This window comes from Equus asinus, chromosome 3, assembly GCF_041296235.1.
Source record: "Equus asinus isolate D_3611 breed Donkey chromosome 3, EquAss-T2T_v2, whole genome shotgun sequence".
In the NCBI taxonomy this organism is placed as follows: Eukaryota; Metazoa; Chordata; class Mammalia; order Perissodactyla; family Equidae; genus Equus; species Equus asinus.
Window position 1 is genome coordinate 12,328,696 of NC_091792.1, and position 268,169 is coordinate 12,596,864.

The 268,169-nt window shown below is 39.3% G+C and overlaps 2 protein-coding genes across 3 annotated transcripts; both read left to right on the forward strand.

Moving 5' to 3' along the window:
* Positions 1-4,368: 4,368 nt before the first annotated feature.
* SYNPO2 (synaptopodin 2) lies at positions 4,369-164,694 on the forward strand. Of its 2 annotated transcripts, XM_014857914.3 has the most exons (5): positions 4,438-4,699; positions 127,373-127,524; positions 130,964-131,775; positions 134,204-136,386; positions 161,054-164,694. In XM_014857914.3, the coding sequence occupies exons 1-5, from the start codon at positions 4,595-4,597 to the stop codon at positions 161,594-161,596; spliced, it is 3,795 nt and encodes a 1,264-aa protein (XP_014713400.2). In that variant the 5' UTR covers positions 4,438-4,594; the 3' UTR covers positions 161,597-164,694. The 2 variants fall into 2 exon arrangements, with proteins under 2 accessions (XP_070360788.1, XP_014713400.2); XM_070504687.1 differs by lacking the exons at positions 130,964-131,775; positions 134,204-136,386 and having other exon boundaries at positions 4,369-4,699.
* A 47,960-nt stretch (positions 164,695-212,654) lies between these two features.
* Positions 212,655-251,505, forward strand: MYOZ2 (myozenin 2). The gene is made up of 6 exons (XM_014857724.3): positions 212,655-212,947; positions 213,458-213,546; positions 229,329-229,498; positions 234,976-235,105; positions 239,966-240,149; positions 251,077-251,505. Exons 2-6 carry the CDS (start codon positions 213,471-213,473, stop codon positions 251,309-251,311), a joined length of 795 nt encoding a protein of 264 aa, XP_014713210.1. The 5' UTR covers positions 212,655-212,947; positions 213,458-213,470; the 3' UTR covers positions 251,312-251,505.
* The last annotated feature ends 16,664 nt before the right edge of the window (positions 251,506-268,169 follow it).

Below are 268,169 nucleotides of genomic sequence, written 5' to 3' on the forward strand. Positions count from 1 at the left end.
AGTATAGGTATTATTTGAATAGCCAAGTGAATGAAGAATGAATGGTAGTATAAAACAGAGCATCTGATACATTGTTAAATCAGTTAAAGGGCATAGACTAGACTTAGTCTAAGAAGGCTGTTTTCAAAACCACTTAAGTCACTTTTTTTTCCTTAAGAAACTAACGTTTTTGCTCTTGCCTTTATTCTTCAATCCCAAATAAAATGAAGAGCAGGCTTATGTATTGGGTTAACCAGGGCCCTGGTTCCATTTTTCTACTGGTGTCTCAGTTTCACCCCATCGGATCTGGGATTCCATTTCACCCTCCTCGCAAGCTACCAAGTTAGCTTGTTACTGTTTCATGGATGTCGAAAGAAGACACGACACTCTTGGGTAGAGACAAAGGACGTTATTACTCGGAGCAGCAAGCAGCATGGACATTAGCATATTTATACCAGTTCGTCTGCCTCAAACTTCATAGGGCTGACATATGACCCAGATGGATGCTACACACACAATGAGTTTGCATAATAGCTAAGGAACACTAAGCTTAGTGGATCCATTCTTTTAATTTGTTTTTGGCTAACTGTCATCTAGCAAACTGCCTCTCTGTCCCAGACTGAGACATTACTGCATCTCTCGAGCTTGCTTGCTGCAAACACAGCCTTGAGAAATAGCTCAGGAATGGAAGCATTAGGACCTTGAATTCTGACACACCCAGAAAGACATGTAGGAGCACCAGAGACCCGTGGGAGACTCTCTCCCTACATACCTTGTAGTGGTTTCATCCTCATGCTGGCTTCCCCTATTGGCTGCTATCGACATTCATGGGGGAAGGATATTGCCCCTGACAGCCATCCTGAAAAGTCTTGAGCTTTCCGGTGATTGGACTTTATGTGAATTAATCACTGGGGCCAGGGGAATGTCTTTGATTTAGGCCTAGGTTTGGTACTGATTCCTGAAGTAATCTCTGCCTTGAGGAGGAGAGATTGCTCTGATTGCTTTAGATCAACCAACTCGTCCATGCTGCTGGGGCGGGAGGATCAATTTTACCTAACCCAGCAGTTACGACCCAATGGGGGAAGGGCAAAATTTTAAGGAGGCAGCCACCACCTATTGCACGTGGTCTCTAAGTGATAGAATTCAAGAGTTTGGCTCTATTTCAGATTTTCCCAAGTCAAATGAAGTGAAGAAAAAGAAAAGAAATTAGAACTCTTTGGTTCACCTTTTCTATACCTTTATTCCGAGGAAACTTCCCTGCTCTTTCATTCTACTCATGTTAGTTGAACACAAATTAGGTTTCAGAAAGTGTATTAGACTTGCAGATACAATTCAGAATGAAGCAGAAATGACCCCTACTCTCAGAGGCCTAATAATCCAGGGTAGGACTCAGACAATTTAAGAGTCTATTAGAATGACAGGCAAGTTCAGAGTAAGGGGAGCACGTGGAAGGAGCCCCTCACCTGGACACTGGGGGTGGGCTAGGAAAGGCTTCCTGGAGAATGGGACATCCAATCTGAGGCCGGAAGGATGAGTCAGAATCATCAGGTGATCTATGTGTGGGGGAGGACTAGAAAGCTTGGAAGGATGCCTTAGCATATGGAACGACAAGGCAAGTTAGAGGAACTAAAAGTAGTTCTGGGTGTCTGAATCATACAACTCAAGGTGAGAGATGACGTGGGAGAAGAAGTAAGGGGTGGGAGGCAGAAAGTGTTATCTCTATAAGGGAATTTGACTATTCTAAGAGCCCTCAAAGACTTTCAACAGAAGATAAAGAAGATAGATACTGCATATCAGAAATTTCACCCCGACTATAGAGTCAAAAATGAATTGAGGGTGGAGACAAAGCTGGAACATGGAGAAACTAGTTGGGAGATTGTTGAAATCTGGGCCAGAGATGGAAGTAATCAGCAGTGGGAATGGAGTAAAGGGGCAGATTTGCAACCTGTTTAGAAGTTGGATCCATAGGTCTTAATAAGTAATTGGATGCACGAGATGAGCCTAAGGCAATACACAAGGGCTGGAGACAGGAGAGCAGGGGTAAGAACACGTATTTTAAATTCAGGCAGAGAAGGGTTCAAATCTTTACTCCACCACTTAGGATCTAAGGCTGAGTGAATTATCAGTAAAAGGGAGACACTAATAATACCTAGCATGGTTGCTTTGAGGACAAATAAAATACTTTATGTCAAGTTTCATACAGAGTAAATCTTCAATAAATTACAGCAATTTTTGAGTCCCTGGTTCTCTGGAGGAACTGGTTGGATGGAGAAGCTTTTCCCTGAGTGTAGCAGTTAGGAGTGTGCTGGCTACAAGTAACAACAAACTGGACCTAGAACACTTTAAACAAATATGGGTTATTTTTGTTGCACAGTAAGAGGACTGGAGGTGGACAGCTATCATTATTAGTTCAGTTAAGACTAATGTCTTTGCAGTTATCTTCGGCTTTACCTAATGGTCACAATATGGCTGCACCTGTTCCAGCCTCCAGCATCACATTTACATTTAAGTCAGGGTTGAAGGCAACCAGGTGTAAGAGGAAGGTAATGGGTTATTCGATTATCCTGAGATGGGGAACTTCAGAGGAGATGCAGAATTTCGGGGAAAAATAATGAACTTGATTTTGAATATATTGAGTTTTAGATATTAATAGGCAGTTGGATATGTTGGCCTGGAGTTAAGGAAAGATATCTGGGATTGAGGGGAAGGTTAAATTTTGTGGAGTGAGTGAGAGAACCCATAGAAACAGTGTAAAGGGAGTGGCTGGCGAGGCAAGGGGAAAGCCAAGGGCATGTGGGGTCCTAGCAGCCTAAGGAAGAAAACAACTTAAGGAGGACATGGTCCCTAACATCAAGTGCTGCACAAAAGCACGGAGGTAATGAGTGACCTTGCTGAGAGCGTATCCTATGGTGGGGACAGGAGCTAGACTGGAGGGCGTGAGGAGCACAAGAGATACGAGAAAGTGGAAAGAACAAATGTAACAGTTCTTTTTCTTTCATTCTCAGAATTCATTTTAGGATGTCACTTGTAACAGTCTTTTTTTAAAAAGAAAGATTTTGGTAAAGTTGGTTTACCTCTCTGAAGAGAATCAAGCTTGGGACGCGTGTCTGGGCCTCGCGACCTTCAAAGAGCCTTTCCTAGGCTGTCAGTCTCCTTACTCCAGTGAGGAGCACAAATAATCTCTCTTAACACGTTTGGCTTCTGGGGAGTGGGGCTGGGTACATGTCCATCATATAGTGCTTCCTAGTACTGAAACAGGTGAAGTGTCTGGTGCCACATGGAAAACAAGCTAACTTTCCCAGCCTCTTCTTTATTTGGTCTGTTCTTTTTTTTTTTTTTTGCTGAGGAAGATTCGCCCTGTGCTAACAGCTATGCTAATCTTCCTCTATTTTTTAGTATGTTGGCTGCCAGCAGAGCATGGTCACTAACAGAGCAGTGTAGGTCCAAGCCCAGCAACTGAACCTGGGCCACGGAAGCAGAACACACTGAACATAACCACAGGGCCACTGGGGCTGGCTCTATTTAGTCTGTTTTTATGTGGATGAATGTTATGGAAAATAAAAGTATTACGGGAAAATAAAAGTGTTCCATTTGTGCAATTTTTTGTAGATTATATTCAAATTTAAAACATTAAAATATTTTAGACTGCATATAAAATCAACTTTTATACTGGACCACCCAGACTTAGAACACACCATGAGAGACTATAAAAATAAGAAAATTGTATGTGGCATTATATGCAGTTGGGTGATTATGCAGGTTTAAGAAGTTTCCTTCCTACTGAGGAAGGAAGAAAATGAAACACGTTTAACCCAAACCATGCGATAGACATAGTAATAAGAACGTAGCTTCCAGGGGGAGATTCTCTGTCTCTCTCTCCCTTTCTCTCTTTTCTCCCTTCTTCCCTCTCCTCCCCCCTTCCTCTAAATATATATATTATAGTTCAGAAAAGTACTTCTTAGAGCAGGACGTTTTTAAAAACATAAATGTTTTGCTTTCTTTTATTTCCTCTTATGGGATTAGTTCTGCAGGCTGCAGACAGTAAACGCTTAGAAAAATAATAATTTAGCCCACTTTAACTCCCTTTTGTCTGTTTCAATCATCGGTGTTCTAATTCTCAAAACATTTATTCGAGAGAATCTAATCCTCTAGTAGTTGAGTTCTCAGAGCTCATATTTTAGGATGTCACTCTGGCCTGGAGATTAAAACCTTCACGCGTCCTCTGCTATTTATAGAATTATTGAAGGAAAGTTTTTCAATCACGCTTGCTTTCTTTTAAACACTGGTATTTAATCAGTTCGTGCTAGAGAATGTTGGCTCTCCCTGCCCCTCCATCTTGCCCCAGATGGGGACATTCTCCTATGCGTGGGCTCTTTCCTTTCCCTGGAGGTGGGCTGAGCAAAGGAGCGTGACGCAAGAGTAGGCTGTGTCCTGGATGCTAGCGAGCGCCTCTGCCTCCCTGTCAATGTTCCCAGTAGCGGCGCAAAGTCGCAGCGGCGGCGGCTGCGAAGGAGGCTCCGCGCGCCCCAGTCCTGCCTCCGTGGCTCGACCTCAGCCGCACCCAGGCTTCGTCTGTCTTTTCAGGCTCTTCATGCTACCCAGCTAAAAGGAGAAAATGGGCACGGGGGATTTTATCTGCATTTCCATGACCGGAGGGGCACCCTGGGGGTTCAGATTGCAAGGTGGCAAGGAGCAGAAGGAGCCCTTACGCGTTGCTAAGGTAGGACCACCAAAGAGATGTTCTCGCCGCTCTGTGCCTGGAGGCAAGGAGTGAAAGGAACCTGTTGATGGTTTTCTCAAGTTCTGATTCAGAAGTCTACATATTAGTTTGATTTCTTTGCTGATGTTGAATTTTTCGAGGATGTGCGTTTGTTTGTTTGTTTGTTTTCAAAGAAACTTTGGAGAGTGACGTATAGTAGATATGTAATTAACCAGCAATTGATAGAAAAAAAAAAAGTGCCATATTTATCAGCTGAAGAAAAGCCTGGTTTAATGAACCTCTCCGACATTTGGGAACTTGGGAGTGTTTCAGTTAGGCAATATTAGAACATACGGTTGAGTTATTGTTTCTTGTCACTTTGTTTGGCTCCGGTGGAGAAGAAATGCTCAGCAAAACCAATTGGCTTGGCTATTTGACGGGCTCATAAAGTGCTGGTAGATGTGTAGTAGGCAGCATTCATGAAAAGGCCAATCTGGGGCAATAATTTTCAAAACAGGATGAAGATGTCATAAAATCTGTTAGAAAGAATACTCTTTTAAGGATTTGACCCATAAATGCAAAAATCCATGTACTCTCTTCCAGCATATAATTCATTTGGTTAAATGCTCAAAATAAAATTCAGAGACTGGAAATATACTGTCAGGAACTTAGAGGTAACTTTGAAATGCATCTCATAACGACTTAAAATGTTTTGATGTTTTTGTTTCCATTAGATTGCTTGTTTCTTAGCTCAGTATACTACCAGTTTGCTCAAGGGAATTGGGTACGGTCTAATTGAGGTTCATTTAAAATAAATTTTAATATGTCAGAAAATAAGCAGAATTTTACCTGATTTTAGTGTTAAATTGTGGTATTAAGTGAAAGAACATGTTCGATTCATTTTCTATTTTATATTTTCATTAAAAATGGATCTAGATCTTTATGAAACATATGTGCCATTGGCCTTTGTAGTTATTCTTTCCTTTTGGATTTTTTTTTAACGTTCACTGTAAAGAAAGGAGCTTCTTTGAAATTTTCTGCTCCCAGGCATCCATCAGAAAATCCTTTCATAATGCGATGGTGGAATCCTGCCACCTAGTGAAAAGTTCAAGCATCAAGAATGGAGCATAAAACAGGAGGTGAAAAGCAGAATTTTTAGAACTGGAAAGTTTCTCAGAGATCTCCAGGTCAACCTACTAATTTTAGATGAGGAAAGAGCCCAGGGGAAAGAGCCCAGAGAGGTTAAGTAACTTTTGCCTCAGGTCTTCGGCTTGGAATTGGCAGTGACAAAGGATACGGAAAGATGGCTCACTGTGTTTCTTTAGGAGTCAATGGCAGGCGACATCAGACAAAATATTAACGCCTAATTCAGAATATGTAGAATTCGTGAGATCGAAGTGCATTTGTTCTGGGTGTAGAATAGGAGTTGACTGGCTCCAGTTCCTGAGATTGGGTTCCAATTCCAGCTCTGATCTAACTTGCAGCCAGGCCTGACACAAATCTCTAGCCCTTCCTGACTCATTGGTTGTGTGTGTGTGTGTGTGTGTGTGTGTGTGTGTGTGTATAGAGGGAGAGAGAGATAAAAATTTTGAGTGGAGTGGGAAAGGAGAGAAGTAAGGAGGAAATTGGACTTCACCATCAGTGAGGTTCTATGATACTTCAGGATCCAACAGTCCTAAGAGTATTCAGTTTTAGAAGCACTTGCCTACCAGTTAAAATGTGAGGACAGAAATGACTAGAAGCTGTAATTCCCTGGTGGCTGTTTCGTAACCAGACCTTAAGAATAGAGTGGGTAGTGGGTTTCTCTTGAGTTCTCCATGTGCTTATTTCAAAGTGGAACCACCGTGTAGCGATTTTTTTGAAGAATTGAAGAAAATTGCTAGTGAAAGGTGCCTTGGAGGCATTTCTCTGCTGATGGCATCCCTCTTACCAGGATTCAGAGAGGCTGTTAGGCTGTGTGAGGGTCAAAAAATTCAGTCTTGCTCTCCTCCCAAGTCATCTTTCATAAAATACCCAGGCAATATATTTGTGGTTTTCAAAAGATCATTATTAAAGCATCTGGATCTTTGCCATTATTCTCGTGTGTGTGTGTGTGTGTGTGTGTGTGTGTGTGTGAGTGAGAGAGAGAGAAACAGAGACAGAGAGGGACAGAGACAGAGACAAAGAGAGAGAGGGACAGAAACAGACACGACACGATGGTCTGCAGTCTAGTTTTCTTCCATATGTAAAAAGTTGACTAGTGAGCCTTCTAAAGAACATATAATTTCTAAATTACTATGGCAATGCTCACTTTTGCTGGTCTATTTTTTCCCTTAATTCAAAGTTATTATATTTAATGTCTTATGCCAGCATTATTTGCTCTAGAAAACCCTCAGAGCAGAGTGCTTGTCACTTTCTGCATTATCAAGGCCGTGGACTCACTGGGATCACTGTGTTTCATTTAAAACATTAAGTCAACTTGATGCTAGCAATAGCCTCTCATTGAGATCAAAGTGAAGTCAGTGTTGCTCAGCAAAGACCTTCTCCTCTTCCAAGGACTGGTAATACTTATTAGGCCAACTTACCTTCAGGTGGGAGGATGGGTCGGGGGGAGAGGCAGAAACGCTGGGAAGAGGATGGTTGCTGGCAAACAAAATGCTCACAGTTTTGAAGAACATGTGAAGGAATAATTTGGAAATTGAAGCAAAGATATATTTCCAAAGAAAGGAAAATTACAGACAGTGCTTGAATCATGCCTCTTAAAATGGGAATGCTACCGAGAAATTCTATAGATAACAAATTTTTGCCTTGTTGTAAATATCTAGTGTTTACATTTTCCATAATTCTATACAGAATGAAAATCTAGCAAGCTGAAATAGCAAAGGAAAACCTAGTCTAATGTGATTAAGAATGATCAGAAATTGAATAGCTTTATAATTCCCAATAAACATCCCTCTTGTGTCATGTTTCGTCACTTTTGAGAGATGTTCAAAGGCTTTTAGTATTCGGGTGGTTGGCCGAACTGTAGGCAAATCCCAGCTTTTAAAGATCACTATCAGAAATTTTAACAATCAAAACTCTTCACTGACGTTGAAGCTCAAGGCCACAAAATTCTGTTTTGTTTTCAAGGATAAATTGAATTTTTAAAAGGCCCAAATAATCAGTAACATTAGCCTGGTTTTTAGATGTTTATATATCTTTCCATTTGTGTTCTAAATACATGTGATGGGAAGCAAACATTTCTAAACCAGAGTCATAAGACAATACTCTGCAAAGCGTGTCTCTGAGGGATCCTCCACAGAAACAAATTTACAACATAAAACCCCCTTTGTGTGTGTGCAGATGTCCTTATGAAAGTATGTTAGCACTTTTACTTTACAAAACTCTCTTTTTTGGAACATGTGCTTACATGGCTATGCGTCTGGACATGCTCTTGGCAAATGAGTTTGGAAAATCTTCCCATAAAGAAGTGGGGAGAAATTTTTGTTTTACAAACAAAATGTATGAACAATTCAGAAATAGCTCACACTTTGAAAATAATGAACAAAACCTGTTTAGATATTTAGGTAAAACATGTTTATCCTTTATATGTTTTAATGTATAGAAATGTAAGCTTCCTTCAAAAGTTATAGACCACTATGGTACTTATTCTCCGATTGAATTTTAATTCAGAGTTTCAAATAGCTTTAACAAAGTTGAGGTGACAGATTACAGTCATCCATTTTATGAGGCAGAAGTGGATTTAATGCTTCTCATCTATTACTGTATATTCTCTTTTTAAACGATTGAATACAAATGTATTTAGGCAAAGCACATTCAAATAACATAATTCTTATCCTTTAGTGCTATCAGTGAGGTTTCTAAAATGTGTTAAATAAAATAATTCCAGAAACATAGCTATTTCTAAAGAGAAAAAAAGAGAGATTTTAATGTATTTGAATGTGTATACTTCAAGATAAAGCTCCTTATTACATAAGGAAAGCTGGTAAGATCTTTATTAGAAAACATGACTGATCACTTCATTTTTTATTGACTTTTTGAGCACTTTCTAGAAATTCTAAAAACAGCTATACTTATAGAATTCAGTGCACACTAGCTAAATCTATCAAGCAGGTGTTTTATAACATCTTTATTTTGGAATTACATGATTTAAGACAGATCACTGTGTGTTGAAAGACGAGATAAAATAATGACTATGCATGAACTTTGCCATTATCTGGACATAGCCCATGTGTAGCTTGCATTTATCAGGTCCTTGTTATATACCAGGAAACGTTCCAAGAGTTTTTCAGGTATTATCTCCTCAAATGATCTCCCAAACTGAAGAAGCAATATGAAAAATATCCTCATTTTAAAGATAAGGAAATTGCGGCATGGAGAGGCTAAGTTACTCGCCAAAGGTTAAGCTATGAAAAATGATGGGTTTTGATTGCAGGTCTGCTTCTCCTTCTGCATTGGCGGAAACAGGTGCTGAGAGGATAAAGGTAGGTTAAGGTGGTCCCCAAAAGGGAGTTTATAAAAAAGAAATACCATGGTGTTCATCCAACTCTAATTTAGTTGTTCAGGGGTGCCCCCAGGCATCAAGATTTGTAAACACTCCAAAGGTAATTCTGATGTGTGGTCAAGATTCAGAACCACTGCTGTAGAAAGTTGAGGCCAGATCTGTCTTCATAGGGCATACTGAAGGTGGCGCATATGTCCTTCTAGCACGTCCCCATTGCCCCTTTCCCAATGATATAAGACGAGGACCAGAGAGAGGCAAGAATTGTCCGAGTCCTTGGCATTGTGAGCAGGTCATAATTAGTGGTGGGAGGAGTTTCCTTTTCTGAAGCCAAGATGGGTGGGCTTGGGGGAACAGAGGAGGTGCTGGGAACCTCAAAAATGATCACTGTATAGATTGGAGCCTCCTGCAAGAGAGGAGCCTGGGAATTTATTCCTTGATAGTATGTCTTTGTCAGTGGCGTTTCTGACTTACTTGGTACCTATGTGGATGCTGGGATGGGGATAGGGAGAGGTGGGTGAGGGGAATAAAACTTGAGAAAGATGCAGGGGGAGAGAGAGCAAAAGAGAGGCAGAGACAGAGAGAGTGAGAGACAATGAATAGGAACTTGTCCATTTGGTAAGGCAAGGATTTTTGCATTTCCCATGGACTGTCACAGAAAAAGTGGCAGAATTTCAGCCCTCTTGCTGGGCCTTCCCAGAAAGGCCAAGCTCTTAGCCAGGGGCTGGCAGGAACAAGCTGGCATCTTGAGGAACTACTGGGGACTTGGAAGGGATATAGAAGAGGTGGGCTGGAGCCCTATTTCCTGTGCTGGGGAACTGTGCAATGGCAAAGCCCTCCAGGGCTCCTAGAAGAAACCACACAAGTGCTCCAGCAAATGCTGGACACTAGCCACAGAGAGGACAGTGGTGACTGCTCAACGTTAACCAGAGAAGCACAACAACCAGCCAAGAGAGAAATGCCACCTCATTTGGCTATGAGTAAATACATCTACCTTCCCCCTCTTTCTCCGTGTTCCTCCCTGCTTTCAACCTGGGAGGAGCTCAAGGGAGGTGGGTAAAGAGCAGACAACACCCTCCTCCCTATGTCAAGTCCTGGAGCCCCCAGCCTGGCCATGGTGCTTAGGAGAGAGCTTGGAGTCAGACATAAGATTGAAGCTGTTATTGGACTAGACTGTTTTAATAACAAAAAGCTGCCAGCATTGCACGTGGGATCTGACCAAAGTATTATTAAAGCAGGGATTTGGCTTTATCATAGTTGAAATAGATACGAAAGACATAAAACAGTTTCCTGTTTATAACTGAATGAGTGAACAAGCCTCAAAAACATCAGTTCCATCACACAGGTTCATATTATCGATCACGTGTCATTTCAGATTGGCCCTGAAAACACATCACCAACTCTTACGGCTTCCATGTTGAAGCTATTTTTGCGTAGAATGAATGCAAATCTGGCTTTAGGCTTAATAAGAAATGTAAAGAACTCCTTTTTCCTTTTCTTCTCCTTTTGTCCAATGTGAATCAGTACTTTCATAACCCAGGATGCTTTTCACTGTTAGGCAGATACATACTTTCAGTGCGTCTAAAAATGTTTTTTGAATATTATGGCCAGAATCTAGAACTCTCAAGTTAGAAGGAAGTACTCTCAACTTTTATTGGATATTAAACTAAGGTGATTGTTGTTTTTAAACAAAGTCATATTGCAAATTCCCAAAGTCAGGATGTAATATCATTGTGACATAAACGTTATACCTAACTGGATAATATTTGCATATTTTTCATGGTAATGGTTTTAAAAGACAGGATAACCTCCAAAATAATTTGTCTCCCTCTATTGGTTAATAAGTGTTCAAGAATATAAGCTTATTTATGTATTTAGCGAAGAATACTTCAATGTGTCTATCTTACAACTGTCCAAGTGTGTTAACATATGTTATCTCATTTGATACTAGTTGAATAGACAAAGTTTATTACTCTGTTTATACGGAAAAAAACTGATCCTCCCAAACATAAACTATTTGCCAAAAAAAAAAAGTTATGTAAAGCAGTTCAAAGTCAAATGTAGTTGTTTCCCTCTGGTAGTGGCATCGTGCCATTTCTTGCATCAGCCTGACTATCATTTAATAATGCTGAAAATTACAGTGACTTCAGTACAGAATTCTACCAAACAGAATGTCACCAGTCTAAGATTTAATCCCTAAAAACACCTGTAATGATTTCTTCTTTTAATGGGACTAAAGAAAAGGATCGCAGGAAACGCATTTCCAAACAATGTGCAATGAGAGACAAGACTGGAAAGGGAGCCAGTTTACTTGTAAATAAACATGAAAAGTAGATAGCCTCCAAGATGTTTCTTGAGTCTATTCTAGCAGAATCATGATGACACCAGATGCCATGAGGTTTTGTTACAAGGAGGTGGAGAATTCCTGCATCAGCTTCATTAAACAATCCTACAGAGTAAACAACTTCATGAGGTTAAAGCTCATCTGAGAAACAAAATAATGTTTGCTCTTTGGGGGCTGTTTCATTGTTTGACCACCTCGGTGAGAATTTATGGATGGTGTTGAATTACTTTAGGCACTTTATTTTTCTGAATTATTTGCCCTTCTTTTCTTATTATTAACAAGAGATGGCCAGATTCTTAACAAACGGTATCGTCACGGTCAGATCCTTGACCTGTGGCAGGTCATTGGTGATGTAGATGGAGTTTGGTGTTATGATGGGCTGGATATGGTTTTCCTATACTGGCATATAAATCTGGTGTGTTTCAGATAAATGTACTGAAACATGTGGTGGAGTTACCACTTGAAATGTTGTAAATGAAAGATCATGTCACTTGATTATGTAATAAATAGTTTTCCTCTCGGTGGGTCTTTGGTTTTTATATCCTCCTCGCCCATGACTAGCTTTTCCACGTTTATTTGGAAGCAGGGTGGGTACTGGGCTGATAAAACAATGTAGTGGATGGATTTTTCTGAGCAGAACTATGGGCTCATGTTCTGTTTCATTCTGCCTAGGCAAGACCTCTCTTCCTTCCTCACCTTTACCAAACTTGACCTGGCTTGAATTTCACCTTTTAGGGCACAGATTATTTTTTCTCTAAGAAATCTGTAATAACGGTTGATGGTGTCATTTCCCCCCAAACATTTAATGCCTTTAACACCTTCTGGACATAATTTTATTTAAGAAACTCGTGTATATATAATGTTTGCTGGGTGCCAGGCCCTTCTTTAATCGCCATTTAACTATAATGAGAGAACCCTTTGAGGTTACCTCCATTTAGGATTCCCCATGACAGAGGCACAAAGAGGTTAGGTGACTTCCTAGGTCACACAGGTGGTTAAAGCCAGACCTGGGTTCACCTGTAGAGAGTTTGGCTCCAGGGTTTGTCTTCTAAGCTCCTACACATGACACTCTTGGGTCTAGTGTAGCTTGAACAGCCAGTTAAGAGGGAAAGGAGGACCTAAACAGACCATGATGGAGAGATTTTTGTGGTTCCGTCAAACAAACCTACTCTTCCTGTTCTGACATTGTGTATTTTCACTAATTTAAATTAGTGTCAAATCATTTTATTTGAAACTTTTATTTCCTGAACAAATAATTTAGGAAGTGAAATAGACTAGAAAGTTTCATAATTCTGTCTTCTGAAGGAAAGCTTTTCTTTGATTTTCTTCTTATCAGATTTCCCATGTCTTCTTAGAAACTATGACATGCTACTTTATTTTTGAAGCCAAAAGTTTCAAGCAGTAGGACCATTTTTGAGAATTTTATCACGCAGGGTGTGTAAAGGGGTGTAACCAACACATGGAGGTGGTAACTGAGTCCTGACCTTCTGCCTCCTCCATAGCTCTTCCTCCCTTCGTGAGGGGTCCCTACTCCCCGTCCTGCATCTCGGGCCCTCGTTTGTCTCCTAGATAACTACCAGCAGCCTTTGACAGTCTCCCTGCTTCGGTTTCACGTTCCTCAGCTTCACGCTACAGAGAGATTTTTCTAAATCACCTGTTCAATCACTGCTTAAAATACCTCAAAATCTCCCCATCGTGGTCATTCAAAATAACCACAACATTTAAAACTCTTAGGAAGTACAGACCATTAAGCACTTTATGAATTATTTCATTCACAATAGCCTTATTACCCTTTTTTTTTTTTACAGAAGAGGAAACTGAGACTTGGAGAATTTAAGTAAATGACTTAAGGTCACACCACTTTGATGCCAAAGCCCCCTGCACTGTGGCTTGTTCCCACGCTCACGACCCCTCTGTGGTACCCATAGTCCTCCCAGATCTGGTCCCTGCCGCACTGTCCAGCCCCAACGCCTGCCACTCCCCAAAATATGCACTTAGCCATTGGAAAATACTACAGTTCTCTCAAAACACCTTGCCTTTCTTGCTGCGGAGACTTCATCCCTGCTGTGTCCTGGCTGGAATGCTCGTCCACCCCTTTCCCCGGCACCTGCTCTCTATGCTCGTGGAAATTTCACTCACTCCGGAAGACTCTACTCAAAGTCAGTTCTCTGGGAGGTTTGACTCAATTTTCTAGTCAGAGGTAAACAGTTTCTCTCCTTTGTTCCCATTGTCACACACATCTTTCACCTCACCTACCATATACTTTGCTGCATATGGAATTTGGCTATGGTCTATGGCTGCAATTTTTCCTCCGTTAGACCAATGGTGTCCAAAATGTTTTGATTGTGCCTCCTTAGGTAAAACTATTTTGAGCATATTCCATTTATATATCATATATATGTATATATGATTTATATATATAGGATGTATAAATGGGATATATATACATACATATGTAATGCTGTGCTATTATTTTATGTATAGTACACAGCATATCAAAAATAAAATTTAAAAGAACAAGATAAAGATGAAATAAGCAATATTTTTAAAAGTAATTTTTATTTTACTTTAACAGCACACAAAAAGTCTATTTACTCTCACTGACCAGAGTTCTTTTTAGTGAGAGCAATATGATTGACAGACTTTATGATTTTTAAATCTTGGTGTGACCCCATGTGGTACAATGATTCAGAGGTCCAGTGAAATTTTAATTTATCTCGACACTTGAATCTAAAGACTGTCATGGCTGAAAAAGGTAACCTCTTAACAGGTAGATCCACACTGAAGAAAAGAATCGCTAGCTGAAAATCATTTTTCCTTCTCGTTAACTGATAATGCAAATGTTTTTGTTGTAATTTGATGGGGAGATTTCCATCTTCCCTAATGTCCGTCTGTTCTCACAAACTAATTGGAATGGGCTACATTTTATATTTTAGTGTTAAAATGTCACTGATACTTTTTATTTGAAACATGGAAACCAGTTAGAAATTCTTTTTTCCAATTAAGTGTGCAGATTTGACATTTTAAAGAATAACACACTTACTTTTCATCGTGAAAAATCACATGATAGAAACATTTTCCACAACTCCAAAATCTTCTCTCTGTTTCATCCATTTCTTTTCTTTTTTTTTTTTAAAGTTGCTTTCCAACCAATTAATTGTTAGGAGTCACATTGTGTTTATTCTTCCAAAATATCTACCAAGTAACCGACAACCAAGAACCACTTATCATTCCGGAAAAGGTCAACAAATCTGGAACATTCATTTCTCCATTAAAACTGTGAAACATCCTTGAGGTCTACAGCTCTTTTAAGGATTTGCAAGAGATACTGTCGAACCTCACAAATCTCTATGTGATACAAAAGCTTTTCCCTATGTCATTGCAACGTGTTTTAAAGGTTCTAGTATATTTTAAATGTGAGTTTTTATAAAATGAACCATATTGATAACATCTGGCAGCACTTTTTACTTCCATCTTCAGTTTATTTTGCTGTATGAACTTGCCTGCAGTTAATCCACTGAATGAATTTTATGTGAGGCACCTTCATCTCCTGGCTCTAGAATCTTTCCTTTGTTAATCCCTGTTCAAGCAGCTGCTTGATCAGTGGTTTTGTTTTCATTTTCCCCATAAAACATTGATTATTTAAAAGAATTCCTTTACTCTTGAGAACTTATCCCCAGCATCCTTCTTTATAAGCTCTCTAAAAGAATAGTTCTTCGTCTATTTCAATATTGAAATTGCATCTAGAAAGTACTGCAGGCTGAAACATACCGGGAACACATGTTCTTTCATCTGACTTTACAGCAAACCTCCTCCAGCATGTAGTTTGTTTTAATATTATTTCTACCATTTTCCTGATTCCTTTTCTTTCTTTCTTTCTTTTTTTTTTTTTCTGCTTTATCTCCCCAAATCCCCCTGGTACATAGTTGTATATCTTAGTTGCAGGTCGTTCTAGTTGTGGCATGTGGGACGCTGCCTCAACGTGGCCTGAGGACCAGTGCCATGTCCATGTCCAGGATCTGAACTGGCAAAACCCTGGGCCGCCGCAGCACAGCATGCAAACTTAACCACTTGGCCACGGGGCCGGCCCCTCTTTTTTCTTTGCATCTCCAACAATATTTGCTGATAATAAATACATCTTGTTTTGTTGCCATATTACCTTATTTTAGCCATTTTTAATTGCATCCATGAAGAGCTTTCTAAACATTATTGTTTGGTTTAAATTCTGTGAAGTTTTAAGTTGAGTATTGCCTGACTTCAATCGTTGTTGAAAAAACAAATCTAGAAGTTTTTCATGTTCTGGATGCTTATTAAATATCTTCTTAGTCCTGACTACTTCACAGCAACACTGCCTAGTCTCAGACAGCACAATAAGGCAAAGTCCCTCTCTAACAAGAGTGGATATAAATCCATTCTCCAAACAGTCTTCATGGTAATTTTGAATATTTTACTTACCTGTCTCATATGATTAGACAGTAATTGTTTTTAATCTCACAACATAGCTGATGAAGAGTTTCGGTAGGAATATAAAGAAGGATAAATTTGCTGTATTCTTGTTCTCTTGTGCTTGAAATGTAAATGTTATCTTTAATTAATAGCTTCCTTTCAGGAGTACTTTAAAACTTGTGTTATTTTGTGAGGTTGAAACTAGATAATAAAATGGAAATTCACTTGAGCACCATAAAACATAATATATTGCAATATGCTGAAAGGGAATGAACACACGAGGAAGCCTCTTCCCCCTCCGCCATGTTGGGAGGTCCATTTTTGGTGGGGTCACCTCAAGTCCTGTATGACATTCATAACTGTCTGGACCAGACTGGACCAGGGCACCAGTGTCAGCCCATATATTAAAGTAGATTAAACATTAGTTAGTGCTCGTTTCCTTCTCGTTTTTTAGATGAAAATAAATGTCCATAGGAGTTCCAGTTGGGTTGGCAGGTATGTGGGGGAAGCCCTGTGGATTCAGGGCACTACAAGTACAAGAGCCCTGGGACAGAAGCCTGCTTGGCACGTTCAAGGAACCGTAAAGACGCCAGTGTAGCTGGCACGTATTTCCATGAGAAATTGCCATAAGAAGCCCAGTCTTTCTTTCATAGTGATAAAAATGAAAAACTCTCCCTCCTGGGAACCCTGAGCACGTGGTTATTTTCCCATCGCTAAATGAGTAACATACTGGTCCTGCGAGAACAACTTTGAGCTCCTGTCTTCGTATTTCTTCTTCATCCACTTCTGCTTTTCATAATGTGGCAGCCTACTGACCGTCTTTAGAACACTTTATTTGAATGAATAATTATCACCACCTCTTATGTTGTAGAAGTTTGGTTAAAAATTTTATTAAATAATCTTTCCTCTTCCTCTGAAATTGATTCTCCCAGTGAGAGAAGAAGAATTTAAGGAGTGTCAAGGAGAATTTGATACATAGATCCTGTTTATTTTGACCTCGATGTCAGACCCAGAGCAAAGAAGAGTTTTATTATATTTTCTAGTGAGTCTTAATTTCATTACTCCTTCAAAAAAGAGATGATCTTATTTAGATATTGTTTGGAAGCTAACCCACTGAATGGACAAAAGCATTTTAACGCTGGTTGCCACTCACTGTGTAGCTTTAAACACAGTTTTCTGAGTCTCAGTTTCCTCATCTGTAAAATGGGGTACTATGTAATGGAAATGCTGTTTTCATAGATAAAAAATGTCACTGGTTTTACAGGAGAGGAATCTGAGAGCCAGGGAATCAATAAATAATATATCTTGTGATACTTTTTGAGGATTATATATTAAGATAATACCTGACACATAGTAATCATGCAGTAAAGGAGTCATCATCATTATTATTCTATTTAAGAGCACAAACACCAAATAAATAATTTGTGATGGTTCTTTCACCCAGTGCAAATTTTTATTTTTGATAAAATGCAATGTTTCACAAAATGTTTGCAGTATCAATTACTAATCAATTTCTTTGTTACGCAATTTAATCAGTTTGAGGCAATGGATCCTAATGTTATATATTTTACCAGGCCAAATAAAAGGATCGTCCCATTTTAAAATAGTACACATTTTTAAAAGGAAAATCCCTAGAACTATGAAGAATTATTTGCATATAATTATGTTGTGCTCTATTTAGAGTGAGTCGACTCTGACTCTTTCAATCATATTAGTCTCTGTGACTCAGTTTCCTCATTTGTAAAATGGGCATAGTATCAGCACCTATCACCAAAGATTCTGTTCAGGGTTACAAATTACTTGTGTAAATTACTTAATACACAGGAAACATTCAGGGGTTTTTAAAAATTACTATCACCCTTGTGGTTATTCTAATTTTATTTAACCAACTTTTATGAAATGGAAGGAATATCTGCTGTCCGCCATGCAAGGCCTTTTGAGATCTGGCTCCCAATGTCGCTGGAAGGGCTCCTGCAGTCCTCGGGGTCCCTCCCTGTGAGATGGCATTTAATGGTTTCAGAACATGGCCTTACGCTCACCCAGTAAGCTATCACGCTTTCATTGGAAACAGCATATGGAAATCATCACGAAGAGAAGGAATCATTTCAAGTGCTTTGAAAATATAAAAGAAAATAAATTGTCCCTGGTAAGTAAATATAGGACACTGATCTCTGAATAGTCAGGAGAACTCTGCGCCAGGGCCTCGGCAAAGGCTAATAATGAGCATTTCTTTCCCTCCCCGACCTCCCCCTCCCCCTACACTCTTGTCTTCTAAATTAGAACTTATTACTATATAAGGCTGCTTTTTCTAAGTAAATGATAATACGTTGAACTCTTGGTGTTTTTAGCTTTTCAAACAATGGTGAGTTATTTTCATCAGTCAAGATCAAGCTGAAATGAAAAACAAAATTTGGAAAAGGCTTAGGCCTCGAGAGTCAGAGACTACCATAGAAGTCAGAAGTCACCTTTATTTTTGTTTCTTTCACGAGAAACATAACATTTTCCGTTGGCTGGGGCTCAGCATGACTGATATTAGACTGAATTGGGTAAATATTATATTACAGTTATTGGCTGTTGCAGGGAGTCAGAACGCAGTGATCCATTTTCAGGTCTCCAATCTTTTGGCTGCCTGCCTGCCAGATGGGGAAATGTTGATGAGAACAGTTTCATCCTGAGGCAGAGCTGCAATCAGGAGAGGAAGCTCATCTCTCTCTGCTTCCTTTGTGCCCAAATGACCATGTAGCTTCCTGTGGAGTGAGGGACTGTGGGTTCCCTCAGCTGCAGGCCAAGAGTCGTCACAAATTCGACTAAGGATCCCATTATGATGTTAATTCCATTCTGTTCCTGATTACCTTCAATGGCTCTGGCCCCCTGCTTCTCTTTCTTGTTTGAGAAGGAAAATTCCTTCTTTTCTGTCTTCACTGCCCCCTATTCTCTTAGTTCTCATTCTTTCTTTATCCAGTTCTTTATAGGCCTCTCTTTTCCACCATAGCTTCCTGAGCAAATCAAGACATCAAATCTGACGTTGCCTTACCTGCAGAAGAAAGAGGAGTGATACTGTGTGTTTGTATGTGTGTGTGTGTGTGTGTGTGTGTGTGTGAGAGAGAGAGAGAGAGAGAGAGAGAGACAGAGACAGAGACAGAGAGAGAGGGAGAGAGAGAACAAACATAAGTTCTGCATAAGTCCCCCTGTCTTAGTTGCTTTTCATGGAGAGGTAACGGAATCCTGGATCTTCTGATTCAGGGGTGAGATGAACTAGCACAGAGTTATTTTGCCCCTGGAAGTATTTTCCGTGAGTGTTTCAACAGTCCAGCACTTCACTCATAGAAATTCCTTTGGAAGGTTTTAGAGCCCTTTGCCTCCTTTCCCTGTTTCTCTCTGAGCAGCTTGCTTCCTCCTGGACAGCTGTCTCAGTTTCTCCTAAACTGCCCTGTACTTGCCCCCGGCCTCTGTGACTTTGACCATGATCCTTTCTGAAGATGGAATGTTCCTCTCTTTGTTTCTCCCAGGCACATAGTAAGTGTACAATAAAGACTGAAGCACAGCAGGAGATAAGGACACTCCTCCTCTGGGTACTCACAACACCCCAAACGGGAGCTCTTACTCAGGCCCCAGCTTCCTGTGGCAAAGGAGGCTAAGGGTGACTTCAGACCATCGTGTGCCATCCTGTTATGCATGTAGACAAACATATATTATTGTTATGACATAGAGACTTGTTTCCCTTTGCTATTTCTAGTTAAAAGATTTGCATTTTCCCATAGATAGTGTATTGTCCCCTTGCTCTTTGAAAGCAGGATCCTAGCTCTTGGCATCTTCTGAAATAGTGCTCTTCAAGGCAGATGATAGACGTAGATGTCGCATACTGTGTATGTATAACTAGGTACTTAAGTCAGACTTATATACTTGTTGGAAAGTTCTTGAATAAATGAATGAATGAATGTACATCTCTTATTCTGTAGTGTGAGAATGGCAATTACTGAAAAGCCTGACTTTGCTGAAGCTTTATGTGATGCTTTTGTTAATAAGCGATTTATTTAGAGGGTAGTTAGAAGAATGATATATATGCTTCGTGTGTGTGTGTTCAGATTTTTATTTGATATTGTGTAGTAACAAGATGCAGTCTGAGAGGTTCAGTGCAAAGATTGATTGAACTGGGAATCCGGAGGTATGAATTCTAGGTATGGGTCTAACTTGACTTTACTCTGTGACCTTAACTACATCACTAAAACAACCTGGCTCTCAATTCCTCTATTTATAAGATGAAAGATTTAGAATACATGATTTTAAGTTTCTTTTTAGTTGTATTCTATTTTAAATCAAGAAGGTAATAGGTGAAATAAAATGCCCACAAATGGTCATATTTTCTCTTAACTCTTAACATTTCTTTGCTTTTCTCTTAACTTGAAAAATAAAGCAGTATTTTCTGGAAAGAGCAATTCTTTTGGGCTTTTTTCTTTTTTTGGTGAGGAAGATTGGCCCTGAGCTAACACCTGTTGCCAATCTTCCACCTTTTGCTTGAGGAAGACTGTCGCTGAGCTAACATCTGTGTCAATCTTCCTCTATTTTTGGTATGTGGGATGCCACTACAGCATGGCTTGATGGGCAGTGTGTAGGTCCACGACCAGAATCCGAACCCATGAATGCCAGGCCCCCAAGGCGGAGTGCATGAATTTAACCACTGTGCCGCCAGGCTGGCCCCTGGAAAAGGCAATTCTTTATACTGCATTTTATGGAAATTTTATTTGCACTTCTCCAAATCATATTTGCAGGATGTATTTGTTAAAAAAAAAACAAAAACTCTCAAAATAGTATCAATTTAACATGATTTTCATTAGATTTTTCTTTTTTAATGCTTAAAATTGTACTGTAGTGAATTGCTACTGATTCAGCATTTTGTATTGCTTCTTTTTTTTTTGTAAATAATTTAGTCTTTCCCTTTCCTTATTATTTTTTTAAATAATAAGGTAGGTCTTTGGCATATGCAAATGTAATCAGTATGTTTTTAAAACTATAAGAATTCATGGAGTTAAAGACAGTTGATGTTTTTATAAATCTGACTTCTTTACTCAAACTATGGCCTCAAGATGGTTTACAGCTTTTAAGTTTTGTTGTCCTTAACCTAGTAGAAATCCCAGAATGAGAGTGGATAGAGACTGTCTCATAAAGTGAAACCACTCATTCTGACCTAGCTGTTCCCTGCTCTGAAGAATTCTAATTTTATAGAGAAGAGAAGAGGGAACGTGTTTGATGTTTTTCATCTGTTCCGTTAACCCCTCTCCTTTGGGCAAAATGTGTCAAAGAGAAAAGGAGAGAATCCCCGGGAAACTTGGGCTTCATTAGTTTGGTTCCACATCTCTGCAGTATTTTGTATCAAATCATGGATCTATCCCCCAAATGGATTGTTTAAGGACCATATTGTTTTAAAAAATTAGAATAGCTAGAATTGGAAGTGGCTTTTATTTTTGGATTATAAAAAGGAACACATTGTCATTGTAAAAGAATTCAAACACTACAGAAGAGGATAAAAATAAAGGGAAAATCGTGCCGTCCTGAAATAACGTGTGTTTCCCGTTTTGGTGAACAACTTGTGTGAGCCCCTTCTCCGCACACACACCGACTTACAGTGACACTTACATTCAGTCCCACGTAGAGAGGATGGTACTAAGCGTGGTTCTTATTCAACAACACAACACGAATATCCTCCCACGTTAGTGAATCCTGATTTACATCATAACTTGCGATGGCTGCGTGATATTGCATGGTGTGGATTGACCATTATTTACATAACCCATTCCCTACTGAACATTGTTATTTTTAGCTTTTCACCATTACAAAATAGTGCTGAGATGAATATTTTTGTATATATAAAATATATTTGTGCGCTTGTCTGACTTTTCCTATAGAATGAATCCCTGCAAATAGGATTGCTGGTCTGAGAGTATGCTATTATATATTTTTTGGTGGATATGAAGACTATCTGAATTAATTTGGGGCCAACTATTATGGAGAAAGAGAAATTTTCTTATTATGTACATGTTACTCATTATTATACTGGCCAGTATAATTCTTTTTGGCTGGTAAAAAGTAAATGTCAAGGTCACATAAACTAGGTAATGTACTTTCATTTCTGAACATTTAAAAACTATTGATAGTAATTTGTAGCTTAAAAAAAAGTCTTGAAAGAAAAATTTTTGAGAGAAGAATAATTCCCACAAATTTCAGTTCTATTAAATTTCCAGATTGTTTCAGGAAATTTTCCAACAATTTTACATAAAGATGATCAGTGTCTTAAAAGTAGTGGACAAGAAGATATTAATGCCTCGGGAATCAGGGTTTGCATCTCTCCATGGAATTATCACGACAGGATAGTCAGATAAATCAGATTTTAAAAACCATGTCCTGAAGAAATCATTAAACTCTGATATCTCTCATTTGGGTCATCTTTGAAAATAGGTTGTATACATGAGAAAGCCATATACAAGAGGATTGTTGTAAATGTCATTGCAGTATTGTTTTCCTAAAGTTATAGAGTCAGTTTCAAGAGAAAGCCACATTTGTAGGAAACACATCATTGAAATTTAGGTCTTAGAATCAGGTTCTTTTTTTGTTTTAATTTACAAAAGTAAAACCTCTATTTAGTTTTTAATATAGTTTATGTAATTTTTTTTTTACTATAGTTTAAAGGTCCCTAACCTGTCTCGTTCTTAGAAAAATATAAAAAATTTATTTTTTAAAAGATCTGGCCTGTGTAATGTAAAGCATGGAGGAATGACTGCCTCTGGTCCTGTTCGATTCTGTGGCGCTGCTGAGGGGCCCCTGGACAAGGCTCAGTGGCCTGGCTTGAAGCTCGGGTCCACAGGAATGACTCTATGCTGAGATATGAGTCATACATACTCTCAAACATCCTTTAGACATTAACAAAAAGTACCCCGGTGATTGTAAATTCACCCCAAGGGAAGCATAATATGAAAGATAAAGCTCCTTTCATTGAAACGTCCAAAGAATGGGAACTTACATGCATGTTGACCATCTACTGCATTTACACGGCCCTTAGTTTCATTTTGTGGTCGTAATGGGGTTGGTCCTGAGTGAGCCTAGGCTAAAAATGTGTCCATGGGGGTCTTGACTTATAGGAGTTGATACGTTTGGATGTGTGGGAGAGGGGAGAGCCTGCAGGAAATGGAGATGCCCATTCCCCAGCCTTGCCCGGGGACAACTTTTCACTCCAGAAGTGACAGAACAAGTGGAAGCACTGGAAATTGTTTTCCATGAAACTCAGGGCATTAGCTGTGCTGGAGTCCAGGTGAGAATGTGGGACACAACGTTGTGGAGAGGTGTCTTCTGGCCATTTCTTCTCATAGGTAATGAGGCTGGAGCAGAAGGAGAGGACGGCAAGGACTGAAGACATGGCAGTTCAACCCTTGAGGGTTTTGCAGCTTTACAGCTTTGTACACAGAAACCACAACGCTCCTAGCACACAGACAGTTTTGTCATGGAGGCCTCTGGAAAGACTGGTTGAGAGGGGCAGACATAGATGGATTGTGGGCTATGCCCATTCTTGAAAAGGCTGGAGCAGAAGGATGTACATGAACTTGTTCCTGAGTGTGGAAGAGGAGCTAGCCAACTTCCAATTTTTAGTGTCCCTGGGGGCAATTGGCTTAAACTTATATCTGCTTCTATCTGTGTGATTTCCAGAGAGCACAGCCTGGGTCCATATCTCTGACTCTTGCCAGAAGTTGGTATCCACATACCAGAAGCTGTCTGTAAACTAAGCAATAACAAAGGGGATGACACAGCAATTGCACAATGGCATTTACTGAACGCTCACATCGTGTTCCTGGTTTCTCCCGTTTGTTGAAGACAGATGACCTGAACATCGTTCCCCAACTCCGTTTTTTTGTTCGCCATTTCCAGAGTCTGTGTTCTGCGCTGACCCCCAAACCATTAATCTAGCTAAAGTACTGAAGGGTCAACAGTCCCTTTGTGCTGCTGCTTCTAATCTTAGATTCTGTCTTTGCAGCAACACATGCTGCTGTTTCTCACTGGAGTTTTAACTCCAAAGGTTGCTCCAGGTGCAGAGAGAAGCATTGACATTGTAGTTTCAAATACTTCCTTTTAAACCAGTTCCTCTTAGGATGGGATGGTGTTATGAGAAAGGATGTGAGTGGAGGATGCAGATGCTAGCCCAAAACTTGGCTTTTCCTTCTTTGTGCTGGGACTTTGTTCTTCCCCCTATCCCTTCATTTGCTTTTGACCTTGCAGAACATGCCTACATCGTACCTAAAATGGGAGTGTTGCACTGGGGATTTCCATTTTTACAGCATTCAAAATCCCTTAATCTTCGTAAGCATAAATGCTTAGAAATTAATTGTTTAATTTTGTGTATATATTTATGGGAAATATGGTATATTTAACTATTGCTGGTTTCTGCTAATTGATGGGATAGACAGGGAAAACTGGTGCACTGATCAAAAAATGCAAGAGCACTTTCAGGGACTAATACCTTGAGGAGATGATTTTTTTTTTTGAGGAAGATTAGCCCTGAGCTAACTGCTGCCAATCCTCCTCTTTTTGCTGAGGAAGACTGGCCCTGAGCTAACATCCGTGCCCATCTTCCTTGAGGAGATTTTAACCGACTATCTGTATGCATTTCATAGAAGAGCAAAGTTGCTTGAAAGCTTTGTGTGTGGGTGGATGTGCGTGTGGGAGCCCAATCCGATTGTTCATTTTGAGCTAGGTTAAAGGAACACAGCACCAGAACAAATCTTTCTTTCTCATGTAGCCAAATTTTTTTTCTAATAATCCTTTAAAGTTTAGTTCAATCCAGCTGTTTTCATGAATCTGTCCCCAAACACAATATGAGTATTTTATTTTCTAAAACTGTCAGTGCCCATCCGTTTGGTGCTTGATCATACACTGTTAATTTTTTTGGTTTTTCACAAGTGTGTGTTTTTTTCCAAAGAAAATGCTAAGTCCGTTAAAGTCAGGGAGTATATTTTACATTTCTTTTATCCGATGGTTTCTTGCACATAAAAGATCCTCAATAAATATCCAAGACATCTATTCTGGATTTTCTTATTCATTGTCTGTCCTTTAATCCTTTTACTATCGGTACCACCTTTACAGTAATGTGGATAAAGGGAAGGTAAGAAAATATTTTGATTTAAGAAAATCTGATGGGTATAAAGATGGAATTTTAAGGCAAATTTATCTTTGAATCACCGGAGATTTCAAGTCATTTTCTGCTATCCTTGGTTGCATTATCATGGGTAATTGGGAATTGCCTGCATTACACTTGTATGAACTTTCTTGGTTATCCATTAATATGGATCAGTAACATAGCAATTCTCTGCTCCTCTCTTATAAACTCCAGATGTGTGTCTGAGATTAATTTAGTCTTTGTTTTTTCCCCCCTTCAGCATTTTTTTTCCTACTGAATCTAGTCACCTTTCAAGCAGCTGGAGTGGAAATGTCAATATGTTCTGTGATGCTGGATCCTTCGTCCTTTCTTTTATTTTTTTCACGTGTGCATAAAAGTTTCTTGGCATCTTCCTATGATAACATTCAAAACTCTACACTCTTTCTCCATAGTTTGCGTGAAATGTCTGTATCAGAGTCAAAGGAAAACTCTTGGCATAAGAGGTCGTAATAAAGGTCTTACTATGTCACCGTCATGGAAAGAGTTAAGGGACTAATATTTAGAAGCTCTTTAGATCATGAATTCTAGGAGTTGAGGTGAAACATGTACTTAAAAATCATTTAGTTTATAAGTCCCATTTTCATCCACAGATCTTTTTTCTCCCTTTATAATAGGTCTATATACAATGAGAACACAGACTTACTTTATAAAGAGAAATTCCCCTTGAGGCGCAGACATGAATTAACAGGTTACAGCAATTGACTGGATTAAGTCTAGGAGCATAATAAGATTGATTGCAGAATCGCACTGACTGAAAAATATGGAAAGTATTAATGGGATCATAAAACCTTAGAGCTGAAAGAGAAATTTCATTTGATACAACTTTCCCCTAGATGGAGGGCTTTTTTTTTTTTTTTTTTTTTTTTACAACGTCACTAATAGATAAACAAGCAGCCTTTAAAAAAATAGTTCTTTCTGCTTGTGAGACCTGATGAAATCTAAAGAATTCATTGTTGGTCCCCATTACTCAAAGAAAAATTCTCTTTATATTTAAGTGAAATCTTCCTCCTTATAACTTCTACTCATTGATTCAAACTCTGTTTTCAGTGAAATGTAGAACATTGAAATGAAATGTAGTCTATTCCTTCCTATGACAGCTGTTCAAATAAAGACTTCTAGAAATGCCAATCATTCTTTTTCTGTAATTCGTCCTTGTAATGGAAGTCATCTAGCTGTACCAGTAAATACAAAGTTCTGCATTTAATTAAAAAAATCAATTTTATAAGGTGATAGGGTGATACCAGCTAGATAGAAGTTCAGAAAAATAAGACTGTAGGGTTTTAGTTGGCCAAGCTCACTATTAATTAACACTGAGATTCAGCAGTCCTAAAATAATCTCAGGTGTCATTAATAAGGAAAATGTTTAACTAAACACATGGTTATTATTTATGTTTATAGCTTCATCTTCGTTGTAAGAATTTTTTTCATGTGATTATCCAAGTTGGGTTCATAATCATTAGGGGAGCTATTTCAGGGAGGAACAACCACACTTCCCAGATTTATGGATTCTACCTAATTTTTGGCTTCAGCTTCTGGTATTCATTTTAATTCAGCAAGCATATTCACCACTTGCTTTGTGAAAAGTACTATTGCAGTGTGTTGTTTTCAAATACCACCAAGCATTTCACCAAATCTCAGTGGACACTGACTGGATCTCCTACGAATTTAACTCAATTCTGATCCTATCTACCTGGAGATAGCATCAGATCCCACAGGTTAAGGGTTCAGTCCCATCAGACTGCCTCTTCTTCAGAGGCCCATTGCAAATCCAGACTTCTATCTGTGCTTCTGACCAACTTGTTATAAATTGGAGGTTCCAAAGACTCTCTCCTTGGGTTTGATAAATTTGCTAGAGTGGCTCACAGAACTCAGAGAAACATTCACTTGCACTTGCCAGTTTATTATAAAAGGTATTACAGAGGATACAGATGAATAGCCAAGTGAAGAAGTACATAGGGCGAGGTCAAGAAGGGTCCCGAGTGCAGGAGGTACTGTCCCCATGGAACTGGGGTGCAATACCCTCCTGCGTGTGGATGCATCCACCGACCTGGAAGCTCCTGAAATCTCATTGTTTAAGAGTTTTTATAGAGCTTAATGCCCTACTCTTCCCACAAGTCAGTGGGTGGGGATCAAAGTTCCAACCCTCTAATCAGTTGGTCTTTCTGGTGACCAGACCCGTCTGAGGCTATATAAGGGTCCCATCCTAAATCACCTCATTAGTATAATTCAGGTGTGCTCAAAAACACTCCTTATGAGTGACAAAAGACACTCCTATCACTCAGAAAATTCCAAGGGTTTAGAGGTTCTGTGCCAGGTACCGAAGACCAAACATGTTTCTTATTATACCACAACTATGCTACATTCTAGAGTGAATAAGACCTTGTCTTTGCTCTTAAGAAACTTAAACTGCCAGGGAAGAGGCAAATTTATAACTATTATACAAGGTGGCAAAGCTTTAAAGAGAGGAACATATAATGTAAAAAAATATAAAATAAAAATCATGAATAAATTAACTTTGCCGCATAGTATCAGGGAGCAATACAGAGGAGTCATCATTCAAACTGGACTCTGAATTGGACAAAGACATTCCAGACCTAAGGAGTACATTGAACAAGGACACAAAAGCTTAGGAGAGCATGGCATGTTCAATAAATGGCAAGTGGTGTGTGGAAACTAGAATCTCCTGAGAAATCGTTGATTTCTGGTGCTATAGTGATTTTTTTTTATGAGTATTGGATAAATCTCAGTGAATTATACATTAGACAGAACTCAGTCAGATCTCAAAATGTCCCTCTTTGATGCCCAAACATTCTTTCTTTTATCGTTTTCTTTTTTTGTGTGCATGCATCAAAGCTCGTTGGTATGTTCCTGTGATAACATTTGAAACTCTATACTCATTTTCTGTAGATTGTGTGAAGTCTTTGTGTCAGACTCTGTGAGAGAGGCCATAATGAAGCTCTTGCCATGTCACCACCATGCAAAGAGTTAAAAGATACTAAATTTTAGAATCTCTTTGGTTTTTTAACTCAGAAGTTGAGAAGAACCAGAGATTAAAAGTTACTATCTCCTTCCTTTCAAACTCATCATCTTATTCATTGCAAACTCTCCCAAATTCTCATTAAAGATATTTAAAGAAGGGAGCGGCATGATTTTCAGGCTTAGAAAGATGACTGATGGCAATGTGGATGTAGATTGAAAGGCGGAGATTGGAGGATGGAGAGCAGTTAGAAGGCGATTATAATACTCCAGTGACAAATAATGAGACTCTAGATTAGGCTAATAGCACCAGGGCTGAAAACGAAGAAACAGGTACAGAATGCGATGACAAGAACAGGGGAAGACTGGACAGTAATTTGGAGGATGGACGTGGCATTTGTTGAAATGTTGCATAGGAGGGCCAGTTATGGGGAATCAGTTATGAGGAGCAGTTACGGTGAGAAGAAAATAAATTTAGTTTTAAATAAATTGACTTTGAGTTATCTCTCGGACATACAGAAGGAACTATGCAATGAAGAGTTAAGAGATCAGTCAGGGCTCGGGAGAGTGGCCAGTGCTAGAGAAAATCTGGAGATAACAAGGAAAGACATGAAGCAAGAAGCAAAGAGAGCAGAGGACAGACATTTGGGGGGGAGCAATATGTAAAGGATAGGCAGAGAAAGAGGAGCCAACAAAAGAAGTTAAAGGAGGTCACTAGAGAGAAGAAGAACATGAGTATTTCTGAGAAGTTAAGAGAGGAGAATATTTCAAGGAATGGGTTATCCGTGACAAATATGTCACGGTTCAAGGAAGAGGATGATGCAACCACACATTCGACACCTAGGAGGTGTTTGGTGATCGTTTCTCAGTAAAATGGAAGGGATGGAAGTCACGTGGTAGTTGGCTGGGAGGTGAATGGGAGTTAGAGGAGAGCAAGTGGAGATACAAGTGTAGACGATTATCTTCCAATTTCAGCAGTGAGGGAAAGAGAGCAAGTACGATGTGACCAGTGAGAAAGCAGGAAGAGTGAAGATGGCATCAACTTGAGGGAAAAGATGGTCCAGGAAAGTGTTTTTTAAAATATTGGAAGGAGAAAGAGAGAGAGAAAGACTGTAAGTATGACAGAGAGTTACTCTTACAGCAAAATCAGAGGAGTTGGGAAGGATTAAATCCATTGAGCTTAATGCTTAATATGTTGATATTTTATATGTTTCCTTTTGATAGTTGGAAGTATTCTTTATATACTGAAAAATATTTGATGTTAGAAAGTTCTATAAAAGAACAGAAAAACAAACAAATAAGATCATTATCTGAAAGCCTTCTAAAGCATTTGAGAGGTGGACCATGCATTTTTATTTATTTATCTAAATTAATTTTTTTTTTACTTTGGAGCAGAGAATTGGAATAATTCTAATCCTTGGTTCATAGCATACTTCCTAAATTATTTTTAATAATATCATAAGCACACGTGACCCCAACTCCCTAAACAAAAGCTAGAACAAGAGACTACCTCTAACATTAGGGGCCCCTGCACCCCGATATATCACCCCGCCTCTCCCCACCAGAGGTAAGCGTCATCCTGAATTCTGTATTCATCATTCCTTGCTGTTCTTTTTGTGTAGTTTTATGGAATATTTATGCATTCTTAAGAAGTAGATATTTTTATTTTAGTTGTTTTTAACTTTATAAAAAGGGTATTATGCTTTTTGTAGTCTTGGGAGTCTTTTTTTTTTCACTTAAGACATCATCACTAGGATATTTCCATATGGCTGCAACTCTGGTTCATTTGTTTCGTCTGATGTATAATATTCCACTGTGTGAACGTCCCAGTTTACTCCCCATTTCCTTGTTGACGGGCACGTGGGTTGCTCCAGCTCTTTGCTGTAGTGAATGGTGCTGCTAGACCATGTCTCCTGCCGCACAGAACCGAGGGCTTCTTTTAGCTCTGTATCCGGGAGTAGAGTTGCTGGGTCATAGGTTTGTGAATAATCAAGTTTAGAAGAAAATGCCAAACTCTTTTTCAATTTGATGCATGATTTTCCAATTCCACCAGCAATGTGTAAGGCATCCTCTGGTTCCACATCCTTTCCAGCACTTGATATGATCAGACTTCTTGCCAATCTTCCGGGTGTAAAATGGTATCTCATTGTGGTCTTGATTTGTATTTTCTGCCCACCAGGTAAGTTGCATATCTCTTCATATGTTTATTGGCTGAATGTGTTTTCTCTTCTATGAACTGCTTATTCATATCTTTCAAATATTTTTCTGTTAGGTTATTTGTCTTCTTCATATTTATTACTACAAGTACTTTACTTATTCTTCATATTAAACCTTGTCAGTTGAATGCATATTCAATGACCTCCCAATTTTATAACCTGTCATTTCACGTTATTTAAGGTTTCTTTTTTTTTTTTCCTGAGGAAGATTAGCCCTGAGCTAACACCTGTTGCCAATCCTCCTCTTTTTTGCTGAAGAAGACTGGCCCTGAGCTAACATCCGTGCCCATCTTCCTCCACTTTATATGTGGGTCGCCTACCACAGCATGGCTTGACAAGCAGTGCGTAGGTCCACATCCAGGATCTGAACCAATGAACCCCAGGCCGCCGAAGGGGAACATGTGAACTTAACCGCTGCACCACTGGGCCTGCCCCTACGGTTTCTTTTGATGAACAACAATGTTAATATAGTCAAACATCAATTTTCTTCTTTTACAGTTAATGTTTTTGGGCCTTGTTACAGAAATCTTTTACCTAGGCCAAAGTCGGAGAAATATACACATATTTTCTACAAGATCTTGAGTTTTTAGTTTATTTTAAAATTTTTTTCCAAGCTGCTTTACCAGATACACTTTTTATAGTAAAGCTTTTATTTTTCTTAGATAGTGCTGTTCTTTAAATTCCAGAGCATTTCTGCTGCTTTCAAGAAGTTTGTTTTAATCATCTTGGAGATTAAAACTAATTTGGTTAAGAATGAACAAACAGAAACCCCCTCAGATTCAGAGAAGTCAACCATGGTGATTCCTTGACTGAGTAATGTCATCAGGATGTTGTGACGGAGTAGATGGGAATCACGTGTTTTAATTCTGAATTCTTTAACTGTAGCTTTGTTGTCCAGACAAGACGTGTAGGACTGGGTTTAGTCAGCAACAAAACCTGGATTTATACTGTGTGGATATGTGTATGTGTCCCCCTTATTATATATGACTTCCAGATGGCAGCGCTAATAAAACATTTCAATCTGTAAGAATGATTTTGTGTTATTGGGTAAACATCAATCACTTGTACTTTTAAAAGAAGAATTTCATTATGCCAGAGTCATTTTTCTAGTTCATAAGTCACTAACAAAAAGATCAGTGGTAGAGCTATTTTGGTATAATGTCAGGAGAATGAAAGTTTTGGAAACATAGCTAAATATCCAGGCACTGTATACTAAAATTTTATATTCCCTCACTTTTCAAATTCAGAGAATGGGAAGAATTACAGAGAAGTCCAGACTGCAGAGACAGTTTCTGCCTCAAATTGTTGAGTTAGGCAGAGAGCGATTAATTGAACGGTGCTTGCTGCATGGCCCTACTTTTAACTATCTTTCCCATTCAGCTGTCTATGCAAATTCTTTACAGTACAAATTCCGTGTTTCATAAGGTTCCTAGAAACTGCAAGTTCTCTTTTTTTACTTCTAAAAACAAATTTCTTTAACAAAGTAGCTAAAATATACTTTGAAACTGCGACCAGATGTTTTCATGTTTGCAGAAAAAGAAATATCCTTTTATTCCACCATTTCATGTGTGCCAGGTGCACATATGTATGTGCTGTGCCTGTATATCATAGGTTATGGTATAGAAGAAACATTAAACAAGCCTATAGATGTATTTGGCTGGGTGGCTCATCCAATGAGTCACGTATTTTACAGTTCTCTCTACTTCGGTTGTTGAGAATATGTTTAAATGGAAGTGGAAAGGGGTTTATCACTAGAAACAGGTTTGATTTCCTTAAAAGGCAGTTGTTTCTTTTTTCTTTGCTTCTCTGGAGAATTGGCTACAAACTGGGAATAGTTGTCCTATGACTCATTTGCAGAGCAGCACTACAGCATATAGAGTTCAGATAAAATTATGATGAAACAGACCCTGATTAGACTTTAAGGAAAGAGAGAGGAATTTTTTAAAGGGGATTTTAAGGATTAAATTTTCTTGGATCTACTTTGTAGATAAGATAAGTTGTTCCTTTTTTTTTTAAAAAAAAAAGACAATCCAAATATTGGGATAAGATTTTCATTTGCCTTTTTAACTCTATGTATCTAGTTTTTGCATTTGCCAAAGACATGACATTTATAGTTATATTAGGTAGTGATAATTTAATCCTTATTCACATGTTTCAAAGGTAATGTCATGACTGTTTTAGATTCCCAAGTCCACCAAATTACGTTAAACAGTATAATTGTACCAACCAGACTGCATAGGCTAAAATGAAGCCTATTATAAAATTAAATATCCATTTTAAGAATTCTATGGCATTATCAAACAGAAATGCCCTTTGTCAGTTTTTGCATGGCTTCCCAGTGTGAATATGTTGTCTGAAAATGCAGATACTGCCTTACTCATGTGCACAAAGTGAGATCCTTAAAAATACTTTCGAGGGGCCAGCCCCGTGGCCGAGTGGTTAAGTTCTCTCGCTCCGCTGCGGCGGCCCAGCGTTTCGCTGGTTTGGATCCTGGGCGCGGAAATGATACCACTCATCAGGTCATGTTGAGGCGGCACCCCACATGCCACAACTAGAAGGACCCACAACTAAAATATACAACTATGTACTGGGGGGATTTGGGGAGAAAAAGCAGAAAGAAAGAAAAAAAGAAGATTGGCAACAGTTGTCAGCTCAGGTGCTAATCTTTAAAAATACTTTTGAATACTTATTCAGAAATACTTGCTTGTTGAACACTTACATTAAGGGAGGGAGGGCAAACATAACACACAGATATGACGGAAGGTGGTAATAGATGCTTACATTCATCCTCCAGAGCCTCGATCAGGCTTCCCTCTCCATCAAGCTTGTGCCTTATCAGCCATTTGCAATTGATTAGAGTTGGACTTCGAGCCAAAATCTCTTTGCAATCACTGTGCTTGGCCATTTTTTCCCCTCATATTTTGGCTCCTTTCATATACTAAAATAATTAAATGAAAAGAAAAAAGTGTATTCATCTGAATATCAATTTTTTAAAGTATTTTGATCCCAGTAAACATCAATTAAGGCTCGCCATCAATCAGACTAGGTCCCAGGGACACAAAGATGAACATTAGGAAGTTCATCTCTTCCAAAAGCTTTCATTATTGTAGAGGGAGTGAAATAAGTCATGTGATTCGTGTAATAGGATTTTATAAGTGTCATTGTGGAAGACAGTGTAGGGGACAGTGCAGGCACAAAAGGAGATGGAGAGGAATGATCAGAGTGTCTTCTAGAAGATGGAATGCATCAGCTGAAGCTTGAAATATGAGATGGTGTCTGTCAGGATGGCGCTGAGGGTCACGGGAAGTGCTCTAGGACCAGCCTTAAGGCATAAACCAGCAGGGCCTTTTAGGAGCCTTGGTGCATAACTGTGTGGGGCAGGCTGAGTGTGGAAAGCAGCAGCCAAAAGATACCGATGGGGAGCTAGGCAGGAGCCACTATCATGGAGGGACTTGTGGCCCCTAGGAAGTTAGAATTTTGTAAAGACAATGGGAATCCATTAAAAACATTTTATGCATGTAAGGAATAATATGATCAATCCATGGAGAAAGGATTGGTTGAGTGAGAGACTGAAGGCTGGGGGAGCAGACACAGGATTATTGTCCCAGTGTAGGGCCCAGAGGATGAGCAGTAGAAAAGAGGAGATGAATACCATTGATCAGAAGAATTGGATTCTGTAGGATGAGATGGCTGATGGCATGTGGGAGGTGGTGAAGGAGAAAGAAGAATCTGAGATGACTTGGGTAACTGAGCAAATTTTAGTGTCGTACTTGGAGAAGGCGACTATAGGAGAAGGAACAGGTATACAAGAAAGATAACGGTTTACTTTTGTGCACTTGAAGTGTGAGCTTGGAGGCCATCCACAGTGCCTTGTCAGCAATTGGGCACAGGATCCAGAGCTCAGGAGAAGGAAGGATTTGGAATTCATCTGTGTACAGCTGGTGGCTGGAGTCATTGAGTGGCTGAGATTACCCACGTCATGAAAACAGCTTTTATCTAAGTAATCCAGCTTCACACCTATTAGAGTAGATACAACAGTACTTGGCACCTACAGTGGGCACACCACCAGGTACTTGTTCTGTCTTGGACCGTGGGTTCTAAGAACAGAATAACCTGCCATGGAACAGAGGAAAGGCAATCACTTCCTTAGGCTTTCTCTCTGTCTCTCTCTCTCTCTCTCTGTAAAGTAATTTAACTATCAAAAACCTCCTTGTAGTTTTAGTGTGATATAATAAAAAGTATGTATTTCATACGCCAACTTTATTAAAATTGCATACTGGAACAATTTTGCTGAGGGTGGAATAAATTAAATGAATGTTTTCACAATACACATATGAAGCCATTTCTTTTTTTGACACCAGTCTAATCATGGAATAACCAGGCAGGAGGTGGGCAAACTGGTCTAATCAAGAATAATGTCCTCTGGCCAGGGCAGACTGTTATTCAGATTTGCCTAAGTTCTTTACCTAGCCTTTAAATGTTGGGTTTTCACAGAATTTCATGGACAGCCCACTGCCCTTTCCCTCTGCACACTATCCCTTGCAGAGCATCTCATGATCAGAGGTTCTGCTACCATCATGACATGTATAATGCCCATGGCTCTGTCTCTAGCTCTGTCTTATCTTCAGATTTGTCCCCTCCACCTGCCAGGCTGACAGATCTATAAAACTTACCGGCCCATGCCACTTTCCTGATCAAAACCCTTCAGTGTTTCCATCCCTTCCAGACTAAAGTTAAAGTTCTTTAATTTGGGAAAATAAATCCTTTATCAATGATGTTTTGTCTAATTCTCCAGCCTTATCTTTTTTTTTCTTACTCGAGCTTTAAACTCCACCAACACCAATTGCTTATGATTACTCTTCATATGATATATATTTATTCATTTATTTATTTTTGTTTATATTTTTGTATCCTTTTTTTTGCCATCTTGTCTTCACTCTCACTTCTCCCTCCATATGCAATTCTCTGTCTCCTCTTGGCTGGCTCTGTCACCTGCTCAGTAGTCTGTCTTGGCTCTGAGTTAATTACATCATCTCGGTGTTTTCAAAATATTCTGTGCATGTCTTTGTCATGCAACACATTGTTCCACACTTATCTGTTTCCTCACTACCCAGGGAGCATCCTGAAGGTAGGGACCGTACCCTATTCATCTTCGTATTGTTAGCGTCTAGTGTATGCTTATAGAATGGTCAAAAGGAGTGAAGGTCAAAGGCAAACACACGTGGAGAATGTGTCTTTGTATTTCAGTGTCATTTTTTAGCCGCTGAGTAATTCCAGTGAACCACATGTCATTCGCTTTTTGTTACCAGCTCTAATACGCAGATCCCAAGCAGATACCGTCTGAAGTAGATACACCTCTGCCTCATGGACAGGGCTGCTTTGTTCCCTGAAGAAATCCTTCAGTTTTAGAGGAAAAAAATGCTCGGCTTTCTGGTCCAAGACCTCCAGGTAGATGATCCTTTCTGGTAGTAAAAACATGCTATATTTGTCATGTTCCTTACTTCATCCTTCTAAAGAATTCCCTGAGGAACCTCCAGCACTTTACTTTCCAGCTGACAAGATGGTCAAATAGGTTTTTATCTTAACTCTTTTTGACCTACATATTAATGGGACCTACATATTTTCTACCTACACATTCTATTGGGACCTACATACTCATACAAAGAAACACATAACCATATTTGTTTATAAAACCAAAGAGGGTGAACAGCCTTCTCCAGTACATTATCTCCTGGCATTTTTTTCATTTCTGTCAATTGTGGGTATAAGGCTGCTATTGTAATAAGATAGAGAGACATAATGTTGTCTTACACTTTTAAACTCCAACAAAAGTGTCCTGTAAGAATCACATTATATTTAGGGATCTTAGACAGCTAATAAGCTCAGCCTGTCAAGAAGAAATAAGATTTTTTTACGAGAAGTATCATCCACATAGTATAGTTTAGCCATATTTGGACTGGCTGGCCGTATCTATGCATACATCTTTCATTATACTCTGTGCTAATAGCACAAAATAAATCTTTTAAACAAAACAAAAAATTCCCCAGATATATAATAAAAGAACTGTGGTATCCAGGTTCCTTACAGATATTTTGGGGAAAAAAGTTTTCTCCACCATACACACAGCATGGTGGTAGCTGTAGAATATTGGGGCTTTAGCCAAATTTCACACGTAATATACAGTCTAAGAACCCAAATATGGACCTTGGAAGTTGCTTCCTAGCTCCAAATGTAAACAAGATGGTTAATTGATCTGTGTCATCCCTTCTAGAATACAGATACTGACTGTTGAGTGCAGCTGAGGAAATGCTGCAGGCTGCAGACCTGTTGGAGAAGATCCTGGCTCTTACAGCACTGTTATCTTCGTGCCGCCTCCGTAATGCAGCAACTTCTCCTTGGCTTACTGAGCCTCTCCTTATGGAAGAATTCTTGCATGAGGAAAGGACAGACATCTCAAAAGGGTGCAGTGAAAAAAAACCTAAGTTCATGTGGCAACAAGTTTTTCCAGAAAGTCTTGAGGGGATTATTATTCTAAGTTTCAACTAATGCCAATCTCAGCCGAAATAGTTTGCACTTCTAAGTAATTTGTGTTTCAATACACATGTAGTTGACAAGAGCTGTCTAGATACTTCAGATTTTACACATCTGTCAGTAAATAGAAGATTTACTGTGAAAGGCAGTATCCAGGGGCCCAGTGTGGGTGTGTAGCATTCCCCAGTGGGTTGTGGACCAACAGATCAATGTAAAGTTACAGACATATATCAAACACAAGCCCTCCTGTTCCAAGTATACACTTACTTCAGGACTATACAGGTCTGCAGGAAATCCTTGCCCATTGTTTTTCTGATCTAGAATTGCAGAAGAGGGTCTTGTGGCGTGACTCTAATGAGAAATAGAGAAACTTTTCATTTGGCATTGGTTTTAAGGTGTTATCATTTGGGATGGAACAAAGCCATGGGCATTCTGAGTTAATTTGATTGTAATAACATGGCTCTTAACAGGGTGGAACTATTTCCCTAAACACGTACTCTATGCGTGGGCACCATAGAAGCCAATAGAGGAGTCATAGCTAAAAAGGCCGGGACCTTGGTCGGTGGCATTGGCTGAGTGTTGCCTGCTGGCATTTCCTTTCTTGCTCTTGCCCATCCACGCCTGCCTTCTCAGGCACTTGGCAGGGGTTGTTGGCCCTGGTCCTGAGATGTATGGCACACCACCTCTGTGTGGACACGGGGAAGGGCTGAAGAATCTCCAGAAAGATAGGGAGACATTTTCTTTCAGATTATGTCTTTTCCAGCCAGGTAAATAAAGCTCAGTACTTGGAAACTGGACAGTCTGTCCTGCCAACATCTCTACTGTTATAAAGGGAGGCTTTCCTCTAGGCCACTCTCCAGGCAATGAAGCAGCCTCTCTCCAGGCCTATTTCTATCCATGTCTCAATTGCAAAAGCCCGAATATCGTGCATTGGAGTTGAGTAGCGAACATACGACCGGTTTTTGGAAAACTGTTCTGCAAATTGCCGTCCCAGGCGATACAGTGTAACACACAGTCCTCCTAGCTATATAGTAATCCAATAACCGAATTTTTCTTGGCGTGAGGGCGATCCTCCTTTTCCTGGCACGAGATACGTTCCGGGCTGCGTGGTGAACTTCATTCCCTGGTGAGATGCAGTGCTTTGCTAGATTCCCTGTGGGTAGTCTAATCAATTTTGTGAAGGGCACCAAAGTTTTGAGAATGTGATCATTTCAGCGCTGTGCTAACTCAAAAAAGCATGTGTTGGGGAGGGATTAGGATAGAAAGTATTCCTGTTATAGCAAGAGAATCCAAGGAAATACAGTTTCATTACCTGGACTCACTGGCATGTGAGGCTTTGGCTGGATTTGCTACCTAGACTCCCCAGCCAGGACTGTGTCCACCTCAAACCGCATGGCTGCCGGCCTCAACAGCCCAGCCTACTTGGACATAATACATTGATATTTTTTTCCATCCCCAATTCCCACTCCGGGGTTGCATTTTTTGCCAGCCACGGTTTATTGTCATCACCTAAAGTTCAGGCGCTCAACCTTTATACAGGCCCCAGGTATCAGGGTTTGTGATTTTTTTATCCATTAAGGCTGTTCTGTGAGGAAAGAGGCCCAAACATCCTGAGCTCCACAGCTTTCCCAGAGGAACATTCATCACCTTCAGGCTCATGAAAGTCTAACCCTAATAGGCTTCCTGAATAAAGCTGTATTCGAGTGTTGTTAAAATCACTGGGTTGGTTTAACTCTGTCTCCAGTGTAAGTAGAGGAAGAGGAGATGTGAACTGTCTTGAGGATAAATAAGAGATGAATATCTTTCTCCATAAACTTATGGGTGGGAGGTGCGATGATAACTCTCTGCCCAGCCAGGTTTTGGTAACAAATACAGATGGCCTGATAGGGAGTCAGTGCCCTGAAATCTCAGTGTGACAACTTCCCAACTTTGTTTTGAAAATTCCAAGACATTTTTTAAATGTCTAAGAAGTGCCAAGATGTTGGCTAGGTACCGGGAAAACAAAGGAAAATTAGAAAAAGATCCTGCCTCCAAAATCTGCACAGTCATTAAAATGAGGGAGTTTGTGATAGATTTTCACCAGGCCGACGTGTTCTGTGGGCGACTGCAGAGTTTGCCAAGGCTGCTGCTGCTCCCGCAACCTAGCAGTTGCTGTTGGTTTTATATATACATTTCACAGGTATAATTTGAATTTCGGGAAAAATTAGCTGTGTCCTCAATCTCAGAAACAAGCATCCTGCTTGTATATGCTGTACTGGTATTGTATAGAAATCAGTCAGGAAACCGTATCCATCTAGAAATATTAAACTTCTCCCATGTTTTTACTTTTAAAATGCACTGTACTGAATACGCAGATGGGTTGATTACAGAAGTGGAGAAAATATTCTTTTTTGAGAAAAGGCACTCATGAATCGTTCTTGCACTGCTTCTTGCGGGGAGGAGAGTGTCAGCAGGGTGTGCGGGGTCTGCAGAGGCCAGGCTGCCCGGCTCCCGTGACAGGAGCTTTGCTAGGCAACCAGAGCGAACTTTCAAACAAGCCTAGATGTTCCTGCCTGGCCTGCGGCCATCCTCCAAGAAAGCAGGCACCATAAATTAGATCGTGACCAGGATGGTTGACGTGATAGCCTTTGAGAAGCGTTGATGTTTCATGGCAAGTGGTTTGTTTGGACAGAACTCATCAGTCCATGTAGGGCTTTATTAGCTAATTGGTCAGGATCAAAACTCATAAAAAGCATTTGGAAAACAGTCATCCGTGATTACACAGAAAAAAAATGCTTACGATGAAGTCAGAAGTGTTGATCTTTGAGAAAATTTGCCAATCTGCATATAAATTTGTGTGGGAAGAAATACATTTAAACTATGTCCTTCTATAGTAAATTTAAAAAAGCTTCTCTGAGCAAGAAAAAACCAGATGGCACAGGTCTTATTAGGTCACAGCTCATACTTGGAGACTCGAAAATCCAGACCAGTTCCAACGATATCCAAAGGTTAGCAGTGACATTTCTTTAGAAAGATTAGACCTTACTCAAAAGGTCTCAGAGTGTTGCAAAAAGATGCTTTTTCTTTAACCTTCTATTATTTGTTCCTTTCTTTTATAAATGTCTGGTGAAGGATATTAGCCTATTTATTAGAGTGAACCAAACTGCTTACTCCTAGTTACCCTGGAATATTGTAAGGAAAGGTTCGACTACATTGTATTTTCATATTTATATACTTGTATGTAAATACATACATAGTAAAATGTAAAGCAACTTCCAAAACCCTGGGTTAATGAACTGTTTCTTATTCATGAACTAAGCCGCTTTCCACAGCAATGTGCTCTTATCCTATACTGTACATGCCTGATTATAGCACTTAAAACATTGTAATAAACACTTGTTTAATTAACAGTTTTCCATAGAAGATTATAAACTCTGTTAGGAAGAAACTGTGTCCGTTTTATTCACTGTTTCTTTGCCAGGACTTAAGAAAGTTCGTGGTCCCTGGCCACATAAAGAAAAAAAAGGAAAGAAGAGTTAAAGTAAGAAGGAAGTGACGAAGAATGGAAAGAAAGAAAGGAGAGAGGGAAGGAGGGCAGGATGGAGGGGAAGGGAGGGGAAGGAGGAAAAGAAAGAAGAGGAAAAGGGAGAGCCGGAGCAAAAAAGAAAGCCAGTTGAGTGAGTCCTGAGGATGTAGTGGACAACATGGTGACTGATGTTAACAATGTTGTATTGTATATTTGCAGGTTGCTAAGAGAGTAGATCTTCAAAATTCTCATCACAAGAAAAATAAATTTGTAACTATGTGAGGTGATAGATGTTAACTAGACTAGTGGTAATCATTTCGCAACCTATGTCAAATCATCACGTCGTACACCTAAAACTAATGCAATGTTACACGTCAATTATATCTCAACAAAACTGAAAGGGAAAAAGAAGAATAGATGCATACAGGAAAAAAAAAGTCAGTTGAGTGGCTATTTTTTATTTGCTGTAAAAATAAGGAAATGGGCAATTCCTTGGACCTTTTTAAAATTTAGATGAATGTTTTTAGGTTTGCATGAGTAGTAACTGAGTTGTTTATATCTCTAAATTATATCAAGAAAAAGAATTCAGAATGTCCTTTAAGAAAATCAAGTAGCCTCTCAAAGTTTTAAAATCAAGAGATTTCTAATCTCATTTTGGCTAATTATGTAGAAAAAAATAAGAAATATATTTGTTGATATTTTCCCAAGTAGTGAGGAGCTGGCTTTTAATTTCTAGTAGAAGAATTTATACTTCATTTCTTCTTTGGTTGATCCCACCCTTCACTTTAGCCAAATGATTTCTTCAAATCCTCATTTATTTTTGTACAAATAGTCCTTCAATTATCTCCCAGGAGTCTAGAAAATTGAAACAATATTTCACTAGGTTAACTATAATGGGAAATTCCAAAAAGTACGTGTGCACTTTTAAAAATAAAAGTATATAATGATTATCATAACTTACAGATAGATTGATCTGAATTAAGTCAAATTCCACTAATGAGAACCGCCAATCAACTGATTTATAATGGGCGCGTATATTTTCTATCTGATTATTTATTTTCTACATTCTGTTTATAGAAGAAAAAGGCAGAGGACTTTTTCTTCTTTGGTTGGTGTAATTTAGTAAACAAAATTACATCTTCAATATTATATTGCTGGCATAGGTGTTTACGATGATAATCCTTTAGATTAACGTTCATAATAATGACCCTGTAGGATTGCAACTAAGAATTTACAGAGAACCTGTTATGTGCATAACATTGTATTAAGCATTCAAGCAGAGATAATAGAGGTGGGGCATATATGTGTCAACAATAATTAAACATCTATGAAGCATTTATCATGTGCCAGGTGCAAGGCTAAAGTTTTAGCTGCATTGCCTCTTTTAATCCACACGAAAGTCCCACGAGGAAGATAATATATTTTTTTCCCATTTTACACATCTCAAAACTAGTAGAGAAAGCAAGTAGCTTGGAATAGATCACATAGCTCGAATTTCCTAAATTTGATCCTGGGCTTTTCATCTGTTGCTCTAGTTGTCACATTTTAGTCCTTCCTTCCCACTGCTACTTTTCAACCATGTTGTGCATACTTCCGTTGTAGCATTTATGTACTGAATGGAAATAATTTGTAGCTTTTTATTAAAAAAAAAAACCCTTTGTCTTTCTTGTTAGAACACAAGCTCCTCAAAGTCACGGTACAAAACTTTTTCATATTTTTAGCAAGGGGCCTAGCATAGTGCCTGTCATCTAGTAGGAATTCAGTAAATATTTGTCGAGTACACAAGTGGATGTGTTTGGGGTTCTCACCTTCTTTAGATTACGACCACTTTGAGGATTGGGAAGTGTCTGTATCTGACTTGGAAATTCTTACCCATGGTGATGATTCAAATTAATATTTACTGAGTTGAATTAAGGGTTAAAATGAGTGTTACATGCAATCAGCATTTTATGATGATGAAGAATATTCGGTTATATCTATCACGTTGTGTTAACTGAGATATGAGAAGACTATCACATCTTATGCAGATGATCAAAAGGATAGATACAATGCCTTATAGGGCCTTCCAATTTAAAAATAATATCATTTGTTGGGTTCTCACAATAAACCTGAGAAGTTAGGAATCCATTGACCTTTGGAGAGTTTATACCTTCCTCACATTTACAGAGCTGGGAGGGGAACATGGATCTTCCGACTAATAGTTCGGGTCTTTGCTACGATATTAAACTACTACATAGCTGACATTTCAATTTATGAGAACAGTTAATCCCTCACATATCCAGGGTGATGAGGCTATTCTTCCTTTTAATATTTATTAAACACTTACAAAATGGTAGGCTCCATTGTGAAAAATTTTATACACTGTGCTATACTCCCAAAAAGCTTGACTCCATCTGGAAGGGGAAAAAGGCAATTCTATACTGAAATGAATCCATACCACTCCTTTTCTCTATAATGTAAACTGTACAAGAATCCAGCTTTGCTGGATAGATCAGAAATCGCAGGGAGTAAGTGAGGCATAAATTATTGTAAGCAAATCAGTGGGATCCCAGATTCTCAGGATCCAGTTCTACACTCAGTCTGTTACTACCCCCCTGTAGCCAGTGACTCTTTTTCCATTCCTTTGGCTCATTGAATCAAGAGCTCTTTCGTTGGGATTGCCAACACATGCTTCAAGCTTGTATGGAATGCCTAGTATAGGGCCAATCTCACACATAATTTAAAAATCGGTAAATATTGGTTTATTTTCTGGGTGAAAACTCCTTACTACATCAATCATTAATTTGAATTTGGTAAGTTACAGCTTTTTCCGTGAATTAAAAAATTCTCACTGTTCAAAATTTCTGCATTTTTAAAAACCACTCTGTTTCTATTTCCATGCTGAAAGGTGTGAATTTAGCTCCTTGAAGCATAAGCAGTGAGCCAGCTGCTAAAACCGTTTGATCTTGTGGTTATCCACAACCTGGTAATCTTTTCCCTCAGCAGGCATCTTTTTCTGACCAAAATGGTGTAGTTTCCAAGCAGATTTCTAATAATGTGCTTCCAACTATTTATAAGAGTTTTCACTTCAAAAATCTCAGGGTGTCTGAAAATAGATGAGAGCGTTTTCTTTGACCTACTTGTATTCTGAGATAGAGGCCAGTGACCACACCAGGAATAAGGCAGCATTTAAGGTGGGATTCAAAGAAGATTCTGGTTTAGAAAAAGAAGTGCTCTGAAAAGCTTCAGAAATATAGCAGAGTTTTGAGCTTGTAAATGTGTTTGTATCTGACTAGTTATTGTTAATAAAATAAGATATTTTATCCCTTGAAAGTGAGCATGTTGAAGCAATTTATCTTCTGCTAGTTATAAAATTTAAATTGTTTTGAATGGTTCTTGCTTACTTGAGACAACAAATATCTAGATTTCATGCACTATCAATAATCAATTATTTTATCCTGGTTAAATAAGAAACCTTGATGGGAACTGGGCACAGACCCTATTTAGGGTTAATTTCTTGCCATAAAATGGTGTTTTCTGTGTCAACATTTTAAGTTGAAATGTTAGGACACCCGTGCAAGAATTTGTTTTCTGTAATTTAACAAGTGAAATGTTAAATAACCATTGTTAATGAAAGTGACAGGCACTTGCTGGTTCATTGGCATCATCATATTGCAGCAAGAATCCATCTTTCTCGAGTGTCCCTTACAAATTTTCCAAGGACCTGTCGTGTGGTCTCTGCAGCGTTTCTCACTTCCCTGTGTCTGGCTGTAGGAGTCTTGTCGGTAAAGAGCAATGATGTGAGAAACCTGCTCCACCCTGAAAATCCACAATTTTAGTTTTAAACCAGAACTTGCTAAAATCCATTTATCTAAGAATAACACTGAGTCAGAGCACATGTAAATAATTTTCAAGGGAAAGAGATAAGTGAAAACATTTATCTCAACACAGAAAAAGAAAAAGTTTTGGATTTTCTTGAATTCTTTGAATTCAAACTCAAAAGAAAGTCTTGCTTTCCTTTGCTAATATGCTGGCAAAACAATATTTATTACAGGTTTCCAAAGTTGGAATCTATCAAGTTCAATAAAAGGAGAACAAGGTAGCACCTTCAAGTAGTGTTATTTAGAGTAGTAACCCTGGACTTTTTACTGCATTGCCACACATACGAAAGGAAAACATTTCTGTTGTCTTTTGGGTAAACAGACAAGGGTGCTCCTGGCCAGTCTTGGACTATCTGGGGCCCTGCCCAGCTGTCTTGAGGACTGAAGGAAAAAAGTCAATATCTCAACACACTAATGGGCCACAAGCCAGCAGCCGGGGAAGTCCTATCCTGGAGGCAAGGTTGATGCTAATATTTGGCCTCAGTGTATGTCTGTAGTTTTCACTTTTAAATTTACACATAGGCAAAGATAAGTAAAATTTGAACCCAATTGAGGATGATCTGCTGATGTGGGTCAAAAAACAAATTCTGTAGAATCAAAATATGAAAGACTGGGGGGCTGGCCCCATGGCCTACTGGTTAAGTTTGGCACTCTCTGTTTCAGTGGCCCAGGTTCGGTTCCCCGGTTGTGGATCTACACTACTCATCGCAGCCATGCTGTGGCTGCGACCCACAAACAAAGTAGAGGAAGATTGGCAGAGATGTTAACTCAGGGTGAATCTTCCTCAGCAAAAAAAAAAAAAGACTGAAAAACAGCATGCAAAATAGTTTATGGTTCTTAAAGTTCTAGCATTGAGAAGTTATCAAACTTCAAGCAAATCTAGAGATTATTTAAGCATTTAATATAATCAGTTCACAAGGTCTTTAACCCTGTAGGATTTCTACATTATCGTGACTGCTTTTTTTCATTGACAGTAATCCTGCAAGGAGAAGGAAGGATTATGAAAGCAGGATGAAAAGTTTTCTGTAAAACTGCTTTAGATCTATTTTTAAATCCTTAGTAAATTTTTAGTTCAAATGTTGGTTAACAGAGTTTGTTCTGAAGAAGATGCTAATGGCTACAGAAGCCAGATTTTGACATAAATCGAGTTTGTATGATTCAGAGATCAGTATTAGAGAAATCTATTGGTTGCTAAGTGGATCCCTGAATGCAAAGTGCAGCTGGTCTCTTTTTCACTTTCTTTTGGAGAATGGATTACTTTACACATTTTTGGATGAGAATCAGAGTTGGGAGTCATTTGTTTGCAGGCATAGAAGACACATTCAGGGGCCGGCCCTGGGGCCGAGCGGTTAAGCTTGTGCACTCTGCTTCAGCGGCCCAGGGTTTCGCTGGTTCGCATTCTGGGCACGGACACGGCACTGCTCATCAGGCCGTGTTGAGGCAGCGTCCCACATGTCACAACTAGAAGGACCCACAACTAAAAAATATACAACTATGTACTGGGGGGATTTGGGGAGAAAAAGCAAAAAAAAACAAACAAACAGAAAAAGAGGATTGGCAACAATTGTTAGCTCAGGTGCCTATCTTAACACAAACAACACACATTCAAACTGCTTAAAGCAAAAAGAGACGTCATTGGCTCCTGTATTTGAAAAGTCCATTGGGAGAACTGGTTTTAAGCATGGCTTGCTCTGCTGGTGCCCATGATATAACCAGGTCCAGGCCTTTCTCTCTTCAGTTCTTTGCTTGGTTTCTTTGTTAGCTTCTTTCTAGGCAGGATCTCCTTTGTGGTCCTAAGACAACTACCCGTTATTGCAGAGGCTACATGCTTCCCTATCCAGAGCAGGTGGGAAGAGAGCATATTTGTCCCAGGACTCCCAGGACATCAGGTTAGATTGAGTCACATGCTCACTTTTGACCCAATCTCTGTGGCCAGAGAAATGGGATGCGCTAATTACTTAGCCTCCCTTCAAACCCCTCCCTTGCAATCAATCCCCAGAGTGATGCCAATGAACTTTGCAAATTGTCAAATGGAAATCTGTGGCTGTTAGAATGGATGTTGAAGACACAACCAATTACATGATGAATCTTAGAAATAGGAGACTTTAGAGTCTTTAGCCAAATGCCTTTCTGACTGATCAAACTTTACGGAACATTAATGCAAAGTAGCCACTCAGTCCCTGCAGGTACCACTTGAGGCAGGGAGCCATCACAGCCCGTTTCATTTCTGAACAGTTCTGTTGGGAAAGGTCTTCTTTACGTTGAGCATCAAATTTGCTTCCCCTTGTCCTTTATCCGTTCGACCTTGTTTTGCCCTTTGGGGCCACGAAAAGTAAATTCATCTCTTCTTCCGTATCTCGGCCTTCTTAATATATATGAAAATAGTTAAGATGATTACCCTTAGTCTCTCTTTTCCAGGCTCAATATCCCATATTCTCTCATCTGTTATTGATGTTGAAAGGTTTAAAACGTCTCAGTCTTTTGGCCTCTCTTCTTTGCAGGAATTCTAGCTAATCAGTACCATGCTCAGACACACAGTACCATACACTGACGTGGAGACTCCCAGTGTGGCCATTGGGAAGTGGTTTATTGCTATACGTGTGAGCAGAAAGATATTGAGGAAAAAGAGGTGAAACCTTGATGACGAGAACTTTAACAGCAATCTGTAGAAGCAGCCCATCTCAGAACTGATTTCCTCGACTGAAATACCCACAGCCAGAATGTGTGCAAAACATATGTTTCGGAACATGGTCTCTTTAGTCTCTAACTGTTAATATTGGGCTTCATTACTTATTGTTTTGTTGCAGGCTTGATATTTAACTTTTTAAATGCTATGAATTATTAATACTTCAGTAAGTGCCTAGTAATAGATATTATTAATATATAGGATTTATTTGTGATTTATTATATATATATACTATTTTGTTTTTAAAGATAGTTCTTTTTACTTTCTCTTATAAAAATGAAAGAAAGTATTACATCGAAATGCTTGGTCGGATTCTGCTTGTACTTGAACTCTCAGTTCTCTGACAGTGAATGTTCTCCAGCAGAATGAAAGCCTCCCAGGACTTACAACTTGAAGCGTTTGTAAGGGAAATTCGACAAACAGCTGGTCCCACAGCTGTTCCTTGGGGACAGACAGCTTTCTTCCACCTGCACCTACCCCATCAGTACCACCAAGAAATACTGAGGAAATTTGGTTACACTTACAGCCTAACATCACTAACCAATGACTGTTCAGTCTGTGGTCTCCCTCTCTTCTCCCTTTCATGAAATATTTACAGCAGTATTAACTCTGCAAAGGTGTTAACTGGTCCCCATCAGACATAGGAGAAGTGGGAGGGAGTTGAGCATTGATTTAAGGAAGGCCTCTGTGAGGGATCTGGAACACCTTCCTCTTCATCCACTTCACCGCGGGGTCTTGTAAATCGACTTCCACAATACACCTCCAGCTCATCTTCTCCTTGCAACTTCGCTGCCACCGCTAGGCCAAGCATCCCCATCAGCCACTGGGGCTCCTGCAGTAGCCTCCAAACTGCTTTCTTCCCATCCTTCAGTCCATTTTCCAAACAGCAGCCAGATGACTTTAAAATGCAAACAGGATTGTGCTCTCTTTACTCAAAATTCTTCAATTGCTTTTCACTGCGCTTAGGATGAATATGAATTCCCTCATGTGGTCTGTGAGGCCTGCCTCCATATCCAAGCCTGTCTCCCTCCATTCTCTCGGTTTCTTAATACATTCCACATATACTCATATTCTTGCAGTTCTGTTACTGGAATAAGCTCTTTTCTGCCTCAGGGCCTTTGCATATGCCCTCTACACTGCTTGGAACACTCCTCATCTCTTTACCTGGCTACCTTCTACTAACCATTAGCTCCTAGCCTGAGAGTCTTTAGCTCTCCATTCTTCCCTCACAGTCTGATTTTGGACCCCATGTTATAGTTTCTACAAGCGTTTTCCACCTTTCTTTCGGAGCACTTGTGTGTGTGCTGTGTGAGTGTTTGAAGTCCCGCTTGGCCAGTAGACCACAAACAGCAGGAGAAGTGGGCTGGCTCACTGCTGCTCTCTGGGGGGTGATCAGGCTGCCTGGGTTTGAATCCTCGGGCCCTCGCTTGGCAGCTATGGGGCCTGGAATAGGACTCAGCCTCAGTTTCTCCAAGTGTTGAATAGAGAAAATAATATTACTCTTTGTACACGATGGTTGCAAGGATCAAATCACAAAAGCCGCGTGAAGTGCTACATAGAGGTCTGGCACAGAGTGGTGCTCAATCTCTATGGGTTATCAGCACATTATTATTGCTTTTAGGATATATTTACTTATTGTAGGCAAAAGCCACGAGGAAATGCTTTCCATTTCTTGAAAAATTCTAAACAGTCTCTGGAAAAGTTATTAGTGTACAATTGTAGTTAGAACAGCAGTAAAAAAAATGTGGTTTTAACTGACAGCTTCACTATGATTCACAGTGAGGGTTTTTTTAATTTTCAAATAGTTCAATTTAGCCATGCTAATACATAATTTAATCTCTGCTTCAGAAGTAGTCTTAAAATATATTACTTTTTTAATTTGTAGAATATATGTATATATATATATAAGTAATTATTTTCAGATGCTCTGAAAACTATTACCCCATTACTTTTTATTTTCTCCATTGAGATTGCCCAACTGAGCATGGTTTGAACACAGGGCAAACTAGTTGGGCCTCTTGACAAAACAAAGGCATTTTGTTTTTATAAACGTCAGCTTTTGGAGAATGATGGTAACTTTTCCTTTTTCTCTCTCTTTTCATGGTGGGATTTCCCCGGGGGAGCTTTCCTCCCTCTGCCAGGTCTGTACAGTGAAAGCGCTGCTGTCTGTGAAAGGCCTCAGACACTGTATAGATTCTCAACGTCAGACACCTTCCCTCGGGTAAATATTTATGTGAAATCAGGCACAGAATTTAAAATAGCCCCGAGGAAGCTGCATACTCTCCTTGACGACAACAACAACAAAAAAGTTTGTGTATTAACAGTTGCTTTAACAGTGTCTGGCACAGAGAAATAAAGACAAAAATATACTTTGGTCCTGTAATATTTATAGCATTGCCAGTCTAACCATTGTGCCCTATTTAGGAATATTTTTTGAGTGAGCTTTATTTTAATGTCCAAGAACACAGTCCTAGGTTGGTGGCAGGGAAGTTCGTGCTGACTGCAAAAGGCAACAGAATACCCCTGGCATGCTGTTCCGTGAAGGACCGAGAGGGAGCTCGCATTGTAGAAACCTTAAATTCTTGTACTCCCTGACATAGAAGACATCGATAACAGTGGGGCAGCCACTTGGAAATGCTGTGCTGTGCTTAATAGGCTTTTCAAATAAACATTGTCTTTACGAGTTTATAAATGAGAAAGGCAAGAGATTCTATTTTGTCATTCTGCGTAATGCATATCCACATATGGCAGCACCTCGTTTATATGGCACTCCCATTGTTAGAGATTGATCTGCTCCACATCATGCCCCATTCCAGATAACTGCAAGCTCAGCTAAAATGCATGATCACTTTACATTTTGAATCTTTCTAACGTTTATATAACTTTTTCTTTAAAAGCTAAAAACTAAAAATAATTGCCATTGTACTCTAAATCTATTGAAAATGTACACATACTCTCTGGATTTACTTAATAGAGTTTTTACCCGTCATAACTTAGCCTCCTTGGAGACTCGATGTTCCCATATGAACACTAATTTCTGAATCATATGGAAATTAGTGAGCATATTGGTGTTTGCACTAAAGGACACTAGACTGCCACGTACAAAGCATTTTAGCTTCTTCTCTTCCACTTTTAAGCTTTCAGTGCTCCATCAGTGTGTGTGACTATGTGTGCCTCTAACTAATTCCATCTCGCCTCTGTTTTTAATCACCTATGGGTTAGAAAACCCCTAAGAATTATTTTTCAAAATAAGAGTAAATTGGCTTCAAATGATTGCCCAAGGACTGTCCCATGATTCAAGAATGAGAACTTATATCTTTTCATATATTCAACAAATCTAAGTTGAATGCCTACTATGTGCCATCATTGGAGTGGAGACACAATGGTGAGAATGATCTCTGCCATCAAGAGAGACATGCATATGATGAGATCAGTGTTGTAACTGAGCAGGGACCCTTGCTCCTACCTGGTGGCGGCCGGAGGAAGCACCACAAAAGAGGCAATGCTTGAAGCTGAGTCTTCAGCAAAGAATCTTGACAGAAGAAGAAGGTGGTGATGATGGGGTGAGGCTGGGAGGAGATGGAGGAGTGAGAGAATTCCAGGCAAAGGTCTTCCTCCTGCCTCTCCCGTCACCCCATCTCAGTCTCCTTTGAGGGCTCCTCTTCCTCCTGTTGATCAATGTTGGTGTTCCCCAGCTTCTGACCTGACCTCTTCTCATTCAGCTCACTCTTCCAGGATCACTCCTGGCTGCCATTACTATTCCTTGTAGATGACTTTTGAATCATTTAGATACGATTCTCAAATGTTCTATCTCTACAGCACCTCTTCTGCACTCCAGACCATCATATCCGATGAATGCTGGACATCTGTTTTAATGTCTGACAGACATCTCAAGTTCAACCTTCCCCCTAAATCTGATTCTCCTCTTGGGTTCTTTGTCTTGGTGGAAGACACTACTAGACTCATCTAACCCGTTTCTCCAGTCAGAAACCTTGGCTTCTTCCTTCATCCTCCCTTTTAATTCCCCAACTCTGCTCGGTTCTTCATGCTGAGCATCTTTTTAAATTATCAACTTCTGTTCATTCCCAGTCACCAGTTTCATCCGGGACACCATCATCTTTTCCTGCATTCCTACTAACTAGTCTCTGTCCTGTTCTTTCCCTACTAAGACATATCTCGCACAATGCACCCAGAAGGATCTGCCTAATAAAACAGATCAATCCTATTTCTCTCCTGATTTAAATACTTAATGATTTCCAATTACCTTCAAGATGAACACTCTGAATGAATCTGCCCTTTCACTCTCCTCCCCCGACTTAGTCACACCTGGCCATTTATACATTCTTTTCTTCCTGGATGAAATTTAGTCCCTCTATTTACTAACTCTCATCCTTCCTCAGGGTAGCTTTTCTGAACCCCTTGACTGTAGTAGAGTACCCTTTCTACATGCTGTCTCAATGATTGTACCCATGGGATTTTACTTTTCAGAGGTGACTGTGTGACAACATGGAGAAGCTAATGCCATTGAAAGAAGGTTTTTATTACTTACATTTCTGGAGAGGAGGGGACATACCATGGCATGCAGGGCCACAGGAGGAAGCACCAGCATCAGTCAGGATTCACAAAAGAGTGAGGGAAAAGGCATAGGCCACAGCCTTTACTGTGTTTTCTGTGGGAAAGACAAAGCAGGCAAAACAGCTTAGGACTGGCTCGTTTGAATAATTCCCATGGGCTTTTAGGAACAGGGGTTATAGTCCTAGTTGTCTAGGACCTGGACTTGGGTTGATTTAGGACAGAGGAAATATTGGCTTGGAGGGTGAGGGTTAGATAAAGGAGGTGGTTGGGGGTATGGACTCAGGATTGGTTGGTTTGCACATGAAGGGAGTGCTCCGAGGCACGTTGTTTACCATTTTAGGAATTAACTAGCTCTAGGAGGGGTCATCGCTCTAGCCAGAACCCTCCCCTCACCGTTGAGATCTCAAAACATCATAAAATATAGAAAATAAAAAATATGGTCAATACGGTAGCCTACAATACAGTACAATACAGTACCACATGTTGTGGCACAATACATATCTCACTATGTCATTCACGTCTCCCAAACTTGCTAAACTGTGGGCTTTTCGAGAGCGAGGGTCTTGTCTTCTTGTTCACTGCTGCAGCCCCAGTGCCCAGCATGGTGTCTCTCATTCAGTAGATGCTCGGTAAGAATCAGTGGAATGAAAAAATGAGTGGACCTCTTTCTACCTGGCATATGTGGTTAGTGGTTCACCAGAAAGCACAGCATTTTTTTCCAAATATAGATTTTGTTATATCAATTAATTAAGTAAAATATATTGTCATATGTTTTAAATGTGAGGGTTTTTTCCCTTTCAAACTAAGTAAAGTTTAATCTGGCTCAACATCATGTATATTACTTAAAACTCTATGAAGAGGACAGCTCACCTCCGTGTTCCTTGTGTTAGCCAGTGGTTCTTCACTAGGAGTGATTTTGCCCTATGGAGGGACATTTGGCAATGCCTGGAGACATTTTTGGTTGTCACAACTGGCATCTAGTGAATAGGAGCCAGAGATACTGCAAAACACCCTACAATAAACAGCCCCCCAACAACAAATGATTATCCAGTCTAAAATGTCAATCACGTTGATGTTGAAAACCCTGTAACCTCCTATTAGAGAAGGATGTGCTTGACAAGTTTACCTAAAAAGTCTTCATGCAACTATCTGTGTCCCCTGACTCCCCCATGAAGCGATTACAAGCTAACTAGCTGATATCCTGGACAGAAAGACAGCAGCCCTGAGGGGAAAAGTAATTTTTAGAGGAGGACAAACAGCAAGCTACAGGTGAAGGGTTCAGTATTTGAGCAGACACTGTGAAAGGAAGCCTAAGTGGATTGGGATATGGCATGACAACGCTGAGGTCTGGGCTTAAGATGAACACCAAAGTTATAGGCTTTTTAGCTGACAGTCAGAAGGTAGGACTTTAAGTTAACATAAGTGATGTGGGGGAAGGGAACGATCATACAGAGCTTATAACTCCAAACTTGCTCTCTCTAAAATTGGAGTTGTCTTCTGAAGCTGACACGTTGCCATTGATCAAAGCGACGCAGTCAAACCTTTTTGGAACAGTCTTCAGAGCTTGTATCCTGTTCTTTTGAATAACATCAGGGTTGTAAACATTGCCCTCTAAAGCAGGAGTTTGATTCTAGGAAAAAAATCAAGTTATTTGGATCTATATATAGTGAATAAGGAAAATCATCCATGCTCCTAATACCATATTCATATAAATTGAGGACAGGCTATAAATTAAATAAATCTAACTTTAAAGACAATTCTAAAAGGAGTTTTAGAAATGTCTTGAGCTAAGTCAACTTCATTGGAGTAAGTGTGTAGCCTCTCAAGATGACCAATATGAGAAATGCTCACATTGAGGTGTGAGGGTTAGCAAAGCATTACTTGATAGTCATGTTGCTTTCAGTGCCACAAACACATATGGGAGTAGCGCCACGTCTGTGTACAATGAAATCTCTGATAGAGTGAAAATGTTTAGCACAGGTCTTATTACACTTTTTGTATATTAAAGTTTAATTTTTAAGCTGTGACACCACATTTCAAGATCCTGGGAATTCCTACTATAGGCATGGAGGTATTAATCTTTCAGTTCTTTCCTCAGATGTCAGCCTTACTTTGGCCACATCGGCCTAATCTAGGACAGCTTTTCAGCATCAATTCAAGTGCATGTCTACTGTACTTGAGATAGATTGGTGTTACAACCAAAGAATTAATAAAACACAAGTCTACTCCTCGTAGGGTACAAAGGCATTGCGATTTGCCTGGGACTGGCCTGATTTTAAAACTGAAAGTCCTGCTTCCTGAGAAACCCTTCAGTCCTAGGCAAATCGAGACAGTTACCCAACTCCCAGTCTTAGCTAACTCTTCCACTCTGTTTCGACTATCTACAGTGAAAACAAAACAATGGCTCCTCATAATAAATAAAGGACGAGGAGATATCCATTTTGGGAGTAGCATAGCAACTTGAGTCAAACGGCAGCATCTGTGAGCTGAAAGAAGGCTGAGCTACTCACTAACTTTTATGCTGATTCCAACTGAGGCCAGAAGTTCTATTTAACAGTGATGGCTCAGGCCCTGTTTTACCAATCATTTATAATAATATCAACAACAAGAATTACAATAATAGTAATAGAATATTATAAGTTTTATCCATCATGCTTATCATATTTATTTGTTTTGGCTCTTTAGGTGCAATATTTTGACATCTAATGTCCTTGGGCAAGGAAATAATTGGCTTATTTAATTCTTCAATGGCTTTATATGGTGGATCTAACAATTACATGCAATACCTGAAAAATGAATTGTGGTGGAGTTTAACTGAGTAAATATTAAAAATATACATCATTGAGGGGAAATTTAGGGCTATATAGACAGGAGAGATGATGGCGTGGTGGCATAGCGCTGGGGTCAGGAGGAGCTGTGTTTGCATCCCGCCTTACCACCTACTGGTATATGACTCTGAACTAGTTGCTGGCCTCGCTACACCTCAGTTCCTTCATAAAACAAAAAACAGACATAATTATGGTACTTATCTCCTGAAATTGCTGTTTATTAAATGATACTGAATGTACAATACTTAAGGATGTGCTCAGCACATAGTAGGCACTCAAGAAATGTGAGCCATTATTATTTCACCCACCAAAATTTCTATAATCGTGTATTTTGACTATATTTCAGAGTCATGTTGTCTCTTTAATTTCTTCTTTCCTATCCATTGCTCTTTGCAGAAGGATTCTGTTTAAAAAATGTACAAAGAATTCTGATAAAAGATGTTTTACTATATTATCAGTCTAGGTTCCAAAGATCAATATATATTACTATGAGAGAATATTGGTAGGAATAAATCACCCATGACATAAAACCTTTTGCAAATGTCCCCAAATCAAGATGAGTTAAAGAAAGAAAAAAAAAATTCTAATAACTAAAACTACACAATTAAAAGAAAAAAAAGACGAATTAATAACCATTGGAACCAGATTTGAACCACTCTCTAGCATATCTTGCAAGCAACTTTGTGTATATCTTAGGCAGGAGACACTGAAACGTGTTACTTGGGACAAGAAAGTAAGATGTGTTATTCACATCTATTAAGGTAAAGATGTTAGAAACCAAGATATGGCAACCCAAAGTAGTTGCTATACAGGTCTTAAAACGCAAGATGATGTGCCCCAAATTGTCCCGTGTAGTTATCTTCCAAAGTTCTATGACGTACTGACTTCAAAACTAGGATGCTACATATATGGAATTAAAATAGTCAACAATTTGTCCCTCAAAAGTTCATCTTATAGCTAGTTTGAAAGTAGCTATTTGACTAAATAGTTTTACACTTTTTAAAAACACTGTTAGGAAAATACCTGGAAAAAGCAAGATGTGTCCATGGTAGGGCAGTGTAGATAAAGGTGTGTTGAGATCATGAGGTCATCTGCCAAGATAACCAGAGGCAGAGGGCACATGAAACAACTTCCATCCAGAAAGTTCCCTACATAAAATATTAGAAGTAGGTCCAGAGGCCATAAGCTTAAAAATATGTATTCTGCTGTAGTGTATATGGTTTTATTTTCTGTATGAGACCTGACTTTGAAGGTTTAGAAAGAAAGGTAAGACATCAGGCAAAAACAGCACTTTCTTGCCAAATAGGGCTCCAGATGTGTTGTTTGGTGAGCTCTGGTACTGTTTTGAGTGCAGCTGACAGGTGATCAGGAGAGGTCACTGACTTTCTCATTCTTTCTGTGACCCAGTTTTAGAAATTTGCCACCCAAAAGAAGGAAACAGCTCTCAAAGTATTCCACACTCTGGCCATCAGGTCTTGGGTCAGCCTCCGCTTTGTCTGTGAGCCCTGCGTATCCTTTGCCCACTCTCTGTTGCGTTCTAACTATAAAATTAAAGCCGTAACTGGTTATTCCTTTTATCTTCTTTAAGCTTTATTAGAATTGGTGCAACGCATTTTATGTCTTCATTAATATTGTTGGAGATTGTAAAATCCTAGAAAGTGACACTGAAGAATGTTAGTCTCTTTATAATTTCACTCTAACATTTCAAATCCTTTATAAAATACTTTTAGCATGTTCTCTTTTCTAAGTGTCTTATATAAAGTGCTGAGAGAATGCTATGAGTATTTTAAGAATGAAATCAATAAAAGGCTTCCTGTTTTTCTGTAAAATCAGTATAGTTAAAAGAAATCCATTCACTTTTGGGCCAAGCACTTTGAGTTGACCAATTTTCACTCAATTGATCAGTTGTCTTGCTTTTATGAAGTTATAGCTAAAACTTTTGACAAAATACTCTTCTCAATCTCTCTGTTCTATCAAGATGAATATTTTGCTGGTGTGTCAGTTTTTACAAGAGATCACAGTTTTGCTTGGCTTCAAGTCAGTTTAATTCATCTTTAAGCAGATTAACTGAATTCTCTGAACTTCGGAGTCTCTGGTGATAAACCACTCTGTCATCTCTGTATTATCTCTTTTACAGCCAGATGGGGAGAACGGTTTACATCAGGCACAATGTATATTTGAACAGTAAGGTCATAAGCAAAGTTACATTCCCCTTTATGGGCAGTGGGACATGTAACGTGTTGCGGTAAGTAGGACACAGCGCTTTGTTTTAGCTTGGATTCCTATATGACAGTGTTTTCTGCGCATGTTCATGTCAACAACCTGAGCCTTATTGAAGGCAGCATTTCCTCTTCAAGTGTAGAGGAGGACGATGACCTTCAGCCTCAGTCCTTCTGAGTTTGATTAAAACCACCTGAAATAAGTGTAGTGCTTCAAACTCTGCTCTTTATCCTCTATGCTCTTCAGCTCTCTTCCTCTCCCTGTAAAGGCGGCATCAGTATTATCTTAATAAGGCATGGCCCAAAAGAAGTAATCCTCACACTTCTCTAGGATCTACTCCCTTGTTAAAAGGCAATTTTGAACTATATGGAAAATTAAAACAACAACGAAAACAGCTTAAGGGAATGGAACAGTTTAATTCCGGCATGTGCGATGTGTTTTAAGCTCTGACAGGAAGTGCTTCCATAGCACTGTGTGTATCTATATAATTTTAGAAGGACAATGAAGCTCAGGAATAGGCATGATTTAAATAATAATGAGAGACCCGAGACCATTATCACCATAGTCTAACTTGCTTTTTGTTTAATGTCACCCTAGTTTGGGGGACCTGATTAATATTTGGTATTTCCAGCAAAATATAAGTAATTTTAAATGTCCATAATAGTCCAAAGGAAAACCCCTTTGGCTAGTTAACTCTGCAGAATTTATTTAAAGAGTCTCAACCTGGCTGGTTTAGAGCTCTGTCTCATTAATATTTGCAACTGTGGTTTATGGAAGATAGAATTTTTAAGGTGGTTGATTGCACTAATATGACAAGGTTGTTAAGATCCTGGTTCATAGGAACAGAATTAAGAACAAATTAATTAAGTACAGGATAAAAATCAGCACTAAGAATAGAAGGTAAATTTTTTCAAGGAAGGAAAGACACATCTGGGACATAAGATGCTTGAGAGCAACGTTTTACACAGTGATTCTCAAACTCAAGAGAGCATCACAGTCACCTGGTGGGTTTGTTACACAAAGGTCCCTGTCCCCACCCCCCACATTTCTGACTCAGTAGGTCTGGGGTAAGGTCTGACTATTTGCATTTCTAATTAGTTCTGAGACCCAGGGACCACACTTGGACAACTACTACAGTTTAGGCCGTCCTGGGATCAGAGGGCAAACTGCTCTCCTGCAGGTGCTCTTAGTCCCAGGGAACATCCCACTCTGACCCCAAAATGAAAAGGGGAGTTTTCCCCTTCAAATACCGTGCTCCTGGAGTCAGAATTGTTGCTTACTTTCTCTTTTTATTCCACAAGTACTTTCTCCACCACATCCCTCCCCTGTCTGTACATGGGGAATCCATATAAATATATAAGTTGTTATTACTGTGTGGAAGAATCTATGTATGTCAATTTACAATTAAGTAAACTATAAGCACGCCATGTCCTGTTACTTGGTGAGCTTGTCACATGCTTTAAGTGGGCAATAAGCACATAGACTTGCTCCTCCCTGGTGAGCAGTGATGGATCTTTCTTGATCTAACTCCCTGGAGAGTTTTAAAATAAAAATGCCCAGGTCTCACCTTGGACAAATAACATGAAAGTCCCTGAATAGGGCCTTGGTAATTACAAGCCTTCCAGGTAGTTCTAAAGTGCAGCCAGGGTTGAGAACTATTGGTAACCCTCACCACATATTCTCACTGATTATCAGTGGGGTGAAATTTGCCCCCTGGGGGTGAAAATTAATTCTTTGAGGGCAAAAAAATAACTTAGCTATCATAATGGTTTGTGGGCCTCCAAAGGGCCACGGCACATACACAAGTGTATAGTACATCTCTAGCATTAACATTTCATGGGGACGGGGGCGATTAAGAAAAAGGACTCCTTAGGAATGAAGAAAATGTTGAGAAATACTGCTCTAATCCTGGGAGATTGCTGTTAGTTTTTGGTAATCCAACCTTCTTCTAAAATGCAACACAAATCGAGGCTGGCCCTGTGGCTGAGTGGTCAAGTTCGCCCACTCCTCTGTAGGCGGCCCAGGGTTTTGACGGTTCGAATCCTGGGCACGGACATGACACCGCTCATCGAGCCATGCTGAGGCTGCATCCCACATACCACAACTGGAAGGACCCACAACTAAGAATACACAACTATGTACCTGGGGGCTTTGGGAAGAAAAAGGAAAAAAATAAAATCTTAAAAAAAAATGCAACACAAATCTAGTTGAGCGCTCCTACAAATATTGGTAGGGAAAAGTAGCATTTTTAAATTCTGTCCCCTGTTGATCACCTAGCTTGGTGCTTTTACATATATTATCGAGTTAATCCTCATTTCCCTGTATTTTTCCTTCAGAATATACATCAAAATTATAGGTTGCTTGATTCTGGCTTCAATTCTATTTTCAAAATATTGTATAATGAAAATAACCACTGTCTTCATGAGGCTTACAGAAAAATTCCATTTGAAGCTGCAAGGCAACTAGGTGGCTTCAGATGGCTTTCACTCTGAGCCGTTATCAAATGTGTGTAATCAAGTCAGGAAAACAACATACCGTTAAAAGAAATCACAATAGAAAACGACCTCCATATCCTCATCTCAATAGTATTATTTTTCTAAAGAATTCCAAAAATATTATCATTTCATTAATTTGTAATGGTATAGTTTTAGAGTATAACTTGCCACAAAAAAAAAGGCCAGTATATTAAAATATCTGGTTTCATGTACTCTTTTATTATTTGCAAGGGTACAGGTTTGCTTTAAAATGAACTCAGGATTTTGGTTTTATTCAGTTGTGGTGAGGCCACCAGATCAGGAGACAATGCCATTGAAAAGACAGTTTGTTACTCATGGTTCCTGAGAGGAGGGGACATGCCACACCATGCATGGCCACACAGCGAAGCACCAGGGTTGGTGAGGAAGCAGAGAAAGAGGGGAGAGCGTGGGTAAAGACTTTATTGTGGTTTTCGAGGGACGGAATGGGTAAGGCGAGGCGAGTAGGTTTGGGACTGGATAGTTTGAATAATTTCAGAGGCCTCTGCTTATCAGGGTGGTTCCTAGCTGTCTGGTACCTGGCCCTGATCAGGGCAGAGGAATATGGCCTCCTGGGGTGCCAGGGAGAGGAGGCAGGTGGGGGTGCAGACTCAGGATTGGTTAGTTTGCATAACAAAGGTGTGCTCAAGGCAAAGTAAGTTGTCTAACTCTACAAGTTAGCTAACCCTGCAAGAGGCAATCTCTCCCCAGTCAGTGAGGTCCCGGATGTCAGAGCATCAAGAATACAGAAAATAAGAAAATATAGTTAATGTAGTCAATTATAGTTAATACAGGGTTGTGTCCCAGAAAGTGAGAGCCATAAACTAAACTGGTTGTGGAAAAAGAGAAAGATATTCAAAGGTGAAAATAATGTAACTAGGTACTGTTAAGTCTGGTCCATTTCTACACAAGGAGAAAGTTTTACCCAAGGATAAAGTTATTCAAGTCTTCATGCTATTCTACATATAATGAAGAAAAATCACCTGTCCTACACAGTGAACCTTGTTGGGAAGGAGCAGAGGGAGGATTTGATTGACCTTATGGCCTGGTTAATTCTACCTCCTGTCTTATGTCTTTGTGTACTTAGTTTGGGCAGACACGTGTGTAACAGTGGAAGGTCAGAGCAGACACTTTCTGTTACCAGACAACACCAGCACATGAAGAGCAGCAAGTTTGTCGGGAGCCAAAGGTGAAAATGTATAGCTTCAACATAGGACCAGGAGTTTGATTATTGCTGTATTGTTATTTTTACTGTTCAACAAAAAGAAGGCAGCCTTGTGTCCCGAAAGGAAACCAGACTGCATGGTAAAGTAGGTCAGAGCTGAAATGCTAACTCAGCTATTTACTAACCCTATAACCTTGGACTACAGATGTTACTTCTCCAAACATGAGTTTTTTCATCATAACATACAAATTATGTCTATTCTTGAGATTGGAAACAACTGAGAAACAAAACAGGAAACAGATGAAGATTTAAATAAAAATTTTTAAAAACAGTAAATTAAGCTGAATTTGAGGATGTGGCCAAGATGTGCAGCCACAATGAGCTTCTTAATATTTCACCCCAGAATTAAACTTGCCGCCTAGTCTCAGGCAAGGCTGGAGAGACCCGCTCTTCTAAATTTATTGGGCTAACTGAGAATACATCCTGAGGAAGGGGTCTCCTGGGGGGGGGAAGACCCAGAGGGGCTGACTTGAGCTAGGCTTGCTTTGTCCCTCCTCCCAGTCTCAACAGTCAGGCCAGGCTCTCATCCTGCTCCTTGAAGAGTGAGTGAGGAGTGGTAAAGAGGAGACAATAGGCCCCCACCTCCCCCGCCGTGGAAAAATTAGAAATGGGGACTGGAAATCCCCTTACACTGCTTTGAGGATTATTATGAAGATGGATTACAGATAAGACGTGCAAGATGCCTAGCAGAGCAGCAGGCAATTTAAATGGAAAGAGATAGATAAATTCGTCAGGACTTCACTTACCATATATGGATTGTTCCTTCTTCTCATGCTGTAATTTAGTGAAATAGTTCTTTTTTGAATATTTTTTTCTTATATAATATCCAATGCTAACTTTTTAATTTATGAGCAAAAAGGATATTCTGTCTGAATCCAAGCTACTTGCATTTATGTATTCTGAATTAACTCTAATTGATTTTATATATGGTTCTCAAATTCCATTCCAGTAAGACTGCAGATTGGTGAAAATGCCAGAAGTAATGTAATAGCAAATCTGTAAACATGAGTATTGAGTCTTACTCTCCTTTTATTCTCATGGGTGTTTTAGTTGATCACATTGGGTTGTAGGTATTTCATTCATCTTTCCAGATAGGACAATTTAGCACATTCTTCATTATTACAGGTGCAGGTCAGCAAATGAGAATTTGGTATCTTTCAGTAATGATACTAAAATATACTATTTATGAAGTGCTTTATGTGTCAGGCACTATGCCAGGTGGTTTATAAAGCTTTATTTCTAATCATATAACAACCCTGGGAGGAATTATTACCCCAATTTTGTAAAGGAGAAAACTGAAGCTCAAAGAGGTTGAGTAATTTTCCCAAAGTTAGACAGATTAGAAGTACTAAAGTCAGGATTCTAACCCAGAATACTACAAAGCCCACATTCCTTCCTTTAGATATGTCCTTCTGTCTCCCTCTGGGAAGAATCTAACGTGAAAAGAAAGAAAACAAGATATAGTTCCATTAGCACAACTAAGAGAAGTGACCTTGGAACTTCACTTAATGGAAGTATAATAAGGAACAGGAAGACATCCCCTTTTTACCTCTCAAATCCAAGTTTAAACACATTATTCATTTTCAACTAAAATGTTGGGTTGATTCATCCTAACTGTGTTGAGAGGTCAAAGAAACGTGAAACAAGTTTTCCTGTATTGATTCTAATTTGAAGCTTTTAATGGCCACGCCATCGTTTTCAAGGTTCTGTAATACCATGTTTTTCTCCTTTCATAGGATTCATCACACTTGGGACAGGACAGGTGCTCATTGAATATTCATTGACTATTTGAATGCACCAATTAATGACTAAAGGCATAGAGTTCTCAGAAATGAATGGTAGAGGGTATGGACTTCAGGCAAGAGAAGGAGACTCTACTGGACCCAACCTTTCTCCAGCTGCAGCCATTTCTTTTGCAAACACCATGAGGCTTTGAATCTTTGTACCGTACAGAATATCTGTTGTTGTATTTTCATAATGTGCGTGTATAACTGCAAAACCACCATGCTTACTAGAGAGTCCTAGGAACTAATGTAGACTGCTGAGGATCACCAAAGTGAAGACCATAAGCCAGCAGGAAATGGAGTATTGATGGGCTCCAAGGGGAATCAGGGATACTAATGTCCCTTGGTCCTCTCCAGTGAATTTTTCTCTAACAAAACAGAACCCCTCTAGGTTTGGTGAGAAATAGATCAGAACACAATCCAGACCCGGTGCCGCTCCCCTCCCTCATCCCTTCCGGAAGGCCGGGATTCCCGCCCAGGTGCTTGTCCATCTTAGCCCTCCTGACACACCCTCGTCTGGCTGCAGGTGTTCATTGCTGTCTCCTCAGATTCTGCACCTAACTTCTCCTTAGCATTCCAATTACTTATGCTCTTCTTCCCATAGAGGTTTTACTGTGTTATGTTATAAAGTCACATTTTTATTTCAGTTTTTAAAAAGATTTAAATATATGGATTTTCATGTAATCATATTTTGCAGTCTGCATATATCTTTAAAACAAAAAAAAGATGTTTTAAAAACTGTCAATTTGCTCACAGATGTGCCTTAAATGTCTTCATTATTCAACAGTGGGGTTTTCCTCCCATTTTTTTCCTCTCTCTTTTTCCTTTATTCATGGGGAAAGTTCTAGAACCTATTTCCAAACTGAACACAAATTGTTATAAAAGGCACCCTTTCATCTAGACTCATCATTGCCATCTAGGGAATATGTATGTCTCACACGTGAAAGGACGTTCAGCTAAAAATGGGCATTTCTATTTTGGTCAAAGTCTTGACTGAAAGTTAGTGTGCTGCCCATCTCTGCGTCTTAGATGAATCCTCATATACAGTCAGAAAAAGAAGGAGAAGCTGAAGTAACCCGAGGCACAATTCAGGTGTAAAACGGAGCTAGAGGGAATGCATACATAGTCTTGAAATAGATGGTATTTCCACACTCCTCAAATTAATTGGTTGCTTGATCAACTATTGCAAAGGGTTCCCAGACCCAATTCCAGCATGTTGATGTGGAGGCTTCCCCAGACCAACAAGCAGTTCTCCGACACCAGCAGGGTGTCCAAGAATTCCACTCAATTCTGACACTATCTGCCTGGAGATGGAATCAGATTCCACAGGTGAGGGCTCAGTCCCACAAGACCGCCCCCCACTTCAGACACCAGTCGCAATTCCCAGGTTGTGACCTGTACTTCTGACCAACTGGCTATAAATCAGAGGTTCCCACAATCCCCTCCTTGGGTTTGGTGAGTTTGCTAGAACAGCTCACAGAACTCAGGGAAGCACTTGCTTACCTTTACCAGTTTATTAAAGGATATGATAAAAGATACAGATGAACATCCAGATGGAAGAGATGCCTAGGGCAAGGTATGAGAGAAGGGGTGAGGAGATTCCGTGCCCTCTCTGGAAGCACCACTCTCCCAGCTCCTCCATGTGTTCGCCAACCAGGAAGCTCTTTGACACAAAAGACTGATGAGCTGTCCTGTTGGGTTTTTATGGAAGCTTCATGCGTAGTCATCATTGACTAAGTCATTGGCCATTGGCAATTGATTCAACCTCTAGCCCCTCTCCTCTCGCAGGAGGTTTTGGGGTGGAAGGGAAAGTTCTGACCCTCTAATCACATGACTGGCTCCATTGGCAACCAGCCCTCACCCTTGGGTGGGGTCCTAAAGTCACCTCATTAACATAAACAAGAAATTCCAAGGTTTTGGGAGTTGTGAGCCAGTAACTGTGGACAAAGATCACATATATCTGAGAAATATATTTCAGTCATGTGAATGACCAAATTCATATATTTCTTATAATCACGATATTGCAACTATCCTTCCAGATATAAATGTAGATATAGATAGATGAGTGTGTGTGTATGTACATATATATATATATATATACTGCTATACACTAGGAAATATATAAGGAAGACTAGCAGCTGAGACTTACAATGTACCTGGTAGTGTCTAAGCACCTTACACACGTTAACTCATTTAATCCTCATAATAAGTCTATGAGGTAAGTATAATATTATCCCCGTTTTTACAGATGAGCAAATTGAGGTCTAGTAAAATGCATTGCCCAAGATCACACAGGTAGTGATAACTTGAACTCAGTCAGTCTGGCTCCAGACTTCATGATCTTTACCACCATGCCAAACTGCTTCCATTCTCAGAGAGGCTACAACACAATGGGAAGTTTAAATATTCACATCTGGGAAGTTAAATGATAACTCAGTTCCACAATTTGAAATGTCCCACAATAGTGTGTACTTAGATGGCACTTGGGCTCTGAGGCAGTGATAGCTGCAGATTTAAAGGATGTGTCTCCTTTGCCTATTTTACTGTGGACTGAGGAAACCAGGGGAAGCTTCTTAGGAAGACAAGAATCGAACTGGGCCTTCTTAAGTACAAGGGTTGGCTGAGAGAAGAAGAGAAGAGTAGGCATTCCAGGAGGGAGGAATGAGCCAATATTCAGAGATCGAAATGCACAAAGTGTTATTACAGGGGAGCAGTGGGAAGATCAGTCTGCCCAGAGCAACAGGTTCAAGTAGAGAAAAATCCAGATGTTACAAGGATGTGACTATCAGGGAAAGAATTTGGACTTCATTTAGTAGATAAGCAGAGTTGTCTTAAGAGGTCAAGAACAGGAGTGGGAAAGTGAAAAAAGCTTCTGGGGAATACTAATCTGGCAACCATGTGCGAGAGGATTAGAAGGGATAACAAAAAAGAAGCAGGGCTTACTCAGAACTTTGTGCATTTTTCAAGATGAGGGCCTGGAATTCAGTAGATGTGTGTTAAATAAACAAAAAGGAAAGCAGAAATTCTGGAAATATTACTAAGGAAATATCTGTAGGAATTGTCTGAATGGTGATGGAAATCTAAGGGAAAACATCAAAGATGATTTCAAAGGTTTCAAACCTGGGTAGCACAGAGTAAGATGGAATCCAAATGAAAAGTAGATACAAACTGGAAATGAGGAGAGAGACTGGGGGTTTGAAGACACAGATTTAGAAGCCATCTCCGTAGATGGGGACTGATTTTGAAGAGAGACTGGGAAATTGGTATCACCTTAGGTAATGTCCATGTGTGAGGAACAGGAAGTAAAAGAAAAACTCATGAAGGAAACTGAGAAGAAACAATCAAAAAATTAGAGGCTGTGAAAAACCAGGTCAAGGTAAGCTACATGGAAGCCAAGGAAGGAGACGGTTTCAAGACATGAATTGTGGTCAACAGCTCCAAGAGTTGCAGTGAGGAAAAGGAGAATGAGAACATAGAAAAGGTCAGTGGATCTGCACACTCAAATTATACAGCATATACAGAAGTACCAACTTCATTCTTTTAACTTGTAATTATTTTTATTTTGTCCAAATCAAAATTATTCCTTATTGGGTTAATCAATTCTTACTCAGCCAACCAGTCGGTCAATAATGCTTGCTGAGCACTCACTGTATTCAGAACACAACAGGAAGGAAGTGTGGTGGGAGCAGTGGAGACAAGTGTAACTCACAGGAACATAAAACGGTTTCTGAACTGTAGAGCTTGGGTGATATTAGCTCTAATTTCCTTTTCTTTAGGCACATGGAGAGTAAATGCAAGGAGGTGAGATGGTGATAAGAAGCCTATGGACTCACTTGCACGATAGATCCTGAGAGTGTCCTGGCAAATCTCATCCACATCATGGATCTTTGAAACGGGTCTTTATTTGGAAAAGCCATTCCCCACAAACACAGGAAGTTCCTCTCAAGGGAGGTTCCATGACAGGGGCCTACAGGATGCTTCTGATTTGAAAGGTTCTTAAGAATTAATGAAGAGAAGAAGTAGGCTGGGGTCTGTCAATTCACCCACCCGTGCAATCAGGGGTCACATTTGACATCTCTCCGGCCTTCAGTCTGTATGACCTAGAATGTAAGAGTAGATGCCTGAGAGTCAGAGCTGGATCCAAACCCCACTCCTCCACTTATCAGAATTGCGGTTTGGAGAGCCATTTAATCCCTCCGGACTTTATGTGAGTCATCTGTGAAGATGGAAGTAATAACCCTGTATCAAAGATTATTGTTAAATGCTCTGTTCATGTGACACACTAAATACATGGTAGCTACTCTAATTATTATTTAAGGAGGTCTAGTGGAAAGAATGGTGATTATCCTAGTTGATTATGAGGCCTGGGTAGGGTTGGAAGGAATCCATCCTGATTCCTTTTACTACGTAATAAAATGGCTTACGTCTTTAAACTTTTTCAAAGCCCTCCCCTGTCCACTAACACATGTTCTCCTCACAACAAACCTGTGAATGAGTCACTGTGCTCGTTATTACTCCTATTTTGCAGAAGGAGAGAGAGGACCTCAGGAAGAGGCAGGGACTTGTTTCAATCACAAAATGAGAAGGTCACAATGCCTGAACTGGAACCCAGGGCGGCTCACCCCCATTAGAGCCTGACAGGAAAAGCCAAGGGTCTGCTGCCACTTTTCTTGCCAAAATACCCCTCCACTTATGGAGCAGACACAATGCAGAGAGGAACTAATTCTCTAGTCATGTCGAAGAGCTGCTTGTTGAACTTTCGACTCTTGGCAAATTGTGCTTCATTTCTTAGCCTCAGCAATTCCTTCACACTCTTTCTGCTTTAACTTTTATTTTTCAGGGCACTTTTCAATTTACTCTTAGCATTCTTGAATAGTGGGCATTGTTTTCATCCTTGTCACATCTCAAAAAAATACGTGGTTGTTATGTTTCCATTCTTCCACATTACCATCCAAATACTTATTCAAATCAGAATATTGGTTTGGATATATGTGGTGTGTGGATGGTGGTGATGGTAGGGGGTGGTTAACACGAGGAAAAGTACAAGTGAAATTTAATCTCAAAGATTTTGAGACGTCATATTACTTGAAATCCTCCAATTTTAAGTATAAAATATGCTTTTCTTCAACTTTGTACACCAAGTTAATTAATTGACTAGTCCGTTATTTAACACATTTTGTACTTGCTTGGGAGGCAGACGGCCCTAGACAAGCAGATCTCAGCCTTACATCATTTTTTTTACCCCTAGGACCTTGAGGCAGGGAGTAGTGAGGGAAGGAAATGGCAAAGAGAGGGTCAAAGGTACAAGACAACAATTTCTGGATCCATCTCCATTGATGGAGGTGAGGATCTTGAATAGCTCTGCCCTACAACCTGTCCACAGTTGTGTGAGTGGAGGAAACTATAGAAAGTTCTTCACACCTCCTCCAACAGTCTTCAGCCATCTCAGGAAACAGACTGCTTCAGTCATCATTTCCCTTCTAGAAGCAAGAAGACTTTGTTAGAGGAAAAGTTGAAATTTTCCCTCAATTGCTCCCCCTAGAGTTTTTGAGGGTTAAGCCCTAGAGTGCTCTGCCAGCCACTGAGGAAGCCACATCTGGAAAAAAAAAAAGACCCGTCTTCTTGCATTCTGAGTTCATACATTCAATTTTACTTTGATTTAAAATGTGTTTCTCCAAGGTATCAATTTTTACATTGTAAGACAGATGACATTTTAACCCTACATGATATACTTCTAGTCAAAGGATTTTAGGATATGTTTGTTCATCAGTAAGTAAAGCTGAAATCTATTGACTATGAAGTTATTGGTAACACTGAATCTATTATTTTTTTTTGTTTTTTGAGGAAGATTAGCCCTGAGCTAACATCTGCTGCCAATCATCCTTTTTTTTTGCTGAGGAAGACTGGCTCTGGGCTAACATCATGCCTATCTTCTTCTATTTTATACGTGGGACACCTACCACAACATGGCTTGACAAGTGGTACATAGGTCTGCACCCGGGATCCAAACCAGCAAACCCTGGGCCACTGAGGCAGAACGTGCGAACTTAACCGCTGCACCACTGGGCTGGTCCCATGAATCTATTATTTTTATGAAGAGATAATGAGTGTATTTTCCCCAGGAGTGAAGAATTAATTGCATCACCTGAATATATTTCCTGTTACCATATCAGGGCATCAGAGGAAAGAAGTTTCCTCAAGTCATTCCTCTGCTTCCCTTCACCTCACTGACCAATCAGAGGATAAATCCTAAATTTAACTTTGGAAGTTTGCTGCAAATTCCAAAGAATTTGCTAAATAGGTTTCAAATGTTAGCCCTTTGTGCGCTTGGGAATGAAGAATTAAAAGAAGAGTGATGGTTACTGTTATGGTAAAAACTTGGCACAAAATGAAACAGGTTTTTTTCCCCCTCTCTCTTTTTCCATGTGCTCACCTAAAGCAATAAATGTGTGGGTGATTACCTCTGATTTTTCCAACATTCTCAAGGCAGTTTAGTGACACGGACAAGGTGCTTTTTAAGATCACTCTAAACATTCATTTCAATTCAGGGAGCATCTTTTAAACTTGCTCTGGGACAAATCTGGTACAGAGTAACATGGGAGATACAAAAGAAACATGAACCCCAGGCCCTCTCTTGCTAGTCGTCTGTGACCACTGCACTGCCCAGCCATTCTTTCCTGGCTCCTCCTCTACCAACTTCTGTATGTTAGAGTCTCCAAGGCTCTATCTTTGGAGTGTCAGCCTTGGGGTGAGCCTTTTGTCTTCTCTGTCTACACTCTCTCCCTAGGTTTTGTGGTTTGCAATGGTGGCCCCCAAATATGGCCATGTTCTAATTCCCAGAACTTGTGAATGTTACTTTATTTGGGAAAAGGGGTCTTTGCAGATGTGATTAAGTTAAGGAATTTGGGATAAAGAGATCATCCTGGATTATGCAAGTGGGCTGTAAATCCAATGACAAATGTCCTTATAAAAGAAACACAGGGGAGATTTGACAGACAGAAGAGGAGGAGGCAATGAGACCAAAGAGGCAGAGCTTGGCGTGATGTGGCCACAAGGCCACAAGTCAAGGATGGCTGACAGCCACCAGAAGCTGGAAGAAGTGAGGAGTGGGTTCTCCAGAGGGAGAGCAGCCCCTGCAGACACTTTGATTTGGGACTTCTGGCCGCCAGATTGTGAGTGAGTGAATTTCTGTTGTGTTAAGCCACATGTTTGTAGTCACTTGTTACAACATCCTCAGGAAACGAATGCACTAGATCATCCCGTCTAATCTCTCATCTTCAAAATCCATCCCTAGATTTAGATCTCCAATCCTGCCTTCTCCTCGGAGGACCACACATCTCACTGCCTATTGGACATCTCCACTTGAATATCTAATTGAGATCTCAAACTTAAGATGGCTAACGGAATTCTTGATTTCCAACCCCTGTACTCACAAATCTGCTTCCAAGTCTTCCCCATCAATAAATGGCACTACCGTCTCAGGCTCAGGGTTTAGGTCCAACTCCCTTATGGTTCCAGCAAACAACCTAACCGTCATGCTTGATTCTTTTCTTGCTCTCAACACCCTCCACCTAAATTCCTAGATGAAGCTGAGTCCTCCTGGGTTAGTTACCTCCTTAGTCCATCATCTCTGACTCAGTCTTTGTTGCAGCCTTCTAATTTCCTCCCTGCCTCTACTCGTGTCTCTCTCCACAAAAGCCAGCGTAAACTTCCTACAGTGTAACTCAGATCTTATCACTCTCTGACTAAGACGTTCTAATAGCTTCCCATCACACTGAGAATAATATCCAAATTTCTTACCTTGGCCTACAACAATGGTTCTCAGCTGGAGACTATTTTGCTCCCCATCCCCTCAGGGACATTTGGCAATTTCTGGAGACATTTTTTGGTTGTCACTACTAGGGAGATCCCACTGGCATCTAGTGGGTATAGCCCAGGAATGCTGCTAAACACCCTACACTGCACAGAACAGCGCCCCACAACAAAGAGTTTTCTGGCCCAAAATGTCAATAGTGCCAAAGTTGAGGAACCCTGGCCTACAGAGTCCACGTGAGCTGATATCTTCCTTCTCTTGCCTCATTTCCTTCTACTCTTCCTCAAACATGCTAAGCTTGTCCACAATTCAGAGCCTTTGAATATGCTCTCCCTTTGGGTTGGTACATTCTTTTCCTAGATCTTTGCATCTCTAGGTCTTCATTATTCAGGAATTGATTCAAATGTTACCTCCTCAGAGGGACATTCCCCACATAAAGTGGCCTCCCCCATTCCGCTCCAGCTACTTGATCATGTTAGCCTGGCTTTACCTTCTATATTGCTCTAACTGACTCTTAAGTTCATCTTCTCTTTTTATGTGTTAATTGTTGGCATCTTCCCTCTACAACTGTAGCTTCTCCAGGGTCTTTCTTGCTCACTGCTGTCTGCTGCATCTAGAGCTTACCTGGCACCGAGTGAGTGCTCAATAAATATTGGTCAAATCACAGACTTACAAATGTAAAGCAATAAAGGATAATGAAATAACTCAAAAATGTTTAGTGCCAAAAGTGATGCGGTGAATCACCAGGAAGGCAGGTTTATTTCTGGCCCTTGTCAATGTCTAGTCTACGGCTCTTTGGGTGTTACCTCCATTGAAGTCTTAACTCCACTGACAGAATGAGTAGTTGGGATGTTCAGCTGACCTTGTTTGTAGACAAGATGTAATTTTACCCTTGAATCTATTGTTCTCAAGACAAAACAGGTGTTCAGGTAGTAGATGGCTGGTAACCAGTTGTTCACGTGCTCATAGATTTTGAAGCATCCACATGGAAGCAATGGATGAACCCCTGAGAGCAGAAGAGACCACTGAGGGATTGCTTAGGGAGAGAAAAACCAAGGATTTGCCCTGAGAGAACCTGCTCTTAGGAGTAGAGGGGAAAGAAGAGTCATCAAAGGAAATAGAGAAAAACGGATTTAAAAAGTAACAGGAAAACAAAACAAAGTCTCTGAAGCCCCAAGTCATGGAGTGATAGAAGATAGCCAATTTATAAAGGAAGCATTGTTAATGCATTTTGGGAATTTGGTGCTTTTCTGTTGGGGTACATGTTCCTTCTATTAATCAGTGAATGGCTAAAAATTTTCTGGCAAAGGAAAAGTAAACTTAGCTATAAAGAAGTGCCTACAGAGAAGATAATGAAAATATTGAGTTCTTACTTTCTAAGAATTTTAACCCTACTATAAAATTTCTTAATTGCAAAGGGTTTGGGGATAATCCTCAGATGTGTAATTTTTCTAAGATCTATTTTACTTATTAGGAAAAACCTTGATCATTTCTAATAGCTCCAAAGTGTTGGAAATAGAAGTCATTTTATTTCCTTTCTTCCTGTGTTGAGTGGTTGAGAAATTGGCTAGGGAGAGTGGCAAAATTAAGAACTGGCAAAAGCTTCCATCTGCCCCAAACTGAGTCAGTCCTGTTTCCATGTTTGGAAATGATTTCTTGAGCTTATCCACATTTTGTTGGCAGGTTGTATCTTCGGAGAATGACTGGCACTTTTCTCCCTACCACTCATTAGCCATGATCCTGGCCTTGGGGAATGCAAACTGTCTGTAACATCCAGAATCTGAGGGCAAATAAACTGAAGACCAAGTGAAATCATGGGCAGCCATTTTGTGAGAACTAACTACATGGCAACCACATGTTATTGAGCTTGACTAGTGGGGGTATATTTTGTCCCATCATTTGAAGATAGAAGGGAAGGAGAGGACATTTTTGAAAGTAGGGTAGAGAACGAGAGTTAAACATATCTGAGAATGAACTCAACTATAACTTTTGCTTCTAAGAAAAAAGGATTTCTGTAACACCTTTAGTGAGCGAGAACATTCTTGTGCACAGTCAGATGCTTTCCACAAGGCATCCTGGGCAAATATCTGTCCTATTACATCATTACAGTGAATGAACAGCCAGTGGTTTCTGTCCTATTTAAGCATGTTTTCATCTAGGAAAATCTAAACTTTCATACTATACACAATTTCAAAGTTGGGTTAATTCAGTTTAGGGGCATCTTCATACAGGCCACCAGACTAAGAAATCATTTTGCCTGACTTACTGATCTGCATTTCAGTAATTGCTATTTCAATGCTTAATATACCTGCAATAATAAGGAAAACATGACATTTGGGTTTGCATATATTTAGACTCAAAACTTATTTTTAAGTTTTGCATCTTTAACATGTTTTTAAACATCAGATTTTACTTATTTCTTCTGTCAATTGATCAAATACACAGGGAAATGAGGATCAACTGACTTTCTTTATTATTATTATTAAATGTTGTTATGATTTATTCCGATCTGTAAAACCTTTATTGCAGGGGTATATCCCCAGATCCTCTGACCTAACAACTCACATTAAACTTTTTGCATAAAGGTCTGGAAAACCTGTTATTCATCCTTAAGTACCGCCTCGAGGCAAACTCGCAGTAGCATGGAGGCCAGAGCTGTCTTGGGTGCATTCTGTCCCTGAAATGTGAATCCTTCTCATGGAGTACTGGCCAGGTGAGGCTTGGGTCTCACCGAGATGGGATTGCAGCCTATTAGGATGTGCGTGGCCTTTGCATAAGAGGACCACCCATGAAAACCATCCACCAGGCTTTTGGCTCCACTCAACCTAATTCTAGACTATGGAGCAGGTGCCAAGAGAGGTTTTGGAGGGTAAGAGATAAACTGGAGATATGGAAAAAACATTACCTGAGGAAACCTTCAGCTTATATATATTAGGGTTCCATTCTTACTCTCTCCCTTCATCCCTCCTTCCTTCCCTCCCTCCCTCTCTCTCTTCTTTCCTCCCTCTCTCCTATTTGATTTTTTCATTAATCTTAGGTAGTTCTTAATGAAGAAGGTCTGTGATAAAGCCATTCATTTATTCATTCAATGAACAGTAACTATGAACTGTTAGACTCTGTGCTAGAGATACAGACGCTCTTACAAATAAGAAAATCCCTGCCTTCAAGGAACTTGTAGTCCAAAGGGGTCACAGACAAGAAAATTAACATTTTTGGCAGAATGCATAATGTACCCCAGGTGTTAGTTGGGACCTCCTGGCCTCTTGAGATCTGGTAAAGATTAGCAGCACAAAATTCCCATTTCATGTCCTTTTGAAGGGCAAAGCACGCCTCCAAGATTCCTGTTGCATTTGTAGTCAGCTCTGCTCTGATTCCTGCTTGCTGATGTACTCTGCATCTTGTAGCTGTTCTTTTATCTCTGTGCTGACATAAACCCACGCTTGAGACACAACTCCTTGTCTTCTAGTCTCTCCCACACCCCCCATCTGCCTCTCCTCCTCCCACACAAAGCAAGGAAAACAAGGCTGATAATATGCTTCAAAACTTGAACTGTGAGTTTTGGGGTCATGGGAGAGCATAGCAATAAACTTCAAATGACAAAGGGCACGTTACTGTTACAGGTCCACGTGGTCCCCCCATCACCAGGGCTTCCTCACTGTCTGCTTCACCCCATGGAGCACCCAGACTTCTGCCATCTTCTCTTCTGCCTCCTGATTCTCCTCCTCATGCCATCCCCCCTGCGTTGCATTCTGCCTCTCCCTCACACTCCTGCTCTGGGATAGTCTTGCTCCCTATTATGCAGAGGAATTCTGTTCTTTTCATGTACCTCCAGATTCTAATCCAGGCCCATTTCATTCATACCTAAATCCATCCTGGTGCTCAGGCAACGGGCCTTTCCTGTTCTAGAATCCACTCTTTTCTTATAGAAGGCAGTTGTGGTTGCATATACTATCTTTTCTTCTCCTTTACATATACTGATTCACTTATCCATTCATTCAACAATATTTGCTGGATGTCTGCTGTTTATCAGGTACCATTCTAGGTGCTAGGAATAAAACTGTGTAAAGATAGGCCCAGGTCCTGTCCTCATGGATTTATAGTCCGAGAAGTATGTCCAAGATGCTATGAAGAAATAGAGAGGCTCTATGTTATTATGGGATAGGATTGCAGGTCATGGAAAGCTAAGTCTAACAGAACAAGCAAGATTAATCTAGGTGGATCAGAGGACAGCAGTTCAGACAGAGGGACTCAATGACAAAAGCTAGCTATGAAGTTCTCTACCATTCATTTGGGCTCCTGGGATGAAAAAGGAAACAGAAAATGTGGTTTATTTCCATCCTCTCTCCCTCTAGCTCCCATACCTCAATACTCAGGCAATACCTGTCAGGTCGAATTGAAGTATGAGCTCTCTAGGGAACAAGAACAGGCATATCTCCCTCCCCTTTTCAGTTTCACGGTGGAGGCAACAGATAGGAGAGGCCTGTTTACACTGGTTTCTCTTCCCCAGAGGCTGGGCCCCTGGAGCACAGCTCCCTCCTTATAGGCAGATCCCAGGGGAGGAGCTTCTTTGCCTCTTGCCTGGAGAGGGGAGGCTGAGGCCGTGGTGTGGCTGGAGGGTTTGGTCATGATCATAAAGAGCTGTGAGATTTGGGATTGGACCTCAGGGCTGCCATTAGTCCATATGGAACATTTATGCAAAACTAAAAATAAATATTGCTGCTTCTTCTGGGCTCGTGCAACCCAAAGCCAGGGTGCAGGGCTTGGCAGGTGCAAGATCCCTGCACCACTTCCCCTTGTGCAGGGTGCAACCTGAACACATGGTGACTCAGTTTGTTCCAGGTTCAATAGATTTTATAAACGTGGGTTGAATAGATTGATGGGGTTCTTATAGGACCTGAATCCACTGATCCACTTGAAGAGTAGGTTCTTCCTCACAAAGCTCTGAATGACTAGCTGATAAAATGGTAGTGTTTAAGGCACTGTACCTCAGAATAGGTACATCTTTTTCCTCTTTCTTATCCAGTTACTTGAAATAACAGTAATATTGGTTAATCTTATTGAGCATACTTGATATGTTCCAGTACTGCGCTAAGTCATTCATAGAGATTAATTCAATGAATTCTTATGACAACCCTATAACCTAGGTGAGTATTTTTATTTCTTTTTAAAATTTCAGAAAACAGAAGCGTAGGGTTTGAACTCGGCTAGTAGGTGGGTTTTAACCTAGAGCCCATTTTAAGTCTCACTCTATCCTATTTCCTTTGCCTTCCCTCCTTCCCTCCTTTCTCTCCTCTCCCGGTCTCTCTCTCCCCTAAACCAAACAAAACTTTGCAGAGGAGCCATGAAAATAAGGTATTCATTGAGTTTCCAGATAATTCTACAATTGATCTTTAGCTCTGACATTCTCTGAGACTGAGTTTTCCAAACAAATAGCTTCCCTTTGTTGTTTGGAGCGTGCCTAAGAGCCAGAATTCTAAAAATCCTGGCTTCGCTTCAGGATTCCAAACCAGCAGGTTGTGCCCAGAGCGTAATCCTTGCTGGGGGTGAATTCAACACACAAGAAAGCAAAGCTCCACTTGGTTCTGCTGAAGGCTGTGGGGCTTCTCTGGTCACCCCAACCGAAGGCACACTGGGGAAGTCCTCATCTGTGCTCTTTTCTAGAGAACCATTTGCCACTGGGGAGAAGAACAATAACTGACAGTTTCTGTACAAAGAGTTCCGTGTTTCCCATATGTTTTTGGCAGATCTCTGGTTAATTCCTTTAGGGATTAACCATCTCCACAAGATGCCATAAGATATACAGCATGGTAACTAAAGTTTGTAACACCGGAGCCTCTAAGGAGGTGTTCTCCTTGACTTGGCTTTGAAAAAAACCCTTATACCTTAAAAAAATTTAGAGTCTATTTAAAATGTGGACCTATCCGTGCGCCTTTAACTCTTGTTAGAGAATGTGATGTAATAAAGATACACAACTAATTCATAAATGTCTAATTTTGGTGAAAAATATGTAACATCTAATATATTAACTTCCAAATAAGATAACCTAGTGTTCTTGGTTTTTAGTTTCCAAAGACTCCTTCAGCATTTCCTTGTTTGGCCTTGAAGGAATTTGCTCTGAGTTCTCAGCCTGGCCCTTGACTTGCTGCAAGACTACAGACTTAGAACAAAGCAGGCAGAGAAGCCAGCAAGTGAAAATGAAAGTAGGAGGCCCTGGCCCCGAGGCTTAGCGTGTGTTCCTTAAAGAAAGAAGTTGCCGCAGGGTCAGGAAAATGTCACTGGCGGCCATTGAACTTGCTATTGCCAGTCAGACCTCATGTGTTCCAGATAGATCAACAAAGTCCAGAGGCAAAATGTTTCAGTGTATCTGTTACAACAGCGTCCTGGCTTTGCTGAGCTGTCTTCTTTCCCAGAGGTTATTGTCTCACCATCAGCCATTTAACCATTTCCCCTGATGTTGACATTCCTAACTCAGTAGGGAAAGTGAGTGACACATTTTCCAGATTGAACCCCAGGCTTTGGAAGGTCACAGCTCAGAAAGGATCAATAGCCAGTTTCTGTCCCATTTGTGAAATTTCTAACCATGATACAGTGCTGGGGCATGCCAGGAAGGAAAGGGGACTGGATTTGCTTGGGTTTGCTGAGGTTAAAAGGGCAGTGTCTTCTACTTACTCCTAATGTTGGGGTTGGAGAGTGGTGGGGTCTTACTCTTGAAGATCATAAAACATATATTGATTTGCTATAGGTAGAGAAATTTTTAAAATTTCAAATGTATAATGTTACTGGGATTATTTTCTCCTCATCTGTTGAAAACAAACTTTTACAGAGACGAGATAAGACTGAATTTGAACATGACTACATTTTGCAGGTGAGGATTCCTAGACCTTTGAACTTGAGAAAAATATCAGAAGTCACAAATCTAAGTATTCTGAAATATCGTGTGGCAAAATAAAAAAACTGTAGGATGAGAGGAGTGAGGAGACCACAGTTCTGATGATTCCTTAGCCTCTATCCAGTTGAGAGAATCCAGTAAAATTCCCAGGTGAGTTAAAAAGAGGAGAGTGGCTCATTAGTTGACCTCAAGGGCCCTTTGTAACTCTCAAATTGAGTGCTGATATAGACACAGCAGTCTGTCTCTGATAGCTTACCACAGTTTTGCTATCTCCTACACCATCTAGGTAAATTTTAGACCAAGGTCACCATGCAGTAATACCCTCTGAAACATTTTCCATTATATTAAATTGAACTATAAGTCCCCCAAATACTATATACGTATTTCATTGCACTTCGTAAACATTCTGTACGGGTCCGAAAATGCATCTGAGACTAAAAATGCACTGTCTTTCAAACCACTTACAAGTGTGGTGTTTAGAATGGAAAATACAGTTGTAAGGAAATACGGTTTCTCTCGAGACTATAATAAAAGGTTTATATAATCAATTAACAGTGCTTTCACTGCCCTCTGCTGCCCAAAAGGGAACAGTGGATTTAGAAAACCTTATCTTACATCTGATTGGGGAAGGCCAACTTTTCATTTATGGTCATGATTATTAATGCTTGCTGGCATGTTCCAAGTGTAACACTATCTGACTTGGAAAGTCCCGACAAGGAAGTAGCCAATGGCCTGAAACCAAATAAGCACTGTGTTCTTGTGAGTCAGGATTTTCTAGTCTTCTGGGGTTTCATTAAGTTCTGGGTGTTCTTTCTACAAGATCACTAATATGTGGAAATAGCTGTTTATTTAGAAGTTGATGACAAAGTTTTTTTTTTTAAATATCAGTTATTTTTTAAAATATGAAAAACTAGTAGAAATGGCAACAAAACTGATCTTAGAAGAGAACATTGCTCCTTTAGAAAATGGTGTGAAGCTTCATAGAATTGCCTTGAGGGAATCTTCCATTGTTTGCATTTAAATCTTGGGTGCTTAGCATAAGGAAAAGATGGAGTGCTTCATAGTTTCAATTACATCTTCTCCTACTTTTAATTAACAACATTAGGTGCCATTTCTGTCCATTCTCTAGGGCTTCTGTTTAATAATGATAGCGAAAATTAATAACTGACACTCGTGAGCCTTCCTGGAGAGTGCTTGTAACTTGTACTCGTTATTCACCTAGCAAAAGCTTTACCTGAAATCTGTTTTACGCCTGAATTATAAATTATTAACAAATTTCATTCACTTAACAGTTATATGTCAAACGCCTACTGTGTACCAGGCACAAACTCATAGATGAATGAACAGCATTTCTGACTTAAAGATGCTCTCAATTTAGTGGGATCAAAACGTAGATAAACACATGTCTTACTGAGAAGTTTCCAAATGTTGTGCTCCCAATGGTGCCAATCAAGAGCCCCAGTAATTTGATTGTTTCCCGTTAGGATCCATGACACAGTCACCAGTGACTAATTCTGTCCTGTAGTACTCCTTAATACTCACTAAAAGCTACAAGAACAGGTATTGCACCCCCCTCTGTTTTTTTCTCTATATATCTTTTAATAACTTGATAGCTCTCTTGAACAAGATGCATGCACGCATCTACCCTAACCACCCCACTTACTGTCCAATCACAACTGTGTTTATAAATAATAGAAAGATAAATTTACTTCCAAGTGCAGATGACCTTATTGTGTTGTTAGAAATCTGGAGGGCTCACAATAGAAAATCGGTCGTGCTATATCCAATTGTTGCAAAAACAGAGAGCTACAAATCCAACACTCAAGGGCCAAGGTGGGTGTTTTTGGTGGACGATTCTGACATTTAACTAGCTAGGAGTCAATCAACATATTTAACAAGTTAGTTTATCTGGTTACTAAGAGTATGTTTTGAAAACATAAGGAATGCACATGGGGCTTTGCTTGAAGTCCTCAAATGTCACATAAGGAATACACAGGCAGTTATTGCTCAATGTCAAGTGCTTTGATAAAGTTTTTCATTTTGTTATGGTCAAGGTAGGCATTTAGTTATATTTGCTTCAAAATTTTTCTGGGATTAAATCCTTGAAATCATACTGTATGGTGTGCAAGTGGGGACCTTGGTTGTCTTTCTATACATATGATTCCTGAATGGAAACCCCAAGTTTCTTCTTGAGAATCTTAGCCAAGCCCTACCTGTCTCTACTGGCCACCCTGATGCGGAAACAGAGTGGCCTTCTGTTTGAGCAACTTCTTTCGGTCTCCTCCATCCTAGGGCCAATGTGGTTCTTCAGCTAGTTGCCTCATAGAACTTGGAGGGGAGGGTAACATCTAACTACCGCCCCTCATACTTACCAAAAAGTTGGTTGATGGAAACTGTCTACACTAAGAATATTTTTTTAAAGTTTCATGAAATTAATGGTTTTTTATGCCATAAGCATGTTGTGAAATTTTAGGGGGCAATAATTAGTCATCCTCTTCTCCTTCTTTTAATTTCTGAACAAATTAAGAATAGACCCGAGTTAGACAGATGGAGTCCCCCCAAAAAATCAGCCTTATTATTGGTAAAGTTGGCTTGGAGAACATGGTTCGACCTCTGACCACATCGGGCTTTCTACAGGTTGCCTTCATCTTGGAAGCATTTGCATGTGCAGGGAAAATAGTCCTACCGAAGAGTTCTGGGTAGTGCTTTAGAACTCCTTGTCAGTAAATGAATGAATGAAGCAATCGATCAGAAAGGTGACTTCTGCTTTCCTCAAGGGAACTCCAATATAAATTCCAGAGTACATGGAATCTTCTTTATTTTGACCCCTGATGACTCTTTGCCTCTTTGGACTTGCCAGCTGTTAGCACTCGCGGAGGTGGTGGAAAGCTGGAGGGGCTTTCAGTCTGAGCACTTTCTGGTGCCAGCAAGAGGTCCCATCGACATCTTTTCTTCTTCCTCTTCTCCCTTCGTCTTCAAATATGACGTTATTCTCTGAGGTGAAGGTGAACATTGCTTTCTGAGATTTGCTCAGTGCTTTAAGCCAGCTGTTTGGGCTCAAGTAGGATTAATTTAAGTACCAGCTGCTGTTTAGTGACTTACTCTAATCAATCAACAGATATTTATTACGTGCCTTTTAAGCAGAAAGCAAAGAAAAAAGCAAAACAAACCCATGACTCTTAAGAACAGGGAGCCAGATCCTACTGATGGTTGTGTTATGTCAGTGTTTCCTGACAGCAGAGGACTGAAATGCCTGTCTCAAAGCTCCCAAATGTTCAAGGCTTAGAGTAGCACTCACATCCCCCCTTCCCTTTAGGTTTTACCTTCAAATTATCAATTTTACTCACAATAAAGATGGACTGGACAATGTGACTTGGACCTGAGGCCAAAATAGCACTTCCTTTTAGGGAATTAACATTTATTAAATTAAAGTTACTTGGCCTCTGGTGATGGGCTGACCTGACTCATCCGTTTGCAGACAAGACTGCTGGCATGGGGAACAGGGCCTACGTGGGGAAAGTTTGCTTACTGCCTGGATCTTGAAGCATAGGTGAGCCCACTGCCAATGAGAACAGCCAGCCCAAGAGAGTAAGAGAAAGGACTGGCCATCACTAACTTTTCAATTCAATAACCATAGACCTTAGAAAAAATCATGCCTCAATGGCTTTTAGGCTCTCCACCAATCAAATGAGCTACTCTTCCCAAGGGTGAAGTGACAGGAGACATCCAGAAGTGTTATGTTGTCTCTTCTGTGAGAGGAATGGAATTTCCCTTTTTGAGAAGGTATGAAAGGGGAATAATGGTCTCCCCAACACCAAATTATTCTACAGGGGTCAACCTCACAGAACAGTCCTAGCGAGCTTCATGGTGCTCTGCAAATTGTCCTGCACACCACTGCAGGTTTGCATGTAGAACTCTAATTCATCTCTGCAGAAATTCTGATGTAGGATTTATCCCGATTTTTTCTGATTGGAAGGCCCCATCAGAACATAAAAGAAAGAAAGAAGACAGAATAATATTTACCATACATACAAAAAGAAATCTAAACCTGCAAGCAAAATATGATCCCCTTATGTTTCCCATTTGGGAAAATAAAATATTTTATATGTATTTGTCCTTCCTTCTCCCCCTCCCAAAATTCAGGAGCTAATTTGTCCTAAGTAACTCATAAGGAAGCCTAGTAAACTATCTGTTAGGTGCTGACTCCAATTCTTTTCCGTCACTTCTAGTGTTCTTCTCCCAGGATTGTCGTCAGGTTGAAAGAGGTTTCATAGGTGAGAATGTTTTGCCTGTTGCCTGACATTTAAGGTCGCAAATCTCTGGGTTTGAATCCTGGCCCTCCCATATTCTAGCTCTGTGACCTTGGGCAAGCCACTAAAAATCTCTCTGAGGCTGAGTTTATTTTTCATCACAGGGGAGTGCTTAATAATTTTAATACTTTTTCTTTGAATCTTAGAAATGAATTAGATATCACAGAATCAGAAATATGTATTTTGTAAGCTGACTGTCCCCACCAGCCTCCTGGCGTCTCCTTGCCTACACTGTATTTTGCAGGCAGCAAGTAGAGTGGGAAATATTTGAACTTTAGAGTGGAACGGCTATGGGTGGAAATTTCTGTTCTACTGTTGATTAGCTGTGTGATCATAGGTAAATCATCTAAAAGGTCTGATTATTTTACTGCACTGAAAAAGAGAATCACAGTGAGAAAAGAGACCTATATTCAGATTCATATCTTAGAGAAGGAAATTCGAGTACATCAAATATCAGATTTCTTGCTGCATTTTAGAAAGCAGTTTATATATTACGGGAGGTCTTCATTTCTTCAATGATTCACTCACTTGTAGGGCATACCTGTATCCTAAGTTTGTGCACAGGCACACACACACCTCGCTCACACAGGTTCAGCTTCCTTTCAGGGTGTTCGGATTTCTCTGAGAAGGCCCCAGCACGGTGCCAATGATAACTGGCAACTTCTCTTACCGTGATGAGTGGTGAAGGGTTAATCCCAGGACCTGTCAGGTTTGGCCAATTACCATAAAAATTTCCCGTCATCAAATGTAAATATGTGTCCTGCCAAGTACTTCCCACTTACTTTTTAAGCTTTGTGTTTTTCATTAGAACTTTAATCCATGTGTGCTGAGTTATTTACTAAACTCAGAATACTCTTGGGCAAATGCCGGTTCATATCTAAAAAGTTCCATCCCTGAAAAAGAACCCCCGTAAACATCCACATTTTTTTCTTCCTTCCTTTTATTTTTTTAGCCACAATTTTGAATTTTAACTAGGATCAGAACTAAAAGAAGCCTAGTTTGGTCCTGAAGTTGCATAAAAGGTATATTGACTACGCCAATCAGTAGCTTCTGTACCTATAAGCTAAAAGAACCACACCGAAAGAAGAAGTCTGCCATCACTCGATATATTTTTAAAGGGCAAATTCTGTATTGACCTATTTTAAGCTTCTTCCTTCTTCACAGAAAGGCAAGTCAAGTATTAATGTTCCCGTTTTACAGCTGAGGACACTGACAGAGACAATCAACAACTTGCTTCTCTTGGTCACATGATAAACATTTTGGAAAGGAGAGTTGAGAATGAGAGTTAAACACAGCTGAGAATTAAACTCAGATAATTTTTACCTTTGATCTGAGGAAAGAGGCATTTCGACAATAGCTTTAGCGGGAGAGTACGTTTTAGTGCCAAAGGGTATCAGCTGTTGCTAGGGGCGTCTGCAGCCTTTCTCAGTGGGGCGAGGTGGGAAATGCACACACAGGCATTATGTCATCAGGGCTCTCACGCACCAGAGGTTCCCTACTTAGTTACAGTGGTGGAGCTTTATAGAGCCAAGTTATATAAGAGGTTTTCTTATTTATGAATATTCAGCCCATTTGTAACTCCCTTGCCCATCTTTGGCCGCTGGCCCAGTAGAGGCCCAGAACCCGGAATACTGTGTAAAGCTGTGGACTTCTTGCCAGATGAGGTTTGAGTTCCCTCATCACATTTATGACTTCCACTCCCACATCTATCCCATACTGGTATGTTTAGCTCTGAGCTCCCATTTGCCTTCCTGTCCCGTTTCAACAATTCAACTAATTTCAGCACATCCCTCTGCTTGAATACTGACTCCAATATAATCAGTGCTATTACTCAAGCATCTTGGAAAGAGAGCTGGGGTGTTCAAGTCCTTTCCCAATATTTTGATTTCCCTTCCTAGATTCCTTGTTTCTTCCAATGGTACCCCCCTTATTATGAATTTGCAGTCATCCTTGAGTTCTTCTCTATAAATCCAGTCTCACTGAGTCTATAGTTTTTGCTTCAAATTGTCTCTTATCTCCTTCCTATGGGTTATTACAAATAAACTCTAATCCAGGCTCTCATCACTTCATGTTTGCACGGCTTTAATGGTTTCCTAGTCTCTCTCTCTTCAGTCTTCTCTCCTCCAGTCCATCCTGCACACTGACTGATCTCCCTAGTGCTTAAAAACCAGTAACAATTTTTCATCGCTACTGGGTTATATCCAAATATCTCATCCTGGCATTGAAAACTGTGTTTAGTATGGTTCCACCCCACTAATCCACCTTTACTTTCAACCACCTGCCACACACACCCTCCCACCCTTGTTAGGTCAAGCTCTGCATTTCTCAAGAGCACACTGTGCTTTTCCCACCACTATTCTGCCATACTTACACTGTGGGCCACACATAGCCCAGGGATAGGGCCAAAGGAGCTAGATAAAGACCTGCACATGTAATGATAAACAATATGGGAGATAGATGCCCAGATCTATCCAATACTAGTACTAGAAGGAAGACAAGTCTAACAAGTAGAATAGTTTGAGACAAGTATGGGAATAGAAAATTGGATTAACCTGGGCAAACAATTCCTTTCAGAAAAAGCCCAAGTTCAAGAGTGGGAATGGACTGGTATAGGAATGACAGACAGAGATGAAGGATCCACAACATCCATTCTGAGAAATCTAGGGATATAGACAAACGCACCTGGGATATCTACGAACAGGTGGTCATAGAGTCCAAGTGCTCAGATGAAATCCAAGTGCAAGGCTTGCAGCCCTGGGAGAAGGAGGAGGTATGACAAGGGCAAGAAGAGACTCCCATCCTAGAGGAACTGGGTTATCACCCAGTTTATCAAGGGCAGGATTAAGTCACAAAGAATAAGTCACAAAGTCACAAAGAATAAGACAAGCAGGAATATAGTTACAAGATTGGTTCTCTAAAACAAGGCAGAAGCCTAGTTGTCAAAACTGGGTCACCTGATCAGAGCAAACCAGCATCAAGTGACCCAGTCCTGTGCCCCTAAAATCACAGGGCTAAGAATATGTGTTGCAGAGCCTGAGAGGGAATCTACCGTAGTAAAAGCCTTTGCACTTGAATTTTCATTCTCCTGAGACTTACTGTATGATTGTGTGCAAGTTCCTTAACTTTTGTTAGCTTCAATTTCTTCATATGTAAAAATGGGGAAAATAATAAATATTTCAGATTTGCTATGATAATTAAATCAAGTGTGTTCTGTGATGCCTGCCATTTAATAGTAGGCTTCCTGCCCTCTGCTAGAGCTTCTGAAATCTCTCCTGCCCAAGAAAAGGACTGATCCTGGTGGCTGAGGTGCTGCTAAGCCTGTGGGTGGGGTGCAGCCATTCCACTGATGGTGGGGAAGAGCCTAGAGGTGAGAAATCAGGCGTGGCCAGACTCCTCGCCAGGATGCCTTCCTTCCTCCCTCCTTCCTCGTCTGTCCTCCCACCTCCCTCCTTCTGCCTCTCTTCTCTACCAATCTTGAACATGACTCATTCTCAGCACAACCTCACCTCTTCTGTGAAGCATCAGCCCTGCTGTAGCGATTTCTCCATTCTTTTAGCCCCTTCTGGAGGGGCATCTTGCTAATTAGTGCTTGATCACGTATAGTATTAGCAATCCTAGTTTTGGCTTCGTCCAAGTAAATCCCTAAGTTTCACGGCACTGCCATTTGTAATTTTGCAAAGACGTGACTTCCACTCAGGAGTTCTGCAAAGCTGGTTTGAGGTAGTGGGTCACTAGCCAAGTGAGTGAACCCAGCAAATCGACCCCCGCCACAGTCCAACATAGTTCTGATAGTATCAAGTTGTTGCTTGACTATTTTAGGAGGGAATTACGTGCTATTGTGGAATTGGAGGATTGGAAATTTTCTAACATCTCTGGATAAATTCCTTGAAAATATCAATAGCTTACAGTATTGTAATTTATTGATTTTAGTTGTCTCTTGTTCTTTAGCCAGATTTACCCAACTAAAGTTCAAGCTTCTCTATGAATGGGCCAAGTCTTGGTTCCCCTGCAATCCAGCCTAATGTTGCCTTCATAGTGTGCACTCAATCTGCAGTTGTTGATTGACTCAATGACTACATCTTGCTTAATTTTTGGGATGGTAGGTAGTTTTCTTTACGTAGTTACATCTAAAATAAAATATGACATTTTCCCTAACATAATAAAAAGGGAAGTAAAACACAAAAGAGTTGAGTCTGATACTTATGTTTTGAGAAGGAAAGCATGACAAACTATTTGCAGGGAAATTTTGTCTACACGTCCTCCTTGTCACCAGTTGGCTTATGAATAATCAGTGATTTCTATTACCTTGTTCTCTTCGTGGACTGTGTATCTGTAGTCTGATGGATTGTCCACTTGTTCTGATGATTTGCTGAAATGGAGAAACATTCAGCCTCGTTTATGGAGTAATGATTATCAGTACCCAATCACGTCTCCCTACTTCCAGATTTCTTTTACTTTCTTTTTTAAAAAGTTTTCTTTACTTTGGAAAATGATGCCAGGACTTTATGACTAATCATAGGTACAGATATACCTACATATGTCGCACCAGATGCTCCTGACATTACACACACGTATATTTAGCCAATCTGTTGGAAAGTGGCCATGTATAGGACTCTAACCTCTTCCTCCCTGTCCGACTCGTTTTACCCTATGCAGTGGCCTCCAGTTGAATTTTTTTTCAATAACCCCCTCACCCACCTGCCCACATGCACATTCACACACCATTTCCAATACCACCCTCTAGCTCAAACCGTCATCATTCTATGGCTGGACTAATGTGAAAGTCCTCCAGGGGCATTTCTGGATTAGTCACTTTCCCTTCAAATCATTCTGTGTTTTGCTTCCATGTTTGCAGCCCCATAACACTTCTCACGCCCTCAGCACCAAAGACAAACACCTCTCTAATATAACTCCAACCTTCCTGTCAGAGTCACCTTCTTCCCGATGTAGCCAGTACTCACTAGGAACTGCTTTATGACATAGCTGTTCACACACATCACTTTTTACTAGATTGTATGCACTTTGTGGGCAAGGACTGTGCCTGGCCCTTCTTCGTATTCCCACATTGTTTACTTCAAAGCCTTCACTGTAATATGTGCTCAATAAATATTTGTTCACTGGATGAATATTCTCTCACTATCTATCTTGCATTTCCCCCACAATAAGGGGTTTCAATAGAGACATCTATTGGGGGTGTGCAAATTGGGCCTCAGAAATTTATGTAACTATGAATTATAATTCGAGCAATCACTTTCATAAATTATAGTTTCTCTATAGGTTGCAGGTGGTGGTTTGAAAACACCAACAGGAAAAGACATTCCTTCTGCACTCACTCAGCATAGTTGAGCTAGAACAGTGGACAGTTTGTGATTCTGAGCCCTTGGTCTGTTGTTTAATCGATATCCCGTGTTATCAAGAAAGAAGATTGGAGCCCAACTATCATTCATCCACATGTATCATCCTGACTTAAACACTAAAGAGGAAAAAACACTCTGGCTGGTTGAGAAATAAAGTTGTACACATTCTATATTGTATCCTGTTTTGAAGCTAGCTTAAAAGGAAAACTCCTGGATGAAAACAAATCATATTAATTTAATCAATTATGGATGCTAATAATAATGATACATAAACCCATGTACTTTGTAGTAAAACCTCTTCCTCTGTTTTCCGAAAATCTTGATTTTTTTCAACTCTTTATAGTGTATTTTTCTTTTTGGGACCCACTCAGACCTTACCATGTATCTTCTTGAGACAGAGTGAAAAGAGTTGTTATGCACTCTATTTTTTCCAGACTGTTCCTCAACTGTGACATCCGTTTTCAGGTCGGCTTGCCTATAGAGTGTAACCGTATTTATGCACATGTCCACATTCCTCCAACTGTCTGGGGTTCGCTGGGTAGGTTTTACCTAGCTCCTTCCTTGACCTCGGTCCTCCAGGGAGCCGTGGGACCACAGTGGGCCATACTCCTTCCTACTTCCCCTCTCTTCCAACGCACACATGCCATCACTCTAGAGTCATATTGGGCTCATTTTATAGGGACCATCACCATTCAAAGCATCTGTCCCTATTTCAGTATAACCTAGCTGGAAAGGAAAGATGTATAGACCCTCTGATGCAGGGGTTTTCAAATTCTGGTTTATAAATGGATCAAAGTGGGCCTGCTTTGCTTGAAGGGGGAGGGAAGATGGACCCTGTGTCCTGGCGGTAGCTTGTGAGGCACACCCTCTCCACATATCAGTCTGTAAACCACTAATCCAAGCTAAATGTCACAGTTTGAAGATGAGGAAACTGAGCCCAGAAAGGTTAAGTTACTCACTCATGGTCACATTAGCAGTTTGTGGCAGAGCTGATCCTAGAGCTCAGGTTCCTAAGCACAGGGTCCTTTCCAGGGCTTTCCCCACAGCACCAGATAACCGCTAGATAAAGAAACTCATTTCTGCTCACTGGACCAGCTCAGTTCATCTCTGTACCTAAAAGCGGTGTACGAGAACCAGTGCTCTCCTTGCTGAAAATCTTTTATTGTTGAAGGAGATTCACAATTAACCGAAATCACCCAAAATACCACAGTGTGATGAACCACAAGGGACAGCCCAGCGTGTGCTTTTAGCTGGCCCCGCCTGCTCCAGGATGTGCTTTAGCTGAGTAGCCTAAAGCCCCCGCGGCCATCCTGGCTCATGTGCCCTGCCCAGAACAACCTGCAAGTCCTGAGTCCACTGTCCCTTTGATGGGTGTTCTCGTCCTTTCTCCACAACAACCGGGGAAGATAACCACAGGCATTAGAGGGCCTTGATGGTGGCCAATTAGAGCGGAGCCCCCACAGAGTCCCATTATGGGGCATTCACATGAATACCCTCCTCCACAGTGATCCTTGTGATTAATGTAATCATCATAATTACTGACCCCCTCTTGAGAGCCTTGGCCACAAGGAGAAGAGTGGAATGTTTTCCCTGAATGCATTGATAAGCTGTATGTCCTTAATTGCGGAATATGGTGTCAAGAGTTCTGATGAGGGGGTTGCCCTGGAGGAGCTGAGGATTGGCCCCGAAGGCCTAAGGGAGCCAGTTCAGCTTATATCCCACAGCTCAGTCCCCACAGCCACATGCCTGCAGCCAACTATAATTAACAAAAACAACTGTGTGGCTGCTGCTCTTGTACTTTTTACTCCAACACCTTTTGAAGGAATGTTGGCAAATAAAGCCTTCCTTTTTCCCTCATGCCTCTCAGACTTGGCACATAATAATTTTTTTTAGGTGAGAAGTTACTGCTTAAGTCAGACAGGCCTGGTTGGTACCCATTTCCACCCAGAAAAAATAGTTGACTATTCTCAACCCAGACCGCTTGAGGGCAGCATAGCCTTAGGAGCACGTGTTTTGACCAACTACTGTGCAGCGTGAGGAAGAAATATGCAGTGTGGGCTTCGCTCACACATTCCAGTAATTCAGGGAATAAAACCATGAATAACGAGGAAACGCTCCCTGCAAGTCATCTCAAATTTAAGGATAAAGGAATAAATGTCTAATTTTCAATGTGCTTACATCGTTTTCTTGTATAACGTGATTGCTTGAGACAGGCATAATGTAAACCATTCATATAAGGAGGGATTTAAAACTGGAGCACTATCAAAAATAAAAAGTCCAGGGCAGTATAAAAACGAAAAAAGCTAAACTAAAATATCACCCACAATTAACCTGGGAACAAAGTCACGGAAGGGTTTGCAGGTCCTTATGCTCTTCTTGGGAGCATAACCAACGTGTCCCCACTATAACTTCTTTTAAGCTGAGCTAGAGCGCTGCCTCTGTGCCTTTCTTCCATCTTTCGGGAGGCAATCCAGAATGGACAAGAGAAGATGAAGGGAAGAGGTTTTGGACGAAAAGGCAGAGGAGGAGGAAGGCATCACACACTGTCCTTGGAGAACCACCAAGTGATCACTAGGCAGATAACGTCTACATTGACCCACATCACAGGGAGGTGTACTGGCTCCGCTCATCTCCAACCCCTCCCCAACAAATTGTTTGTAAATGCCTTTTGGTAGTTTTCACAGGATGCTAATAAACAAATCGCAGTTGTTCAGCCTAGTGTGATAGAGATATTTAAGTTCTCTTTCCAAATACCACTGCATAAGATATCTAAATAGCAGAGACCAATGACTGACTCCCAGAAACCTGTCTGGAAGGCACTCTCTGCAGTCCTTCCTTTGCTTTTCTTTATGGGCTGCAGGCAGAATACAATAGTTCTTGGACACATTTCCTGGGTTATTTGAACAGGCCAAACTCTTACTTTAAGCACAGTTCTTTTGAGATTGTGATTGTTGGGGAGTATTGGGGGAAAGATCTGGAAGCTAATGAAAGTGACTCATATGAGTAGCTTTCTTAGTTCAACCTCAGTTGGACCTTCAGTGTCTCTTGAAAATCTTTCCTTTCATCACAAGTCAATATCCTATCAAATTCCTTTCTGTATTTTTTTGCAAACTTCCCAAACCAAACTCCTTCCGCTTAGAGCAGGGAGGTAACCTCAGAACTTTGCTGAGACCGCCAAGGTGATAAGGCGTGAACTCCTTAGCTTTCTTCCCTTCCTTTCAAATTTCCCCTCAGTCTCTTCCAGGAGCTCGTTCCATCAAACATTTCCCCACTCCACCCTTTCCTCTTCAACTTTTTCCCCTACATTTGTGGAAAAAGTTCTTTCTCTACCTTATTCCTCTTTTCAGCGCTTACCCTCTCTCTCTCCGTTCAGGGCAGATTTCTTGAAAGAAAAGTCTAGACCAGGCCTCCACACTTTGACCCCTTCACTCTCTCCCTTGCATTATTCCACAGGCCCCCATCCCCCTTCAGAAACTTCCCTTTAAAGCTCAACAATAATCTACTTACCACGAGGCGGTCCATTGATGTCTTCTCAGCTCGCTCTTTCTGCGTCACATCCCTGTTACCATGGTGATGATATTGACCAGCAATCCTCCCACCCCTCTCGCTTTGAAATTCTTTCTTCCCCTGGAATCAGTAACGCACATACTCACTCTCTGACCACTTCTCCTCCATCTCTTTGGCCCCACTTCTTCTACTTCCCCCTTAAATGTGGGAATTTTTCTGTAATCAGCCCCTTGATCTTCTGTGTGTCCTCCTTTACCAAGCTCATCTAATCTTATGGCTTTAACTACCACCTCTCTGCCCTTGACTCCCTAGTATCTATTTCTCTTCCAAGCTATGTACCTGACCTTCCAATGGAATATTTGTCATGTCCACTTTTATGTGCTGTATCTCAAACAAACACTTCCAAAATAGAACTCATCTTTCCTGCACAGCCTCCCCATCTCCCTGTCCCAAACTAACTCCTCCTTACCATCCCTCAAGTCTCACAGAACGTCATCCTTGACTTCTATTGTGCCATTTGTAAGTTGATTGGACATGGGGAGTAAAGGATTATGAAATGTCTTTCAGAATCTCCCTCATATTCACAGTAACACTACTCTACTTCAAGCCTTCATTTCATCACCTGGGCTTTTGAAATGATCACCAAACTGTTGTCTCTGTCATTAATCTCTCTCTTCCCCTTTCCAGCCCAACCAATATTTGGCCATTAGCTATTTTCCCAAACAGTCCTCCGCATACAAAAGAAACTGGTAACATTAGTTACCTCCAAAATAGATACCTGGAGGACAAGTGTGGGGGGGGGAGGGAGAAATTTACATTTATATACCATCTTATTCCTTTAAAATTTTGTGCCCCATGAATATTTTAGCTATTAAGATTAATGTTTGTTAAATATTAAGTATTACCTATTAAATTTAAAAAATAAATGAAATATCCTTTACAGTTACTCTTCTGTTCAAAATCCTACATACGCTGCCTTCAGAACAAAATCGAACTTCATCTTATTGTTCAAAGCTCCCTAAGGTGTGGCCACAGCTCACCTCTCTAGTCTTTTTTGCTCTGCTTTCTGTGTCTGCTCTAATACACTCCACAAGCCGGTCACATGCCCTTACTCTGCATTCTGAGGCTTCCAGGCCTTTGTTTAAACCACGCCCTCTGCCTGAGGTGCCCTACTTCATACCAGATGCAGGCCTACCTCCCTTCCCGCTTCACCTCAGACGCCACCACTTCCGAAGTGCTTTCCCAGATCTCAGCATTTAGAACTCCTCCTTCTCTTCTGTAGGTTTCCTTGATGATCCTGTCAAAGTCACCCTGGGTTTGAAATTGTCTGTGGATGGGACTGTTCTTAGCTGTGTATTTTGCACCCCTTAGTTCAGTGCTTTTCACATAATAGGCTCTCAGTAAATGGTTTCTGAATGTCATTGGTCCTGAGACAATGCAAAATTCAAACTTTGAGCTGTTTGGATATGAGGCTCAACGGTGTCTTTGTGTCATCACCGGTGTTTGTCATTGCCATTAAGAAGTGCAAAGCTTGATGGGTTCCCAAATGTGGGCTTCTCTAAATGTGGTCCTAGGCCACCTACTACAGGAACACCTGGAGTGCTTGCTAAAATGCAGATTCCTTGGCTCCAACTGAGACCTGCTGGTCCAGAGTCTCTGGGGGTAGGGTTTGGCAATCTAATTTAAGCGAGCACACTGAGTGATCCTTGTGTATAGTAGATTTTGCGAGCCTCTGCTCCAGTAGGACATAGCAGGGTTCAGGGGGAACCTTTTAGAAGAGAGAAGCCCTGAGGTTTTCAGCCCAATCCCGCTTGTCTGCTCCGTGTTCCTCAGCTTCTGCCAGTCCTTCACCCTGTTGCGCAGCCTGCTCCGTGTGCCTGGCTGTGCCTCGTGCTCCTGGAACAGGGCTCGCCTCTGTCTCTCCTTTCAGGACATTGACAGCTGATCTGTCAAGCTCTGATTCCCTGCAGAGGTTGGTTGGTGTTGGCATCTCTTGATTGCAGAGGGGTGCTTCCGACTTCAACAATAATCTTGACTTTTTCAGTCTTCTCTTCTTTCCTGTAACTGTTGTAGGCAAGTGATTATCTCTCTGTTGTAGACATGAGGATCTTGAGGCAGGAAAATGTTGAGACTTGCCTAAGCCTCTAACATATTAATAGAGTTAACTTTAAAAGCCCTGTCATCCAACTTGGCATCCCCAGTAACCATTTTGTCAATCAGTAAGTCAATCAGTTAATCAACAAGTATTTACTAAATGCCAAACAGGCGTCCATAAGTGTCTTGTTTAACATCTGTTGGCTGGGCTGGGCCCTGAGCAGAACTTGGTCCAGTGACCTCACATTATCCCTGATCTAGGATCTAATTCTGTACCATGCCGTCCACGGTTGGCTGCCTTTATGGTCATGCCAGGTTACTGAGCTATATTTCACACAAACACCACCATTTACTACATAATTCTGCAGCCCTCAATGAAGGTAAGAGGGACAGGGTAGGCCAGCTTCTCTAACGTGACCAGCTGTCTGGCAATCTTAGCTTGACGCGCCTCTGACTCTGTGGGGTTTTCCTTGGACTTGCATTGATTTAAAATTAGAAATTCTGCAGACAATATATGGCTCCACGAAAGAAATCTTTTTCTTCTCCCCTGCCAATGCATAGACACTCTAAACCCCTACCCTCAGCATAAATGGCCTTCATTTCCACAATTTGAAATCCTTTTGTAGGTTAAGATTATTATTTAAACCCGCTCCACAGCCCCCAACCCTATACCCCTTTCCAAAACTGATAGGCAGACTGAATGTTCTCATGCCACTGACTACATTTACTAACACTTATATTGTCATTTATTTTCTAACAGTCATGGTGGAAACCATAACCAAAACTGTTCAACCCAGTTTACTCTTTTCTACCAGCTTACTTTTTTATGAACCAAAGATAGTAAAGTAAGTTCAGCTTGTTTAAGAATGTCAACTCAAACTGAAATTTCTGTGCCAAGAGTGTCTTATAGGTTATCCGACCTTTTGCCAGGTCATTCAGGGTCTTGAAAATCAGATTTCAACCATCTTAGGTTACCTGTAGGGAATCAGCATCAGAACAAAACCACCGTGGATAAGATCTGAACATTTTTGACCCTCTTTCTTACTTAAATTTCATATGTTTTTAAAAGCAGCCCAAAAACTTGACCCTGATCTCGATTGGCTTTGGTGGTAACAAAGGTATCTATGGGAAACATCCCCCCCATCCCAGGTTTGAGAGGTGATAATGGGCACATGCGGCCCTTTCCACCATCTCCAGACTACAAGGGGGCTGGATTTAGAACTAGTCTAAACCACGTTGGGTGCCAGGGAGCATCATCCTTTACTGAGAGGGATTCTGACCAGTAATTTTACCTCCACATTGTTCCACTCTCTATTTCAGGCTGAATGTTGTACATGCTCTTCCTTTTTCCATCTCATCTAGCCATTAAATAAATGCCCTGGCTGGATCAGAGGAACCAGGAAACAGAACGTTACTCAATGTGCTATTGACATTGCCCCCTAAAGCTTTCAACAACTTCCCCTATCAAATCTCTGAAAGGGCCAGAAAATTCCAGTGAATGGTTATTGTCCATTCATGTGTGTTGCAAATGTGTTCTGCTTCTCACTCAATAAAACCACTGCGGTTTTGCTGAATTGTGCCAAGCAAAGTCTTCTCTGGAGATCTTATTGTCATTATCATTGTTCTAGCTGAAACTGCAAGTATATAGAATCTCTAATAAGTTAATTATAGATATCTAAATGGACGTGGGAAAAAGATAATTGACTAGATCCAGTTCACAGAACAAGTTACTAAAGATGGAATAGATGAAGAAATAAAGTCTAATAATTTTCTTCCAGGATTACAATAAAATTTATTTTCTCTTGTAACTTAGAGTGCCCCACCCAAATAACATCAAGGGGAAATTGAATAATATGCTTTTCATTCTTTGGAATTTCACTCTGATTCAAAGATAATGTTGCTTTAGTTATTTTTAACTTTACTTTCTGTACTCATTAAAATACTTAATACGCACCAGAATCTTTGCTTCTAGACTCTTCTCTTCGCTTCATATTGATGCATCTAAGAGTAGAGTAAGCACTCGATCGCTTTTTGAATATGCTAGCAGTGCTATTACTATGTTCCATTTTTGTTTTTAAAATATCCGTTTTTATAGTCACTTACTCCACGTCTAGGTGTTTTATATTCTTTTTCAAATTCTTCACAACAACCTATAAGGTACATATTTGCGTCATAACTCTACAGAAAAGGAACATGACTCAGAAAAGTTATGTAACATGTGAAGTAGTTAGCTCGGTGTCTGACATGTAACCATTTCTTAATAAATATTAGCTAACATTATTATTTTTCCCCAAGGTCACACAAGCCACTAAATGGGTGAATTTGAGTTCAAACTCAAATATAACAGAATGGTTTTGCTACTATACACACGCTGCCTTAATTTTCACACTCGATTTCGTGAGAAGAGTTATTTTAATCCTATTTGAACAGCTAGAGCAAATACTGTGTAAACTATATTTATCTGTCAATATCTCTAACGTTAATTTATGGGCATGTCCACCTCCATGTCTTTTTGTTCTATTTGTTCCGCTTTGGTTTGTTTTAGTTTTCTTTTTAGGTTTTCATATTGCACATTGTCATGTTTTTAAGAAATCCTTTAGACTAAGAGGGAAGCTTTTCTTTCTGGGGATGGGAAGCGGACATTAATGGAGAGGCATATAAATGTGAAATGAAGCAGTCCTGCTCCGGGGAAGAGCAGGGACTTCCCTAAAAGCAGAGGTTTCTCGCACAGCCTTATACAGCGGGTTGAGTGACACCTCATTCTAAAAATAAGACTTGCTTGGACACTATAAGGCGGGACATTTGGATTCTGGTTTATTTCTAACTGAAGTTTTGGAGAGCACATCTAGCGTTTCCTTTAGAAGAGCTCCAACGATATTTTCTCTATCTATGAGTTATTCTGAAGAAAATCTGTAAGGATTTGGGCTTTTATGTGTAAATTAATAAATGACCATAGCTTTCACTTGGGGAGAAGGAAGGAATTCAATTTGCGTTATAATGAAGAGTTCCAGACCCAGACCTCCGGGCCCCTTTCCCTGTAAGTGGAGCTGTTGGGACTCCAGCGGGCTCTGCCCCAGTACCCGCAGGCATCTCTGCTGAGGTCAGTGGCTGAGGAGCCTCAATAGGCAACGTGCACCCTTCTCTCTCTCTCTCTTTTTTTCTCTCTCCCTCTTCTAATTTCTTTTTCTCTCTCTCCCAAAGTCTAATCACTTCAGTCTTAAGGGCTTCCAACTTTGACAGGAGGTTCCACTTTGATGAAAACTTCTCTAGAAGAGCACTCAATGGCGGTGATGAAGACCAGCAGATCTTGCCATTCCCTTCCTTGATAAAAAAATGAATAAAGTGGTCACACAGAAAAAGAGTCATTGAATCCTGCCAGAGCAAGGCTTTGGGAATGCTTTTAAAGCCATGGAACCAGCGATCTTACCTGCATAATTTCATGTTTACACACGATGGGGTTGATTTGGAAAGGTGTACTAGCCTGGTCCGTGTTAGCCTGGCGCTGTGGCCAGGAGACTCTGAGTACATTTGGAAGCACTAGGCCCTGGGTCATGATTATGCCTGTGAGACCCTGTGCCCATAGCCGGGGAGGCGATTGGCAGCTTCTGTGGAGTGAACAGCATGTGCAGAGATTTCTGGAGTGCAAATGGGAATAGCTAAGGCTTTGGCAAGCTTAGACTGACAGCCAGGGCCTCAGACGGTGACTCAAATTGGCATATGACTCGGAACTTGTTTGTACCATTCTCTAACTGTTTCATTTGAGATTATATCTCCCTAGCAAGCCTGAAAGCATCTGAAGACAGAGAGCAGCTATTTTTGATTTCCCAAAAGAATCTGCCAGAGTCATGGGCTCACCTTGTTGACTGACTGACAGTCATAGGTAGCAGTGACTTCAGCTGCAAATAAAGAAAAGTAGCTAATGTTCCAAGTAATAAAGGAGTGTGTCATGTAGTCATGCCTCTGTGGTATTGCATTGACCACTGAGATAGAAATACTCCATGAGGCAGACATAAGCCAAATGCACTCATCATCTGGGAATCTTGTGGCAGAGACAGAAGAAACAAACGGTTGGATTAAGGGTCAGGGGCTTGGTGGAGGGGGCCCAACTTGTGCTCAGGCAGGGACCCAGGCAGAAGCTCTCCAGGGAGTGTGTGGTCAATACCGAGAGTGCCTGAGAGCAAGCCCTGAGGCCTTGAGGCTGTAAGCGCCCTGTCCATCAGTGGACAGACCCACATTCATTTGTTCGTGTATTCTTCAATTCAGATGTTGAACGTGGTATGGCAGACGGCATGCTCAGTGCTGTGAATACAAAGATGAATATGCATGTCTCTGTCTCCAAAGGTGACACAAACCTGGGAGCAGATAAATTATGACATTGAGCTTAAAACCATATGGCTGAGTGATTTAATGAAAAAGGGTTTTGCAAAGAGGGAAAAAGAGCTATCTTTGAATACAGGCTTTGCCACCTATGATTGGTTGTATGACTAGGATTTTTTGAGCTTGTTCATCATCTGTAAATGGGTGACAATATCTATCTCTTGGGATTGTTGAAAGAATGAAATGAAAAGACTTATAAATAACAGCTGACACAATACATATGCTGGACCCTCAGAGAATGTCTGCCCCTTTGCTCTGTAACAGCAGAGTGTGCAGTGTTATGGGTGCTCAGAGGCAGGAGCCAACAGCCGCCTGAGAAAGGGAGGGGAGCCTCCACTTAGGAAAGAACATTTTTGCTTGATCTGAAGAATAAATAGGTCCGTTGTTCAATCATTTATTCAGCACATGTTTACAGAGTACTATATGCGCCAGATATTGTGCTGGATGCTGGGGACACAATGGTGAACAAAATAGACATGGCCCTGGACTTCACGGAGCTCATCTGCCAGAGGAAGAGACAGACCAAAACCGAACAAATGGAGACACCAAGTATGAGGGGGGTGGTGGTGACAGGGAAGCGTGACTTCCTAATGTATCCGGAGCCTTCTGGCTGGAGCACCAAGCTAATGCAGCCTGCGATGCAGCGCGGGACAGGCTAAGATGCTTTTCCAAATCAACTCCCTGTGTGTAAAGATAAAATTATACAGTCAAGATTGCTGGTTCCAGGGTATCAAGTGCATTCTCAGAGTCTGGCTCTGGGCCAATTCAATGACTCTTTTGTGTTACCACCTTATTAATTTTTTTTTTAATCAAGGAAGGGAACTGCAAGACCTGCGGCTCATCATCACCACCTGTTGAGAGTTCCTCTAGACAAATTTTCATCCAAGTTGAAGCCTCTATCAAAGTTTGGAGACCCTTAAGACTGAAATGATTAGACTTTTAGAGAGAGAGAAAAAAAAATAAGAGAGGAGAGAGAAGGGAGAGAAAGAGAGAGAGAAGGTTGCACGTTGCCTATTGAGGCTCCTTACCCGTTGACCTTTGCCAAGAAGCCTAAACAGTGCTTGGGCAGAGCCCAGCGTGAGGCCCTGTAGCTCTAATATCTGTGCCTATAGAGAAAGGGGTTGGTAGGATGTCTGGCCTGATATCAGCCAAGAACCAAAGGATGAGAAGGAGCAAGCCATGCAAAGAGAGAAGGGAAGAACATTCTAGGCAGAAATAGCATGTACAATTGCCCTGAAGCAGGGAAGGGCTTGGCTGAGCAAGTGAAAGAAAAATAGAATAAAAAAGGGAGAGCCTATGATTAAAAAGACAAGAAATAGCAAGTGTTGTAGAGGATGTGGAGAAAAGGGAACTCTCATACACTGCTGGTAGGAATGTAAACTGATGCAGCCACTATGGAAAACAGTATGGAGATTCCCCCCAAAATTATAAATACAACTACCGTATGATCCAGCTATTCCACTTCTGGATATTTACCCAAAGAGCATGAAAACACTAACTTGAAAAGGTATTTGCACCCTTATGTTCATTGTAGCATTATTCACAATAGCCAACACTTGAAACAACCTAAGTGTCCATCAATGGGTGAATGAATATAGATGTGAAAGACACACACACACACACACACACACACACACACACGCACACTGGAATACTACTCAGCCATAAAAAAGATGAAATCTTGCCATTTGTGACAATATGGATGGACCTTGAAGACATTATGCTAAGCAAAATAAGTCAGACAGGGAAAGTGAAATACCGTGTGATTTCACTCATTTGTGGAAGATAAAAAACAACAACAACAGGGGCCAACCCCACAGCTGAGGGGTTAAGTTTACATGCTCCGCTGTGGCGGGCCAGGGTTTCACAGGTTAGGATCCTGGGCATGGACCTAGCACCGCTCATCAAGCTGTGCTGTGGTGGTGTCCCACATAGCACAACCACAAGGACCTACAACTAGAATATACAACTCTGTACTTGGGGGCTTTGGGGAGAGTAAGAAGAAGAAGAAAAAAGATTGGCAACAGATGTTAGTTCAGGTGGCAATTTCTTAAGATTAAAACACAACAACAACCACAAACAAACACATAGACACAGATAATAGGTTGGTGGTTACCAGAGGGGAAGGGGGAAGGTGGAGAGCAAAGGGATAAAAGGGCTTATGCATATGGTGACAAATGGCAATAAAAAAAAAGAGAGGATAGCGTTTAATGCAGTTCAACAAAAAAGGAGTCAGGGAGTTTATTCCAGAGAAACAGCATGTGCAAAGGCATAGAGTCACAGAAGAGTCTGGTGTGTCCTAAAGCTCAAGAGAACTTCACTGCGGCTGTACTCCAGGTTGGAAGAAGGAGTGGGGTGAGGGAGAAGGTGCAGGAGGTGGTGCTAGGGAGGTAGACAGGGGTCAGATTGGAGCATCTCGCTTGTATGAGAAGTAAAGACATTTAGATTTAGTTCTGTCATAAGCAAGACTCTGCACCAGTTTTCATGTGGGAGTGTGGATGCAGGACTCGATTGGGTTAGTGTGGAGAATGGATTGAAAGTGAAGAGATTGGAGAGGAGGCAGGGCTGGTAAAACAGTCTGAGCGAGGACTGAAGTAAGGCAATGGTGGGGAGGACAGATCCAAGAGACAATCCTGAGGTAGAAGCAATGGGATGTGCTGAGATATGGCATGAGGGCACGGAAGAGTCAAGGTTGGCAATGAGGTCTCCAGTTTGGGAGGCACACGTCCCCTTAGCCACCAGAATGATGGTGGCCTCCTGTATCATGTAGACTCTGCAAAACTCCCCTCTACACGCATGAGAGTGAAAAGGGCAAATAATACTTTCCCATTGTTATGAAATAGTCTTGACCTCATGGACCCTCTGGAAGGGTCTCAAGGACTCCCCCGCCCCTGCCAAGGTCCTTGAACCACACTTTGAGATGGGCTGTTCTAGGCCATTGCTTAGGACTCCTCTCCCCATCCCTGACCCCTCCCCATGACCTACTCACCACCAACAACCACATAAATGCACTTGATCTGGAATTATTGTCACTTGGTCTTGCTGTGGCCTCTTAGGTTTGAACTCCTGATCTGGCTCGGCAACCCGAGCCAAGCTTCCAAGCCTGTCTCGAAGCCCTCCCACTAATAGTGCTTTCTTAACTGTTTTCCAATTTTTGGATCCTGACTCCTCTGCATGGCTTCAGCTTCTCTTGCTGCTCAGATCTGTGGCATGTTCTGTTATCCGGAAGGAACTCTGGTTCTGACTAGAGAGGGCATCATCCGCTCTGGACCCTGAGCAGGTGGTCAGGCCAAGCTAGGTTCATCTTCTTAGGAAAACTACTAAAACTAAGCAGAGTGGATCTAAGAGTTAATGGGAAGCCAGTGTTAGTCCTTGAATAGTAAAGTGACATGAGAGAAGTATTTAATAATCCATTTGACACTGATTTGCAGAATTAATTAAAGAAGAAAGAGACTGAAAACAGGAAGCCAAATGGGTATTGTGTGTGAGTCTGTGTGTGTGTGCATTCTGTTTAAGAAGAAAAATTCCTTTACAAGGTGGAAATGAAACAGTAAACGCCATAGAGCGTGTAGGATTGCCCATTGTAGAGAAACATAATTTTAATGGGTTGAAGTTTCTTTGGAAATTTTTCCTTCAGACAAATTTACCTCATTTTATGAGGCTTCCTTGATTTAGTTTGGTTTAAAATTCAGAGGAAAACATATTCCATTGGATCAATTCGTCAAGTGCAGCTTGTTAACATGTCTGCACGAATTTCTGACATCTTCTAACAACTCACCACTCACCTCTTAGATCCATCCGCTTGCTGAATACTTGTCTATAAGCCAGCAGTCTCCCTCCCTCCTCCATTTTTCTCTTCAAGCACAGTTCCTTTATCATACAAATCTCTGAGTCCACCCACTCCCATGACATAGGTTTTCTCCTATGTAATCGAAAGCTTAGTAAAGTGTTTCTAGATGTTTGAGAACCTGTTTAACTGTTTTGAGGTCTTTTCTACCTCCCCACACTTTTTCTTCCCCATATATATGAGATACATATTTTTGCATTTGAAATATTATTCTGAATTTTCCAAGTTGTAAAGGAGTCTCAAATGAATGTTCATTTATGTTCAGATGGGTTGAGAACGTGGCAAGTTCAATGCCTGGACTTACAGAGGTGGAAGCCCACAGTGAGTTAATGCTTTACCTGGTCTTACGCAGCAATTGGGAGGGACATGGTCTCCACTCCCGTGCCTTGTCCTTGAGCTAATTAACGTTTCCTTTTATTGTCGCTAAACATTTGGTTCTTTTAGGAGGCCTCCGGGGCAGTCATTACTACCTTATTAGGCAACCTTCTGATACGTAACTTTATTCCTACAAAGAATCTAATTTTTTTCTCTGAAGTGTGGCCTCCTTGGACCACTGGGCCTGCTGGCGATGTCTGAACTGCCCAGGGCATGAAGCTGATAGCCAAAAATACACCAATTTTAGCAGAAAACACTGACATCAGCGACAGCTGGAGCGCCACAAAATCTATAAACACACTTGTTACTCATCTGCTGTGCCTGTTGGGCAAGCCAGGTATGTGGCCCACTTGAGCATCTTGTAGAGGAGAGGTTTTTGTAGGCGGGCCTCCAGACAGAGCCTGAGATGAGAAGAATCAGATGAGTTAGGCATGCAGAGCATTGTGTTATTAATTTATCCCTGATTTGAAAAAGGAGACCTATGACCTAAATGGAATTTAGAGAGTTAAGGGATGGAATGGCAATTGGATTGGATGGCTCAATATGAGCACTTGATTCCGTGTATGAACTGGGGGATGATAAGAGTTTGAGTGCTAATTGGTTGCTGAAGTCTTCTTTAAAATTGTTCAAAAGGTTCTGCACCCAGCATCTCATGATCTAGAAAAAAGCAGAGTGTTTTGTAAAAGACAAAGCTAATTGCAATGCAAACTTAGATCACATGACCGTAAGCTTGGCAGGAAATGACACGTAATTACCATGAACATGTTGGAAATCTAAAGTTAAAAATGCTGGCGTTTGTAGAGCAAGATGCCCTCTGTTTATGGTTCTTGGTTATTTAATTTATTTAATTTCATCTTTTATTTTCTTATCTAAATGCCTACCTATACGAGAAAGAGATTATCTGGATGGGTGATGTGTTAAACCTAAACCGTATGATTAAATTTTCTTGGATTTTAACCAGATAACCATAGACCCTTGTCTGATAAATAATTTGTGTTGATTATTTTTTTATTACTAACTATTAAAATTGCACGCAAAAAAAATGTGTTCTCATGATTTATTCAGTCTGTTCTTTGAGATTCCTTGAGGGTAAGAGCAAGACTTTTATTTCCAATGCAGTTCTCCAGAGCATCTAAGTGCCATGACCACTCGGCTGTGCTGTCTCATGATCTTAGTGCCTGTGACTGTTTTAGCTGTTGATGCAGGATGATCCCAGCATATAGCTCTCATCCATGAAGTTCTTTAAATATGCCTTTGTAATGAACCAGAGTCATTTCTTGAAAAGACAGGACTCAGATAGATCCCGTGTTAGGTATTTGAAGGGAAATATATATCCCAACTTGGAGCTCTGTATTGAGCTCCAAGCCCAATGGATGTAATAGTAGCAGTAGCTACTGTTTACTATTTGTTGTGTACCTATTGCTGTGATGAAAATTTTATATACATTGTGCCAGTCATTGCTCTCAACAACCCCATGGGTTACACATATTAGTCCCATTTTATAGATGAGAAAACTGAAATCCAATGATTAATAACCTTGCTCAAAGTCACACAATTAGTAAGTGAAGGAGGAGTTATTTGAACCCAGGTTTGTCTGATTCCGTGGGCCCTGCCTTTAGAGTGGCTGTACAATGTGCTATTGTAAGCTTTGACTCTGGAACCAGCCTGCCTGGTTTAAATCTGTGCTCTGCCACTTGACAGCTGATAACAGTGAGACCTGGGTCAAATGCCTTATTCTCTCTGTACATCAGTGTTTTCATCTGTAAAGTGGGGCACGTAGTAGGACCTATCTCACAGTGTTGTTTTGAGGATTCAATGTATTCATACACAGAAAGCACTTAGAAGAGTTCTTGGAACACAGAAGCATTGTGTGGTGTATGCTGTTGGTATTATTATATCCCCTTGGCATGATGTCCCACGCACACTTCAAATTCAATAAGTCCCAAACAAACTCATCATCTCATTTTCCCTAAACTTGCTTCTCTGGCTCAGCTAATGGAATTGTCATCCAGCAAGATTTTCCGAGCTAGAAAACTTTATATTCAACCAGTGTTTCATTGTTGACACAAATCAATCCCAATTTCTGACAAATTCATCTTAAAATATATTATAAATGTGTCACATCCTTCTCTTTCCTACACGAGTCACTGCCTCATCATTTGTTGTCTGAACCTATGCTGTCCAATATGGCAGCCACCAGCCACATGTGGCTATTGAACGCTTGAACTGTGGCTACTTTGAATTGAAATGCACTACAAGTATAAAATACACATCAGATTTCCAAGACTTATGATGAAAGAAGAATGTAAACTATCTCGTTAGTAATTTTTTATATTGATGCATGTTGAAAGGATAGCATTTTGGATATATTGAAACAAATATATATTACAATTAATTTCACCTGTTTCTCTTTTGTTTTTAACATGGCTACTAGAAAATTTACACATATGGCTTACCTTTGCGGTTCATATTATATTTCTATTGATCAATGCTGGTCTTGACTTTCCAAATGCCTTCTTTCATCATCTATCTCTGTCTGTTTGTCTGTCTGTCTGTCTAATCACCTGTTTATCTATCTAACTTTGCTTTTCTTTGTCTCACCTGTCTCCCTTCCCTTGTCCACAGTGGTACTAAAGATGTCTTTCTAACCACAAATCTGAACCAACCTCTTTTGTCATTGAAAGCCTTTGCTGGCTCCTGTCAACTGCCACGGAAAGTCCAAACTCCATGTGGGACACACTTTTTGTCCTCTCTCCACCTGTGCAGCCTCATGTTTCGCATGACTCTCTTCCTTGTGCTTCACATCTTCATAATGTGAGCTGTGTTTGGTTCCCAGGTCATTTCACACTTTTTTGCCTTTGCATGTGTTTTTCCCTTGGCTTTGAATGCTCTTCCCCTTTCTGGTCTTCTTGGTGAAATTTTATTTATTTCCCAAAATCTGTCTCTGATATCACCTCCTCTAGGGGGACTTCCCAACATGGTTCCTCTCTCCTCTGTTGCAATATGTCTGCTCTTTTTACATGCTTTTATTACTGCCTTTGCCACGTGTATAACTTGTGTTCATCTGTCCCCCTACTAGCCTGGGCACATAGAGGACATGACTATATCTGATTCATTTCTACATTGACACCCAAAAGACAGTGGTTGAATAAACAAAATAAAACCACCTGCTCTCCAGGAGAGAGAGACACTTTTTTGTAAGATAAAAAGAAATATAGCACAAGGCATGAGATATGCCCTAAGAGAAAGAGAGCTCAGTGAACGTCTGTTGGTGGGCAGAGAAGTTGATAAATCTTGACTGAAATTTGAAAGAAGATATGATGAGGTAGGGAACGTTTGACTGACTGGCTTGATAAAAGGTCTCTCAAAGGTGTCCTGACCTTTGTGAATTTAGCAGAGTCCAGTGCCTGACCCTCAATTACACAGATTCTAAAACAATCTTGTCATGGTTCAAGCAGTAACGCAATCTGGGGATGCTAACTCATGCTACCTGAAGACAAAGAAGCCCGAGGGTGAACTGGAATTCCGATGTCTTTCTTTAGAGAGAGGGAAAAAGCATCTTGACAAGAAGACTTGCATCTGCCGGCCGGCGCTGCATCTTCCCTTAGAAACCAAGTTATTCTATAAAGCTGGGTTTGTGAGTGTGCGTCGGAGCAGAGTGTGAGTTGAAAGGCTGAACTGTGGTGCCTGCTTAGCTCACCTGTGAGTTGCAATGCACCTGTCACGTGCAGATCCATCCTTGGTCTGGAGACCCCTCTTCTGGATGTGGCTCTTACGGGCACTGCTTGTCTCCTACCCTTTCCTAGTGTCTGTTTCTGGACAACCCCCTCTGAAAGACACATTCTCTCCTTAGATATGGTAATACCTTCCATTAGGCTAGTCTTGCCTGTGCTCAGTCCATTTTTCTAAAGTTACTGTGAAAATTGCTGTTGTCATCTGTGACTGTTGATCTTAGAATTAACTCTCTGAGGCAACCCTCTTTCCTTTATTTCTGAGATCTTAGATGTCGCTGATTCCTGCCACAGTGCTGGGGGGAGGAGGAGAGGAACTGAGAAAGAAGAGGAGCTTCCTGGAGGAGATAGCATTAGGGTTCTGACGGGGTGGGGGTGGAGCTATAACAGCACACCCTTCTGCTTTGGGCGTCATCTGTGACTCGGTTAACTGCCCACGGTCCTAGTCACGTTTTTCTGAAAGTATGTATCAGTTAGTTGGGGAAAATTACAAGGTCCTGAACTTGACTCTAAAAATATGTGTTTTTAATACCCACACCTCACTGGCTTGGTCATGTTCTAAACTTGCTGCCTTTGTGCTGTTCAAAAGTATGAATTTAGCAAGTTGCTCATGGACGAAGCATTCACTGTTTGTATTGTTATGACGACACAGCAGCGAAGCGCATTTTAAAGGCTAATATTCCATTTTGGGTGAACCAACAAAAGAGAATTATGTCATCTTGTATATTTTAGATATTTTCCCACGTGTTTGGGGGGAAATTATTCAAGAAAACTTTTAAAAATTGTAATTCTTGCTTCTTAGCAGCCAGAGGACTTTAGTAAACGAAAGTTTAGAGAAATACACTTAATGTCTGCTAGCTGCTATCCTGTTTTAAGTGTCTTGATGTTTTAGTGCATGGTTCAAAATGTACATCTTATGGAGAAAGGAACTTTGGAGTGGGCGTGAGGATCCTTGAGGTCTGCATTCGTCCCAGCTGTGTCACTGCCTGTGCAACCTTGAACAGGGATCTTAACCTCTCTGGTCTCTGTTGTCCTCTGTGTAAAAAGTAGAGGATGACTTTGTTGATTTCTTCAATTTCTCACAACTCTACAACTCTGGGAGTCTGTGAAGTATTAAATAAATGGGTAAAAGTCTGAGATTTTAAACTTTTTCTTTCCTCCCTCCCTTCTTCCCTCCTTTCCTTTTTTTTTTTGTTCTTTCTGTCTAATTGAAGAATATGAAGAGGACAGGTTAGGGATAAAATGACAGGTTCAGTGAAATGCTGGCCACTTACTGACAGTGTGATCTTGGGCAAGCCTCCTCACCTCAGAGACTTAGTTTCTTCTTCTGCAAAATGGGCTTCCCAGCCCTTGCGCTCAGGACTGTTGTGAGGATTAGAGTTAGCGTGTGTGTAGCAATCGGTTTAGCTGTGGATGTTGTGATTAGTGATTTACCATGTGGGATAAGAAGGAGCTTAAAACAAGCTTTCTGTTTTCATGAAGATTCAGTTTAGAAGTGGCGACAACGTGTTCTCTAATCATTAAATGTAATTATAAATGCCAGAAGAGAAATTCAGAGTCATTTTTAGTGAGTTCCTAGACTACAGATATTTCTGCCTGGAGGGTAAAGGGGGGTGATCAGGGGAGGGGCTCCAGTGAGGAGCAGCCGTTTGATCTGGGCTCTGAAGGAAAAATCAGATTTGAAGACAAGATGGACATTCTGGGAAACATAGGGTAGATTCTAAACATAGAGGAGAATTTTCTTCTAATTTACTACTATCTTCAATGTTTTCACTGTTGCCTGATATCTTTTAAAGGTTTCAAAGCGAAGTAGAGATGTTAGATATTACCATGTTCTGGCCCAAGAAGTTATTTTTCATCTACAGAACCTGGGAAGGGAAAAGTTAAGGAGCTTTGGAGACTGGCCTGTTAAACAGAAAGGAAGTTCAGATAATGGATCCACTTGCAGGAAAAGCAAGGCTCCTTTAGTAAGCAAATGAGAGAGCTCTGGCTGCAGTGTCACAAGAGAGCTGCCAATTATCACTCCATCAATCTTTCCTCCCAGGTAGTAAGGTTTGGTGACTTAATGAGGTGATAAGGAGCAAGAAACACATGCAGAGGCTGAGTCTAGAAGAAGAGGATGTCAGAGGACGTCATTCTCATTTCAGCCTTTCTTGGCGTTTAATGTCAAAGTCCTTGCTAATAGGTGAGAACCCCAGAGTTAGGGTTAATACCTAGTTATCTCCACTTTGCCTTTCGCATGTCTGGAAGAGGATGGCTTCTTGATGACTACCATATAAAACAGGAGACTGCAGAAGACACACACACACAGGTAATGCAACCCCCGGGTTCACTGCCCTGGATTAATAAAATAGCACGAGCACATAGTTGCTCATATTACACAAGGTTCCCTTTCAGCACTGTGGTGTGGTGCTGAAATGCTGTTTAAAAATTTGTGCTGCTGCCTTCATACCATGGCCATATTTTGAAGCCTATGACCTCATCACTGCTTGAGTTGCCAGGGCTGGACTCCAGGAGAAAGGAGAAGCGAGGTGGACAGGAGGGAGAGGAAGCAGAGATCAGCAAGCTGAACAAATCGAAACATTTAATTGTACTTTTTAGAATTCAGTTGTATCATCTGCACAGAGGGTCTGTGTCTTCTTGTCTTTCTTCCTTCCTTCCTTCCTGCCTGCCTTCCTTCTCTCTCAACTTCTACAGGGACATAAGTCTAGAAAGTCTCTAAGAACCAAAACTCTGAAGTCATTCACTGGGACACAAGTCTGTTAGGTCTAGGGTTTCAAATGAGTGGAGTGAAGTGGAGTTTTATTTGTGGTCTCCATTGTAGAATTTTCATTCCACACTGGTTTTCTTTCTACCCTCACACTTTCCTCTCAAGAGGTCAAAAATCCCTCCCATTTTATATCCACCATTTCTTTTCTCCTTGACTTTGTGCCCCGTCGGGGATGTCATTAACCTATATCTAATGTAATGGGTGCCCCTTGAAGTCTTGTAGCATCCTGGCCCTATGGTCCTTCCATGTAGGAAGTTATGGAAGGAAGAATGGATCAATTGACCAGAAAAAAAAGGGGAAGAGAGACAAGAAAATAGCTTCTGTTATCTAGCACATTTATATATTTATATATACTCATGTTTTGATACTGGCTTGTAGATTATGGACAGACACTGAAATAAAAACAGCAATTTGATGTTCTCCTTGACTAGATACTCATTTATTTGTTCACTGAAGAATTAGGCAAGTGGCTAATGTTTCATGCCCACAAAGCCCATAAATTATTTAATGTTCTACAGTAGAATTTTGAGTAAATCAAGACAACTTTAATTTACACAAAGTTTAGATTCACCAGTTACTCGAATCCAGTAAACTTAGGAACCAGAATATTAAAAATGTAAAACTTTGGAAGAAAGTCATGATACTTTTTGAAGTTCAGTTTTTAATCTTTATCAGTTACATGCACCTGGTGGAAAGAGTCAAATAATTCTACAAGACTTATGATGAAAGCTATCAGCGCTGGATTTTCCAAAGGCAACTTTCTTACCTTTGGCCATTTTCCTTCTTATTTCTAAAATACACACTTCTTCTGCTATTTCTTTATTTTATTTGGTTTTTAGTTGTAGACATTGTCCATTGGCTTCCCGCATGGAAAATGAAGATACGGCTCTGTTACCCCTCCCTATTCCTTGCCTCAAGCTCACATACTTCCCCTTTGCTCCGACTCGATCTTCCTAGTATAATTGTGTGATACTTTGATTGAATCAATATTCAGTGCTTAGATTACGAAGCTAAGCCATGTTGTGTGCTATGAGTAATTTTTCCTTTGTTGTACAATTTTTTTCCACCTTAGAATTAACAGCTGTTTTTCCTTTTTAGTTTTCTAAGTATTAGTCATTAATTTATTTACAAACTCTCTCCACGTGTCTAAATAATCCCCCTGATATTTTAAAACAAATCAGGAACTCAGTGACTATCATCTGTTTCAGAGACAGCTTCCCTAGAGTCTTCTGACCTGTTCTAACTTGGACTGGTGGCTCTCTTTGCCAGGTGCCTGCCTGGTTTCTGCAATCTCCCTTCTTAATCATCCTAATGATTCCTCTGTCCTCTCTCTTGAGTTGATTCCCTATTTCCTAGATCCCATGTCTTCCCTTTTCTTGGTTTTCTTCTTCATTTTCATGGCACTCTTCCTCCAGTTGCTTCATAAGAAAGGGTGATGAGAACTAAATTTTCTGAGATCTAGTGTGTGTGTGTATATATATATATATATATACACATATATATATAATTCTAATAAATAAAAAATAGCTTATATTTATTTTTTTCATTTTAACTTGGGTACTTTATTTATGGCTAATCTTTTCTTTATTGCAGTAACATTGGTTTATAACATCATATAAATTTCAGGTGTACATCATTATATTTCAATTTCTGTGTAGACTACATCATGCTCACCACCCAAAGACTAATCACAATCCATCACCACACACACATGCTTAGTCATCCCTTTCACCTCCCCCTCCCCGCTTCCCCTCTCATAACCACCAGTCCAGTCTCTATCTCTGTATGTTTATTTGTTGTTGTTGCTGTTGTTTTATCTTCTATTTATGAGTGAGATCATATGGCATTTGACTTTCTCCCTCTGACTTATTTCTCTTAGCATAATACCCTCGAGGTCCATCCATGTTGTCATAGATGGCAAGATTTCATCCTTTTTATGGCTGAGTAGTATTCCATTGTGTATATACCACATCTTTTTTATCCATTCTTCCCATGGTGGGCACCTAGGTTGCTTCCAGGTCTTGGCTATTATGAATAATGCTGCAATGAACATAGGGGTGCATGTGTCTTTATGCATTTGTGTTTTCATGTTCTTTGGATAAATACCCAGCAGTGGAATAGCTGGATTGTATGGTAGTTCTATTCTTAATTTTTTGAGAAAGCTCTATTTCTGTTTTCCATAGTGGCTGCACCAGTTTGCACTCCTACCAGCAGCGTATGAGAGCTCCCTTTTGAGTAGTATATTTGATAGCATCTTTATTCTATACTCACACTTAATTGATCATTTATCCAGGTATACTGTTCTAAGCGGGAAATATTGTCTCAGAATTTGAAGGTATTAGTCTATATTTTAGCTTCCATTGCTGTTCTTGAGAAGTCCAAAGCCATTCGTATTTTTCATCCCTTGTATGTAACTTTTTCTGTTGGAAACTTATAAGATCTTTTTGTGAAATTCACTATGATGTGCCTTGGTTTGGGTATATTTTTATCTATTATGTGGGCCTTTTTAATCTAGAAAAACTTGTCCCTTGATTATGAGAAGTGTTCTTGAATTGTTTATTTGATGATTCATTTCTCTCATTTTCTCTGTTTTCTCATTCTGAAATTTCTGTCATTCAGACATTGGACAATTTACACACATTTTCTAATTTTCTTAGCTTTTTCCTTCTATTTTCATCTCTATGTCTTACTATTTAAACCTGTTAGGTTCTAGGAGACTCGAGAAAATTTCTCAACATTGTGTTCCAGATTCTCTATTGAGCTATTCATTTCTGCTGATCTACTTTTAATTGCTAAGAGTCTTTCTCAACCTTTTCTGTATCATCCTGTTTTGTCTCCCAAACTTCGAATCTCTCTGGAGACAATAGTGATGACGTTTGTTGATGTTGCCCTGGCCCAGCATAGTCTCCATACTTGCTTTTTGCTTGTTTTGGTCTCTGTCTTTTACAATAGAGGCTTCCCTTTCAATTAGAAGGCCGATTTCCTTGGCTTTCTGCTTACTGCAGGGTGATCAAGCTGGGCCATTTTTTGGAGAAGCCCTTTTATTACTATTTTTATTGACTGGCTGATCAGAACCTTCCAATCTTCTTCCAGAAGAGTATAAAGTCCAGCTGCCAGAGTTCCAGGGGCCCAGACAGCAGGAGGGCTGGGAGGAGCCACCTCAAGATCTAGTGGTCAATCTTTCATTTAAGCCCCTGTTTTCCATATGGTACACCCTCCCTCAACTCTGCCTGGTGTCCTTTTGGGGGAGTAAAGGACATTTGCTTGCCCTTGGGGAATAGGAAATGGAATTATGGTGTTCTAATGTCTTCTTCTTTTCTTTTTCTTTTTTAAAGATTGACACCTGAGCTAACATCTGTTGCCAATCTTCTTTTTATTTTCTTCTCCCCCCCAAAGCCCCACAGTACATAGTTGTATATTCTAGTTGTGAGTGCCTCTTGTTGTGCTATGTGGGACCCAACCTCAGCATGGCCTGACAAGCTGTGCTAGGTCCACGCCCAGGAACCAAACTGGTGAACCCCTGGGCCGCCAAAGCAGAGCGTGCGAACTTAACCACTTGGCCATGGGGTTGGCCCCTCTAAAGTCTTCTTAAACACTTTGAACTTGTCTTCCTGTTTTCATCCCTGTCTTCATTCTTACTTCAAGAGGGAACTATTCCCACAAATTTCTGAGGGAATTCTGTATCACAAATTGTGTTGCTTCTTGGCTTTCTCTGTTCCTGACTTAGGAGTCAACATTACCAGGTCTGCTTGTTTGTATAAACTGTTAAAAATTTCCTTTATTAACAGTATAGAAATTTCTCAAAAACTAAAAATAGAAATACCGTATGACCCAGCTATCCCACTACTAGGTATTTATCCAAAGAACTTGAAATCAGCAATTCAAAGAGATTTATGCACCTCTATGTTCATTGTAGCATTATTCACAACAACCAAGACATGGAAGCAACCTAAGTGCCCATCGACTGATGAATGAATAAAGAAGATGTGGTGTATATATATATATATATATATATATATATATATATAATGGAATACTACTCTGCTATAAAAAATGAAAAAATCGTCCCATTCATAACAACATGGATGGACCACCCTGACACCATCAGCGATAAACAACACGAGACTTCTTAAAAATGAGCCTGAACATGAGGGTGTGAAAGTCGGTGTCCTTACCACTGCCTTTCGTATACTTTATAATATTTGACCACAAAAGGAGATTCTGATGAAGAAGTTGTTCAAGATGGAGTCAGAGTGTTCATCGAAAAGGAAGCACAACTAACACTCTTAGGAACAGAGATGGACTATAGAGGTCCTTTTACTAGAATACAAATTATCTGGTAAATTTGTGTTCAACTCAAACATCAAGGAAACTTCTGGCTGTGAAGGTAGCTTTACTACCTGAAACCCCAGGACTATGTGTTGGGCTGTAGGCACCAGGAATGCTCATGGAAGCCTTGGCCTTACTAAGAGAAACCATGTGACCGCCAAGATTTTAGATTATAAGCAATCGTTACCTTATGAGGAAAATAAAGGAATGCATTTTGGGGAAAAAAAAATGTGATAGCCTCACAATCTGAGGTACTTATCCTATCAAAAAGTGTCAATAACAAAGGGAGAAACTCACAAATTAAAGAGCTAGTGAGCATCACCAATAGCTGTATATAAATAATGAATTGAATCTTAGGTAATTCCAAAGGAAACATGCTGGTTGTTTATTTTTTTAATTTTCTTTACAATGGTTGTAATATTTTATTTTTGTAACAGGCATGTCTGGTAGTAACTGCTCTGTTATGCTAACAGCTTTCCCATTAGCTAGGAGAGCGAGGGTCGTCTGCTGTCGCCAGGGCATGCAACTTGCAGACATTGTCTCCCAATTACCATTTATCTTTCAATCTACGTCTATTATCAGCCAAGTTTGTCTTTACTGTGTGCTTGTAAGAATTTTTGTGGCCACTTAAATTGTCTTGTATTTCTTCTGGTCCACTTAATTTCTTGCCTTGCTTCATTATTTACAGTTATTTTTTATTGCATTTGTGGGCTTCAAAGAGTAACGGGCATCACGTAAGGAAATGCACTTGGCTCTTTGCACCAAGTAGAAAGATGTGGTCTCTACTGTCAAGAGGCTCGTAGACATTTCTCTTGTCACACACACACACATGCACGTGTGCGTGCACATGTGCACATGGGAAAAGGGGGACAAACAGGAGCCAAAAAATTCCTAAAACAAACCAAAACCCCCCCCCAAAGTTATATAAGAAAGCATACTTCTATTTTATCAGTAACTTTTTTAAAAAATGGAAGGCATGGGGAGAAAAATATCATTGTAACATGTTAAAAAGTAGAAAATAATACCATTTTATCCAAGACTTTGGCTTTAAAATTATTGAACAATAGAGACTGAATAAAGTACTTAGATTTATATCTATAAGCCTTATATGGTATAAAACATATGTTTATGTGGCTTAAGCCAAAATCTAGATTTCATAATGTTCTCTTCATCATTTTATTAGCAAACAGCTACACTATTCGGAACCAAATCCGCATCCAGTTTGGGCTTTGAAAGCACAGCCCAGCATTGTACCCATCACCAGTGTCAGGTCACCTTGGCCGGGGTCTTCTTCATGCTTCTATTTAAGCTCTTAATGCAGGAGTGCTGATCTATATCTCCTCTAATCACACTCTTTCCTATTATAATATGGATTTGAATTTTTTTAACACTGATATCGAGGAACAGACAGAACATCTGTCTTGTACACTTATATGCCAACAACATCATCTCATACTTTTGCTGTGCATATTTTGTTTCAAGGACTATTAACGTGTCAAATATAAATGTGCTAATAAAGGAATCTGTGAGAATGAATCCTAAATGTGGACTCAGGCACAAGAAACCTTCTTCACATCCTTGTAAATGACAAGTAGTTGAGCCCATCAGCTCTAATTGTAATCCATGAAGAATTTGTAAGAAACATCATTATCTGAGAGACAAAGAAGGGAGTGGTAAGGGGAAGAGGGAAGAGAGGGCGGGAGGAAAGGGGGGAGGAGGAAAGGGAGGGAGAGATGGAGAGAAGACAGACAAATAAATGAAACTCAGAAATGGGAGGCTAAATTTTGCAGCAGATAATGCAACAGCTTTCCTCTTCTGAGAGCTTTTTTCATAGTTTTCAGAGTATAGTACCTTGCACATCCTAGGTGCTTAATACATATTTGTGGTTGGAGTAAATCAGTCCTCATGGGTTTAGTGCCCGTCTCACTAGAGGTCCTGGTGGTTATCTGTGGTTATCAGGGCATGTCAGATAACCAGCCTTCAAGATGGAGATCCAATTGCCAAGTTCATCCTAGACTCTGGGGCCAGCCTGGGGGAGGCAAGTCCAGAACAGTACCTGGTGCTGGAGACACTCCTCACTTGTGAATCACGTGAATGACGAATGCCGTCAAAACTGAGAGGAAGTGAGCGGTGAAACTTGATCTAATTTTCACAGGCTTTTTATTTCTCTCTAAAGCAAATTCTGAATTAAAAAAACCACGTCTTAGAAAATATAAACGAGATTAAACAGGAACAGAGATTATGTTGTGTTATTCTGAAGGGTGGGTGCAAAACCATTCATTTGGAAAAAAGTAAGGATTTTATATTTTCATTCAAATCCAAATTGTTTCATAGAAAGAGGAGGAGACTCAATATTGCTTAAATTTTCTTTTACAAACAATTTGTGAAATTAGGAAAGAACTTGCCCAAAGAAATTTATATGGTTTATTTTTTCCTTTAAAAGTATAATTTATGTAGATTGTTGTGTAGTTTCCTTGAGTTATATCAAATGTTTTTATGCTGAGCTTTAACTCATTGAAATACTTTAATATATTTGTCTGCCATTTGACTGTTCCATTTCCTTCAAATATTAGAAGATACTATATTATGCACAACTAATTTAATTAATACGGAGATAATTTCTCCTATAAAACAAGCACTTGGTAATTCCATTTCTTTGCTTCAGGTTTATGTAATAATAGAGAGGAAATTCAAATTTCATCATATTTAGTTTCAAATGAAAATCAAGTACAAATGGAAATCCCTTGTCTTCAGCCTGTTAAATTTTGTGACTAGCTGGAGAATAAAAATTATGGTTAAGGTAAATCAGAATTTGAATATATTGGCATATTTGCATTTTACATTTAGCACAAGTATTGTCAAATGGTCCTTGGAGCTTTTTGTATGGCTGGAGGCTACACAAAATAATTTTGAAGAGCTAGTTATTTGCCTGCATGATCTGCTTAGGGATAAAATTTGGGGTATGCTTTTTCCACATAAGTGGTCTTTAGAAGCCCACTAACTTATCTTATGTTTACCACTTCTATCCCAGAGAGTCTTGGCTTTGAAGCATGTTTGTTTTCAGAACTATAAAAGTTATATAGTTAAAAGAAAATGCAAAGAAATCTTAAAATTGTGATCATAAACTCATCTTCCAGTCTCCCTGAAAAGTATGGCTATTGGAAGCTCAATAGAGTTAATGAGTGGTCACTGGGAAGAAAGTCACTCAGTAAAGATCTGTCTGTCACACACACACACACACACAGAAATGATTGGGCCCCAACATATTTGGCATGTTGGGATAGAAAATAATACCAGGTTGTATCAAAGAATAGGCCTCAGGGTCCCTTGGGAAGCTCATTAAAAAATGCAGATGCACAGGTCTTAGCCTCCAAGATTTGGTTTCCATGGAGGATGGGGGAATAAAAAGCAGTTTTCTGTATTATAAAGATCTCCCCAGAGAGTCTGATGTTCACCGAAGATTATAAACCAATGTCCTAGAGTCACTTCAAACCCTAATATGTACACGAATCACCAGGGGCTCTTGTTAAAATGCAGATGTTGATTCATCTGGGTTAGGTGTGGGATTCTGCGATGACGCCAATGCTGCTAGTCATGAACCTCACTTGGAATAGCAAAGATGGGATTTTTCTAGACATTGTGTAGGTGAGCTAAGAGGTATTTCTTTTGAAGTACCCTACAAGATACGGTAGTGTTAATGGGAGGCAGCACTGTGCTGTGAAAAGATAGTTCATCCAACAAGCATTGACCGAGTGCTCACTGTGTGCAGGGTCCAGTGCGTCTCCGACTCCTCTTGCCCTCTCCGCGGGAGGCTGACATGCATTCGTCCTTTAGGAAACCTCACCTCCTCCAAGAATCTCCGCCTGCCCTGGCCCTGCTGTGTCTCCCATTGCATACTGTGTGTACTTTAATCATCGCACTTATCATGTGGGGTTACAATTATCTACTTACTTATCAACCTGAGAATACAAAGCTCTTGAGGGCAATATTCATTATTGTACTTCAGACCCCCATAAATTGCAACATGTTGGTCACATAAAAGACAATCAGGAAATATCTAGGATAATCACTTACTTAACTATTTAATCAAACAGGGTGACAAAGCACAGCCTCAAGCCTGGACCCCATTTCCTTACATAAATTCAGCAGACCTCCGGCTAGGTGAAGAGAGAGGGTAGCTGAGGTTCTCGCCTGCCTCTGCAAGGCTCTCCTTGGCTGGTTCTGGCTCAGGATTTTTTGGCAAGATGATGACATTCATGCAGGCTCTCCTCAATCAGAAATAAATAGGAGAAGTATTAGTCAATCCCAGCAGGGAGCGTGATTGGTCTAAAACACATCAACGGAACACTTACATGGACATAGAGGGCCCTTGGCATGACCCTGATTTCCCTTCTTGAAGTACAGGATTTGGAAATCACTCCCATGGCCCAGCCCAGCTCCCATGGACCTGCCAAGGCAGACGGAGCACAGAGGAAGTGCGGCAGCACCTGTGGGAGGGCCTCGGCTCCAGTACCTCTCGCTGCCTCTCCTCATGCCTTCAGCTCCATAAATTGCAACCAACCCCATCCTTAGTAAAGTTTTTAAGTTTTACTGCTTGCCTTGTGACCTTCCCTCTTGTGGGGCCAGAGGAATGATGGCGAAATGCAGTGATTGGCAGGAGCAGCTGCAGAGGTGCTTATTGAGTCATCGTGGTGTGACCGTTGCCTTTGCTGGGGAAAACTCGGTTATCACTGAGGTCCAGTATTCTGTAGGACCAATTCTTTACCACAGATACACTGGGAATTCCCTATTTATCACATGATACTTTTGTAGTAATCTCATACCTAAAAGAGACTATGGAGAAAGAATAAACAGAAAGTAATAGATTTGGGAGTGACTGTTTGCCCAGGTACAGAGGGAAGTTGAAGTAGACATTTGGGTAAAGTTCAGTTTACTCATATTGTCATTTATTCAGCACATATTGATTGCACACCTACTATGTGCAAGGCATACTTTGGATTGTAAAATGTATAAAGATCTTTGTATTGCAATCACAGTTCTCAACGAATTTCAACTGCCAGTAGTTTGGAAGCTGAACAGGAGCTATTTCCAAAGCAACCTTGACATTGCAGCCCAGTGAAGATTTTCTTCCCCCCTTTGTCTCTCCTCTCCACAGACAGACTTGGAATCTTCAGAACTGGTCTGAAACTGCTTCTCTATTTCCTTCAGATCCCCAAAGTGATCCTGAGTCTGAATTCATGTTGGTTTCAGGCATGCTCCCTCAGCACATGGTTCTTAAAAGGCATCCCTTCCTGGTTTCTGTCAGCCTTTGCTCCCTAGGCTGAAACTTACTTCTGTTTGCCTGTTGCATTGCCTTTGATGGAATTTCCTCTTCTCCAACTCAGATACCCAAGAAGCCTAGCACATATCCCTGTCTCTTTAGATCAGTGGTTCTCCAAGTGTGTTCTGCAGACCTCTGGGGGTCTCTGAGATACTTTCAGGGGATCTGTGAGTTCAAAACGACTTTCATAGTAATACTAAGACATTGTTTGCCTTTTGCACTGTGTTGACGTTTGCACTGATGGTGCAAAAGCAAACATGGATGAAACCACTTGCCCTTTAGCATTTGAGGCAGCAACACCTTCCTCTCCTAGGAGTTATTATATTCCTCAGTGTCATCATTTGACTTAAGAAACAAGACACCAGTTTCATGTAAGGATGTCCTGGACGAAGCAGTAAAAGTTTGAATTTTATTAAACCTCAAGCACACATCTCCTTAATATTCTGGGTGACAAAATGAAAATACACATAAAGCATTTTGACTGAATACTGGAATATGATGTTTGTCTCAATGAAACACTTGTACAATCGTTTGAACTGCAAGCTCCACAAGCCATTTTTTTCATGGAACATCATTTTTACTTTAAAGAATGACTGACAGACAAACTATGGTTGTTCAGACGAGTATTCAGCAGACATTTTCTAGAAATTGAGCAAAGTGAGGCTGTTACTTCAAGGAAAACAACTGACAGTATTTGAGCTTTCAAGGGAAAAATTAGAAAGTTTCATCTGCCATTGTGAATTTGACGGCTTCCCAATCCTTTAAGATTTCTCTGATGAAATCATTAGTGATATTAAAGAGTGTGATTTTGTATATTGTATGATGAAATGTATCAACATTTGGAAGATCTGCGTAGCTCAGTGAATCAATATTTTCCAGATGACCAAGGCATGATGTAACAAAGTCATCAAAAGCATGGATACAAGACCCCCTTCAAAGGGCGGAGTAGACCAATGGATTTTAATATAACCCAGTAGAGAAGTTCATCGCTAGGGTTTCAGATTCCACAATGCAACTTTAGAAACTACCACTTGTTGCGTTTGATGTACTATCAAAGACGAATATCCAAAATTTTCTGAAAAGGCTATTAAAATACTCCTCCCTTTTCCAACTATGTATCTGTGTGAGGCTAGATCTTCTTAAGATACTTCAGTCAGCACAACGTAACGCAATAGAATCAAGGCAGAAGCGCATATGAGAACCCAGCTGTCTTCTATTAAGCTCAGACATTACAGATTTACAAAAATGGAAAACAGTGTCCCTACTCTGACTCAATTATCTGTTTTAGAAAACCTGATCATTTTTATTTTTCATAAAACATATTATATATGTTAACATACCAGTTACTTTATTTTAAAAATAATGAACAAAAATTTTAAATGTCTGAGTTTTTATTTCTAACACACTGAACACCAATAGACAGAACCCACAAGAACAAATTATTTTTGAAGTCCTCAGTCATTTTTAAGAGTGTAAATGGGTCCTAAGACTGAAATGTTTGAGACTTACTACTTTAGATCACTTCCTCCTACTACTGATGACAGCCTAAATGAAGTTCCAGTTAACCAAGCTTTGGAGGTGATCATTTAAATCGGCCCTTCCCTGACAGGTCACAGTCCTTGATTAACTTCCCCTGACCCCTGCACCAGCTAGTTTGCTCCTTTTTGCAACCAGATCTTCAGCATGTCCTGTGACTAGGGAGGTGGCAATTATCCCAATTATGTGAGGACTGTATTGGCATTGTCTTTTACCCGGGTTCCCCACAAAAGTAAATGTTCAGTGCAATAAGTTTCACTTTCTTGGATTAAAATATTTATACATTTGTACTGTTGACATTTCTTTAAAGGCTCCTAAAAATTGTATATGATTGTTTCCAAAATGGAAGCACCGTGATATATCTTATGTGTGTGTGTATGCGTGTGTGTATTACAGTTTAACAAGGCATCAAATTAGGAATCTGGAGGGAATTCCTTCATTCTTCTGATAAGGAAAATGATTTCCTGAAAGCTTAAGTGCCTTGTCACGTGAGTTAGTGACAGAGTTAAGATAAGATCTCCAGTTAGCTAACAACTTCAAGCCCAGGGCAAAAGAATAAAACTTAGACAATTTTTTAAAATCTGTACTTTTGTCCTTTGGAGGACATTTTTCACTTTATCTTCTTTTTCTCTAGTCTTATATATGAGCAACCTGGAGGGAGAAAATGCTTCATCTAGTTTAGTCAAGCAATGCACCTTCAGATGCCTGGAGCTATGGAAAAACAGGGCATTCCAGGCAAATGCATTTTCTGGGTACAGGAGACATATTCAATGTTCGAAATGAAACAATTTCAGTAAAAAGACAATATAAGCAAAGTACTTAGGGCCTCAAATTATGAATTCCCATCTAGTTCCCTTACTTTATTAATGTGGCAATGCCTCAGAGCCAGGTATACCTTTAATAGCAAAGCTTCTGTTGTAGCTATTTGGGATGGCACTCTTTCTGAAAGGTATTGTGTGTTTTTCTGCATCTAATCAGTCTGTTAAAGATGATTTAAACGTTTTAAATGACTTGGGATTATGATTATTCGTTTCCATTATTTTACTCAAATACAATAGAAGCATTAAGTTCTATTGAGCATGTGAAAGTTTTTTACACTTTCATTAAATGACCCCAGTATTCTGTCTTTTTTTTTATTTAATATTTTTATGTTTTTAAATTTTGGCGTTTACTCCCTTTCTTTGGCGTTGTATTAACTATAACATCTTCCTTTATACGGGATGCATGTTTGTCTCTCTATGTCTAGTTTTCTGTAAACCAAATTAAAAAGTTCGTTAGAATTGTATAAAATTGAGCAAATGGACTGAGAAAAGATTCTGGACACACTGATGAACAGAAGTTATAGTGAACTTTATTTTTTCTGCATTTTGACCACTCAAAAGACTGTTGAGCTTTCTTATAGGTTCTATAGATGACTAAATTCTTCCTAGGTGAGGTATTGCAACATAATAACTATTTGGTTAATTGTTGTATATTCAGTTAATAAATATAAACAGAGATTTGAGAAACTCCAACAGTGAGTTCCAGTTCTGCTCTCTTTTCTGAGTAATCCTGGTTATACTGACTACTTATTTATCTAATCTTTTATATTTTACAAAAAATGTGTTTTTTAGTGAGTTCTTTAAAAAGTTTTTTTCCCCATATTCTGTGTAAATGTTTCTAAGAGGAATCTGCCTATAGTTCAAAAGCTTTTGTGCAGTTGTCCACCATTTAACCCAGTAGAGAGAAGCAGCCGGGGTCATGTCCTCTGTGGGCTCGGGTCCATTGGTATTTTTCTGAAAGAGCTGGGATGTTTACATTCTTAGGAAGGAAAGAAGAGCGGAGAATACCATTCCATATTTGTCCTTGTTGGTCTTCTAGCATCATGGCGGCTGCTTTATGACAGCTCATGCAGGGCACTTGCAGCATCATTTCTGCCTGTGGAATCACATTGGTATGCAGATTCTTAAGAATGCTGCCCTGTGGATTAGGGCCCTCATTCCTGTCAAAGACAGTTATTTACTCTGGGAATCTTTCCAAAGTTGCTACCAGGAATGCTTTTTACTTTTATGGCAACTTGGTCCCTAGGGATAAAGACAATTATCCAAAAGGAAAACTTTTTGCCCTGTGTCTGGACGGATCTTAGCGACCAGAGCAGAAAAATGCAGTCTTCAAACCAAAACTTGGCGTGAGAACGGGCTACTGAACTTGAATTGAGGTAGTGAGTAGAGAATCACCAAAATATGCTAGTGTCTACGTGCGTGTGCAATCACGACCTGAGGTGAATATATAGTTTAAGAGTTATTGTCACTATCTAGACAATTTGCGTAATTGAAACTCTTATTCAATTCTTTGTACACTTATTGATGCTTTAATGGAGCAAAGCTTCACTTCCTTTTAGAAATCTCCTCTCCTGTTAGAACATTCGTCTAAGACAACTATGCATGCTGATGATCATCCCACTTTATTCCTTATAAGTTCTTCACAAAGCCTTTATTTCTCTCATACTTAGTTCCTAGCATGTACTTTCCAATGGCTTTTCTGAACTTCTTTCATTGTCCTCAACTTTTCATCCCCCTCTGGCTTTCCTCCTCTCTTCTCAGCAGTTGGTGACATCCTACAATTTATCTGGTGTAAGTTCCTGCATCGTCTCTCCTGTCTGTCTTGAAATATCAGTATCTGCATCATCTTTTTTTCTCCTTTTCTGCATTTGAGAAATAGCTGCCCTTTTACCTCTCTGTTCTTTCACCTTGTGTCTTCGCTCTTAGTTCTATCCTTCTGTATCAGTTCAGGGTTCATTTGCAAAAAATAGAAACCTCTCCAGTTATTTTAGTCAGAAGGGAATTTAAGAAGTACTTATAGAGTTGTTGAAAGATCTGGAAAGGCAAACTTTAGGCAGGGCCTCCAGGAATGACTTCACACAACACTGAAGAACTGGCCACCCAAGGGATTAGCAACATTTGTCACAATCGGGAAGCTCGGGAGTCAGGAAGCCCTTGGGCCAGCTCTGGGTCCAGGGTTGCTCAGCTTAGCTGTGATTCAGGATTAAGAGGCTGCCAGTAGAACTGCTGTCTCCAGAGTAAAGTCCTCTCCCAGGTCCGTGCCAGCAAGATGGCTGCCTCACACTGTAACGTCTCTCTCCGCTAACTCAGTTCCAAACATAGGTTTCCTGCAGGTACACCTGCGGTGTTGGAACAATGCCACACCCAGAACCTTAGCTGAGGGAGAGTCTGGGAAATGGTGTTTTACCTTCTCAGCTTCTGCGACACACAAGACACACTCCAAGGAGCTTGGAACAGAAGTTGAGCAATCCAATCGACTCTTAACCACAGTCTTTTCCATTGACTTTTGATTTATTCAGTTACTAGTTGTATTTCTTATTTATTTATTCCATACTTTAGATATTTGCCCAAGTTTTTTTTTTTCCATTTTACTGTTTGGATTTCTGCACTAAATTCCAAGATGATTTTTGCTTCGTACGATAAAGCTCTTCCTTGGGTTATTATTGTTTCTGTTTCATCGTATTCTGGTCCTTGTTCTTTTCTTTGGCCTTGTCACCCTGAAGCTGTTATATTGCTGTTTGCCATTGATTTCCAAAAATATTGTACCACTGTCAACAAGAATTCCCAACAACATGTGAACTCAGCTTTGGTACTCGGAAACTCACCCATCAAGGGCAGAGGTTGGAGCTCAGAATCTCGATAACAAGCCCTTTAAATGTAGGATTATTTACTTATTCCTAAAGCTTTAGCTACCATCATAATTGCTCTTCCTGTACCTCCCAATGACCATGCTGCCCATTTCCCTGGTCAGTTGAGGAATACAGACCTACCTAGGGCTTCAGTACCAGCGCCAGCTGAGGGGAGGGAATACTTATTAAATCTTGTCTCAGAGGTATGAGGGAAGTTTTGCCAAAGGCCTGAAGTGTAAAACTGAGGAAACGCTGGGGCTTGCGAAAGGGCTGCAAGATTGCAGACTACTTTCCAATCTCCATCAAAATATTTTAATCTCTAAAACTTTGCTTGTTGTCTGAGACCATCTCTCTCATCTTTTCTTGGTTTTCTCCTGGTCCCTGAGACTTCATTTTATGGATTGAAGGTAGCCCTACATTTGATAGGATGGATTTATGCTAACTTTCTCATCCTTTTTCATATATTTTAATAAATATAGTAGTGGAATTTAAAGACGATATTGTCTTGGTTCTACCACTTACTCTGACATCTTCCAAGAGGACTTGTCAGTGAGTTATACATGAAAATGCATGAGACAAGATGTAATTTCACTGACAGGAAGCCGACACGATTGTTGTCGCATAGGCACAACACAAAATACAAGTACAAGGTGCCACAAGAACTCAAATCTGATACTTGTTTTCTAATCAGTTCTGAAAGACTTGGAAATTATACAATAATAATAGATTAGAAAAAGGAGCTTTTTTCACTTGCCAGAGAATTATTTATTTATAAAACTAAATTAGCATAGCTGACATTCTTCTCAGATTTATTCTATGAAATGAAAATAATGTTGTTAAATTTCCCAGAGAAGCCTTAACTTTCCATTTGTACTCGGCTGCAGTAAAATAAATCTTTCCTGGCTTGGATCAAGAAGCTGTAAGCAAGAGAACATGGTATTTGGTAAATATTTACAATACCAATATCTCTCTTAGTTATGTGGTCTGATTAAATTGAGAGACACTAAAAAGGAATATAGTATTTTATGGATAGAAACTCACTCATCTGTCTAATGTATTAGGTGTGAAATAAAGTCTCTAAGGGAATGTTCTCAAAGAAAAGAAATTACCTCACACGCTCACACGGGTGGGTTGTATCAAATCACAATTCGCAAAAGATAATTATATTTGATTTTGAATCTGTGACATATTGGGTCATAATATTGGCTATTTTCCAATCTTTAAGGACTATTTTATATATAACTCTTAAAATAATAAAAGAGGAGGAAGAAGAAGGAAAATAAAGTAAAACAAAACCTGTCTTTCCCAACACTGGTTTATGGACTGACCAGGCAAGTTGTTGTCACCTCTGCCTAGTCCTTCCATTTCCTCCCTGACTTTACTCCCCACCTCTGCCAATTGTTGTCATACTGCTCCTCTCTCTCTTCATTCTGGGCTTTATGGTAGACAATTTAGACTATTGACCAGGGAGGCAACGTGTGCAGTGGTTAAAAACACAAGCCCTGGAGCCGGATTCCCTGGGTTCAAATTCTGGTCCTAGCTGTATGATTTTAGGCAAAGGACCTAACTTTTCTGGGTCTCAATTTTCTTATCTTTAAAATGAAGGTAGTCGCAGTGCCTCTGAACATATACAAGTGGAAGTCTGCTTTTGCTTCTCATTGAGGTTTTGTAGTGATAAATGGTATACGGATGTAAAGGGCTTAGCACAGTACATGCTTGATAAAAACAATCACTAACATTTCAATATTTGTATTATTATTTCTGTTGGGAAACAATAAATAGGGTTATCTTCTTCTATCTTTCAGTTATGAAATGTGTACTTACTGAGGAAAAGATAGATTATAATGAGACAATGCGAAATATCTGGATAAAAACTAAAAAGAAATCCATGTGTCAAACATCTTGTAGATAAAGTGCCAACATTTTACGGCTTTGCCTTTCACTTGGCGTGTTTCTTTCACGTGCGTGTGTAGGAAGTCAACACACTCTCCTTCACTAGCCCCTTCTTGAGCACCTCCATGGGCTGTGTGTGCATCACGGAATTTAACACGTATTATTTCTAATCCTTATTAACCATCTGGAGGATCAAATTTATTAGCTCTCTTTTACACTCCAGAAAACTAAAGCTCAAGGGTGTAATGTAACTCGTCTAAGTTCAGACAGCTAGTAAGCATTGGAGCCACTGAACTGCAACCCGGGTCCTCTTCCTTCAGAGCTGGCTTCTTTCCCACTGCGACGCATACCTTATGAATCTAGGACTAGTGGCCTAAGGAGAAGGCTGGTTGATAAATTCACTGATAGAGATTCAGTATTGGCAATACTAATTTTTATGTCCAAACTTACTCTTACTATTGACAACGTGTTTCATTTTCACACTTAAGAATGTTTTCAGAAGTTAGAATTGTTAATCATATACATAATAATACATAATTATACAAATTATAAAAATGCCTTAGTATACACAATATAAGGTAAAGGTCTTTTGTACACTAATGAAAGTTTATTCTTCATAATACACCTATGAATAGAACCATGTTAGTGAAGTTAATGATTGCAAGGGAAATGTGTGAGCATAATACAGCCGATCATACAGTCTTTGCTGGGTTTAGTTGTCTTATTAAATATAAGAAAGAGTAGTCTTTCAGAAAAACCTTTGTGGCAAGGAAAGTATCACCAAATTTAACATGGCTCTTGAGGGAAAAATATTTCCTGCTATTCAGACAAATGTAAAATGTCACTGAACACAATCACAACAGTTGATTCCGAATGTTGACCTCAGAATGTACGCTCTAGAGGAATGCTAATGACTCCTACTGTAATGCTTTTGCTTATTTGGATACCAGTAAAAGCTCCACTTGACAAGTATAATGATGAACTGCACTTTTCGCATCAAGCAACACATGTTTGGATGATAGACAGCTCTGTTAAGTTGCGGATTTATTTATTTTCCAAGGCCAAGTTTTTCGTCTTGCTCTGGAAACCCTTGAAGCTGCTTAAAATTCACACAACTTATTGCTGGTAAAGGGATGCCCCCACTCTGAGATTGGGCCTTGGTGGGTATTGGGTATGATGACACGTCTGTTTTATCAACATAAAACTTTGGTCCACCAAAGGATGAATTTTCTGTTTGTATTCTAGTACATCTGACTCCACTGAATGAATGGTTTTATGCTTCAAAATATCCTTTATTATCTACCTAACCTCATTTTATAAAAAAAAATTGAATAAATTTAAATGAATGAAATGTAAATAACTCTAACTCTAACTTAAATGTTCATCCTTGGATATTGTTTTATCCTTGACTTATTAACAACTCTCTCATGATTCTTTATTTTAATTATTTCATGCAAGACAAAACAAAACAAATGTATTTGGCAGTTAAAGAGATATTTTTCAAATTTGGGTGAATATTCTGTTTCTCGTTGCTTTTGTTGCTTCCTTGCAACCTTGGAAATATTGAGTTGATTTAATATTTTGCAAAAAATTAGTACGTTCTTCAGAAAAAAGGGAATGAAATTGATTTGTTCGAAAAGGGGAAGGCCTTCGATAGATTATAATTTATGACAATAAAAGGATGGCTCTTCGCAGAACCAAACTAACTGAATTGCATTGAACTTGAACAGGATCATTGCTTTGACGGTTAAAGAAATTCTTTTCCTTTCAAGAATATCACTAAAAGTGTAAATGCACTTAGACATGTAAGCTGTAGATATATATCAGTCAACATATTAATTATTATTTAAGATCTTAGCAAGAATTAGTGGGCAGCTGTTAGAGATAAATTTAAATACATTTCCTGCCTAATCAAAATGAGGCTGGCTATGAAAACATTCTTCAAGAAGTCTTGCCCACCTGGTTTTGATCTTACTGGACTCAGAATCTTGATTTTCATGGTCAGAGAGTGATCATCTTGGTAGAAAATATTCAGAATAGTATCTTGCTGTGTACCTAAATTTGAGATTGTATGATCACGATACATGATCCATCGAGAACTAGTAAACTCACATTATAAAGTGAAATTTAAATACATTAGGGTCCAAGCAGGAAACAGGTGGCATGCTCAAAGGAGTAGTTAAGGATGACATAATGCAGGACTAAAGGCAGGTTTAAGGGAACCAGCAAATGATAATGAAGCACCCAGAGATGAAGAGCAGGGAGCTGCTCTTACCCATGGCCCTGAAGACGCAAGGATGGTATGTGTTACTGGAACATAACAAGAATTTAAGGCATGGGGGAGGGGTAGACAGACAGGAACTGTAACTGTGTAGATCGAGGAACCAGAACCATTGCCAAACCATCCCCCAGTAGATCAGCAGGGAGAACGTCTACCTCACCTCTCATTCGCTTGCTCTTTGATCTCTTTCTGGGGCTTCCCATTGACCAAACCCAACCAGGAGCCAGCATGCAAGGGAGCTGACCAATGCAGTCTCTAGAGGCCAGTCTCCCTGCTGGACAAAGCAGCACCAGGGATGGCGGAGAATGCACTTGGAAGGGCAGAGGGAGAATAACCAGCATGACATCTCACCATAATCATAATTATACGGGATATAAACTTCCGGTTATTCCCCACTAAGGAGCTGGAGGGAGCTCTCTGCCGTTACTCTGCTCCTCTAAAGTTCTTTTCTTCCAGGGTCCGAAGGTTCTCTTTACATTTTTATTCAATTCTTGTTCCACATCATTCTGTGCTAGAATGTGATGCAATCCTTATAACAGGGAGGTTTTCTTTTTTTGCAAAATAGTCTCTGCTTTCCTTTCTTTTTTGCTAAAATTTGCTTGGTACCAAGACTTAAACAGTTGATTTCAAAGATTTTTCTCTTTAACATAATTCTTAATATCCTGGCTGCCCAACTTCGCCATTATGCTGGGATGGCTTTCATTAGTTCATTTAGCTGAACAGCCCTCTCCTCAAACTGATCGTCCCGCCCTACAGCTCCTTGTTACAGTTGGTGTTCCACCCACCTTGGCAGTGGGAGAGGCTTTTAAAGTTTATTTTTCGCTTTCTGATTGGGGTCAAACTTCACAATGTGACATAATTATTTTTAATGGATACTCAATTAAAACATGTCTTCCCTCATTCTTCTCTATTCTTTATTTCCTTTATTCTAGCTTCTTTGCCACAGATTTACTCTCCTTTTCTGTTTACTTACAATGCTGTGAATTAAATGTTGACATTATGGTACATAGGACATTGTGTGTGTGTGAGGGCTGAGAGCTGTTTAGGATGGTCTCACAGGGAACAACAGGTGAATTAAAAATCAGGGCTGGTTTTATGGTTTGCAGCTCTATTTACCTCTTTCAAATAAAACTTTCTCAGAGATGGTGGCATGGTTTTTTACAAGTTGTATGACTCTAACTCTTGCCTCCCTTTTCATTTCACTCAGATCCGAAGCCAGAGCAAAGCATCCAGGTCTGGGCTCTGTGAGGGGGATGAAGTGGTTTCTATCAATGGCAACCCTTGTGCAGACCTCACCTACCCTGAGGTCATCAAGCTCATGGAGAGCATAACGGACTCTCTCCAAATGCTCGTCAAAAGGTACAAAAGATTTGTTGGCGTATATATTTTCTCTTGGAGCTAGATGAGAATGATTACAGCTTCTACTACATGTATAATTTGTCATTTATGGGGAAATTGGACTGTTTGAAAAGTGGCCATTCCAATCAGCTGAATTGTCCAGTTAACTGAGAATTAGCTTGAAAATCTTTCTTTCAAGATCTTCATTGAAAATCTTAGGTATTTTAGACTAGTTCCTTAGAAAGCTCAGTACATTGAACATAATTTAACGTTATGTTGAACATAATACACAAGATCAAGATTTTGTGGTGGGTCAGAATCACTAAATGATAATTCCCAGATTCACAGATAAATTAAAAATGTTAAACCATCCCACAATAATTTTTTATAGAAAGAAAATGCCTCGGAGAAGGAAAAGAACGGCAACAACAAAAACCATAAAAGCAGCCAGATTTCTGCTTGTCAGGAGCTCTAGTAAAACCGATAATTGCGTATGGGCAAAACAGATGGTTAGAATAAAGTTTTTGGACTATCAATGCAAATCATTTGTTCATTTGATCTCTCCAAATACTACCCTCCCCACCTAATCATTTAAAAATACGGAAGTAAACTCTGAACATAAAAACGAAAGAAAACAATGAGAGCAATCACAAAAAATTGTAGCATCAACATTTTTTACAGTGTGCAAATCACAGTACAGTCCATACTAACTTTGCAAGTGAGGCCCTGAGCATCACACGCCGCATATGACGCATAAGATTAGTCCCGTAAGATTAGTACCGTATAGGCTAGGTATGTGGTAGGCTATATCATCTAAGTTTGCTAAGACGTGTTGTGATGTTCGCACAATGATGAAATTGTCTAAGGATGCTTTTCTCAGAACATATCCTCTCAAAGTCCTCCAGGTTTTGCCTTAACTCTGCAGAAACACTACATACAGCGTCGCCCCTCTGGTAATCGTTCAACAGGATTCCATTTCTATACAAACATGAACTCACTATGGCCAAAATCTTGTGAAAATAAAAGAAATCTAGCATTATTCTTAGAGTCTGCCATCTAAATATTTACCTATCAAGCCTGATGTTTAAGCCCTGAAGATCTTACTTATAAAGCTGCCATTTGCTTTTAAAAAGAACCTAACGGGAATGTTGTAGTCACAGTGTTTGCCATTATCATGCATCAATCTCTGAGGTATTTGAAGAGTTCCATCTTTGTAAGTTTAATCACATCCAAAATGGGAGAAAAACCTATTCTAATTTATTCCTTTTTAGTGTCTTTACTGATTTAATGAGGCCAATTTCTTTGGAACACGCTTGTGGTCTGGGACGTTCCTTACTAGTTCTTGTTTTGATTTTGATGGCTATCATTGGGAAAATCCTTGGTGGTTTAAAGCTGAGTGTTAGGTACAAATTTAATTTTGGAAGTAAACGGACTAGTTTTCTGCTACTTTTAATAACTGGAATCATGATTATTATTTTCCCTAGCTGTTTTGACTTTCACAAAATAATTCATTGATGAGATTCAAAATGGAATCTCAAATTAAAACCAGCCCAAAGATAATCATCACCATCTTCACCACTCTGGGTGGCCGAACGTTGTTTCCGGGAATTAAATATTTCTCTCACTCATATAATGTCACCTATCGCTAGAGGACAAGTGGTTTACTTCTCCTGGACTAATGCCCAGAGATAGCTGGATCAGACTATCTTAAAGATGACCCTAACATTATGTCTCTATTATCTTACATTTTATTAAAATGGTAAAATATATTTAAAATTACATAATTATGACACATAAATTGTGGAATGGAGTATCTATGTAGGCTGAATGGAAATGAGCATTTTAAGGTATAAAGCTTTAACTTCTAGTGCTTTTATGATTTTTATTCATGTATGTCTATTTTACTTTGGCTATGAATAAATGTTAACATTTGTCTGACCCATTTGCCTGTGATATAGTCTGTAAGGTTGGAATGAATTCAGACTACTTTCTTCTCAGCCTCAAAATTGATTGCTAATATAATTCAAAGTGGTTTAATCTACTTCCATCCGAAGGCCTTCCTAAATTAAAACTCTCTGACCTTTTGGTTCCCTCAAATTCAGTTGCAGAGAGTGTATTCATCATTTCCTATAAAGGCAAGATCTAATTTGCTGTCATCATATTTTTAAAATGCTCTATTATAATGTTTTTTTGTTTTGCCAGGAGATTACTTGCATAGAGAAAAGCTGCATTTCATTTGATTCTTAGTGTTGTTTTGTTTTGTTTTGCTAAACACAGTCAAAAGCAAAGTTATGAGTAATTATTTTGAACATTAGTCTGAAATTCTACTCTCACATAAATTCTAAGGTAAATTCCCTGAGTGGAATAGAGTAGGGGCCACTCCCCCCAGTTGATGATCCTGCATCAGCCAGGGATTCTGAGGGGGGAAGAAAGGGGCAGAGATAGACGCTGCTGCTTCTTAAAAAACCTACAAATGTAAGAAAGGAAAGCGCCTCCTACAGCTGTTCTGTGAATGATGCTTCTCTTCTAAAAGCAGTTAGAGTTTAAATTAGAGTTCTAGCAAGAAGTTGGTTAACCCTTACACTGACATTGCTTTTTGCAAACCCAAATTTGCATAACCAACTGGGAATGGTTAAGGTCAAAATCAAAGGACTGTGGTGAACAGCTCCGGGCCCCTTAGCTGCGAGATAAAGGAACAGTTTGGCTTCAGAGATCCTACAAGGAAAATGCTCCAAGAGACAGGTTCAAATAGGAGAACGGGAGACATCTCAGATTATAAATACTTCATGACTCAGTGATTCATTGCAGCATGGAAAGGATTTCTCTTGACACAAGAGGACTGGGCTGGGGTCCACTTATTACAAAACACATGCTCACTGGAGCTTAAAAAACAGCTTCTATTTCATTCCTTTCAAGAAAACACAGCTTCTAAAAGGATTACTTGAACTATCTGCATTTTTTTACTTAATAAATTTTTTATTGAGGTAACATTGTTCATAGTAAAATTATCATTATATTAATATTGCTCTGAAGCTGCTGAATATGTTGATGTGACTTTATAACGTGCAGACCTAAACTTAGTCAATAAGACATTGAAATGCTTTGTCATATTATAACAAACATGGTTATTTGAAAACATCCAAATAATTACAGATAAAGGGCGTCCATGTAGCTGTAACCTGCACGTTTAAAGAATAAAGGCTGAATTTAGGATGGATTTAGGTTTCATAATCTTTTGTAAGCATTTTTGCTTTGCTTTAAAGAGAAGTTTATTTGGAAGATCTTTAAATAATAATATAAACATGTTGCCAATTTCTGTTTTCAAATATGTTGCAGTTGACATTTAGGAGGAAATGTTTTGACTGTATCATGTATTAGACATCATAAAAGTGTCAGGAAGTTCTTTGGCAGGTGTAACACACTCTGATTTAACTGTCTGGACTGATTTTTCTGTGTGCAGACCATCGAGTGGAATAAGTGAGACTTTGATCTCTGAAACTGAAAACAGAAACCATGAGCATCCCACCCACGAGGGGTATGTGGAAAGTACCACCCTGCAGATCCGACCAGCCACGAAGAGCCAGTACAAAGAGTTTTACATCACCCCGGTCAAGAGTGGAACTCCCCCAGCTGAGGACCAAGAAAGTGGTCCCGGTTGTTCAGGGAGCATAAAAGAAGAAACAGGCCTGAGCTACCATGTGGCTCCCCAAATGCCTGACTCCCAAAGAGGACACTCGGCGGAGGAGCTTATCTTAAGGGAGAAGGCAGAAGCAGGGCAGCCGGGCCCTGTGGTTGAGCTACAACTGTCGCTTTCCCAGGAGAGATACAAGGGCACTAGTGCTCCCGCAGTGGCTCTCCTGGGAGCTGAAAAATCTAAGTCTCCTGACCCCGAACCTAATTTACAACACGACGGGATTGTCCACACAAATTTGGTCCCGACTAATGAGAAAGGGGACCCTTCTCTGAGGTCCAGCAAGATAATCCAGATCTCCAGTGGCCGAGAGTTGAGAGTGCTCCAGGGGAGTGACGCCGGAGCCACCGGGCTGCCCCGAGTGGAAGTGATCCTCGACTGCTCTGACAGGCAGAAGACGGAAGGGTGCAGGCTTCAGGCAGGAAAGGGGTGTGTGGATTCTCCAGTGGAAGGAGGGCAGTCAGAAGCACCTCCTTCTCTGGTATCCTTCGCAGTCTCATCAGAAGGCACAGAGCAGGGAGAAGACCCACACTCGGAAAGGGATCACAGCAGACCTCACAAGCACAGAGCGCGCCACGCTCGTAAGTCCTGCCCGGCCACTGCTGGGCTGTCGGAAGGGGCTGGGGAGCTGAGGGCATTTTGCTGCTGCTTTGCCTGCTTGGACTTTTCTCCTTTTTAAAGATTTTTCATATGTCTCTCATTGGCTTTTTTCCCCTTTTGATTTATTAATACACAAAATAACAAATGTGAAATTGTGGAGAACACCAATTTTTGAATTGGAAGCAATAAGTTTGAACTTTAGAGTAGATTTAAATGTTTTTGATGCACGTCCTTTTATCTCCAAAGGCACAAGAACTGTTAAAGAAAATAATACTGTTAATGTGCCTTTTTGATTTGTCTCAGGATGCTGTAATATTTCATGTTAAAATAACATACGAGAGTATTTGAAGTCATGTGGACGGCGAGTTTAAATGGCAAAAACTGTCGAGTCTGCTCCTGAGAGGTGTCTTTAAAATACAAGCTCCACCACTGATATTAAAAGCAGATCCTCATTTTGAAAAAAAATCATTGTGCAGCTTGATGATGCTTGCAGAAGTGAGCTTGACGGACAAGGACATGTGGAATACTGAGCAGTTACATGATCCTCTCCGTTTTGTAAGTCTTCACTAGACTGCACAGCGTTTCGTCTACCTTCTAGACACAGAAGTCAGACTCCAGGGCCTTGTGGAGGCATTGAAATGTCCCCAAACATAGAATATATTTAAATTTGTGGCTTTTTACAGTGTTTTGTTTTACTCAGGGAGTGCTTACAGAAAGAAGAATAAGGATAAGAATGGCAGTTAGGTTTTAGGATTTTTTTCTTTTTTTTTTTTTTTACAAACGTTGGAATTTTGTTTGAGGAGGTAAATGCTGACTGGCAAAGGCACTTGAATGTGTGAATGATACACAACAGTAATGAGCTCGGCTATTCAAAGTAGTGTATTAAATCTCCCAACCTATTGTTGTTCCTTTCAACGCATATTTTTAGCATAACCACTTGTAGCTTTATTGGCAAGCGCTGTTACTCATTCCTTATAGTTTAAGCATCTGTACGCATCTCCACATTTATAGCATTTTAAACAAGTGCATTAAGGCAGCACTCACATACTTCACATGTTGGCAGTGAAGTTAGCAACAACTGTGACTGTCAATTTAACAGTAAGTTGTGTAACACTGGTCAAAAAAGGAATTACATTTAGGAACGATCACACTTTTTACTGTTTTCTCTAAATAAAATTTGATTACCAGTGAATACCTGTAACTTTGTTATAAAACTATTTACTCTGATTGTCGTTTATTCTTTAAAAATTAACCATTAAGTCTGATTTTTTTCCAGTGACAGAAAGAGCTAACTTTCAATCGTAAAATATTCAAAGCATTTTTCTGAAATTTCCATTGAATTATTTTGAAAAATTCAAAACTTACTTGTGAATCATGCTCATTATCATTGAATATATAATTATAATTAACTGATGCTATAAACTAATTTGCCACCAACTTATTTTTATAGTAATAATGATAAAAGTAAAAATTTAAATATAAATTTTTGCTGTATTTAAAACTGTCAAACTCTCATTTAAATGACTTAGTTTCTGCTAAAAGGGCTGAAAGGGGCACTAGTCATATAATTTTTAAATTTTCCCAAGATTTATACTTATTCTTGCTGCAACTTTAGTAGTGTTATATTTCCAAAGTAGCAATACATTACAAACAGATTTATCTTGACAACTTTGTAGCTGAAATTTCTTCTGTGTATTCACAATGATCTAGTGTTCTGAATTATTATTAATTATTGATTCAGTACCTTCAATTATTAGTCATTCAGTTTTTTGAATTTATATTCATTTAGTCACCATGAATGCTAAGACTTTGCGGGTTATCAAAGTAAAAAAGATAAAAAGAGGAAGAAAACTTAAATATTTAAATTCATTACATTAGAATATTTAGGTAAATAACATTTTCTTGCTCTCTTCTCCTCCTACGTTTAAAAAATGCTTGGAAACGGTTTTATATTGACTTTTTTTAAAAATATGGATGTACAAGGTAAGTCTTAACTTATTTTCCAGAAAATGCTATGTCTTTAAATTATTTCCTTTTTAGTTTTGATTACCTCCTGTTAACTGACATTTACTAGCCAGTGTTTATTGTTAAAGTATCAGGATCCATTATGAAACATATTATTCTAATCAAATTATGAAATGTATATTCAAATTAGCATTCATAAAAATGCATTTACATGAGCAAGTGAAACAGGGCATTGTATAGTTCTATATCATTGTATGTCATTATAGAAGTATACGTTTTAAAAGAAATAAGAAAGAGAAATGAGTTGGATGGCTTCGGAATTCAGTACCCAATTGTAAACATACTTTTTCCATGTCCGTTTTCCCCCAGGAGAGTTGACTTCTGGGTTGCTATGGAGTCTTCCTTGAACTCATCAACTCAATATAATTTTTGTGCTTTCCCTAGGGCTCAGAAGGAGTGAAAGCCTGTCAGAAAAGCAGGTGAAAGAAGCAAAATCTAAATGCAAAAGCATTGCGCTCCTTCTGACAGATGCCCCCAACCCCAACTCCAAGGGGGTGTTGATGTTTAAGAAGCGTCGGCGGAGGGCCAGGAAATACACCCTTGTCAGCTACGGTACTGGCGAGCTCGAGCGAGAGGCAGACGAGGAGGAAGACGGGGACAGAGAGGACACCTGTGAAGTCGCGTTTCTGGATGCGAGTGAATCAGAGGTGGATGAAGAGTTACTGTCTGACATTGACGACAACACACAAGTTGTAAACTTTGACTGGGATTCTGGACTAGTGGACATTGAAAAGAAACTGAACAGAGAGGACAAGATGGAGATGTTGCCAGACACCACAGGCAAGGGAGCCCTCATGTTTGCCAAGAGGAGGGAGAGGATGGATCAGATCACGGCCCAAAAAGAGGAAGAGAGGGCTGGTGGAATCCCAAGCAGAGAACCAGATGCTGCCCAGACAGATGGCCTGAGAACCATGACTTCTTACCAAAGGAAGGAAGAAGAATCAATGAGAGTGCAGAGCTCTGTGAGCAAAAGCTACGTGGAGGTGAGCCACGGTCTCGGCCATGTGCCCCAACAGAATGGCTACAGTGGGGTGTCTGAGACAGCAGAGGCCCAGAGGATGATCCCCATGAACAGAACGGCCAAACCCTTCCCAGGGTCTGTGAACCAGCCAGCAACTCCCTTCTCCCCAACCCGAAGCATGACAAGTCCCATCGCTGACTTTCCTGCGCCTCCACCTTATTCTGCAGTCACACCTCCACCTGAAGCCTTCTCCAGAGCAGTATCAAGTCCGACAGCTGGCCCAGCACAGCCGCCTCCATGGCCCCAGCCTGCCCCATGGTCCCAGGCAGCCTTTTACGATGCATCTGAGCGAATAGCTTCCCGGGATGAAAGGATCGCAGTGCCAGCGAAAAGAACAGGAATATTGCAGGAGGCCAAAAGGAGAAGCACAACAAAACCCATGTTCACCTTTAAAGAGCCCAAAGTAAGCCCAAATCCTGAACTCTTGTCACTTCTTCAAAATTCAGAAGGCAAACGGGGCACTGGAGCTGGAGGCGATTCCGGACCTGAAGAAGACTACCTCAGTTTAGGAGCAGAGGCTTGTAATTTCATGCAAAGCTCCGCTGGGAAACAAAAGACCCCACCTCCTGTTGCTCCAAAACCTGCAGTCAAGTCCTCATCCTCCCAACCGGTAACTCCAGTTTCTCCAGTCTGGTCACCAGGAGTGGCTCCAACGCAACCTCCTGCCTTCCCCACATCCAACCCATCACAGGGCACCGTTGTCTCCTCTATCAAAATAGCCCAGCCTTCTTACCCTCCTGCCCGGCCCGCAAGTGCTCTGAACCTGGCTGGTCCCTTCAAAGGACCACAGGCAGCAGTAGCCAGTCTGAACCACACACCCAAGCCAACAGCTCCCACACCAAAAGTAAATGCTGGTCATGCTGGTGGAGGGGGACCATCCAATCAGCTTCCAGGAATGAGTGGGAGAGGAGCCCAGCTCTTTGCTAAAAGGCAGTCGAGGATGGAGAAGTATGTGGTAGATTCAGACACCGTGCAGGCCCACGCTGCTCGAGCTCAGTCTCCCACTCCCTCTCTACCAGCCGGCTGGAAGTACTCCTCCAACGTCCGAGCACCTCCTCCTGTGGCCTACAATCCTATCCACTCTCCCTCCTACCCACTGGCTGCTGTCAAGTCTCAGCCATCAGCCCCACAGGCCTCCAAAACAAGCAAGAAGAAGGGCAAGAAACCCCTCAATGCTTTGGACGTCATGAAGCACCAACCGTATCAGCTAAATGCATCTTTGTTTACTTTCCAACCTCCAGATGCAAAGGATGGCCTCCCCCAAAAGTCATCAGTCAAGGTCCACTCAGGGCCGACCTTGAAGCAAGCCCTTCCTCCTCGGCCAGTGAATGTGAGCTCACCCACCAATGTGCAGGCCTCGTCCGTGTACTCAGTACCAGCCTATAGTTCTCAGCCTACCTTCTTTGCAGAGGCCACCTCACCAGTCAGCGCATCCCCAGTGCCTGTGGGCATTCCCACCTCTCCAAAGCAAGAATCAGCCTTAACATCTTATTTTGTAGCACCAAGGCCGAAGTTCTCAGCCAAGAAAAGTGGTGTCACAGTTCAGGTGTGGAAACCATCTATTGTGGAAGAGTAATCTTGTAGCTGAAGCTGAGTGTCCATTTTGCTTGAAACAAATTGTTTGCAGTGTTACTTGAGTCCCCAAGAATGCCTAGCAAGTCCTCAATTTACTTAATTTCAGATGTCACCTCCCAATCTGGGTCCAAGGAGCATAATATTTTTAATGAGTCAAAAATCTAACTCAGATTGACTTAAAACATGTTTATCTTCTTTGCACTCTTAAAAATCCGGGAGTACCCGAAATAGACATGCGCCATCATAGTAAATAAGCAGGATATTTAGGGTTTATGCTTTAGCCACAAGAAGGACAGTGATCGGGGTTATCAAACATGAGGACACAGCCTCTCTGTAACATAACAGCTGTGGTCCGATGGCGAAAAGGTTCGAAGGTAGCGAAGACATAACATGTATTGACTGAGATTTCCTTTTTAAGTAGTGCTTTATCTCTATTACTAATGTTAGAGGATAAGAAATTTATTGAGGACAGGGATTAGCGCTGGTCTGTCAACCTCAGCCAGATGTTTGATATCACAGAGAAGGTACCCTGGGGATTGTTGGAATGTACATGGTTTAGTATGGTGGGTCAGAAAGAGGGTATTCATAATTACTGAGCACTTCTGTATCAGGTTCCTTGCCAGATGTTTTACAGATATTAATTCATTTCAGAAGACTTTTTTAGAGTAAAGGGGATAGGGCAAGAAGCATAATCATCCTTAGAGATGGATCCCCGTCCTCCCTCACAGTTCCTTAAGAAACTAAGTGAGTACGTCTCCAATTGCCCATGAAAGCATAAGTTTGTTTTCCTCAGCTGAGGCAAGTGGTAGAGTACAGTGTAAATGGAGCAACGTATAAAAAGGTGAGCAGGATGTGGATAAGGTACATATGACTATTGTTTTTCCTTGGGAAACCACGACTGGGGTGTGAAGGGTTACTGACTACAGGGGCTGATTGTGAAGCACGAGGAACCCCATGTATATGGAGGCCGTAGGGTGAGAACACACAATCATTAGCATCATTTCTGAGTGACCTCACAGATTTTTTTTCTTGTGTTTGTTTTGCTTCCTGACAACTGCTTCTCCCACTGTTCTTTGCAATTCTATTCTCGCACCTTCACTTTATTATTTATATTTGATGGACCAGGAGGATTCAGGCAAGGTTACCTTGTAAATTTGGACTGGTCACACACCATGCCGTCATCCAGCTGGCTATGAAGTTAATAATGTTACTGACAGTAAACCTGAAGACCTTTCTCATATCTATTTTAAGTCCGAGTCTGACCAACCATGGAAAATATTCAACGTGAATTAATGTAGAGAACCACAAAGCATTTTTGACAGCTCCAAGGAAAACCATCTACTCAATACGTTTAGAGACCTCTCGTAAAAACTAGCCTGGTTTGAGAGTACATGGTACCATTTTAATTCTCTGAAAATATCTGTATTCCTGTTCTTTTTCTGCTGTCACTGTCAATCTGCTATATTTTTCACTATCCAATTAAAATATTACTTTCTTCTTTATCTGTTCAATGTATGTATTTAAAAAAAAAAATGTTCCCTCTATGAGCTATTCTGACCTGAGTCATTTCTCTGATATTTCTTTTATATCACTCCTAAAGCATCTGAATTTCCTTTTTGTGAGCATATCCATTTCTCCATACATTTAAAACCACAAGCCGTAGGTATTTCTAAGACATCACACACAGAGGAAAATTAAGTCAGCTACAGAACAATAGGACCAATTCTTCTGCTTTTTCTCTGGAAAATCTTCCATTGCCTTTGGTGGCAGTTTCCCCAGAAGTTACAACCACAGGATGTAGCCCGCTCTCTTATTTGCCTTTTTGGGAAATCAATTAGGAAGATTAATACAGGATAAAGGAAAAAGCAATCTAGCCATTGTATAATACTATTGTTTGGTATTACTTATTCTCTGCAAAGGAAGTCTGTCGAATGCTGTGCGTTTTGCATTCTTTTCTAATTGAACAATCAAAAAAGGCTTCTTAAGGTGAAGCAGGAAAGGAGATCATTTTATAACTTTGCATTCTTAACAGAGCATTTAAAGAACGGCATGAATTAGAGGAAAGATAATAGAACACAAGGTAGTCAGTTTGAGATCATTGGTTCAAAAGTAGCCTAGGATGGTAATGACCCACAAGTATCCCCAGTTGTCCGGTGGTCCGTGGTATGTAGGAATGAGGAGTGTTTTCGGTCTGTTTCCTGTTGGACAGGTGGCGATCTTAGCAGAGCCGCTGTTTGTAGTTCATGACTAAAGACGAAACTAACATGAATGTGACTGTCATGGGTTCCCCAAAAGCTTCTAAGAAACATGCCAGGCATGCAGTCTAAGCATTCACAACTTGAACTGGGAACTGGAGTATAGGTCTCATCTCAAACCGTCCCACATTACGGGAGAGGGGTGGGAATCCTCCAAGACTATACCCACAACAGAGTGTAACCTCACCCTGAGGGATGGGGGAGTGGGAAGGAGTAGGACTAAGCCAGCTCCCTGGAGTAAGAGGCAGTTCTTTTGCCCCTTCTCCCTAACCAGGGAGCCCCCTGGAAACACACGCAGAATAAGCTGCGTGTACCATGTTGCAGGTTGGAATTATGGAAATGATGTCAGCGTGGCAGGTGGGAAATTTGGAATTCATGACCTCAGCTTCCTTCCCACTAGGCATCCTTTGCCCTCTGGGTGTTGTTTGCTCTCTGGTGGTGGCAGATGTTTGATTGGCGGGTTGGCTGGTTGTGGGGCGCGAGGAGGCAGTTTTTGTTTAGTTTTTAGCACCTTGCCTTTTCCCTTGTCCTTTGTCAGCTTGATTTCTAGGCAGAGCACCTATGAAGTCAAGTTTTCATCATCAACACAATAGCAACAATCATCTTCTAAGTGCGTATGCCTTATATACATTAGGTGCCTTCTATACGTTATCCCAAGGAAGCCACTGCATGGTTTACAGGCACTGGACTACAAAATAAAATGTAATCGCAGTCACTGACTGACTGCAGGACCTTATGCAAATTTCTTTTCACGAGTTTTGCCTTAATAATATCTCAGACCTCTCTTCCCGGAATGTTGTCCCATAGCGAGTCTGCACAGCACTAGATCTTGTAGGAGGAAAGGTAAACGTAGGTAAAGCATATTCCTCCCAGTTTTATAGACGGGCAGACTGAACACAGAACTGGTAAGATGGGGAATCTGAGCGTTGCCACTTTAATCTTAGAACATTTACCATTTTATTTCTAATATTTCAATAATGAACACATTGTTTTGAGAGAGGAAGAATCACACTGTTTCTGCATTTTGACTGTTTGTTGATAGCATAAAGCATCAGTTTTTAGGAATATGTTTTTAAGACACATTTGGCTTTTCATTCTGGAGCATGTAAAAGTTTGTACTTCAAAATATATCTAGCATGACTGTTAATGATAACACGTATCTCATTTAATCTTCACAAGAAGCAGCTCGTTTTAACTGTAGGAAACTGATGTGTGTTACAAATAGTTCTTTAAAGTAAGCCAGGGTTCTTAACTCTTCTAGATGGTACCGTTCCCTCTCAAGAATTGGGCTGGTAGGGCAGTTGAGTATTAGTACACGGCTTAAATTCCGGCTTGGACGCAAGAGTCATATCTGAGATGTGCAAAACAAATGATCTACATTTAAAGGGGGTGGACTCACAGTCGTGGGCCCGTTGTCCTATTTGCAGTGACTCGGTTAGAGAACTTTCAAGGTCACTGTGCTGCTGACAGCCCATCAGACACTGACTCCGCGGCACCTTCACAGTAAACCCTCTTGAGAGCACAGGACACGTGGCTGTAAGTGTCTGAGTTTGGATTTAATCTTTCACACAAAGCCCCTCGCTGTGTATCATTTCATCCAGTTATCATTCGGAGAAGCTGCAAGCACCCATAATCTACTGGTGAGTTCCTGAAATCAGCGGCTGTTTTATGAGTCACCACTGGCCTGGCAGGAAGGGTATTTGAAGTCACAGTCATCAAAAAGAAGTGATTGTTTTCTGAAAAGCTCAATGCTTAAAATACTTCCAGAGGGAAGCAGTGGGCTGCATGCTCATTCCCTCCTAAGATCAGAGTGGTGGAGTTTGTTTTAAAAATTGTTAAAGTTTCATGAGAAAAATATGTAAATTCTGAGAACCAACATTATATTCCCGGAAACACTGACCCTCGCTGGTCTCATGTCCCTTTATCGCTGGACTCTGGGGGACACAGAGACTCGTGTAACACTTCAGTGCTGCTGAGCTTGTCAACAAGTATTCTGGGAAAAAGCAGAATTGAATTCTTCTCTAGACTTCCCACCAGGGTTGGCTGAGGGCCATAAAGCAAGCTAGTAAATTCCCACAGGACCCAAACGCCCCACAAAATTGCTAAAAGAGGTCAGTCTCCATTTCTCCCACTCTAGTTTAAAAAATAAAGTACAAAAATTACAGGCCATCCTATGGAGCATCAGACCAATAAAAACCAGTCTTTTGGAGGAGGCCCCACATCAGAACTCTCCTTTCCTTGATGTTATCCGGTGCAGCCAGTTTCTTAAATTCTTAAAAAATTAATCTCTCTGGTATGTACATTCGTACACTAAATTATCATTTGGCACTTGGAAATCATAGATCTTTCTACTCAGAGGCAATTGAATAAAGAGAAATTTAATTTAAAAATATCAAATTCTATCCGACGTTTCTCAGACTCCTGATTGGATCGGAGGTTTCCCAGCTAATATTGTATATCTCAAGTATAAAGAGAAAAGTTAGGCTTCTACAGAGTCCTGTAGTTTAAATAATTTTTAGTTATTGATACACAGAATTTCTTACATTTTCATTTTTTGGTTCTAATGTAAAGCTCCTCATGTTTACCTCTGTTTACCTCATTCTTGACATGTTTATCTAAACTATGTGCTTTATGACTGGTGAAATATACATTCAGGGTCCCGAATAAAAATCATCACAAGGACCTACTTCCCAGCCTACCTTCCTTCCTCTATCTGATAATGATAATAATCATCAAAATAATAATAACGTTCAAATGTACATGGAGGAATCCTGCTTTAACAGCCCCTACTTCTTGAGCTCCTTGATAACTCTTACTGGTTTGTTCATGGAAAAAAACCAAAAACCAAGGGATGGCAGTTAGCTCTAAGTTGAAAAGAAATGCACATTTTAGGAAGAACATTTTTCTTCTTGGAAGTAAATATCAAAAAGCAAAGTGGTTTTTTATTTGTTCTTCAGGAGACATTTTAGCACTCAGGGAATCTTCATTTTCTTTATTTGGTGGAATAATCTGTTTTCAAGACCATCCAAAGGCCCTGAGACAAGCATCACAGTCCAAGTCAGGACGAATGATGGGGATGGAAGCTATGGTAGCCACTCAAACACCTCGTGAGGCCTGAGGAAGAGGGCAGGAGGTGGGGGATTGATGTATGAAGTTTCTACTATTTGCCAGGAACTGTGTTAAATCCTTTCCATAAGTTATAACAATAGCTAGCATTAACCGAGCACAAACTTTGGATACTTAATTATGTCGAGTGTCTTTAATAGATTATCTCCTTTTCTTTTGTGAGCTATAACTGATATATAACATTCTATTAGTTCCAGGTGTGCAACATAATGATTTGGTACTAGTACATATTGCAAAATGATGATCACAATAAGTCTAGTCCACATGCATCACCAATCATAGTTTCAAATTTGTTTTTCTTGCAATGAGAACTTTTAAGATCTACTCTCTTAGTAACTTTCAAATATCCAATACGGTATTGTTAATTGTAGTCCTCACGCTGTCCATACGTCCCGAGGACTTATTTACCTGATAGCTGGAAGTCTTTACCTTTTGACCACCTTCACCCATTTTGCACCCCCCACCCCGCCCCATGCCTCTAGTAACCACCATAGATTCTCTCTTCTAATCAGTCCTTATGAGATAGGTACCATCCTCATCCCCAGTTTATAGTATAGTTGGGATTCTGAGGCACAAAGAGGCTGAATAACTTGCCCAAGATCTCACGGTGTTAAGTAGTGGACCCTGGATTCCATCTGGACCCACACTCTTACCCAGTTATACTGTGATTTCATTCACTCCTCAGGATTACCCTAAAGGGAAGGTACTATTATTCCCATTTTACAGACGAGGTCTCTGAAGCTCAGAGAAGCTAAACAACTTGTCCAATAATCGTTAAGCTTATAGGTAATGGGCTGGGGTTGGACCTAAATATTTGTCTGACATCCAAGCCTGGGCTCTCCCTTCAGTACCACATGGTGCCCGCAGTCTCTTTAGACCCCGGGATCCCACTCCCTGAGGCCTAACTGTGAGTTCACCAAACTATTCACCTAGAGCCTACTCTGTACATGCTTTGTAGATGCCTTTGATCACATCAGTTGATATTAGAAAAACCCCACTCCTTTCATAAGATTGCTCATAAAATCAGATGCTACGATCATGTGTTGGAAGTAAAACCAGTCTCTGAAAAAGAAGCATCTGTTTTATATGTAAAGAAGATGGATTTGACACTGATTTTTGTATGAGTTCCTCAAATTCTTTCATTTTCTTATTTCAGGATGAATAGGTGATCTTCCTGGGCTGGGAGTGGGGAGCAATGCCATTTAAAAAGTAAAGCAAAATCAAAGTCTTCACATAAAAGAAACTGCTCCCCTTGGCTTCATGCCATTCTGATTAAATATAATTCAGGGAACATTCTTATTAAGCAGTGAATCAGCACCCTGCTTGGCTTGCTACTAAACCAATAATAACTTGATTCACTTCAGCAAGGGTAATTCTAAACAGAACAATGCTGAAAGAGTCACAAGTTTTCAGTGTTTCAAACTATGCTCTAAAAAATAGTTGTCAGTGGAATCTCAGAGTTCCGTGAAGTCTCTGCCCACCGAGCTCGCCTCCATCCTGGACGTGCAGAGACAGCAAACCTTCCTGCTGCAAGGCTCTCAGTGGAAGATTTCTCAACAGTTATTTCTGTCAGACTTCCCAGCAAGGACATTTTTATACCTTGTGTTTTTTCCAGTAGTTTGTTTTTTTCTTAAACTATGTCCCATTGTTATTTTGAAAATATCTTCTGAGGAACTAGCGTAATAGATTCTAAACATGGATTTGAACCTTCTCATCACTAACTTCAAGGAGAGGAGATGTGAACTTCTAAGTTGACTGTAAAAACCCCTTGTTATATTTGCAGAGCTTTGCTGCCTTAATTTAAAATCACAGAGCCCCTAATGAGGTGCTAATTAGGAGGGCTTACTATATGCTAGGTGCCATTCTGAATACTTAACAAACGTTGACTTTTTTGGTTTATCAAAAAATGACTAAAGTGTGAAGTAGGTGCTATTATCATCCCACTTTACAGATGAGAAAATTGAGGTAAAGAAAAGTTAAGGAGCTTATCTAAAGTGGTGGGGCTAAGACTCAAGACCTAAGAGTCAAGCTCCGGAGCCATTTTCTAATCACAAGGCTACATTGCCTCTCTTGATCACAAGAAGATGAAGGTCCCAGAGGAAAGAATTGCCCATCGGAGATGATAAGCTTTACCTGTCTCAGAAATAACTCAAAAGTTTCTTTGAACCTTCCAAATCAAAGGAAGAAATATTGGAAAAGCTTCTTAGAGTTTGGTAGCCCCAAATGATAGACACTTGTAAAGAGGTGCAAAGGAAGGGGAAACTGTAGTTTTTATTTCTATCAGCCTATTCGTTTACAACTCAATAAATGGTGGGGGAAGCCTATCGTTTTGCTTGTTACCATTGAACAAATACCCATGATACACCAGACCAGATTCTCCAACCACTTCCAGCCAACTAGCATCACACATTACTAGAGCTGTGCTCATTTACACCAGGTAAATTAAGGAAGAAAAGGAGAGTGATGAGGAGAAAGTCCTCAAATTTTAGGAACAATAATGTGGAAAAATGTTCTCCTAAGTTTTTAAATTTAAAAAAAAAACATGATTTGATTTAGGGGAAGCAGAAGGTAACCATTTCTTCAGTGAAATTCACCTATGATTAGGAGAGAGCATGCAGGTAAACACCAAGCACACACATCTTGTAGTGTAGTGTAGGCACTTCTTGTAGTGGGGAAGACTGTGGACTCGGGCCACATTGCCTGCAGCTGAATCCCAGGCCTGCCTCTTGCTAGTTGGGAGACTTGAGGCAAATGATTCAGCCCCTCTGTGCCTCTGTACTCCCAGCTGTGACATGGAGACAATAACAGGTGCACCTGACAAGTTGTTGTGAAGATTAAATGACTCAGTATGTGTTGTGTATATGGAACAGGGCCTGGCACATTGAAAACATTGGATGTCTGTTGGCTATTAACATTATCGTAAAGGGCACTCAATAGACAGTAGCTATTTCAAAACTTGCAAGGAGGAAAACACACACACGACAATTAAAAAAGGTCTTCTGTTTTCTCCGTTAATATGGATTCCCGTTTAAGGGATCTAACACAACCAAAATAGACAAAGCAGAAGCAGTGTCTGTATAAATCTCGGATTGACATGAGGAATATATTCCCAGGAGTCTTTTACTGAGATCTTTTTTCTTCTCTACTGTTTTCTTCTTAGGTGTCTATGTTCCTCTGTATTCAGCCTGTCAATTTTGTTCTTCTTTGTGTTCGTCTATTGTACTAGCATTGTTGTAGCAGTATACAAAGATGAGACCAGGATTCAAAAAAACTGGTACAATATTAAAAAAAAAGAAGAAGAAAACATCAGCTTTCAGATTCTGCTGTAAAGGGACTGTATTCAATTCAAAGCACCAACGTTAAATAGAACAAGTGCAGTGCACTTAGCAATACAAAGAGAATTCTTCTGGGGAAATGCTTGTAAATTAAAAATATTCTCAGACTAGGCTAGTTGGTAGCCTGAGCAAGGTTCCAGTCAGGTCACTGAAGCTTTAATAGGCCTATCACACAGGAAGTGGACCAGTTGGCAACCCAATCACCAGGCTACCCCAATTCCACGCTGCAACAGTTGGGGCTCTGGCAGAACCTGGCTGACCTCTGAAGGCACAGCAGACAGCTGTTCTCATCCTTCCCCCCAGCACTGTCCCAGGACAAAGGGTCAGCAACCTGGCCTTTTTAGAGTAATTGATCTCCTGGCCTAAGAAGCGTGATCAGTTTCCCAAAACAGGAAGAGTGAAACCTCGTTCTGAACAAACTCCCAGCTCACAGGGCGAGCGATGGGCAACTCAGAAGCTGAGTGACTCATGGAGGGAGGAACCTAAAATTCCAGCTGCCTTTCAAAGCCAGGGAATTTTTGTGGTACTTCTAGAATCCTTCTGAGTCAGAAGCAGAAGTCAGGACTGATCTTGAAGAGCAAAATATCAAAACAAGCTGAGATTCTGAAAATTTTATCTGAATCCAGATAGGCTTTTGTTTCAAGTGGAATGAGATTGAGTTCAGTTTTCCTCTTGTGCCATTTAATTACATCTTTTCTTAAAAGGTAAAAAACAACTAGGTCTCCTTCTTGCATTGCAAACCCCTTAGTTCTTTGTTCTCCTAGCATATCTCAGATTGATAAAGAAACCTTCACAGAACCATCCTTCAGAGCTAAAAGTCACTAAGGAATAGGTGGGACTAATATAAATAAAATGCTGATTTAAAATGTCATACCAACCCTTCTACAATTAGGGTTTTTTTAAAAATCGCACCCAGAGTTTATTGATGTCTGGCCCACTGGACTACTTGTTAATGCTTATCAGATGGTGCCAATTATAATTCTTCATATAAACTCAATATGGGCTAAATCAACTTTGAATTCTACATTTTGAAATATCCAGCAAAATGTCACAACTCATTGTGGGTGGTATTATTGAAATAAAGAACAAAGCAAAATTTATCACTGAGGACTTTTGATTTTAATTTTACACTTCAACAAATAATATTTCTTTTATATACAGTGCTTTAATTTTAGCAAAGTATTGCCGTCACAGTGTTCTAACAGTTTTCCAGCTTTTGTTCCCAGGAGAAAATTAAGATTTCCCTGGCTCCACCTTGAAAATTCTGTTCTAGCAGATCTGACTGGCACCCAGGAATTTGTTTTTGTAACATACATCCCAGGTGATTCTGAGAAACACTTTTCTGAGACACAAAACAAGTCAACTTTATTCTCTAAAACCTATAAATAGTTTTTCAGTTCATCCAGTCAGGGACAGCCAGACTTGTAAACCCCACCAGCTTTCAGATGCTTCGACGCTGGTCGGAAGTGAGTGGGCGCTGCCGGGCTGGTCTTGACGACATTATTGCAAAGGTCCACTAGATGGCAGCAAACCAACTTCCCTCTCAGAGAGGGCTTCACAGGCAGCCGTTCTAAAACTGGCTGCAAATAACTTGTTTTGAACATTCTTTTTTATTAATTTTTTAAGTGGAAGAATAAAGAGGGCCGGGAGATGTTATTTATCTGACCCCCTGCTTCTAATCAAGGCTGAGAATAAATATTTCCAGGAATAGAATGAAACAATTTTGTCATCTAGAGAAAGGACTGTAAAAAATTGCTTGGCTGTTTTTTCTTCTCTCTGGGGAGAGAGATTGTATGACTTCCCTCTTGGAGAGGGCGATAGAGGCTATCTCCAATCAGAAATGTTCTTCCTAATAATGAACTTAAATCTCTCTGGCAGTAATCAAAACATTCTTATTTTGGGATCTGGGCTAAAGGAGAATTTTGAAGCACTTTGAATGCTAATTAGCTTTTTCAAATGAGAACAAATATGATTGTAAAACTTTTGAAATGAAAAAGAACTTCATGCACTTTACGGATCACAGGGAAAGATCCCAATGTTTTTGTTGAATCTTAGCAGTAAGATTATCAAATGGTGTGGTAGACTGACAAAATGCAGAATCAGTCAGAGGCTGCTTAACTATCGCAGTGGGTACAGAACAAAGGGACAGGTAGAACCCCTGAGTAGCAGCTTTGATCCCAACAAGAGTATTGTTTTCAGACCTTTGACGCACTGAAGTCTACTTCTAAAACAAAAAGCATGGTGACGCGTCTGGAAGTCCTGTAATATGAGATATATGTTTGTACATTTACCAGAAGGAGGACAAAAGACTAAAAGGAGATAGGGGAGCTGGATATTTGAGGAACTTTAGTGCGGATGAGAGAGTAAAGGTCTTTATTGGTGAAAAAGAAAAAAGTCAGGACTAATGAGTGGAAGTTACAAAACTAAATTTCAATTTAATTTAAGAAAACTTCAAAAACTTGCAGGGAAGAGATGAAGGAGGAGCTAACATATATAGGACATATAAAATGTTTTAAGGGCTTAAATACATACGCTTAATTCTCACAACAACCTTATTTGGTGGAAATTATCCTCATTTTTTTAATTGATAAGGAAACTGAAGCTCAGATTGGTTAAGAAAATTGCCCAAAGTCACCCAGCTAGTAAGCCAGCAGACCCACCAGCTGAATCCAGGTTTATCTGTTTCCATAGTTTGTGCTTTTCCCATTACAGTGCTTGTTACGTGTGTTGTGAAAGGGACTCCTGAACCTCATGGAAGCTTGATTGCAGGCCCTCTAAAATCCCTTCCATCTCTAAGATTTTATAATTCTCTATATAAATATCTTCTACAAAACATCTGGGTTTTTAAGTTTTGTGAATATTTTTCTGTAGTTTAATACTTTTTCAAAACCAGGATCAGTTTAAAACCCAACAAGACAAAATTTGCTTGTTCCTTACTACTTTAATTCCAGGATATCTGAAGGAGAAAAATATCTTAAAATTAAATACGTAAGTTTTCTAATGAGAGAAAAAGCAGAGAGGAGGTGAGAGAATAATTTTCTTTCCTTGAAGCCACAACTAGAAGGATTTGCTTTGGTTGCAGTGTTGTGAAGTGTGATTATGTTCCTCCTGACTATTCCTGAAATGTACACAGGTACTTCCTGAGAACAGGGAGTGTTCTGAAGCTCAGAGTGGCCTCTAGTCCTAGGGCAGACGGTAGGCACCTGGAGGAAGGTAAGAAATGGGCTTGCAATGCCGTCAAGCAGAACTTCCAGTACCCTTGGCTTGCTGTTTCATCCAAATCACTACATCTCCATCCTTTGCTGTCAAAATGCACGTTCCTTTTCATAAAATTATGTCAAATGTACTGTGCGTTCATATAGAAAGCAATCTTTTACAAAAAAGAAGCATTTTTATTTGTCTTCTTTGCTTTCACTATTCAACCTCTGTTTTGTTGTCATTTTGTTTTGTTTTTTAAACTTCTGTAATATTCTACCCAGCACTGTCAACTACCGTCAAAGTCAAATCTTGTCATGTGAATGGTGCATAAATGTTTAATTATCAATGTATTGTGGGGATGCACTGCATTGTCAGACTTCATTTGGTCTCATCTAGACTTCATTTTTTGCAAAAAAATGTACTGGTCTAGACTGACCTGCATTTAGCAATTAGTTGTCACATCAAAGTTGCGTTTCATCTAGAAATATGTGACCCACAGGGATAAATTGCAGGAAATTCTTCCCTTACCCCCACAGCCTTCAGGCCCTTTAAATGAAAGAATCGGAGATAACCTTTCTCCCAAATAAAACACACAGGAAATCTCTAGCCTAGCTCACAACGCATGCCTGGCACCAGGTGGTCAATTATTGCTGATCTACTAATTATATTTTAAAAGGAACTTACCTGCATTAGACTTACCAATACTGAAACAGGCAAGATTCGGAGCAAGGATGGAACTGGGGAAGCAACCGTCAACTGGGAAATCCGCTCGCCATTATCGGAAAGGTTTTCATAATATTTAAGAAATAGATCAAAACCAATCTGAGAGGAACTTTTTGATGAGTGTAAGTTAGAAATCATTTTACAAATAGATAAGCTCTAGACGTTTCCTTTTCTTCCCCTTCCCCAGTGTATTTTTTTTTAATGGATGGTTGCTTCAGAACGTCAGACATACATGTTACCGCAGGATCTCTTCTCTTCCTCTCTCAATCTCGAATGTATATTTATGAAAGCCTAGACATTTTAGTACCTCTGGAAGAATTTCTCTTTTATCTTAGGCTAAGACAGTATATCCAAAGTGGCTTAAAGGGTTGATGAACTGTGCATAGCTAATTCACAGGCTTTTGTTAATTCATCAATGCATTTGCATGAATTAATACTGAAATTGAAAAAAATTTGTTCAGCAATTGGATAGTCAGTAACTACCTAATATTATATCAAAATGAGGGGGAATGTGGGAATGGGAAGAAGTCAAGGGAATAAGGAATGAGATCCTTTGGATAAATGAGTGGCCCACATAGCAAAATTTGCTATAGTATTAATATGCAGTGTTATCTAGAGATAAGTACATCTTGCTGTTTTGTGAGTGCATTAAGAAAGCTATGCCAATAGGAAAAGCTATTAGAATAACAGCTAATGCTAAGGGCAAAATTAAGTGTTTGGTCTCTAATTTTAAAAGTTTGATAAGTAGACAATCATATTAATACCTCCTGAGACATCCCATTGAACCATTAATGGCGTTACAGATGTACCTGGGCTTAGTATTTTCAAGTGATGTAAATGCTTCCTATTTGGAAGAACGGTATCTGGGATGCTCCTGATCAAAGATGTTTCCAAGTTTCCCGTTTGTACTGGGAAAGCATGCCATCATGGCTGTTACTGTATACTCTGCTTTAATCTGTTTTTTCCCCTTAGTGATCTCTTATCTATTTCAGAAAAACAATCATGCATTTGAGAACCCCACTTACTTTATGGCATTCCTGTGTCTCTAAAATGAAATGACATACATGAAATTATTGTGTAAACTCCCTCAAATAAGGAAAATACCATTAAATAAAATTTACCATTTGGACCAGAGAGATGTGGTAAGGCACTTAAGGAAAATTTTTCCTACTCTGTGCTTAAGAAAACAAGTTCTTGGTGATTTCCAGATGAAGAGTTACATTTTTTATTCCTAATTTTAAATATCACGCTGGGGCCATATTTTGAAGAAGGAAACATAAATATGGTTTGGCAGTAAATCTTAAATTTCCCAAGAACAGTAGGTTAAACATTTTCCCCAGGGCCCAAGAAATGAATCAAAGGATCTATTTAATAAGCTTAGAAAGGTAATGGACAGAAAGAGTTACAAAGATCAAGTGAGTCGTTTTCCTCATACTGTGTTCTCTGCATCCTTGTGAAATAATGCTGTCACATGTTATGTGGTTGTTGATATGTCCCTGTCATTACCATTAACAGCTATGGCTTGTCGGTTTTTTAACGTAATTAAGTGTTGTGATTGGATTGCTTAAAAACACACCAGTGGAAAATGTGGAGAACGTTATCGTGCAAAGAGGCCAAAGTTGTCAGAGGGTAGGCACACATTTCTTAGGAATTCTTGTTCTTAAAATGTTAACTCATCAAATTTTCCTCTGAGAAAGCCAAAGCCATTCTAGTTGGAAGATGAGTTTGCTTGAGAGACATTAGCTCGTCTTCAAAGAACAGGCACATAATCTGTGAAAAGCCATCGCTCGTATCCCCACGGTACTTCTAGGGATAAATGACTTTTTGTGAATGATGGCGGAGGGTAAGGTGGCCTGGATTTGTTTTAGGAAAGGTATTTAAGATTATAAACAGCTAAAGCGATATTCATGTAAACACATTTTAAGTGGGTTTTATAATTTATCATAATTCTAATTCTAATAGGGTATATAGCATATTAATTTTACACTAATAATAACGACTCTCCTTTACTAAGTGCTTACTAAACGCCAGGCGCTCACATTTTTCTCTACAAACACCTCCTACAAGGTCAAAAATTCATTTATTTCATTCAAGACCAGCATCCTTTGTTATTGTGAAAATTCCTTTTTTTCTCTATAGAAACCCATGAAATTTGAACTTTCGATATCTATTATTCATTTTTTACTATGGTAGAAATCTATATGGCTTTTAACGCCTAAATCTTTTGAGGCGAGAGAAAACTTCTTTTCAGAAAATATTTTGAAATGTGTATAAAAGTTTTTATTTTTATATTCAAACCAATTCAAGTATTTCTTTATAAAAACATACTTAAGGAAGCCTTTTCCCCAAGAATTACGAAAAATTTACATGGCAATTCCAGCTGTTTAAATAGAACACAGTCTATGTTGACAGGAGTATTTCCATAGGCTATAATTTTTAGTGACAATCTTCTTTTTTTGAGGATAAATGAAGGTGAGAGGGTAGAAATTGCTTCTGTGGTAATTTCTTCTCACTAACAGATTTAATGCCTTAACATACATTATTTAGACAAAAGGTTATTGCCTATGGATTTAATTCTTCAATTTCCATATTAAAAAACACATTCTAACTGTGTGACCTGGGGTCAGTTACCTGATTTCTCTGCCTCAGTTTCCTTATTTGCAACACAGGGATTTTAGGATTGTTGAAAGGATTAAACAAGCTAATGGAAAAAAAGCGCTCAGAACTGCTGCTAGTACATAGTGGAGATTCCACACATTTTAGTTACTGCTATCATTGCTTCTAAGATGAAAGGGACCACAGAAGTATATGCACAGATTCCTCCTTAACATCACTTTTCATCACCTTAAATTGAATGTGGTTATTTTTATTCTTTTAACAGAAGGCTAAAAGAGATGGCGAAGTCTGTATTTTGGCCCACCCAGAGCTGGCAGGCGGATGCGGTCAGCGGCGGTGTTTCTGGCCAGCCCTGCTGCCCGCATGCTGGTGGCGGGAGGGAGGCAGTGGCTGGCGCAGCACTATCTGAGGCGTGCGGCGCTAATGCCACTTCAAAGGCAAGGCTCCCTCCTATTTTTATCCTGGTCGGCCGCCTGCCTCTGCAGTTGCCTCTTGAACAAAAGGTTCTGCCAGGTCTCTGACAGCTTTTAAGGGCTCACAGACTTTTCTCACAACAAGAATAATCCCCATTTGTTGTGCCCTGCGCCCTTCATTTATAAACGCGATGTCTCCTCTACCTATATTCTTGAAACGATAGCATTATTACCATTATACAACCAGGGAAAGTAAGGCTAGGAGAGCTTGAGTAATATGGGTAACAAGAGGCAAGGGCAGGACTCCAGGGTCAGTGTGATGTCCAAGTTCACATTCCTTCCAATATATCATGCTGGCTTCCATTGTCATTCACAACCTTTGCCCTCTCTCACAAAGGGATTTCCTTTAAACATAAAATAAAACTTAAAAAAAAAAATCTACTGTTTTAGAGCCAAAAATTTAATCTAAGAGTTAATCTAAAATGAATTAAGATGAATGGTCAGTGGCACAGAGCCAAGTTCTAGCTACAAGGTGATCTCTCTTCTTTTGATGTCTAACATGTTGATTGCATTCATGGAACATTTAAGGAATGTATGATTGCCTGGCTGCTTTTCTATGCAATAATACGGCTTTTTAGTCCTGGTTCTCTGCAGTATTCTTGGCAAGCAGACCAATACTGTAGATTTCTGTCTAAAGAAATGGACACTCTCCTCCATTTTTTAGATAAGAGAGTGCTACAATAGAATTTCCAAAACTCCACTTGGTGGAAGAAACTTTAAGTTTCACTTTAAGAAGTCAGGTCTCAGGGAATGTGAAATAGAGACTGTTTTATTAGGAGATTAGAACAAAAATGACCTTAAAATTCTCCTTATCCCCCTGACTTCAAGCTTGATTGCATCTAAGTCATCTCAAAGGAGCATTTGTCCTATATTTAATGATCTCTAGATAAAGGAATTCTTTGTCTTTATGGAGAAATTTCTTCCGACGTTGACCTGCTTCCCCTTGTGAGGAAAATTATAACTGAAGATTTATTAGAGCTGGAAGTGCCCCTAAGAGATGAGGTCGTAGAAAATGCATTTCCTCCACCTGCTTGAATCTCATGGTAACTTGGAAGTCAACGTTCAGCTTTCTCTTCTCCAGCTCTAACTAATCCCAATTTCCATTATCTTTTTCTTCCTAGGTCTTTATTTTTATTTTTTTATTTTTTTAAAGATTGGCACCTGAGCTAACAACTGTTGCCAATCTTTTTTTTTTTTTTTTTTACCCTGCTTTATCTCCCCAAATCCCCCAGGGACATAGTTGTATATCTTAGTTGCAGGTCCTTCCAGTTGTGGCACGTGGAACGCCGCCTCAACGTGGCCTGATGAGCGGTGCCAGGTCCACGCCCAGGATCCAAACTGGCAGAACCCTGGGCCGCCGCAGCGGAGCATCCAAACGTAACCACTCAGCCACGGGGGCGGCCCCCTAGGTCTTTATTTTTAAATCTTGCAAATATATTTTAGGCTGTCCTTAGGATTCATTCATAATCTTCTAAGACTTTTCTTATTTGAGGAATCAAAGCTGTTTAAAACCCTCACACTCCCACTGACCTAAATGCAAATCATTTACTTGTATGTTAAAAACTTCTACTTCTTTAGAAAAATTGATTCACTTGTAAACATTGATTAATCCTATCTGTCTTGCCAAACATGGCTTGGCATGTATATTAGTGTGCACATGTTGGGGGTAGAGGACATGAGCCTATTTGCATGAGTCCCTCACCACATGTAACTGACAAATGAGAAGGGCTACATCTTAGGACATGACCAAAAACTTTGGTAAAGCTAACCAAATTTCCTGGTTATGGCAGTCAGATATAGAAATTATCATTTATTCAGTCAATAAATACTTACTAAGTGTGTACTTGCCAGACACTGTTCTAGGGCTAGAGATGTCAATGAATAAAACGATAAGCCTTACTCCTAGAGGGAGCTAAGTTCTAGTGGGAAGAAGCAGATAGACAATAATTAAATAAAACATTTATTATGTTAGATAAAACAGGAGAAATGAAGCAGGGAAGAGGGATAGGGAATTTTGAGAGAGAGAGAATAGCCAAATAGTGATCCTATGATATTTGAGTAAGGCCTGAAGGAAATGGAGTAGGAGTCACACTGATGTCTGGAGTACCAGCAGGTATAAAGGTCAGAAGGATCAGCAGGTATAAAGGTCCTGAGGCACGCATGGGCCTGGTGTGTTCAAAGACCAGCAAAGGGGCCAGTGTGGCTGGATCAAGTGAGAGGGAGCGAGCATGAGGAGATGAAATCAGAGATGTAAGGAGCGGTGGAGCCAGCAGATTTTACAGGCCTTCTGGTCAATAAAAGGACTTTGATTTTCCTTTTTTGAAAGTGAAAAGCCATGAACAGAGGACTAAGTGACATAATGTGACTTAGGTTTTAACAGGATAATTTCAGCTGCCATATTGAGAACAGACTAAAGGAGCAAGGATGGAACCTGGGAAACTGACTAGGAGACTCTAGCAATAATCCAGGCAAGAGATCATGATGGTTTAGCCTAGGATGGTACCGGCGGAGGTGGTGAGAAATGGTGGGATGCTGGGTGTATTTTAAAGTCAGTGCTGGCAGGTCAGGTGTGGAGTGTAAGCGATGGGGAGGAGTCCACAGAGGCTAAAGACTGACCCGAGCCAAAGGGAAAGTAGGGAAAGCTTGGTGCTTTTTTCTATTTGTGTGCTCCTTCATGGACTTCTGCTTTTTACAAATTCTAGTTAATGATTTAAAAGGCAAAAGAAATGCCATTTATTCCTGTTGCTTTTATTGCAATCTGCTTATGATAAAGTATATGTTTGTGATGAGTATTTAGTGATCATGTGTTTAAGAGAGAAAGGAGTCAAAGGAGGTGAAATAACATTTGTCAGTGGGAGACACTTTCTCTACTCTGCATACGTAAGCAGGATTTTCGGCCGAGAGAATTTTTTAGCTTTCAGGGTTTACGGTACGAAATAGTATGAACTTCAAAACATTTATCACATTAAACTTCTTTGACTTCTGGGGTTATTTGCATTGCTTTAGAATTCACTTCTTTGTGCTGGGTAAGCCTCAGACTATACTTCCTTTTTAACTGTCAAGTGTTTCCTGCCAGTTAAATTGGTTACCAGATAGTTTAACAAGGAAGCTAAGTTGCTTCATTAACAGCTATGTGGATAAATCAACATTTAAATGACATGAAAAGATGGTTTCTGTGAAGCTGAGAAAGGCCCCCAGCTCCTCTGAGCCTTTCGCTGACCTGCGTGCAGAGCGCGCTGTGTCTCTCCTTCATTTGGAGGGAGTGTATCTAAACATGATGGATACACTGGCGCCTACTTGTTCTTGTGACAAATGGCCAGATGCCAGTATTAATTAACTCAAATTTAATCACAAAGTTACCCTTTCCAAAATTTCTAAGATCTCATTCCATTTAGTTTGCTTAGATGTTTAAAAGAAGATGAATCTTCTTTTAAAAAGATGTTTCCTCAACACAATTTCATTGCAAGTATAGTGCAATATTCGATTAAGAACTCTGGTATGAGACTACCTGGGTTCCACCCCCGACTCCAGCACTTATTAGCTTTTTACCCTTGGGAAAGTTACTTACCCTCCCGAAGTCTCACCTGGAAAATAGGGATGGTAATAGTGCCTACTTCATGGGGTTGTTACGAGGATGAAATGCAATCCTCCATGTAAAACAGTTAGCACCCACTGCTTGGCACACAGTAAGCAACCTATTGGTGTTGGCTGTTGTGAAAGGCAGAGCTGGGAAAATGCCGCCTTCGTGTTTAGCCTTTTGGTGGGAATATAGAACACCAGGTGATTCGTGAGTTCATTGGGAATCTTTGCAGCCTTTGCTGCGTGCATCACATTGGACCAGCTAATGACCGGCATGTACTCTCATGGGCTCAACACTTAGAGACGCACTGCTCTAAATACACACAGGCTGAATATTAACTATGCCAGATGACACGGCCCCTCAGTTTGAGTGATGTCTTCTTGGGTTGGCTTTTGGTGTTTACATATGTACATCTACTTAAGAAGTTCAAGGTATTCTGTCTGCATCAGCCTTACCTATTAAACTGGAGGAAGAAGATGCAGAAAACTTGAGGGAATGGACACCATGAATGTTATTTCTCCTTACTTCGAAAAATGAAGGCTAGCAACGGGACGGTGAAGGTGTTCAAAGAGGGTGAAGCCACTGGGTATAGATGAGGGAACGTCCGTATAGAGGCGGAAGTAGCTATATTCTGTGTTATCAGGATCACCGGGCTGAAGTAACGGGAGGCGGTTTGGTTCAATGGAAGGAAGAAGTTCTCCAAAGTTAGAGCCTAAGGATGGACCGAGATGCCCTGGAAACAAGGCCGCCCCCTCTTCTCTAGAGCGAGGCCAGAGTGAGGGATAAGATTTCCACTCTTAAGACTATTTGAAGTTATTAGAGAAATTTATTGAAATTAATTAGTAGAAAAAAAAGTTTCCATTCTTCTTTTAGCCTGTATTTCATTTTAAAAATAAAAATAAGAGAAAGAACTTTGTGCTTAACTGAAAATGATCATGTTGCATAACAAGATATTATAGTGGAAGTTTCCCCAGGGACCTCAGATATAAGAGATGCTGTGCACGGCAGTGAGATTCCAGATTAAAATACAGACTTACCAAGAAAATATTAGGCAGGAGTGTGCCTGGTGTGTTCAAAGAATAGCAAACCACTTCCACAATTCTTGAATCCCTGAATCAAGTCCAGGCTGTTAGAGGGTCAGAGAATGGCAAGGAGAGAGGGTTTTGTGAGGAGGAATTCTGGAGTGCTGCGGGTCATGGCATGCGTGCTTGGAGCAGGTGGAGGAGAGGGCCCCTGCCTCCTGCCCTCCAGCCTTGTGAGCAAAGAGTTTCAAAGTGGCTTCTTAGAGGATTTGGTATGAGGTGCCTGCATGAGGATGGATGGGAGGTCAGAGTGGACTGGGGTCTGACCCCCTCCCACGATATCTGGAGGGCGAGAGATGGGCTGACAAACTGCCTTGGCAAAGAACCAGGAAGTTGGCTGCCACACTCCCAAAGGCAATGGTGTGAGTGTTCCCCATGGATGAGAGCAAGGGAGAGCTGGATGAGGTCGTCTTGGGGCCTCCTCAAGGGTGCAAACGAACCCTTGTAGCTACAAGCTGGAGGTAGACAGCTTCGAGGGGGTGCAGAATGGGTGACAGTTAACTCCTAGAACAGGAATGAATTGGCATGAATCCAGGACTGCAGGCAAGTTGTCCCCATTGATAGGAATCTTCACATATCCTGTGGAAGTTTCCTTCTCGGGGCCTACCTGGCTCTGAGAGTGAGAAGCCAGAATACACTGCTACCAAATCCAGCAAAAACTTCCTTCTGCTCTTTTTCTGCTCCATCCTTGCACTCTAACCCCAGGGGGCCAGCACCCAACTGGGAGAGGAAGAGGAAGGAAAGAAGCCAACCACAATGCCTTCCCCAGAGGAAGGTGATCCTCCGGAAACAGGCCCCAGGTTGGAAAGGAGAGGAGATTGAGCTCTAAGTTGAGATCGGAATTTGTTGTTCCAAGGGATGGAATATTCTATTTTGTAATAAAGTGGTTTGGGTAACTTAAGGGGAGCATGGGACTATTCCTAAAAGGAAGCAGAACGTCACAGGACCTGCTAAGTCTTCAGCCAGTGGCAGTGGAAAAACATCTTTCATTAAAAAAATTTAAAGGGTAGTAGGAGACAAAGAGAAAGAGGCAATTTGATGATACATCGTACGCAATGCCAATTGAACATAATTGGTTACAGTTAAGTGCTCTCATATCAAAAATTTAAATTCTTTTGATAATAATACAACCGTGGTGGAAACTACAACCCAGATCTAACCCATGTCATGCTAGGATTCTACCATCAGACATTCACACTCCAAAAGAGAAGAAACGCCTCTGTCATTTTCAGGTCCTGTGGTTCATTTCTGGCTCAGGGTATATCACATGGCTTCATTGAGCCAGCCAAGCAGAGAAGAGTACGAGCGCTTGGACAGAGACTGACAGAAGGAAACAGCTCCAGGGAACAAGACGAGGAAATTGCTTTGGAGAAATGTGTTAAAATTAGGGGTTTGGGTGCAGGCAGAGACTGGAGCTCGGCAATATTTTTGGCACAAGCAGAAACAACAATGTACCTAAAGAACTATTTCTTTATACCACAGCTGCATCTCTAACCTAAGACAATTTGTAGATTTATCTTCTATTGTTAGCACTTAAAGGCATATGAAGACCCGTTTGACAGTCTGAAGAACACGTAGAATAGCAATAGCCATTTTGCTCGTTGAGGTAACTGCGTTCTCCCTCCCAACCAGGACTATTGCTATATTTGGCATGTGTGTATTCTACGTGAGTTTTTTTAAAACTTCAATACAATTTTAAATTTCTCTTCGGAAAACCTTGACTTACTCTTTCAATATTATACTTCAAAATTTTACCCTTTCCCCACACATTCAACGGATTCATGTTTATAACAGCTGAAAAAAAATCCCTGATGTCTTTGTTATTAGAATATCATTTAATAAGCTTTAGAACTTTTTAATTTCTAAGTTTTCATTCTTCTGAAGATTTCCAAACTAAGTGGGTAGGAGAAAGACCAGAAAATAAATTTCTCTCTTTCATCCTATGTTTTAGATGTCCTGTCACTGAAGTATATGCATTCCCATCGTACTTAGTGCTTCCAAATATATTGATAATTATTTCTTTTTCCAGATATTAGCCAATGACACTAGTCACCTGTGTGTACGTTCAGGAGCCTCTCCTCTGTTTCTGTCACATTTTGGATCTCTTTATTGTCATCCCTTCAAGTCTATATTGTTTTAAAGACCTGACTAAAGCAGGTCTTGCGGTGCTATATCTGATGAAAGACGACATAAGGGAGACACCACTGGAGGCTGAAAACTGTCCCAAGGACTCTATAGACCCATATTGTTCTCTTTCTTCCATGTATAAGGCCAATGGGGAGACACAGACATGTACTATAGAAGACAAAAGCTAAATTTCTTCTTATCTTACTGAATGCTAACATTGCTCACAGTTTAGAAAACTCCCTATTGGTCCTGTCAAGATAGGCAAAGATTCTCTTCTCTAGAATGACCTTCTGTGATTGGCTAGCTTGGACTGCAGAGCTAAAAGTCGTACTGGATGTGTGCTTGTTGAGGATGGGGACTTTGTCTGAATCATCTTTGTGTCTTTAGCTCATAGAAGAGAGCCTGGAAATAGTAGATGTTCAATAAATTTTTTGTTAAATGAATCAATGAAACCTATGCATAAATAATGTGGAATAGAAATTAATCCTTAAAGAGTGACTAAAAGTCAGGCTTTTTTTTCCCCTCCCTGACTATACAGTGAAGAGGACTTGTTATTAGATCTAGATTAAGAGAAGAAGATTAATGAAAATGAGTTTTTGTTAGGATTCAACCATTATCACTAAAGTGTTAATGATTGAAAAGAGAGAAGCAAGAGCCATTATATTGATCCCCTTATTCTTTATACTCAAACCAAGAATGAACCACTGACCTTCTTTGTATGCCTAATGGCAAAAACAAAAACAAAATATTTGAATCTGAGATTTTTTTTTTTTTTAAGATTGGCACCTGAGCTAACATCTGTTGCCAATCTTTTTTTTTCCTTCTTCTTCTCCCCAAAACCCCCCAATACATAATTGTGTATTCTAGTTGTAGGTCCTTCTGGCTCTGCTATGTGGGACTCCGCCTCAGCACGGCCTGATGAGCGGAGTGTACGTCCACACCCAGGATCCAAACCAGCGAAACCCTGGGCCGCTGAAGCAGAGTGCGTGAACTTAGCTACTTGGCCACAGGGCCAGCCCTTGAATCTGAGATATTTTGTCCAAATCTAGATGTTGCTATTCACTTTACATTTAAGAACTTGATTAAGAAAGAAAAGCCGTTGAAACCGTTTCTGAAATTTGAACACATTTTTAAGCACGGCAATGCATTTTGTTCATGAAACATGTTATGGTACTTTCCTATCATTTCCCTTAGGTGTATGTACATTTGCTACTTTTTCCAGGAGTCTGTCTAAGAGAGTCTCATGCCGATGGGAACGTGCGGGGGAGTAGAGTACTATAGATAACCAGTCTGCAGGCTCCCTGGAAACACAGAAGGGGTGAAAGGAGAGAATACAAGAGCTTTCAAGAAATTATATGTGTGCATATTAGATAAACCGAACATTCAGCATACACAAGGGAATGCTGCAGGGACACACACTCTCAAAGACATAGGAGTGGAGTACACAGAAAAGGAGGCAAATGCAAATGGAACAAGCGGCCCGAGCGTTTCCTTCAGAGACATGGACAATTCAGCACACTTAGGAAATGAAGATCTATGTGGATCTTCCCAATACACAAATAGCATTTGAGAGGAAAAGGGCCATCCACTCCATCACCAGTAACATTAAATATATCTAAGTAGCTTTTGTTTGTTTTTGCTACATTTGATGGACCAAAAAAGGTAACAGATTAAATGTCACTTGGGAAAAGTACAAAGCCCAGTAGCTTATGGTCTGTTTCTGGAGTTATCAATACATTTTGTTTTTATTTTGTACCAGGAAAAGAGGAATGAGGGTGGGCTGTGGATATAGATATGAATATATGGAAGACAAAGAGGAAGTGAGGGTGGCACCCAGTGATGACAGGACACCTGCCATGGTGGATATGCCTAAGAGAGGTAGTAGCAATTGGCGCTATGGGCTCAGAGAAGGACAGTAACAAGGAGGTCCTAAGTGAGGGCCCAGTCCCATGCCAGGGCTAATAATACACCAGGTAAAGGCAGCCTGTCCTGGCTTTAGAACTAGGCATTGTGGGATTTGAATTTTACAGTACTTGGTAATGGTGTCAGGTATACTTTGGCATAACAGTCAGTCAGTATAAATGAAAATGAATGAGATATATTAACATTTTCATTGTTTCTAGGAGAGTGGACGCTCCCTTTCTCTTCCTGGAAGACCAATTCCACCTGCCATCTCTACAACGTCTCCTTGGGTATACCAGCCTGCTTATAGCTACTCTAGCAAACCAACTGATGGGCTAGAGAAAGCCAACAAGAGACTAACTCCTTGGGAAGCAGCAGCAAATTCTCCTCTTGGTCTAGTGGATGATGCTTTTAGATCCAGAAACATCCAGGAATCCATTGTGGCAAATGTGGTCTCAGCAGCTCGGAGGAAGGTGCTTCCAGGGCCCTCGGAGGAGTGGAATAAGAGACTGTCCTATGTTCCTCAAACCCAGAAGGCCAATACGGGCTCATCTGGAAGGCAGGAGTATAATGTTGCATCCTTACCCAATAATAGTATGCCCACCAACTCCCAATATGGTTCACAGTTGTCATATGCATATTATAGGCAGCCTTCCAGAAATGATTCTGAAATAATGTCCATGGAGACCAGATCTGATTACTGTCTTCCAGTGGCCACTTGCAACTATAATCCACACCCAAGGGGATGGAGACGCCAAACATGAAAGTTAGAAGAACTGATTGTGTGCTACCTATAGTAATAGTTTTTAAAAGTGTTCCCTTGAAGGGTTTTTGACTTTTGCAATAGATTTAGATTTACCTTTGATCTTGGCTCGTTCTCGTAGGTCACTTATCTGAGTGCGTGTGTGCGCATGCGTGTCTATGCACACGTGAGGGTGAATCAGTTCCTTTTCTGCTGATCCATAGAGGATTTCTTTGAAGAAAGAATTTATTTTCTACTTTGATGTACTGGCACTTATATGTAATTCGTAATCTTAATTCCATTTATTTCATTAATATGAGGTAGTCTAGGCAACTAAACTGTGCTCAATTAAAATGAAATTAAGTATTTTCTTCTGTGTGCCTTAGCCCAGGAAGGAATTAATGAAATACGATATGCCAAGTGTCATTAGCAATAACATGAAGAAATAGAACATTGGAGAAGTTTTCAAAGGGAGAATGCCAGTGAATAATAATTATATAAAAAAGGATTTCTTTGGTGTTGTTTTAAACATTTCTCTGAAATATTTTTTAAAATCTAGTAAAATTCAGATTTGTTTTTTAGAATTGAAATACAGGATAAGTGTTCTCAGAAAGGAAGAAATATTTGAGAGTAAGACAATTATACGTTTCAGAAGGACTTTTGAAGTAAATGATGTAGTGTGTGGGGAATAGAAAGATTTAGGTATAGGACTTATTTTTAATCTATGGAAAGCCAGCAGCCTGAGACAGGAATAGACTGGATTCAGGTGTCCTCATTTGTCAAATGAGAAGATCAGATTATCTAATCTCTTATATCTTTAACAACTCTGAGATTCTGAGATTCTTGCATTAGTGGAATGGCTTTTGATACATTTTTCACTTTTGTTGGTCATCATATAAATATCAGATTAAGTTTAGGAGTGGATTAGGTCATTGGTGTCACTACGTGTGTCAGTAAAGGTCCGAAAAGAATTGCCGGGTGGCAGATTTTGTGCTATGTGTTACATGGAGTGAGGATTGATGTGAAGGAAGAAACTATTAATGGATTTAAGGAAGTGGTAGATGGATGTGTGTGTTGTTGTGCACCTGTAGGTCATGACCATTAATTCAGTTATACAAAACACGCCACAGATGCCTCTGCAACAACCCGTGCTTCTTTCAAAAGTCATCATTGGGATGTTCAAAGGAAGTCAAACAGCTGCTTGGTAAATTCCATGACCCAGGCCTTGTTAGCAGGACCATAAGACAATCAGTCAAACACCTGCTCCTTCCTGCCATGCCTACAGAGTATTAAACACAAGGAAATTCAAAGTATTTTACATCATAAGTAAGTATTGAGACTATTTTAAAATGAAAACATCATGAGTATGCAAAGCTTTCTTAGGTTTTTAAATATAATTATTGCACTTTGTTTTACTTTTTAACTCTTGAATTTATCATTATGATGGTGTCTTTCACAGAATAAAACCTAAAAAAATTTCCAGGGTACAAGTGATCCCTTATTTTGGAAGAAAAGAATAAAAATTTGAAGAAATCACAGTAAGTTCTATTATTGATAGACCCAACTAGATACTAATTGTTTACTTATGAAGAAAAGAAAAACAATATAGCTTTCTAAAGTTACATTGTTAAATTATCTTAAATTGATATAGTGTTAATTCTCTCAAATTATAAGATGTGATTATTGACTCCTGAGGGTTTCTGTGGAATCTTAAAAAATAATACCTGGTATATTATTAGTCTGTCGGCAAATTCTCAGGAATCCCTCACATAAAAAATTTCTTTCCTTCAAACTTTGTTATGGTAGTTGAATCATCCCAAATGTCAATGTTTCAAGATATGGGGGATTTGGCAGAAAATACTTAGCCTGATAGAATCAGATCCTATTTTGTTGCTTTCTGTTATAAACACTAGAAGTGATTTCCATTACTCCTAGGATTTGATACACTACAATCCCAGAAGTTGATATACATTATATTATTCACTAAAACTTTCACTAGACTCAAAATAGAGAGAAGCAGGCTATTCTAAACATAAGTATTATTATAAAACAGCCATCTCACTCTTTGCATGTACTAGATCAAAATTATTATTTGTACTAAGCTACCTGAATTTATTCTAGACAGCAAGAAAAAGACAAGCTAGGGCAGAAAAGTTGTACATTTTTCACTCAGAAGGAAATGAATGTCTCATATTTTTGTTAGAAATTGATGTTTCAAGAGGTCGTGCTTGCAGGTATAATTCTGCAAAGCAAAGCTGCCATTGTCAACTCATCACAAAATGTGCTGTGGGTATTTCTCTCTCATTTATTTGAGGAGTAAAGTTAGATTGCTTACATTCAAGCCAATATTTGAGACAGGACATGCCACTCTGAGCTCTGATTCCTATGGGTCATCCCACATCTAGATAACTATTGTTCTCACAAAAATAAAATGAGTTGGTCTCATATTCCAAATACTAGCCTTTTTCAAGAGGAGCTGTTGCTTTGTAAATATGGACCACATGGGTTGTAGGACATATTTCTACTAGTAGCGACCACACAGGTAGAAAGAGTTCCTGGTTTACCATGGATTAAAAAGGATTCTCTAGAAGTACAGTATGCCAGTCACAGGGACACTAATTTGGCACCTTTCCTACATCTTGAGTTGAAATATCATATTATTGCATGTGTGTGAAGTGTCCATTATTAAGATGATTTAAATTTTGTGTAGTATTTTGAGTTTTATAAATGCACAGACTCTAGTCCATTTATCTTTATGTCTCTTTTATGTTTTGGCACCATTATTCACATTGGAAGGGCCACCCTATTAGGACTCACACATATATATGTATTAACAAACTGAAGCTTAGAGTAAAAAATTATATCAAAGAGGCTCAGTTATTCTAATTAGAGAAGAATTATAGAAATGCTTGTTTTTTAAGAGAAAATAGGTTTTCACACTTGATTTCTAGTCAAAGTAGAAGTATCTACCCTGTCCACGCTTTTCTACCAAAGAAAGACTATGTTCTCCTGCTAATTAGATTGACATTTTCACCTGTGTTTACCCCAAAAGACTGTATTTGAAAGATGCATACTGAAAGTCAAAATTGTACTAGTAATAAAAAGTAACCTGAAAATGAACTTAAAGAGCCTTTTCGTTTTTCCTTATAAAAGCATTGTTTTGAATTAGTCTTCACCCCAAAGAATGTTTAATCTTATCTACTACATATTTTTTAATTTTAGTTTCTATAATAGAAGCCTCCAGACGTATCAAAGAATTTCATGCTGATGGCGACATTTTGACTATAACATTTAAAAACTTTAGAAAAAACTTACCTGAAAATATGATCAATTTCACATGTAAGTTAAAAAGTTTAGGATCCAAACATATTTTCATATTATTTTTTATTAATTCTTTCCCTTATAGTATATTGAGAATCAGTCCTAAGCACAAACATAGCCAATGGTAATATGACTTGATAATATGTTGGTTGAATTTCTAAAACTACTCAGGACTCACTCAGACAATCTACTATGTTTGTTATTCCAGTACTTCTGGTGACTTGTCCTCTTTAGGCTGCCCGAGACTGACCTCTGTTAAACTGAAGTCTTCATTATAATAAAGCATATTTAAGTAAAATTTTTTTAAATGACTTTGCCTCTTTCTACATAACATGAAAACTTTCAGCTGAAATGTGAGCTCCTGGCTCGATTGGTATCGTGCAGCACAGCTTTTTGGCACTTTTTTTTCTTTGTAAATTCTGAATAAAATGGCTATTTTTGGCATTCTGGTAAAAAATAATTTTTAAAGGGCCATCACTTGAAACCTTCAAAAATGAGAACTGTTATAAAGATGAAAATGACCTAAGAGATAGTCGCACTACCCTGTCTCAAGATGCTCGTGCTGTAGAAAAAGCCCCCTTTTCTCTGAGGAGTTCCTAGCGCTTAGCAGATTATAAATTTCAAAACATACTAAGAGGCAGGCAGTGTTATCTCTGCCTGGAGCCAACCGACAGCTGAGGCAAGGAGAGTTCACTTCCCTGGCTTGTCGGCACGAAGACAGCGACAGAGATGCTTCGAGAATAGCCAGTGTTTCCGTAGTCCACATAATACCAGAAATATTTAGTACATTGTACTCCTTTTTTCTCAGTGGCTTTGGAAAATAACAAGACCTGTGACTTCTCAAATCTGATAGGGCAATATTTTTCACAAAGGGGCATTTCATTATTTACAGCCTTATAAAATGTCATTTTAGATTTCTAGATTTCTAGAAATCCAGAATCCCTAGCTATTTTTATAATATATTTCTAGAAAGGATCTGGCAATCCCCCCTATAAAAAAGCAAGTCATTTTACGAAGAGCACTTAAAGACGAAATGCCCGCAACGCATCTTGCTCTATTTTTTTACTCTCTAAAGTTGTAGCGAAGATTTGCTATATGGTACTTTCTTTCTCCGTGACTTTTCATATGCCTTCCTCCACTCCCACTTCCCCTCAAGACATAAAAACTTCTTTCACCTCTTCAGAATTTCAAGATTTGTTTCCTTCTTGAGGGTCTGAAAAGGCTTTATTAAGTAGGACTGCCTCACCATGATGATTTGCGTGAGTGTGAGGTTTACCTTAAATTACAAAATAAATTATATGGGGTACATGTAGGCAAAAACACCATCTTATTTAAGCCCCAACTCCCCTTGAAGAATCCTGTCTACACGACTGTGAACATTCAGAAGTAGAGGTAGGATCCTGCTTAGTCTTTCTTCAGCATCCCCATTTTCTAGAAAAAAACTATTCATTTAGACAATAGGGCTGTTGGTGTATTCTGAGGGCTATTTCTTCAACACAATATAGCGCTTGGGTTGGAAAGTAAAGTGTTGTTCTTAAACTAGAGAACGCACGCTGCATGGCCCTGCTGCCACTCGGATGGGACAACCATTTCAGAAGCAAGAGAGAAAAGCATGACAGGAGCCGGCGGAAGCTTTGCAGCACCTGTGGCTGGTCCCTGATCTGTCAGGACCAGCCTCATTTCAAGGGGTTTCCTGGGTAGTTTTTCCTGTTGATCCACATGTCATTCATACCACAGCTTTCTGCCAGACAAGTGAATAGAACAGAGAAGAAAAATATTTTAAAAAGAAATAGATAAAGAGGACATTTTCATATTTTCCCACAACTTGGTATTATTTGGACCTTTATGCCAGATACATGCCTCTTTGTCCTTGAATTCAGATGCTGTCTCTCTGGTTTCTACCTACAGTAACTACAGCTCTGATTGTTAGAATACAAAATGCCTATAATGTATTGAAGTTCATACTTGCTAGAGGGTTGAGAAGAGGAAAAAGAACCATGATTTTGTGATAAAGCAGCCAAAGTTCAACGCTTAGCTAAGCCAAGCCCCATTTCTGGTATGAACTTGATAAAGAAAATAACCAATGAGGGCAGAGCCTCCCGGCCTGCAGTGTTCTCCAGCTTTGGTGTTTAAAAATCTTATTGTCTCTAATGGAGACTCAATCGGGTCTTCCACAATATGTTTGAATAAGCAAAGTATCTGGCTTTCTCATTTTGCATTAAAAGGAAGACAGTGAGAAGTAAACAAGAATTACAGTTCAAGGTCTAAAATGCCATCAAATAGAAAAAAATCAGAGGTGGGAACAAATGCTGTAGATATTTTGCCTGAGGAAGTCTGCAAAAGAATGTGTAACATGTTTTTATTTCACCATTTCCCTGCTATAAAGTTGTTCTTAAAACAAAGCACATTAAAAGAGGGCCATTCCAAGACGAAAGGAAAAAAAAGGGGGGGGGGGTGTATTTTAGCCATAGGCGTAAAACAAATATTTAAACTTCCATGAAGACATTGATATTTAGGGCACAAATATTTCCATAAAACGTGCATTGCATTCATTTTCAGAAATCTCCCTCAGGCATTAAATTACTTAACTTAGCATTTTCCCCAAGTTATTATTATTTAAAGTTATCAGTGGCAAGATTTTATTTTAGGCTAAGAAAACTGGGGCTTCCGTGAAGACATCAGATTGAAAGCTCAGTGGGTAATGCTCATCCTGACTTTTGATTTCTCTGACAAAGGGAAACATAAAATTTTATCTGCATGAGCAGTCAGCAGGTTTAATAACATTGAAGGACATTACTGTTCCTGGGCTAGACTTGTTTTCTTGGCACAATGAGTACACCTAGAATTGGATTTAAAGTGACAGCAAACTCAAATCCTCTCTCTGAATGGAAAGCCAATATAAATGGACACACCATAGACTATGGCTACAGACTCTTTGTAGAGTTTAAGAATGAAACCTGAGGAAGGAGAACGGAATGTCACAATTCATGGACACTTAGTTATTTGTCTAGAACGTACTACTTCTGACAAGGGCACCTAAAGCTCTTCTGTTGGCAGCTCCAGGAACCACCGTCAGGAGGAGATGGATGCATCCGTGCATCAGTCAGTCAGCAATCCTTTTTCATTTCCCTACTCAGTGCCATACACAGTGTTCCATGCCAGGAATAAACTAGTGAATAACTGTGGCCTCTGTCTCCAGGGAGCTGGTAGTTGTAAGAGAGGGTACGAGAACAATGATAGGATCATACACAGAGTATTATGAGAACAGCAAAAAAAATCCAACCTTAAGGTGTGAGGATTGGTGCCTGGGGATGGAAAGGTCCTCACTGACATCTTTCTGGAAGAATTTATGGCAGAGTTGAGTCTTAAGGGCTGAGTAGGAGTAGCTGGTATAGTTGAGTACAGCCAAAAGGGAGGCCATTCCAGACCAAGGGAACAGCACAGTGTTGATAAACTCAGGCAGTTCTGTGTTATTACTGGATGATAAGGTGGGAGTCAGAAAGCAGGGGATTTTATCCTACAGGGAAGTGTAAATTTTTTTCTGTACAAGGCCTGGTGGTAAATGCTTTAGGCTTAGACAACCACGTGGCTTCAACTCAGCCCTGCAAAAGTGGCCATGATATGAAAATGAATGAGCGTGGATGAGTAAAACTTTGTTTACAGACACTGTAATTGGAATTTCATATAATCTTCAAAAGCCATGAAGTATTATTCTTTAAAAAATTTTTTCAACTATTTACAAATGTAGAACCCATTTGTAGCTCACTGTCTGTACCAAAACAGGCGGTAATGGCCGTTGTTTGCCCATTCCTGCTGCTGGGCAACAAGGGAGAGCCATTAAAGGGTTTTAAACAAGGAATTGGCATGAACTAGCCCTCTTAGCAGGAGGTTCTTTCTGGCAGCACTGGCAAAGACAGACCTGAGAGAGCAGGACAAGAGCAAGGGAGGACACGGAGCTGTCATATCTTTCCACGTGAAAAGGCAGGCACGGTTTGCTTCCTCAAACACTTCGTCATAAATAAATCAGTCAACACTAGAGTGTCCCCAAAGTGCCCCTCCCTCCCCCATTACTGCCCCCCCTTTCTCTGCCACTTTGCCTTCCCTTCCCAACACACTCTCCTCCTCATCTCAGCGCTCCCATCCCAGTCACACGCCATGGCTGCCAGCTGGCCTCCTCCTTATGACTCTTTCAGGAGAACTGAGAACAGGGAATGATGTGGAACGAGAGACCCCACAGCCCCACCGCTGTAATTTCTGGGAAGTCGGTGATGACTGAGTGACCACTAGGAGGACCAAATCTTCCTCAAGCCATCAATGCACGTCACAGAGGTGGTGACAATCTTTGGAACATTTATCTTCCAGTTGGCAGGGATAACGGTCTTTTTTTTTTAAATTTGCATTTGGCAGATGATATGATGCCATCTCAGGAAACTGAAATGATTAGCTTCTTTTCCTGCAGCTTAATCTAAGTCTTTATCCTTTGTTAAATAATCTCGATTCCAAAGCATTGACAATTAAATAGGCCACAAAAATGCATTGGAGCCAAAAATTATTTTTAAAAGATTAAGTACTAAAATAGGAGTGTCACTGGTAGGTTTTTTTAAAACTCACGGACTATTAAAATTAGAAGGGGACCTGGAGATCATATAATAAAATACAGGAGGGATTTTAAAAGCCAAAACGAGCACCATATTTTCTTTCCTTTCAGTTTGTGTTCTTTCTTCAAAGCTTACAGAGCTTTTAAAGTCAACATCCGCTAGATTAAGATGGCAGCATTACCCTACCTCTGGTACAATGCCATTTTCAAACATTATTGTTGCTGTACCGTTGATTCCATTTTAAGCTCTTAAGGTGCTTGCTGTATACAGACCTGAGCCAATGTTATGTTGTTCCAGACATGGGCTATGTTAACATCCACCCGCCCTTCCTGTTTTACAGACAGAGGTGATGTCATTGGCAATTGCCGGGATAGTTTTATGTGGCACTATATCATTATCTCCATTCTGAAGTCCTCCTAGAATGGAGAAACGTAAAATGAAGAAGAATATTATAATGGAAGATGTATTATAATGTGTGCTTCTAAAAGAGTAAGTAGAAAAAGCCAGAGCTGACTACAATAGTAACTCATTCTAACTACAGCACGTCTGTAATCTGGAAACTGCCAGTCTGTTATACTCACACAGATAGTTCAAGCTCAGGAATGCTGTGAAAATCTTTCAGCAAGATGATATGTGAAAAATTATGACACACACAAATTCAGAAACATATAATTTTTATGGGTTTTCAAAACCAGAAAAAAAATTGGAAAGAGTATCACAAAAACCAGGCAATTCTGCCACATACGCTTCTGACCGACTCTGATTTCATCACATGTGTCACTCCAAAGGAAGCTTCCTAAACATGGCAAGGTGAAGATTCGCACTGGAGACATAGCTGTTGCCTATCAATTTTCATAGAATTAATAAAAATCTTGCTCAAATAGTCAAGGAAAAAAACTTAAGTAGAGATTTATTTGGCATAATTTTACCTGAACTACTATTCTCTTTTTTTACATTCATCCAGTCATTCATCAGGAATGTATTAAGTACTTTTTAGGGGTTAAGTACTCTACTAGGTAGAAAGATGATGCTGATGGTGATGATGATGGTGACAGTGATGATAGCCACTCTTTATAGACACTCGCAACGTACCAAACCCTGCATTAAATACTTCAACTCTATTGTTTCATTTAACCCCCTTAACTTTTTGAAGTTGGTACTGTGAATATCCCCATTTTACAGATGAAGAAACTGAGGCATAGAATGCATAAATATCTGACATGGGCATACCACTGGAAAATGGTAAATCTGGGATTTGAATTTGGGCTTTTCTGTTCCACAGTCCATTCCATATACACTTATCTATATATACATGACAAAAAACAAAAAAAAAAAGATGTAGATGGCGTGGCCTCTTCATGGTTGGGAAACCAGATAGATAAACTTACAATGAAAGAAAAATTCTAAGGCACATATAGGATCATCATGCTGAGAGAGATCATAGAGATTATCTAATCAAAACTCTCATTTTACAGAAAGTAAGTTGAGACCTAGCTAGGACAAATGCCCAAGGTCACCCAATGACGTGCAGAAGCACTTTTCTCCTCTCCTTGTGCTGCTTCCCAGGTGCAGGCTCATTTGCTCCCCGGACTATTGAAGTAGCATTGCATCACTTCTCTCTGCCTCCAGTTCCATTCTTTTTTTTCCCATCACACCTATATTTCTAAACTCAGATAAGTGCATGTTGAACTACTTAAACTTTTAAAAGTGGTTTTTTCTTCCTTTTTCCTGAAGGCCCAGCTCCGCCTCATCAAGCACCGATCTATCCTTCCAGCTCCAGTTCCCACCATGACACCAGCTGGTCAATAATCTGTGTCCACAATCCTGCCATTCACCTTCCCTTCCTAATGTGTTTGAGCATGCTCTCCTTCTATCTAAAATGCCCTCTCCTTTCCTGGCCTGTGAACCTATGCATCCTTCTAGGAGCAGCTCAAACATCGCTCATTAAAGCATTTCACTCTCCAAACTGTCATCACTCCCTTTTCTGCATTTCCAGGATACTTCATTTCTACTCAATATGCAAGACAATGACTTGCTCACCTTTTGTTCTACCACCTAATGAATCACATGGATGACTCATGGTAGGTCTTCAATGCACACTTGTTGAATGAATGAATGAATGACTGAGAGTACTATGGTTTCTTGATCTCCAAGTCAATTTTTGCCACAATAGCCTCCATTCAGTCTTTCAGTTTTTCCAACAAATACGTATTGTATTTCTACTTTACGCCAGGTACTCTGCTAGGCACAAGGGTTACAGTGGAGAAAAAGGTAGATAAGGTTCCTGATCTCATGGAGCTACTTTCAGCAAGAAATGCAAACAACAGAAATAACAAACAAATAATAAGTGCCAAGAAAGTAATCAGCAGCCAATAAAAGAGGGAGTAACTGAGGAAGGCCATCGTAGAAAGATGGGTCAGAAAAACCTTCTCCAAGCACTGGATGTTTTAAAGAAGATCTCAAGAGTAAGGGGTCCAGCCTTGTAAACAGATGGGGGAGAGCATTTCAGGCAGAGAGAACAGCCAGGCTTGTAGACAAGAAAGGGCTCACTATGATCAAGGAGAGAAAGAGGCCTATGTGGCTACAGCCACGGTAGTTGAGAGAGAAAAGTTGGGCGACTATGGTTGGAGAGGTCGGCTCCTGAATGCTTTGCCTGCTTCGTAGGCTGTAATAAGGAATTTGAATTTTCTCCTAAAGGCCAAGGGAAGCAATAGAAGGGTTCCTAGCTGAGAGTAAGCTGATCTGACCTGTGCATTTAAAAATGAGGGAAATGGATTGAAGCAGGGCAAGATTAAAGGCAGGAAGAGCAGCTGAGAAGCCCTTGCAGAAGTCCAGGCAAATGACGGTCAACTGGAGCCACCAAGACGGAAGAAACACACAGACTTCCATTCTATTTGGGAGATAAACTCACCAGGCCTTGGAAATGTGCTGGACATGGGCTGTACAAGAACAGGAGGTGTTACCGTTTATTTTTAGATTTTATGATCTGAACCAGTGGATGGATGGCATGTTTTACTGAGAGGAGGAAGACTACAGTGAGAAATGAACTTAGGAGGGGAAATTAAAAGCTCCATGCTGGGCATATTGAACTGATATTAAGTATGGACCTTTTAGGTTTTCTCACGGAAAACTACTCTTAAAAGAGCCACTAGATAACAATAATAATAGCTAATAATCACTAGGGTTGTTTCCCATGTGTCAGCCTTTCTTCACATGTTCAGTTATGTCAGCCCCTACAATCACTACAAGGAACTTGTCCTGGGATCTCCTTTCTACAGACGAGGAAAGTAAGGTACAGAACGATCAGGTTACCTCCCCAAGATCTCGCATTTCTAAGTGGCAGATGCAGGATTCAAATCTAGGCTGTCTGACTCCAGAGCCTGGCCTTTTAATCTCTGTATCTAAAAGTGAATGACCTGGTGCCAGGAAAGTAATTAAATCTTGCTTATTGTTAAATAAAACCAACAGGAAGCAAACACGGCTCTCCATACATTGCATGAGAGGATTTATTAAACACTAATTTTAATGAAAGACAATTCTGTTGCTGAAATAAAATAACTTCCTATCATGGATGCCACTGTAGAAATCACACTATGTCCTGGACACCAAGCAGAGATTATTGCTCAGCAATGACGTCTCCCAGGGGAATGAACTGGGTCCCCCTTTAGCTTTCTTGCCTAGAGGCAGTCACCTGCAGACATCCACTTCCATCCACAGTCACCGCTTCAGAAAAGACTTATTGACCGTCTATAAGGAGCCAGGCACCGGAGTAAGCATAGAACTAAGACTGCCTGCTTTCACAGAGCTTCTGACTAGAGAGGGAGACGAAAAAATAAAGCACCAATGGAAATAAACTGCAATGTGTGCTGAATGCAGTACACCCGGCCGGGGCACCCAACCTTCCATGGTGGAAATTACATTTGAGCTGAGACCTGCAAAGGCTGGCAGGATTGAACCAGGAGGCAGCTCAATGTTTCTCAGCCAGAGAAGAGAAGAAACTTATAGAGCACTTTGGAAGTGACACGGGAGCTTTTGTGCCATTTGACACAGGTAGTAATTTTCCAAAACTGCCAAAGGAGCAAATATGAAATCGCCTTTGCCTGTTCTTAATGTCAATGCTCCATCCCCAGCCACCCGCTCTTCTCTCTCTGAAGGCTCTCCCTGGGTAATCTAACTGACAGCCTCCTAAATCCTCACACTTACATGGTGGTGACAGATAATCCATCTCCAAACCTGACTCCAGTGAGCTCTTGGGCTCCAGCCCTGAGTCTGTTTACTCCCTGGACGTCCCACTGGAGTGATCCCCAACACTGTGCATCCAACACTTGCAGAAGAGACTTTCCTCCCTTTCCCCCCCCATAGCTTGCTCCTTCTTCTACGTTCTCCACAAAGCGCCTCCTACCACTCCCCATCCACCCAACTGCCTTAGCCAGGACTGGAAGCACCTGCCTTGTTCTCTCCCTCACCCTAACCCCTACCCAACCCATCAGTCATCAAACCCTGTGAACACCCCATTCTCACCATCTCTCCTCATCTGCCTGGCCCTACCACCGCCATCATCACAGCATTTGATCAGGTCTTCATGGCCTTTCACTTACACAATTGCAATAGGGTCCTGAGTGTCTTGCTGCCTCATCCCCAATCTGTTCTTCATACAGGTGCCAGAATAAAATTACAAAAAGGCACTGCATGTTATTCCCTTTAAAGCCATCAATGGCTCCCATGGTTCACAGACTAAAGTCCAAACTCCTGTGAAGCCCTCAGTATTTCACCTTTTTCTGCCTCTCAGCCTTACCTCTTGCTAAGAACCCCCCTTCATCTTGTGCTCCATACCCTGCCGATACCAAACTGCTTACAATTCCATGAAATCCTTATGTGGTTTCACACCTCCATGCTTCAGCTCCACTGCTCTCTCTGCCTGAAATGCCTTTCAACACCATCCCCACACCTTTACTCATCTTTCCAGTCGAGATCAACTTGTCTCTGAAGCTTTTCGTGATCACTATGCCTCTGCCCCAAATAGAACTGACCTTTTCCTCCTCTGTGTCTCCACTACTTCCAGGACAGACTTGTTCCACAGCACGTTGGTTAGAGTGAGCCCATCAGTCTTGCACAACGCCTGCCTATCTGATTGTTTCATCGACACAAACACCATTCATGGACCAATATTTATTGTCCACAATGAGTAGGTCCTGCGGCGAAATGATGGAGAGGTGGAAAAGGCAAACAAAAAACAATCCTTGCCCTCATAAATTATTTACTGTCACAAAAGAAAACCTTTCAGTCCAAAAGTCAAAAGCCCTCCCAGGATAGACCCTGAAGCTAATACAGTTTAAGAGAGCTTAACGTAGTTTAAGGGGTCTGATTTATAGAGGGCTCTTCTGAAGTCCTGTGCTAATTTTGTATTTTTAATTTCAGGTCTTTTTTCTGAAAGGGGGTCCCTTTGTATGTATTTCAGGCCCCACAAAACCTGCACCCACTTCTCATTCCAGGGATTAGATCATTGTCTGTGGTCAAGGATTTTTGTAAACAAAGCTTCAAGAAAAGTCAATAGTGACTCAGGGAGGGTTGGCTGGTGGTGGCACCTGCTTCTTCCTGGGCTGGCCTGACTGAGTGTTGAGTGGAAGTGGCTCAGGGCCACCCCTCAGTGCTCCCCTGGAATATAGAGGGGGTTGGCTGACCTCTGGCCGAGAGTCTTCTGTTCTCTCTCTCATCTCCTCCTACCCACAATCCCTAAAAGAGAAGTGATTTAGAAAACAAGGAAAGAAAAAGAAGAGAATACTTCAAGGAGAGCAGAATACCATGGTTCTGAGCTACTAACAGAAAACGCATCATACTGTCTCCCTAATGCCATGAAGTTCACACCGATCCTGTCACATGACTGCAATTTCAGGGCAAAACCTGTTTGCTGTGGTTGGGAAATGAGGGGAAGAGGGAAGTTAGAAGCATGAGGAAAAGGAAGGAAGGACCTGTGACAAAGGCCAAGAACGTGACTAACAGTTCTTCCTCGTGTCACTTGTGGCCTCCCCGGGCACAAAGAGGGAATAATGGGCTGGGATCCTGTCATCCACATTCCTTCTCCCTACCCCACCCTCCCTCTGCATTTCCTTCAGAATCAAGTCAGGCGGGGCACAGTGGCGCTCTTGGTAAAGGCGGAAAGAGGAATGCGTGGACCGGCAGTGTGTGTGGGCGGGGCTGGGGGCGGGGTCTGAGTCCAGTTTCTGGTTCTGGCTTGGACAGGTTTCAGATCTTCTGAGGCCCCAAGCACAGAAATGACCCTGAGGCCACCACTGCTCCCATTACATAATTCAAATAAGACTAATATTTTTAAATGAGACATAACTTCCCTGCATGCTGAAATTAGGATAACTGTTTTTCTGGATTTTGTGATTTTTATGTTTGGACAAGCTGGTCAGAATTGAACCTCTCTCTCTGCCCCATCCGGATCTATGCTTGGTTTGCCTACCTACCACCACCCAGCGCTTATTGATGGTAGGACCTTGGGAGAGTCCCTTACCACTCTGGGGCTGGTCGCTCATCTGTAACGCTGGTGTGTCATGTTCCTTTAATCCCCATGATTCTATTAGAGATCATTCTCTTTCATCTTTCAAAACAAAACAGTGTAAAATACTTCCGCTCTGCCTTGTACATCCTCCTGACTTGCACAGAATAGACAATCCCAGTCTGCGTGAGAGACAATATCCTACGTATTCAGTAATATATCTGATTTTACTCATTCTACAAATATTCACCATATACCTACCATTTAACAGCTGCTGAGTGTACAGTGGTGAGCAAAGCAGGTAAACTCCTAGCCTTGTCCAGTTTACTTCCATGGAGCTTGTAATCTATTGAATACAGTGATGGAAACTGGGATCAGCCCAGGTGTCCATTTCCAGAACCTACTCTCTTACTCACAATCCAGTATGGTGGTGAAGATCCTGACTCTGCAGTCAGGTGGCCTGGGTTCGAAACCCAGTTCTGTCACTGCCTTGCTTCCTTCAAGGTCACTTCCTGTGTGACCTTGAGCAAGTTTCTTAACCTCTCTGTTCTGCTATCTCCTCATCTTTAAAACCAGGCTAACAAAAGCAAGTCCACATGCCCGAGCTGCATCTCTTGACATACTTGTTATTGGCATGACTATTCTACTGCCAGACCTTGTGCTGCTGCTCAGGACTGGAGGCCGTGGCCTTGCTCCAGAGCTCTTGCCTGCTTTTGGCCAAAGAAGGAAGGATGACTCTCTCCCCAGTTTGTGTCTTACGCTGGCATCTGTGTTAAGCACCACTACTCTAACGTCATACTGAGTTTGTAGAGAAAACAGCCTTTTGAGTTTTCACTCAAGGCCCAGTCTATCTTCATCACCCTCCTCTCTATGGCTAAAAAAGTATCCTTGGGGGCTTATATTAGGAGATCATGTGTAAATGTAACCCGGGTTTCACCTGTCCCCTCATCCTTCTCTTCGAGCTCCGTATCATCCCTTCCCCCAAAAATGAATTCACTTCACAAAAAAACATTGCAGAGAAATGTGTACTTTACACAAGATTCACGGAAACTAAGGAAAAGAGGGTTAGCAGCACCTACTCTACAGCTGACCGTGTGACCGTTGCTCGTCTCCAGATCCCCCTTTCCTACCCAGTTGCCAGCACAGGTGCCATTCTTGCCCCTCCCAGCAGCGCCCTGCCTCATTGTTCCTCTCCTCCCATTACCAGTGTCCACTCTCCTTAGAATCATAAATTGCAAATTGCAAAAGGTACAAAGGGGCGGTTATAAATACCAGCAAAAATTTCTGTCACATGAGATGCCACTTCATATTCAAAAACCCCACCAGCCCGTCACCAGCAAAGCGTTGTCATTGGGTGGAATTTGTCTACCATCTGCCTCTGCCTTCAGGATCAGTCCTGCACTAAAAGCCTCCTTGGCCTCTTGTGAAAATTGCCTCCAGGCAGGCCAGCCCCCTTTCCAGCAGATGCGGCCCGAACGCTGGTGGGGACCAAGCTGTACTCCTCATTGAGATAAAGATGCTGGTTACAGGTTACAATTTCTTCCCATCTGATCCTTCCAAAGCAGCCTTACAGTTTACAGCTCAAAGCTGTGCTCAGTGCATTAAATTTTCCCCATTGTTCTTTAGGTTTCAAGCCTTCCCTGATCGTACTTTCCTGCATCCCACCCCCAATGAAACTATCTGCTTCCTACGTGTTTTCTGTAGCACCCCCACTTGCCTCTACACGTCACTCAACGTTCTTCATTATAACTCCCTGTGTTGTACGTCCTCTAGTAGACTCTAAATTCTGTAAGAGCAGGGGTTGGCACTGTTGCATCCCCAGTACCCCATACAGTTCCTGACCAGTTAGGAGCCCAGTATATGCTTGCTGGATTAAGGGATGAATGAATGACGCGGCTTTACTATTGACTATCCTCATTATAAGGTAATACGTGTCCTGGTCTCCATGGCCAGTCTCAAGTGTGAGAAAGCCAGAGTGCCAAATCTGTCAATACAAGGCTCCATTGTGCTTTTATTAAGTTCACCCAGGTCTAGGTTAACTTCAGAATTCTCTCCTTCCCCTTGACTCTGCTAGGGACACATAAAAGATACCGCTATGGATTTCTTTCATTTTTCATTTCTTCTTCTTTCTCTTATCTCTTCTAACCATAAAACAAAAGAGCCCCACAACCTCTGGAGGTGAATAGACATGGGCGCAAAACCCAATTTCACCGCTTACTAACTTTATGATCTTGAAAAGTTAATACATTTCATTTTCTTGCCTATAAGATGAGGCTACCTCTATATCTATATCATAGGGTTGTCAGAGAATTAATTGGTGCAAGTAGGGCCTCCTGGTTCAGAGTAAGACTTTGGTAAATGTGAAACCTATTAAACGTCTCTCCTCATCCTTTTCCCTTAACTCCCATTATTGCTCCACTCTGGATGTTTGATAGCCTCAAAATGCTCACCACTTGATTTTTTTATACCTTTTGCAATTTTCCGTTCATGATTCTCTACCCTCCCACCCCATCTGGCCCCAGAGCTGCTTCTAAGCCTTTCTTTTTGTCTTGGCATTTTGCAGTTTCACTATGATGCATTTAGGCATAGATATTATTTATTTATCCTATTTGGGCTTCTTTAGGCTTCCTGATTTTGTAGATTGGGTGTCTTTTATCAGGTCAACCATTAATTTTCCAGAAAACTGCAACTGCCCTACTCTGTCTTCTCCTTTTTTGGCACTGATTAGATTTATTTTGGATCTAGCCTTTCTGTCTCTTGACCTCTCCTTGATATTTGCCTTCTCTTTTACTCACTGAGCTTCATTTTGGGTAATAGCTTCTGTTCTAATATTAATTTTCTTGTGAGCTGTGTCTAATCCACTATTCAACCAATACATTTAGTTCTTCATTTCACTCATGTTTCATTTCTGTAGGTTCCAATTGATTTGATTCTATTTTAATTGTGCTGGGTCTTTACCTATAATTTTAAGACTCTTCTTTATTCCTTAAAATATATAATTTATACTTTTCTTTTTAGCATACATGTCTATTAACTCCAAAATATTTGCAGAGTTCTCTGTCTCTTTTCTGTTGGCTCTCACTCTTCATATTTTCTTTACTTATATATATTGTATTTTTATTTTATTTTTTAGAGCTGCTCATCTTCCTTAGGCCTTTATCAGTGGAGATTCTTTAAGGCCCAGGGAAAGGTGGGTTCCAATAGAAGGGATTTCCACCTGTTCTGTGACGTGCCTTAGCATTACCAGTCTAGGATCACTTGACATACTCTTGGCTTAAGATTTTTCAGGCCATCACAGGTAGTGGGAATTCTGTCTTCAAACACATTTGAGGGCTAGTTTATGGTTAGTAATTTGCAGGAGATTTATTTTAAACTCTGCTTATCATCAAGGTTCATACAGCTAGTGTTTCTTGAAGTACCGGGGGGAGGGGGCAATGTGCATGGTGCATGCAGGTTTATTTCTGGTTCACCCTCACAGTAACAGAACAGTGCTTTGGTGTCTAGTTTTACAGAGGGCGTGTCTCTTATTAAGCTTCCTGTGTTTAGTGGGCCCTGGGCTTTGCTTTCCGTTCCCATAAAACTGCAAAGATACAAAAATTAACCCTCAAATTCATCCAGGTCAAGAAATACCCTCAAAAGATGTACTCTGTTTCCCTCTCTGGTTCCCACCTTCATTTCATTCACAGCCTGAGTATTCTAGCTCATGGATACAATCGAGAATTTTTTCAACCAATATTTTAAGCTGTTCTTAGTAACAAGCTCAGTCTGGGCACCCAGTACACCAGGTTGCCCTTTGCAGTTTGTGCCATCTGATATTGAGCCAAGTTGCCTGATGACCCTGCTTGGTGATCAACCTAATATAAAGCCACAGTGTTTAAACCATTATGCTAAGATTTATCTTTCAATGAGTCAGTTGCAATATCTTCCTCCACTCTTTTTGCCTTAAGCAATAAAACATTGCTGGCGGGGGGCCAACCTGGTGGCCCAACGGTTAAGTTCCCACCTTCCACTTCAGGCAGCCCAGGGTCCCCCAGTTCGGATCCCCAGTGTGGACCTAGGCACCGCTTGTCAGGCCATGCTGTGGCAGGTATCCCACATATAAAGTAGAAGATGGGCACAGATGTTAGCTCAGGGCCAGTCTTCCTCAGCAAAAAGAGGAGGATTGGCAGCAGATGTTAGCCTGAGGGTTAATCTTCCTCAAAAAAAAATTTTAAAAAAACATGGCTGGAGGAGCCAGGCCCGTGGCTGAGTGCTTAAGTTTGGGGGCTCCACTTTGGTGGCCCAGGGTTTCACTGGTTCAGATCCTGGGTGTGGACATGGCACCGCTCATCATGCCACGCTGAGGCAGTGTCCTACATAGCAGAGCCAGAAGGACATACAACTAGAATATACAACTATGTACTGGGAGGTTTGGGGAGAAGAAGAAAACAAAAAGAAAGAAGATTGGCAACAGATGTTAGCTCAAGTGCCAATCTTAAAAAAAAAAAATTGATGGAGAAAAAAGAGAGATGAAGATACAGTTAACAAAGAATCCTGATTTTGGACCCTGTAAAGGAGTCCTAGCCAGAGCTTGGACTGTTTTCTTTGCCTTGCCCCATTTAGGGTTCTGCAGAGTTGGCCTTCACCTCAGGAAAGTTGCTTGTTTACAAATGTTTGAACATTTCTCACTGACCCAGGGTTGGGTGTGCCTTTGGAATAACAAAAGATGAATAAGCTAAATCAATTTAATTTTATCCTTATTTTGAAGGAAGTATTGAAAGTAAGCGATAAAAAATAAAATTAGGAATATATACCTGGATTCCAGCTTGTGAATTTGTTTCCACAACACACATACCAGATGCACCAAAATAGACTATTAATCTGGAAAGGAAGAGAGATCAGCTAATTCAACCAGCTCCCATTACTGATGAGGAAACCAAATCCCAGGGAAGTGATGTGACCTGTATAACATCACACAATAGAAGCAATTTCAGGACTGGGTTTCCTGATTCCTAGGAACTAATTCTTTCAAACTACATCATGCTGTCACGTAACATGCAGGTTATGTTTCACCAAAGAATAATAAACATTCTTAATAAACTTGGTAGATAGTGTAAATTTAATTTATTTTGAGGACCTAATGACAGAGGTTTATGAAAATTAAGCAAAAATAATCTATCGGAACTCAAAAACAAAACGAAAAACAAGTTAAAAAGGAAACCTTCCATTACAGGGTATAGATTACCCTTTTTCTTTTCTAGTATCTTACTTGTCTTTACCAGTTCTATAATGAGAAAACTAGGACACGACAAAGTTACTTAAGGCTGCCGTTATTATTATGAAAGATAAAACTTTTAAGATTTACATCTTTTGCATTCCGAAATCAACTTAGAAATTTATTTAGATATTTAAAAATAAATATCTTTCATTAGGCTTCTCTGCCGTTATCACTACTTATAAGACCCAAATACATTATAAGGAAGGAGCTATAGAGCTATAGGTGAGGTTGAATGTGAAATGGAGAGCTCGCAGGAGTGAACCTCAGAACTCAGTTAAATAAATGAGGTCAGAGCTAGAGACAGAGCAAGGGACAGGGAGAAGGGTCAAGTATCCTTATCCTTCCTCATGCTAAGGCAGAGCAAATCCCCTTGACTCAGGAACCATGAAGGTCTCTTGGGCACCAGAACCAAATCACAGAAGTGATCATGTCAGCACAGCTCTGATGGATGACATTTGAGGCATCCACTCATAACACGTGAATAACTGTATATTCAGAGTCACCTATTTTTACCTTTATTGGATATTACACAATTGTGAATTTCTCTCTAAGGGAGCAATAACAACTCACACTTGAGATTATTTTTGGATATACTAGAGCTTTAACCTCCTGTTTCAAAAATATAATCCAAGATTCCAATATTTAACCCAAGCTTTTTGTTGCCAGTACATTCCAGACTCTCCAGGTTTCCAGTCACCTAGGGGTAATCAGATCCAGCAGAGATTTTTGTTTGTTTTCTTTTGTTTTAAGTAGAGACATAGAAAGTCCACTTATCTAGCCCTGGTTTTGTTTCTCATCTGCAAGAGATCAAAGTTAATATGAAAAGTATCTCCAGCTGGATATGTTGTGAAATCAAAAGAAATGCGTCTTGTGTCAGGAGAGTGTATTTTTGAATAAAGTCTCACGAGCAAAAATTGAAGATGGGTAAGCATACCATAATAAAAAGTGCTCAGTCAACGAAATGTAAAAAAGGGGATTAGTCTATAGAAATCAAACTCTAAAAAATATAAAGTAAAAAAACATGGCAACATTATTAGCAAAAATTACCAAGAGTATCAAGCAATATGCTGTGTAACTAGTTGTGAAGAATGACTCTTGAAAGAAATATCATTTCTTCCTGACAGAGTTTTTGCTCCAACATGAACACAATGATACAGATACTAGCAAAGAAAAAAATGGACACCTTTTTAATACTATTGCCCAAGAGAAAATTCGCCTAACTTAACCTTCATATTTCCAAAATTTGTTTAGCTATTTTTAGGGATTTTCCTCCAACTGAAAATTTTACGAACATGAAGAAAAAGGTTAATGGAAGAAACAAATCAGAGGACAGAGTTTGTGGAAAATGGAGCAAGGATAATGAGAACAGAAGGAGATTGAACCAGAGAGGGTGCCATGGACAATCCATCCACTCATTCTTTCTTTTTTTCTTTCTTCAACAAATATTTATTGAGCCTCTATTAAGCGCCAGGTATTCTTCTAGGACTGGGATATGGCAGGGAACAAGATGAAGCATTTTCTTCCGTGGGGTTTATAGTCTAGCGCAGGGGTTGCCCAACTTTTCCATAAAGGTCCGGACAATAAATATTTTAGGCTTTATGGGCCACACAGCCTCTGTGACAACTACTTAACTCTGCCATCATAGGTGCCAAAGCTGTCATAGAAAGACAAACAAATGACCATGGTTGTGTTCCAATAAAATTTTATTTATTAAAACAGATGGCAAGACAATTTGTCCTTTAAGCCATGGCTTGCCAACCTCTGTTCTAAGTGGAAGGGGAAAGGAAATGTCTAAGATCGTTTCAGGACGTGATAATGCCTCGAAGAAAAGTAAAGCTGGTCGAGGCCATAGAAGGAAATGAGGTGAGGGAGCCGCTATTTCAGAATGTTTGAGGTCTTCCTAATGAAACGAAGCAAAGGAGCGCGTGAAGTGAGGCTGTCAGAGAGGATGGGATCCGGCACACGGTGGAAGGCTTGACTCGAAACAAGAGCCTGGACAATTACTCTCTTATAATAGGAAAGAAGGCAAAATATAACATTACAGAGGCAGGTAAGTTGGCATCTATGGTTGGGAAAACGTGGATGTTCTTTCTGGTCGCTGATGGAAAGTGATCATTAGGGCTACACTAACCACACCTACCTTCTTCTCTTAGTCTAATTCTATTCTCTACTCTCTGAGGACAAAAAATTCAGTACGCATTGTAGGCAGATAAGAAATCTACAGAAGGATATTTTATAGCTTTTTTAAAGGAGGCAAGAGATGTAGCTGGGGAGCAGGTGGAAGGACATTGCAAGGATGAGTAGTGGATGGTGCGACAGCTTTGAGGAATGTCGTATGACCTGGACATAGGAATTGAAATCAGATTGCTCAACTGAGAGTGTGTACTATGAGGTGCAATGACTGCTATTACGTGAGGAAGGTGGGAAGAGATCGGAAGAATTTAGAATACGTTATTAAAAGTTTAAATTCTATTTATTAATCAGCAATATTGTCAATCCACGGGGGCCCTGCAGGGTTCTGTGAAGGGGAAGTAAAAGGCAATACTTGAGGAAGGTGAAACTTTCTATTAATAGCTACTGTACTAAGAGGCACCAATAAAGAGGCCTGTTGTTCCAGTTCAGTTGGGGTCATCTCTGGCTCGTCTCACAAAAGATATCAAAGTAAGAGTCAACAAGGCAAATTTTATGTAATCAAAGCTCATGAGAAAAATTCTGATAGAGACAACTGCTGTACTCGAAATGATATAGTAGCCAGCATAGAATTGGAAACAGACATAGAGAAAAAGAAACTTGATAATTAAGAATGATCCATACATATGTAGAATTAATTTCTAAGATCTAAAGCACTACAAATAAAACCTTATTTTATGAGAAATGAATTCTGGAAATCACTCATGTCCAGACAAGAGTGATTCCTGTGTGAGTCAGAGCTAACAGTGCCTCTCCTGGAAGATTACGTTATACCAGGTAGATGTCTAGTGGGTGTAAACTCTGTTTCAAAATATGAGGGCAATGGGGCATGCTTGTCTCATTTCTTATGCCTACTTATAGCTTGACTCAAGGCTGCCTGAAGTTCAAAACCTTTGTTCTCCAAGAACAATCAATTCTTAAAGCAAAGTTCATCCAAAGAAATTAGCAACTGACAAGGCACCTTCACTTTTAGACTCAACACCTCAAAATAAAATCATGAAATTTGTACACCAACCATAGAAATAAACCCTAATTCAAGACACCTTCTCAGAGAGCAGCAGCGGTGCTCACACTCTACAGTAAGCCTACTTGCCCTTCTTGCAAAGCCCGTGAGCTTGAGGGGGAAGCGATGGAGAAAAGGCAGATTGAGCTGCCGGCGTGTAACACTTCTACCCAGGAAGTTCCTTACTCTCCTTTGGCTGAGTAAGTGACCGATGTTGTAATCTTGAGTAAGTCACAAGTTCCAAGCACTCAACTTCCTTCCATCTAGTAACAATGACCTAATCCTAACAAATCCTGAAAATACGAGACAAAACAATTTCCTTTTTGTGATTGCCAGCAGCCAACAGTAATAGGTGACTAAGGGGAAAAAATGGGAAAGATCCATAAAGCAAAAGTAATTCATTCTTCATCATAGAATCTCTACCATTAAGTTACAGATATTTCCTCTAGAAATGTTCTTTTTGAGCTATTTCAACATGGGCACTGAAATAGTTCATTCAAGAGCTAGGGTTCAATTTTTTCCACACAACCAGGTTTTCAAACTATGGCTCTTTGTCTAGGTGAGAATAAGTGGGCTAGAGTCTTTTTTGAATTGTTGTACTGTGTGTTCATGAATTTGTGTCCTAAGCTGCTAGTTTAATTAAAGAACTCTCTCCAAATACAACAAAAATTTATAGCTTTCCTTCAGGAAGCATGGCCTCACTTCCCAGCATGCACATTAGTGACTAGAAAGAATGAGGGCTTCAGACAGGTCTTCTTTCACAATATAAAATAAAGATTTTAAAATTTGTTTTATTATTATTTTTAATGAACCAAAAAAGGCAAAGAGTATAACATAGGGGTTAACTTGTCAGATTTTCTAATACAACAGATCTGGCTTCAAATCCTGGTTCTGTTTTGCAGCTGTAGGTGGAGGGAAAGCTACTAAATTGCTCTAAGTTCCACACTTTTCATTTGCAAAAGTGATGCCTAATCTATGCATATTGCTGTGGAGGTTAAATAAGAAAAATACATGGATAAAAATTCCGTACAAAATACATGTCACAGTTAATGCAGAATCTGACGCATAATCAAACTTGGTTTTTCCAAGTGAGGAAAAAGTGGACCCATGTCATGCCGTAGTTGAAAGTAATTTTATTCTTTACTTCTCAGCTATTCAGAGGCTTTAACAAATTTTTCTTTAGAAAGAAGTGATTTCTCAAATTCTTCACAATCATCCACCAAGTTTAGAGTAGGTATCACACCTAATGTTTTGCTTCTTTCTGGGGACAAACATAAATTCTACACCAAATCCTACAGTTTACCTCTATGTATTATTTCAGATCCCAAAAATATTAAAATTTTCAGCTATTTTGAAGAGAATATTTGTACATCAGACATCAAAATGTAGGTCACTGTTCTGGCAAATAATATCTTGCATTCTAAGAGTTTAGCAGAGCAGAAATGCTATAGGAAAATTAGGAATTAAAAAAATGGACTAATCCTTACCTTCTTTAGCCTCAGAGTATAAATAATCGAGCCTCGTAAATTACATGCCACTTTATGCTTCCCACAGTAAAAATAAAACAAAGGGCACTTGTAACAAACACAGTTCTCTGTGAGCCAATGGCATGCCTCCCTGCCCGGCACATTTCCTAAGCCAGGACTTGAGAAATCAGGTGACTTGGCAAAGAAAAATAAATAATGTAGATATTCATGGAAAGTCCATAACCCAGGACCGATGAGTAACTTGAAAATGCAGGCAAGAGTCTACTGCCCTTTTATCGTTTTTGCCTCTTGTTTCTATTGCCTTTTATTGCCTCTATTGATGGCAATAGAAGCTGTGAACATGGTAAGGAAAAAAGAGACTGCTAAAACGGACCTGGCACTGAGTCTTGTCACACAGCATTGCAGGTCAATGAGAACACAAGCCGAATTTGACTTGACCTTTTTAAAATCTTCACTGTAACCTTGATCACCCTCTTAATTGAATTATGGATCTCATGTTGGTTGTGTCTTTAATGTTCTTCACTCATTTATATTAAATGGCTATTTGTTGTTGTTGTTGCTGTTTTGTCAATTGGTTCAATGAAAATGGCCATATCCAAATGGTCAAGAACAACTAAGCAGAGATGTTACTTGTCATAAATAATATATCCTATGAATATGTTAATTTATGACTATAGATTGTATTATGTAGCCCTTGGTAATGGATTTCTTCCCCTCTTGGTTGAAAAGAATTAAAAAGGACTTACCAATCACAGAGAGTTATTATGAAGAATATAATCAGGGTTATGGGGCTCGAAAAAAGTCTTTAAATTCAGTGTCCTATTTCTATGTAAAAAAATTTTGCAATTTATTAAAGATAGAGCCTATATTAATTATACATATAATATATGCATTATATGTATATAAATACGCAAATACTTTTTCAGTATGAATATACCTTTAAGTAATGTTATTTGGGGATAAAAGCCTGGGTCAAGAATTCTATGTTGTCAAAATAACCAAGATTTTCCTTAAAACAAGTGGGATGAATTAGAGAGAAGATTTTAAAAGATGTTGGAATATGTAATGGTAACGTCCTTGTGAATTCAGAAGAGTGAAGAACTGCTTCGTCTCGTTTGAGAAGAAAAGGCCATCTTATTCTAGTGAATAAGGTAACAAAAGATACAGTTAGACCAAATGAGCTGGCTATAGTTCTAAAACTAATTCTTCTGGGAGACCGTTAAAACCCATATTTGAAAAAAAATCCTTCATGAATCCAATTCTTTGGCTTTGATTCCTTAAAGGTGGAAAAATGAAATCTGAGATCTAATAGCAACGAGTTCCAGATAGTTCTAAATGTGCAAGATCTGAACAACTTACTTCAGCCTAGAATTTAACTTATCCTGAGTCTACCCGGCTGTTTAGCTTTTAACAGAAATACCAGTCTGGAATGATCAGGAAGCATAAATCACGAGAGCCATGAGAGGAAGCCAGAAACTTGCACCTGGCACAACTTATCTCATATTGTCAGTATAAACAGCACGTTGATTCCAGAAGGACCTTAGGACCCCAGAGCAGAGGCATGATAGATGTTGTGGTTTGGTGGGAATAGCATGGAACTGGAGTAAGAGACTCCATCAGAATTCTGGCTGTGCCTCTTCCCAGTTGTGTTAATCAGGACTCTTACTGGAAATTGCAGAAACCCGACTAGAACTAGCTTGGGCAAAGGAAAAGGAGACGTTTATTGGCTCAGAAAATCAAATGGGCAGCAGGATAAAAAAAACAATTGTCATCCAGGACATGAGTGCTGCCAGGTCCCTCTCCTTCATCTCTGCTTCTGTCTGTCTGTCAGCTTCCTTCTCTTGGACCAGCTCCTCAATGTGCCAGCCACGACAACTTTCAGAGGCTTCTTTTGGCTCCCACATGAACAGCTTCCCAGCCAGAGAAGACAAAGCTCTCCCCACACCACTTTCCTCACCTTCCTCCATCCCTCTCCTCATCCAGGTCAAAAAAGAAAATGTGAGGAAGGATTCTAATTGTCCCGGCTCTCCTCTTGCATTCATGTGCTGGGTCAGGAGGGTTGTTATTATTAGTCCGCCTTAGGTCAGGTGTCACTCCAAGGTCAGTCAGTGTAGCCCAGAAGATTGAGGTCACACAAGATGAGGCAGCCACATGTTGGAGGGGAGTAGAGGAGAAGTTTCCACAAGAAGGACGTTAGCACAGACACCACCCCCGAGAGGAAGGCAGCCTCCACAGCAGCAAGCGGGTCGTAGGCCAAATTCTTCAACCTCCTTACTTTCCTAAAGTATAAAACGGGTAAAATTATAACACTTAACTCACAGAACTATTGTGAGGGGTTTATTTTATTTCATCTGGAAAAATACAGCTGTTTCTGCTCCACAACCCAGTATCTAAATTATGGGTTAGTACTGAAAAAAAAAAAAAATGCATTTTCTGGAGAATGTCACCGAATGTTTATCTTGAATAAGAAAATAAATTTTACTCAGTACTCCTTACTCCAAGCATTCTGAGCCCTTCCTTTCACGCTGATGAATATCGTGTGGGAGACAGTACAGATTTCCTGCTGCTGAAAAGGCGGCTGAGGTAGGAACATTGAGCGGCTCGTTTGCGGTGGTCGGTGAGGTCCTCAAGTGCTGACACCAAGTGCAGGATCCTTGTCTTCCAAACCCTCATTCAGGACTTTCACCATTTCTTCAATTGGCTCTCCTTAATTTCATGCAATTTGACTTTGGAATTGATATATATGGTCCTTGGTAGAATATGTGAAACAGACAGCTGGCTCACCATTAACGTTTGTAAGGCCTCCCTGGGCTAGAAACTTTTGTTGGATTTTTCTGGCTTGCACAACTTTTCTGTGGTGGGGAGGGTGAAGAAACTTAGGAGAAGGAGTGAATTTCCCAGCGTCATTCCTGCCTCTTAGCCCACCTGCATCCGCCCTTCGAAAGTAAAATGATCCTGCCTCATCCTTGGCTCGCTATACACAAACTCAAAGTTCACCTCCTCTGGGAAGCTCTCTCTGAACTCTCAAGCCTGCGTCAGATGACCCTCCTTTGGATCCCAGAGTCTGTGGTACTTGTCCCTTGTATCAGTTATGTCTCTTTCAGAGTCAAAATGCCAGAAGATAGAAATCAAATCAGCTTATGCAAGAAGAGACCATTTTCTTCAGCAATATACATATCTCTAGTGCTTAGCACAGTGTGTAACCTTTATTCACTCAATAAATATTTATCGAGCATCTGTGATATGCCAGGCTTTATTCTAGCAGTTGTGGAGCTAATGCTTGAGACGAATGTATAAGTCCTCCCTTCTCATCTGCAGGTAGGACTAAGAATTGATCATGTGCCACAAGCCTGGGTTCTCCCATGCCCACCAAGTTACAATCAATTCCCTTAACCATCACTGTTTTTGTCCAGCCATTATAGCTGGGCTTCTCCTTTGTTTTCTACTGGTTCCCAAGTCCTTTCTTATGGCCAGACCTGTGTCGTGCACCCTGGTCCACATGGCAGCAAATGAGTCCTTTCTTATTTCTTGACAGTCTCCTTCTCCTGGCGGCTCTGTCTAGTGCAAACTTTACAAGCTACCTGAATCACAATGCACCTACGTAATTAACTTCTAAGCAAGTCCGCTGCCTATTCTCCACAGTGACTATTTCAACGTCCATTATTCTTAAACCTTCTAGGTCACCCTCGCTACCTCCCTCTCACTAGATGACCTCAACTCCTATCTTGCAAAGGGAAGACATTTGATACAAACATCTGCAAATTTGTATCTGCAAACATCTGCAAAATTATCTGCACCTACATCCATTGTTTCCTTCTTTCCTCCTTTCATCATGGAAAAGGCTCCCCTCTTTTGAAATAAAACAAATCCCTCAAACTAGATTCTGGATCCCATTCTTGCCCTCTGTCTCTTTGACTTTGAAGGACAACTTTCACTTCAGTGTATGCGTTCCCTTAGAAGTCAGACCCATTAACGTTTCCATACAAACCTACAAATCCTCTATCACAGCTGAAAAGGTAACAAAGCAACATTCCCAATAAGGGTGTTTATAAACCAGGGTTTCTCAACCTCCGCACCAGCGACATCCAGGATGGGATGACAGTGTGGAGTGAGGGGTCCTGTGCCTTAGAGGATGCTTAGCAGCATCTCTGGCCTCTATTCACTAGATGCCAGGAGTACCCAAGTTTTGACAATCAAAAATGGCTCCAGACACTGCCCAATTTCCCCTGGCGGGGGAAGAATACATTACCCCTGTTTGAGAACTACTGTTATAAACAATCGGAAAACAAAATATAGGACCTGAGAGCAAGATCAGGAGTTTATGTTTCTGGATTCAGGATCAATCTGAGTTGTGTTTTCCAGTTTGAACACCATAATAAATAAAATTAATAATAATAAAATTATTTTATTAATACAATATATAATATAATATAATTAATATTAATATAATAATAAAATTATTATTTATTATTATTTAAGGGTTAAAGTATACTGTATAGGGAAATCGTGGTGAAGAATCAAATGATTAAAAATTCAGCTGGGAGTCTGAGATAAAGTTAAGAGTGCTGATGAAATGGCAGGTCAAGAACAGAAAGGTCTTCATTTTGAAAGATAATATAATGATTAAGAATTTGATCTTTTCTATTTGTTCTTTCTACAGGGAGGTTTGTTGTAAGAAACGGAGGACTGAAAAAATCTATGAAGTAAGGGCCGGCCCCGTGGCTGAGTGGTTAAGTTCGTGTGCTCCACTGCGGCTGCCCAGGGTTTCGCCAGTTCGGATCCTGGGCGTGGACGTGGCACCGCTCAACAGGCCACGCTGAGGCGGCATCCCACATGCCACAACTAGAAGGACCTGCAACTAGGATATACAACTATGTACAGGGGCGATTTGGGGAGAAAAAGCAGAAAAAAAAAAAAAAAGATTGGCAACAGTTGTTAGCTTGGATGCCAATCTTTAAAAAAAAGAAAAACAAATCTATGAAGTCATCCAAATTTTCACAAAATTCTCCTTGAGAATGCCTGTAAATCCCCCCAAAGAAGTCTTTGAATTCCATAGGTCTGAGAAAAATTACTTCTTCTTCTGATTAAGGAGATAAGAACTCTTTAAACACTATAATGAAAAGTATACATTTATTATAATTTAAAATATTTCATTACTGAGTTGCCCTGTTTAATTCGCTTACGTATACTGGGACTTGCTGTGCATGCTAATCAATAGGTTAACTCCACTAGCAGTCACCTCTATTAAAAGTTAGGCGAAGGATCATTAAACATACATATAAAATAATCCCCTATTCTGATTTTATTTCCATGAGAAAATTTAATCTGCTGTGCATCACTTCAATTCATTCTCTTTTTCCAGAAAGGGGAACTACGGGACAGGAACACATTATGTGGTGGTGAAGAGTAGGGGCTAGAGGCAAATTACAGGGGTTTGAATGCCAGGCTCCCTCCCGTGTTACTACTGTGTGACCTTGCGAAGGTCTCTTACCTTCTCTGTGCCTATACCAGAGGATTAGATGTACAAACACATGTGGAAAGTACAGTGCCTAGTGTGTCCAAAGCTATCATCATCACTATCAGTTAGCCTGCAGAGAGGCCAACCAACATGCCATCAAGAACGGGGCTGCTGCACCAGGCCAGACCTTGCACTGAAAGTGATAATCAACCAATGATGGCTTTTCTTCCTAATGTTCATCTGGGGCTCAATATTATCTGCTGCTGGTATGGTTCTAAAAATCTCTCAGGAGCTTGCTGCTGGTTGACTGCTACACTGATCATTAACAAAAAAGGAATTATCTAGGAGTTAGCATATTCTTCAAATAACAATCTAATTTTTTCCTTAAAAAAGCAACACATAAGTTGTGCATTGTAAAAAAAAATAGAGGTAGAGAAAATATATGGAAAAGGCAACTCATTAACTCATTTCACATTTATTAAATTTCTAATATGCACAAGGAGCAATTTTGCTGGGTGTTAGAGAACAATACAAAGATGAATATAATATGATGCCTATTATCAAGCAGTACAGACAAATATAAGACACATATATCAGATAGCAAATTCCGTATCAGAAGTATGAATTGAGTGCTATGAGAACATGGAGGAGAAAGAGAAAATTAAACAAAATATAGGAAAGTAGAGAATTTCTTTGGCTTTTAGGAGACATATGTGAGACTGTCTCAAGGAGGACCGGGGCAAGGAAGGGCGGAGTTCCCAGTACCCTCGGCTGTACTCCCTCACCTCCCCCGCCTGCAACAACCACAATTTTGGTACAGGAGATACGGTAAATATCAGAAATAGCCATCAGAACAGGAAATCACAAAAGACAGTGTGCTGAGAAGCATACGTGAAAAAGAGGGTCTTCCTTTCCATGACACAAAGTGAAGGAATCTATGGAGCGATTGTGGACATGGGAACCACAGCAGCAACTTAAAAAGCCACTGTCGCCTCATGAGTCCATGTGCTCCAATGCCCACCACTTGTCTACACGAATGTACAGGCCCCAAACTCAGGGCCCGGGGCTTTATTTCCTGTAAGACCATTCTGATTCTCAATACGCTAGCAATGACTCTGGCATAATTAAAGCAAAAAATAAACAGACCAACTCTATTTGACTTCATTAACCATCCTTGCCTTCATTTTCTGGTCTGTTTGACTGGAGACAGACTTCAGCTCAGGAATGAAGAACAGCAAATGTTTCCAGAGCATGGCCGGCCAGCCAGAAGGCGTATTTTTAAGGCCTTTGAGAGCAGTGGTTAGCCCTTTCCTCAGAAAGAGTAAACCAGCAAGAAGTAGTCCTGGGATCTTAGTCACAACCGCACTGCCATGCCCCTAATTTGTTTGCTTTTCTTTATATTTCATTTATAAATTTTCTCCTACAATTATTTCTCAGATTTATAACAAACTCAGGGCATATTTATTGTTCTCACAATGGGAGTAAGTTCCAGAAAAGCACTATGTCTGGAAGGGAGCATGGTTCACTGAACCTAAGTAGGAACTTGGAAAGGATGGCTCTAGAATGTTCTAAACACTCTTATTTTATTAATGTACTGTGTGTAGCAGAGCAAACTGATTAACCTCCAAAGGGCACTGTGAATTTTAAAAACAAAAAAAAACAAGCGGGATAAACTGTCCTAGTTCATGATATTATCACAATTATTTCAAAACTACTCTCAGTGAATAATAACAGTGAGAGATCAGTTTTTAGAATGGCCTTAAATAAAATCAAATTTTCGATTCTTCTCAGAAACACTTTAAATTTATTCTGGAAATTTCAAAAGAGCAAGAGGCAGATGAAGAGGATAGTCTAATTTCCAAAATATTTATTTTGAAGAACTACACTTTCTAAAACTGGCCTGGTAAGACTGGATCTTGGAGTTCCCATAAATAATAAATGAGTAAATAAATAATCTAACAACTCTTCACTTGAAATTCAAGTTTGGTTTTGAATACAGTGCTAATAATAAATGTTTACCTTAGTTTGCACTTTTCTATAATTCAGTAAAAAACTCACTTCAAAAAATGTCCTATTTTGCCCCATGCCTCTAGTCCGCAAAGTCACTGTGGGATTACTATTTATGAAAGTAGGGAGATGGCCAGGTGGAAAAAACACTGGACAGATCTAAATTCTTGTCACAACTTTGCCATTGGCCTTACAACATTAACTAAGTAATTTAATCATGTTGAACTCCATTTTCTCATTTGAAAATGAGGACAAAAGTATTTTTCTCTGCTTTACTCACAGGGTTGTTGTAAATATCAAATGAGATAACATACACAAAGCACTTTTTAAAAGTGTAATGATTTTGTGCATCCTTTACTAAAGATCCGTAATGAGGCACCTATTATATGTTTTTATATATATTATTTCAAACTATTTAAAAATACATCTGTAAGCCTTATTATAATTTTTTAATCGATTTTTTAAAGTAACTAATATACACTAGAGCATTGGGGTTAAGCTCGTAAACTTTTGAGTCAAACTGCCGTTACCAGGGCAAACTGCTGAATTAATTTCTCAATTTCTTAGTCTATAAAATAGTATGTAATAATAGTCCCTACCTCAAGGGGCCTGTTGTGCATATTAAACTCATTAAAATATGCAAAGTACCTAGAACAATGACTGTTATACAATAGACACTCAAAAATATTAGTCCTTCTTCTACAAAGACTAAGAATCTAAAAAGATCTGTGAAGTCAGTGGTGCCTCTCTCACTGGAAAAGCTAGGTATTTACATAATCCAACCAAGTGATTCATTTACTCTTTCGGGAAAACGGAAACCTTAATGTTTCCACCTGTCTCTCTTAAAATCCACTCATCTTTTCTATTTAAGAAGAAAAGATCACTAAAACCTTGAAAACCTAACTGTTCATTTCTTTGCGGATGTTCTTAAGGAACAAGATATAGCCAATATGACTCACGGCAGGTGAGAGGACACAGCTGGAGAAGAGCAAGTCCAGGCTTCCGCTTCCCTTGGGTGGCTGACTTCTAGATCTGCAATGCTTAATCATAAAAAAAAGGAAGCGATGGTTGAGGACATTAAATGAGAAATGTGTCTTCAAAGTACCTCGCCTGAAGAGCCAAGATAATTTACCAAGCCCGGAAAAGGGCAAGAGCACATCAGGATCACGATGGACACAACAGAGCTCAGTCTTGAGAAACAATCGCAGGTTTGCTCTTTGTCTTATTTTACGTTTCTGAACAATCGCAGACTAAATTTCAAAAACTTGACTAGGATATCAGCTATCCTTTCTATTGCAAACTCTAGTTGTTTTGCATCATTTCGATCCATGGACCAAAACGCAGATAAAAAGGTTTCCTTCTCTATGACAACTAAGCAACAAAGAATTATTTCTTCGTAAAAGAAGAGTTTCACACAGCTACATTTTTTATCATTTAAGACCAAACTCCTTTCATTCTTCCTAAATAATCCAAATAATAACCAACACTAATAATGCTCCAGGTGTTACTCCTACTGCCCTCCATGAACTATCTCATTTAATCTTCACAACAACCCTATGGGTTAAGACTAATATTAATTCTATTACACAGATGAGAAAACTGAGCCTCAAAGAGATTAAGCAATTTGCTCACGGAGATACACTTAGCAAGTGCTAAAGCTGGGATTTGAAACCAGGTCGTCTAGAGCATCATGAGAATTCACACTTTAATCACTCTGCTATGTAGTCATTCAATAATTTATAGCATGTTCAAGGTCAAACTCAGCATTTCACTCCTACTCAGGCTTTTCCTCATTCTTTATCTTATATTTGAACATCTTGCAACCATCCTCTCCAACCTCTTCAATTGTATTGATATTTTTAGCTCTTTGTCTCTTTCATTCAGTCTATACTCACATATATATCTGCCTCCTAAAATTTTTCACTTGGATATCCCACATTAAACTCACCATAATTTCCCACCAGTCTCTTAGCCATATATTTCCTATTTTGGTGAATAACTCCATTATCCCCACATTTGAGGGGAAAAAAGCAATTTGATAGACATCATCAATTCTTTCTGCTTTGTTGACCATCTACCCACCAAACGCTCATGCAGACGCACGTGAATGCAAACAAACACATACATCATTTGTCTAATCAAATCACTAATACCCGGTAATTTTCACCTAGACTATCACAGGTCTCTCTTTACTGATTTTCCTGCCTGCCTTTGATTCACTTCACAGTCCACGTCACCTCACTCAACTTCTATTCTGTGGCCAGAACAGCCTTCATGACGTGAACGTTCACCTGTCTTCCTCCTGGTTGCACTTTCATAATGGACTATAAGATGAATTCTAAACACTTTTGCAAAGAATATAAGACTCTTCGGTATTAGACACCTGCCTCCCCACTCAGATTGATCTTCCAATGCTGTTCCCTTTGTCTGGACTATCTGAGACTCCCACAAGTCCCACAGCTTCACTTGAAATGCTCCCTTCTTCATGAAAATTCCCTGTCTCTTGAAGGCATGCTTAGATGACACTTCTCCCACGTTTTCAGGAATGTTTCAACCTGTCTCTATTATAACAATTACCTCATTGCTTTATAGTTGTTTGTTCACAAGACTACCTTCTTACCAGGGTTCTGGGAGGCAACACAATACATACATTTTTAAATTATATTTTTTAAATGTGAGACAACCACATTGTAGACACTTCATAAAATTTGACGTCTAATAAAAGTAAAGTTATTTATATCTCTTCCACAAAGAGGATGCATTATTTTTTAAATATTTCTTCTATTCATACACTTACACTTGGACACGCGCGCACACACACACACACACACAGATATACACACATTACGTATTTTTTATTTATCTTAGAACATTCATGGTTTGGTTTTGGTTTTTCCTAGCAGTTAGTACAGGGCCCACCACATACAAAATAGTCAACAAATATTTGTTGAGTAAATGAGTGATCCCAAATCTATGCCATTTTTCTCTGTTTTCCCACTTACTGTCTTATAATCATTCTTCTGAGCTACACTAACAATCTTTGATTGGTCTCATTGCCTCCAGTTTCCTCTCTCTTGAATTCATCCTCCACATGGCTACCATGGTTATATTATAAAATGAAAATCTTGCCACATTATTATCATATTTATTAAAACTTTGATGACTTTTACTGCCTATGAAATCAAAAGCAATTTCTTATCATTCAAAACTTTTCACAGTTTAGTCCTAATCTGCTTGACTGACGCATCTTCTGCTGTTTTTACCTCCTGTATCGGGCATCAGTCTAGTCACAGTAGACCATTCACGGTTCTCAAAAATACACCGTGGACTCTCACTCCTGTGTCTTGACTCATGCTACTCCTTCTGACTAAAATATCCAGCCCCAGTCTTCCTCATCAGGCAAATATTTTATTCATTCTTCAAGGACAAATTAAAAACAAAAAGATAGCTCTTCTATAAATTTTTCTTCAACTCTTCCTCCGGTTTTCAGCCAAATGAATTGCTTTCTTAGCTGTTTCCAGAGAAGTATTCCCAAATGCTAAAACTACGGTTTTGTAAAACTGCATTCTCCAACCCTCACTCGTGGAGGTTTAGATTTGGTAGGTCTGGAGTGTAGACAGGAATCTATTGTTTTAAAAACACACTAGATGCCAATCTAAACAATGCCCCTTCAGGATCATACTGAACTCTGGGTTGCTGAGTGCTAAACATTCTTCTTAAAGCATGACTAAGAATCATGCTGGAAACAGACAGAAGTAGAGCATGTTGGGATGCAACGCTTTCAAGTATTAGCAAAACCAATCATTGTTTTCCATGGGTTTTATGTGTAGAGTCCTTGGGATGTGAAATCAGCTTCTGCTATTTCAAGCTGTTCAAATATCAGGGAAACAGAGGGATTGAAAACAAACTAAAACAAAGACGCACAGCTGTTAAACAGAAACCAAAAAAGAGAGGAAAGAGCCTGAGGTCACACAAGCTGCCTCTATAAGGTTATACTCACGAAAAGAAGTGAGGAGGTGGAGAAGCACTATGAAACTAGAGTTAAGCAACTACGATTTGTGCCCAGGAGCCATCAAGGCCCTAGGCTCTTTCAGAGCATCAGAACCATTTTCCTAGAATGGCATTACTGGCTCTAAACAAGTCACTTAGCACAAAATTCTTGAGATTTTCCTCATTCACAAAGATATGCAGCTCCTTTTGAAGATTTCAGTTCAAAGCAATTCTGTGCAAAACCTACCCCCCTTCTCTCCTGGATATAATATGCTCATTCACTGAATAAATGACCAGGAAGAAAAGTACGTTAATAGTTACTCTTTAGAATCAAGAGTTTTAGAGAAAGAAGGACAGTTATAAGATCTTCCAAACCATGCTTCTAAACCTTTTTCACAACATAGTGCTCATGGAAAATGATATTTGTATCGCACACTGGGACAAAGAGATGACATTGTTGGAAACTAAAGGTGACTGGCAAGAGGCTCATGCTGCCCCAGGCAACACCTAGGAGTCAAAGAGATCAGTATCTCCCAGAAGATTTGACACCCACACTGCTTAGGAAGATATACTAGATAAACCAGTCCATCTTAGAAATGAAATCAAGCCCCAAAGGGTGGTTTGACACCAGAGAAGTTAATAAGATCACTCAGGGTGGGGAGTGAGCCGTGAGTTTTCACATGCCTCATATGAACGTTGGGTCCACTCTGTATGCCATTCACAATTCATCACTTCTGATCATTGGCGGAATCATCTCAAGGGATCCACCAATTCACTGAGGCATCCAGCATTGGCAATAGACTGAAAAAATGAGGATCTCTCCCACGATTATCTGTGCCATGTTCAACTGTACTTAAATGCTACTTGAAAAAATAAAAGAGAAATTCATTCATAATTCTCTTAATTCCCCAAAAAATTGCTAGATAAAATGCTAAAACTCTTTTTAAATGAATGGAAGAGGCTGCCAAGAATTAAGCAGGAGTATGAATCCAGGGAAGTAAGTGAGAACTGAAGCAGTGGGTGCCCTGGGTGAATCTATACATCCAGGTGGCCTAAAACTTCATATCTTCCCAGAGCAGAGAGCTCCGTTAGTGACCATCCTACATAAAAGACATGCTCATAAAAAGCCATTGAAGGGGACAAAGAACTATTCCGCTACCCTCTAAATTCTTCTGGCTGGTCTAGGAATTAGGTTGACATGAGGCCGAGTAACAGGAGAAAAATCAAACAAAGTTTAATAACATGTATACATGAAAGAAATCCAGGAAAACTGAGTAACTCACAAAAATGGTCAAAGCCACCAACTTAAATACAGTCTTTAGTTAAAGACAAAGGAGGAGGGGCCAGCCCCATGGCCGAGTGGTTAAGTTCACACACTCCACTTCGGCAGCTCAGGGTTTCACCCGTTCAGATCCTGGGAACGGACATGGCACCACTCATCAAGCCATGCTGAGGCAGCGTTCCACATGCCACAACTAGAAGGACCCACAACTAAAAATACACAACTATGTACCAGGAGGCTTTGGGGAGAAAAAGGAAAAATAAAATCTTAAAAAAAAAAAAAAAGACAAAGGAGGGTGCTGGAGGTAGTGGTTTGGGACTTCAAAGGGGAAGAAAGCAATTTACATGGAGATGGAAAAGCAAATGTTTGGTAAACAAATGTTTTCTGGGCCATCTATAGAAATGTGACCTGAGAGAGAACTTTAATAAAAATGGGTCTGGCCAAGTTTCTGACGGTCTACCATGCCTAGAGTTATTTATGTGATAGTTCCTTCTTGGATCAGGCCTTCTATCTTAAATTCTTTTAGGTAGTTAGGGAAAAGGTCAAAGTTTCTTTCTGAGTTTTTTGTTCTCAGAAATAATCAAGCCAGAGAGACATATTTTGAGGTGGCAAATTCTGATCCCCCATACCATGCACACAGGAAAAGAGTTCAGGAGCAATAAGTGAATAAACAACCCTTCACAGAAACAAGCAGCAAAGAAAACTGTCTAGAAGAGATTTGACTATGGGGAAAAAAGCTCTCGAGGATTTGTAGCCACTGGAAGGTTCAGACATGGATTTAGGATCAAAATTTATACTGTTTACATGGTAAGGAAAAATCATAAGCTGAAAATTTTCATTTCCGGACCCATTAAAGCTGGATCCATGTATTTAACATCCTCATACATGTGGCAGAATGAAACACTAATCCTGCCTGGAGGACTGAATTAGAAAAGTCCAAAGGATTATATTTTATTGTGAATAAAAGTTCACCATAAAAGAAAAATCACAAAACACATGAAAAACTAAGTGACAATAAGGAAGGGTCACAGAAATTAAAAACAGCAAGAACTTGGGTACTGGAAATGTACAAATACAGGGAATATAGTAGAAAATAAATTAAGTATATATATATATGTTTAAAGAAGTTTTAAAAGTGGTGGAGGGAAGTAAAAATATGACTAATCAGAAAGAGATTAGTCAGAATTGGAGGAAGAGATCTCCTAGAAATAAAAAGCATAATAATTAAAAGTAAATATTCACTATAAAAATTAAATGGGAGATAGACACAATGGAGGAGAGAATTAATAAAATGGAAGATTCTTACTCATAAGGAGAAATTATACAGAATAAAGCAATAGACATGAAAAGATGAAAAATATTTTTTAAAAGAGTTGAAGATGCATAGAGAAGAGAGAAAGTCCAAAATATATCTAGTTGGAGTTTCAGGACAACCAGGCAAATTTAACCAAAAGAAAGTAACATAGCCATAATTAATACCAAACAAAATATTCTTTAAAGGACAAAAAAATACTACCAATAAAGAAGAGATCTCCATGAAAATAACAGAATATAATCAAAGGGATTTCACATTTGTAAATTTATATTGTTTAATATCATAAACTCAAAATAAATAACATATAAATTAAAATAACTACCAAGAGAAATTGACAAATCCACCAACATTGTGGGAAATTCTAACACACATCTCTTAGTCATTAATTCTTAAAGTAACTAAGAAAACCAATAAGGTTGCAACCAGTAGATAAATAAGTCCTGGAAATCTAAAGCACAGTATAGTGAATACAGACAACAATATTGCATTGTAATTGTCAAATTTGCTAAGAGACTAGCTCTTAATTATTCCCACTTACAAAAAAGAATGATAATTATGTAATATGATAAAGATGCTAACTATTGCTACAATGGCAAATATATTAGAATATATAAATGTATCAAGTCAATATGTTGTACACCTTAAATCTACACAATGTTATATGTCAAATATATTTCAATAAAAAAATAAGATAAAATAAAATGGAAGAAATTTAAAAAAAGAAAAACCAATAAAGATGCAAATAATTTGAACAATAAAATTAATGTTTGACTTCATTGAAATATGTAGCCTGCATCCAGTAATCAGAAAATACACATTATTTTCAAGCACACACAGAACATTTATGAAAATAGACTGTCTCAAATTTTTCAAAGAATTGGTATCATACAGAACACATTTTCTGACCATAATGTAATTATATGAGAAATTGTGGCAGGGATTGTGATTTTTCTAACTGTCCTGGTCATAGAGTTAAACTCCATTTCCAGCCCCTCTTATATTTAGGAGACTTAGCTTTGTCCTGTGGAATGGGGCAGAAGTGATGCACGTACTTCCAGGCCTGAACACAGAATACCCTGTGCCATCTTCTACACTCTTACTTCCTCTTCATCAAAAACGTATGGAGCTGTATGTTGAGAACGCTGACCGTCTAAAAGGGAAGACGCTTGCTCTCTGTGTCATATATAGAAACATCAGGCTGAGTCTTAAATGAGCAAGAAATAAACTTGTATTATGTTAAGCCTTTTGAGATTTGGAACTGTTTGTGGCAGCTGATAGCTTATCATGAGAACACCAAAATTAAAAATAAAAATGAGAGCTAAAAATAATCCTCTCTGTGCAAATTTTTAAACACAATTCTGGTAACTCAAGAGTTAAAGAGGAGAGTATGATAGAAATTTTTAAATACTGGAATTAAGTAACAAATAAATCCAACAAAATTTGGAAGAGGAAAATAATATAGAAAAGCGCAGAAAATTAGGAATTAGAAACAAACATATAATAGAGGACCAACAAAATGAAATGTTGGTCTTTGAAAAGACTAATAAAATTAACAATGTTCTAGCAATGTTGACCCAGGGAAAAAGAGAGAAAGGCAAAAGAAACAACGTTAAGAATAAAAATGAGTAGTATTGGAGATACAGCAGAGATTTTAAAAATAATAAGAGACTACTTGAAAAATTAAAAGATAGACACTGACTCCCTTTTGTTCTGGACTAACTTGTCAAGCATGTTTGTATAGTGAACAGCCGGGGAAGATAGAGCGTCTCCCTCTGGAGCAAAGGGCAGGCGTACTTTCTGCCCATTATAAGAGATTCAGGTCTCTAAGCTCAAGCTTCCTCTGCTATAATACAATCTAATGCGTATGCAGGCATTCCTCTGAGCTCATCCAAGCCACCTCCATGGGACCTGGAGACAAGAAGCACCCCTGCAAACCTGAAGCTCACGCGCTGCTGCACCTTAAGTGGAGTCCTTTATCTCTGGCCCAGGAGTGCATGTCTTCTGCCAGCGTCCATGACACTGAAAGTTAAAAAATTTAAGGGAGTGTGATATTGGAACAGAAATAGACTAATAGACCAGTGGAACATGATAGATATCATAGAAGCAGACCTAAACATATATGAAAACATATATGTTTAGACAGAGTTGAATTTCTAGGTCAGCTCAGAAAGCTATACTATTCAACAATTGAAACTAGGACAAGTGTTAGCCAAACGAGTATAAACTAAAATTGGATCACTACCTTAACCCCACACAAAATTAATTTCAGATAGAGTAAGGTCTTAAATGAAAAAGCAAAACTTTGTAAATTTTAGAAGAAAAGAATAGACTATATTTACGATGTCAGGTTAGAAAAGATAGAAAAAGCACCAATCACAAGTAAAAGATTGGTGTATTCAAATACCTAAAAGGTTAAACTTTAACCCAAAGCTCTAAAATAAATTAATTAATTAAAAAACATGCAAAGTTGAAAAAGCAAATCAGAAAGATATTTGGCATACAAATTGCTAACAAAGGATTCATAACTGGACTATTTATCAATTCCTAAAACTCAAGATTAAAAATGCAAATAACTCAATAACAGACACAGACAAGAACAGACATTTCTCAAAGAGAAATATGAATAAGTGTTCAATAAACTTTCAAAGGGTAAGACCTCACTTTGGTAACGGGGGAAATACAAAGGACACCACAATGCATACACGCTCATTGTAAAAACCGTAAAGACGATCCAAAAAATAAAACTTAAAATATTTATCACAGTGGACACTTCTGGGGAGGGGCAGGGAGGCAGGGAGAGGTTGGGAGGGACCAACGTGAGCATCAATAGCATTGATAATATTCTACTTCTTAAGTGGGACAAATGTGTTCACGGGAATTCATTTTAAAATTATCCTTCAAACTTACATATAACTTTCATGTGTTAGTAATAAATTGGAGGAAATCAACCATTAAAAGAGAAAACTGTTTCTAAATACATAAAGACTATTTTCTAAATAGTCGTCCTTTTTCTCCCTGTAATTGTTTAGTAAATTTGGTAAAGAGCAAATGCTTAAGAAGTGAAATAATTTCCCATTGTCTGTTGCCTAAGGGGCATCGTTACATTTATCTGGGTCTTTCTTCATCTGGAGGACTTCCACTGCTGCCGTTCACTGCAGGATTGGCCGGTGAGACGTGTAAGGAGAGACTTGGCTGTGTTACCCATATAAGGAGCCTCCTAGAGGCAGCCCTGCAGCCCTCAGGTAGATACAGCAGCTAGAAAGGAGGGAAGCGTTCCCCTGCCTTAGGAAGAATTCTTGGCTTAACTCTTCCCCTGGAGCCCCCTCCTCCCACCTAGCTGAGGAGGCCAACTTGTGCGGGGAAACTCCAAGACTGGCAGAGTTCCTGTGTGTATACTGCAGTAGGAGCCCCGAATAAGGCACTGGAGGGGTCATGGGAGGCTGAAAGCTAGGTGGTTAGGCTGCATCACCCGAAAGCGAGAAGCGTGCTTTTGAAACATCTTTTGGGGAGATGGGGGACTCTTTTTATAATTTAAATTTAGTAGGCCTATACTTTCCGTACAATAGCTCCTATTGCAGGATATTGTAGTTATGAGATAATCATCTAATTTGCATTCCTTTCTAGGATGCAATCTGTACCTTTGATTTGAAAAAAGAACAGATTGGATTTTCTTCACCTTTGTATACCCAGGGTGTCTGGGGTCTGGCATAGAGCACATAAAGGACTTTTGTGCAGAGGAACAGAGAGATAGTGCCTACGGATTTTATTGTTGGCAACTAGGTTTCCAAAATTGTTCCAGAAGTTAGTGACTTCTTTGTAAATTTTATGCACACAGAAAATAGAATCTGTTCCAAAATCAGCTAAATTGGTTATGCAGTCTTTCTCTCCTCTTTGCTAATGGCTTCATTCCTAAAGCATACTCATTTGTTTTTACAGCCCTGAGTGTGTGTAAGGCAACAAGCATCTCAGCAGGAGGAAAAGACGTGTCTGCCTTCAAGGAATTTTAAATTTAATGAGGAAATATTAATTGTGATGGTTTGGAACCTCATCACCATTAGAGGCACACTAGCCTCTTCACTTTTCTCAAATATGGCCTGGCATGTTACACCTCAGGGCCTTTGTACAAGATCCTTCTTCCCGGCATGGTCTTCTAATATAGCCTCATGACCTCCCCCCCTGCATCTCCTTCAGGTCTTTACTCAAGCGTCACGTCTTCAGTGAGCCCTTGCTCGGTCATTCTACCTAAAATCACCATCCCTCCCCCAACACCGCTGCCTGCCTTCCTTGCTTTATTATATTTCTTAGTACTTATCATTCTCTAACATACAGCATATTTTACTTGTTTATCTTGCCCTAGACCTGTCTTTTCCAATCTAATGAAAGCTCCATGAGGATGGAATTTTTTTTTTTTTTAAAGATTGCCTCCTGAGCTAACAACTGCTGCCAATCTTTTTTTTTTTTTTCTGCTTCGTCTCCCCAAATCCCCCCCGTACATAGTTGTATATCTTAGTTGCGGGTCCTTCTAGTTGTGGCCTGTGGGATGCTGCCTCAACGTGGCCTGACGAGGGGTGCCATGTCCGCACCCAGGATCCGAACCAGCGAAACCCTGGGCCACCGCAGCAGAGCACGCGAACTTAACCACTCAGCCACCGGGCCAGCCCCCAAGGATGGGAATTTTTAAAATTTGATTTAATACTCGGTGCCTAGAATAATACCTACTATATGACGGTTGCTCAATAAACATTTGTTGAATAAATAAGCTGAGAAGGAATAAAGGAGGAAAACCAACGGTATATGGTCTTTCTGAATCAAGAAAGAAAGTGTTTCAATAAAGATGTAATATCGGATACGCATTTTTGACTTAAGAGGTATGTGTTTATTTGAGGTGTATTAAGGTCATGTAGCATGGCATGCGCACCATTTCACCTTCAAGAGCTTTGACACAAAATAAGGGGGCAAAAGGTCCCCTAACCACCATCACTTCTTGTCCCAACACTGCACATCATAGAATCAGGGGATAAGAATGGAGAATGGATGGTTAAGTTAACAGTGGTGAAAGGAACTAATGTACATTACATTTCCACTAGGTGCCAATCATTATGCTATGTTATCCAACAAATATTTGCCACATGCCTAATATATGCCAGCACTATTTTAAGCACTGTGGTTACAAAATGACTCAATGTACTGGGGAAGAAAACATTAGAGCCTTGTTAGAACAAAGAGGTTGAATTCAATAATAGATACACTGTACATATAAACATAACATAACATAAGCTCAGAAAAGCAAATAGCCCAAGAAGGTCAGAGAAGGTTTCAAGGAGGTGGAAATATTTGTAGAAGGAGGCCATCAGACAATGAGTGGAGACGCACCAAATAAGGGAATTCATCTGGTAGAGGGAAAAAACTATTGCTAGCAAAACTTTGGGTCCAAAAACAATGAACATGAGTAGAGGCCTAAAAGCCTACCGACCCCAAGCCCAGATGTGAGTTTATTATAATCTTATCAGTCATATAAAATGAAAAACAGGTGAGAAGCAAGAAGGCTGTTACTACAACTGCCTTACAACTTTTGCTGCGTGCTTGGAAAAGAAAGCATAGAGTGAAACACCTAAGTGTTCATCCTCTGAACACACTTTGCCTGTGGTCACCACCCAACCTAACCGGATCTGTGTCTGCAGAGCCAATAAATCCCGTTATCACTCCTCTCTTCCTCTGGGTGAGAGGGGTGCAGTTGAGGTAGACGTCCACTCTCCCAGCCTAAAAGCAACTTAAGTGTTTGATTAAATTGTAAGGGGGAAATGGAAGAAAGAAGGTTCTGGGATGATTCCTGACTTGGTCTGCTGGGTAGGTAGTAATGTCTATATTCTCTGAGATTGGGAATTCAAGATGAGGAGCTCATTTGAGAGGAAAGATGGTAAGCCTAGTTTGGGAGATGTTAGCGTCAAGGGGGTTCTAGTTTCAATCTGGAAACACAGATGAGAAGGCCAGGAGATAGGTCGGGCTATGCTAAGAGGTCACCTGTGACTGTCTCAAATGTAATTTCAATGAACTGATGGGGCACAGCATCACTAAGACTAATGAACTCGGAAAGTTGACATGTCTCGACCTGCTCAGAACCTGGTAAATTTACCCTGGTAATGGCATGCTGGACGGCCTCCTGATGCCAAACCTCAACCCACAATTCCTTTTTAACCTTGCATGCTACATACTTCTCTCCCACCAGGATTCTCTCCAATGATCAGCCATCATAGACTTACATCTACCATGAAGTACACCACTCCAAATCTCAACTTACCAGAACTGTCATTGTTTTATGCATCCATATTTGTTTCTCTTTTATCTCCAAACACATTCAATTTCCTCTTCCAAAACACACACACACGCTACACATGCATGCACGCAATTTGCTTTCCTTTCTAGCAACTGAACTCTCTCTTGCCTTTTGTTCACAGCCAGTCCTTTCAAATAAACACTTCCCATTTGCAGCTTACCCTTCCTATCTGCTCATACTTGCCTTAAATCCTTTCTATTTGGGTGCTGTTACTACCACATTGAAAAGGTGTCTCTAAATGCTGCCAATGACCTACTTCTTACCAAATCTAATGACCTTTTCTCATGTCATTCTGTGACTTCTGTGTAGATCTTGAGAGTGCCTTAACATTCTCTTTTCTTTGAACTTCACCCTCCTGGTTCTTTTCCAGTTTCCTTAACTTTTTCTTCTTCATCCATTCATTCACTCATTCATTCAACAAACATTTACTAGGCACTGATTTTTTACTCTTAAAATGAGTCATAGTTCAGTGGGAAAAAGGTCTATTTGGATTCAGGCAAACTACACAGGAAACCAGTACGTTAGTGGAAGTTTGTATGGTGAGCATAGCATCAGAATAAGGAGAGTTGTTTATACAGTGGAGATTTTGTTAATGACATAAGGTTCTGACACACTGGTAGATCACTCTCACATGGAATATATACTTATCAAGACACCAGATCTTTTACTGTTCATATCTGGATGCTTTATTTCTTAACAATCCCTCTTCTGATCTACACATATTTTATTTATGTGTATTAATACTATAGCTCAAGTCATACCCATATCTTTCTCAGTTAAGGAACCATTCTAATTTTTCTACCTGCATGACCTTCAACATGTGACAACCTCTCTGTGTCTCATCTGCAAATGGAGATTAAGCGATTATTATTTAAGGTGACCACATTATTTTTTTTTTTAAAGGAAGATTAGCCCTGAACTAACATGGGCTGCCAATCCTCCTCTTTTTGCTGAGGAAGACTGGCCCTGAGCTAACATCCGTGCCCATCTTCCTCTACTTTATATGTGGGACGCCTACCACAGCATGGCTTGCCAAGCGGTGCCATGTCCACACCCAGGATCCAAACCAGCGAACCCTGGGCCACCAAAGCAGAATGTGCGAACTTAACCGCTGTGCCACCAGCTGGTCCCTAAGGTGACCACATATTTTGATGATCATCCTTTCACATGTTTAAACTACAGTTAAACTTTTTGATGATGACGATAATAATAACGACTAACATTTATTACACACTTAATAGATGCCAGGCATTGTGCTGAGCACTGTGCCCTGGAACAGCCTTGTGATGTTGATACCATGCCTGTCCTTATTTCATACATGATGCTGATAAACTCCAGGGTGTGATACGTGGCTGTCAAGTCCAGGTTCTGTCACTAAGTTTCCAGGTTATATGTTCTTTAAAAAGACTTCATGTTTTCTTTAACGAATTTTTATTTAATTGGGTCATGCTAAATTTGTGTATAAAGCAGGGGTAGATTTTCTTGCAGGTGAGAAAACTGTCAAAGAAAATGCTTCTGTAGACTACAGGAAAAATACAGGCTGGCCAGAATTGTGAAAGGAAATGTGACAAAGTTCTGGATAAATCCTGGGATTATGTAAGCAAAGGAAAAAAATGATTTGCGGGTTTGCTTTGGCAACTTGTTTCTTAATATTCCTGTATATGAAACCTTATTTGTTTCCAAGTTCCCAAACCTATTACGTTAGCTTCTGTCCTTGACAAGCTGGTCGTCAGCCTGTTTACCTCTCCTTTTCTCCCCAGTTTACCTTAAGGCTTAATTTAAGAGCCTAAAAGGAAATACTTAAGCAAAAGAAATAAATTTCTTTTGCAGAGGAAGACGGGTAAAATGCTGGGCTTGCCTATAAATGGGTTCTTTGGATGGAGTTGGACTTGATCCTTATTTTTGGCAGTGAAATTGGTAAGGGTGTTTGTGTGTGTGGTTCATGGGCCAGGAAAGGAAGGAGAGGTCTGCACAGCAAATGGCACATGTTTCCAGTGGTTTCTGCTCAGCATTTTAATAACTTTAGTATTTGCACAGCTGAAGGAAAGGAAAGCACCCCGAGAATAGACACCATGAGGAACTCTAGAAGTTTGCAAACCAGAAAAACATGAGGTGGAAAAGAGCCACAAACGTTGTAAGGAAAAAGTAGCTCAGCCAAAATAAACCTAGGGCTGGGATGCTAAATTCCAGAGAGAATCAATAAGGAGCATATTGAAGTAATTACTCTGACAATTCTCAACTCGCTTCCTTATTTTTGTTATGAAGATATCAATACAGACATATTTACAGATTAAGAAGCCATAGCTTCCTGCACAATATAGGGAAAATACAAAGGCCTTTGGATCAGACAGAACTAATTTTTAACTCCATCTCTCTAATTTACAAGCATGCTGTGTTGGGACTGTCACGTAATCTCTTAGACCCTCGGTTTCCTCCTCTGTAAAACAAAGGCTAACTATGCTAACAAACATGGACTAAAGGGTGGCTGGAATCGTTCCTCTCGCCACTGTTGGTCCCTTGGGCCTTCACAGGAAGGAGACCAGCTGCAAACTCATCTCTCTGTCTTGTACTGTCTCATCTTGGCTGGTAGGATGATCGCCACAGCACTGCTCATAGCTATTCTGCCCTGTGCTAAGGCCTGGCAAGGAGATCCACTGTAAGCTAGACTCGCCTCGGTATAGAAAAATAGAAACCATGGAAGACATGGCAAGCCAGTTAGCTATTAAGGAGAAGGCACAGGGCTTCTTGAACAAACCAAAACCCATGCTTTCGCAGGCAGTCTCACCAGCTGCGGGTTGTTTACAAATTTGTCATCCCTTCAAACAGATTCTTTCCTCCCAGGGTTAGCACCCTATCTGAGGCCCTGAGGCTGGTAAAGAACTGGTCCTCCTCTCAAATTTCGCACTCAACACTGGCCTGCCAGCTGCCCTGTTTGGTTTATGTTTGCCTTAATCCAGAATCGAGCCTCAATAATGGTAATGTGTGGTCTGCCCACCTAGCAGACAGTCAGTGCCCACATCCTGGGCCCCCCCGGATCCTGCCCTAATCTCTAACTGCCCACAGCCACCAAATATAGACTGAAAATGGGACAAGGAGAAACACAGAGTTAAAAAACAAATGCTTGGTCAGAGGGAGATCAATGCAGACCTTGTTTACCACCTGGCTAAAGGGCTCATGTTGACCACTGGCTGAATAAGCTTGCCTTTCATGGGTCCTCATGGTGTGGAGTTTGGTTAGGTGGTATACTGGCAGTGAAATTCACCTTATTTAATCTCTTTTTCTCTTTTAGCAAATGGTAAAGGAGTTGGAAATGCAACTGTGGCAGCCCAAGCAATGGGAATAGTTTGGTTACAGGGGTGCTGAAAAGTTCTGCCAAAAGCTTCTTCCTTGCTAGCCTCCCAAGGCACCAAGTCCTACCATTGGAATCCCATTGTTTTGCCTGCGAGAAAAGATCTCATCCTTTGTGTTTAGCATCAATAGTATAAATTACCTAGGGCCTTGAAGGAAAGATGAAGTACTGCTCTGCTTAAATTGGGGTTAGAAAGAAGCTTCAAGGACAGGAATGATTAGTAGGACAAGACAAATGTAGATACTGAGACCCTGCGGGGTAGGAGAGATCACTTTCTAGTGTATAGTGTGGAGGTGGGGCATGGATGATGGAGGCAGTCCTGGGTCTTGGGGATGAGAGTGGACAAAGGGAGGTTGCAATGCGACAAATTTGAGGGAAATTTTATCGAGAGACAGATCTCTGTGCAGATGAAGCAGAAATACATTAACTCACTTGATCTAAAATTTAAGCACATTGGCTTTTAGAATCGACCATCTGAAAATGCTTAATAGTAGCCATTAAAGTTCTAGAATGTAGCCTTAGTGTCATGAAGCATGGATAGCATACAGTCTCAAAACTGCAATACCAGTGACTTCTTCTTTCTTCTTTTCAGGACAAATAATAACTCAGAAACCAGAAATCTATCAGAGATATGTATAAATGAGCTGAAAAAGTAAGGCAAAACAATTTTAAGTATAATTGAAACATAAACAAAAGCAAGTAAGTTATTACGTTCTTTAAACCTTCTAAAATCTTTTTAAATATCTCTTTTCATTTTGGAAATCAAAATTAACAAAACAATTATTGTCTGCCGAGGACACCGTTTCAACCTGTAGAACTGTACGTAACACAAAGATGGAAACATTTGAAGGTGGCCAAACAGGAAAGCTGGGGCTTTCTCAATATATTTTTATTTTATACCAAATAATGTAATAGATTGTTCTAAGTTTCTAAATCCTTTCACATTCAGGAATAATAATAATAAAAGGAAAAATGAACATTTATTAAACTTTTATTAAGTATCAGGAATTTCTAAAATCGTTAGAGGTAAAATGTCCATGATTCTATGTGGTAGATACTGTAATCTCCGTTTTATGGATGAAAAAACTGAGAGTTTAAGAGACCTGACTAACAGCACAGTACACGAAATGCTTAATCCAGGAATATAAGAGCAATTGAGGAATCTCGAGAGGGAATTTAAATTCACTGGCTTTGGCTAAACGGTTTCTTATTGGTACCTAATTAATAACCTCAATGCCAACGTTTGCTTACAAGCAGTTAGAATAGGTTCGCTTAAACCTACCATGTACTACCTTGAACTATCAGTCCTGAGATCAGGCACCAAGATGTATAACCTATTTCAGTCTCGTACAAAACGACTTCTCCCACAGGTGGTCGCCATCTTCTTGTAATCAAGTGACTGCTCATTTATTACAATCCTATTTTTTCCCCAAGTGTTTGACATAATGAGGAAGAGAATTCCAAACTCATGCCAAACTTTTAATGCATTCCACAATCTCCAACCCACTCGTTTATTCATTCAGTCAATGAATACTGAGTGCTCACCACATCCAGACACAATTCCTGCTGCTGGACATACAGACAAAGCACAAGCCCTTATAGATTTCACATTTTAGCAAGAAAAAGAGGTATCAGATAGATAGATGATAGATAGATAGATAGATAGATAGATAGATAGATAGAAAGGTAGATAGATAGATGATAGATAGAAAGATAAAATAATGTTGACGTGTTCTTGTGGCAAAACCTGAGAGTTGTCACCCAGTAACCAAATATCTCCTTTGTCAGTAAGTGAACCTCTGAATTTTAACTGGGCACATGGCCATCCAGAATAAAATCTGTGTTTCACGACCTCTCTTGAGCTGTGTATGCCTATTTGACTAAGTTCTGGTTAAAGGGAGATAAGCAAAAGAGGTCTGAGCATTCTCAGGACAGGTCCGAAGGAGAGCCAGTGTGCCGCCGCCATTACTTTTTCATTTTTCTGCCGACTGAAATATGAACATGCAGACTAGAGCTGAAGCAGCCATGTAGGCCCAAGGGGTCTGCATTTTAGGGACAATGGAGCAAAAAGTTAGAAGGTGACTGAGCCCCTGATAATTATGTCAATCACACCAACCCTAAATTATTTACCTCTGGACTAAGCTTATGTGTGAGAAAAACAAACTTCCATCTTTTTAAAAGTTCTGTTTTAGGGGGTTTTCTGTCACTCCCATTTGATTTTAATCTTAACTAATACAAAAATACAAAGAAAAATGAAGCAGAGTAAGGAACTAGAGGGAGGCACCATGTGATATTTTAGACAAGGTGATTGGGGAAGGACTTTATAAGGAATCAATAGTTGGGCGGAGTCCTAAATGCGCGCGAGAGAGTGAACCACATGGGCAGGGGCAGAGCGTGTTCCAAGAAGTGGGGAATAGTAAAAGCAAAAGCCTAGAATTGGGAACGTGCTGCTGTGTTCAGAGACCAGCAGGAGGCCAACATGGCCTACCTTCCAAATCTCCTATCCTGCCATTCTCCCAAATGGGAATCCTTGACTCCAGACCTTGCAGGGACCAGCCAACTTTGTAGGCACTGTTCTCTACAGGGTCTCTTCAAAAAGCATGACCCAGCGATGAGTCTAAGCTTTTACTCAGATAGCTTCATGGCTCAACTGCTAGAGCCATTTTAGATGCCCCCCCCACATTACCATTCAAATATTGCCCATTTTTCCGACCCTTGCATAAGTTCTCACTCCTGCTTAAGGGATGGCTCTATTGACCCACCCGATGTTGCTTTCTTTCTTCTTGAAACTCCATAGATATTATTGTCCATACTTTCATTTTAATTGTTAACTTATCATTCTGTTCTAATGCATGTATGTGTCTCTTGCCACCTCGATTAAGATGTAGCGTGAGAGCTACATCTTAAAAAGGTTTTTAAATCCCTTTTGCCTGTATCTCTTCTAATAGACTATGCTCCATAAAAACTTTCTGTATGTTCATTCAACTATCTCACACACTACAACACAATGGAGAGAACCTAATCTTTCTCGGTTTCTCCCTTTCGCCAGGAAGATATGAGTAGCTGAAGTATTTGGTGCTATATATAGTGAGTTGATGTCAGCTGGATGCCAGTCTCTTCAGAAAGGCTCAGTCCCCAGTTTGAGTCAGAGCTAGGGACCATGCCGTCCCAGGCTCAAGGATAAAAACCATCGGGCCAAAGTGCCATCCATATTCCATCTCCAGTCTTTCTTCCACAAATTGGGATTCATCCCTGCTGAAAAGCACAATCTAAGAGCAAGGTGAGTATATCGTTTCCTAAAATGTTTTGTTAGTCAGTTGGCCAAGGAAGTTCAGAGTTGTGACTCATAAAGGGGCACTGTTGATGCCAATATTAAAATGCCACCACCAAAGAGTTCTGGTTTAATCTGGTGTCCTTTCTTCGTTCTTACAGTTTGCGGGAATTGATGTACTGGGATACTGGTACAAATGAAGGCCAGTAAGGAAACAATGGAGGGAGGGGAAAGGAGGCCAGGTCTTTCACTGCTCCTCATTGCCTGATGATCATTGTGCTAGTGTGCAGATAAGAGCGGGCCTGAAAGTCTGAGAATCATTGTCTGTTTACTGTGACATTGCCTGTCAACGCGTAACATGCTCTGTCACCAGACGACAAATGCATATAAAAGTCTTTCTGTAGAAAGCGATAATAAATTCTTAGTAAAGAGCAAAGAGACTCTTTCAAAAGGATGATTATAAAATACTCCAAATGAGTTCTTTACATTGTCTCAATAATGTTCCTTTATTTTTAACAGGGAACAAAAAACCATGCTATCACATAATGCCATGGTGAAGCAGAAGAAACAGCAAGCATCAGCCATCATGAAAGAAATCCATGGAAATGGTATCAATAACAATTCTTCATAGCAGTAATATAGCTCAGCATTAATGTAGATCCTTCCTGATGTTAGTTAATATTCTATAGTTTACTATCTTTGAATTCTTGCTATTCTGTCATAACAACCCTGGAGCTCCAGAGGGTGTGGAAAAGCCTATGGTAACTAATCCTTTCGTAGTCATCCTTCTCATTGGAAAGCTATTTTCAGATGAACAACTGCTCTAAAGGAATGAAGCAATCTGACAGCTGATGTACATTCTGCTTGGCTTGTCTTTCACGTTTCACAGTATAAGTTAATTCACTCTCAATTCTTTTCGTTTGCTTGTTTTGGACAGGTCTCATACAATCTCGTCTTCATTGTTCATTCCATATGGTCTATCTCGATTTCTTTTACCTTATGTTACATAAGTCATATTATTCTATCATCCATTTTTTTTTGCAAAAGCTAAGTTGGAATTCATATTCATTGTGAATTTTTTTAACCCTGAAAGCAGTCTTCATATTTAGCAATTGATTTACCAAGATATTTTATGTGAAAATCTACTTTTATTTATAATTTCTAGGAAAATATAAAGTTCTTGCAGTCACAAAGCATAGGACTCAAAAAATTTTTAATATAAATTAGATGCAAAATAATATTGTACTCTCTCCTTTTCTTTAAGTTTTTTTTTTTTTTTAAAGATTTTATTTTTTCCTTTTTCTCCCCAAAGCCCCCCAGTACATAGTTGTGTATTCTTCGTTGTGGGTTCCTCTAGTTGTGGCATGTGGGACGCTGCCTCAGCGTGGTCTGACGAGCAGTGCCATGTCCGCGCCCAGGATTCGAACTGTCCAAACACTGGGCCGCCTGCAGCGGAGCGCGCGAACTTAACCACTCGGCCACGGGGCCAGCCCCTTTTCTTTAAGTTTTAGCAAATAGTTTTAGACAGCAATGTTTCATACATTGCATTTTGATTGTTATAAAGGAAATTCAACTTTGTTCAGGAGTAAAGGATAGCACCTTTTTTTTTTCGTTTTTTGGTGAGGAAGACTGGCCCTGACTTAACATCTGTGCCAATCTTTCCCTTTGTTGTATGGGGGACACCACCTCAGCATAGCTTGCTGAGCCATGTGTAGGTCCATGCTGGGGGTCCAAACTCACAATCTTCAGGCCACTGAAGCAGAGTGCACAAACTTAACTGCTACACTACCAGGCCAGCTCTGGGATAGTACCAATTTTAAAAGTTAATAAGTAGAATCTAGATCCTTTTAAGGGCTGATTTGAGCCATTCCGGATATATTTGCGGAGTTTTCAGGATGCCTCCTTAATTCCTCTCTATTGACAAGAAATGTAACCTTTTATCTGAACGATATTGAGATATAAAGACATAGATCTGGTTGTGGCAGCTGGGAATGGGGTAAGTATAGTGTTTTCATATTTCACCTTCCATAAAGAACCTGAATAGAACCACTCAGATTGTTTTAGACGCTCCCCACACAAGGTAGTCGTATCTGAGGGGTTCTTTTATGATTTGTTTTCTATTCTCTGCAATACAAAATCACCATACTGGATTTAACTTAGTCCCCATGTTTCACTGTGATGTCACACTAGCTTGGAATAAAGTGAGAATAGTTCTGAATCAGATCCCAGAACTTAATTTACACCAATCCAAAGTCCTGAAATTCATGCTTCTTTTAAATTTTTATGCTTTTTTTGTATTTCCTGCTTCAGGTAGTTTACTTGAAATTGTTTGAATATTTTTCCTGATCAATAAGGCAAAAATTAAATAATCACCTCAGTTTGAGACTAAATTATGTACTGTAAAACTAGACTTGAGATGAGTTATCATTTTCTGATTGCATCATAATCACAAATCAATTGATCCATTCAGCATATTTCCAGTTTAAACGATGTGTTGGATTGTACTCTACGTTAGTCCTATAAGAGGAAGAATATCTTTTTCCTTTTTTGTATAACAACTTTTTAAATGAAATATAAAGAAAAAATACAGTTATATCTCAAGGGGAAAAATCCTCAAAACTACTATCTCACCCCCAGGAGGTCCCGACCATTTAAAGTCTGCGGAAGCCTCCCGCCCAAGTAGAGTTCCAGTCCCCGTAAGTGGAGTCACATGCTCTGCCTTTGTTAGGAGGTCAAGTATTCCAGATAACACAGGATAATCATAGACTCTTTTTAACTCATCTCAGATAAAATAACTTAAGTACTTTATGAAACAGCTTACATAATTTCCCTGTCTTATTTCATCTCACATCTTATATGGAACTTTACTGTTTGTATACAACATGGTGTTTAAAGACCCAAGTAGGGGAGTATCATATTTTCTAAGGATGCAGAAATAAAAGCTGGACTCCAGAGAAATCTTTGTGGGAATAATCCTGCAGACTTTCGAACGCTTCACACCAGTGAAAATCTGAATAATTTAAAGCATGCAACTGTTTCAGTGTTAATTATAAGACTAAATAAACCAAATTTGAACTGGATTGTCCTTTATAAAGATGAACAATTGTCCCTTCTTCCCTGTGCATCGGGACTTTCTTTTTTTTGCAGTATCATAACTCACTTATTTTTTATATCACTTTCAAAAACATTTAGCCTGGAGGAGAATGAACTGTGACAATGAGATGGCTAAACGAGTTGTCTTCTAAACATAAGCTGTGCGTTCAGTCCAGTTCCTGTTGTGGGGGAGAGAGACTACGGCTGTTGAGCCTTTGAGACGAATCAGTAAGAAAATATAGTAATCAAAAGGGAGAGTTTGACATCAGAGCACTCATTCCATCCAAAGGAGAAATACCCTCAAAAGATTACTGAGAAATCCTATCTATATAGACTAAAACACATAGAACTGGATGGCTTGAGTAAAAATGTAGATAACTCCCAGCATCTACTAACTACACCCCAAATTGTCACTTAATACAGACCCATTATGATTTGGTGTCAAATTATGTACTAGAAGCAAATATACTACACTCCCAACAAATAATTAATAAAAGGTATCCCCTAACACTAAGCCTGTATACTTCCGGATTTACCATCCTTATCATCGTATCATGATCATCGTCACATTAGAAGTATTAGAGCTGATGAGGGTAGCTGTCTTGTGCTACTTGTGATACAAAACCTCTAAGCTTTATACAGAAGTATCAGAGCCACGTTGCTACCATCTAACAAGCACTATTCTGAAAGACAGACAGAAACACACAAGTATTTGCCATTATCTATGCATGATTTAGTTGTGGGGGCAAGAAAAGATGGCTTACAATAGTTCCATGCCCACCAGCCCTGTGCTATTTACTCCTGAATCTGTACATATTCTCCAGTGTTCATCATGTCCCTCTCTCACTCAGTAACTCATCTCAGACTTGGATATTGAAGGAAGAGAGAGAGAGACAGGGCAGGATAAAAGGATAGGGAGCAATAAGTTGATAAAGGAGAAACAAGAATGGAACAAGGAGAGGCACCCTAGAGCAACTGGCACCTGTGCAGAAATGATGAGGAAAGGAATTGGAATTAAAATACCCATAGAAAGAACTGAGAGTTCGCCGTCCCCTAATCTTAGGCACAGACACTGCTGACAGTTGAGAAGAGCTTCAGAACTGGAGAAGACCACAGTGCCTCTTAAGGCTGCTTCACTCATCCGACAATCTTTCACCTAGGCTCTGCATGAACTTTTTTTGTACGTATTTTGTTTGTTTTTTCCCCCATGACTGGTGAACAGCCTTTCCCAGCGCACACAAGAGGACTGAGCAGATCGTTTTTGTGATTTCAGGAAAAGAGTTTAGGTTTGTAGTCTGAAAACAGGAAGCCAAGGTTCTAAATGGAGTGCTGTTGTTGATATGGGCCCGGGAGCCCTGGGTTCCAGACCAGACATCAGAGTCCTCATCTGAAAATGAGGAGGCTGGATTTGCTGATATATCTAATTCTAAAACGCCGTGATTCTAATTAACTGAGCTACGTGCCGAAGGCAAACAGTGTATGTGAGTTTCTCCACCAATAACAAAGGCAATGATAATATTCACATAAATTGCAAATCACTTTGAAAAGTACAGAGTATAAAATCTCGAATTTCAGATGAACAAGTGAAGATCTCTTGTACTTTTCCTGTATCTTAAAATGTAACTAATCAAGTCATCAATATCAAAATGAGGATACCCGGAAGGCCTTAAAGACCACAGATCAAATGTAAAAAGTAAAAAGGTAAATGTAAAAAGTTTGAGGGAGAAGAAGAACTTAACATAATGTTTCAGCATACAAGTTTGTTAGTTGTCTTTGGCTTAAATTTTCTCATTAGCATCTTCATAACCCAAGAAAAAGCATGTTTTATTTTGAAAATTGATGTGCAATAATATCTTGTGAATTCATAGATTTTTCTGAGTATGCCATGGATTACTAAATCACTAAGAAGGCCCTCCAGAAAAGTGGCAGCAGAGGACTAAGCTAAATTCTAGTTTACCCCAAAGTTGAAGGTAGACTGTTTAATTCTAGCCATATCGTTCCATCATCCTAGTTTCCTCATCTTTTTTCACTCGGATATGCTCTAGACGTACACCCAATAAACAGTACTAGATGATTCCGTTTGTGTAATTCAATTTGTGTAATTCAGTACATTGGTAATCTCATTTCTTAACTGTTTATAGATTTACACAGCTATTAAATGATAATATTTTAATTAATAGTAAATTTTTGAACACTTTATAAAATAGTCTTAGAACTCAAATCAAAGCAAAGAGATATGAAATAGGAAAATAAAGAATTCCAGATGGGTTCCAAAGTCAACTTTTTAATGTAAGGAAAATTATTAATAAATATTTTGTCAATTGTAGTCTTTTTCAGGCATTATTCAAAATCACGGTCTGGACTATTACCTTCTTTATAATATGTGTATATGTATGTTGCATCATGCAATAATGTCTATGTTATGGACAACTGTCCAACCCACATAGGCCAACTGTCTGTAAACAGGCAGAAGAGGCCTGTGCAAGTGCAGAGAAAATCTCCTGGCCTCAATGAGGCTTGTAAGTAAATCCATAGGACCATCTTAAAGCAAGTCAGTTTCAGGTAACTCCCCTCCACTGGCTTTGCTCATTTCACCAGAATTGCAACTGCCAGTGACTCATGGGGAAACAGCTTTAAAAGATCTTTTGTCTTACTACAATTAACTGTAAATGGGTAGCTTTGCAAACTATGAATTGGATTCACTCATGTAACTAAATAGGGTTCTTTGACAGGATCAAAATTTCAAATTAACAATGCAGAACTACCTGTGCACAGATAAGTGTTTGTTGACCAAGTTTCAGAATGTTGACCTCTGAAACAAATGTGAAAAAAAAGAATGTTTCCTTTTAGAGGAATTTAAGTCCAGTGTCTGCTGGAAAGCCTGCACATTGATGGAAGGCTTGAAAAAGGAACAGATCACATTGTCAAAAGTCATGCATATTCTCCCAGTAAAATGCACTTTTCCATTTGCTTTCTAGTACTTATAGGAATGTGGCTCCACAGCATGAAAGTGGAAAGAAAGTATACTCAAAAATCAAAATATTTGAACTTTCTAATGTGAGATTTTGTCTTAATTTAACTACAAAAATATTATATATTTGAGGACACTACTGAGAAAGAATATTGGTAACAGCTATTTAATATTTCTAGTAGATTAAAAATTGTGGGTTTTTTGTGGAAATTGGATCATTGTCAAGACCCTAAAGTTATATGTCTATATCTTTATACAATTTGATATTTAACTATTCAAACACAATCACTGATTTCTTTGAAATAATAGCAAAATATAATAAACTCCTATAATATCTTTAAAGAATAAATAAAAAATTCTGGACCACTATAAATGACATCAGTAGGAAAGTATGCCTAGCAATATTATTTTCAATAGATGATCTAATGCCACAAAGACAACCTTCTAATCCATCAGGGCAAGAATACGCATCCTGAATAAGTTATATCATTCACCAGGCATCCAAATTAAACACACTCTTCAGACCCTGCCCAGGGGTTTGCAACAAAGGGCAGGGAACAGCTGATCACAGAATTCTATGTGCTTAGTTGATAGAGTTCTTCACTCTGAAGTTTTGAGTAATGAGAGTGTTCATACAATAGATTCCCCAACCCACAGATGGTCTGGAACTCCTGCTCCAGTTACATCATAAATTTAACTATTGGAAGGGAATGGAAGAAAACTGTGGAGAGTTTAGTTTATGTCTTTTGTTGTTTGTTTACACAAATTATGTTGACTTAATATATTCCTGTGTCTAGTGGTATGCTAGTAAATGTTTAACGACTGGTTCTTTGGGAGGAGAAATGCCTTGCTCTGTAGAGTTTGCCAATTTCTATGGTATAAATATTCCCACCATGGCCAATTTCAAGCTACCATCAAGGAGGCACTGAACACAGACTTGGGAAGAGATGAGCAGGAATATAACATTATATAATATTTCCAAGATACAGATACAATGGATCTAAATAAGGTCAAGAGCATAGATGATAGCAAAAAGTAGTAAAAGATTTAGAAAGTGATACCGTTTGAGTATTTATTGCTTTGTTTTTTAATATAATTTATCTAATTATTAATTTTATATAATTTAATTTTAGTAATGGTTGTGTTCACTGAGTTTAATTACTGGCTTGCAGAATTCCTGAAAATTTGTCAATCAATTCTTGCGAACCAGTACAACTTGCTCCAGCACACCACTGGACTGCGCCTCTAGTGCTCCTGGCCCCAGAGATCCGTAATAACTTCAGACGGCCACTCAAAGCCAATTAACTTACTGTCTATTACTTATGAGTAGGAGGGAGAAAATATAGGCTTTATAGAAGTAGAATGGAGTATGAAGAAGAGGTTGAGAGTTGGTCAATTATCTTGTGTGCCTTCTCCTCCTCTTTTCTTTTGTCTCTTATTTCTCCCATCTCATGGTATAAATTTCCTAGTAATAATGGACTGTGCCAGCTGATTATTTCTTTGCATGCTCCTTTGAGGTTAGGTAAGCTCTTCATGGCTCTTGTTGCACATCTACTCCTCGTAGCAGCTTGAGTGATGGTTGTAGTGCTCTGCTAAAAAGGAGTGAATGTTTCTTATGAACCCAAAGAAGTCTGTGGCCAGGGGTATATCCATTTTCTTCACGTCTCTGCTCTCTTCTCCCTTTGAGCCCCACGCTCCGCCCCCCCCTCCCCCATTACTGGGCTTCTAGGTTAGGCTTCCTCACTCTTCCTTGTGACTCCAATCATATGCTGCTTGGACCTACATCAGTGAGACAAAGGTCTAGAGAGAATAACTACATCAGTTAGCATGCTCTTAGTTGAAAACAACAGAAAATCAGAAACCAACTAGCTTAAACAATAAGGGAGTTTGTTGGCTCCCATAACTGAAAAGTTCAGATGTGATCTGGTAAGGCTTCATCTAGTGGCTCAATGGTGCCATCAAGGACCTGGTTTCTTTCTCTCTCTGTCTCTATTCTGATTTCCTTGGCATAAGCTTCATCCCAAGTCTGGCTCTATCATCCTGCCAAGTGCTTGCCAACAGGTTCCTGGGCAGTATACTTCTGTGCTTACATGCAGCAAAGAAAGAAAGCATCTTTGGCACAACATTCACAAAGAAAAGTCCTGGTCGTCACTCTCATTGGTCTAGGTCAGGTCACATCCCTGTTCCTGAATCATTCACAAAGGTGATTAATTCCTATAAAACATACCCCAGAAGAGTACTGTAAATCTCAGGGGCCAGAGGGATGGAATTCACTTAAGTCACATGTTTATTTCAGAAATGTTGGTGGAGTCAGCTAATATTGGAGGCCGGCCACTAGGAAGAGGAAAATGAGATAAAAACATTTTCTCTAATTTTTGTTTTGGGGCCCCAAAATTAAACTTACAAGCCATAGCTTGGAATTTAGAATTTATAGAAATTAATGTAATAACACGCTATTCTTTTTTTCTAGCACTTCTATTTTCATTTAATTGTTTATAATGACTCAAATTGGTAACAGAAAGGAGGAGGAAGAGAAAAGCTGTACCCCTGTTTTGGTTTCTTTATGGGAAACCTTCGTAGCCTTAATCGTAAGGAGAAAGGTTCCATCACCGTGAGGACTGTCATCTCTGCATTACCTCATGGCTGCTAGCTCCAGGGCATTTTTATTTCTTGAAAATGTCCCATTAGAAAAATTTTTCAGGAAAAAATCTAAATTTGTTTAAAAACATTATTTGTAATATATAACCACATTGTGTAGAATATGTATTTCTGGAAAAGGTTAATGGACAAACATCTGTGGCTTTCGACTTTTTGTGTTATTATTTTATTTTCTTCCTCTCTCTCTCTCTCTCTCTCCCCCGCTCTGTGTTGCTAATTGAATTATTTTAAGAAGCATTTAAGGAAGGAGATTCTCCCCTCCCCTGGTATTGGACCAAATTACCCTAAGCAATACTGAGACTTCTATCCTTTGTGATCTAGACGGAACTTGCTATTCTGATTCCAGAATCAAAAAGTTGGAATAGCCCACCCGTGTCACACTTTCTAGAGTGTTGAGGTATGTAGTCAGAGACGCACTGAGAAATAACCCAGCTCCTCCTTGCCTGCTCCAAGCACAGGCGACAGAGCTTCCAACACTTGAAATAAACAAAGGCAAACAGTCCCTGTAGAACTCAGCAGGGCTGGCAAACAAACTCAGGAAGCTGCTAGAAAATACCCGCATCTCCTCCGCCGTGTGCTTTCTCCTCCTCCATAAGCTATTTCTGCCATCCCTGGCGATGGTAAAGCACAGCTTTTTTTATTTTTCTGGCATCCTCAAGAGCAGACAACACTGCTCTGCATTGTATTAGGAAGGGCTATGAAATTTTTTTAAACTGAACTTTTTTTTAATAATAGACTTTACTTTTTAGAGCAGTTTTAGGTTTGCAGAAAAACTGAACAGAAAGTATAGAGTGGTCCTACATACCCCTTCTCCTCCCAACACACCGTTTCCCCTATTACTAACATCTTGTATGAATGTGGTATACTTGTGATGATTGGTAACCCTATATTGATATACCGTTATTAACTAAAGTCCATAGTTTACATTAAGGCTCACACTTTGTGCGGTGCTGTTCTATGGGTTTTCATGAAGGCGTAATGTCATGTATCTGCCATTATAGTATCATACAGAATCGTCTCACTGCCCTAAAAAGTCCTGGTGCTCCATCTCTTCATCCCGCCCCCCTCCCTCCCCCCAAGCCCCAGGCAACCACTGATCCTTTCACTGTCTTCTATAGTTTTGTCTTTCCAGAATGTCATATAGTTGGAATCATACAGTATGCAGCCCTTATAGACTAGCTTCTTTCACTTAGCAATATACGTTTAAGGATCACTCATGTCTTTCATGGCTTGTAGCTCTTAATTAAGCTTTTTATTTTGAGATAATTGTAGTTCCCATGCAGTTGTAAGAAATAACACAGAGCTATCCCAACTTCCCCCAATGGTGACATCTTGCAAAACTGTAGTACAATATCTGTACTATATCTGTAGTACACAACCAGAATATTGACGATGATACCGTTAAGACACTCCTGCCAATCGCTAATCTGCTCCGCATTTTTATGTGTAGTTTTTCATTTCAACAATGCCAAAAAATGGAATCATACTGTATGTAGCCTGGGGGATTGGCTTTTTCACTCAGTGTGATTCTCTGGAGATAGATCCAGGTGTTGTGTGTTTCAATAGTTTGTTCCTATTTATTGTTGAGTACCATGGTACGGATGGGCCACAGTGTGTTTAACCATTTACCCAATGAAGTACATCTGGGTTGTTTCTGGTCTTTTATTACTAAGAATAAAGCTGCTATGAACATTTGTATATAGGTTTTTGTATCAACATAAGCTTTCCTTTCCCTGGGATAAATGCCCGTGTTGCTGGTAGTTCTTCATTCAGTTTTTAATGGAACCTCTTAAATTATTTTTCAGAGTGGCTGTCCCATTTTACACGTGCAACAGCAATATAGGAGTGACCCGGTTTTTCCACACCCTCCCCAGCATTAGGTGCTGTCACTATTTTTCATTTTAGCCATTCTGATATCTGTATAGTGATATCTCATTGTGGTTTTAATTTGCATTTCCTTGATGACTAATGATGTTGAGCATCTTTTCGTATGCTTATTTGCCATCTGTGTATCTTCTTTGGTGAAATGTCTCTTCGTGTCTGTTGCCCATGTTCTAATTGGATTGTTTGCTTTTTTACTGGTGACTTTTAAGAGTTCTTTATACATTCTAGCCTGTTGTCAAATACGTTTCGCAAATATTGTTTCCCACTCTGTAGCTTTTGTTTTCATCCTCTTAACAGAGTCTTTCTCAAAGTTCCTAATTTTGATGAAGCCCAGTTTATCAATTTTTCCTTTTATGGATTGTGCTTATGGTGTCAAGTTTAACAACACTTTGCCCAGTCCTAGATCCCAAAGGTATGATCATGTGAATTTTCTTCTTTAGCCTGTTAATATGATGGAATACATTAGTTTAAGAATATTGAACCAGCCTTGTATCCCTGAAATAAAACTCACTTGCTCATGGTGTAGAATTCTTTTTGTATAATGTTGAATTCTATTGACTAATATTTTGTTAAGAAATTTTCCTTCTGTATGCATGAGAGATATTGATCTGTAGCTTTCTTTTTCACGTGTTGTCTTTGTTTGGTTTTGGTATCAGGGTAACATTAGCTTAATAAGTCAGTTGGGAAGTGTTCCCTCCTCTTCTATTTTCAGGCAGAGGTTGTGTAGCATTGCTGCTAATCCTTCTTTAAATGTTTGGTACAATTCTCCTGTGAAACCAGCCAAGGCTGAAGATTTCTTTTTTTGGGATATTTTAAAATCATAGACTCAATTGTCTTATAGTTACAGGATTAATTAAATTATCTACTTCTTATGAGGTGAGATGTAGCACTTTGTGATTTCCAAGGAATTGGTCAGTTTTTGCTAAGTTTTCAAATTTACGTGTAGAGTTGTTCATAGTATTCTCTCATTAGCCATTGCTACCTGCAGTGTCTGTGGTGATATCCCCTCCTTTGTCCTGATATTGATCATTTGTGTCGTCTACGTTTTTTTGTATGGCAGTCTAGCTACAGATTTGTCAGTTTTATTGATCTTTTCAAAAAGCATCTCATGCTGAATCGATTTTCTCTATTGTTTTCCTGTTTTAAATATCTGCTCTTATCTTTAATATTTCCTTCTCCTTCTTCGGGTTTATTTTGCTCTTCTTTTTCTAGATTTTTGAGTTGGAAGCTTAGAAAATTGATTTGAAACTTTTCCTTTTTTTTAATATATGCATTAAGTGCTATAAATGTCCCTCTCACCACTGCATTATCTGTCTCATAAATTTTGATATGCTATATTTTCATTTTCATTCAGTTCAATGAATTTTTTACTTCCCTTGAGACTTTGTTGTTGACCCCTGGATTATTTAGAAGAGTGTTGTTTAGTTTCCAAATGTTTGGAGATTTTCCTGTTATCTCTCTGTTACTGATGTCTAGTGTGATTCCTTTGTGACCAGAGATCATTCTCTGTATAATTTCAAATATTTTAAATTTGATGAGGTTTATTTTACAGTCCAGCTTGGTATGTGTTCCACAGGCACTCAAAAAGAATGTGCATTCTGTTGTCGTTCAGTAGAGTTCTGTAAAGGTTGATTGGAGCCTACTGGTTGATGGTATTGGTGAATCCTTTTTATCTTTGCTGATTTTCTGTCTGTCGTTTTATTACTTGTTGAGAGAGGGATGTTGAAATCTCCAACTATAACTGTGGATTTGTCTATTTATCCTTTTAGTTGTACCAGTTTTTGCTCCATCTGCAGCTCTGTTTTCTGGTGCATACACACGTAGGATTTCTAGGGTTTCTTGGTGGATTGGCACTTTAATCATGACATAATGTCCTTTTCTGTCCCTGGTAATTTTCTTTGAAGTCCATTTTATCAGATATTAATATAACCACTCCTGCTTTCCATTGATTAATATTTGCTTGATATATCCTTTTCCATCCTGTTATTTTCACCTTGCCTATATTACTGTATTTGAAGTGAGTTTCTTGTAGACAGTATGTAGTTGGGTCATGTTTTAATCCAATCTGCCAATCTCCATCTTCTAATTGGTATATTTAGAGCACTGTTGGTTAACGTAATTATGGATTAAGTCTATCATTTTGCTTTTTATTTTCTGTTTGTTGTCTCTGTTTTTAATTTGTTTTCTTTTCATACCTTCCTATAGGATTACTTGAACATTTTTTAGAATTCCATTTTTATTTATCTCTAGTGTTTTCAAGTGTATTTCTATAGCTTTTAGTAGTTGCTCTAAGCATAACATTATATGTGCATAACTTATCAAAGTCTACTGATGTCATTTTATCAGTTCAAGTGAAGTATATAAACCTTACCTACCTTCATGTCCCTTTATCCTCTCCTGTTTGTAATATAATTGTCTTAAATATAATTATATCAGTGTTATAATTTTTGCTTCTACCATCAAACATAATTTAGAAAACTCAAGAGGAGAAAAGAAGCTTATTGTATTTACCACATTTTTGCTTGCTATATTCTTTTTTTGTTCCTGATGTTCCATAGTTCCTCCTTTTATTGTTTCCTTTCCGTTTAAGGAACTTCCTTTAGCTATTTGTATAGTATGAATGTTTATCTCCCCCCCAAATTCATATGCTGAAATCTTAATGACTCATGTGATGGTATTAGGATGTGGGGCCTTTGGGAGGTGATTAGGTGATAAGGGTGGGGCCCTCATGAATGAGATTAATGTCCTTATAAAAGAGAGCCTGGAGAGCTCCTTTGTCCCTTCTGCTAGGTGAAAATACAGCAAGAAGTCAGCAGTCTGCAACCCAGAAGAGGGCTTTCATCAGAACCCAACCATGCTGGCACCCGGATCTTAGACTTCTCTCCTCTAGAATTGTGAGAAATAAATTGCTGTTGTTTATAAACCACCGGTCTTTGGTATTTTGTTACAGCAGCCCAAACCATTCTTTGAGGCTGTCATCAGGTAAAAAATTCTCCTAGTTTTCCTTCATCTGAAGATGTCTCAATTTTCCCTTTATTCCTAAAGGATATTTTCACTGGGTATCAGCTTCTGGGTTGACAATTCTTTTCTTTCAGTACTTTTGTGTCACTTCCTTCTGGGCTTCATGGTTTCTGATGAGAATCCCACTGTCATTCTCATTTTTATTTTATCCCTATAGGAAGTTGTCATTTTTCTCTGGCTGTTTTCAAGATTTTTCCTTTAGCCTTCAGTTTTTAGAATTTTATAATATGTCTTGTGGTGCTCTATAGAATTATCTTGTATAGGATATTCTTAGCTTCTTGAATCTGTAGGTTTATGTCTCTTGCCAAATTTAGTAAGTTTTCAGCCATTGTTTCTTTGAGTAGTGTTCTAGCCCCACCCTCCTTCTCTCCTTCTGGGATTTCAATGACACAAATGCTATCTTTTGTTATAGTTCCACAAATCCCTAAGGCTCTGATCATTTTTCTTTTCAGTCTCTTTTTTTCTCTGTTGTTCTTATTGGGTAATTTCTGTTCTCTCAGTTCGCTGATTCTTTCCTTTGTCCCCTCCACTCTGCTGTTGAGTCTATCCACTGAACTTTCTATTTTGGTATTGTATTTTCAGTTCTAAAGTTTCTGTTTGGTTCCGTACATCTTTTACTTCTCTGCCACAACTTATTATTTCTTTGTAAAGCTTTCTAATTTTTTTTCATTTGTTTCTAGAAGCTTTATAATTGTTCTTTGAAGCATTTTTGTCATGGCTGCCTTAAAATCTTTGTTAGATAATTTTAATATCTCAATCATCTCAGTATTGGCATCTTTTTCCATTCAGTTTGAGATCGTCCTGGTTCTTGCTTGATTTTTTATGTGAGCTGAAAAATTTCATATTAGTTTCTGAGAGTTTTGCTCTTATTTAATCTTTTGTTTCATCTATATTGGTCTGACACTGCCTCAGCAGGGGGAGGAGAGAGCCACCTCGTCACTGGCAGGTGGAAGTAGAAGTCCAGGTTCCCCACTTGGCCCCCTTGAAACTTGAGGTGGGGGTGCCTCTTAGTTTCTGCTGGGAGGGGGTGGGAGTTTGGAATCCCTAGGTAGTCTCCACTAACACTGCAGGCAGGGAGGGTTGTTACTGGCCAACAAGGATGAAAGTTCCAGCTTCCTGGTTGGCTGCTCTGATACCACCCCAGTGGGAGTATTGGGGCACCTTGTTACAGCCTCACAAGGGTAGAATTCTGGGCTCCCCACAGGGATTTTGTTGACATGAGTGGGGCAAAAGTTTTTTCTGTGGCATTTGGCTAGAGTGGCTATTGTCTAAAAGCTTTCTGTCCTGCTAGATTGCTCCTTTCTTAGTCTTTTGGCTAGAGAGAACAGTGTTTTATTAGAGAATTTTTTGTCTGTACCTGTTGATGTTTCTGGGTTCCTAGCATTTTCAGCTCTAAGTGAGATAAAGGAGGCTAAAAGAAAAGGCAGAGAATTCACCACCATGTTGTTCCTGGAGTCCTGAGGTCCCTTGCATGTCTCCCTTCTTCTCTCCAACTTTCAGATTCTTCTTATGTTTATTTTATACATAACGTCCAGGATTTTTAGTTGTACTTAGTAGAAGTATGGGGAAAATATATCTACTCTATCTTCTTAGAAGCAGAAGTCTTGATATTATAATTTTTATAATTAGTGGAGCTCTTCTCCATGTAACATCAAAATATGTAAACAAATAGATTTTTTTCAAAGCAAAATAGGGATAAAATTTAATAAATAATTCTGTTGCTTTATCTCTAAATACCTTAAAAGCCTAATTATTATGGTTAATATGTCACATCATCAAAAAATGTTGTCCCCATCAATCAGAATAATCATTTATCTTAATGATGGTCCAATTTTTCTTCCTGTGCATTCAACAGCACTCCACACTGGCAAAAGAACTGTGTGGATTTCACAGAAATATATTTCTGATTAAAGGAGAAAGTGGAGAAGTTTCATCTCTTTTGCATTTTAAAAAAGTCCTTCAGTACTAGAAATAGAAAATAACTCTCATTTATTGAACATCTCCTATATTTAAGGCACGGGAGTCATAAAGACTAAAACATAAAAAAAAATGCAAACCCATAAAATAAGTAAAATGGAATCAAGTAATTGTAATTCAATTCTATGGGAATACAGAGAAGGCATGAATCATCATGAGTAGAGATTTTAGAAAAGGGAGTCACAGAAATGGCCATTGAGCTGAATTGAGGAGGATTTGTTCATTCAATACCTATCTGCTTGCTTTATGCTAGGCTCCTTCGTGCTGGATGAAGACTGAACAGTATTTTGACAGAGACAGAGAAGTAGGGTGATGTGGGTGGAAGGGCAGGCATTCTAATAATAGGGACAGCTCAAATTGATACATAAAAATGTGAGGCGCAAACAGAGCTTATTAAGATAACTCTAAAGCAGTGCTATTTGAAAACTCACCAAGTATATTAATAGTGTCATTAGCAAATCTTCAGTCACTCTATGTGCTAAGTACCATGCTAAGTGCCTTACATGAAGCATTTTATCTAATCCTCATATCAACCCATGTGGTAGGTATTATTACGATTAGCCCCACTTTAGAGATGAGGAAATTGAGGTTTAGAAAAAATAAGCAGCATATCTACGATCATGGAGTTAGAAAGGAGTGGAGCCAAGATTCAACCCAAGGCAGTGTGCGTAAAGAGCCCATCGCTTAGTCACACCAGCATATAGCAGGCAATAAATTATGGAATTTAGCAAAGGATTTAAAAATGCTTGCCTTGAGGTTTTCATGCACATGAATACTGTTTTACAGATGTAGATGGCATGGACCTGGGCAAAAAGGTCAGCATTCCCAAAGACATCATGTTGGAAGAACTATCCCATCTCAGTAACCGTGGTGCCAGACTATTTAAGATGCGACAAAGAAGATCTGACAAGTACACATTTGAAAATTTCCAGTATGAGTCGAGAGCACAAATAAATGTAGGTATAACTCGATCTTATGGTATCTAAATAAACGGGCAGCATTTCTAAATTTGTGTGTATCACTAAATTCCCAAACAGGTGTTCTACATATTTCCTTTCTGTTGATTCTGTTAGACTTCTTTTTTTCATGATAATGAATAGTTTAGGTGGGTAAACAAAAGTATTATGTATGGTATGAGTATCTTTTTAGTTCAATAGGGACATTGTAATCTCATAGATTTGGCATTGAAGAACTAGCCTGTTCTGCTAAGAGGAGAAGGAGTGGAGAGCAGGGCTACTAAAAGTTTCCATGGTCTTATCACCAGTAGTTAAATGTTTGGGATGGAAACACTTTCAAAGCACACAGCGCTCCACAAAGTAAGCATAAGCATTTTATTGGCTGAATACGTCCTGGCACTGAAACTTGCCTGGGAGCTACAGACACAGTCGATCTCCTCCCAAAGCATTTATTTCAGATTATGTGGGGAAGTCTGGTACTTATTAACAACAAAACCAATGTGGACAAAAGTCTTTAGACAAAATTATCCTCAAGTGAAAGTTAATAAACAAATGAACAAACAAATAAATTAGATTTCACCTATAACATTAATACTATATTCATTTAAACTGTCATTTAGAGAGATTGTAGAGGAAGAAGCTCATGGTAGGAAAACGATTAGCTTGGGAAAATAGCTTTAAAAATAAAATCTCAGGCATGGAGAATCAAAAAGGAATAGTGTATTGGTTCTAACTTTGAAGAACTGGTGAAGACTACAACAAATAGAAGTTTTATTCACTGGGATTTCTCCTTATAGCTATGGGAAGTCTGTAAGTTTACTTCTGAATATAAACCTGAAAACTTGCTAGCTGCTGTCACTAATAACTTGTTTTGAATGGACAGCTCACCTCTATACAGCAAACAGACTGGTTTCACTGAGATCTTTTACCATAATCACTAAAACACATTGTAGAACTAACATCCACACCCATAAACACTAAAATTTTACTCATTCCCCAAATTTCTATTTCCCTTGTTATGTTTCTGGTTAACAGTAAATGTTGAGAGGACATCTTAAATAGGGTAGTTTTTTTCACATTAGTGAGTATCCTTCAACATCCATGTTTGAATTTACTTATAATTATGAATTCTGTTAGATATCAAGTCTTACTCAACCACAGCATTTACATTTATGAGGGATGATTTTTCACTTGAAGTCATGGATAGATGTAAGGTTACGTTACGCTATAATTATGCCCAGTATCCTCTTATCAGAAAATGTCTGTGGCTAATACAGTATAAGCCACAAATAATCCTCATCCCAGTTGATGGAGTCTGATTACATAATCATATTCTTTCAATAACGACAACAGAGAAGCAGCTTTAAGGAGTAATATAAAATAAGGTGGCTTAAGGAGATTCTTTGAAAAGTCATCTGCAAGTCTAGACGTCTGAATAAATGAATAATGCCAGTTTTTATAACTTACATTTACTTCGCTAAGAGTAATGCTTTAACTACATTTCTGGAGGAAGGTACATTAGATTAAAAATATCCTTATGAACACGACACATTCTCTCATCACTAATATTTCAAGTTATTGACAATGATCTTATACATCGGTTGTCAAACGTTCTCTTTATACGTGAAACGTATAAGAATATGTCTTGATAAATTTTCAGTATTCCTAGAAGATTGAGCACTAAATAAATATAAAGCTGGCATAATGAAATAAACAGTTAGATGCTGATAAATAACTCAGAGCAATAAATAGCAATAACATATGCAGTGTCATTAGTTATATAATATACTCTGAAGTCTGATGAAATTTACCGTCTCTTCTTTAGAAATGAGGGAAGTAGTATTCAAGGAAGTATATTGACTGACTTTACACCATAATAAAGAAGACTGAAACGCAACTCTCAGAACTCCAGAGTTCTTGGCATGGATACTTATCATGGTGTCACTAAAGGAAACTGGCCTGGGAACTAGGAGAACAGGGTTTGGTCCTGGCTCTGAGTCGTGTGATTTGGAGTTAATTTAAAATTTTCTCTGCCTTTCTGGACCTGTGTTTTTATTTACAAAATAGAGGAATGGACTCAAATGTTCTGTAAGGTGCCTTCTGGCTTTAATGGTCTGTGGTCTCGGATCTTAATTCTAAAAATGATGTGTACGATAAATCATTGAGGAAGATAGTGAGCCATGTTCTATCATGATACATTTGCTTTATCCAGGTAGTGGATTGCAACTTGGAGCAAGCAATGTTAATACGACAAGAATTAAAAAAATGATATGAGGTTCAGGTCTATTTCCATTCACTTATTTGTGCTTTTGGCAAACATTTAGTGAATGCTTACTGTGTTCTAGATGCTAGGCTGGAAGCTCAAAGGTAAGTAAACAAAACCTTTGTTTATCGATGGAAAGATAAAATAACATAGAAAGATGGAGAAAAACTATTTACTTATCATCTACTTCTTGAATCACCTTTATATGACATATCACATTAGCCTGATTTATTGACTACATTTTTTTTTATTAAAGATTTTATTTTTTCCTTTTTCTCCCCAAAGCCCCCCAGTACATAGTTGTATATTTCTTGTTGTGAGTTCCTCTAGTTGTGGTATGTGGGACGCTGCCTCAGCGTGGTTTGATGAGCAGTGCCATGTCCACGCCCAGGATTCGAACCAACGAAACACTGGGCCGCCTGCAGCGGAGCGCGCGAACTTAACCACTCGGCCACGGGGCCAGCCCCATTGACTACATTTTTTTAAATGATCTTTCCTTTTACTGCTTCCCTTGAGCTATAGACATTGTCAAAATAATTATTTAACTTGTATTTATATATTTCTTATTTTATTATAATGTTTAGGACATCATTAGATGAAAATATAAACCAACTCCCCAGTATTAATGCCATAGAAAAAAGAAAAAATAAGTGTAGCTTTGGGCTTACTCTACTGCTGAGAAACTGGCAAATTGAAGCCACACAAACCTCAAATGACACCAACTATAACAACAGGAAATGTGTGTTTTTAAAAAGAAAGGAAGATATGTTGCTTACTGCACAAGCCAATTTTGAAGCCATGGTTCGTGAACTGCTGAACTTCTTACACAAAAAGGCAAAAATGGAAATAGATGAGGAAAATAAGCATTGAGGAAAAATAAAATAGAAGAATGATTCATAATTAAAATTCTCTTCTTTAAATTACTACAAAAGGATAGTAAGCAAACAATCCACATTTTACGGTTAAGACTACGTATGTATTTAATAACTATGAATTCTTTGAAATCCCTATAAATCTTTAAATACTGGGAAGACGGAAGTCTACTATAAAGAGTAATTCTGAAATAAGACCAAACTAAACATACTGGGATTCTGAATATATATTTATTTTGTTCAAAAAATAACTTCTACTATGTATTTGGCACAAATTATAGGACAGATTTTTTTAAACCCTTTTATTTCTATTGATATTTCAACAGAAATCACGTAGTATACACTATACATATGTTTTTAACTTATATGTTTAATACCTGTAAGATACTGCTCTGGTCTTATTTTGTTTAGGCTCAACTTAACTGAAATAAAATGAAACACATTTTTATTTGTCTTTTCAACTTTGCCTGAAGGGAATCACACACAATAGAACTCTATAATTTAAGGCTCATGTTTAACTAAAATAAGTCACTGCCCAACTTGTATAAGGCTTTGTGTGTATACTTAACGATGACAATAGAGGAACTGGGTGTCTCCTGATAATTAATGACTAGCCAGAAAGAGCTGATTTTCCTGCTCATTATTAATGCCAGGAAAACGTCTACACAGAAGGTCAGTATTACAAGTCTTAAATTAAAGTGGGTAGACTGATGTGTAAGTTCAGGTAAAATTCATTTCATGGACACATTTCAGGAACTTAGAAAAAGTAATTCTTTATGAATGATACATTTAAACTTCCTATATTTATTTCAATTGGCTTTCTATTTATAATTAATGTTAGCAAGAACTTTCCTCTTTTCTAAGAGGTGGTGTAGGTTCAGAAGGGAAAAAAGGTACTAATCCAGTCAATTAAGTTGAACACTCAAGATAACAGCTAAATTCAAAATAGTGAAGACTAATGTACCTGAGCACAGCATTACTCCTCTTTAGAAATTGTTTCTTATTGCCTCTTGCATAAAATACAGACTCTTATGCCCAGGAATCCAAATCTTGTACTCACCTAATTAGCCTGACCTTTCATGCCTTCTTGCGTCTTTCCACAAGTCAGCTCGCTGTTGCTAACATGCCCCACTCAGCTGCACAGCCACTTTCCCCAGGATGCTGCAGAGAACAAAGCGAATGTAAGAGGCACCTGGAGAGTGGCTGGAGGGGGTGAAGCCTGAAAACAGGATAAACGTTATTTCTTTCCTAATTTTATCAGGTGAGGCCCTTAATTTATGGCCTTTAATTATGGTAAGTATTTGGATTTTAGGGCGAAATAGTCTTTTATCCTCACATTTCTATAAAGTTAAATAAGTATTAAATGTAAAATGGTACTTCACCATATCATCTTATGAATATAGAAATGAAAAACCATTAAAAAATATTTTCCACTTGTGTCACATAGAAAAAGGTTAGAATTGGTCTTTGTTTGCTGTGCTCTTCACTAAATTTTTCTTTCTAAACTTAAAAGATATTTGACTTTATGTACTTCTTAAACAGACTGACTTCTTTTTAAAATACACATATTTCCCATATGTAATTAAAACAATGCTTTATTATAGAGACAAGTCATAGCTGTCTTCTGAGGACATAACCTATTACAATGTCTATTTTTCTCTGTTAAAATGTAAATCGACAATTTTTAAAGTGCTATGCTATTGCCATAGACTACACCCTAAATTATAACAGTGAAAGAAATTCACCTAAAACTTAAAAGACAAACATCTCTTTTAAGCATTTTATTTTCTAGAAATCCCAAATTCTTCCTTCTACGAGTCCTTGCAACTTAAAGTACAAGTTCTTTTTTTGTTATACACCATGGCTGTTGACATTTCAGATTAAATTTTAAAACAAGACATATTAAAGAATCTAATCAAATCCCAACTATAAAGAAAATAGCAATGTAACAATGACTAAGCCAAATGTTTGTCCAGTATGCTCTATTATTAGGTTAGTAAAGACTTAAAAATTAAATAGATTCACCTTATAGGGATGTTGTGAAAGGGAATTAAATAATTGATACAAAGTCCTAGCTACAGTGCCTGGACCACAGTAAGGCTCAATTAATTATTATTAAGTGAATTGTCATCATAAAACAGATCTTAGATTGATATCAGTAAAATTTCTCATTCAATAGCTCAACCAATTACCATGTAGATTATTGAGGCCCCAGGAAACAATGAAGTTGCATTGTATTTTAACTCTAAATATGCAAGTGGAGTCTTGCACCTATGATATCTCCTATTGGTGTATCTAACACTTTTGAGTTTTCAGCAGAGTTTACTTTTGATCAAATACAGTACAATATTGCCATGCAAAATGAGAAACTGGATGGAAGCAACTTGGAAGGTGGTTCTCAGCCAGCCCCGTTTACTCCTCCCAACACTCCGGACCCACGAAGTCCCCCCAATCCAGAAAACATTGCACCAGGTAACTCATCTCCTGACAATATGACAATAATACTGCTGTGCACTTAAATAGATGACTCAAGTCATTGTAATCCTTTAGTAAATGATATCTAAATAATATAACGTTTCTCCTTATATATCTATTTTGTAAGTTCAAGATAAATGGAAAGATTTAGACCTGAAGGAGTCATGTAAAACATTTTCAGTAGTCTTATTTCTTTCAGATGGTCCATTATATTTGTTGGCAATCATCTGCTATATCAAAAATTAAGTCATTTGTAATTATACTGAAATTCTATTTGTATTGGACTGTATAATTTCTGAAGTGCCAGGATATATATTGTCTGCTTTAATTTCACAATAACTCTCTACGACATGTTCATTATAATCCTCATTTTAGAAATTAAGAAACTGAGGTTCTGAATGGCTGTAAGCTCATATTGCCTGATAAAGAATTAAATGCAGGTCTGGTACCAAATTTCCAGACACCCAATGTGAAGTGACCTTGTGGAGATTGTTTTCATTATCCTCTGCTCCCTTAGAGGACTTTGAATGCAATCCCTTAAGACTATATACTTGTTTATTATCTTAAAAGAGAAGCAAATCCTTATCCAAGTCAGTATATGTTACTTAGAAATATTGCTAGATTTTGAAATATCAAATCTTTCACTGATCTATTTAGACAATACCTTTTCAAAATAACTTACAGCGAGTATCCTTAAGTATTTCCTCAAGAGTAGTGTATAAAGTAGACTTTTTATATTTCAAATACTTTTATCTTGAAATTAGCAATACCTATGTCATACTTTTATAAAATAAACAATAAATTTAGCAAAGTACTTCTACAATTCTTCTCAAATAGCAAGAGCATTTTTGAAAATATGTAAGTGAAGCAACTGTATAGTATTAAATCTTATTTAAAAGTAAGTTGAATGTCAGTCATTGATGAGCTCAGATTTATTAGGACATTCTTCTGAACACAATGAGAAAAAAATATTGATAGATGTAATAAAACAGCATTGAAGGAAACTAAGTAGACAATTAGAATGCACAGAATTCAGAAGTGAAGCTCTGTAATAAAGTTCTCAAGCAGCTTTTTCTCGCGGCAGGAAAACAGGTAACAGATTCTACGTATACAACATTAAACACATGGGGGAAAGTAAGCCTTAGAATCAGGAAGATCTGGGTTCAAACTTCTGGCTCCCTCCACCCCTGCCCATTTTACTACTGCGCTGGGAAAGAAAATACGTCTCTTTGAGCCTGTTTTCTCAATCTGAGAAATAAGGAAACCAAATCTCACTGCACAGGGCCGTGTGAGAATCCAGGGTGTTAATATGAGTACAGTTCCTAACATCTAATAAATTGCTCAGAGCTAACCCTTTCCCAGTCCACTTTTGCTCTCCTTCATACATAAGAGAATACATGTATATTCTTTTAACTCCACCTCCCGTACTGCAATCTCTTACTTTCTAATGTTTGGAGAATTTGGACTTTTTTAATAGGAAAGAGAAGACACAGAAAAGCTTATTTTGGATCAATCTTGCACTTTCATCACTAAGTCAGAACTTTTATTATATGATCATCATTATAAACTATGAAATTGCAAAAAGAATAGAAAAATTAATCTCTACTCTCAAGGAATTCATACATAGGGAGACAGGACAAAAGTCCACATTATACGTGTAGTCTCACCTTCTGCATACATAATTTAATATCACATGTGCATTTTATCTACTGCCGGGAACATATATACACATGTGTGTTTGTGTGTGTGTATATGTGCATGTGTTTATGTGTGTATATACATACATGTACAAATATGTATTTACGTGTATAAAGAGCTATTTTAAAAGTATAAACTCATACACCTATGTAAAGCTAAATATCCAATTATTGAATATTAGGAAATGTCTGTGTAATGTAGACTAAGAAAGGGGAAACTTTAGAGGTTGTCAGGTAGTTTGCCATGAAGCAAGAGTAATGGATCTTTCCTTGGCTGATAAATTGAAAAGTACAACAAATTCAGGAAGCAAACTATAGCTTATTCTGATTTAGCCAAAATTTTTATTGATTAACCTGCTATATATCCAAAAGCCAACTTTTCTCAAACATGAATCAACAAGAGTATTATGGTGCCATAACACTGTAGGAATGAAGTTCCTTTGAATTTGTCAGTTGTATTAAAATATATATTTAAAAATCAAATAAGAAATATTGACATGTAGCATTATTGAATTGCAATATTTCTGAGAGGTTAAACATATGCACATTCTTTCCTTAATAGTTTAGCATATAAAAAAAGTTAAATTTTATCTGTAAAAAGAAATGGAAAAAACTGGATATTCAAAAATGCAAAAAGATTAGACAAATTATGTTCCCTCAGTTCAATAGATTATCATGACACCTTTGAAATGAGTATGAACATAATAGAGAAACATTCAAAATTATTTCAAACAAAGTTAGTTAGAAATAAAATACAAAATTACATGTACACTCGAATTATAGTTATGTGATAATATGTTACAGGTGAAGGAAAACTGGGAAAAATATACAAAAGTAAAATAATTATATTAGGGTAGTGGGATTTCAAGGAATTTTTAAAAATATAAAAATTTTAAATTTCCAGTTTCTATATGGCTGACACCTGATCAACTTTAGGGAAGGAATAGGAAATAAAATGTGGTAGTTATTTATGATAATGTACTTATGTATACTATACAAATGGAACACATGAAAAAAGTGACTGCTTTCCTGGGGAAGATAGGAATGGCTACATAGAAGAGGTAACCTTAAGCTAAGGCTTAAAATAGGGATGTGCAGGTGACAAGAATTAGGGAGAGCATTCCAGGCACAGGGAAGAAATGGAACAAATAGGGAGGCATAAGAGACACAACAAGCTTCAAGTAGATCCAAGTTCTGGAGTGTAAAATGTGAGAGGAGAATGGCAGGAAATGAGGCTGGACAGGTGGGTAGGGCCACATGTGTTTGCTGAGCAATTGAGATTGTTGTCACAGGGAACCATTACAGCGCCCTGAGAAAGGCAAGTGAGAAGCATGATCAAGCTTTCCAGTCAGAAAGGCCACTCAGATGGCAGTATAGAGGATGCCTGGGAGAGGGGTTGAGAGCTAAATTGTTAGTATGGAGGCCATTTTGAAAGCCCAGGCAAGAGATGGGTAAGACCTGAACCAGGGCAGTAGTAATGGAAATGAAGAGAAAAGGGAATTTTCTAGAAAAACGTTTCCCAATGCTCCATTTGCAAATCACTTGCATAAGACTTGCAAGCCATACCTGAGACTTACTGAAGCCAAATCTCTGGAGGGAAGAACCCATTATCAACATTTTAAATAGGTGTACAAGGTGATTCAGAAACATAAAATTTTAGAGCCACTATTTCAGAAATCCTTAAGAAGTATAGCTGGTAATACTTAGTAATTTGCTGTGGGAATGAGAGGGAGTTCAGGATAATGCTTCTGTCTTGGGCATCTGAAGGAAGAGTGATAACATTCACTCTGATGACCAATGTCGAAAAGAAGCAGGATGTATTAGAAAATGGCTGCATATGGGTCTAGACAGTTTACAAACGGTGCTGGGGGAATGTTCATTTGGACAAATATAGTAGGTGGTTGAATAGAAGGGCCTGGAGATCAAAAAACAAAACTTGGAATCATCAATATGTAGGGCACAGCTAAAGCCATGAATATAAATGGAATTTTCTGGGCAGAATGTATAGTCTAAGAAAAGAGCTTTGAGTAACACCAGGATTTACGTGGCAAGCAGAGAAGAGAAGCCTATCAAAAGAGACAAGCAGTAGATACTGGAGGCAACCAGAAGAAGTCAATGACCGCAAACCAGAACAAAGTGCCTAGATGTGGAATTATCAACAAGAATTGTTGGAGGAGATAAACTCTTTAGTGCAAAGAAAGGATAGGCGTGATTTGACCGAAGAAAATAGAAAACATTTTAGAGAAGAGAAAGAGCATCAGGGAAACCTAAAAGTAAGGGTAATCAGATGATCAGTAAAGGGTTTTGACATGGTGGAAGAGAGAATTACCCGAAGGCTGAATGAGGTAGTACTGTAGTGTAGATGAGAGTAGAGAGAGTAGAGAGAGAGAGAGAGGACTTAGAGTGTCATCTGATGCATCTGAAAACGGTTTATAGTTTACACCAGGAATTTGTGTGATTTTCAAATGGCACTTACAGAAAATTTCTAGATCTTGTGAGAAGAGTAAGTTGAGGAGATGAGACCAGAAGTGGAAAAGTTAAGTAAGGAATCTTCAGGAACGAAGTAGTCGTGGGATGGACACATCAGAGAACAGGAAGATCAGGGTCTGACTCCGGCAATGGAAACAAATTTCTTCACCATTTTGAAGCTTAAACAGTTTACAGACCACTCAGCAATTTAAGATAGACAAGACCTGGACATCACCTCTGACGAATGAGCTCCAAAGAGGGAGATTTTTATCTTCAGTGCTGTTTCCCCAGAGCCCAGACCACAGTGCACACTGACATATATTTTTCAGTCACTTCATTAATTGTGATATCTAAGGCCTAGTATAAATTAATGGAAGGGGCATAATTTTTAAAAATTAAATGAATAGTTTCGCTGAATAGATATATATTAAGATAGTCAAGGAAGAAATACCTATATGACTTGGTGAAATTAAACATTAAGAAAAGTGGTTTCTTTTGAACATTCCATAAGTTTAATGGGGTTTAAAAATGTCTAACACTTTCAGACTACTGTTTTCTGAGAGATCATAAAAAGGATGCCTTCTTCGTACATTCACCCTTGCGTGAAAAATCAAACATGGTAAAATGTTAGGTGGAGTTTAGTAAGTCTTGGGCACTCTGTGTTTACTTGTTCTTGCTATATTTTCCCAAGGATATTCTGGACCACTGAAGGAAATTCCTCCTGAAAAATTCAACACCACAGCTGTCCCTAAGTACTATCAGTCACCCTGGGAACAGGCCATCAGCAGTGATCCGGAGCTTTTAGAGGCTTTATATCCTAAATTTTTCAAGCCTGAAGGAAAGGTGGAACTGCCTGATTACAGGAGCTTTAACAGGTAATTCAATTATCCTGGGGGACACTGTTGGTGTGTATTACCAGGGTTTTTATATCATGGTACAGAAAATGGAATGCTCTGGTAGAAAAACACTTTTTTCTTTTAAGAATAGACTCAAGGGGCTGATCTGGTGGCGTATGGTTAAGAACATGTGCTCTACTTTGGCGGCCCAGGGTTCATGGGTTCTAATCCTGGGCATGGACCTATATGCTGCTCATCAAGCCATGCTGTGGTGGCATCCCACATACAAAAATAGAGGAAGACTGGTACAAATGTTAGCTCAGGGACAATCTTCCTCAAGCAAAAGGAGGAAGATTAGCAACAGATGTTAGCTCAGGGCCAATCTTCCTCACCAAAAAAAAAAAAGGAATAGACTCAAAATAGCAATATAGGATAACTCCTGAACCTAGTCAAAGACTCATTTTTGCATTACTAAGGCCAAACCTCGGTCTTTTTTAATATAAAAATGAAGGAAATGATTCAGAAACTGTCACTGTTATGAAATCAAGATTCTCTTCCACATTTAAAAATGTCATTTTAATAATAATGTCTAATTCAAAGGTTGATAGTAGTTTATGTGTTGCTTCAAATGGCAACACTGTTCAAGAATTTCAGAAATAATTCTTATATACGATGATGAGAATTACTGTGTAGCTCCAGGTTCTAATTTATATTTTCATAGGCTTTAAGCCAGATTAAAGGTAATTTGGGGACTAATGGCCCACGACTCCAGCACATGTACAAACCAAACTTTATGCTATCAAAAATATTGATAAATAATAGCTGCATTATAGTTTACACAATGGACATTTATTTTTCCTTCTTATCTATTTTTTATAATTTCCATGGGGATTTTAGATATATTTTAATGGTCTCATAATCCATTGTTTGATCATTTGATTTTCATTTTGGGGTAAAATCCAGTATGCTGTCTCACACTCACAAAAATTAGACCCATTTATAGGCTGCTTAATGACCATTCATTTAAAAAATTAATAAATTAAGGAGTAATCTTGGATTTACAAAAGAAAGCCACAAAGCCTGCATTTAAATAGTGATCTTCTTTAGTACTTTTTGAATTTTTGTACTATTAGCATTTTAGTTTTCACCTACCACTATAGTAATAGATTAGTACTACACCTATTATTAGTAATATATTAGTAATACTTCTACTAGTATTACATCTAATACTATCAGTATAGTTAGTAATACTAGTAGTATTAGTACTACATCTATTATTAGTAATATATTAGTAAGACTTCTACTAGTATTACATCTAATACTATCAGTATAGTTAGTAATACTAGTAGTATTAGTACTACATCTACTGCATAACGCATCTATTGCATAAATAAGGCATACCATAGAATTTAGGAAGGAGTTGAGGAGTGGCACGGAAAGGAGGTTGGGAGCCCATTCTAATCCAGGATATAACTTTTTTCCAAAGTAAGAATGTATAAAATTTTAAAAAAGTAAAACACTAGGGAGAAATGGAAAATAGTGGAGCACTTGAGGCTTGTCTTTGAGATTAGTCCTTTAGAGATGCCGTATGACTTCAGTGTATCTTGTGGCTTCAGTACCCCACACCTACTGAGCAGCTTGCTTCCAGTTCTACAAACACATTGATGGGTTTGGGTTGCTTATAAAGAGATGCCTATTGATTGTATAAATACCAAGTATGTGCTATATCAATGAACACAATACTATGTAATTAGGAAATGTAGCTAAATGTGTTAAATCAAGGCTTTTGTAAATGTAACATATAGCGTGTGTGTGTGTGAGAGAGAGAGATTGAGAGAGAGAGAGAACTTAACCTGCTGATACTGCTCCTTTACTTGAGAAAATGTTATTCCTTTTTATATACACATCAATATAGAAATAAAACAAGTGATTAATGTTAATCAAGATTCCAGTCTATTCTTAGATTTTTTTATTATAATTAAGTAACATTAACAGATGAAACAAAACATGATGTGACACATAGACAATCCCAAGCAGGTAGCTTTAAGATCCTTCCTGTTATTAAAATATATGTACCTGGCTACACTAGGCTTAAGGCATTGTCCGTTGCATACATTACTTTAGAAGCCTACCTAACAACAATAAACAGTGTAATCATATCTTCAGCTTAAATGCTTGCTAAATGAACGAAACTATAAAAAGTCACATAGGTAGGACATGGAAATCCATTCCTAGCTATGGCAGACTGGTTTATATCAGAACAACTTCACAAAAGTATGTTGAAAAGCTAGTTAGTAGAAAAATGATTTTTAAAAAATGATTGAAAAGCTACCAAGAAGTAAGAACTTGAGAGCTAAGATCCTGGAGATAAAGGAACTTTAGAGCTATAAACCCAACATGTGGTACCACTTTTCCTCTTGAGGCATTTGCTGATTCATTGGCAGCAGCTAAGAAGAAGTAGAGAAGATGAGCAAACCTTTTGGCAATCTCAAGATTCTGAGGAAGACCAAAAATAGGAAAATAGAGTCTGCTAGGAGGTGGGGCCCAAATATTCCAAGCTCTTAGTTGGGAAACATAAAGGGTTATACTTCTGAAGTAAAGGTGAATAGACCAGCCTTCATGAAATTAAATGTTGGTCCCAATCAACACAGTCCTAGATTGGATAAAGGTCACCTTCTTTAAGTCAAACTGCCTGCCATGGACAAAAGTAAATCTTCTCTAGAAGGGAGATGACACCATTCAGAGACTCAAATTATCTCTATGATTTTTTTACACAGTGTTCATCAGTCAATTAAAAATTACCAGGTATACTATGAGACAAGACCAAATGACTAAAAATAAAGAGAAAAATAATAAAAGAAACAGACACAAAGATCAAATTATTGAAATATCAGACACTTTAAAATAATTGTGAGAGATATGTTCAAGAAAATAAATGACAAGATGAAGAATTCCAGCAGATTGGAAATGTTTTTTAAAAAAAGGTCAAATGGAAATTCTACAAAAATGAAAAGTACAGTAACTGAAATTAACAACTCAAAGGATTAAGTCACTGGATCGATATAAAATTTACAGGAATTACAAAGAACAGAGAAACATGTTAAAATATACCAAGAGAATATAATTGGTAAAATTCAATCTGTGGGAAACTCTATAGGACAAATTATCCCATATCTTCAATAAATAAAATGCAAGGAAGAGATGAAAGGGAAATCAATGATGTAAAAAAGATTTAAAAGACAGGCAAAACTAAACCATAATAGTTAGAGATGCACACATGGGTTATTAACATATAAAGAAAGTTTTAAAGTATTTTATAAGTTGATATTACATAAACATCAAGATATTGACTACAACTAGAGGTAGGAGAGGGCTGTGACTGGGCAGGGACATGTTTGGGGCTTCTGGAGGAGCTCTTAACATTTGTAGTGGTTACAAAATCATTCACTTTATAATAAGTTATTGTAGATTTTTCTGAGGTTCTCTGTACTTGTGTTATATTTAATGGTAGAAATGTTTTTAAAAAATTAAATAAATAGATTTCATGGCAGATTAAACACAGCTTAAGAGAGAATTCATAAACTAATTCAGAAAATGTTCAAACTGAAGCATAGAGAGAAAAAAAGGATTCAAAAAAAGGAAAATAAAGCCAGCCCAGCAGCATAGTGGTTAGGTTTGTGCACTCTGCTTTGGTGGCCTGGGGTTCATGGGTTTGGATCCCGGGTGCGGATCCAAACACCGCTCACCAAGCCATGCTGTGGAGGCGTCCCATAAACAAAACAGAGGAAGATTATCACAGATATTAGCTCAGGGCCAAACTTTCTCACCAAAAAACCCCCAAAATGCAAGAAAATAGCAGAAGCCACACTTGGAAGAGTAATAACAATGACAATATATGTGTGTGATCAGATTTCAGGAGGGAATAAGAGAGAGAAGGCACAAGCAATATCTGAAGAGTTAATGACCAAGAATTTTTCAAAATTGACAAGAGACATCAAGCCTCAGGTTCAAGAAGTACCACACAACCCAGAAAGGGTAAACACAAAGTAAACCACACAGAGGCACATGAGTGTAAAACTGCTGACAACCATAGACAGTACGAAAATCTTACAGCTAGGGAATAAAAGACACATTCTCGTAAAAATAAGATGGATGATTTCCCAACTGGAATTATGGGAGACAATGGAATAACACCTTTAAAATTACAAAATAAGTAACTACCAGACTATAACTCTATATCCAGTGAAAATATTCTTTAAAGGTAAAAGTTAAAATACAAACATACTTACGCTCATTTTTAGACAAAAATTGTTTGTGGACCTCTGCTAGACAATGAAATAATAATAATAAACAAAAGGTCTAAGTAGAAGAAAGGAAAAATAGAAGTGTCCTTATTCACAAATGACATGATTATGTCCACAGGAAATTCAAAAGAAGCTACAGGTTTGTAATTAGAATTGGTAAGTAAATTTATCAAGATCACAGAGTACAAGGTCAACATAAAACTTAATGATATTTTTATATATCAGCAACAAATAATTAGAAAATAAATAACATTCATTAAGTTTTACTTTATGATTCGTATACTTTTTTTAATGTATCTTACACTTCAATAAAATTTATTTTAAAAAAATCACGTAAGCAAAATAATCTCAATAGGTATCTGGACCTTTAAAAATTAAATGTGATAAAAGTCATTCTTTGAATTTGTCCAGAACACATTCCAGCAATTTAAAAGAAAGGTTAAAATAATCTCCAGGTGCAAATTGGGTTATCTTTCCTGTTATAGGCTATTTAACAGGATTTTATTTTATCAAAGTACTCAAGATTACGAGAAAAAAAATGACCAGAAATTTAGTTCCTCACACAACTATTATATTTATACATTTTAAAAATAAAATGTAATCAGAAGTATCATTTTCCCATCTGTTTCTTAAATAATTCAATGTTATTATACTGACTTTATTCTAATATATTTTTTTCGTTTTTGCAAAAACAAATGAGAGCAACAAAGAGAGAGAAAGAAAGAAAGAAGCAGTTTCTAAATATCCCCAAAGTCCTTTGCAAAGAGTAAAACATTATTTGGTAGCCCCACATTATTCTACATAATTATTAGATTCCGTTAATAAAGCATATAAAGGTAAGGTGCAGTCTGATAGCGTTCAGCAAGGGTAATGACTGGATGAGAACTGGCTCTCAGGTCTAATCATAGTTTCAAAATGGCCCGTAGTTTAACACAACTTTGTCTTCTTGTACTCATTTTGAATATATTTAAATATTATGCTGTATTCAAATACCACTATATTAAACCCACATAGCCTGCGAGGAAAAGTAAACTAGGAGCAAGCAGGTTTCCAGCTCTGCTTCAAAAAGCTGTATGACTTTGGGTGTGTCACTGAACCTCTCCCGGTGTTAATTTCTTCACCTGTAAAATAGATTCTATGATTATATGATTAAGTACCTTTACATATATTACATCCATCAGCTGTCTGGAAGAATTATTTCTTTTAATTTCTATGCAAACATTTTACATAATTCTTTACCTTATAGAACAATCAGTAATTATCATGGCTGTATTATATGTCCAACACTAGTAATTTTTACAAACTCAGTCCTATTACTAATCAATCAAAATAAACAAGAAAGTGTCTATTAACTGTGAATCTAAGTAAAAAGGGATTTGTTTTCTTAGGCTGGCACCTGAGCTAACATCTGTTGCCAATCTTTTCTCCTTCTCCTTGTCTTCTTCTTCTTCTTCTTCTCCCCAAATCCCTCCCAAGAACATAGCTGTAGATTCTAGTTGTGAGTGCCTCTGGTTGTGCTGTGTGGGACTCCGCCTCAGCACGGCCTGATGAGCAGTGCTAGGTCCACACCCAGGATCCGAACCAGCAAAACCCTGGGCCGCAGAAGCAGAGGGCACGAACTTAGGCACTCGGCAATGGGGCTGGCCCTAAAAAGGCTTATTCATCACATAGATGCCAAAGTGTAAAAGTTTTTTTAAGTCAGATCTATATTTGAAGAATTTATACCATGGAAATTATAGAGATGCATCTTTCAGTAGAATATTCCAAATCTTTCTGTGGAAATTTTGCCTCCCTAGCTTTGACTAAAACTTGAAACAATTTTTAGAGATCTTAAAAACTTTCCAAGGAGTCTCCCACTTTGAATGCTTAACATCTCTGTTGATGGACTTTACTTTGTGTCTGAGGGCAATAAAAATTCAAACAAACAGGACATAGTCTCAATGGTGCCAAAGAAAAGAAAACTCTGTTTTTCAAATAGCAGGCTTTCCCTGGATCAGTGGTAGGAGGTAGGAGACGGGTGATGGAACGGAAGGGAATGTTTTCATTTACAGAAGAAAATGACCCACAAATTGGGAGGAGAAAACAAAACAGACCTGGATAAAAGGGAAAAGTTAATGTACTAAATGCCAAACCCAAATATTGGATTTCAGCTGCAGAGGAACATTTCTTCTTTGATTTAATTCAGAAAGAAATAAATAAATGAGTAAAATTCATTTCTGGAGTTAATCAAAACAAGATTTAATTGACCAGATTCAGCCTAAATCTAGAAATGTTCGATTTCAGCCTCTTGTATCCAATGGATAGCTATATATTCTTAAACGCTCAGGAATGGATGTACGGCCTGTGCAATTGCATGACCCCACGCTTAGAAGGGCCGTGTCTGGTTTAATGCTTTGCTGTCTCTGTTTTGAAATTAACAACTTTTTAACAAGGACCCCCAAGTTTTCATTTTGCACTGGGCCCTACAGATTATGTAGCTGTTCCTGATCCCAGGCTTTAAGCTTAAGAAGTGTTTCCTGACCTACCAGGCAGTCTAAGGTGCTTTTTACCATAAGCTCCTCTGCATTTCAGGACGGTCTTTCCTTAGAGTAACTATTTTATTCCGTGATGAGTTGGTTTTTTCCTTGTATTTCTCTCTTTACCTGTCTTTGACTTCACTGAGGTTAAGACATACTACAATCTTTCCGACTTCGAATTCCTGACACATAGCAGAGTTTCTAGACGTAATAAGTAATCAGTAGTTTGTTGTATGATAAATGAATGAATCAGCAAGTGAACAGACTACTGATACACAATGGCAAGCCTCTAAAATGCTGAAATATTGTCTTGGACATCTTGTACATCCAAAAATAAAAGTTTTACTTAAGTACTGAATCAAATTTGTGTTATAAAGATGCTTCAGTAAATCAAATGACAAAATGTGGGACATTGAATCACTTAGTTGCATCATGAATGGGACAGCAGCCTTCTTTGACATCATGTCTTAGACATGGCCCAGGTGGGCTGACATTCCTAAACACGTTGCTCTACTTAGAAAGTGATCTCAGAAGGCCCAACTCTCCTTAAGAATTATCTCGTGTGGTGTGGTATAGGGTAACAACTAAAGCAGGCCTCCAGTGAGTCTCTCTGCCTGGGTCTAAATCCTGGTTCTGCAGCTCTATAGCTGGGAGACTTTGAGCAAGTCATTTAACTTATCCATGCCTCAGATTCATGTATTAAATGGGGATGTAAATAGAACCAGCTGATAAGGTTGTTATGAGTGAGGATTTAGGGAGAGAATAACGTAAAGCCTTGGTACTCAAGGTGTGGTCCTCAGACCAGCAGCACTGGCATCATCTGGGGACTGGTTAGAAATGCAGAATCTCAGGACACACTCTAGACTGACTAAATTAACATCTGCACTTAACAAGACAGCAAAGCGATTCCTATACCAATAGAGTCTGAGAAGCACTTAGAATAGTGTCTGGTGCATAGTACCCGGTCAATAAATATTAGCTTTCATCATTACTATGCCTTCTGAAGTTTAATAATCATAAAGCACCTGAATGGTAATCTAAGTTCTTAAAGTTCTTTTCCAACTTGACCTCTCTTACCTCCAGAGCTTTAGGCTCTGGATATGAAAGTCCATATGATAAGATTGCTGAAATCCCACATTAGACGCAGGATACTACCAACCAGTGATCTGTTATTATCCGTATCTTCCAGAGCAATTTGGGGGAAATATTAGAAGGTCAGTCATCTTGAGAATAGATGCAACAGAAAGTAAAACACACTGCTCTTCATAGGGGAGCAAAATGCTAGAAGACAAGAAAACTATGGGCCAATAAGATATGAGGTTCTACACTATATGACACAGTTACATCTGCTACAGCCATGGGTGAGGTCATCTATCCACTCTGTGGACATTCCCTTTGCTGAAGATTTTAACACCTGGTTCACTGTCTTCCTCTCCAGTATTATTCCTGTCATCACTTTTTGGTGACTATAATATCCATGTAAATCATCCTCTGAACTCTCTGCCCTGTCAAGTCCTTGACTGTCTCAGTTTTCCTGTGGTTTTTGTTGTTGAGGAAGACTTACCCTGAGCTAACATCTGTGCCAATCTTCCTCCACTTTGTATGTGGGTCACCACCACAGCATATGGGTCACCACAGCATGGCTGACAAGTGGTATAGGTTTGTGCCTGGGATCCAAACTCACCAACCCAGGCTGCTGAAGTGGAATGCACCAAGCTTACCCACTATGCCATGGGGCCAGCCCAAACTCTCACTGTTAAGGATTGTTTTCTCAATCCCATCTCAGTCACTCTTGACTTTTCTGAAAGTTTGTCATTACCAATACCTATGCTACCTTCAAAATTTCAGTTTCAAGCATCCCACTCTCTATCACATTGTACCTTTACTTTTCGTTTATTCTTTACTTCAATAATGTTTCAATCCTACCTGTCAAAGCCATCCAACTTCCCAAAGTCCATCAGTCACTTTCTCCTTACCTAACCGGACTCCATTGTTCCTCACTATTGTCACACAGAAGTTAGGATAGTCAGGAAAGATCACAGAGTCATGGAGCTACAAAGAAAATCAGATCTTTTCCGGGTTTTAAAATAATCTCCACAATATTGGAGAATCTACATAGTTGTGCCAATTCCATTGTCAAAATGTTTAGGAGGATCTTCTATGTACAATGTTATAATGAGTTATGCAGATACATCAGAGAGAATTCCAATCCTTTTGGAGTACAGTCTGGTAAGAAATAAGGCAGACATACCATGGGTATAACAAAAGATGGAAAGGTTACAGGGGAAGTAAAAATAGAGTCCATGGACACTTAAGAGATATAGAACTTACTTCTGGCTGTGGGAGATTAGGCAGAGCTGTAAGAGGAAAGTTAATTATGTTACTTAAATAACGTACTTAGAATTTTAAGTGGGTTTAGAAATGTAGTAGCAAGGGTCAGCATACTCCAAGCAGAGAAACGAGACTATGAGTAAAGGCAACGAGGCAAGTGGGCCTAAAGGAGAAGAGCGAGCAATCAGCACACTTAGTTTGACTAGAACAAAGGTGCATAAAAGAGAACAGGGCAAATCCAGCATGACTGACCTTTCCACCGGGATATCGAAATCATTTTTTCCAAGCACACACCAAACATTCCTCTCTGTCTTTCATCAGCCAGTTTTTAAAACTTTAAACCTATGAGTAATCCTTGATTTTTATATCTCCCTCACAATTATTATCCAATTTATCAGCAAATCCTGTTGCCTCTACCCTTAAAACACATCCTGAGACCACCCACTTCTTTCCATCTTCGTGGAGAACACCTGAAACCCAAGCTGCCATCATTTCTCACTTGAATTACTGCAGTATCTTCCCTCCTTCCACTCCCGTCTCCCTATAGCTGTTTGCACAGCAACAGCAGCCAGAGTGATCTTTATAAACATTTAATCAGATTATATCACGTCCTTTGCTTTATACCTGACAATGGTTCCTCTTCACGCTTAGAATGAAATTCATAATCCTTTCTTGGACAAAGTCCCACACAATCTACCTCTCTGTTCTCTTCCTTCTTTGATCTCCCCCACCTACTAGTCTAGCAGCACAGGCCTTCTTTCCTTTCTGGAACATGCCAACATTATTTCTGCTTTAGATTCTTTGCATTAGCTACTCCCTCTCCCTGAAATGCTAATGTGCTTCAGTTGTGCTGTCCATGGCTAACTTCTGACCTTCAGAGGGCAGTTTAAATGTCCCCTCTTTAGAGAAGTGTTCCCTGACTATCTAGTCATTCGCGTGTGCCCTGTTACATCATCCTGCTTTAATTTTCTGCATAGCTTTTATCACTATTGGATGTTCGTCTATATGTTTATGTTTTTTTATTGTCTGTCTCCTTCACTAGAATATAAGTGCTCAGACTTTGACTACATTGTTCACTGCTACATCTCAGCGCTTAGAAATATGCCTGAATGAGCTGAATGTGCTGAATGAATATCCAAATTAATGGCTAAATCAAGCTAGAACATTATGTGGGCCTTGAATGCCAAGATAAGGAGTCAGACTTTATTCAGAAGACAGATGGAAGGATTTTGAGGTTTCTGAAGTAGAGATAGAAAGATGCAAAAGACACACTTCTTGCCCTCAGAGTTTATAATACACAGGTGACCCAAACCAAACCACATTATTAAAAAGAGAAGCTGACAATAGGAAGTACCATATCATAAGACTAAATGACACAAGACAATCAATGCTACAGGAATTTGGTTGAGGAAGGAAGTGTGAGCTGGGATAGTGGGAGGAAGTTAGAACTTACAGGCCACAGGACATACACAGGTGGAGAGGAGGCAGGGAGGAAACACCTGAAGCAAGGAAACATTGTTAGCAAAGGCACAAAGGCAAGAAATGTTTGCGATGAGCTCAGGGTACAGGGAATAGATTAGTCCAAAACTAAGAGTTACATACAAAGGGACTTTACACCAACTTGTTATCACTATCTGTTTTATCATAAAGGCACAGTCCTTACATGGAAATGCTTGCCTCAGAGGTAAAAAACTGAAAACCATACTAAGCATATAACAGAACAACATGCTCATAAAATCATAAATTGTTTTCTATTTTCTGGCAAATATGTTTGAAAATTAATTAACATATTCTTTTTCTTTTCATTTCCCGCAGAGTTGCCACGCCATTTGGAGGTTTTGAAAAAGCATCAAAGATGGTTAAATTCAAGGTTCCAGATTTTGACCTACTACTTCTAACAGATCCCAGGTTCATGGCCTTTGCCAATCCTCTTTCTGGCAGACGGTCCTTTAACAGGACTCCTAAGGGATGGGTTTCTGAGAATATTCCTATAGTGATAACAACTGAACCTACAGAGGATACCACCGTACCAGAAACAGAAGACCTCTGAAAAGAAAGTTCTATGTGCCACAGAAACCTCTGAACATAAATGTTGCTGTTTTATTATTTCTACTTACTGGCAAAGCCACTTACACTCTTCATTGGTAGCAATAATTTTATAGCAATTTAGCAATTTTCCTTTTATGGCATTTAACTTTGATCTCAGATCAAACACTAATAAACAATTCAAAATCTTATTTAAAACTTTTTAACTCACTTATCTTTATTCATAATTTTGTTTTCACCTGATCTAAACAATCCAGGCTTTTCACTGAGAGAGTCCAGAATAGTAACTGACAACAGAAGTTTTCATCTTTGTTTCCTTTAATATGAGCTATTTCTGAATAAGTTTTTCAAATGGAATCTAAAATCAAAATACAGTGCAAGATAGACTGATTCAGGGTTTTATTTAAGGGATGAAAGCCATGAAAGATGATGTACAAACACTATTGGTGGAGAAAAGGGTTGGGTTCTTCCTTTCTGGCGACCATGATAAAATAGCGTGTCTGGATGAAGTCTTTTCATTAGTCATTCTTTGAATTTCTAAAGTGCTTTGTATTTTTCGACATGCTTTAAATCATTAGATAATTATTCTAAATGGCATTCTCCAAAGTTCAATTGGGTTATTATATGCGTGTAATATTAAGTCAAGGAGACCGAGAGACAATGACTCAAGGAACGTCATACTACTACATTTTTAATGACCGAGGTGGACTCGGAATTCAAGTTCCACAAATCCCAATGCTGTGTGTTGATTAGGTTCAACCTTACGTATGCATTTTTAGAAGAGTAATAACAAATAAAATACACACTAACATACATACATACATATATATATATATATGTGAGAGAGGAAGACCGTATAATTTGAATTGTCTGCTTTCTTTGCTGAAATGTTTAGATTCCGCTCAAATCCTTAAGTACTAGGGAGCACACACTGTAAAACCCAAACAAAACCAGGAAATAAAACAGTACCAAAGCAGCTGAAAGTAATGTAGCACACATCAATCATGAGACATGTGAATATATTGGTGTGAAAGACAAACTAATATGAAGTTATAGATATGTCTTAAAATATGATTGAGGAAGTATATAACATGAAACTGGTAAGACATAGGTATCAATTCTCCCCATTTCAATTCAGTTAAGAGTTCTGTGATGGATGTTTATACCATAGAAAACTACTTACCAGATTAAGTTTAGGAGATGGGAAGAAGGAGAGTGTAGGTTAAGAATGTTACATGGCAACATTACCTATTTACAAAAGAGTCTGTGTATGTAGCATTGGAATTGGTGGTTGTTTTAATCATCCTCTAGACTTTTAAATAGAGAAATTTTTTAAAAATTGCATACAAAAAATGCAATCTCTAGAGAGTAACAATATCAAAGTATTACACTAAAATTGTAGAGAACTTGTATCTTTAAGATATCTTAGTTTTATTTATATTTTGGTGTTTACCTGTTTTAACATAACAATGTTGGCGTCTGTGATAAATTCTAGATATGAGGCTCCCAGCATGCCTTTTTCTGTTCATTTTAATCTTTAAAAAAATAAAAATTAGTCATATTCTACTGTTCATTTTGATGAAATGGGTTAGTTTTTTATTAGCAGTTTGAAATGAGTTACTATTTTTCATTAAATTGAAATTTTCTTGCATGATTTCAACTATCTCCAAATAGTTAAATTCTATGCTCAGTGTCACTATTCTGTCAACCACCAAAAAGGTGGCCAGCAATTAAATATGTCAGCCAGAGAACAGTACTTGCCAGTACCATAAAGGAGTATTTGAAAAGGGAGAATCCTAAGTTGTTTTTTTTCAAGATTGGGTAGAAAATGATGGACTAACCCTCTGCTCCCTACCGTATTTCTTCTTTTCCTGGAAGTGTCTATTGATTCTAGCTCAGCTGTCTGACACCTTTAGAAATGCCAAAATTTCACACTCCGGTTGCTACACAATTAAGAATTTAGAAGGAATGTTGAATGGATTTTCATTGACCTTAAAAGCAGCTAAAACTTTCAAAGTCTGAAAAAATATGATAGCCTTTTTAGAACAGCAGAAAGACTGGCATTTTTTTCCACCCACATTTGTATACAAGAAAAATGGAATAAAGGAGAAAGAAAACTAAAACAGAAAGTAAAAGAGCGAAAATAACATTTTTTGACAGACTACTAAATGCCATGCACTGTATTCACTGCTTTATAAAGGCTAGTTAATACGTATATTTTAAATATCATTTTATTTTCATAATTATCCTGAGAGGAAGGTATTATAAACAATCTCCATTTTGCGTAAGAAAATTGAGCCTCAGAAAACTGAGGTGATTAACTTAATTCTGGCTCAAAAGGGGAAGAATTTGGTGAGTCTGGCTCTAAAATATATGCTTTAAGAACTCATGGTTCATAACTTCACTTTCAGAATAAAATTCAGCCTTAAACTCCTTTATTATGTCAAGACAAAATAATTTTTAAAAAACTCCATTATCTTCATTTTGAGCAAATACCACTATAAATTGAGTAATTTTAGAGTCACCCTCCAAAGTCATTCAAGCACTCACGATGAGAGAAAGCTGAACTTTCAGACTGTGTTGAAAGTGAACTAAATAGAACAAGCAACAGGCATGTTTAATTTTGAAATTAGAGAAACACAAAAGTGCGCTCTGATTAAACCTACTCGTTTCTGCTCAGCATTGTGCACCCTTTGATCTCTGTAACCTTCCTTTTCTTTCCCCTGTAAAGCCAAAGAAGAGGAAATAAAGAGGAAAGGAATGCATGACACTAATAAATTATAAAGCTGAAAGAAATCACCTAGTGTGATAACACACCAAAGCCATTCCTTTAAATGAAAATATTTTCTACTTTTCAAAACTTTAGAGGAAACTCTCTCAATTTCCATTATACTATTCAACAGACTTCCAGGTCATGAAATTATATCTCCCATTTTATTTAAGCCAATTTCCTGGTGATCAGTGGGCCAACTGTTCTCCAGAAGATAACTAGAGCTACATTAATAACTAGAGCTATGGTAAGAAGATCATTCTTGGGGCTGGCCCGGTGGCACAGCGGTTAAGTTCGCAGGTTCTGCTTCGGCAGCCTCGGGTTTGCTGGTTCGGATCCCAGGTGCGGACATGGCACCACTTGGCAAGCCATGCTGTGGTAGGCATCCCACATATAAAGTAGAGGAAGATGGGCACAGATGTTAGCTCAGGGCTAGTCTGCCTCAGCAAAAAGAGGAGGAGTGGTGGCAGCAGTTAGCTCAGGGCTAATCTTCCTAAAAAAAAAATCATTCTTGGATTTTAACTCTCCACTCCTTTCAATCATTTCTCAAAGTATTTTCCATTTCTTAACTCACTGTTTGAAAGGACTTGGTAATTAAAAATAACTAATTATTGGTTAATATAGAATCAAGACAGATATCGACAATAATATTTAGTCAAAATGACCATTTGTTGCATTCATTTAAAACTTTACATTTTCTAAATAGACCCATTTATAAATGTTTTAGCAGCTTGGAAATGGAGAGAGCCAATGTGGAGCAAAATGTCCAGTTGTGAATATGAAAAGAACATTCTGAACTTTCCAGCTCAGGGCACAGCTGTACCAGCAGACTTATTAATTCTGGAATTTCCTCACTCTGCTGCTTATGCAAGATAAAACGTACGTGACATCATTGCAGTTTCTCAGCCACACTGCTTTTTATTAAGCTTAGGAAAATATTGCTTTGAATGCCCCTTTTCTTGTGAAAAATACTTTCGACCTCCACATGCTTTCTTACATAGGCAGAAGGGCGGTTCATTTTCTGTGAACGGGGGAAGAATGACAGGCTTTTGCCAAAAGAACAAGCAAGGGGAATCCATTCCAAACTAACCGATCAAAGCACTTTGCAAACATACCAAAGAATTTTTAGAAAATTTTGATGCTTAAAAAAGTTAAACTTCCAAGAACTAAGAAAAAAATAAGTATAATTGTATAAGGGTTTCAATGGCTTAAGCTGAAGTGTTATTAGGTAAAATAAAAGGGTGTGCCCCTATTTGAATTCCTTAAATAGAAGAGCTAGACTTCAGCCCAGGATAAAAACTTTCCCTGGCCTCTCAATACAGTGTGATTTCAATAGGAAGATTCGATACCGAGGGGCAAAGAGGAAAAAAAGCTTTTTCTAAGAGGTTATAGTTCAGATCCAAAAGAATGTGCTTAATATTCTGTATTGTGTACTATTTTGAAACCCACATTTGCCCATGACAACTTAGGCAGTGTGGGAGATGGAGATGTTACCGGAAACAGGACCGGAAAAAGTCAGAGGGAAAAGAGATAAGCTCAATGTCATCCCCTATTTTAAAGCTGCTGATTGAAGAGTTAGCATAGAACGTGCAGCACTGGCAACGTACATATAAAAGAACAAGGGGAAAAAAGAACGCTAGAATGAAGCAGGCTGAAAGGAAACTCAGGCGAGGCTGAGCAGAAGCTAATTGTGTTTCTCTACAGTTTCTGCAGCCTTTCCCTCACCCACTTTGAAATAGTTCTGTTTGACACATACACAGCTGTCTGATGTGAATTGTCACTCAAATAAATACTCTCATTACATTTTCTTTATCATCACTTACTTGCAAACAACATATAAAAGCAGGTGTATTTAAAGATAACAGCTCTCTGCTGATCTATCATAAATCGGTGATATAATCTCAAGCAATTTACTAGGTCTGTCACAGTTTTCTCCAGCTTTTATGTGGCTCAAATGTCACCTCTGCCTGACCTTCCTTGACCACCCTTATTTAAGACTTCTACCTTATTTAGCACTTCTAACCCCTTATTGTACTTTCACTTTTCTTTATAGCACTTATCACTTCCTAATACAATGTGTTAGTCTGGATCCTCTGAGAAGCGGATGCCAGCCAACATGCGGTTAAACCTGTAAGAATTTTATTAGGAAAACTGCCCACGTGAGAGAAAATGGGGAAGAAGTCAAGAAAGGCTGGGAGGGCTAAGAGGCCTGAAATAGAAGTGCATGGATGTGGTCTAGACTGCTGTGCAGTATAGGGAAGATCTGGCAAGGCTGTTACGGGATCCCTGAGCCAAAGTCACCTGCAGGAGAGGTTCCGTGTACACCACAAACAGGCCTGCCGTCATGTCACTGTCACGGTCAGTCATCGGCTAGGAGCCGACTGTGGACAAATGCAGGGATGCAGGTCTAAGAGCCGCAGAACTGGGCCCCTCCGGTAGCTATGTTGTTGGAGATCTGCAAGGAGCATTCTTATGGCCGCCACACATAACAGATATATTTATTCCTTTATTGTTCTTCTCACCCACCAGAATGAACGCTCTCTGAGGTCAGGGACTTTGAATTTGTTATTAACTGCTATATCCTCTGTGCCTGGTACATAGTAAAGAACAATAAAAATTTGTTAAATAAATAAATGTATTTGGATTATGGAGATAATACTAGTCTCTATCCTAAAAATGATGCATCATAAAGACTATTACCCAATACATGGTAAATGCTCGATAAATGTTAGCTATTCTTATTAATAAAATAAAAAATTATCAAGATCACGCAATAAGAAAGCAAAAGCATTTAGAACTAAGTTATATTAGAAGTTACACTGAAACTACTTTGGAATAAATATATTTGGTCCTGATTTGGAACTAATATATATTGGAGCAATGGGTATATTAAATGTACACATAATCAGAAACAGTAAAATGGCCTGACTACTTTTTAAGATAAACAGTCTCCAGACTGAAAATTGCAATTGAGACAGCCTTTTTAGGATCTTCCTAAAATGGTCTTGTTTCTTGTAAGCACTCACATGTTTTGTATGTCACTTGAGAATTTTAAAAAATCAATATGGTGGACCCTTTTCTTGATCAGTATACCCTATGTCTTCAGAAAATACATTACACAATCAGAAGGGAGTTCCCCTGGGACTGATGGTGCAGAACCCTTCCTCTTTTTTTTCTCTTTTTTCATTTGAAACGGCTTTTCATATAAATACCTGTTTGGAATGTTTCCAATCAACAAGCATACTGCACCTGGATTCTTACACTTTGGCACAATCATCTCTAGAGTATAATGAATAAAAACACTCACTCCCAAGTCCCTTTCTCTGGGGAGTTTCCAACTAGCTTAAAGAAATTAGGCTTCTGGAAGTCATAACCAGGGAGAGGAGGTGATTCCTCTATGAGCTGATGCTAAAATAAGGAAAAGTTCACCTAAATACAATCAACCTAGAATAGCTTTTTCTTCTTTTCCACCTTACCTTGAAAAAGCAAGCAAGAATACTTTCTAATTTCCATTCTCAAGCTTAATTTTTAAACTCAGTTCCTAATATCCATTTTACCTTAATTTTACCCATGTGAAAAATTGGAGCTAAGGAAGATTCCACAACATAGTCGATTTGCCTCAGGTCCCGCCTCCTGGACAAGGCTTTCTTCTGGGCCATACAGCACTCCAGACTCAGCCTCTACTTTGGAACATAAAGTCAAATGTGAACATGGACTACGATTATTTAAGAAACATATTCTTTACTTCTGATACTCAGAGATGTGAACATAGTATATGATTAATTACAGTAAGTTTCCTCACAAACTCATCAAAACCTATTAAAAACACATTAAACTTATTATAATGCTATAGAGTGAATGTGTGTGCCCCTCTAAAACTCATATGTTGAAATCCTAACCCCAACATGATGGTATTAGGAGGTGGGGTCTTTGAGAGGTGATTAGATCATAAGAAGGGAACCCTAATGAATGGGATTAGTGCCCTCATAAAAGAGACCCCAGAGAGATCCTTCATCCCTTGCCCCATGTGAGGACACAGTGAGATGACAGCCATCTATGAATCTGGAAGAGGGCTCTCACCAGACACCAAATCTGCCAGCGACTTGATCTTGGACTTCCCAGCTTCCGGAACCGTGAGAAATAAATTTCTGTTGTTTATAAGCCACCCAAGATATGGTACTCTGTTCTCGTAGCCTGAATAGACTGACACATAGCTACACAGCAAAATCATCATGTTTTCAGATGCATATATGTATAAATGTATCGATTATGGTTAATGATCACAATGATCAGAATGCATTAGACTATGACATTTGTACAGTTTCATACCCTGATGTTTCCTTAAATGTCTTCTTGTTGGCATAGCAAAGAATATTAATAATTTAGATAGGGTAATAATAAGAAGAAAAGAACAAGTTATTATTTTGCCAAATACAAACTACTAATATTTTATTAATAGCATAATAAAACACTCTCTTTGGTTTAAACAACCCTTTGCTTAGAATCAAAAAATTTTAGAATTAGATACTATCTTGAAATATTCTAGATCAATTCCTTCATTCACAAAATGGAAACTTACATCAGAAAAGTTAAGAAACCATGGGCCAGCCTGGTGGCGCAGCGGTTAAGTTCGCATGTTTCGCTTCTTGGCTGCCTGGGGTTTGCTGGTTAGGATCCGGGTGCGGACATGGCACCGCTTGGCAAAAGCCATGCTGTGGTAGGCGTCCCACATATAAAGTAGAGGAAGATGGGCATGGATGTTAGCTCAGGACCAGTCTTCCTCCGCAAAAAGGGGAGGATTGGCAGTACTTAGCTCAGGGCTAATCTTCCAAAAAAAAAGAAAAGTTAGGAAACCAGCCCAATCTAACATTGCAGATCTGAAATTAGGACCCAAGAATCCTGCTTCTGCTCTAACACTCCTAACACTGTCTTATTCTCTCTGCTATCTAAGTTGAGAACACAATCATCCACATGGGTACCTTCCACACACCTTCTGGTGACCTACTGTAACTGATTCCATATTTATCTATATCTACATAGATATAGCCTTATAGAACTTATATACCTCATTTATTAACCATAGAGAAATAAAACTGAATGGGGGAATGTTAGTAAAATGTGGAGCCAGAAAGTAAAGGCCTTTTTTACAATGCCAGGAAGTTTTAATATTACCAGTAAAAATATGTTAATGTGACAATATGGAACCAAAATAAATATTCTTTTCTAACTGGAAGGAAGTAAACTTCCAGACCGCATTAAAGAAAAAAGGAAACATTGCCTTTTTCAGTAAAAACCTCTTGTCTTTCCAACCGTAGTTGTTTTCTGTTAGGGGGTCTAGAAATCATTTTAGTTGGTTATGATCAGCAGCTTGTCAAATGAGATAGAAGTAAATGAAATAAAATATCAGAGTACATCATTCATGGCAATAGCATTGTTTCATGAAACTTCTGATTCATTTTATATATGTCCAGGTGAGCTGGATCACAATGAAAATTTACTGCTCACTGTCGGCTGCAGTCTCAAATGATTGAAACCTACTGTTCTACCTCCGGCTAGTTCCTGTTTGAAAATGAAATGTCAGCACTGGTTTTAGCAACCAAAATGGCTTCTCTCCATCACGTTAAAACAACTATAACTAATTTGATAAAGAGAGTTCTTCAGAATTACAAGAATTTGCAACAGCAGCAGAACAAAACTTGTAGAAAACAATTTAATCAGAAAACTACTTTTTAAATTGTACAAAAACGGCTTTAACACACATTCCAGGGGTATTATTTGCTAATAGTTAGTTTGTTTTTTTCCCCAGTACAATTTAAGCTTTAGGGCTTGTTTTATACATAAGAGAATGAAAGACTCAAGAGACTAACAGTTAAGAATTAGAAATAAATTCAATACTCTAGAATTTCTGCCTTTATATACAGTATTTCTATAATTCTTCGAAGTATTTCTATCACTGAATATTTTCCAACAATTTTATTATTCTATTAAAAAATAAGCCTTACTTCCCTCTTTTCTTTTGACTGTGAAGTGAATTTCAACAAGGAAGTTCAACTTGAAAACACTGGTGCCCTGAATATTTTTGTCCTCTTTATAAAGAAATGTGCTCTCCAGAGCAACTTCCTTTGGTTCGGCGCTTCAGCCAATGTGCTATGAGCAAAAGACACAGTGCTACTTCACTGTTGTATTTCTTAATGAACTACTTTGAAAACCAGTCAATCCGAGATGTAAAGTTGTATGTGTGGGTGTGTGTCTGTGTACACATGTCACAGAGGCTTCGATTTGTTAGGTTCCGGAGGGCTGGAAAAATAAGTTTGGTAAATTTCCAAACACCTTGGGTGTTTTTCATAAAGTCAGAGTACTACCATGGATATGACAATTCAGAAAAAGAAAATCTTCACTTGTGAAATGCTGTTGATTTCCTCCTTATGTTCCTTTTGCCTTCCAGAAGTGTACAAATATGCCAAATATGTTGATTACCAATACTGGAACATAGAAGAAATTTTACTGCACTTTAAGAAGCAAAAGAGGACTATCTCCTATGAAACTTCAGAATATTCAGGGGAAACATTACACACCAGGCAAATTCCATGAGTTCAGGAACTGGATTGCAGTCCTGGGTCTACCAGTGTCTAGCATGAGCTCGGGTAAATTTACTTCCCTGAGCTGAAGTTTTCTCGTCTGCACAGCGAGGGATTTTAACAGACTAACCTCTGAGATCCTTTCTACGTCTCAGATTCTACAGAATCTTACATATAAAACATGTCATAAAACTTGTTTTATAAAAAATTAAAGAGAAATGATATATATGCACAAAAATCCTAGTGAATGGCTTTATGACAAAATCTCTAGGTATTTTTGATCTTTACTTCTGAATCTATTAGTCCAGTACATACTGCCTTCCATCATTTCTGCTTACTCTACTGCATTTTCATGCCTGCAACCAGGCAGCATACTCAACTGATATGTTCTTTTATTTAGTCATTCAGCTTATGTTGATTGAGGGCTTCCTGTAGGCCAGACACTGTGCTAGGTACCTCACTTTCATTGTCTCTAAAACAAGGATATTAATAATATCTAAATATTAATATTTTAGGGTTGTTGGGAAAGTTAAAATAACCTGCATAAAGCACTTAGCTCCTGATACGTATTTGGAATTAAATAACAACTGGGAAAAGGCCCCTTCATTTCAGAGCTTCAGCATTTAGAACCCTGTGGTCCAATCCCTTCGTTTATGGATTAGGAAAGAGAGGTTAAGAGAGGTAAACTGACCTGCCCATGGCCACACAGCCACTTGTTAAGAGCAAGAGTTTCCTAATTCTGCATCCAGTGTTCTTTCTATCATATCATGTTGCTTCTGAACACAAGCAATTCCACTATCTGTTTCTGTCATTCTTTCTTTCAGATTACAAAACATTGCCAGGAAAAGAAAAATTACAAATAGATGCCCATATGGGGTTGATAATCCTACTAATCCTGTTAACAGCAATCCAGTTAGGCATTGGCTAGGATACCCTGCTACACACAGACGAGGACACTAAGGTTTGGAGAAGAGAGTTACTGCTCAAGTTCACAGAAACAATAAATGGTAAGGTCAGGATTTGAACCCAGCACTGTCCAGGTCTAAAGGCCCCACTTTGCTATGATACCCCATTGCCCTTAAACATGGTCTCTTCTTGGCTTTCTAGACAATTCTAACGCTGCCACTAGGCTTAACTTGGGCTACAGCTGGAGCTGAATGTCAAGAATCCAGCTTTCTTCAACGTTTTCCTCAACAATTTAGCTGAAGACAAAGTAGGTATCATTAATTTTGGCAAAACAAAAATCTAGGAAGAATACTGAATCTTATGAGATATGGACTAAAACATCAAAACCTAAAAGGATGTTTTAAAGAAATGAAGTAAACGGATGGCGAAGTTGTTTATGTTCTGAGGTAGTATAAGCATTTGCGTCCTAAAAAACTAGTGGCGTTAAATTTGGGAAACCCGGCTCCACGTCAATTCATAAAAACAAATCAATCAAATAAGAAATTCAGTATTTTGGACATAAACTTATATTGGATAACAAAGTGACATAGCTGCAAAATAAGTTAAAACAATCTTACTTAAACTGCCCTGATGAAAACAGTGTTTGAACCAAGAGAGGAAATAATTGCCCCAAACCATAATCAGGCTAATTGCAAAAATCTGTTTTTATTTTTGGGGACCACGTTTTCTCAGAAGTTGACAACAAAAGTGCATCCTGAATTCAGTGACATGGGTGGTATATGAAGCCTGTTGCTGCATTTTCCAGGGACGTGTTGATGAGACCTTTGTCAGTGAACACAGATAAGCCTCCTTAGATGAAGGCCCATGTGGGGAAAAGCATTTCAGATGATGACAGAAAAATGTTTTCCTGTTACTGATAACTTAAACCTCATACCCACTTTTTATTTTAGATCAGAGCCAAACAAGTTTAAGCTACAGGCTCATGCACATTTCTGTCCTTTTGCTCATTTTTTACGTTCTACTCATTTTAATTTCCTATAGCTCTGATTCTTTTTCTTATTTGTATTTGACCACTGCCTTATATTATATACTGGAATTCACTTTATCTTATTTTTAGAATTTACTTTAAATCCACTTTAGGAAGAGGGGAACTATAATAAAGGAATGAATGAATCAGTTAATTAGTTTAATATTTTCTAGACCTTCAAAAAATTGTTGGCAGAATTAAATATTTTTAGCTTGAAAATACAAAAGATGTTTTCAAAGTTAAACAGTGTTTATGGAAAACAGAATATAGACTTCTGTTGCTGCAAAGGACACAAATAAGACCAGCGTGTGAAAATTACTAGGAGACCGATTTCAACTCATTGTGATGAAAATTTCTTAACAGTTAAGGAAGTCTGAGAAAGGAATAGGCTGCCCGACAAAGCATCAGGTTTTCTATCACTGTCACCATATTTGAACAGAGGCTGGACAAGCACTAGCAGGGATGGTCATTTAGTGAGTGGGAGGCTGGCCCAGCTGAACTCTAAAGCTGCCTGCATCTTTGACATTGTAATAAAATACACATCACAGCAACAAAAACAGCATATACATCCTTGGAGCATCACATTATCATTTATGACAATAGTATTGGTAATCATAATAACAGCACTAATGGCCATAATAACACAGTATAAGACTTTATAGTTGCTTTTATCTGGGGCATTATCAAAAGGCATCACATATAAGTATTATTTCTCATCCTAACTTTACAGATAAGAAAATTAGAATGTTTCAAAAGGAAATAACATACGAGGGCAATGGAATTGCCTAGGCTGACAATAAGTCAGCAAAAATTAAGGACGCCACTGGTTAAACTCTTAAGTGGGATTAACCAGCAAACGTTGACTCAGATATAGCAGAGGCTTAGAAAGATTGGGATGTATGGCCCGTAAAGTTTCAGCTAAGGAAGGGCTGACTAAGATGCCGTGGATATTGAATTTGATCTTCTGATGTTTAACAAAAAGTCATGCTGCAGAGCTTAGAGGACTCCGTTGAAACTTCAACTCCTGAATTCCATATTTTATAGGAGGATAAAAGACACTCAGGGGCTCTCCTTCCCTCTCCCTCTTCCCTTCATATCTGCTTTATTCTTTCAGATCAGCTACTCTCAAAAGGCAAGGTACATCGCCACAAGCAGCTCTGAGCTCACATCTTTACAGCTTTGCCATCAGAGAAAAAGGGACTCTTTCCTGTAAGCTCTGATTTGAAAACTCCTTGGAAAGGATGCTGATTAGCCTGACTAACCCATACACCAATCACTGTGGCCAGGAAAGAGTGAAATAGTCCACTCGGAGTTATGCACGCCCTGTGTGGTTAAGTAATGTGGATCTATTGCTAAAAGCAGGAAAAGACAAAGCAATGTATGTCCACAACTAACATTTTCTCAATTTAAAGAACTGACCAAACACTTCTCAAGAGATTTTTGAAATAGCTTTTTTCAGATATGTATATATTAAAAAATTAGGTTTTCTGAATTTCTAAGAGATCACTTGATCAAAAATATTATAATTTTATCTCATTTTTGGTACTATTCTCCCCCTTACCTTCCTTCTTTCCTTCCTGACTGACTTTTATTATCCCACAGACAGAAGTTAATTTGGCCATAATATTACTCAACTTCTAGTTCCGATTGAGAGAAGCTACTAAGCATGAGAGGGTATTCGTGGAATGCATTTGATTACTGACAGCAGATCAGCAGCCTTTCCAGAAGACACTGTTAGTCATGACAACTTCTTTCCAGATGTCTTCACTCTGCTCTCTTGGTAACTGTACATTTCAGTTATACAGAAAAAAAGAAAAAGAATAAAATAAATTCTTATTGTTAAGTTTCCATTCAGTGACTTATTGTAGATACTAACCCAGGTCTTGAACAACTCTTTGTTGATGCCCACTCTGTGCCACTGTATCAGACTTTACAGATAGAATGATGATCAAGAGAGAGAACCCCTTCATGGAATTGTCTTCCAGGATAATGAGAAAGACAATAAACAAGTAAGCAAATAAATAAGCTAAATAATCACAGGTTGTGTGTGATAAATGATATGAAGTGATTAAACAGGACACTCATAGAGAGCAGCAAAGAGGTGGAGGTGAAGGATGGTTTTTCTAAGAAGATGAAGGCAAAACTGAGGTACAGAGGATGACAAGGAGTCAGCCACTTGGAGACTCAGGAAGAGTGTTGTAGGTCAGGGTTTCTCAACCTTGGCACTATTGACACTTATGACTCAATAATTCTTTGTTGTGGGGGACTGCCTTGTCCATTGTAGGATGTTTGGCAGCATCCCTGGCCTCACAGGATACCACTCCCACCCCATTCCAAATGTGACAACCAGAAATGTCTCTGGCCAAAAGTCTCCTGGGAGACAAAATCACCCCCAGTTGAGAACCACTGTTATAGACAAAGGGAACAAAGAATGCAAAACCTTGAATAGCATCAGATGCTGTTAGGGAGGTAAGGACAGATCATTCAGAGTCTGTAGGCCTTGGCAAGAATTTGGATTTTATTATATGAAAATGGTAAATCATTGCACAATTTAAGTTGGGGAATAACATGTCTACATTTTAAATAGACTACTTTGGCTACCGTGTGGGAAATGGATTTAAAACCATGAGGATAAATGAGATCTCAGGACCAGGCACTGAGGCATATTTATCATTTAGAAGAGAAAAGTAGACTGGAAAGGAGAAGTCAATGAAGTTGGAGGAAAGCCATGAGAGGATGGTGTCACAAAACTTAGGATGTGAGTGTGTCAAGGAGGGAGTGGTTGATTATGACTAGATTTTTTCTGGTTGGCCTCATCATCAAGTCACAGCCTGAAGATTTCTCTGGAACTGCTCTAGTTTAGCTCATCTTCCTGCCTGGCTATAATTTCCCCTATAAATCTTCTGTATATAATTCCAAACTAATCATCCTGTTCAAGAACTTACAAAGGCTTTCTACAACAGCCCGGCATTGGCCTTGTTCATTCCTGTTTTTAAAACTTTGCTCTTCAAGTGGTCAGTCTCTTTCTCAATGCCTTCAAATATGCCTACCTATGGATCTTCCAAGCTGAAGCTCACACTTGATCTCCCACAGAAGCCCTCCCCAATAACCTTGGCCAACACAGATATCTCTATTCTTTAAAAAATCAACAAAACTTCCAATTTTTCACTCCATCCAATGAACACATATTTGTTAAGCATCTGTGCCAGGCACTGAGCTATGCTCTAGAAATACAACAATGAAAAAATGTGGTCCTTGCTCTCTAGCAAGGAAATAATACTTGTCAGCACTCATGATTTCCTCAAAGCATTTTGGGAAAAAGGAGTTTGTCTTTTATCTAAACCTGAGTCAGCTATTCAGCTACTACTTCTCTATGCTGTATTTCACTTTGCCCCATCCACCTGAGTCATGGTTTGCCATACCTTTAGCTGTTGATTACCTCCTGGAACTACTGGATCACAGCACCTCAGGAAAGAAGGATGCTACTTCTATGACCCGTCAGTGATAGGGTGAATCTAGCCACAGGGTAGTACATTTTCCAGAGTCTGAGTTATAATCACTCCAGAATAATAACGATAGGTGTGTAAGTGTGGTGATGCTAGTGATGTGAACTTTGGCTAGGCCTCAGTTGAACAACATAAGGTGGTCTTTGGCACTCCAAGCTTGTTCGCTTTTATGATCTCACGCCAGTGTGAAGTGCACAGATCCTTCTTCATAAATTTGAGCTGACCCAATAAATAACTATTGAATCAAGCACACACATGTCCCTCAAGGACAAATAGCAATTCACAGAGGCAATGCATTTGTGACATTCCTAACTACAAAGTTCCTGGGAGCAACTCCTCTCCTAATATGCAGTGTAATATCAGTTTTCCTTTGTTTCATCTGTTTGCTTCAGACAGCCCTATGGATGTTTAACCTGTGACTTATTACAAGTCTATCATTTAAAACTCAGTACTTAGATATGCCAGGAACTGGTAGAAAGTTTGAAATTATACGATTAAAAAAGTGTACAGTCAGGGTCTGGTCAAATTCTTGAGCAGGGTGAACTGAAGGGCATTCTTCTGTAATCTCTAAATGGGGAAGCGAGAACATATGAGCCTTTATTATCCACAGTTCAAATTATTTTTCCAAGAGTGGAGGTGGGGATGGCTCTGTCAGTTACATTGCAAAGAAATAATTATGTAACAATATAATTATTATAATAGACTTAAGTCCAAAAAGGGTGAAGGAAGGGCAAGTCTGTCTCAGAAAGTTATGAAAGGTTCCATGGAGGAGATAAATGTTCAACTGAGACCTAAAGGATCTGGAGAGAACCTAGTAGGCTCATAGAATAGCAATTTGATTATAACTGGTGTGGAGTAAATGGGCAAGAGTGGTAGATGAGGTTAACCGTCTGGGGCTAGATCATGAATGGCTCTACTGGTAACAGGGGCCCCCCGAAAAAATCTTAGTAGAGGAATATCATGATCACATTTCATGTTAGAAAAATTATTAATAGACTGGAGGGAGGACCGGAATAGGAAATAACACGAGGGTATTGCAAGAGTCCCAAGGAGATGAGTCAGGCCAGATGATGATTACTTGATGGACTAAGACAGTGAGAGTGGAGATTAAAAAAAGAGTGGATTTGAGAGATACTTAAAGAGATAAGAGTCAATAGAATTTGATATTAGGATAGAGGAAATTAAGGTAACGTAACACAGGGAGTACTCATGGATTTCTGAGTTGGGCAACTAAGTGCTATTATCTGAAATAGGGAATGAAAATGGGCTAGGTTCCAGACGGGTGGGGAAAAATACGTCATCAGGAGTAGGGAATGCTACAGATGCCAGTGTCAATTTGGGACATATTTACGGTACCTGTGTGAAATTCCAGTGAAGATGCTATTGCTTGAAAGGGTTTGAACTGAAGATATGTATCTGCAAGTCCTTGGTACACAGGACACCATGATGGGGATGAGATTGCTCAAGGAGACAATAGGAGTAACTGTTCAACAACAAAAGAAAATGGAGTGCTTGGGAACAGAGAGGGCACACAAAGGAATAAAAATATTTAAAGTGCATCAGAGAAGCAGCTGCAAAACCAGAAGAAACCGGCACTATTGAAACCAAGGGGAGAGTAAGTGACGTTACTTTTTAACTGTAGAGTTTTTTTCCTCCTCCTCTGAAAGTTTTACATTTCTTGGAAGCAGAAACCATGTCTTAAATTTCATTGTATCTCCTTCAGTTCTTAATTCAGTAAAGGGAACATCATAACGCTCAATAAACTCTCACTGATTCAGACTCAAGCAATATTCTCCTATACCAAACTAAAATGTTTCTTCACTCTATTTTTTCAAATAAACTTTTAAGCGTAACCTACCAAGTTCATTTAAATCGATTTTATTTGTATGTTCTACCTGCATCAGCTTTGGCATGAGCTCCAAAACCTTAATTACTACTTATTGAGAGGGATCTTTGATAACTAAAGATGACGGGGTTTTTCTCATACAACCACTCCTAAGAAACAATTTATTACAAAACAAAGTTTAGCCCAATTCCCAAGCAGCAGCTTATAACTTAAAGCCTGTTCGAAAGGA

What these genes read in the sequence shown, in the direction of transcription:
- SYNPO2 (XM_014857914.3), top strand. Translation starts at nt 4,595, where the DNA reads ATGGGCACGGGGGATTTTATCTGCATTTCCATGACCGGAGGGGCACCC. An exon ending in CTCCAAATGCTCGTCAAAAG is followed by an intron (nt 127,525 to 130,963) that starts GTACAAAAGATT and finishes TTCTGTGTGCAG; the next exon opens with ACCATCGAGTGGAATAAGTG. An exon ending in GCACAGAGCGCGCCACGCTC is followed by an intron (nt 131,776 to 134,203) that starts GTAAGTCCTGCC and finishes TGCTTTCCCTAG; the next exon opens with GGCTCAGAAGGAGTGAAAGC.
- MYOZ2 (XM_014857724.3), top strand. Translation starts at nt 213,471, where the DNA reads ATGCTATCACATAATGCCATGGTGAAGCAGAAGAAACAGCAAGCATCA. An exon ending in GAAAGAAATCCATGGAAATG is followed by an intron (nt 213,547 to 229,328) that starts GTATCAATAACA and finishes ACTGTTTTACAG; the next exon opens with ATGTAGATGGCATGGACCTG. An exon ending in GATTACAGGAGCTTTAACAG is followed by an intron (nt 240,150 to 251,076) that starts GTAATTCAATTA and finishes CATTTCCCGCAG; the next exon opens with AGTTGCCACGCCATTTGGAG.